The sequence below is a fragment of the Aedes aegypti genome, chromosome 2, assembly GCF_002204515.2.
Source record: "Aedes aegypti strain LVP_AGWG chromosome 2, AaegL5.0 Primary Assembly, whole genome shotgun sequence".
Classification (NCBI taxonomy): domain Eukaryota; kingdom Metazoa; phylum Arthropoda; class Insecta; order Diptera; family Culicidae; genus Aedes; species Aedes aegypti.
This window is the reverse complement of record NC_035108.1, coordinates 398,669,951-398,880,259: the sequence shown is the minus strand read 5'-3', so window position 1 is coordinate 398,880,259 and position 210,309 is coordinate 398,669,951. Positions and strand designations below refer to the sequence as shown.

The 210,309-nt window shown below is 38.8% G+C and overlaps 8 protein-coding genes across 13 annotated transcripts; 3 read left to right on the top strand and 5 right to left on the bottom strand.

Moving 5' to 3' along the window:
* Window positions 1-4,128: 4,128 nt before the first annotated feature.
* LOC5568617 (endothelial lipase) lies at window positions 4,129-43,294 on the bottom strand. Of its 6 annotated transcripts, none has more exons than XM_001652399.2 (8): window positions 42,988-43,294; window positions 42,274-42,347; window positions 5,630-5,696; window positions 5,307-5,556; window positions 5,093-5,250; window positions 4,810-5,027; window positions 4,347-4,512; window positions 4,129-4,281 (listed from the first exon to the last, which is right to left on the bottom strand). In XM_001652399.2, the coding sequence occupies exons 2-8, from the start codon at window positions 42,326-42,328 to the stop codon at window positions 4,203-4,205; spliced, it is 993 nt and encodes a 330-aa protein (XP_001652449.1). In that variant the 5' UTR covers window positions 42,329-42,347; window positions 42,988-43,294; the 3' UTR covers window positions 4,129-4,202. The 6 variants fall into 6 exon arrangements, with proteins under 6 accessions (XP_001652449.1, XP_011493040.1, XP_021702751.1 ...); XM_011494738.2 differs by lacking the exons at window positions 42,274-42,347; window positions 42,988-43,294 and adding exons at window positions 24,103-24,302; window positions 33,946-34,048; XM_021847059.1 differs by lacking the exons at window positions 42,274-42,347; window positions 42,988-43,294 and adding exons at window positions 24,103-24,302; window positions 33,969-34,047.
* An 11,403-nt stretch (window positions 43,295-54,697) lies between these two features.
* On the bottom strand, window positions 54,698-93,714 carry LOC5568618 (serine/threonine-protein phosphatase PP2A 65 kDa regulatory subunit). Its single transcript, XM_001652402.2, has 6 exons — window positions 93,555-93,714; window positions 93,233-93,346; window positions 73,890-74,537; window positions 73,066-73,831; window positions 55,425-55,694; window positions 54,698-55,358 (listed from the first exon to the last, which is right to left on the bottom strand). Exons 2-6 carry the CDS (start codon window positions 93,323-93,325, stop codon window positions 55,351-55,353), a joined length of 1,785 nt encoding a protein of 594 aa, XP_001652452.1. The 5' UTR covers window positions 93,326-93,346; window positions 93,555-93,714; the 3' UTR covers window positions 54,698-55,350.
* Window positions 93,715-101,154: 7,440 nt separating this feature from the next.
* LOC5568619 lies at window positions 101,155-102,359 on the top strand. Its single transcript, XM_001652403.2, has 2 exons — window positions 101,155-101,277; window positions 101,350-102,359. The coding sequence occupies exons 1-2, from the start codon at window positions 101,270-101,272 to the stop codon at window positions 102,233-102,235; spliced, it is 894 nt and encodes a 297-aa protein (XP_001652453.1). The 5' UTR covers window positions 101,155-101,269; the 3' UTR covers window positions 102,236-102,359.
* Window positions 102,360-111,726: 9,367 nt separating this feature from the next.
* Window positions 111,727-113,219, bottom strand: LOC5568620. Its single transcript, XM_001652404.2, has 2 exons — window positions 112,428-113,219; window positions 111,727-112,366 (listed from the first exon to the last, which is right to left on the bottom strand). The coding sequence occupies exons 1-2, from the start codon at window positions 112,822-112,824 to the stop codon at window positions 111,951-111,953; spliced, it is 813 nt and encodes a 270-aa protein (XP_001652454.1). The 5' UTR covers window positions 112,825-113,219; the 3' UTR covers window positions 111,727-111,950.
* A 4,785-nt stretch (window positions 113,220-118,004) lies between these two features.
* LOC5568621 lies at window positions 118,005-122,201 on the top strand. The gene is made up of 3 exons (XM_021847055.1): window positions 118,005-118,295; window positions 121,335-121,581; window positions 121,638-122,201. The coding sequence occupies exons 1-3, from the start codon at window positions 118,143-118,145 to the stop codon at window positions 122,057-122,059; spliced, it is 822 nt and encodes a 273-aa protein (XP_021702747.1). The 5' UTR covers window positions 118,005-118,142; the 3' UTR covers window positions 122,060-122,201.
* Window positions 122,202-131,280: 9,079 nt separating this feature from the next.
* Window positions 131,281-132,658, top strand: LOC5568622. The gene is made up of 2 exons (XM_001652406.2): window positions 131,281-131,877; window positions 131,941-132,658. Exons 1-2 carry the CDS (start codon window positions 131,358-131,360, stop codon window positions 132,564-132,566), a joined length of 1,146 nt encoding a protein of 381 aa, XP_001652456.1. The 5' UTR covers window positions 131,281-131,357; the 3' UTR covers window positions 132,567-132,658.
* A 10,232-nt stretch (window positions 132,659-142,890) lies between these two features.
* LOC5568623 lies at window positions 142,891-144,171 on the bottom strand. The gene is made up of 2 exons (XM_001652407.2): window positions 143,666-144,171; window positions 142,891-143,607 (listed from the first exon to the last, which is right to left on the bottom strand). Exons 1-2 carry the CDS (start codon window positions 144,090-144,092, stop codon window positions 142,970-142,972), a joined length of 1,065 nt encoding a protein of 354 aa, XP_001652457.1. The 5' UTR covers window positions 144,093-144,171; the 3' UTR covers window positions 142,891-142,969.
* An 11,832-nt stretch (window positions 144,172-156,003) lies between these two features.
* On the bottom strand, window positions 156,004-160,585 carry LOC5568624. The gene is made up of 3 exons (XM_001652408.2): window positions 160,141-160,585; window positions 156,326-156,715; window positions 156,004-156,211 (listed from the first exon to the last, which is right to left on the bottom strand). Exons 1-3 carry the CDS (start codon window positions 160,523-160,525, stop codon window positions 156,132-156,134), a joined length of 855 nt encoding a protein of 284 aa, XP_001652458.1. The 5' UTR covers window positions 160,526-160,585; the 3' UTR covers window positions 156,004-156,131.
* Between the last annotated feature and the right edge of the window lie 49,724 nt (window positions 160,586-210,309).

Below are 210,309 nucleotides of genomic sequence, written 5' to 3'. Positions count from 1 at the left end.
ATCAATAATACTAACTGTGATGAAATAATTTTCATCGCCTTAATTGACATTCGTGATTTTTCTACTCCATTTTTGTTAGCCTGGTTACTAAAAAATATTGGTGGTCGTACCATTATTAAAAGCAGTAAAGAATTATGGTTTTGGAAGCAATTGCGTCTTATGGATTTGATGCGCTGTTACTGTCGAGTGACCCATGATCCGTTTTTTGTATACAGTAATGTCCCGATTTGGTCAGCCCTATGCTGCATTTAGGGTTGACAAAATCGGAAAAGAGCTTAAATCGGGAAACAAATTTTCAACTGGTTTCAAGTTTTATTTAAATTTAAAGACTTAGTTTCATGATTTTGTGAATAAAATACATTTTTTACTTCCATTTTGTATGTACCGTAATCCAAGGTAACATTGATCAGTTTGTTGGATAATTATTATAAATTTCAAATTTCAAAATTTCGGTTATTAGATGATTGTATAGACGTATCCGATGTCATTATTAACTATATGCACCCAATATTGCCAGTATAGACGTGTAGTTTTTAATGAATAACTTGGTCGAAACAATTTTTAATGAAATGTGTTGTATGAACAGTTTAAAAACATAAAGTTAGCTTCAAAAGCATGTAAACAAATTTGGAATCGGTTGAGTATTCATGAAGTTATAGTCAAATAAAGATTATTTTTTTAGTAAAATGAGGAAAAATTTTGTAGTAAATTACTATTAACTAAAACTAGTTTTGATTTTGGACAAATATGGTGTTCAACAAAATTTTCATAAGTTAAATTTTGAAGGAAATAATGCTAAAAGTTTCAAAATTGGTTTAAAAAATAACAAAGTTATGTATACTTCTCTGAAGGTCATTTTTTATAACTTTAAAATTCAACTTCAAGCTGCTTGCGCCAACTCTAAATGTTAATATTTTTGGCTCAAATTTTGAACTTTCACTTTTTACGTGATTTGAATTCAAAAGAGCACACGATTTTTTGGTTTTGATATTTTTGAAAAAATAAGCCGCACCCTAATGGACATGCTTTATTTGGACCAGCGGTTCTCATCCTAACTGGTTATGCGGAATCATTGTCCCTGGATTCTCAAGAGTTCGTCCTTCGTGCAAAAATAAATATCAAGAATTACACACCGAATATATCTTAGATTTACACGTCACGTATTTTAGCTTAAATTATGTAAATGTATTTAAAGTATATTGTTCAATGATAAATCCTACAAACATAGTTAGCCAACATTGCTGACAAAATCTTATTGCAAGCGGAACTGCTCTGCTTACGTGATTATACTCTAAAATAAATGATGCACATGAAATTACAGAGCTGTTGATCCATTCCTGAACATTATTTTTGACAGATTCAGAGTTTGATTGTGGTAACCAAGCATACTTGTTTGCAATTTTACATTCAAGATGCAAGCAAGCATGCCATATTGATGAAAGTTGGATGCAAGATCAGGAAATGTTTCATTTTCACTCAAGATTGCAAGCATTCCTGAATGAAATGAGGCAGTTTACATGTTTCATCGTTGAATATTCAGATATAACACATTTTACATGAAACTCATAAAAGTTTACGTGTAATTTAGATTGAAGAATTGTTTGCTGTGTATAGGATTTCCGGATGTAAATCATCACGGTTACGAACAATCCAGTACCGATTGAACAGATAAAGCGTATGAAGTATTTCTTCAAAGATTAAACTAGCTTTGATAAAATTCTAACATTCTCAACATTTTTTCAAATAGAGTAATTGCAGCACTAGAATAATATCAACAATTAACCTCCATATCATACAAAAAACACTTTGCCACAGTCAAACTAAAACTTCAGCGTAATTTTTGAATTAAAATAGAAATACTTGGAAAAAAAAATACTTGCTTTTTGAATTTTGAAACATGCGCTACTGGAACGATGAAAACTTTGTCGTTTTGAGGAAAAGATGATTTCAAATAGTTGAAGAAACTTTGCGTTATAGGCAAACTCCAGAAATAATAAACTGTATCCACTTCATTTAGTTTCTTGATAGCCATTCCTCTACTCAAGACATAAGAAAGAAGAAAATCTGAAAATTGATCAAATGGCCACTACAGAAAAAAGTTTGCGAGACTTTACAAATTATACATATTTGAACTTCTGAACACGCAGCATGCGGGCCACACTACTTCAATATTCAAAATCCCTCAGCTAGCCGCACAAAACCTAGATGTGATCTTAAGTAGATGTTCAATTAATCATTCCTTCCCATTCCTCAGCATTCGCAAGGACGTGACCAGGACAGCTCTCCCCGACCAGACGGAAGAAACATGATTATAACAGAATGTGTTCCCCTGATATGATTTTTTTATATCACCACTTGTACCGTTAGTAGTAAAAATACCAGAAATTCTAACAAAATTCACACCAAATAAAACAAAAACATAACAAATCCAATTATAATTATAACAAAATTATTACAGAATGTGTTCCAAAGATGTTACATACTAACAGAAATATTGCAAATTCTGTTACTATTCATAAGTTCGGATGGTCCCAAATCATTGACTTTGGTAACGAACGAGAAGAAGGCAACCGTCATACAACGGTTTAAGGACTGTACCACCTACGAATTTGTGCGAATTGCTTAATGCTAATGCTAATCCTAAGACAAAGTCAATGACCACTGCAGATACGCCTGTATGATATTAAATGCGAGAGATGTATTATTGCGCCTGGTAGATATGCAACGTGTAGTCCACTTGATTGTTTTCCAATGCAAACATTGTGCAGCTTTGAAAATGGAGAAGTTGTAGGGTAAACGCTCCCTCAGTGGAGGTAGCTCCAAAAGTGAAGGTAGTGTGTTTTGGCATGTTTCGCACTAATAAATGACTATGTGATATGTGATTCCTCAATATACGATGCAAAAATTCTTTGAGCAATTGAATAATATCCTTGAAATTTTATCGTAAGGCTATTTAAAACAATTATTTTGCTCAAAACTATTGATTCTTTGCCCCTGTAATGGTGCATAAGTACCCATTATGGGGGGTCCCTTAAAAAATCAATTATTTGCGCCACTAAAGGAATCATGCAAGCGTTTTAGCTTTGTTTTATATAGCACACAAGTGATATCCTCGTCTTCCTAGCAGAAATCTGAAAATTTTTAGTGGATTCGAACGAGGTTCAGTGGAATTTAAAGATGCTTAACAAGATATAGGAGATATCAAATAATTGCTGTAGAATAGTTTGAATATTTTCAACAGCATTTCAGCGGAATCTAAAAATATGACTTGTAATTAACAGTTCCAGGAAACTTCCAACAAACTCCTAAGAAAGGTCAACGGTCTTGAGGTTATTCAGTTGATTATAAAATTTCTAAGCGAGATCTTCTAGAATTCTAGAAGTATTATGAGCACAATGGCGAACTTCCGGGTACACTAGTGAGATCCTGAGGATTGCAAGCCTAAGCCTTATGATTCTCAGCGGGTTTTCTGGGAATTTCCAGACGCATATTGACTCTAAACTTAATTTCTAGACGCATAAAACTCTGAGCAGAATATGAAAATTCGTAGCAATTTTCCTGAGTTTCTCAGCGGAATTCTGAAAAATATTCTCTGAGTTGTCTTGTTGGAATCTGGGCATTTCTGTTTGGAATGGAAATTTTAAGCGGAATCGAGATCAAAAGTAAAAAATCTCTGTTTTTTGTATTACAATGTTTTATTCTTCTTTATTCGTACATGCTGTAAAAGTTGCCCAAATTGATGCCATGTTTGTCACAAACATCAAGTGCTTATTATAAGAGCACTGTTTTCGACAAGTCTCCAATGGTGAGTTAAACGGCTAGTGGATATGCATATTGTGCATCCAGAAGGTAAGGAATGGTTATCCACTCCAGATCACCCATATCTTCGGATTGTGAATTTAAAGCCTTGCCCACAAGCCTCATAAAAACCAAAAAACGAATTTCACTACAAAAAAGGTAGGGAAATATACTTATCTAAAATCAACAAGAATTCGGCATCAATTTACGTCGAAGAAAGTAGGCAACAATTGTATGAGCGGAACGAAAACTGATGAAGGGTAAAAAATAATTACATTCACCCCATGATTTAAAAACCATTGTATTTTTCTTTCTTATAAAATCACTCACTTCATTCCAAAATATATATTAGAAACAATTTGTACTACTCTAAAACTGGTAATGCTATACAAAGCACGGATGTGCTATTCAAACTTCGCTCCGGCAACACCTTTGGAATACGGTGGACTACCGTTCGTTTGTAAGTAGTAATCACCTTTGGCACTAAAATTGAATGAAACATACAATTAAAATTTAATAAACTAATCCACATACACTGGGTAACTTACTCTGGACTACAGTCTATACCCATATGTACAATCTGACCGGACCGATCAACCTTGCCCTCCTTGAAGTCGCTCCATGACTTGCATCGGATCGAGTGGAAGCAAGGGTTCGGCCCTTCGGCCACACTTTCCGCCCAGAACCACCACGATCGCCGGTGGCTGCAGAGATCTGTGAAATATGAATTGGGATTATTATTTCGCCCTTCGGATTATGAGTTTACTATGAATAATCAGTTCAAACTCAAAACTATCAACTATGGCTACAAACATGCATAGCTACAGGCATGGGCTTCGGGGGAATCCAACTTGTATGGCACGACTGGAGTGGGATGGATTAGTTGGTTAAATGGGATAGGATCCAAACAGAGATAAAAAAAGGCGTAAAAGCAAACATAGTGTTAAAATCGTATGGCATTACTTGTAAAATATCAACCATTCACCAAATTTTAATTGCAATTAGCATTACCGTTGTCCGTCAGCGGCTTGTAGTTTCTCTTGGGGCAGCCGGGCTGCAAAGTTTTACCATTGTTGGGCCAAAAATCGGCCGTACCCGTGCTGACGGGAGCTCCGTACAACCAAGCATCAGTGTGAATTACGTCCACAAACTCTGCATCTTTTTCGCTCAAATGTGCCACCAACACGCCTGGATAAAACGGTGGGAAAGCTGGATCTAAAGCTGAAATTCTGAAAAAACAGATTAGCTAACACTTCAAAACGAAAATCAACCTTGAAACCGCTCAGTAATGTACCTCTTAAGCTTAATCTTCTTATCAGACAGTGATATCACAGTTCGACCTGCGAAGCCTGCTAGCTGCCCGCCAAGTGAATGTCCCACGAGATGCAGCTTATCGACGTCTAATCCCGAGTTGATCATCGCCAGTATGACGGACCCGAGCTTGTGACCTAGCTGTTTGACGTTATGAAATTTGAAGGTATTGGAAATTACATAAAACATTGACTTACTTTCTTGCAGTTTGGCACCGCCTCGAGTAGGTAGTTCCCATCGACGAGTTGTGTCCAGTCCAGAATGATCAGGTTGTGGTCGTTTCGCTTCTGGTACGCATCCACGATGACATGGACGCTCTCGACTTCCGGTGATTCGATATAGCCATGGAAATACATTACCGTTTTCTTGGTGTGATCGAATTTAGCGTGCCGAACAATATCTTCCGCCCGGTCGAGTTCGAATACCTCATGGTCTTCGAATTTGGATCTGCATCGAGAACGGGAAAACATATTTGTTTACTCAAATTTTGTTTACTTATTCGGGTATTTCACCGCCTTACCCATAGAAAAACATAAATTTGGCCGTATTCAGCTTCGCTTTGATTGGCTTCATGCCGACCCACAGTCCTGTGTATGAGAAGCAGAAAACGGTATTCAGTGAGACATCAATTAGTAGATAGCTGTATGTAGGTATATAGGTACATATAACAAAGCGTGCAATATTAATGGAAGTAAACAGAGACTGAATAAGACCAATCATTTGAATTAAATTGATAACAATCGACGCTAACGTTCTTGGAATCAGATTGGCACACCACTTGAACGAGTTGGAATGTTCTTACAAGATTGCTGACCGTTTGTACATGAAGGGGGTGGGTTGTTTGACGGCTTTGGCTAGATTTTATATAATTAAGCTGTAATTAAGATGTAGATCATTCTAGGTAACACCTCAAATTTTCAAGAACAAAAAACTAGAGAAACTTGATATAATTTCTTAGGTAATTCTCATGAGAATCCCAAAAGTAATTACATAGATTGATTTTGGAAGCATTTTGAATCGAGCATGAGCATAGATGACCGCACAATACGTAGTTGCTACTCCGTGATTGACCAGATCAATCGAAGTTGCACAGAGATTTAATGAATGGGGCTTGGGATTAGCTTATCAATGTTCACAAATCGAGAGCTCAATTTTTAAAAGTCAATAACGGCGCCGGCCACGTTTTTACGGTCATCGGGGAAGGGAAGGAATGTTAGTTAGACAACCGTTTTTACTAGAGACCGAGTATACTTCTGCTTTTCCACAGTTGTCATGGAAAGGATATTGGGTTAGTGGGATAAGGTAAAGATCTGGGAGTCACCAATGGTTGGTGATGCGATCCATGATATTATCACGCCTAATCAGATTCGCGATATAATTTGATAATCGCAGTGTACGCCGAACAAGTGATCAATAGATCAAACACTATTAACGATCCGCGGCACTTTTTCCTTTCACTACGCGAACGACGCGCGACATGTTTCATTCTGCCCTCATCGCTCGCCCCCGCAGGAGCAAGCGTCAAGGTCGAAGGATTTAATACAACTCCATATTTAATGGAAATCCCAAAACTACTGTGGAATTTCCTGTGGATTGCTGAAACTATTCCTAGACTAATACTGAAAAAAACATATACCGTGATGAATCAAAATTCAGACGGTACCAATATCCGGACACTGTGGTAATATTCATTAATTAAAGCTAGATTAGAGTGCTAATGTGTTTGGATTTTATTTGAATTCTTTACTTTTATCATTGTAGATCATTGTACTCTGAGACGAGACTCGCGGAGACGGTCTTCTTTTTCTGCGGTTGCTGAGTTTTTTCTTATTCCATTCAGTGTATATATCAATTTTGCGAAAGCCGTTCAAACTTTCACATAACCATCTCAGCAAAATGCTACGGTGTGATGTTTGCATCACACCGTAGCATAAACGGCATTTTGAGTGAAATTTCATGCCAGCAAACGTAGCAGATATTATATATAACTAGTCTTGTGTATAGATTCATCAGCATCTATGGAAAATCTGCTCCGCTGACTAAAGCTTTGAATAGTAGTTTATTTTGAAAACAATACTTTTCACTTTTTCATCCATAAAAACGATGGGCTGCATTTGACGATTCGTGACAGCGGGATCTGGGCTGCATATGACGTTGATATTTTTTCTCTTCGAGAGTCTCTCTCAGATTGTACTATCATTTTAAATCTAGTTACCACAGCCAAAAAATTGATAAAAATAATAACAAAATAGTAGTTTCTGTTGAATGTCATTTCGTCGCGGTTCATGCAAACTCAACTTCAAAAATCTATTGACGCGCAAGCCAGAACACGGATAACAATTTGTTCCAGAAAAATTGTGTGAGTCTTTTTATACAATGTTTTGAACATAATTGTTTATATAAAGTTTTTCTGGATGTTCGGTAACATAATTGATGAAGATTATGGTGCAAATTTGTATTTTACGGCGTATTGAGAGACTGTCCGGGATTACGAGTCAGTGATTTTAAATCCGGACATCATTAAAAAAAAGCCTGATTAATACTAGTGAAAGTGATTTTTATGGGAAAATAGGAGTAGAATTGTACAACATATATATGAAAAGTAGTGTGAGATAACAGAATACGAACAAATGTGAGATAAACCGTGTGAATCGTTAGTGATTGCCACTCAAGCCGCATGTACTTCAGTTCAAACTGCATGCGCTCCAATTTAGGTAACCAAAACATTAATATTACTAATGTGCAACACTATAAGGGAAACATTTTCATCGATTCTGTCAAGGAGCGATATTTCATTAAGTTTGACATGATTCTCAAAAGCGATATTCATATGTATATATCAAGTTTTAACAGAGATGTCCGGATTTCGATCCAACAGTGTCCGGATTTAAAAACACCTTTTGTATCCGGTGTCCGGATTTAAAGTCAACGTAAGCATCAATATTTTAATAATTTTCTTGTAAAAGTCATGGTTAATACTGGCTATTTCATCACTTTTATGAAGATTTAGTTTGTAAGAATGTGTTGAGCAATAATATTTCAACAAAACATAATTATATAAAAGTTTGAACATGTGTGTTGTCTTAAGCATCCGGGTATTCATTCATCACGGTACTGACAATAAAAGAATCTAATATCTTTTTTTAAATTGAATAATGCTCGCAAAAAATCATGGAAAGACCTATTTATGCATTTCTAAATAATAAAATTTAAGTCAATCTAAAAGGAATTTCAAGTCGAATCATTTTCAAAATTTACATAATCATTTCATTCAGAAGTTTTCCAAAAAATCCCTTAGAAGTGTTAAGTAGAATACCTATATAAGTAAATAAAAATTCAATATGTACTATATTCTTAATTCCACTAGAGTTTGTATCCTTTGGCAGATACACACTTCAACGTAATACGCGCATTTGTCAAAGAATACAAAGTCAAGTGGAATTAAACGATAAAGTACTAAATTCGAGAATCTGATATTAACTTCAGAGGAATCTGATAATATCTTCGGATCAATCTGGGGTAATATTCATATAAATTCTTTACGAATTTCAAAAGATCTGCTTGGAGTAACTCCTGCGTGAATTCTTGGTGGATACTGTCATACGAATAATCAAAATTTGTGATAGTTTTGTTATTAAAAAAAAACACATTTTTGGATGTTTTGTAAAAGTATTATTATCGGCCATATAGAAGAATCGACGAGTTTTGTATAAAAATGATACACATGTTGAAAAAAACTATTACCCGATATTTCATTAGCCAGAGCTTGTCAGAAGTCATAATTTGAACTTCTGGAATCAATTTTGATATTACTTCTGGGAAACTTCTTGGTTGTTATTCCTGAAATAATTCAAGAATAAATACCACAAAGAATATCATTAAAAAAAACATCCAACGGTGCCAATGGTGAAATTATTGGACGAATATTGAGAGATAACTTTGTTAAATTCAAGGAAAATTCTCAGAGTAGTTTATGAATAAAACTATGCTAGAATTCTGAAAACAATAATTGAAATAGTTTTTTTTTTGTGTTTTAACCAATTCCTTCAAGCATAGCTGGAAGAGATTTTTTGCAAAAAATTGACCCCTAGAAACCACAATTTGAACAAATTCCACTAAGTATGAAACAGGGCTCAACGAGCTTGAAGTTTGTAGTATAGCATATCATAGACTGACTGTACAGGTCAATGGTTGCTACTCTGTGATTGATCGGAACTGATAAGAATTGCACTTCGATCCAAATGAATAAGGAATGGGATTTTCTACAATTCTCTAAGTTCACATTTCAGCAGAACGCATATTATTGATCAATAACGGCGCCGGCCAAATCCTTACAGTCAGTTGGGATGGGGAAGGAATGTTAGTGTGTAATTATTGTTGCTTCTAGAGACCGAGAACACGTCCGAAGAACAAGATCTGCAAGTCATCTTTGGTTGGTGATGGTTAAGCAGGAAAACACTAGTTTTCTATTTTTCTCTCGTGATGAGAAGATATTGGAAGAAGAAGAAGCCAGTAAGAAGAAGTTAGTCAACATTCAAATTAAGCGTTGCCAGAAAAAAATTAATTTCTGGAAAATCCAGAGCATTCTACCGAGAAATTTTCCACCGAATTAATCTAAGCCACCCGTGACATCGGGTATCGTATTTTTATTTACATCGAATAAATATTGTATAAACAAAAATGATGACGTGTAGGTTCTATTTTTCTTTGATAATTTTGACTTGAGGTATCATTTTAGTGATGAAAATGATTTAGCTCAGCCAATGTACCTGAGGTATGAACGAATAAAACTAAACAAACAAGACATGAGAATTGCTAACTAGTAGAGAATGCTAGATATAGGGAAGGAAGGAAGGATGCCAAAAGCACCATTTATGGCCAAGAGGGTTGGAACAAACAAGTACCGTTCTGATTCAAATTCCGGACAGCTTCAAATTCCGGACACTCTACTTTATATGGGAAATGTTTCACATGAAATGTTTCAAAATTTCCCGTTCAAAAGTTCACAACTTTCAGACACGTTTTAGGCTGTGAACCGTTTCACCAGTTCGTTTAACTATTAGTTCAAATTTGACATTTCAATAGTTATTTTCCCCTCATATGGTTAAATTGAACATCGCAGTCGACCCATTTGAGCTTTGACAGTCGAGTAGTTATTTCAGAACAAAGTTGACAGATGGTTAGTTATTCTCAAATTCACGGGAGCAAAAAATAACTTTCGAACTGTCAAGTTTAACCACGCTCCAGAGCAGGGTTATTTCCAACCGGAGGGGAAATAACTATCGAGCTGTCAAATTTTAACTAAAAGTTAAACGAACTGGTGAAACGGTTCACAGCCTTAATATGAATTTACCATAGCAATCCATGAAATTTTATAATTCGCGATCAGCTTTGACGTTGCTATAACGGATGAGAAAGTTTAATTTATAATTTAACCGTTTTAGTTTTGCTTTTCGTGGGCTGTCCGGAATTCGAAACAAAGTGTCCGCAATATGAAACAAAAGTGAGGTTGCGTCCGGAATAAGAATCATGGAAAGATTACTAATTTCTATTTATTTCAGGTCATTCAAGCTGTGAAATCCGAATCTTCGACCGCCATCCGAAAGATTAGTGTTTTGAAAGCATGATAACGCAGAGGTATCATATATTATGTTTCAATTTATATGATTTTCGAACGGTTATACTATGCTCAGTCCTTAAGTGTCCGTAATATGAATCAAAACGGTAACACAGCGTAACAAAAATGACATTTTTGCGTGCCTCAAGGATCAAATTATGTGTCTCTAGTAGTTTTGAGGTTGCTGAATCTGATGCCATTCTCAGAAATGTTCCAGCACGTCACAATTCTAAGATACAGGTCGCCAAAGTTGTATAAAACACTGTTTTTATTGAAGTTTACAAAAAATTAAGGTATAATTTATCAAACTTGTTTGTAATCTAATCCACTATACATGCAAAATAGGACCTGAACTTTCAATTTGGACATAAATTTGTTGAAATTGCACGATTAAATTTAGTTAACACCGATTTATTCAACATGCTAGCAGTCTCCATACAAAATGCTTCGTTTCTCTTATATGGGAAAAATACACAGAAAATTTAAATTCTGTGGCAAATAAGACAAATAAATTGCCTTACAAGCCGGCAAACTTGCATGCAAGTTAACTAAGATAATTAATTTTTGCATTTTCAACAGCTAATATCTCAAAAACTAGACGTGCTATGATATTTTTGAAAACGTCAATAAATTCAGCAACCCAAAAACGTGTTCCGCAGTGTAATTTATTCTTCTCTAAATCCTACCGTTAGAGTTGGTCTCCTTAAGGCTCAAGAATCCATCATTCAATCATCAAAAATGAAAAACCAGTTTTTTCGTTCAATTTTAAGGAAATCCTTATGAAAATCTATCACTGTTTTATAAATAGCAAGTTCAATGCAATGATACATTTTCATAAACATTGCTTCAAATTTGAGCAAAAACACTGTTTTTGAAAATTTGTAAAACGATGATACATATTTTTCTCTTGAAGCGTAAGTTTTATACAGCAGCTATGGGTTAGACCGCCTGTCTTATTTCAACGGCTCTGAGGATCCATGGACTTATTTAGCGCATTTCACGACTCCTAACATTTCGATAAATATGAAGAAACTGAAATCAGCGGTTCATAACAAAATTGTAGTAACGAGTCATCCATAGCTTGTTTGCCACGTTAAAAATGTGTTATCATTAGCATGAAGCGAGCTCACCAGTTAGCAATCCATCCTAGATTTAACACGAATATCTTTTCGCACTCACTGAACGCGAACCAAAGGCTAGACAAGAGACTGCAGCAAACAAAAAACTTGAAAATATTTTTCCAAGGAGTTGCCTGTTTCATCCTGTAAAACCAGCTTTTATTTTTAGGTATAACTTTTCTGTTTCCTAACAATAAAACGTCTGGTTTATTAAAGTCCCTTCTCCATTAAATGGATAATCTGTACATGAAAAAGGGAAGAAACAGTGCCACATATAGCCGAAAAGGTAGTGTTTCAAATATCAATTTTCTCCAAATTCGTTAAGCTCAACTTAAGATTTGATGGGATTCGCTCAGTGTCTGCATATTTCAATATACAGTCAACAACGCCGACCATCAGTAGGATCCATCATCGTTGATTTCTTCTTTGTGTGAATGTTTTTTTTTGACAATACATGCACGAATCTGGTAGAACGTGCATTCAGTTTTCAATTACTTTTTCTACACTGATTTTCATCCATCTACTGACATTTGGTGGCAGCAAATTCAATTTCGCTAGTGAAAAAAATCATTTCCATCAAAATCCCCCACCAAAACATCCGCAAATAGCAAAAGTTGTATTTTTGTTATTAAAAGACAACCATGATTCATCAAGTGGAGACATCACATTGCCGTTTTCTTACACCAGTATATATTCATTTGTAATGTTTTATATTCAACTTTGAATTTCAGTGCCACTAGGTGAAATTGAATATCGGAATGACATCAACAGTGGGTGGAATTGAATGTGTGCGTGTGTTGCCCTCACTCACTCTCTTTCTCGTCGCATTCGCTCTCATAGTCAGATTGTCTTCGTGCTAGCGGAGTTTGTTTTCGTTCGTTTTAGCATTAATCGGGAATCCTTTGGCTGAATTTTTACGTCAATGGTTTCGCTGAAACCTTCACTGTAGCTTTTGGGGAGTCCTAATGAACAAACAAGGTACCGTAAAACGGAGTAATTTTGATAGTTATTTTTTTTTTTTTTTTTTGAAGAAAACTTCAATATTTATGCATTCTGTTTCAAAGAATTACAATTTATATTTTTAAAACAAGTATTGACATCCTAGCTACCGATTTATTCTGGATGAACATATTATTTTTCTCATATTCGAAAGTCGGTTTTCTGTTTTTGGGTAACTTTGATAATGGAGTATAAATCAAACAAAATTGAATGAATTACGGAACATTTATAGAGCGTTACATACTTCTCTGCGTTTAACGCTACATGGAAATTTCTGACTCAGTTTACAAAAATGGTCCCAGTTTGTAAAAATGATTTTCGCTAAGAGATTTGAGACCGAATTCATGTTCTACTATAACTAGGCTGTCAGAGATAAGTGATGAACTCATTAAGACTTCATCAAATAGTGATCGTGGAACAGATTGTTTGTAAGCGTTGCAAAAACGCTAATATCATATAAAATTTAATTGTTTGCATATAAATCCTTAAATTCACTTGATTCCAACGAAAATAGCATTGTCATGAAGTGTCATACTGATACTTTTCATTTTTGCATTCGTTGTGCTTAACTGATTAACAGAAACTTCGGTATTCCGTTTAATATTATGAGGTTCTCGCACTATCAAAGTTACCCCGTTTTACGGTGTTCAATATTGCCAGAAAGAGATATGTTGCTTTTTAAATTCCGTGTTCCTCTAGTTGCCAAAGCGAGAAATTTATTACAGCCTTTTGATTGTTGTTTTGTTTTTAGTTCTGAAAGTTTCAAGAATATTTATACATATTCGCAAAAGTTATCAAAGATGGAGCAGCACGGAAGACGTGACAGAATTCTGCACAATTATGTTAAAAACCCAACATGGTCGGGAGAAACGATTGCAAAAATGCATGAATTTTTAAAATTTTGTTTCGAAAATTTTACGTTGCAAAATGTTAGGTAGATGTACCGTTTGAGTTAAAATTTGTTTTTATAGATAAATTCACTCGCAAGTTGATAATTTGGTAAGCGGTTATGGAAGGAAAACATCAATGATTTTTATCACTGGAGCAACAAAATGGACAAGTTTGCAAAGAAAAGTGTCTTTAGAATAGAATTTTCCCATTCATTAAATCGAACAAAGGTCCCGTGATGTTCTGACTCAACTTAGCAACTGGCATTGCATTCCTGGTTCCATATAATATGGTAAGTCTATGGTGTTAGTACAATGATGTATACTTTAGTGAAATAAAAGTATCAGTTAACCAAATTATTCAATCATCCATCCGATCGATAAATTTTGGGCAATCATCAAACGTAAATAAAAATAAGTCGAAATAATAGAAACGTCGTCTGATACATGAAATATTCAATAAGGTAGACAATGGTATTATGCAAGAATACATGGGTGGGATCCCCAATTAACCATAAGCACTAATTATGAGCTCTAGATCAGCATCATTGATGCAAACAGGCATTATAATAGCACTAAAAATGCTTACACGCTTTTGACAGCTCTTCCAGTGCATAGGAATCCTATCACTGCAGCATTAATGTTTCTAAACCTGACGCATACAGGCATGAAATAAGCACTGTATTGGCTCTATATTCGCATATCGGGCATGTTTTAATCCTATTTAATGATTAGTATTTGCATATAGTGGTAAGAGGGATCAAAATATAGTCGACAATAGTCGTGTACGAAAAACACCCAAATAAATAAATCTGATGTAGAGAAGTACTCTCTGAGTCATTTCATTATATTTTTGCATGTTATTCGCACTTTCCATTTTCATTATTTCATTTACTTGCCACGTACGCGAAAGCTCTCTGGCTGCGTACATGAAAGCACAAAAAATCGCCCCAAAAACAAGCCTACAACTGACGTTCCTTACGTGCATTAGTGGTGCAAGAAAGCACGGTTATATCTTGGAATTATAATAGCACGCTATTTCGTCTTTTATGGCATTTTAAAAGCATTATATGCGTATATAAAGCTGCCATGCATCAAATGACTACCCTGTATGCGCATACAATACTGTTACCGTGCCGTATTATCGTGCTTAAACTTACTCGGGTTTAGCAAAAAGTTCAAAAACTCAACGGAAAAGCTAAGAAATAGTTCTCTTATATTTTCCCTTCAAATCGTTTTTTTCTCTTGAAGAAATCACTCATTATTTGCTATCTAATTCTAAGTGAAACAGTAGTAATATTCGCTGTAATTTTCAACCTTTTATACTCTTAGCAATCCCATCATTTAATCTTACCGGGTCTAATCAAAATGTATTTGCTGTTGACCTATACATGATGTGCAACGAAATGGAAGACTTTGGAAACTTTTCACACCCTTCAAAAATTATCCATTGCTATCTAGATCCAGAGCGTAGAGCAATTAAAAATCATGGACGAGAACAGCTTTCCCTGAAAGTTCACAAAGTTGATAGGAGCAACGATGGAAGGTGTGCAAAATTGTGTGAAGGATTCAGGCAAAAAATCCAGTTCCTTTAAATAGAGACTGCAACAAGGAAATGGACTTTCGTGCCTGTTGTGCCGGGGTACGATTTTTACGAGGTACAGTCAATTTGTTTGCTTCGCGGATGATATGGACATTGTCGGCCGAACATTTGAAAAGATGGCAGACCTGTACACCTGCCTGAAACGCAAGGCAGTAAAAGTTGGACTGCGGTAGTGAATGCGTCCAAGACAAAGTACATGGTAATAGGTGGAGCCGAGCGCGACAAGGTTCGCCTAAGAAGCAGTGTTACGATAGACGGGGATACTCTAGCCGTGAAATACGAAGGTGCATTATCAGTGGAAGTCGGGCCTACTATGGCCTCTACAAGAAGGTGCAGTCAAAAAAGATTCACATCCGCACCAAATATACCATATACAAAAGACCGGTAGTCCTCTACGGACATGAAACGTGAACGATGCTCGAGGAGGACCTGCAAGCACTTGGAGTCTTTGAACGTCGAGTGCTTAGGAAAACAGTGTGTTGCGGCAAAGGATGAACCACAAGCTCGCCCAACTCTACGGCGAACCCAGTATCCAGAAGGTGGCTAAAGCTGGAAGGATACGATGGGCAGGGCATGATGCAAGAATGCTGGACAGCAACCGTGTAAAAATGGTGTTCGCTTCGTATCCGGTTGGTACAAGAAGGCATGGAGCGCAGCGAGTAAGTTGAGCGGATCAAGTGCACAGCAATTTGGCGAGTGTGGGGCAGAACCGGGGATGAAGAGATTAGGCCACGAACCGAGTACTGTGGCGTGAAATTATTGGTACAGTGTTATCTGGCCGGCGTTCAGACAGGCTGGGTAATGCTAGAGAAAAGAGCCCCAAGCGTTTTAAGTATTAAAATATTTGCATTATTCACTGTCATAATGGAACTTATCTATTTGATAATACGTCGGTATCAAAATTCCATCGGAAAATTCAGAAATGGAATCTTAAACGTATCTTTAGAACGCCAAAAAATCGTCTAGTCCGGTCTGTCTGAACACCGACCATCTGTTTATATGTTAACTAAATAAATTAATTGAAAACCTGATCAAAACCGTTTTACTGCAAACAGTTGTGCTCATGGATAGAAAATGAGTTATAAGTGCGTAGTTTGGTGGCACCTTGTTCATTTCAGATAATTCGTTACGCATAAATACGTATCGTACGACCTTGCCGATAAATGTTGGATCCATTAGAAATGAAAAAACATCAGGTCTATTAACACTTGACATCAATCTCCGAACGGAGGCTGTGGAAGTTCCAGTGCCTCGGTAACACAGAAAATGATCAATTTATAAATTGCTTCCCCTTGCCGTGTTGCGCTGCACGAGCCCAGTTAACCAGCTGATAGGGAGATAAGAATACATGTATGATATTTTTTAGCTTTACTAGGCGCCCGGTATGATATCTAAACTGTGATACTTGATTTGGATGGTTTCGCACTCATGTCCCGATCAAATGATCAGGTCATTACAGTTTTCAATTGCAATGAAACAAACGTATAATTTTAATTATTTAAAATATTCGTTAGTATTTCAACCTGTACAATTCCGTTTTTAGCCAGCACGGTTACTCACAATGCACATCACGTGTCGTTATCTGCTGAACAGAACGACGACACAAATAAATATATTACATGGTCCAGTGCGATGCGCCCAACTATTCCAATCCATAACCCAGCACAATATGTTCTATTTTTAGATAAGATAATACATTGATTGCAGTGCTGGGGGTATGACTGTGAAAAACATTTATTAGGCACTGCCAGAATGCAATAAACGAGTTTATTGACTTATGTTTTGTGAACTGTTATCAGGCTAGATGATTTTGAACTTGAACATTAAAATATGTTTTGTGAAGCGTTTTAAGGAATGTGTCGAAAAGTATTCGCAAACATTCAAAACGGTATATCCCACAGTTTCTTTTTCAAACATTTTTTCAAGCAAATCTATGTTATCTTTTGAAGAAATAAAACACTATTGAAAAACATGCAGTCTTCATATAAAAATAATAAGATTTATTCGGCAAAGTGTCTTTATAGTGTTCTTTAGATTTGCTGATTTATAGTGAACAAAATATATATCACATGAAATTTCTCAAAACCGATAGAGCTGAGCATTGTACAGTCACCCACGATTTGTATAATTGTTAATGCTATGCTATGCTATGCTAAGAAAATATATATTATGGGAGAATATAAAAAAGGCAATTCTATCGGCAAATATGTTTACTTAATAGAGAAAGTGTACCAGTTATGGCTATAGTGGTTCCCTATTTCGCCATATGAGAAATGTTGTGGACCTTCACATTTTAAAAGTTTTTGAATGTTTTAGCTTCAAGATATAATTGATATCCTACTACCTAAACACACAAAATAATTAAAAGTTTGAAAATAATTGAGTTGTCATGTATGGCGAAATAGGGAACCACTATGGTCATAACTGGTACACCTACCCTAAGGGCGTACGGAAAAAATCTTATTATTTCTTCAAAAAACCTCAATTGTAGGAATAAGGTTTGTTTCATAAAATCACTTTTGGCAAATTTCATGTCTTCACTTCTTTTCGATCAACACATTGAATTTATTTGTACTTATCAAACAAATGTGACAACCATTTGTTTGTCTCTCTCAATTATTCAACTGCAAGGGTCCTCGATGTTCAAGCTAATTGTTGAATCAACACTCAAGCTCAAGTCTCTCGACTACTGAAGCAACTGATTAGCATTTTCATTTTCCGCTTGAACAGAATTTAATTAAGGAACCTATAAGGAACGTGCAAGCGATGATACTTACACCACTCACCAAAGTGGAGCTCCTTGAAGTGACAATATTCCCCCATTCCATAAAGAACACAGCTCTACCTTTCATTTTCAACGACACACTTGTCGACTCTCGAAACCGACATCACCCAATCATGCGACGATGACCGGTTAAGTTTAATATGTTCGAATACATACCTAACTGACAGGGTTTGTTTTTGCTGCATGCCGGGTAGCAAAAGAAGCGGTACTCATATTATGAAAAAGCAATCACAACCGTGATCAAACAGGAAACAAGCCTTTAATGGATTCTATTGCTATTTAAAGCATTCAAAACTCGACTAACTTAGGGAAGATGTACCGGTATTTGCTACAGTAGAGTAAAGTGGGGCAAAAGTTCGAGTAGGGTAAGAGTTTCTTTTTAAGATTTCTAGCTCAATTTAAAACAAATCTTAGAATAAGGTGAGGCAAAAGTTCGACCTTAGTGGTATAATCAAAGTTTCAAGGAAAACAATAGCAGTTCAAACAAAACAAATACCATACAGTGAACCTTCAACATATTGGCTATAATTTTGCTGAACAAACTTGTGTCAAAATATTTACCCATTTTTAGTTATAACAGTTTCAAAATCGATTGTCTTATTCGAACTTTTGCCCCACCGGTGGGGCAAGAGTTCGAATCTAGTGTGGGGCAAAAGTTCGCTGGCTAAAACCCAAAATGTCGATCCTTTTATGACAGGCAAACTTTACACCAGCCGTAAACTTAAGTTTGCCGAAAAATACACACTAAATTTTCATGAAAAAATTGCCCAAAACCGGGTTAACTGTAATAGCAGTTTTTCGCAAAACTAAGTGGAAATGTATAATTTTGGTGACAGTTTTCACACGATCAGACAAATATAACTTAATTTGAAGATAATATGTGGATTTTAGGCAATTTGCAAATTTTTCCGTGATTTTATACATGGGTCGAACTTTTGCCCCGCTGATTCGACTTTTGCCCCACTATGGGCCAAAAATTGTTTTCAAGCATTTATGCAAAATCTAATACACTTCAAAGCAACCTTATGATAGGCCTAGAAACGCCCTTACATAAAATATTGAAAAAGATTTTATCTTCAATTGATTCAATGCAACGAAAGTTTGACAAAAAATTACAATATTCACGTCGAAAAACAACAAATAGCCATATTTTTTCCAAATCTCAATCGATTTTTATGATATTTGGAGCAAAAGTATCTTACTTGAATAGCATTCGAACCACAATGACATTATACCACTAAGGTCGAACTTTTGCTCCACCTTACTCTACCAATATTTGCCACCCTAGATTATTTACCATTTTAGCAAATAAATATATAAAACTCTAAGAGTTCATTCGCCACCCCAGTTCAAAGAACTAAACAATGCTTTTAACCACTTCTTATATTAATTCCTGCCAAACTTAAATTGAAATCTTACGTTTAATATATTGATAGCATTCAAAAGTCTTTTGATTTATTTTCAACAAATATTTAACCTGAGGATGGCGAATTGGTACATCTACCCTATGTGTGGGATGGAGGGGGTCCATTGATGGCATATGTACTCATTGGAGGCAAAAACAACTGCAGAATTGAGCAGCCGGCATGATGTGCCCCGGCAAGAAAAACTAACAGTGAAAGAATAATTGCAAATCGAGCTCCATTTCCTGGCGCAAGCAGTTAGAGTTAATGCGGAAATCGACCTGTTGAAATGAAAAGTTTGACGGCCCTTGACATCTGATTCCATTTAGCGTTGGGATCATTAGATCTTGTTCGTGATTGATATAATCTGAAATGCTGCCTAGACTCTAATTGATAACGAAGGCGAAAAGGTCTCATTTAGTTCTTCAACTTTGTCAAAGACACCAACTTTGTATCCAATCGCTGGATTGAGATATAAGCAAATAATATGTTTGTTTATTAGCGCCACCTTGGGAGAGTTTTTCAAACTACTATGTCTCTGGGCGAATAGATCCCATTTAGTTGAACACTTTTGTCGAAGACACCAATTTTGAATCACATCACTGAACTAAGATATATAAAAAAAGGTATTACCACTAGCGCCATCCCGTAAGTGTTTTCCGAACTAATATGGTTTAAGGCGAATAGGTCTCATTTATTTGTTCAACATTATCCAAGACACCAACTTTGTACCTGATCACTTGACTGAGATATTAGCAAATAAAATCTTTGTCCACTTGCGCCATCTTGTGAGCATAGTATATTTCCGAACTAAAAAAGTTTTTTGCGAATAGGGTTCATTCAGTTGTTCAACTTTATCGAAGACATCAACTTTGTATCTAATCATTTGACTGAGATACAAGCAAATAAAATTTTTGCACACTAGCGCCAGCTTGGGAGTGTTATAAGGTTTTATGTGACTAAGAATAATTTAGTCGTTCAACTTTGTCGAAGACACCAATTTTGTGTCTCATAAGTGGACTTAGATATAGGCAAATAAAGGTTTTGCTCACTAGCGCCATATTTGGAGTGTTTTCCAAATTTATAAGGTTGTATGCGAAAAGGTATTTTTTTATTTATTTATCACCGTCTTGAATTTAAAAAAAATCCCCAGACTGTATCTTACTCTAAGTTCCTTATTCTATTTTTAAAAACAAACTTTATCATTTAGTTGTTCAACTTTGTCGAAGACACCAATTTTGTAACTGGACTGAGATACAAGCAAATAAAATCTCTGCTCACTAGCGCCATCTTGTGAATGTTCTCCGAACTATTATGGTTTTAGGCGGATAGATCTCATTGAGTTGATCAACTTTGTCAAAGATACCAATTTTGTATCTCTTCGCTGGACTGAGATATAAACGAAGCAAATATTTGTACGCCGGAAATATGTTACCAAGTGGAAGTCAACAGACCTGTGGTCAACTTTGCAGAAGATAGTTTTCTCCTAAACCTCTTTATTTTTAAGATATTTGCACTACAAGTACCTACTGTCCTATAAATTTAAAAATTTGAAACAAATCTTTGAAATCGAGGATGTTCGAAAGAGGAGAGAAGATCACTATTGTTTGGCAGGGGGATTCTCAAATTTGGCAGAAACACGCAAAAATTGACAGCAGCTTTCATGCTCGCAGCTTCAATGCTGAAAATTGTTTATTCCAACCCCCTGAAGAAAGCACTAGTTTTTGAAGCCAGCACCCTTTTGAGCGGCGCTAGTCAAGGAAATTTCCATTACGAAAAGATCCTGTTTCGAGGTAAAATTGCTCATGTACACATAGCCACATTGATATTTTGTTTCAAAAACAATTGGTTGTTCAGACAGACTGGACCAAGTGTTATTGAATAGTTTGAGAAAAACGTACCCCAAACATTCTAAATATTATAATATTTGCATTATTTGTTATGATAATACTAAAATTCGAAATTCGAATATGCTTGCTGAATTCTAACTAATTCAGCATTTATGGAAATAATGAACAATTAAGTTTCAAGAACACGGCCTACATGTAGGCAATTTCCAAAGGAATTTCGTAGAATCTAACAGAAATCAGAATACAGTGGAATTTCGATAGTTATTTGAATGCACTTCGTTTCAATTGGGCTCCCATTGGGTGGGCTATAGCCAATGTTTAACCAAAAAGTGGTCGCTTGGGCCGGCATTTGTGCCAAAATATTCATTGGACTACATTTGTTGACTCTTCTTAATGTATTCGAATCCTCTGAGCAGAATCTCAATAAAGAAACTTAAAAGTAGATGGAGTACCTTGTACCTTTTAATTCCGCCCCTAAATGCTTATCTTGACAGATAAGCGTATTTTGACTACCACTTGCAGTCTTCTTCAGTGTCAGTTACTCGTATCCACTATTGTAATAATAAATGTATTGGATACGAGTAACTGACATTGAAGAAGACTGCAAGAGATAGTCGAAATACGCGTATCTGTCAAGATAAGCATTTAGGGGCGGAATCGGAAGGTACAAGGTACTCCATTTACTTTTAAGTTTCTCTACATCTTTTTTTTGAACACTATGAAGCAGTCGATGGAAACTGGACGTCTGATGTCAAGCAAGAGACATTTGATTTGGATTTGCGGACCCTGATTCGAAACCCCTTGACTTATTTTTGTAAAGCTATTTGGAAAGCGAAGTTTATGCCAGAAAATCTCGAACTATTGACAATCAATGTTTTCATGAAAAATAGTGCAAATAAATTGCAGAGGATTAAATAACAATACCTCATATATAGAAATTGATCAATTTTTTACCAAGTTATTAAACACTGCCCTACACCAGTAGCAAATGTATCACTTCTAAGGTTTTTTATGTTAAGGTGTTCCTTATTTAGTTGGTCATGCTCTGCACGCAACATCCTCTTTCCAGGTTGCTTTAAAAAAGTGTAGAAGATTTTTTTGTAAACGGTTCCAAGGCTTACGTTTCAAAACAACCCGGGCATTATGCTCCTCCCATAGAAAAAAGGTCCACAGCGTTTTAGAAATGTAAAGGTCCACAGCGTTTTAGAAATGTTTCCAAGGAGAATTCCACCACCTGTTAAGCTTAAAAGGGACCATTAGCGTTCGTCTTCCAGTAAAAGTTTTTGTAATAAGTACAATAGTAAAGAATGGGCTTCATTCACCCTGAGGCTTGCTTATTAGAGGCAAAATTTTAAAACAAAACCTGTTTTTTTGATATTTTTGGAATTTCTACTGATTGTTTATACTTTTTAAAGAACAAATATGCGCAACATAATTTTTCCGCGAATGTTTAAGCTAGATGATCATAGTTACGTGTAAAAGAATCCTCAATCCCGTGAAAATTATAAGGGGCGTATTGCCCCGTTGAGGCGTATTACACCGAGTTACCCTAACATCTTTTTGACAATCGTATAAATCTCACACATCAAAAAGAGCCTGGACAGTATGCCCCAGCATCAGTATAATATGTTCCACAACAAACGGATAGTACGCTCCATGACAAATGGGCAGTATGTCCCATGACTGTTAGCTGCTTATGCACGCAAAAAAAACTGCTGACGAGCTTGCTCGGGAATAGATGGCATCAAGATTGGGTCATATTGTCCGACCCGTGGTGGGGCATATTGCCCAGTTATGGAAAGTTATTAAAAATGGATATTTCAGTGAATCTCAACTCTTTTTTGTCATTCTAACTAATGATACTCGTTCATTAGTTCCAGCATCGACGTCTAATCATTGGTTGCTTTGATGTTGTTGCTACTCAAACTCAAAAAATGCTTAAACAAACTGCGTGATAAATTACATCGAAACTCAACTGTTGATACTTTTTGCTGCGTGTTACAGCTGCCAAAATTTCATAATGAGACAGTCTCATGAACAGTTAGAATTCCCAGTCATTTTCCATTCTATATTGTATCTGGTTCGTTAAGTATTGAAGAGGAGCGTATTGTCCGGGTGGGGCATATAACACCCAGTTACCCTAAACATTTTTCAACGCCAGAAAAACTACACAACATACAATTTGATAATATTTAAGACAAACCACGTCTAATAAAACCACGAACCTTTTGTAATGCTTAAAACACACGCCTTTCACAAAGTTTAAATTACTTTTGGTTTTGGTTATATATAGCACTTTGAAGTCCTGATTATTTGTTTTTCCATTAGTTTCATTAATGATCGAATCACTAAGCTCAAAAATTTGTGCCGAAACAAATGATAATTTAGCAAAACCAGTAGAACTCTAAAATATTTTTTGAAACACAACAAATGTTTATCGAAGATTTAGCTTTTATCCATTCATTTTGTTTCATAGACGGAAAACCAAATATCGCCTTATTCAACCTTCATGTCTGTATATTCTAACCTGTTAAAGTTCACAATGCATATTACGGGAAACTTTCCACTCTGATCTCCTGTGAATCATGTAATGTGCACTTTGATTTTTCCCATACGATTTCAATTATCCGTTAGGCACGCAAGCGTAATTTCCTAAGCCATAAATTTGTTATCATACTTCTAATTACCACAATGCATCAGGCTTGATTGCAGTCACAAAACAATATCTTACGTGGATTCTTCATCTTTTTCATCCTTGTTGACAACAGCTGCTTCTTCCCTCACTCAATTTAATCATGAATCACAACACAACTGATCACTATCATTACCGCCTCCAGGTATAAGATATCTGAAACAACTTCTGAGCTCCGATTACTGCCACAACAGTAACCAGTTGAGGACGGTCAAGCAGCAACACACGACCGCAACGAGCTACCGAATAGACCAACGTTTGAACTAGAACTACACTGCACAAAACGGGCTGCTCACTGTTGCACTTGCATCGTTCTCTACTCCTGACACTGCACTGTGTGCATACCCTTCCCCCCACTGCCCTGAACTTGTTGTACTTAGACGCGATCTGATGCTCGACGAGCCGATTGGAATATTTTTGCATCGTTTCTCGTAGACCTGCTTAATGCCACCCCAAACACAGAACCTTTACCACTTTCGATGGACCGGAATGGATCCGAAGTGTTGCAATGCAGCTATCAAATCTCGTCGTCGTCGTCGGTCGGTGCCACCGGTGGTAATTAGTAATGTCTAATGCTCCGCTGACCGGTTCGCAGCTAATTCCAACTGGGCCAAAGTGCTAAAAATTCAACCAAACTGATGCTACTACGCGGTTGGGCGTAGCAAATGGGAGGGAGGGGGATAGGTGATCCATTGCCTTTTACCTGATCTATGCTACAAAGGTTAATAGAACTTTGATTTTTTATTTAAATTTTATTTGGATATTGTCTATCCGGGGAGAGGTTAATGGCAAATCACAAACAAAATAATAACAAATTCCATCAGAACTAATTTAGATATTTTAAGACTTTCACGGAAAGCTCAAAATTTTAAACGATAGCTAAATCTGCTATCATATCGATATATTGTTATTAATGTGTTGTTTGGAATAACAACGGAATTTTGAAATCACAACTCATTTTGTTGTCAATACGACATAGCAGGTGCCACCGCTCTCCCTATCATAATCAAGATTATAACCTACTTTACAATATTTTATATATGGTTCATCCAGGGCCATATTTACAAATGGGCCCTCACATTCAGAAAATTGGGTCAGAAGGGTCAGAACATTGGGGGAGCCTTTTTCAGAAATATTTCTCGGCTGTGCCACATGCTTGTCTGTTGTCTAGTAGGGGGGCTGGGGGCAAGAAGGACACCTTAAGATATATAGGTTCAAATCATGGTTGATTAGCACAATTTTTGAAGATTATTCCAGTGTAGGGGCAACCTCACCTCTTGTTCTAAATGATGTTATCGATAGATTTCAAAAATATAAGAATTACATGATGATTTGAGATTTTTGAAAATGTCCCTTCTTATGAGGTTTTTGAACGAGGCACGGGGCAAGAGTGCCACTCGTATGGGGCAAGAAAACCACCAGAGCAAAATGCTACAAATTTTGTATATTATTATTTTCCCACCTAGACGATACATTCTAGAGTAAGTAAAGATAAAAACTGAGGGATAAAAGTTGACTTATAGTTAAGAAGTAATTTTACGAAATTAATTTAGTTCTCATTTTTTTTTGACTGTAACAATAATAGTTAAACATTTCAGAAACCATTTTGAATGTCCAAGATGGTTTATTTTGAATTAATTTAGTAGGAAGCATCGATTTAATGCAATATTAAACAAGAAAAATAAAAGTTCATGTGATTTTATATGAGAATATTGCGGTGTCCCTCTTGCCCCATAAGACATACTGTTTTTATATATGTAAAACTTAATGTCAAAAGAACTTTTTAGAAAAAAAAACCTCACAGCTATATTAAACAATTGAAAATCATCAATACTGTGCGGAAAAACAAATATGTTTTGTTTTTATTGGGAGTCAAACCTTATTTTCAAGTCTTACATTCTTATAATATTTCGCATTTTTTGCGTTGATGAGTTAAATACATTTTTCTAATTTTTTGTACTAAACATTTTTAACTGTAATATTTACACAACCCTCAATTAGTACTCAATTTATTCTTATCGTGCGTTAAACATTAAAAAATTGATTTGAACTACGTGAAATTAGAGGTGGCACTCTTGCCCCGGGTGTCCTTCTTGCCCCATGTCCCCCTATTAAGTTACAGTCTGTGCAGGTAAATGGCTGTCTTTCGTCTCCTGCAGGGCCCTGATGAAAATCCTGAGTACGCCCATGACTACACGTCCACCAGTGCGATTGACCGAAGTCCCAACTCTATGCCCAACAGACGGCGAGCGCGGACCAAAAGAACGACCTTGTGGGGACTGAAATTGGTTGTGAGAATGCAAGTCGTGTTGCCACCAACCCCCAAGAATGCTGTTTACCTGCGCATAGTGAATATGCGTCAAATTGAAACGTTATCGGAAAAGCTGCCAGTAGCCGAGTCGTTTCTTGGTCGTAAAACAACGGAACCGGTATACGATCGCCGCAGCCATTTGACTGGATGGAAAAAACTGAAGGCGCAGGCAGCTCGGCTATTAGAAAATCAGTTGGCAGCGGCGATTGTATGTATAGCATGCTGCACGATTTGTTCTTCTAGTTGAAAGTGAAAAAATGTTAATCGTACACCAGTTGGGCACTTTGTCGGCTTCAGCAGAACGTAACAATGGAGGTTTCTTCCTTTAATCCACCCGTGACCATGAAAATCGAGTTCAAGTTTAACATTTTAATATAATGTTCTTGACATTGAGGTTGCTACTTTCAGAACAGTTTTTCATTAGCTTACATGAAACGCAGCCACGCGTTACTATTGTTGTAGGAAGTATCGGCCCATTAAACTAGACTTTTATTTCGTATGTGGGTGAATCAGAATTTCTTATCATTGTTATTTTTCCGCAGATCGGCCGATTGTGGTATGATGTCTTGAAATACAAATGGTGAGTTAGAACGTGAAGCAAGGATAAAATGCTTTGAGATCAGCAGTATTTATGCATTTGAATCAAATATAAATTTCGTAAAGTTTTTGAAGTACCGTAAAACGGGGTAACTTTGATAGGTTTTCGAAGAACACTTGAATATTTATGCATTCTGTTTCAAAGATTTTTAATTTTTGTTTTTAAAACAAGTACTGCCATCCTAGCTATCGATAGCAGTTGATAGATTGCCGAAAGTTTTATTTTGAATTGATGTATAATTTTTCATATTATTGAGAGTCGGTTTTCTGTTCTGGGGTAACTTTGATGATGGAGCATAAATCAAGCAAAATTGAATGAATTACGAACATTTATAGGGCATTGCATGCACTGAAAATAATCCTCACTTTCGATCCTAATTCTTTTCAACGTGGATCTGTCGTGTCGAATTAGAAGGTGTAAAACTTGTGATTCTGTTAAAGATTGACTTTGATTCAATAGCAAAGAATTTTACACATGATTTGATCTTGTTTTACAATGGCGATATCCATCACTAGTAGAACTAGTTTGCCTATCATGACAAGGATTCATATTCGCACGTGACATGTTAAGTAACATGCTATTTTTGGAGAAATCGGGTGCCCGTGATGGGTGCCTGGAATCGGAAAATCACGCAATCGCTAATAAATCCTACAGCAAAGTTTTCGATAATTTATAAATTAACGTGTTTTACGTTTGAATTTGGATTGCCGATAGCGACTGGCTTTACACCACCGTTTGATGTGTTTTACAATTAGAGAAAATTCACGTGTGAAACACGTTGATCGAGCTAGTAGAATGTTTTCAGTGTACCTCTAGGCGTTTATGGAAATTTCTGACTTAGATTACAAAAATGGTCCCAGTTTGTAAAAACGATTCTTGCTAAGAGATTTAAGACCATATTCAAGTTTTATTATAACTAGACTGTCAAATATAAGTGACGCGATATTCAAAACTACATCAAATAGTGATTGTAGAACAGGTTGTTCATAATCGTTTCGAAATTGCTAAAGTTGCATCAATTTCAATATTCGTATATTAAGTCTCAAATGGTCTCGATTCAAAAGAAAATAGCTCTGACAGGAAGTGTCATACTAATATTCTTTACTTTTGCATTCGTTTTGCTTGACTGATTAACAAATATTATCTTATTTCGTTTTGAATGTGGTGGGTCCCGCACTATCAAAGTTACTCGCATTGTCAAAGTTATCCCGTTTTACGGTACACTATCTACAACTGCATGTATGTAACAATTTGCATGTTTGACGATTTCGAGTTGATACGCTTTTCTTGTACTTCTTGGGCTACGTCCCCACTGAGACAGTGCCTGCTTTTCAGCTTAGTATTCCTTAGTATTATTTATAAAAAAAAAAAGCTTTCTTTAGCAGACTTGCCATTCTTGCATTCGTATATCGTGTGGCAGGAACGATGACACTCTATGCCTAGGGAAGTGAAGAAATATCCATTATGAAAAGAACCTGGACCGGCAAAGAATTGAACCCACTTCGCGAACTCATCCATGCTGGCTTTGCTTTGCAGCCACGAACGTTGCCACATGGATAAAGAAGGCCTCATGGGGATAAAGCGTCATCAAAACAAAACTTTCGGCTAAATTGATCAAATCAGTTAATTTTCTCAAGAAAACTACCAAGTTATTTTGTCACAATGTGAAATGTAATCGTATGAAGGTGCTGTATAACGTATTTACAAATTATTTCTATAATTTTATTTATGCTTTTTTTTTCGAAATTTCAGATTCTCTCCATACTGATAAAACACTCGCTTCAAGCGTCGTTGCTTTATTGCCTACTTTTGTCGAAAATTGAAAACCCTATAACTCTATTGGGTAATTTGCCCATGATTTCGGTATTCCCTATTATTAAAGTATGAGAATAGAATCCTCATTATTAATAAAAAAAATGTTTTCTCTGGATATTTTTGATGCTTGATGATGGGAGCTTATAGTATTCCCATACTGAATGAAATTAATGCTTTCAAAATTAAACGATTTCTCTCGTTGGATGAACAGTTTTCAATGAGGCATTAAGGATAGCTTATATTTTTAAGCGGTCCCTCTATCTACCGAAAAGAATTCCATAACTTTAATTTATAACATGCAGCAGGTTATCAGTTCATGATGGATGGAGTTACATGATAAACGATGAATTCTGCAGAAAATGTCTATATTTTTGAGAGAAAGCATGTACCGCAATAATAGGACAATGAAAAAAAAACAGGTATGTCTCTATCGTATTCAAAAATTAAAAATTTCAATAGTAATAATATATTCATTATATTGGTAGAAATATATCTTAGGGGGAGATCCCCCAGGTCCGGACAGCACCCAATACCGGACACCGTCGAAAAATTGAGAAATCATGGTCCAATCAAGATGGTGTAGTAGAAGAAACGGAAGCCTTCTTAATTTCTTGTTTAACGAAGAAAATTAATTTCTTGTTAAGCGAACAGTGGTCTCACATGTAAAACACTTTTCTATTTATAACATAACATAACATTATTCAATACGGTGGAAGAGGAGACGAGAGTTATGTTCAAAAATGTCAGTTTGATTTAAAAAAAAACATTTTTACTTCTCTATACTGTAGATAAAGGAGTTTCATAACTTCGCATAGCAAAATATGACAGTAATTTATAATTTGGACTGTGAAATACGATTTTAATTAACACACAACACCATAATAGGACGGATATGCTACCAAATATTTTTTGTCTAAAGCTAAGTATGCTGTTTCGCTAAAGAAAAGTAAAGAAATTCCATGACTGAATAGATCAAGAAACTTCTTACAGAGAGACCCATTTGAACTGACACTTCTCAACTGCGTCATTTGTTGGAAGAAATTTTCTACGCATCGAGTTAGACGATTACTTTTCTTGTCAACAGCACAAACCAGTCTTAAAACTCAGTTTGCTGTTGGAAATTAATTTTTTTGCCTATCTTGCGGTATTTACCACGTTTCGAAGGAATCGCTTGAGAAAGCGTTGTTATCTGATCGTACACGGAGCCACTAATCAACCCAACTTTGACTTATTTTGACTCAATATGGCTCTTCTGCGGGATAACCCATGCTTGGGTTAACTGACTTATAGCTATCATTAGGTGTTTTTCGTTTGAAAACAGCGAAAAAAACAACTCAGGGCAAAAAAATCTACCCAGCGTTAGCTTTCGAAGTCTTCGTAGTGGCTTAAAACAACTTAATGTTAAGTAAACTCTCAAGAATCCCATTTTGGCTTATTCCATTGAACTTCGATGCTGGGAGAGAGGCAAAACAATCCGACCATGGGTAAAAACTAAAAGCAGTTTACCCAAATTTGAGTATAAAAACTTATTTATTTGGGTAGTCTGATTTCTCCGTGTAGTATGCAGTCGGAAAGAAATGTCAGTTCAAACGGGAGTCGCTTTAGAAAATTTCTGCTGGATGCGTATAGCAAATCTGTCCTCCCCCTTGAGCAGATCAAAATGTTAGCCCTTGTGATACTGGACAACTTAGCCGGAGACGCTATCTTTCTAAACGGTCAGGCTACTGAGCTATCCGCCAAACAAAAATTCTCCGCTAAACAAAAATAGCGACGCCTTGTGGCGTAATTCCTTATCAAAATAAACACCGCATGTTAGTCCTTTAGCTGCTCAACAACTCTTCCGAGGATACCAACCTTTCAAAACATCAGGTTCTACAGATATCACATATTACTTATTTTGCATTCCTATCCTTCATGGTTCATATAGTGCAAGTTAGAAAAAGTGTCCCTACCGGCCAAATTCTCAACTAAAAGGATGATGTTCAACTCCTAAAGGTAGATCGTACTGAGTTCTGAAACTCCGCCGAAGACAGTACTGAGCTATCTGAAATTCCATATGCCCTGGGTCTCCTATAACGCGGAATCCTATAACGCCGCCCAACCATGTGTCTAATAGGAGACCTGACTGTATTACTTAAATAAAGCACTCCTCATAACTTAACTTCAGTCGATGTAAATTAAGCTATAGCATTGCTTTTGAATATATATTTCGTTCATGTTTGTTTCATTGTTTTGATCGAGATGTTACAATTATGTTCTTTCTGTCAATCGAAAAACATATTAAGCATATTTCTCTTTGACATCACAGTTTCTTTTCGAAGATGGATGCAGAAACTTAGAGCAAAACAAAACCTGTAGCGAACAATTAAGTAAATTGGTAGTTATTGCAAGCGGAGGAGAGAAATGATTGATAATATACATGAAAATAGTGCGCAAAGTTCGTCAGATAATATTTTTTAAATGGGGACTAGCATTTCTTCTCAACGACGATATTTGACATTTTCAATGGATTAAGCAGCATTTATATTTGTTGTTTTGAACACGTACTCAATACATATTTAAAACATCATTCAAACACAAAACTGCTTCTATCTTTCCGAAGAAATGTCAGATTACAGCACCGATCTGAAAAGTTAATAACTGTAGAACTTTCATTGCAAGCAATTTACATATAGCTGCTGAATTACAATTTTCAGTACGGAAAGTCAGGAATGTGTTCGACCCAACTTAAAAGTTTGATGTTTTTAGAATACTACATTCTATTGAATCAACACATATCAACCAATTGAATTTTTGAGGTATCTAATCCAATAGCCATTACAAAGACTTTTTTATCTAGCCTGTAGGCATCTGATTGAATCCACCATGTTTCTCGCTTGTTCCTTCGAAGAAAAATTTTACACAATCAGATAAATTGCGCTGAATACAAGAAAGTTGCAATTGCGCATCTTTTAAATGGCGCTTCAATAAACAACGGGTACAACACTCAGTAACACCAGAAATCTAACACGTCACATAAATAAAAATATATACCATACATGCACAAATATTACTTTATATTTTGAAACTCGTAACCTGATGAAACAAAAATCTCAGCTGAATTTCATGCAGCAGGATATTTGATTTAAAACTTTCATCGTCTGCGCTTTTTCGGTTATAAAGGTGTATGAAATTTAGTATTGTACAATCGAACCAAAATAGCGGTGATGTATGAAAGGTGTATTTTAACCACATTTATTACAAAATGTGTTACTTGAGAACATCCTACTGTGTATTATAGAAACTTGCTTGTAAACTATCGGTATATCTACAATAACGGAGACTTTTAGCGAATTGCAGGTGAGTTGGTTTATAGTTTTTTTTAGCGATTCTTAATAATTTCCTTTAAAGGTACCTAGCTTAGACCCCCTACACATTTAAATGATTTCACCGACCTCAGCAAAACGAATCGCCCCTAACTAAGATGTCGGTACTTTTGAACATCGAATCTCGGTACTTATATTTTCTTAAGTATACGTTAAACTAACATTTCTTCCCTTCCTCAGCGGTTGTAAAGACGTGGTCAGGTGTACAATGTGGTGCTTGTTTTATTTATTTCTATAATGTAGAAAAAAGAAGCGACACTACATATAGATTTCCCAAAACCGATAGAGCTGAGCATTGTACATGCAAAAAAAAAAATTGTTTGGTCGTAATACTATGCTATTTATAGATCTGATATTATCATCTAAATACATATGCTAGTTTGCTAAACGGTGAAATTTTCCACAATGCTCACAATATTTTCAATGATAAAAAACGATCCCTGCAATCGATGTTTATGAAACCAAATGATAATTATAAAAAAAAAACATATTTTGGGTGATGTAGTGTTTGTGTTTGAATATCGAATTACATGCTTTCAAAGTGTAACGTACAACCTCCTCTATGACTCGATTACAGTCTCCATAGCTTTCAAAAATAGAATAAATGCCTACATGTTTTCCATCGAGCATAAAAACAGCATACATCAAGGTCACAACAACTTTTCGATCTGGATTCTACAAAGTCCCCTCGAAAGCCTATAACTCACTTGAGCTAAACACGTTCGTCGTCGAATCAGCAGAGCAGAAAAATGCATCGCTGCAAAATGCACCGCATTTCGCAATCAACTCGTCAACCCGCGCAAACATTACTGGCATACTTTATGATGTGGACTTAACAGTCGTTTATGTCCAAGTATATAAAAATGTGAATATGTAGTTGTAGTATTGATCAATAAATTTATCCATTCAAACGCTAAGTAACAACTAGATACGAAATTGGATATCAAAAGGGCTTAATCCCTTTTCAAAAAATAGGCGAGACTTCCTCCGGCAACTTAAGACTTTCAAACGGATTCACGCGCCCATTCGCATGCCCTTTTTATCCGATCAATCAAAGAGCTATAGCTAGAACGTTCCTAACGAACAAGTTCTAATAGGTCTGCATGCCGAAGCCCTTGGTACAGCAGCACTAACCACCAGATTGAGGTGTAGATAGATCAAAACATGGTTTGTGACCATCAATTTTATAGTCGTCTGGTAGCGGGTACCTAACTATTAGCTTGCGGTGCAGCGGTTGAGGTACATTGAGGCGTGTGTCGATGAAGCCGAGAAACCTTCACAATTACCAGTAATGTGGCCTGTGCAGATTGATTCATAGCTTCGATCAGATCCGTCATTATGAGGTTGTAGCGTCAAGGACATAAATGATTTAGGTATTTAGGTGGCGTTTTCTACAACATTTCAAAGGACTTAATTGTGGCTCGTTATCAGTTTTGATATAGTTAAGCCTACCTACACACTTGAATGACACCTGCTATCTACCATAGTGGTTGACAAATGAATTGCAGAAGAACATGACGAAACGACGCCAAAATAGCTCCTAATCGGCCATCGGTCAACACATATCGCGAATAAATACAAACATAGGCTATTTCTCACGGTTGTCTTATGTCTCCGAAATTACACCACTTTACAAACTTATTGCACACAGTGCAAACAGAGAGCAAATGCGTTCAAATTCGACCGAGAGAGCTTCAGCAAATTCGTCTAATTCTAACACTTTGCCTAGTTCAGTGAAGCAAAGGCCCATTTAGTGATTTCGCATGCGACTAAACGAGTTCCGAACACGCCACCTTATCCAAATTGGCACACGCACGTTGTCACTCAGATGCTGAACACTAATCGACGCGAACTGGAAGACCCGATCGGTACAACGTGATCCGGATAACTAAACTGAATGGTCGACGCGCTCAATTCATCTCTCAGCTCGTGTTCAAGGTATGTTCACCGTCGAGCCACCCACACTAACCAAACGCGACCATCACACAGTGGCGCGTCTCCATTAAATGTTCGGAGAAAACCTCAAAAGTATTCACAGTTGATTGAATTTTGTTTTGACCTTTGGCGATACACAAAGTTACCTTAAAAGAAAATAACGAACTTTTCAAATTTCATATATTCGGTGTTTTCTGCCCAATGATATTTTTGCTAATTTGGGTAATATAAATGTAATATAAATGAATTACAAAAAATATACGAAAGCTGAACGCCAAGTACCGTAAAACGGAGTATCCTTGATAATGCGAGTAACTTAGATAGTGCAGTTCCCACAACACGCTAAATGAAATAACACAATAGGTATCAGTTAATCAGTTAAACAAAACGAATGCAAATGCAAGGAATATTTGTATGACACTTCATGACAGAGTTATTTTCGTTGGAATCGAGAATATTTGAGGCTTTATATTCGGAATTAAAAATTGATTAGACTCTAGTATTTTTGAAACGCTTTAATGAAGGTTTAAAGTTCCCCAAGCCTACCCAAGTAACATTTTCAGCTGAATAATAGTTTATTCAGCTTAAATATACTCAATTCAGCTGACTAAGTTGTAACTCAGCAACTAATGTTAACAACCAGAGTATATCTCAAAAGTTTAGTGCAAGTTTTTCATTGAAATCACAGGCAGTTTTGAGATCTAAAATGTTCGAGCTTTTGTCCAACCATGCACCACTGTGCGTCGTCATCGCGTAGTCATTTGAGCAAAACCATTTCAACAAGCTTCATCCGCAGTTATTCAGTGGTGATGGTGCAGGTTTTCAGTGGGCAGTAAGTTCGCGAAATGCCGTCGTAGTAGATATTCAAACGCAGCTAGTATGGGGTTCTACGCTGAAGACGATGAACACCTGCCGATGATGTATGCAAACAGAAATGTTTTCAAAATTGAGCTGTTACTGTATGCTGGTTAATTTACATTTCGCATACCGTTAAAGTGTTCATGGAGGTGTTGGTTGACTATCTCATGCACAGTAGGTTTTAGACAAACGCATGTGGCTTTATGAATCGAGTGCCAAAAAAGCCTATGCTCTTCTGATATACATGGGAGCAGCAGATCAGGGATTGGAACATATGCGGAAAATGAATCGTTTGTTTACATGAGAATCAAGTAACGTAGATTGAAAACTGATATCTTGAGTCCAGTAGAATCAGAAAGTGTAATGAAAATCCTCGATTCGTTTTTCAGCTCTATAACATAGATAATAGCACATTTCATAGTTGCTACTTCGTGATTGAACAGATCAATCTGAATTATACACTGATCCCATGAAGAAGGGCTTGAAATTTGCTAACCATTTTTGGTGTACATAATCAAAAAACCAGATTTTTTTAAATAAAATCGATAACCTTACGATCATCGGGGAACGGAAGGAATGCTAGCCAAGCAACCTTTAAAATGCCAGCAGTTCGTTTCTGCTAAGAACCGAGAAAACTTCTGCATCACCATAGTTGTCATAGAAAGAACTTTTTTTTTGTGAGATAATCTAAAGATCTGTGAGACAACATAGGTTAGATACACGACACGTTGTTGAACATTCACTAGTGACCCAGAGGAGCGTGCACATTCGAAACCCAGGGGTGGGTAAAACATTAGCAAAAACTTTAATGTCCATGAAAGTCAAGAAATTTTTTCAACCTTATGGAATCCAGTACTGAAAGTAGCTTTTTTTTTAAAGCGGTCATTACATGACTGAGAAAGCTTCTAGATCAGGGTTTCTCAACCGGTGGTCCGTGGACCCCTAGGGGACTGTGACGAGCTCTCAGGGGGTCCGCGAAGCCATTGAGTATGAGTGTCCTTTCTTTTGATTAATGGATAAATGTGAAGAATCTGTTCCTTATATTTTATTAACCAGTTGTAAATTTTGCGTTTTAAAAATATGTATAAGCCGCAACCTTTTTTGATTATTTTGACTGTGATAATACTGGGAGATTTTCTTCAATGTCATTCTATCGGTTTCATATTGTAAGCTAGAGATAATTACTTAACGTTCTAATTCAAATCAATGTGATCTTGAAAACAGTTTTATTCTTGGCAGATTTTGCCAGCTTTCTGGCAAAATCCTACAACAATTTCTCAGAACTTTGGAGGTTATTGGAAAGATTGAACCAAGCAAGATTTTTCACCGCATTTACAAAAACCATTCGCGGAAGCCTTATGAATCTACCATTAAGTTTTGAAGTAAAATTTTCGATCGATATTTGTCGCAGTAATCTTCGGTAGATTTCTGCAAAGATTCCTAACGGATATCTGACAAAGCTTTCGAAGATTTCCTGGCGAAATTTTTGACAATTTTTCCCCACAGCAGAGAATCGGTTTCATAGAAGGCCATAAGCAAGTTTCTTAAAATTTTCAATGCAGGGCATCCAGAGCTGATGATTTCTGATTATATCTTCAATTGACTCCTGGGAATACTTTTGTCGATAAGCATGTGGGATTTGGAATGTTGAGGAATGTATTTTATTCTTTGCACTTTAGTTTCACGTCGGCATGATATTTTGAAAGCTATTGAGCTCATATTTGGGCGAAAATGCGTTTTTTTTTTGTTCAAACAAAGAATAAAATAATATGTTAATCGGTCCACAGTCCTGGAAGTCTCTCTTCTGAGCCGTCTACATCCTGTATTCATAGTACAGAAAATACCTTAGAAAGAAGTAAAAGGTATCAAAATCATATGATAGAATAAAGAATACCGCTTGAGATAGGCGTAACAGTTTTGAAAAAAAAAACACTTTAATTGCAAAGTTTTGGTCGAAAAAAAAATCACACATCTCAAAGTGAATCGTTGTTGTCTCAAGTTGTTCTTTACTATGAAACCGGACATAACTGCGATTTACAGCAGAGTTTCAGTGAAGGATGAAGGTTCCAGAAAGGGTTATCCTACTTGCGCTGCATTATTTTTTGTTGGATTGTGTTAACATTGTTAATGGAGGTTCCTTGTCATACTCTTGAAAAAATGCTAGTAGCTGGAAATCTACATTCCTGGCTCAATTATTAGTGGGCTCCTCCTTAGGAACAAAGCAGAATTATTGCATTTAGTTGATTTCCAAAACATTCATCTTTGGGGGTCCGCGAGACGTTTGCAAAGCTTCAAAGGGGGCCGCAACACCGAAAAGGTTGAGAACCACTGTTCTAGATCATAAACTCAAAATTGGTCAAAATTCACTTAGAGAGATTTATTAAAAAAAAGAACAACCTAATGTAGAAGAAAAATAGAGCACTTATGTTGTTCCATAAATCATTTATTTATTTCTTATATCCTAAAATGAATGAATAGTCAAAATGCTGTGAATCTGTCTTGTTTAATTTCTTTGAACTCTTCGAAGAATTGCGAAATAATCTCTATGTAGCTTACCAGAATAATTTCATAATTCTTAGACTACCGTGTTAAAAGTACATAGTCATTGAGAAAATGGACTGATAAATTTACATAAACACCTATATTCAAAAAAAAAAAAATACAAAAAAATGGAACATTTTAAAATTTTAATGAAATTTCTAAAATTTGCTTTTTACTTCAATACCTTTCCGCGAAAATTATAAAGATGACCAGAATACGGTTTTTTTTTATTCCACTTATCTATTGTAGAACAGATACGTTTTTTTTTCGCAGAACAAATCGTGACTTGTTGTAAACTTTCTTATAAGAAGCTCAGGATTCTTGGTAAATAGTTCTGCGTGCAGAAACTCCTATAAATATTTTGCTGAAATTTCTTCAACTATTCTGAAAGATGTTTTTAGAAATTTTTCATTAAACCCATATTATGAATCATGCCACGATATATCTGAAAAAATGGCCCTATAATATCCCAGGAATTCTTCCAGAAATTCCTAAGACAATTCAGCCAAAAACTCCTACAGAGTGTACTTTGGGAGTTCTGTAGGAATCACTCGAAAAATCGCCAACATATTCTTCTTAGAACACATTGGAAGCTCAACAACACCGTGCTGTGTTTAATAAGCGAGCTTTGTTCAAGATGCGTGTACTCAACCACGATGCGTCAGGTCTTGGGTTCATCCATGAGTTGTTTCTACGATTTCCAGGGATCTGCTGAAAGTTCTACATGGATATTCCACTAATTAGTCAAGAAATATTTCCAGGAGTGCTCACTTCAATTTATCAAAGGACATTTACAGAGTTGGCAGTTGAAATTCTGTAGGAATAATGTCACTTCTTGTTGAATTATGGATAGGGCAATCCTTTGCCTGTCCTACTCAGATATTCGCGTACGTAGGACACCCGCTTCCCGCGCTACTGGATCAGATAATCGACAACACTTGATTAGGGATTTCAAAATTAATTCTCGTTTGATGCCGAACCACGATCGAAACAAGGAATACGAATGTTTTCTGTATCGTTCTACGCTACGCGTTACTAGGTTAGGTCTACCGAACATAAACCAAGCATTGCTCTTTTCCCGTTTTTTTTCAACCAAAATAATACACTGTACATTGGTCCAGACATCCTCAATGTTTTGATTTTCAATATATACAAAGAATTTTTTGATCGTTTATTTATATTTATAAACAGGTTGCCAATATCAACATGCCAGAGTATTGGACATCGAAACATGTATTTAATTTATAACAATGATCATAATTATGCTAAAAATGCAGATATTTTTCATTTGATTTTATGCAATTTTATATTGGTAAGTTAACCCGTATAGGCCTGAGTGAAAGCAAAAATTCTAAAACCCTCACCGCTTAATGAATTCTTAATGAATTCAAACGATTTTTTGTCAGTATACTGGCACATATATCTAGCTTCTAGAAGGGGACAGAGGAACGCGGAAATATTCCTGTGGTCAGAGTTATTCCGGTGGACCCAGTGGTCGGGTGAGAAGGATACTGTGCGTTTGTGCCCCTGGAGGTAGGCAAATTTCAAGTCACACATAATATCCGGAATCTGTCATAATGTGGCCACTACATGACGGAATTTTAAGAATATTGCATCAGTGTAAACCTTTTGAGAAACGATTTATTTGGATAACTATGAGTTTTGCATTTGATTAATCCTACAAAAAGCCATTTTCGAGTCCCGGGACGCTTCAAACTTACAGTAAAGTGGCCAATTTGTATCTGAACATCTGTGTCAAGCTTATAGGAACGCATTTTAGTGCGCAATTATGTTTGATTTCTACTTTTCAAGAATTGAAACGGATTAGTATCCAACAAATCTATAGCCGGTTCCTCCTGGCATTACGTCCGAATGGCCACATCCGGTACATTTTAAACGGTGCAAAACTCTTCATTTATAATGAACTGACAAAAAATCATTTGAATCCGTTAAAAATTCTCTGAGCGGTGAGGGTTTCAGTATTTTTGCTTTCACTCAGGCCTATACGGGTTAAACAATTTGTTAAAATTTATAATTTTTATACAGTGCAATACACAAAATGTTAACAATATTCTGACTGCAGTTCTTAAAAGTACTATTAAACCCCGTTTTGGGTTTTGACTTTTCTTTCTATCTTCAACTCGATACTAGCTTTTTTTTTATTTGCCAGCTTACATTTATTACGTAACGATTAAATTGACAGTTTAATGTTCCTTATTCATTTGGTCGTCGAAAGACATTTGGTCAAATGACGTACACCAAAAATGCAATAAAACTACTGTATTTCGATAAATAACCCTTTCGGGACGGACCATATTTGAGTGATTATTTCAAAATTTACCTTATAAACTCATCATCTCGTAGAATATCCCTCATTAAGATTCCAACTACACCCCTGTTCATTCTCAAAACATCAAAAAACATTGTCCTAACATTCAGTTCATAAAGCTACCTTCTGAACTAAACACGTCTTTTAACACTAACCAAATTACCCCAAACAATCGACATGTATCTAGTTGACCCATCTCTTACAAGTTCTCCATTTCATTCGCCCTATTTCTGCAATACCGTTTTGATTCATATTACGGACACTTAAGACCTCAGTAAAGTATAACTCATTAGAAAACATATAAAATAAATCATTATGTGCGATTCCTCCGTGCTATAGAGCCTTCAAAATAATTAACTTTCGAATGGTGGGAGAAGATTTGGAATCCACTACATGAGTTATTTTAAATAAATAGAAATGTGTGGACTTTCCATGATTTTTATTCCGGACGCTTCCTCACTTTTGCCTCATATTCCGGACACTTTGATTCAAATTACGGACAGCTCATGAAAATCATAAATAGATAAGTCCAATCATTAACTGAAATCGGCAAACCACTGAAGAGGCGTGTAAGGCAGTTGAGCATTTTCATAGATTTCTATGGATAATGTTGACTAAAACGTGCCTCGAAAATGAGAACTTTTGAACGGCAAAAATTGAAACATTTCATGTGAAATGTTTCCCATACAAAGTTGAGTGTCCGGAATAAAAAGCTGTCCGCAATATGAATCAAAACGGTAAAAGCTCAAAGAAAATTACTTTTTTATTATATCACGCTTTGGAATACCACGCCAAAATTTTTTGGATCCGTGATAAAATCAATAAATTACTGTATATCACGCTTTGGAATACCATGCCTAAATTTTTTGGATCCGTGATAAAATCAATAAATTACTGTATATCCGTAACTTCAATATCGAGTTATGAAGAGCTGACTGTGTTAGTTTTCCTAAGAAGTTTTTCTTGGCTGATATTCTATAATGGATGGTCCCATGAACATCGAGTTGTGGAGAATTTACTGTACTCTTAAGAAAAATGTTTTTTTTAGCAATTTTTCCCTTCAGTCAAGTTGTATTGGAACCAAAAAACGATCCAATATTCAAAGGAATATGTTGTTTTGTTCTATGAAATATGTTGTTGAAACATCAACTTAACATACTAAGAAAGCTTGAAAACTGCAGAACTTTTCAGTATACTCATTGGATTCTATTGTCACTTACAATTCATTGGTCTTGGACTCCTCATTTATCATGTATTGCCCATCATCAAAAGGCAGTGCTTCTGATAGGTGAGGAATACGATAAATTCCCACTAGCTACATTCGATTTGCGCTTTCCTTCTATAGAAAGGCATTACGGAGACGATACAAAGCAATAGAACGCACGGTGACTTGCTTTATCATGTCTACCGTTGCTCTGTACTGTATCTACTAACAATGTACAATAGTGAATGGGCTTCGTGTACTGATTGAACATTGTATTAGTTTAATTTTTCAACAGTTACAGTTTTTTTAGAATTAATTGAGTACTTCACTAAGGTCCAACATTTGCCTATTATCAACTAACGGTGGTTTTACTGTAAGATCGTGTAGAGAGCAACGATGCATCGATTTGTTTTTCAAATTGAGTCTATACCAATACAATTAGAATACCAGATAATGATGTTTCCATTCTTAATTGGTTCGTCATTTTCTACAGGACTGGCTTATGAAGCTCAATGAGCTCTAATCAAAATGATTACGATGCATGTATCTCAGAACCTGCTATACATAAAACAAACACAATGTTTTCATCCCACCAATAAAGCAATCATCGGACACAATTAAATCTACTTTCATCACCACAAGCTTAGGGGGATTAGGGGCATAATGAACATACGGGGCGAAATGGACACCCTCTCAATATCTGATAATACACATATTTCATCAAAAGTTCATTCACTGCATGAAATCTGTAATGCATTTGAAATGCTTGACGGTAAAAAAAATTATTTTTTGCTTCAATTGTTCTTTAAAATTTGACTTAAAATTTTTCTCAGTTTCAAATTGGCATATAAGCAAGACCGTGGAAGAATCTAATTTTTGAGCAAAGTAACGCACCCAGAAAGGTTCTTTTTAGCTATTATGATTGAGGGAGAGTCCTTTTGCATATCGGAATGATTGACAGTCATTGAATATGTTGGAATAACTAAATTTCATACAGGTGTTCATTTCGCCCCGATACCTTTTTACCAGCCTTGTTTTCGACCGAATTTTCTATCTCGCTTTTCTGGCATATGATTTGATTTTTATCACTATGAATGAATGTGGCACGTCGTACTAACATCAAACTTGAAAACTAGCCGGGGGTAAATTAAAAACATTGCCATTTAAGGGTCTTAAAACGAACATTTGCTTAACGTGTCCATTATGCCCCTAATTCCCCTACATAACAAACAAGGCTCAACATATTTCACGAACCTAAGGCCAAAACTAGCGTCGATGTAACGACGACTATTTTCTTGGTGACTCCCATCGGGTCCGATGTTATTTAGCTTTTTTTTTGCGAAGAGGCGCCCCGGTCAACCAGTCAGTTATTTTCGATAGCGATCGATATAGATTCGTTTTGAACCAGGGGGCCGATATGATGGCCATATTTTGTTGCCTCTTATCGAACGCAAGCAGCGCTCACCAATACTATTACGCTATAAGCAATGCAGCTGGTGCGAATGTGGGAAAACGAACCTAGGCACACAAAATCTATGCATATTGTTCGTTATTATTGCCATAGCGTAGCTCGCGGTTTAAAATAAAAGTAAGTTGCATTTCTATCATCGTGAAAAGCACAATGAAGTGTTGTTTTCCTTCTTGTGGTGTCGATTTTCATAATCTGAAGAACAATTATAACGATGATAACATTTCGCATCATAAGTTTCCAACCAATATCGATGCGCGGGATCGATGGCTAAATGCCATTGCTAACGCGGATAAAAATTGTTAAGAAAACCGAAGACTTTCAATGCACATTCTCACATACCAGCTATGCGCAGTTTTTGTCTTGTTTGGCGCATTTTGTCCCATTTTCTCTTATACGGATGGTAAACATTCAACAAATATATGAGTGTGCGTGAAAATTGCAACTGGAGTATAAATTTATGCTCCCGATAAGAAGGCACAACAAGACCTGTCAAATACCATATTAAAAAACTATGATGCCATCCCTCTGTTTTGAACCGTTAGCGATCGCCATCGTTGGTCAAAGATCTATAAAGAATTATGAAGAGTGGTTGGTCGGGGCGAAACAGAAAAGCTCAGATCACTAAAACGAAGGAGACGCGTCCAAAGTTCGGTATCGTTCACTCTTAATTTAACCGATCACTGTATCACTACCGTACAGTTCGCGTTTTTAGCGGACCAACGAATTAGCAGACGAAACCCGAAAATTCCTCTCGTCACCATTCGTTGGTTACTCTGCCGGCGCGGCTGAATCTCAACTGAATCGGGTTAGGTCCGAATCTCGCATTTCTCGATTTGATACATCACACACTGAATCCGCATGAGCCGTTGAGCCGAAACTGTTATCACCCGAAAGGTCTGTATGTGTAGTTAGCGAAAAAAACAACAGTGATAGAGCGAAATCGTCCTCCGTTGCGGTTCGATCCAGTTCACCGTACAGGTGAATTTGAACTTGCGGCGATATATTATCGATTTACGTTATACACCGTGATATGATTGACCTAGTATACGTTATCTTAGGAAACTGATGCTAAAAATAAATCTGATCTATTTTATTCAAAAACTAATCAATGCTTTTTCAAAACTTCCTAAATGATTGTGAGCTGAACAAACTACTTGGAAAGCTCGTCGAAAGCAGTCAATTTCAATCCATTTCTAGCAATATAGTTTCGTTTCGAAGCGAAATACCCCTCCCGGCATTGCAAACTATCTAGCTACATATCTGCATATTAAATAGGGTCAGAGTGGCGATCCATGACGTCTTCATATTGTTAGTAGGGTAAGTGTTCCCTTAGTTGTGGGTGTTCCTATAGTTGCGGTAGTGCCGTTTACACTGATTTTATTACATAAACCACAGAACCGATATTGCCAATCGACGTATTGGCTTGTTGATACACGGAATAGTTGAAAAGAACGTTCAAATTGCTTTAAAATTGATGAAATAGCACTAAAATTGCTTAAAGTTTTCTTGCTTGTACCAATAGTTGCGGTAAAGTGTTCCTATAGTGGAGGGTCCCATAAGAAAACAACGGATACCGCAACTATAGGAACACAAATTAAAAATATACCGCAACTAAAGGAACAGCTTACCAATAATGGAGGTATTGTTTTTCACTGACATGCCGTGGATTACTGCGATGAAATCATTTTTCTCATTTACTCAATGGTCGTTACTTCATGCTACCTAAGACAAGACAAGTCAGGTCAAAATACAAAAACGAAACCAATTGCCTGTCAAAAAAGACCACTTCTCATTGGTCGTTTTGGCAAAGGCCTACTTTCACATCGTTGAGTTGGATTGCAACAGGGCACTTTGTTGCTAGTCTGGCCGTGCTGCTAGTTCATAAATTAGAGTTTTGATAAAATGTTTCGAATTTTTTTTATGAAATCATTTTGTTTCAAATTCATTTATATTCGATGTTAAGTTTACCGCATGTGCTCCTGCAATGCTAAAATGAATTAAAATACTTACTTCAAAGCAATGTAATGGAAATTGTATAAATTTTCTCAAAAAGCATCGCCGTTTTGTGAATATAAACCTGATTTTTGAATAAGCTAGCATCCTCTATTGCACTGAATGAATGAAACGTGTAAGAAACAACCAAATCGTGAGCCTTGATATTTGAATTTGTTCACAAGATTTGCTTTAAAAGCATTCTGGTTGCACTGGCTTTTGTATCGTCAATTTTATCGACTGAAAAACAACGGGGCAGTCTTAGTTGAGCTGTCACGTCCTGTCCTAGCATGCTACAACATTAATATATGCATTAATTGCGCATCTTGAATTTGGGCGTTTAAATGAAGTTCAATCGTGCTCAGTACCTCAACTATTGGTACATCTACCCTAGGTAGGTATTCGTTGTCCACTAGTCTGAGCTTCTTTCCACTTGTTTGTTAGGTCGAAGGCAACATGCTCGCTGTCGTCGCCGGTTGGGAAAACTCGACTATTGCAAATACCTGTAGGGCGTCAATCTATCTTCATCTATTGTTACCTTAAGGATTGCATGGCGTGGCTAAGCATAGAATATCTAATTCATAAAATCGTGTGAATCGGCGTGAAACATTTAACAGCAAAAATGGTTGACGATTCTACACGAAGGTGTAACGAAAGGAAGTTAACATGGAGGTGATGAACCTGCATAGATAAGCAAGCAGAAGTATTTGCTGAAAATCCCATTATCAAGGCGATGTTTTTGTTCGTATACTTATATTCTTAATCCGAAAAAGGAAGCGCAACATTATCTGCTGTAGGTAAATGATACACACAACACACGTACCGTTCACAAAACCGGAATCAATAATTTGGCATTAGGGGTAGGTAGGGCATAGTGAGCACTGAGCATTCGGCTGGGACACGGTTATATGAAAATTTTAGATTCTCGCTCCAGTTCACTTTTTGGATTGCATTTAGGTCCCATAACAACTGTGCAAAATTTCAGCTCGATCGGTGAAACTATATTTTAGCGCCAGTCCTTCAAAGTTTGTATGGGATTTACTATGGGAAAATTTCCTTTGGCAAAGAAAAATCGCCAGAGGTCGCCCATTGTCCTCTATAAAAATTCTGAACACAGATCTCGATAGGTTTTTTTTTACGATGAACAACATTGTCGAGAACCGCGAAGCAATCCAATGCTTGTGAAAAAAGTTATTAAGCATAGATTAATCAGAAATTTTGCCCAATTTTGTTATTTCTTTACGTGTTAATTAACGTGGCCTTGCCAATACGTTTTCGTTGAATAACTTTTTTCACAAGTGTCGGATGGTTTCGCGGTCTTCGGCAATATTCTTCATCGTTAAAATTTCCCATAGTAAATCCCATACAAACTTTGAAGGGCTGGCGATAAAATACAGTATCACCGATCGAGCTGAAATTTTGCACAGTTGTTATGGGAGCTAAATGCAATCCAAAAAGTGAACTGGAGCAAGAATCTAAATTTTGTCCCATAACACTGAGCATATGAAGCATTTGGTCACGAATAGCAGTTAACTTAGCAATATCAATGTATTTTTCATTATACACTTTTTGAACAAAATTCAATTATGGCGTCTGTGAAGATACTAGTGTTTTTCTTTTTTCTTTTGCAACATGAAGTGAAGTGTTCAATTTCAGTTAGTGGCAGCCTTTTGGCTCTCGGAGTATTTTTTTAAATAAAATTGTTGCGTGAAGCACCCGTCCTTCATCATCACATCATTTGAAACCTGGATTTTTACACGCAGTACCAAGGGACCAAATGAAGTACTAGAAGTGGTTCCCATTTAAAACCCGACTACTATGTCTCTATCGTCTCTACATATAGATTATGAATCGAAATGAGATCCTTTTTTTGGTTGTCAAATATTTCAAAATGTCCTTAGGAAATGTTAACAACAAACTAAGCGAGTTTCTGAAGCGAAATATTTTTTAAGCCTTTATTAATATTAATGATTAACCACAAATTCATCACTCTCGGAAATATTCATAATTTTGATTAAACTCGTGAAATATTCCTAATTTTGTAACACGGTATAAACATTTTAATTTTTACCAACTTTATTGGTTGTTTTATATATTCTATTTAAGAAAACCGAATTTCACTGGTGAAACTGTTCTGTACAGAATGTATTGCAAAAATTTCAACAACAGAATATTTCTAAGCTTTCAATTAAAAATTCAGTCGACTCTCCACATCTCGATGTTCTACATCTCGATGTCTCTCCCTATGTCGATGATTCTTCTTAATATAGTACACCGTGATTAAATTAATGTCCTTTGTCTCGATCTCTCCCTATCTCGATGGTCCCGTCGATATCGAGATGTGGAAAGCGGACTGTATTATCCCAAATGTTGAATGTTTTCGTAAAGAATATCAAAGATTTATGAAAGTTCAATAATGATCCAGATTTTGACACCATGTGTATAAGACTTATAAAAACAGCGTTTCATTATCTGCCATAACGTCTAAAACATCATAAGAGCCCATTCACAAATTTCATACCGCTGGAGGGAGTGGAGGTATTCTCATGATGTTATGGCTTATACAAAAGCTGAAAAATATTAAGCATAAACATTGATGACCGTACAATTTGTAGTTGCTACTCCGTGATTGACAGGAATAATCAAAATTGCACTGGGAACCAACATAGGTAATTTGAGAGTAGCATACCATCTTCAATGTACAATTTCAAGGACTCCAAACTTAGTAATGTCAATAACGGCGCCGACCACGTCCTTACGGTCATCGGGTAAGGGAAGGAATGTTAGTTTGACGTGCATTGCTACTAGAGACCGAGATCACCGCTGCATTTCCATGTTTTTCACAAGAAGGAGTTTTGTAAGTGGGAGGGATCAAAAGCTACATGCTCAAGATTCACTTTGGTAAGTGATGCGATTCATGTAGCCTCGAATTAAATAAGTTATCTCTCGGTGCGTCGACAATTTTAGTGTCGAACTGTTCAAAGGTTATTTTTTTGTAATTGCGATAAATAAACAAAAGAATATGTACGAGTAGCTTTTTTTTAACTGAAATTCCGACACCTACAGTGACGAACCATCCATAGTTTGTTTAACAATTAAATAAATAAAACATTGCCATGATACAAATTTGATTTTGCCCCAGCATGAAACGAACTCATCAGTGGATAACCATCCTCAACTGAAGTCACAGTTTCGCCATCAACACGCTGGAAACCAGGAAAAAAATCACATATAACTCCATCGACGCAAAAAAACCAATCCACTTGCTTGGGCTTCCACTCTATACAAAAGCTGAAAAATATTATTACAAAGACTGTTACATGAGGGAGAGAGGGTGTTCAAAATGGCTAATTTTAGCGTTTTGAAATATGTGAATATGCCCAAGGGGTCATGCACAAATTACGTCACGCTCCAAGGGGGGGGAGGGGGTCAAGCTAAGTGTGACAAGCCTTACAAATTTTTCGAAGGACTCATACAAAAAAACGTGACAAAGGGGGGGAGGGGGTAAAAAAAGTCGAAATTTAGCGTGACATAATTTGTGTACCATCCCCAAGGTGAAGATTTATTAAAATCACATCTAAATTTTTGTCAACAGCACATATCTCAAGAACAAAAAAATGGTCTTAAATGAAAAATTTGATCAATTGGTTGCAAAAAGTGTTACTAATGGATTAAATTAGGGTTTATTTATAAATTTCATAACGCCAAAAAAGGTCATTTTTGACACCCACCCATCCCGTGACGCTTTTTGCATGAGCTGTAACCTTGTAAGCATTTTGAACAGGCCCATTTCAGCGCGATTGGTTGTTTTGTTCTTTAAACTTATACTCTTGAAAATTCTTTATATATCTAGATACATAGGAGATATATCTATATACATAGGAGAAGGTATCGACCGTGATTGTTTTATATTATAATAGGGTCCTAAAGCCCTGTCCTAATTTTAGTGCCAAACGCTTAAGTTTAGGCCAAAAACACATATTTACTCAATTTTCTAATGTTTTCCGTTGGTTTAAGCCCGAAAAACATTTTTTTTAAGATTTTGTCACATCCTTTGGCTTAAACTCATATTTAAACATGATATAGCCATTATTTGAGCGGGAAAAATTGCTAAAGTAGTTGCAGTAACATGTTTTTTCATGTTATTAAATAAAAACAAGATTTCATTAAAAATTTTAGGACCCAATTGGGGATTTTTTTTTATTTCCGTACGGGTTTGGGCCGAAAGGTCTCAGATTTTCATGAAACTTTTTCCACAGGCAGGGCTCATCAATATATGAATAAAAAAAATTGAGAAAAATTCAGGGTCGCCTATTTTCCCGGAAAACTCAGTTGGAATTTTTTTGTTTTCCCCTGGCACTACTTACTTTGAAAAATCATAACTCAAGAACGAAGCATCGTAGAAACAAAGTTTTTTTTATGAAAATGAAAGCAAATTTTCTCAGGAATAAAATAAAAATATTAACTGGGAGCAGTTTTCCACAAAATTTTCCACCGTTGAGAAAATTCGTAAAGAAAAGCCGGAAAAACTATGTTCCAATTAGTGGAAAACTTTCAAAAATATATTTTTGAGGAAGTAATTTCATAAGCTTTAATAGCAAAAATTTTTGAAATGTACTTTTTTTTCGTTTTTAAGTTATGGCCAATTTTGTGGAAAATGACCATATAAGCCTTTTCTTAGAAAACCCATAGGTATTTCAATCGAAACATCGGAAAAACAAAGATTTTTTATCAAAGCAATTGCAAATTTTCTAAAACATCTGAAAAAAAAGATATGGAATTGGTTTTAATGAAGTATAAGTCAGAATGGATGGTATTTTTCATGAAAAATTACACCGCTAAGAAAAACTGAAAAAAAAACTGTTTCTGCCTCAATTTTTCATTACACTGAAAAGGGATTCTTTCTTTTCTATGGAACAAATAAGATTTTTTTTTTAATTTTATTTATTCAATTATTCAGTATATAACTTATATTTTCATCTTAATACTATCTATTGTCTTTGGTTGATAACACCAGCAGATTTTCATTTCTTTGTATTGTTAAGAACAAAGCGTGCTGTATTTTCTTGGTTTTCATGTGCATCTGAGAATTCCCTAGCAAAAATGCTTCGTTCGTCTTTTGGTATAAATGAATGATTTTATTTTGTTCCAGGAATTGAAACAAGGTTAGAAAATCTTTCCTGAAGAAAATTTTCAGCCTCTGAATAGTCATTTTCAGTTGCATAGATAAATTCCCAAACTTTTTTAAATTGTTCTTTCACCTTTTGCGACACAGCCCAGTCGAAAAATTGTTTGGCGTTATCAATTTCTGCTGGTGTTCTAATACTAGCATCTCTAGCCATTCGCCTAATGTTGCCACCGATACCATCACAAGGACCTTTTCCATGTGAGGTTGGGAAAAATAATAATAATCTTATTTGTTCCATAGAAAAGAAAGAATCCCTTTTCAGTGTAATGATAAATTGAGGCAGAAACAGTTTTTTTCAGTTTTTCTTAGCGGTGTAATTTTTCATGAAAAATATCATCCATTCCGATTTATACTTCATTAAAACCAATCCCATATCTTTTTTTCAGATATTTTAGAAAATTTGCAATTGCTTTGATAAAAAATCTTTGTTTTTCCGATGCTTCGATTGAAATATGGGTTTTCAAAGAAAAGGCTTATATGGTCATTTTCCACAAAATTGGCCAAAACTCAAAAACGAAAAAAAAAGTACATTTCAAAAATTTTGCGATTAAAGCTTATGAAATTGCCTTCTCAAAAATATATTTTTGAAAGTTTTCCACTAATTGGAACATAGTTTTTCCGGCTTTTCTTTACGAATTTTCTCAACGGTGGAAAATTTTGTGAAAAACTGTTTCCAGTTAATTTTTTTTTTATTCCTGAGAAAATTTGCTTTCATTTTCATAAAAACTTTGTTTCTACGATGCTTCGTTCTTGAGTTATGATTTTTCAAAGTAAGGGGTCGTCCATTAATTAGGTAAGGGTTTATGGGGGGAGGGGTGGTTTGAGATTTCTTACGCGCCATGCAAATTATTTTCAATTTTCATACAAAAAATCTTACCATAGGGAGAGGGGGGGGGGGTCTAAAAACCGCCAAAATTGTCTTACGTAATTAATGGATCGCCCCTAAGTAGTGTCAGAGGAAAACAAAAAAAAAAATCCAACTGAGTTTTCCGGGAATTTTTCTCAATTTTTTTTATTCATATATTGATGAGCCCTGCCTGTGGAAAAAGTTTCATGAAAATCTGAGACCCTTCGGCCCACTTTGTACGGAAATAAAAAAAATCCCCTATTGTTTATGGCTATAGCGATCATGCGACTCAAAGCTAAAGGTAGTCTAAAGAAGATTTTTACAAATGATTGAAATGAATAAGTGGATAAGCGTCGCAAGGGAGTGACAAAATTGATCCCTTTACGTGCTCTAACTCTTAGACAAGATTGACGCATCCTCCAATGATCGAGAGCTGTCCTGGCCACGTCCTTGCGAAAGCTGGGGAATGGGAAAGGATGATTGATTGAACACCTACTTAATAAAGATACAGAGAACTCTACGACCTCTCATAGGTGTTACGGGATGTTGTGGATTGTTGATTGAAAGGGTAGTGCCATACGATACGTTCGGTAGATGTTCTGACCGATAAATGGTAAGTATTTACGCATTGTGATTATGCGCTGCTGTTCAGAGCAAACTTACCAACTTTCTTTTTCGAAAATCCGCTGCAATCTGTCGCTCCTCTAATAATGAACAATAGCGTGAGCCGTAACTTAGCCCTGCCTATAAAAAATGCACGCACTGCAGTTCTTAATCCACCCCGAATCCAGCATTCACGAACCAAATTTTTGAATAAACATGCACGGGAGATAAAAAAAAAACAAATCACGCAAAACGAATTCAATTGATGGTGCCATTATAGAGCACTCTCGAGCAAAACGCAAGCAAATCGAATAAAAGTAAAAAACATCCTAGATATAATCTCCGATAAAAACACATCTATCACTTCTAAAAACTTGTTTCCACAGAACATTTGCACGTGGCGTAGCATCCCGTATCGTATATTGGGTGAATAGTCAGAAAATGTTTCTGTTAGAAATTTCATTGCTACTACATAATGAGTTATCAATGAGGGGAATTGGTTCGATAACAAAACTTGTTATCAATATGTTTCAAATGATAACACAATGTGATATTTATATGATATCTTTAGTATAAACTTTTGATCACGTTTGTTATGTTGCCTGTTTATTCAACCAAAATGAAATCAAACTATGTTATCAAATGCTTGTTATCGGATAAAACCAGAGGGATGGCATCATAGTTTTTTAATATGGTATTTGACAGGTCTTGTTGTGCCTTCTTATCGGGAGCATAAATTTATACTCCAGTTGCAATTTTCACGCACACTCATATATTTGTTGAATGTTTACCATCCGTATAAGAGAAAATGGGACAAAATGCGCCAAACAAGACAAAAACTGCGCATAGCTGGTATGTGAGAATGTGCATTGAAAGTCTTCGGTTTTCTTAACAATTTTTATCCGCGTTAGCAATGGCATTTAGCCATCGATCCCGCGCATCGATATTGGTTGGAAACTTATGATGCGAAATGTTATCATCGTTATAATTGTTCTTCAGATTATGAAAATCGACACCACAAGAAGGAAAACAACACTTCATTGTGCTTTTCACGATGATAGAAATGCAACTTACTTTTATTTTAAACCGCGAGCTACGCTATGGCAATAATAACGAACAATATGCATAGATTTTGTGTGCCTAGGTTCGTTTTCCCACATTCGCACCAGCTGCATTGCTTATAGCGTAATAGTATTGGTGAGCGCTGCTTGCGTTCGATAAGAGGCAACAAAATATGGCCATCATATCGGCCCCCTGGATAAAACAACTTGTTATCTTTTTGTTACCTAACTTTGCTCGGGTATGCAGTTATGGGCAGTATAGCCATAAACAAGAATAATATAAAACAATCACGGTCGCTTGCCACTTCAGAATGGTGACCAATGAGGGAAGTTTATGTTGCGTTTAGAACTGACCCACAGTAGACCGAATATACCCCTGCATCTATGCCAGTTCATGCGGGAAGGTATAAGTAAGGGGCCACATAATAAATAATAGCGAATCCCACACGTTAGTTAGAACTACTGACAGCTGGTGAAAATGATCCAGACTCACGCATCTGAGGAGCAAATCGTTACGACACGCACATATACATTCATCAAAGATGCAACTGAGAGCAATGTCGGGTACGTGGGACGGAGTTGATAAAACGATTGGTTCGACGAGGAATGTAGGCAGATTCTGGAGGAGAATAATGCACCGCAAGCGTTCATGCTGCAGCAAGTGACCCGGCAGAACATGTACGTTAAAGGCGGAAACGGCAATAGCAGACCTGCATTTTTCGGGAGAAAATAAAACGCCGCCTCGAATAGACGGAGTGTGAGGCGATGAAACACCTGTTTTTTTTGCGAGGGGGAAATCTGCAAACAGACTCCTGAGAAGATAACTCAGGGAGTGTGGGGATGCTGCACCAACCAGCCCATGCACTGTAATTGAGCAGTTCAATTGTCAGTCTTAAGAAACGTGGAAGTTCTGTCAGAAGCTCAACACATCCGCAATGACTTCGTGCCGCGAGCCGAGATGGGCAGGGATAAGAATGGGAGCATTTTGACGGATGAACGAGGTGATCGAACGGTGGAAGCAGCACTTCTACGAACACCTGAATGGCGCTGAGAGTAGGGATACCATCTGACCAGTTGAAAAAATCAGGACATTTCATGTATTTTCGGAAAAATATGCAAAACTCGTCGGATTTGTTAAACAATTTTTGCCGAAAAAAGCTGAAAATCAAGACATGTCCTACTAAATCAGGACGGATGGTAACCCTAGCTGAGAGCACAGGCAATGAAGGTCGAGACAACGGAAGAAATGCCTTCGTCAGTACTGCGGACGATGGAAATCAACAGCCACCACATCAAGGGATGTCAAGGATGCATTTGCCAGCTCAAGAGCAATAAAGCTAAGGGTGGTATCGGAACTGAACTCATAAAGATGGGCCCGGATAGGTTGGCCATTTGTCTGCACCGGCTGATAGGCACAATCTGGGTGACAGATCAGCTACCGGAGGAGTGGAAGGCAGGGGTAATACGCCCCATCTACAAGAAAGGCGACAAGTTGGATTATGAGAACTTCCAAGCTATCACCATCCAAAATGCAAAGTATTATCCTAATTCATCTTCCATGGTTTGTCACCTGTAGTAAATGAGTGGGAAGTTTTCAAACCGGCTTCTACAGTACAGCAAATCATAGAAAAATGTCGTGAATACTAGGTTCTAACGCATCACCTTTTCATCAATTTCAAGGCAGCATACGATAATATCGAACGCGTAGACAGCGCTATGGAAAATCATGGACAAAAACAGCATTCCTGGGAAGCTCACGAGACTGATAAGAGCAACGATGGAAGGTGTGCAAAACTGTGTGAAGGTTTCAGGCGAACATTCCAGTTTGTTTGAATCCTGCCAGGGAACTACGACAAGGTGATAGAGTTTCATGCATGTTGTTCAATATTGCGCTAGAATGTATGTATTATACGGAGAGCCGGGCTTAACAGCCGAGGTACGATTTTCAAGAGATCAAGTAAATTTGTTTGCTTCGCGGATGATATGGACATTGTCGGTCGAAAATTTGGAAAGGTGGCAGACCTGTACAAAAACGCGAGGCAGTAAAAAATGGACTGGTGGTGAATGCGTCCTAGACAAAGTACATGCTCGCCTAGGAAGCAGTGTTACGATGTACGGGAATACGTTCGAGGTAGTCGAAGGGTTCGACTACCTTGGATTCTCGCTGACGGCTGATAATAACGTTGTCGTGGAATACGAAGGCGCATCATTAGTGGGAAGTCGAGACAATTACTAATACGATAAGATCCTTGACCGGCGGGATACGCACCGTCGACCCTCAACATAGTCCTGCTGAATAGCTAGTGTTTACCACTACGACTATCTGGATCGTTTTTCTTTAAAGCTCTGTGCTAATATATGTATCACGTGTGCATTTTTTACACATATTTTGCTTTTTCCAAAAGTACTTATATTTTAGGAACGTTGTTTCAGAGATTAATGGGCAAGATTCACTCCTTCGAACATGATACAAATAAGGCTTTTTTCACGATGCTCACAAATAAAACGCATTTCGATTCCTCTAATGGACTTTTATTGTTTGTTAAATTATCTTCTTATATGTTACGTGTGTTTACCATTAAATTGTAAACTTAAACTAAGTTAATGTAATTGGATATACTTTCCGTTCTTGTGTATGTCATATTATCTTGTTTCTCTTTGAAATTTGCGTGATTTTCACGTATTTTTTTGCCATAGATTTTGTCTCGAAAATGGAGAAATAGAAAATGATCCATTAATAACCACGTAACTTAGTGATGATTCCAAAAAATGCGTCCACTTTAATAGCAACTGTCCCGGTGTTTTCCATTATGGTCTTTCTCTTGGCGAAATGTTTCCTTTTCACAATTATTTGATGAGTATAAAACTACGCCAATGTCAAGCATTTTGGTTCAAAACAGTTTCAGAGTACCCATTAGCTAAAGTGGTGTTTCCAATGACGTTTTTTTTTCTCTAAATACAATTTCCAGCTTATTCTTTGAGTAATGAAGCAAACGTTTTCACATCTTCGTCACGGAGCCTTAGAAGAAAATAAATAGAATTTGCGGGTGCTGCTTGTGTCTAGTTGGATAAGAAGTCTGTTGAATGTATATCGCTGAATTATTTACGGATTTATTTCTCCTAACTTACACATTAACAATGCATACAAAATTCATCCTGGATACACAATTTAGGCGGCTGAAAAGAGATAGAATTGATTACGATCATTTAAAGAAATCGATCTTGACCGTTAAACACACTCACCAGCAATTCCAACCATTGCCTCTGAGGCGAAATACTTGACATCGACGTCCGTATCGGTGTTCAGCTTCTCCAGGATCGGTTTGACGTGCTCGTCGATAGCGGTCTGGTCCAGGAATGGCGACAGCTTCTGCAGCGTCTTGGCGACATTGAAGCGCACGTTGGCGACCGGATCCGTCGACAGGACCTTGATGGTGGGCAGGAACAGACGCATGATGATGTCAGCTCCGACGACATCGGCCAGGGCGTTGATGCAGAACAGGCAGGTCATCCCTGGCGAAAGAATTTAGCATTTTAGATCAAACTGATTAAGATCAAATTTTAAGAACAAATATGCAAAACAAATGAACTCGTTCATGCCTTAGTCTGTGATTCTTTTAATGCTTCTGCTATCTAGGTCCCTTGGGTCGTATTGATAACATTCAAATGGCGGTAACTTCGCGATATATGAACTAAATGAGAATTTTTCAACTATTATTGAACAGAAATTTAGTTTACTTTTTATATATATTTATTTTATATAAGAAAAATGAAAAAACGTTGAGGAGCGGTAAAAGTTTTGTTATGAAAAAAAATTCCAAAAATAGGAATTTATTGAGACTGGGGCTCTTATATCCCTTTCGGGACGAAGCCGCATAGTTATGCTGGAAATAATTTTTGGAATTGACATTTTTAGAACCAGATTCAAATATACTTTCTATAGCCAAAGATTTAACATCTCGAGAAGAATACACAGGGTGTCTACTCGTTTAGCAAAATGAAATTCCCTGATATTTCCAGGTTTTTTTCCAGGTTTTATAAAAATAATTCCAGGTTCAAGAAATACTGTAATTTTATATGTCTAAAACAAATTAATGATCGGAACTTTCAAGTGCATCAGTATGTGTCTTCTTGAAAGTATTTTTTGTACAGATTATGTACCATTCATTTCCATCGGTCGTTTGGATAACTTGGACAGCTTAATGGGCGCTAAATTAAACTTTATTTGGATATGTTGCAATATATCTACAATCTAAATTAACACAAATAATTCGTAAAACTTTTGGATCCCGGATCCATTTTTTTATGATAGAAAAACGGATTATCAAGCCCCTGGGTAATCGCGTTCGACCGTATAACATTTGACTGTGGTAATATGATTAAATTATAAATGTTTGCATTTCATTCGAAAAAGTTCTAAATTAGTCATGATTGTTACGAAATTTCGAATTGATTGTTGTTCAAGTTCCAGTTTACTTTTCGAAATTTTTTCTGAAGTTAAATATTTTCGAATAATTTAAAAAATGAATGAGTTTCTTGAAAATATGAAATTTAGAAACCTCTTTCCAGGAAAAAAAAGATTAAAAAGTTATTAAAAAGAGACCGAAAAGAGACAAAACAGTAATCAAAAACCGAAACCTAACAGGAACCAGGACAAAATAGTTTAATCAGACCAGACGTTTCTCTGAAAATATGTTTAAAACTTTTTTTTTTCAAATATATTTTTTTTGCGACATTACAACATACCAGCACAACTGGTATATGCCAGTAAAGGACAAACATTCATTGATGTATTACGACGACATTACGAAAAGGATGGATTCATATCTATATTTAAGATATTCACTCTCCAAAAATTTTCCTAAGGAATTCCTCCAAAAATTTTGTTTTTTATATCTCAAAATAGAACCAAGATTTTTCCCAAACATTATCACAAAAAATACCACAAGGCTTTCATCAGAAATTCCTTCAGATATTTTTGTGAAAAAAACCCTTAGTCCTCGAGGATTTTATCCGGTGATTCTACAATTAGTTTTTTTTCTAGAACATCCTCCAAGACTCCCGTTTAAAACATGTTGTAATATTCAACTAGAAACTTCTCCAGATGCCTCCAAGGATTTTTCAGGATTTTCTACAAAATTGTTCTTTAGAATTTTTATAAGATTTTGACTACAAATTTCTCTGAGGATACCTTCAGGATTGCGCCTAGGATTTCTTCTCGGAAATTCTTCTATTAATTCTAAGATATTTCTCAAGGAAGTTTTCAAAACCTTTTTCTCAAGCATTCTTCCAGGAGTTTTCACCAAGGAAATTTGACTGTAATTTCCCAGAAAGCTGAGAATTTAAAAAAAAAATCCTCGATGTAAATTTATGGGTATCTTCTGTTACAGTTACTTATGTAATTTCTTAGGCCAGCCTTGATTGAAGAGGATTTTCAGGAAGACTTACTCTTGAAGAACTTTTAGAAGATTTCCAAGATTATTGCTACGATAATAAAAAAAAGAAAAATCATAATATCTCGCAGGATATTGCGCAGGATCTCCTAAAACACTGGACGAAATTACTAGAAAATTGTGTAGGAATAATCATTCCTACAGTCGAAGGATTTCATAGAAAAAATTGCTGTGGTGTTAAATTGTGTGTAACCTTAGAAGATCTTTTCAATATTCCATGGGGATTTTTTGAGAAATTCATTGAAAAATGTTTGGAAAAACTCCAGTGATCCTTGGATGAAATGCTGGAGAAATTCCTAGAAAAAAAAACTCTAAAGAAACTTAATAATAAAACACAGGTCGAATTGAGGAAATTATTTGAAATGTTCTCAATATATTGACTCGAATAACCCCTCGAGGAGCTTTTGGATCTATTCTTTGGAATAACCGTAGACGAAATGGTGTTGAAATTCTTGTCAAGTTTTCTTGGGAGAAATTCTGTGGGAAACTTTGGATATCTCTTTGATTAACGACTGTAGAATTCGGTTGGATAGTTAGTGAAAAAATATCTGGAGGAAGTCCTAAGATAGTCTTTCTTCAAAGTACTGCCTGAGAAAAATTTCTAGAGGTATTAACGTTGAAAATTTCAAGGATTTCCTGAAGTAATTATGGAGGAACTCCTGTAAGCATCCTATGAAAAAATGCTGAAGCAATTTCTTGAAGAATTCATAATAAAATCTTTGGAGAAACCACAAGGATATTTCCTGAGGCTGTTCTCGAGAAATACGAGAAGTAATTTTGCATCTCAGTTATCTGCAAGCAAGATAAGGAAAGAAAAGAGACTTTAGATACTATTTTGGTTAAAATAGAGACTTCAGACACCTTTTATCAAAAATAGAGACTTTTTAGAGACTTGCAAAAAAAATGTATATAAAAAGAAACCTGCTACCAGCCCTAGATATGTTAATCCTTTACCGAATAAATTCAGATACATTAAAAATATCAATCATGTTTTGATAAGTTGATGAAATTTCATACTCGAAAGAATTCTCACTGAACAGCTCATATAGTTTTTGGAGAGCGGCGCAGCCGAATTTTTTTCGAATGAAGATAGTTTTCTGGCAATTAATGATAGCTCTGGGTTATAACGCAAAAATCCTTTGTCGTGAACATATTCTATCATGAATTACTGCTTCAAAATAATTTCCCTGATTGTGATCGAAATTCCCTGAGAATTCCAGGTTTTTTCCAGGTTGAATAAAATTCCCTGATAATTCCAGGTTTTCCAGGTTTTTCCAGGTAGTAGACACCCTGATACAATTCATTCTAGAGCATTACCACTTAGCAAGCGATACTCAGCAACAATACTAGCAACAGTGAAATTGCCAGCTTATCATATGGAAGCCATATTCCACTTCACAAGACGAACCATATCTCTTTGAGAGACTTCATGTCAATAGCCCTAACATTACTTGCCCGAATACCAGTAGTTCTAATGTTACAAGCCCGAGAGCAATAATACCCCAAATATCTCTCCCTCCTCCTTAGTCAGGCTAAGGCCTGCTGTACATAGGAGACGGCTCCATTCATGGCTGCCCGTCGCTGGCCCCGCATTCTTTGAATGGTTCGCAGATCGTCCTCAAATATATCGACCAATCTTGCTCGCTGCGCACCGCGTCGTCTTGTGCCGGCCTGATTGTTTTCCTGAACCTTTTTCAACGTGGTGTTATCCGACATTGTGGTGACATGCCTGGCCCACTGCGATCTCCCATTTTTTGCGAGTTGGACGATGGTTGCTTCTCCCAGCAGCTGGTACAATTCATGGTTCATACGCATTCTCCATGTTCCGTCCTCCATCTGCACTCCGCAACACCTTCCGTTCCTCTGCACGTAGGATCCGTGTTTCATGCTTAAGCCTGATTCGCTGCTGACAAGTAATTTCTCAGCCTATCTTGATGCATGGAAAATTTCTGCAAGGAATCGATCAAGAATGCGCTTTTTTCTGATCGCAGTACGCAGTTGAAAAGAAATGTCAGTTCAAATGGGAGTCGCTGTAGAAAATTTCTGCAAGGAATCGGCGAGAAATTTCTTTAACGATTCCTTTTCAGTAGCAAATCAGGCTTTATAGTGGAGTACCGGTCTAAAGCGTCTAGTACCTAGATGGCTTTGTGCGGTGGCAAACTTTGTTCGATCGAAGATTTCTGCGGAATTCAAAGTGACTACTTTGATTTATAACAACGTCCCTAGATTTCTCTGCTGGTGTCGTTGGTCACCAATGAGCCCAAATACATTATTATTTATCTTTTTTTCGCTCTTGGCGAGTTCGCCACACTTTAAAAATAAAAGACTAGCCGAATGGGCTAGCCTAGATGGACTACATTTATATATTTTACATTTAATAAGTTGCTTATTACTGTTACAAAACACAAGCTCATAAAACCACTTTCAAAGGTTGGTGTAAAGGAAGTGCGGCTACGAGGGGTGTCGGGTGCGTTTTAACAGACGCAGACGTGGATCTTACCACCCAAGTTTTGGGTGCTTGGGGGTCCCAAAGAGATCAATTCGTCCGGTTTCCACAACCGCAGATGTTGGGTTTACCGCCTGAGTTTAGGGGTGCTCAGGGTGCCCAGTTACGGTATTTTTGTTGCCTCCTCAATGGTAGGTCAAAATTATCAAATACGCAGACGTGGGTCTTACCATCCAAGTTTGAGTGCTTGAGGTGCCCAAAAGCGCTTGAGTTATCCAAGGGCAAGCATAGGAAAATTCACTCACTCACCCGAACGTTACCGATAAAAAAAATAGCAAAGTATCTGCTGCCACCGAAAGTTCAGTGACAGCCGAACACTACTAGGGTGAGCGCAATCCCGAAGAATCGCAAACGATAGTGATAAGGTACCGCGGGGCAAGTGGGTAAATGGGGTAAGTGAAAACAATTGATATATTTTACTGAATATGTGAATTAAGGTTTTAAACTCATGCGTAAACTTTTGAGGCCATTGAGAACATTACGATAGGTAAGAGATTTCTGAGATTTTTCAGCCATTATTGCATAATAGAGCGAAAAATTGTTAACCTGTCAACTGTTACTCCGTAACAAGTTGGCGGCATACAATCTTATTTTAATATTTTCAGTGGAAAAAAGTTGCGGAAAATAATTTCCTGTACCACTTCTTAGTTGGCTTCTGTGACAGTTTCAAACTGCAATAAAAAAAGTTTCAGAATTAATTTGACGTAGGCCTAAAAATAACTAAATTTAAACACCGTCAATTTTCTTATCAGGTGGGGCAAGTGAAAAGTTTATCATTAGAGATTGAATTTGTGTTTTCTCTTTAAGTAGCCATAAGTAAACATGGTTCGCAATTATCATAGAAAAACATAACGTGCTGATAATTCAAGAAACACTATACTCAAGCGTTAAAAGCTATTAGAAATCATAGAACTTCTCTAAAAGATGTTGCCAAACATTACAATATTAATATGTCTACTTCGGGCAGCCAATTGAAAGGAAGACGTTGACTGAAATGTTGCAATATTAAAGAACACACGGAAATCTCGTGGAATGTCTATGTAAAGCTAGTTCAAAACATAAAAATGGGGTATAGGTCTATCCACATAAAAAAGATTCTAAATACGTTATTGAAGGATTCCGTTTGATTTCTCCCGAAGAGTTATCAGACGTTATATCCGACTTTCTCAAAAATTTGGGGTGGGTAATGTCTATTACATTACCGCGGGGTTGACGTAGAACTACGATGATTAATAATTTGATTTGTCATGTGTATGAATTTGTAAGTGTACTAGTTTTGTGTTGTTATTGATCGGATGAAGTTTTCAGAAGCTAACTCTTTTTGGACTCATTTTGGTAGTCCTGAAAAGAACCATTTGTCGTTCTGTGGTTTCGAGAACCCATACACTGTGTTCCAGGAATAATGCCAGATGATTGAATTTGTTTGTTTGGTCGTTGCTTCCTTGTGTTGCTTGGTTGGGTGATCGGTTTCTGGCTCCAGCTGTAGTTCGCCAAACTCCTCCAGTAGATTAGATGTTTGATGGCTCGGGTGCTTCGATTGTGATAATCGATTGAATCGGTCCAGTGCTTTGGTCTGTAGCAATATCCATTGCATCAGCATTTTGGCTCTGTACATTGATACTCATCAATATGCAGGTTGGGCCACTATGATCCAGTATTTCACGTCTCAAAGCGTCACTAATCGATGATTGCCTAAGCGCTGCAGCTCATTCCTCAAGTCAACCCTTGGAATTGCTGCCTTTGGCGTGATGGAACTGGGAAGAATTGGTAGAGTTTGTCAAAAATAGTCCTTGCAGTGAAGTAACTCGCGACAAACCAACATATACCAATTGCTGATCCAGACTTTTGTCATAGTCATCCAGACTTTTGTTGCTTTCAATTCTCCGCTTCGATCGCATCTCAGCAGGCAACAGATCGTCTTGCTCTGACCGGGCGTGCTTCTCAGGCACAGACATCGATAGCGAGGGACCTCCCCGTTTGTCTTGCTTCGCTCAAATCAAACTGTTGAGCGAGCGAGAGAAGATGCCGTCCGAAGCCAAAGTCATCACCGCTGCCGCCACCAAGAAGAAGAAGAAGAATAAGAAGAAGAAGAAGAGGAAGCAGTCCACAGGAGAATTTGCGGTCGAACTGTGAACACGGTCGGGCAAGTCATTCTCGCTTTGTGGTTCACCGCTTGTTTGCGTTCACCCAGCCATCGTCATCGCCGCCATCATCAGATTTTGACTTACCTGTTACTGTTGTGCGCCATCCACGTCACGAAACTTTCGGTTCGTCGTTTAAGCAAATAACTTGCTCAAATTTATACATTTGAGTTGAGGATTCCCCGTTTGACCATGGCAATCAACTGATAACATCCCGCAGTGTTATTTATCTGTAAGAGCATCAAAGCTAACAAAGCCATCGGCCCTTTTCAAGGCCATCAAATTAGTGGAAAAGAGTTAAAAGAGAAATATATCCGACTTTATTCATAACTTCTAATATTCCTAAATCAATTTCACGGCTTCATACAAAATTTCATTTGTCATAAATAATTTATGACTCAACAATTTGTGACTGTATTCGCGGGCGCTGCTGCAGTGCCGTCGGGGTGAGTGCTCAACATTTCACAACAATTGTAAAATAGAGTGGCATTTCCAACAGCGTCTTTGATGTTCCATATTTTGTGGGAACACTTTGATTAGCAAAATTATCACATGTAACAAAATTGCGACATATTAAGAATGCTTTTGAAAAGACATTCTCATTGAACAATTATAATAATTTTGGCACCCATGGATCAGAAATTTACCGTCATAATAAAGAAAACTATTGATTATCATTATCTCTTATTAAATATTTAGTTAATGTCAACCCTTCCAGCAATTCATGTTCGACCAATTTCTCACGCATTAGCATTCTCCGCAATTTTCAAGTAATTCTAAGCCCAACACATTATTGGCACATACCCATTTCCCAGATTGGTTGATCAGCGAAGAGCACAAAAGGGAGGAGCATCATCTGCTATTCTGAGGTTACAAAACATGCTTCCTTCGTCGGATTCAGTTTCATTCTAATTCCGCTTTCGAGCTAAGAGCTCCTCTGAACTTGCTCAGCGAGAAGAACCTCGCTGCTAGAAATCTGCTGAGCTGTTATTCTTCAAGCTGCCAATCCAGCATCTGGTCTGTGAAATCGCTCAAGATTTCTAGGTTGACCGATCCGCGCTTCTAGATTTCGCCTCGTGGTTAACTCGTGGTCACAGCATCCAAGCTCAATCGGCCCTTTTCAGGGCCAACATACGTTCATAAAAGGGTTTATTGGATGATATTTACTGATTTATCTATAATGATCTAAATATCGCGGTATACTACAATTTGGTTCACATAATTTACCCCACATAATTACATGAATTTGAGAATTTACCACTGCATCGCCGTCGGACCGTAATAACATCATGCTACTCAGCATTGTATGGTATTTCTAACAGCATCGTTGATTTATCATATAATGGGGGAACACTTCCTAAATTCTCGAGTATTTAATTGGAAAATGTATTAAAATTGCGACAGATTTTAAATACTGTTCAATAAACTGTTTCCTGACCAATTGTAATAAGCAACTATTGATCTGAAATTTTTCTACATGTTAGTCTATTGCGTTAATCTGAGAAATAGGCTATATGAAATTGATGTCTTGGCAAGGGATGTACAAAATGAGCATTATGTATTAATTTTCCAATTTCCGTACTCGAGAATTTTGGAAGCGGGGGCCGTGATGCTCGGGATGGATTGTCCTCCATGACTGGTCCTGGCTGGAAATATTCGTGGGGAGAAACTCGACCCTTTGCTGCAGGAATTTCATTAACAACTCTTTGGTAAAGCAGAAATTTCTGATAAAAGTGAACTTTTTCAAAACAACTCTTATTGATTGGAATATTTATCAACAACTCTTTGTTAAGTAAAATCATCCTTAATAACTCTTTGCTCCATCGCCAAACCAAACCATTTCATTGAATTCATCAAGTACAAGAATATGAATGGTAAGGAGAGGCAGATGGTGTATATTTTGCTGGCGTTACTTTCCAACAGGTCGCCGGTTGGCGCTGACTACTAATCCGTCCACTGAATGATTTTCAGTTGTTGCTTTCGCTTCGTTGCTCTCTGGTTCCGTTCGCTACTCGCACACAGCTGTGGCTTTCACGCGCTCTTCTTTGCTGCTCCACTGCTTGATCCGTTCGTTATGCCGTTCGATTTGTGAATGAGCTGGGAGCAGAACAACCAGTGGTTTTATTTGCTCGAGCTCCGTTCACCGATGGCGAGTGGTGGGGTTCTCGCTTGGTTGTTTTGTCACTCCGTTCGCTACTCGCACGCGATTGGTTATTGCTTTCGCGCTATTTTCGTTGATGGTGTGATTCTTCGCTGAGAAATAAAAACTGAAACTCTTTTGATTTTTCATGCAAAATGACCAACTTTGATAAACTATATCTCAGTTATTTATGGACAGATTTGAATGAAATTTTAACAGAATATCAGACATTACTTAAATTTTAACATATGTTTTTGAGTGATTTTTCCAATCACACGTTGAAAAGCAGTAACGGTTTGACTAAAGTGATTTTTTTGACGATTTTTTATGATTGACATAACTAAACATATTGAAGGAATAGCTTCATGGTATCTTCAGAAAAGTTGTAGATTTTGACGAGATGAATAAGTTTGCTGAAGACAGTTTTTGTGTAAGGCTATCAGATTTTAAGATAAAAAGTTTTGAATTTTTCGTCGAAAATTACAGTTTAGTCAAACCGTTATTACTTATAAACTTGTGATTGGAAAAATTTTCAAAAATATATGTTAAAATTCGAGTTACATCTGATGTTCTGTGAATGTTTCATTCGAAAATATTTCCATAAATAACTGAGATCTAACTTACCAAAGTTGGTCATTTTGTATGGAATATCGAAAAAGTTGCAAATGCATGCGAATAAGTTGGGGCCTTCCTTAGCCGAGTGGTTAGAGTCCGCGGCTACAAAGCAAAGCCATGCTGAAAGTGTCTGGGTTCGATTCCCGGTCGGTCCAGGATCTTTTCGTAATGGAAATTTTCTTGACTTCCCTGGGCATAGAGTATAATCGTACCTGCCACACGATATACGAATGCAAAAATGGAAACTTTGGCAACGAAAGCTCTCAGTTAATAACTGTGGAAGTGTCATAAGAACACTAAGCTGAGAAGCAGGCTCTGTCCCAGTGAGGACGTTAATGCCAAGAAGAAGAAGAATAAGAAGATGTGAATAAGTTCTCTGTTTATTCGACAAACAAGCTTAATATTTCATGGGTACACAACAGCAACAGAGTAGCGTACACAGGGATTTAGTTGAAATCTGGAAACGTAGCTCAATCTTGAAATCTTGAGCGATTTCACAAACCAGATTCTGGATTAACAGCTCAGCAGGCTCCTAGCAGCGAGGTACTTCTCGTTAAGCAAGTTCGGAGGAGCTCTTACCAGCTCGAAAGCGGAAATGGAATGAAACTGAATCCAACGAAGGCAGCATGTTTTATAACATTGGAATAGCAGATGATGCTCCTCCCTTTTGTGCTCTTCGCTTTCTGATCGACCAATCTGGGAGATGGGTATGTGCCAATAATGTGTTTTGCTTGGAATTACTTGAAAATTGCGGAGAATACTAATGCGTGAGAAATTGGTCGAACATGAATTGTTGGAATGATTGGCATTCCCTAAATATTCAATACGAGCTATTGATAATTAATAGTTTTCTTTATTATGACGGTAAATTCCTGATCCATGGGTGCCAAAATTATTACAATTGTTCAATGAGAATGTCTTTTCAAAAGCATTCTAAATATGTCGCAATTTTGTCACATGGGATAATTTTCCTAATCAAAGTGTTCCCATAAAATATGGAACATAAGAGGCGCTGTTATTTGCAATCGTTGTAAAATGTTGAGCACTCACCCGACGGCACCGCAGCAGCGTCCGCGAGTACAATCCCAAATGGTTGAGTCATAAATTATTCACGACAAATGTAATTTTGTATGATGCCGTGAAATTGATTTAGGAATACTAGAAGTTATAAATAAAGTCGGAAATATTTCTCTTTTAACTCTTTTCCACAAATTTGATGGCTCTGAAAAGAACCGATGGCTTTGTTAGCTTCGATGTTGTTACGGATAAATAACACTGCTCGGACCAGCAAAACTCAGGGGGCTTCTGGTATTTGCTCCTAACGGGATTGCTTCTTGACCACCAATGATGATTTCATCACGAGTCGAAATTTTGAAGCGCGGGTCAACAGCTCCTCGGCCGATGAAATTTGCGGCGGCGATGACGATGGCTGGGTGAACGCAAACAAGCGGTGAACCACAAAGCGAGAAAGACTCGCCCGACCGTGTTCACAGTTCGACCGCAATTTCTCCTGTGGACTGCTTCTCTTCTTCTTCTAGGCGGTGGCAGCGGTGATGGCTTTAGCTTCGGACGGTATCTTCTCTCGCTCGCTCGACAGTTTGATTTGAGCGAAGCAAGACAAACGGGGGCGTCCTTCACTATCGATGTCTGTGCCTGAGAAGCACGCCCGGTCAGAACAAGCCGATCTGTCGCCTGCTGAGATGCGAGCCAATCGGAGAGTGAAAAGCAAATGACGTCAAATTTTCTCTAGTCACCCCTATTTATAGATTTGCTTGAAATCAACGTTCTCTTTTAAAACAGTTATTAAACTATTTGGACAGGTATGTGGGATTCAGTAAGTAAACGACATGAAGCTTTGATGTCTTGGCTTTCGATTGAGATGCTAATTAAGAAATTTCGTTAAGCCAGCGAAAAGTTATAAACGTTTAAAATATTTCATGCCAACGTAACGCTCTTAGTTTTGCAATTCCAATTTCACTCCTGTATAGAGAAGAGAGACGTACTTCTACGTCAAAACAAATAACGAGCGGTGGAAATTCTACAGAGCAGAAATGCAATTGCTGTCCTATAATGTAAGAACTAACATTGGAAATGTTTTTTTTTTTTTTTTTTGTATGGTGTTCAGTTGGAGCTGCCTGACAGCTTAACTTGTCAAGGCTGAACCCTCGGTCTGGCTTTTGCCAAGTTTCCCCTCTACCAGGACCAATACTCAGACGGACTAGGCAATGGCGCCCACATGAACACTGTTTTTTATTAGTATTGTGACGTGGTAGTTTTTGAAAAGTGCCCATATTCCCTTGCTTCTGAGAAAAGGAAGCATTGTGAAAATCAGCAGCTCCATCAGAATTTGTTTGAAATAGTTGTGTAGTAGTGTCATTACTAATACTGTCTAGTCGAAATGGTTTTGAATAATTTGTCATTCAAGTGCTATTCTGATTACTCCTGTCTTTTACGTAAGATTAGAGTCCTAAATGTCAATTGTCGTCAAGTTTTAACAAAATTAGGCTGTTTAGTAGTAGTTCTAGTTAATTTTATTTTTTGTTGTTAAAAGTGTATATTGGTCATTACGTTCATATATCCTTAAAGAAAAAAGTCGCTAATGATCGATCTCAGCGTCTTACTTTCCATAGTCATGTTTATAGTGAATATTGAAGAGTAAAGTTACCTTAGGCTTCTATTACAGTCTCCTACATGATTCACTTTTCGGTGGCAAATGCAATGCTTCACAACGCCTACTTTCTACTTGTAAATTTTGCGAAAATGAAGCTGGAATTAGATTATTTATACCGCTGTTACAAAAGAGGTATTTCTTATTATGGCAATGTAAAAACCATATTAAAATAAGATTGTCGCCACTTATTTCTACTCAGTGAATCTACTAGTCATTTTCCTAAGAGTTCCTATGTATTCCCTACATCGTATATGATAAAGATGTATCTAACTAGCTAATAGTAAGAGTGGCTACGGATCATTCTGGTTAGCAAAAGGCAAACTGAACGTCACCAATAGTATTAATGTCCACTTCGAATAGATTAATTATTTGAAATGGGCATCAATTCTATCAATGACGCAGAATGTCCGTTGGATCACATCCGAGATATTATTGCGTCTATGCCATATGAATTATGACGCGGCTTTAAGCAAAAAGTGCCAAAATGTGATACCACCACTACAGGTTACGCCTTTGGTTTCCATCATATGGGCTAATGGATTATGCCCTCCCATCGCGGCAAGGTCGCATAACCAAGGGGAGGGAAGAACTAACATTGGAAATGTTGCATTTATAATGTTGTCGAATCATTTCAACTAACATAACTGAAGAGAAGAAAATTCAAGCGAAAAGAATAACATTTTCTTTGTTTACATGCTACTTATGTTATTGTTCATTGGGAAGTCTTAACAAATGTTAAAACTAATAGTAATCGTGAATATAACTGTTTGTTTTTGAATTTATTGTTCAAAACGGTAAACTTTTCACTTGCCCCACTTTTGGGGCAAGTGAAAAGTAAAGAGACATTTTTCAAAAACATTTTCTGTATTTTTTTTTCAATTTTTCATGAAAATCAATTCCAGCATGCTGCTTATATTTGGTGGGAGTCAAGCTAAAAAATATACACGACCTCATTTGTTTCAATTTAAAGTCTCTAGAATTTGAAGAATCTCAACTATGCGAATTCCATTACCCACTTGCCCCACGGTACCTTAACCCGAAAAAAAGACTAACAGAGCGCTCTCAACTGGGAGACACGTAAGAAAGCGTTCACCATTCGATCACCGAATGCATTCAACTTAAAGTACGGATTTCGCGTTCACTGAATCATTCCGCTGGATGTATTGTCGCACCGCCACCAAACCGGATCGCGCCAGGGAGATTCGCGCCGCGCCTCAACTCGCCGCATTTTGAAACTAGTCTTTTAGTGTGGCGCTGCATTCATACGATTTTTATGAACACAGCGCACTATTCACATATTAGCTGCGACGCTCGTGGCCCGAGAAAACAATAATTTTCAAGTGTTGGTCTTGATTTCTACCGGATGCATAATATTTCCAGTTACTGAGCGCTCATCAGCAGTCAAATACGAATGCCACTCCAGCGGAATTGGAATGTAAATAATCATTCGTTACTGCAATCGGTTGCCTTCGGCACACGGATTCAGTTAGTAGTGAATCATTCTGTTGTCGTTTTTGTCTAACTTGTCGCTCGGCGAATAAGTAGAAAGCGCATTGGAAATTGAAATACTCAGCTTGGTGGAAGAAATGATAAGGAAAACCTCGCTATTGATTGCGTGTGAAAGTGAGCAAGGGGAACGCAACAATCGAGTGAGTGTTTTCATGTCCTAGGGTCTAGTGTTCCGTCGGTTAGATGAAGATTAAATCCCGAATAACATTTCTGTTTTTAAATTTCATCGAATAGTTTATCATCTTTAAGGAAGCAGAAAAGTGCAGCCTCGCTGGACCGATAGTACTGTACGAATGCTTCCCATTTCAAACTGCTTCCTTAGGAGTTCCAGAGGGGAACAGGTGTGCAGGAAGTGTTCAACTGAGTTATGCACTTGGAAAGTTTCGCAGATTCTTCGATAATTGGGTCCGCCATCGAAATGGAGACTTTCGTATGTCCCGTTTGAAGTCGGGAGAGGATCACTTGTTCCCTTCTGTCTAAACGGTCTTCCCACTTTTTGACGTTCCCTTTAATTTTTCTAATGAAGAGACTCTCTTTGCTTTGCCGTTGCTGCCTCCATGTATTGTTAACTTTTTCCCGTAGCCACGATTTGAGATTGTCACCTGGGACATTGTGAGTCAGACGCGCGTTGTCTCTGCCGGTATTAGCTCACCTATCCGCTTTCTCGTAGCCCGCGATTTCGCTGTGGCCGGATACCCACATTAATGTGATGTTTTCTTCGTCGTCAAGCACCTCCTGTATATCCTGGATCCAAGGGTGCTCAATGGTGTCCAATGATATTGCTGCTCTGGTGCTAGCCGAATCGGTGGCGAAGAGAACCGGCCCGATAAGGTTCGACGGTTGCAGAATTGCTTGAAATATGACGGCTGCTTTTGCCGAGAAGACCGAGCATTGGTTGGGAGGGCTCTTGCTTTTCCGAAAGCCGATACCTATCCCCACTTTCCCGAGAGTTGTTGATCCTTGGCTGGGAATCGAACCCATGACCTTCCGCTTAAGAAGCAAAAGCGTAACCTCAAGGCTACGGACCCCCTAAGGAAAAGGCCTTGGATTGCTTTATTTTTAATTCAGATAGTTAACTATCTTTAATTTCCTGGCGGGCCAGCTCCTGGCTCCGTTCCGGTGTCGCTCGGATACCGGAGGGAGCTCTATGCCGGCCACGGATTTTAAGGTGACGATGAATCGAAGCCAAACTTCAAATTTTCAAGAGCACAAATCTGGAGTACCAAACACCCGTTTGAACTAAAAACTTAATCGATTGGTCACCACCAGCCAGTGATTAGATTTTCAGTTTAAACGGATGATTGGTTCTCCAAATTTGTGCTCTTGAAAATTTGAGGTTTGGCTTCGATTCATCTCCACCTTAAGATCTGTTTGGCCTGTATTTCAATACAGGCTTCCGATCCGTCGTTCTTGGTTCTTTCCAAGAAACAAATTGACGTACCAATACTGTTAGCCAATTTGTAACGAAAAGGCAAGACTCTGGCTTCGGCACAGGCCGAGACGGCTGGCATGGAAGGCAGAAGTCCTGAGATTATCCGGATCACGTTGTTGTAGATTCCTCCTAGGTTGTCGATCAGTTCGTCGAAGCGTTGACCCGTTATTTCGATCCCGCAAAACAATTGGCTGCTAACGATTGCGTCGGCAACTCGGATTCCGGACGTTCAATCGCTTCTTTTTTGTTCCGGATAGCAGCCTTAGCAGGTTAATTCGGGACATGCATGCCGACCGGACATTATTAAAGTAGGCTTTGAAAGAAGTTACGCAAAGGATCTTAACGGTTTTCTTGTTTGGCATGGCAGTACCGTTGACCGTGATCGGCTTTTTTGGTGGTTGGTGAAGCGAATTGCAGATGTGGAGTCTTGCACATTTGGTTGCTGAGATTTCAAGGCCCATTTTGTTTAACCATGTGGCGACTGCATTGACGGCCGCCTGCCATTTTCGCCTGACCATCTTCGGGTGAACCCATGTGGGTAGCAGCAAGATGTCGCCGGCGTGTACACCTTTCGGCAAGGATCGGAAGACACCATTCATTACAACCAGAAAGAGCGTAACGGTGATAACCGATCCCTGCGGAACATCAGTTTCTTCGGGGATTTCTTTAGACCGGAAACGACGGTTGTTTAGAAAGTTTTTCACGAAGCTGGCAAGATTCCCTGTTACACCCCAGTCCATTAGGCAGCGTTCATTTATTACGTAACGCTAAAATTGAAACTTTTTGACCCCCTCCCTTCCGTAATGCTTTTTGTAAGGAAATTCGAACCTACTCCATCCCCCCTTTAAGCTAAGTATGCTGTTTCGCTCAAGAAAAGTAAAGAAATTTCTTGACTGAATGGGTCAAGAAATTTCCTACAGAGAGTCCCAATTGAATTGACATTTCTTCTCAACTGCGTACTGCGATCAGAGAAATGTGATTTTCTGGACCATTTCTGGGAAGAAATTTTCCACGCATCGAGATAGGCGATTCCTTTTCTTGTCAGTAGCAAACCAGCCTTTAAGCGTTACTTAATTTGTGGACGCCACCTTAGACACTTTAATATTCCCGGAGTACAGGCTCGGTTGTAGGCCTTCGCCAAGTCTAAGGAAGCCATTTCAACGTGTTCATTGCTTTCTAATCCCCCTTTGAAGATGTCCTAAGAGCCGCGAAATAGGTTCGTTTGCATTTCTCGAGATACTCCACCAGCCTGCGATTTGCCATCCGCTCCATCATTTTTGCAGCTTGTTAAGGCTATTGGGCGAAATTCACTGGGATCGTAGTTCGTACCAGAAGCCTTCGGGATGGGCACTACCAGGCTGCATTTCCAGTTGTCGGGAAGGGTCCTAGCTAACCATTCGCTGTTGATTAGGTATAGTGCCTTTCCTTTTCCTAACGATGGTAATTTCTTTCAATATTCGACAGCCAATCTGGTCCGGGCCGGCAGATTTTCCTTTTGCCTTGCTTTCGTGTCCTCTCTTGAGCCACTCGCTATTATTATGCACTTCGTCTTCGACACATCGATGTTCAGTTCGATTTGCCTAGTTTCAATCCTTAGTCGAAGGTACGTATCTGCCATCGTCTTAAAGTTCCGTGCTAGAATATCAATATCGTCCGCGAACCCAAGTAGCTGGACGGCCTCTCTGAAGATCTATCGCAATTTCTGACTTAGGTAACGGACAGGAAGGAGGCAACCCTCATACAATTGTCTAGGACTGAACCACCTACGAGTTTGTGCGCAATGCTTAATGATAATGCTAATGCTAACTGGAATAAATTCTCTTTCCAGAACAATAAAAAATTGAACATCCTTTCGGGATGAACATGCCCTCAAGCAGTGCTGTAAAACGGTGAACAGAGTCTGCTCATGCAAACAGAAAAATGCTATCGCATCGGTGCGATTGCGTTCTTGCTTTCTTTGCCCAAGAGCGCCCCAGACGGCATCGCATCATTTTATTTTGATATACATTCACGCATGCGATTCCCTGTATTATTTCTACAATAACACCATGTATCTGTCAATTTTCTCCATACCGTCGTACATTAGTTTGAAATCTATCTATTATTATCATAACCCACCCAATGATTTACAAAAATAGCTATGAACGGAAAAAGAAAGACTGTGATCAGACTCTGCTCATCCAGCAATCACGCTGTTTTTACATTTGTTTTGTTCTGGTTCTCCAACGCAAGAATCTATGAGCAAATCGGTCGCTGTTGGTTCGAGAGCGTGGATCCTGCTAAATATTGGTTCATTTTGCGTAAACGGCATGATTATTTCCACCACTGCCCTCAAGGCGCAAACATCGTAACTTTGTTGGCACCTATGGAAGCTTAAAACTATCCCGAATACAGAGATTTTCCAAAATTTTACTTACTATGCAGATAGTTGCTGTTCTTGTACATGACCAAGATCTGGTTGATGATGTTGGTTTCGGCCCATTGTGTTCCGAAGGTCTGTACAATCTTCTTCATATTCAACGTAGCAGCTTCACGAATGGCGTACACGTGGTCATTCAACCAGTTGAAGCAGAGATCCCGCAATTTCTGGTTGAAGTATTCCTGACCGAGCTGTCCGGCTAGCAGAGGCATATACTCGATAATAGCCAGTCTGACGCGCCATTTCGAGTCCTCGGCCAACTCGACGATGGCCGGCAGCAGAGATTGAGACAGCTGTTGAATTCCAATGACGTCGTTGATGCAATCCAGTGTGGAAATGATATTCAGACGCACCTCTGGCCATTCGTCCTTCAGCTGGATCAGGAAAAGTTGCAACAAATGATCGATGGTGTTGGTGCGACCCAGGATAGGGCTGAGTCCCATAATGACCGAAGCGAGTGCCGATTTGACGTGTTGGTTCGGATCGGCGACCAGTTCTTTGACGTAGGGTAAAATCGAAGTCATGATGATCTGTTCCTGGCTGCTCTTTTCCAGGTTGGCACAGAATTCGGTTACTTTGGTGGCAGCCGAGGCGCGAACTTCTGCTTCAGTGTCCTTCAGCAGGTATTGGAATGCCGGAACAAGATCGGTTTTGGTGATTTCCGGCCCAACAGCCTTCTGCAGGCCAGTAAACTTCTCTGCCACCATGTAACGCACTCGCCACGAGGAATCATTGACGCATTGACGCAAAGTCGGCATGACGCTCTGGAATGTAACGTTAGATAAGTAAACCGTTGTTGAATTTGTCGATGTTTTAACTTACGTGTTCCACATCGTCCTGGGGCAACAGCTGGGCAATACTAACGCAGGCCTCCACCGCCAGCAATCGGACCGAATCCTGATCGTCCTGGGCCATCTGCACAAACATCGGGATCAAGTCCGATTTCAGATACTCCAGCTCGACGACCTTGGCGAATTCACCCAGCTTTCCGGCAGCAGCTCGCCGAACCATGGGAGTTTCGTCCTGACACAGCTGCCGGAAGTTGTTCCTCAGTTCGGCCTTGACTGCGGCCGATACCCTTGGATAGCAAACCGAGAACAGTCCGCAGGCAGATGTGCGGGATGTGAACCAATCGCCCGAAACCAAACGCTGCAGCGTTGGAACAACGTGGATTTCCAAATCCTGTGCACTGTGCTGAGCGGCCACAATTCGCAGCGATTCCACAGCCTTATCGCGGACCACAGTTTCCTCGACGGTGGCCAACGATTCCAGTGGAGGAATCAGGTACATGGCGTACTCGGGACCTCCGACCAGGGCGGTGAAATTGCCCAACTGTTCCGCCAGCGCCAGCAGCACTTCGTCCTCATCGTAGATGGTTTCGGTCAGGAACGGGATCAACTCAGTGCGGGTTCGCTCCTCACCCAAGGCAAGGGCAATCGTCGACAGCTTCTTGATAGAGTTTAGGCGCAGCTGAGGAAAAACAAACGATATTAATGCACTTTGTCTCCATACAAATCGAATCGACTGTAATTTGTATCAACATCTATCAAATATTTTTATGATAAAAAAATTGAACTAATCAAATGCTAATCGGAGAAACTGATGGGTGTTCGAATCGACAGATGCCTCTTCCTACGCGTCAAATTCGGTTCAGGGTCAACCAAGCTCAAAGCTGCCTGTCTTGCTGGATTGTCGTCGATTTCATTCCCCTCAATTCCACAATGGCCGGGCACCTAGTAAAATGTAACTTCGTTTTTAGGGGTCAATTGCTTCAGAGAAAGATTGCATTCCTACACTAACTTTGATTTACATGTGATTGCCTTTAGAGCATTCAAAGCTCGAGAAAATACAGATCTTTGCAAACCTATAGTTTCTTTTGAGACAAACACTTGCACAGTCAATGATGGCTTGTATTTCAGCTTGGAACACAGTGGGACTGCGGCCCATAGCGATTACTTTGCTGATACCAGGACAGAAAACCCAGCTCTGGTACTGTCGCCCATCTTTGAACCGTCTGTATAAAATACATACAATAGAACCTGGACGTAAGCTTGGCTCACCAGAATCCCAAGTACAGCGGCTTGGTTTAACCACTTTCAAGGGAACATCATAGTTGGTCTTCGTTGTCATCCAATCTTCTATTGTTTTCATATCTGAATTCAAATTGAATTCCATGATGATCTTCATGTACCAATCAAATCACCATCTAGTATTATATTATAACGAATAAACAAGCTTCTCCTGAGCGGTTACCTCATTTGTCTTGGGCCGCCATATCAGTGAAGCATAAGTAATTTTTGGTCGAACTATTGCTGAACAAATTCAGTTTATCATATTAGGTCGCAATCCCCAAATTTTTCCTAGGGTTTTATTGCAGACCCATAGGGCATTAGTACCCATACTTATGACCTTGTTCAGATTAGAATTACAGTTCAATTTCTTATTGTAATTGTAATTGCTCGATCCACACCCTGGCAGACATCCGTCCGCCTATCTAGACACGGGCTAGGTGAGGACCTACCAAGCCTCCCCCGTTAACATGTCCTATACCGTTTAGCACACCGGGATCTTCCACAAGCAGGCGCCGGTATTTAAAGCGGTCCCACAAGTTTCAGATACATTAAATAGATATAGTCCCTCTGGCACTAAACCGAATAGCGCCCTCCACATCATCACCAGCACTGCCCATCCCGCGCGCCAACAAAATGCCGGAAGTAGCGTGCCGTGTAGCACATCAGATGTTTTACACAGCACACCACCTCCGACACCATGCTCAACGTACAGCAAAGACAGCGCTGATAAAAAGCGGAATGCGTCATTCGATTCAGTACCAGAGGGACTATAAATGTAACGAAGAGGAAATGAAAAAGATAGTAGAGATGGTTTTTCTGTTGGATTGCTGAAACGAGAAGAAATAAATAAAGTTATTACGTTAAAACGTGGTTTTTATAGTTAAATAAATGTATCGATAGTTTCTCATCTGTTTCTTTTCCGTATCGTAGTTGCGTCGATTATATCCAACTCGAGTTTTATCGTCTCCGCTCGGGCAATGAGGACCGCGATGAAATGAAAATATAAAAATATGAGCATTAGTGTTTATCTATTATTTAATGTGGTTCTCATTTGCTTTCCAATACCTAAGTAACATGTGAACTCTGCCTCTATCAGAAAATTCTAATAAATTATAATTTATCCTCCTACACTTCCCTAACACAAAGTATCTCTATTAAATAAAACATTTACTAGTGCAAAAGCGCAAATAATAACCAAACAAATACCCCAAAATTCTTTCTCATTGTACGACAAACATTTCAAAACTATTACGAAATGCTAAAATTCAACAATAACTACCCTCAACAAAACTTTCATTCAATCACCCTTAAAATACCTACACAGTCATCAGTAGACCCTGCACTATAATAACCTCCTAATATAACGCAGAGCTAAAAATGCTCTCTTGCGTTACACAATCTAAACAAGAAGCTATTTTCAAATACTTCCCATAATTTGTGCGCGGCAAAACAGATTCCACTTTCTACATAATGTAACCCAGCATGAACAGCTGCCCAACTCTCCAGATCTGCGCCCTCCAAGTTCCAAGGTGCTGCTGCCTTACGTTGAAAACTTCTTTCCTCAAAGTCTGTCTATCAATTCCGAACTCTATTGCATTCTACCATACCAATCAGACCCTATTCTTGACTAGACACAAAGTCATAACCCCAATGTGATGGATTTACCCAGTAAATCCACAACCTTGTCATAGCCCCTTTTACGTTAAGCAATCCTCGAGAGTCATCCATATTGATGCTTGGCAAAAAAAAAATATAGGTGTCAGTATTCAATCCACAAATTCCAAATTACACCACATTACGTTGGTCCGTTTGGCGTCGCCGGTGGATACCTGTTCTGGCATTCGTTTCTTTCAAATTTTACTTCTGTCCTCCCACTTTATCAATACGAATGTTGACGAATCACGATAATCTGAAGATCGTGACCAGAACGGAGGTAGGATTTATCACTAGGGACCAACCACCACCTAGAATTACAGTTCAATTTCTTATCCAAAGTAACCCCAAAGTGTTTAACTTCTTACGAAAATTGAATTTGAACTCCATTCAAAGAAAGCTGTGTAAGCTTTACCTTTTTCCTTCTGGTAATAGTTTTTGAAGGGTTTACGTTTAAACCCTCTTTTCGATACCATTTGAGAGTCATGTTTAACGCAGTTTGCAACCGATCGGAAATCGTGGTATCAAACTTTCCACGAATCAAGATGGTCACATCAGCGGCATATCCAATTACCTCAATACCTTGATCTTTGAGATTTCTAAGGAGTTCGTCTACTACAAGAGACCACAGTAAGCACGATAACACTCCTCCTTCAGGACATCCCTTAGTAGATCTTATAAATATTTGCGCACCTCCTAGATCAGCAAAAATTATCCGATCCTTGAGCATAGTCATAACTAGTGATCATTTATAAGAGAGATACGCGGAAGCTGACATTTCTGTCAAAGTGTGAGCCAATCGAGCAGCGAGAGCTGTCAAAGCGTGAGCCAAACGAACATGCGTTATGTTTCTTTTAAACTTTTGTTGAGGAGTAATGTAATCCGCTTGATTTTTTTTTCGGTGAAAGTTGTTTTGCATAGAGCAAAAAACATGTTTTTTTTCATTTTTGAATGTTTGTCAATGCGATATTTAGTTGTTGATTTTTTCTGTTGTTCATCAGTTTTAAAATGTAGCTCAAAGATCTATAACGAAACAAAATACAATGTTTAGCGATGAAAAAGTCATGTCCGTTTTACAATATTTTTCTCGACGCCGAGCAAACTCAGCACTGCTGGTCTGTTGCCAAATCATTCCATTTTACTTCCGCTTATCTCTCATATAAAGGATCACTAGTCATAATTCATTCGAAAATACTTTTATCCAAGTCCCTTGCTTCCATGGCTGAACTCGTAGCACTATAGAATGCATTATCGAAAGCTTCTTCAATATCGAAAAAAGCAACCACGGCTATTACTTTGGTTTTAAGAGATTTCTCGATTTTATTTACCATCGACTGCAGCGCCGTACCTAATGGTAGATTTACCTTATTGATACGCAAATTGGTATTTACAAAGAGGCATTTCTATTAAACTTGTGTACTTGATAAAGTCATCAATTATGTTTTCCATTGTCTTCAAAAAAAAAACAGAGGAAAGGCTTATAGGTCTAAAGGCTTTGGGAGTTGTTTTACTCGAACCTTTTGGCACGCTTTAGTATTATATGACAGCGGAACACTTGCTTAGAATATTTCGGTTAAGAGCGGACAAAGCGTCTCTTTTCCTTGTTGCAGTAAGCCTGGGAAAATGTCATCTTTTCCGGCAGATTTGAAAGGCTGAAAAGAACTCAATGCCCATTCGACCCTTGAAGGCGTGAAGATTTCACAAGTTTTCTGATAGGTATTTATCGACCATACATGTTCTGCCTCATCTGAGACCTGTTCTTCATCAGAATATGGGATCGATTCAGGGAAATGAGTTCTCATAATTACTTCCAGTATTTCAGAAGAGTCAACAGTAAAACTGCCGTCTTTTTTTTAAGGCTATCTAGACCATTTGAAAGGACTTTGGGCAGCTTTGCAGCTGCAGGAGCGTTGTTGATGCTTTCACATACCCGTCTCCAATCCTTACGTTTGGCGTGCCTTAGTTCTCTGTTGTATTCTGTTTGGGCTTTTTTGTATTCAACCCAATCTAAAGTTATCTTTGCTCTATTGAACAACCGCCTGGATTTCTTCCTCAATCCTGTCAGCTTATCATTTCCCCCAGGCACATCCCTGTTAGATGACCTTTGTCGAATAGGAAAGCTAGCATAAGATGAGACCATTTGGTCAATGACCTATTAGAAGCATTCTCAGTTAACCTTCCAGTCGTCACGCGGTTTGCCACCGTCAGAATCACCCCGCTGCAGTTGTGAACGAAAAGCGAGCTATTTTCACTAGTGTTGTACAAAATACAACAGCGCGACGACTGAAGTGTAAAGAAACAGTCGTTAACTGTTCAACGTTATCAGAGGCGTCTGGTCAGCCTGTTCAACCTGTTCATTGAACAGGTAGACCATTTGAATCAAAATCGTACAACTAATATAAAAAAGTAAATCAAATTCAACAAATTTTAAAATAGCATGAGTGTGCGTTCATACGTACTACATAGAAAGTAGCATAATAATTGTCCCAAGGCAACAAGAACGATCGCGTAGTGTGCTGAGTTCACGCACCATGTAAAAAGCTCGCTTGACATCCACAGCACAAGCGTGGTATTTCACCAAAGACAGCAGCGCAAAAGTTGAAGAGAAACTACTGTGCCTGTTCAACTGCTGCTGTTGAACCAAATCCCATATAACTAAGGTCCCACATACATTCACAGCTTAGTAATCTGTACACGCTCAAAAGCATACATGTGTGGAAACAACCCGTTCAACGAAAGAAGTTGAACAGGTTTTACTTTTTCTCCTTCCGAAATATTGGTGCACGCTAAGCAGTTTCCTAATAGAATGCATTTTGTTCGGAATAGATCGGATATCCAATGTCCATCCAGACATATTTACATCAACTTAGAAGGATATCCACATTATAAAATGAGAGGTTTTAATAATTAAAATCAAATTTATAACAATTCGAATGCATACCAAGCATACGTAAATTCGATTAATCCAATGTTAAACTAATTATTTCTGGTCTTTGGTGAAGTTAGCGCAGTCAATATGGAAATAGAGTGTTCTTAGAGTGCAAATTGCATGCTTTACGGTGCTAACTTTCATGCAATACGAAATCGGTTTCTCTCGACAGGTTCAACCAGCCGATTTGAACAAGCTGAAGAAGATGATAAAAGCTCAGGAAGAATGTATTATCAATGGAATTAGCGCATTTATTTTTGCTCCGTAGACTGCTCCAATGTCCATATTTTAATAATAGATGATTCCATATCTGTTTTCTCTATAGTTTATTGTGGGATTCATGTTGTTTTTAAAGAAGGATTAACCTTTCTAACGGGATTTTCGGCTCGCCACCGAAGCGGACAGCGCACAAATCATTCGCGATGTGTTCTTACGCTGCATTCATACAATTCAAGTACCGCCGTGTGGGGTGACATTGGTGCTAGGGGGTGACTTTGACCGCCCTTTTTGATGCATCTCTTGAATTGCACGGGAGGCAAAAAACTAATCCATGACCATCTAGTGGCTATTTATAACGTATTCGACCTCCTGAAATAGTTTTTGACATTACTCGCAGCTGTAAGTGACACAAATCTCTGCCAAAAATAAACGAATTTGTAACAACATTAGGTAGAATCGAATAAATAAATAAATAAATAAATAACGTATTCTTGAAGCTTGCCACATTGTTTTTTATTATTCTGGTTATAATTTGCTGTAAAAATCTTGGCCCAAAGTCACCCTTATGGACCAAAGACGACGGTATTGCTCATTTTAAATCCACATCCAGTGGCGGCGATAACGCGCAGATATGCGCGCAACGTCAACATTCAAGTTATCTAAATCTGAATCACTGCGACGATATACCACCATTTTCTGTTGATCGCATTCCGTGGATTTTTTTTGCAGAGCACAATACACACATATTCACATATTAGTTGTAATGCCTAAGGTTGGTCCCTTTTAAAATTATTTAAATAAATAGTGTTTTTTCTATATTTCTGCCGGATAGACGAGATTAATATGCAGATGAAAACATTTGCAAATCAAGTAAAACGTACCAATAAATCGTAAAAAAATACACACTGCAGTTATTTTACTAAATGCAAGAATATATGCAAATACGCGCACATTGATACATTTTGCTATTTCTGATATGTTTTGTAGCTGAAACGTGCAAAATCTAGTTAATCACCAGTTTACCGTTTACATAGGCGTTATTTACCCAACTATAAAATATATTTTTCTTGTTGTTGCACAAGTGGCTTATTTGAGCACGCGACGCCTCTGAACGTTATACGAATTCTTATTCGTGAAATAAAAACGATATAGATCCCAATTCAGGGTGTCGACCGAATTTTGAAAATAAAATTCCCTGACTTTCCCTGACCTTCCAGACCATGTTGATTTGTTTGTTTGGTAGAGTTTATGTTTTAAGTCGTATGAATATACTGAGCAATAGTTTTAACGATAATTTTTTTAAAGTTGATATGATAAAACTGAGCACATGGATATGCACTTTTCAAATTTGATAATTTGTATTAATAAAGCGGTAAAAGCTGAGTAGAAGCTAAGTAAATTCTGAGTCATCTATTGATCGTATTGAAATCTTCAAGCTCAAAAGTTAATTTTAAAATTATAGAAAACGATGTATTCGGATATTGAACTAACTCAGATAAAATTTCACAAGTTTCAGGCATAAAGGACAATTTTGGACACCTTCCGCAAGCTGATTATACCATTTTTCATACATAAGACATCACTCTATTAAGATCATTACTATGTTTTTTTATTGAAAGGACTTTCTTCCTGAAATGTGGCTGCTTCTTTTTTAGGTAAAATTACAGCCATTGTCAAAGAACTTTCTTTGAAAAATTCGTCAAGGAATTCAACAAAAAATCTAAGAAATTCCAATTCAAATTCTTAAATGTATTTTTTCCAAGTATTCCTCCAATACTTCTTTCTCCAGGAACTCCTCTAATATTTATCCCAGAACCTCCTCAAATGTTTTATCCAATTAATTTAATATCACAAAGAATTATGGTTTAGGAACTCTTACGTTATTCCTCCATAAACTAGTCCAAAGATTTTCAACTAGTTTAACAATTTTATAATTACACCTCCAGTAGGCGAATTCCGGCGCGTATTTTCTTTGAAGAGAAAAAAAAATTTCTTGCTGGTGAATAATGGAAGACAGTTTTCTCTCTTTGAAGAAATTGTTCACCGCAATTCACCTACAGAAATCTCTAAAAAATATTGAAGAATTTATTTTAGTCATGATTGTAAACCTAGATATTAATTTAGAATCCATAGGGATAATACAGAAATACTTCAAAAAATGTTTAGGGATCACATAGACACCTTTTATTGTGTTATTATGTATGTGATTTTTTGAATTCAAGCAATCGTTTTCCCCAGAAATTTATCTAAATATTTTTAACGGAATGAATTCTGGAATTGAATAACGCGATAATAATAAGTTTTCAGATGTTCGTTTTAATGTGTCGTGCCTCCAACAATCCTCGATTGAACTGCACTAAGAATGAGTATTCAATGAGTATCTTCCAAGTACTCTTTTCGGGGGTTTATGCTAACGTAAGAACTTCATGTACGCTCACAGAACGCGACACGAGAACGGACATAACACATATTGTTCTTACAAACAATTAAAAAAGGATTTAAATTTACCTTTTTATTCGACCGGTTTCGAGCTCGATCTAGCCCATCTACGGGAAGATGTCCTACTAACCTTCCAAGTAATCACACAAACTATCAAAGAATTATCGAGCAGATTCCTTCAAACTAAATTCCTGAAACTTCTACTTCCATGGTTTTTATGGATTCACAAATCATAGATATGATCTTCATAATTTTTGGAGAATTTCCTGTATATTCTCAGAACAAAAAACAAACTGGACATATCTGTAAGTAATCTCCTGAATAAAATCCTGAAGTAACGCTTGGAATTCACGATATTTTCATGAAATCCTGGAAAATTGAAAAGGAAAAATCATAATTGAAATAGATAGCAAAATAGACAAAAATCAATATAACAGCACTTTGCGGCATTATCTTTATTGATTCCAGAAACGACATGATAAAAAATCAGGAATTAGGTCTTGCAGATTTGTGCTCTTGAAATTTTGAGATACGGTTTTCATCTTCACCTAAATACGAGAATCTTCATTGGTTGTTCTCTATATTTCGTATTATCGGTTAACTTGGATATTTTGGGCAAACTTTTGAAGATTCACATGATTTGATGAAGTGAATTCCATTTTTTCCTCAATATTTTGAAGAGAAGACAACGATTTGATCTAGCAAACTTTAGAACTAAATATTAATAAAGTAAGCTACGCCAACTTTGAAGAAATTGTTCAGAGAGCACAGTTGATGCTTTTCATTGCATAAAATTTTGGATTCTAAGAATAAGTATAAGTCTTCTCAATCAACTTGTTTGATGTTGTAGTATTAAATATTTTTCCCTGACCTTTAGTGAAATTCCCTGACTTTCCAGGTCAAAAATCGAATTCCCTGACATTCCCTGACTTTCCAGGTTTTTCCAGGTAGTCGACACCCTGCAATTGGTTTTCTGTTTTCTGATCCAGCTTTGAAATCGAACCCGATTTGTTCATGTTCTGACAATGATTCTTCATCAGAAACATGCTACTTCACAATCTTCTCCGATAGCAGGTCGCTACAGATCGTAAGATCAAGAAACACTTGTCGGATAGAGTTTACAAAAGTAGAACAATCCCCTCTATTACATATGTCTATGTTGTTAGACGACATGTATTTTAAAAGATTCTCTCCTGTTTTATTAGTATCGGTGTTGCTCCAAATTGTATGATGGGCATTTGCATCGCACCCCATTATAAATTGGGCATTTATTTTCTTACAGTAGTTGACAAAATGAACGACAGAAAATGGAGGCACACCTTCAACATCTCCAGGAAAGTAAGCAGAAGCAATGCATACCTCTGTTTTTCCCCGGATAGAATAACCACCTCTACTTTGATCGCAACAATGTCTCTACGGATGAATTCTGTAATTGGGACGAATTTTGTGTCTCTTTCTACAAGAATAGCTGTTCGTGGTTTGTACTGAGTTTCGTCGTACAAAACTCTACAACTGCTCGAAGGGCAACCAAGTACCCTACCATTATTTACCCTGGGCTCTTGAGTTAGTCCTACATTGATATTTCCCTCGGTGAACCTTCTGCTGAACACTGCCGATGCGCCCCTTGCATGATGAAGGTGCACTTGGATAATTTATATTCGATTCATATTACATTAACATGCTCCCACTCGTATCAAGCCTCTGATTTGAGGCTAAATATGAGTAGCTGATTATTTCGGAGAAGTACAAGGTCAACTGCGCCATCCACAGGCACCGTTCACGGTTAGGTGTCTTTTGATTCATTCCTAGGCACGATATGCTTTTAGCCACATGACACCATGAATTAGGGGCCACCTATATGAAGGATTTATACCACCAGAACAGACAATCCGTAGTGTTATTTCTAGCCTTGTTGCAATCGGCTACCGACACTACACGGCTATCTAGGCTATTCGAGTATAGAAGCTGATATTGAGGATCAATTTCCATTGAGGCCGAATAGCCAATAGCATTTTCTTAACCAGGAACGTGTTTTGAAGCTCAAATATTCTTGTTAATGAGTGTTCAATGAGACAATTATAATTATTTGACAGCACAGATTTTTTGAAAGTTTTAGTTTCTTAAGTTAGTTATGATTCAAATTTCGCCGCACTTGAAGAAATGCTACGCCGCACCAGGAAGCCGCGGCGCACAGTTTGGGAATAACTGGTTTATTCTATTGCTTACTTACTTAAAGTTTTGTTGAGATCTTAGACAGTTTACAATTTGTGTTACATTTAGTTTTTGACTGAGATGGGTTGACCTAACAGCAGTGACGTAGAAACTAAGCAAAATATACTGACATTTAAGTTCTTTAATGGTAGTCAATCTTTAGGAAGGAAAATTTAGGAAGAAAAAACCTACGTAATTGCAATAGGTAAGTGACAGTTAGAGGAAAAAAGGGATGAATCTAATGAAAAAAAAAACTATATCACAGCTCTACTCTACCAGTTCTCCTAGCAAGGGGTTTTTCGAAGTTCTACATCCAATGAGGAATTTGGGGAGAAGAACCAATCGTTGATTAGTGCAATACCAGCTTGCTCATGCAGATCATCAGTGGGGTGCAAGTAGTCCAACTTCATCATCATTTTGAGAACTCGATTCTGTTTTCGTTGAATCTATGTGCGATGAGATTGGGCACAAATGTGCCATGCTTGGAGAGCGTAGGTTAAAGTTGGTCGAAACACAGTTTTGTACAGAATTAGCTTCAGGTATCAGAAGGCCGGCTCCAAAAATTTTGCTTGCATTGGCTTCAATTTTCCACTGCCACAGGTACGCTTTCAGTGAGTGTTGAGCTTGTTGTAGTTTTTCCACTACTACTGATGCGTCTCGATGAGATGCCACAAAGTCTCTGTCTTCGGCAAACAGATAATACTGGACATCCGCTATCATAACCATATTCGCTGTGAATATGTTATATAGAATCGGACTAAGTACTGCTCCTTGAGTGACGCCGTAGGGTATTTGTTTCCTTTCAGAAACCCAACGAGATGGGAAGTGATATAATTTCAGGCATGCCGAGAACAGCCTAGCCAATAGGACAATGCCTTTCCGAGGAAGATTTTTCAGCATAACATTCCTTATCTGATCTTGACCTAGGGCTCTCTTGTTTTTTTTTGCGAATTTGCCTTTGGATCAGCTTGGTCTAGGAATTCCAGAGTTCGATTTACGTCTTCTGTGGTTAGTGGATCACTTTCCATAGAGTTCGAATGGATTTTAGAGAAACAATCAGCAAGCACTTTAGCCTTCAATGCTGGAGATGCAACAATTGTTGTATTATCACGTAGTGGCGGGCTGTAGTTATTCCGCAATGCTTTATTTATTTTCCACAGTTGGTTGCTTCCATGTTCCATCGTTTGCAGTTTTTCTGAATTTGCGAAATCGAGCCTGGTTACATTCCTCAACGGTTCTAGAGTTGTGCGAATGCACAATTTGCTTGAAGATGGAATCTCTTGTCCGCATCCACTGGCGACGCCGGCGGTTTCGTAGTGCGATAAGCAATTGAGTGCTCTCAGGAACAGTCGGTGTGTCATAAGCGCAGATGTTGACTAGGGGAACTGCAACGTTCTCAGCTTCCAACAGTGTTTGTGTAAGCTGATCTATCGCTCGGTCGATGTCAGCTACGCTATTTAGAGCAACATAGCAGGGGTCTAGCAGGTACAACTTCGAATTAACTACGCGTTGAAACTTTTAGCAGAGTGAAAATGAAAGACACCTTTACTGGTTGGTGGTTGACAAAGGAATGAATAAATTTATTTTCAGGATCTCTTACATTCAATATCAGAAGGTTGCTATGATCGATTGTACTTCAACATCCCGCCTCAATTGATCAATCCCAGCATCGTTCGCAGTTTACAGAATCTCGGGGCAGGAAGGCCTTTCGTCATCAGATCCGCTAGTTGGTCCTCGGTTGGCTGATACTGTAATTTAATCTTCTTCTCTTGGATCAGGTCTCGCAGGAAAAAGTACTGGATATCGATATGCTTCATCCTTCTATGCTTTCTCGGTTCTTTACAGATGGCAATGCATGGCTGGTTGTCCTCATAGATAGTCACCGGTAAGGCAACTTCCACATCAAGCATCTTTAAGAGGTTCACCACCCACATCGTTTCGCAGCTTGCTTGGCAAAGAGCCATGAACTCCGCCTCAGTCGTCGACAACGTCACCGATGTCTGCTTTCTGGTTGCCCACGAGATCGTTGCTCCATGCAGCTTCACTACGTACCCCGAGACGGAGCGCCGGTCGTCCAGATTATTACCCCAGTCCGCATCGGCATATACGGAAAGTGTTTCCGACTCCATCGACCTCCGGAAAACCAAGTTGTAGTCGACAGTAGCTCGCAGGTACTTCAAAATCCGCTTCAGATGAGCCCAGTGTTCTTCAGTGGCACAACATTGGAAACTCGCAAAATAGCTTACCGCCGCGCAGATATCAAGCCTCGATGTGATCATCAGGTATATCAAGCACCCAATCAACTCCTTGTAAGGCTTCGTCGTGAACCGCGTCGGATCTTCACACTTGAGCAGCTTCAGATGAGGGTCCATGGGAATAGCAGACGGCCTACAATCCTCCATCCCAAAACGCTGCAGAATCTTCATCACGTACTGCTTCTGGTCGATCGTCATAACGCCGTCGGCTCTGTTTCGGTTGATATTCAGTCCAAGAAAGCACCGCACCTCGGCCAGGTCTTTCATCTCGAACTCTCTTGACAGCTTTTGCTTCAAATGTTTGATCGCCAGAATCGAATTCCCAGCAATCAGGATGTCGTCTACGTATATAACGATGTAAACGACTGCCTCTCCCTTCGACCAATGGTAAAGACACTGATCATGCTGACTTCGTTGGAATCCGATGCTCGTAATGAACGTGTGGAACGTGTGCCTGCTACAGTCCATAAATCGCCTTGTTGAGCTTGCAGACCAGATCGTTTCCCGCCTCAAAGCCTGATGGTTGCCGCATATAAATTTCCTCAGTCAGTTCGCCGTTCAGGAACGCGGTCTCCACGTCCATTTGATGCACGTGCAGGTCTCGCTGGTTCGCCAGTGCCAACAGAATCCTCAACGTCGTCATCTTCGCCACAGGGGAATACGTTTCCGAATAGTCGAAGCCCTTCGTCTGCGTGAAGCCCTTCGCAACAAGTCGGGCTTCGTATCGGTCGATCTTGCCTTCACCGTCTTGCTTAATAGTGAATACCCATTTATTGCCTACAGGTCGACGCCCAGCAGGCAGCTCCGTCAAGCTCCACGTACGGTTCTTCTCCAGGGATGCTAGTTCAGCTTCGATTGCCTCCTTCCACAGCGGCCAGTCGTCACGCTTCTTCAACTCCGCTATGTCGCTTGGAATGTTGTCCACGTACTCCTCGGCACTCAAAGCGAACGCCGAAATATTGTAGTCTTCGTGCCAGATAGGAGGTGCACGAATTCTACCGCTTCTACGTACCTTATTTTCATCAGGATTACCGCCAGCAGCTTCATCAAGCAACGTTTCATTCAGTTCTTCATTGTCGGTAGCTTCGTGCTCATCGTTGATCTCAGGCAAATCTTGATTTCCTTCCTCACCGACGATTGGATCTTGGTTCACAATCAGCTCTTCATCTTCGCCATTCTTGCTGTCGTCCGATTGACTGTTGCTAGTCTTGCCTTCGTTGAACACGATGTCTCGAGCCACAAATACCTTCTTTCCGTTCCAAACACGGTATCCATTCGGTGCGTAGCCCACGAAGGTCGCCTTTTCGGACTTCATATCCAACTTCTTCCGCTTCTGCTTCGGGACATGGACGAAACATTCTGCACCAAAAATTCGAAGGTTACTCACGTTTGGCTTTCTTCCATTCCAGACTTCATAGGGAGTGCGATGACCATCCACAGCAACAGTCGGACTGCGGTTGATTAGGTACGCCGCTGCATATACTGCTTCGCCCCACAGGCGCTTCGTAACATTGCTTCCAGCCAGCATTGCCCGTACCTTCTCGACGATGGTTCGATTCATCCGTTCGCTCAGCCCATTCTGTTCCGGTGTGTACGGAACCGTCATCTCCAACTGGATACCTCGTTGCCGACAGAACATCTTCATTTGCTTGCTACTGTATTCGCCACCGTTGTCGCAGCGAAGACGAGACATCCTAGTTTGGAAATGTTCCGTTGCCATAGCCCCGTACGTCTTCAGACACTCCAGCGCTTCATCCTTCGACTTCATCAGGTAGACGACCGTTAAGTGGGTGAAGTCGTCCGTGAAGGTGATGAAATATTGCATGCCGTCCCACGACACAGGCGAGATGGGACCACAGACGTCGCTATGCACCAGCTCCAACGGACGGGTTGTCCGCTTTCCCTCACGGCTGACGAACGATTCTCGAGTTTGTTTGCCAGCAAGACATGGTTCGCAAACCATCGACTCCGAACATCCAGGCTTTTCGGTTGATAAGCTTAATCAGGTTTCCGTTGCCAAGGTGACCATAGCGTTGATGCCACAAGTCCAGCTCCTTGGTTACCTTTCCTGTTACCATAGCACTGTTTGGCGTTGCTAGGTACTGGAAGTCCATCGCATATAGCACACCAACTTGCTTGCCGGTTGCTACGACATCTTGATCGGCATCTTCAACGACTACCTTGCCTTTGTGGAAAATCACTTTCTTTCCCGAACTTTCCAGTCGACGCAGGGACATCAGATTCAGCGTCAGCTCTGGATCGAAAAGAACGTTTTCCATACGCACATGGATGTGCTTACCATCGACAGTCGAGTACACGTTGATTTCTCCACGTTGCCTAGCGACCAGGTTGACACCTTTCTTCGCTGTCGCAATCCAGACGGGCTCTTCCAGCACCTCCAGATTTTGGAACAGTTCTCGTTGATTCGCCATGTGCTCTGAAGCCCCGCTATCCAGGTACCAGCTCCGCGATTTCTCATCCGAAGCTGACCCGGACCCGGCAACAAACGACACAGTTTTTGCAGCAGCACTGACCTTCGTAGATTTCTTCTTCTCGTGGTTCCGACCCTGCTCTTGACGCAGTTCAGTTTCAGGACAATCGGCTCGCTTGTGGCCGAATTTGCCACAGCCGAAGCACTTAAGACGGCACTTTCCTCCGGACTTACCAGCAAACGCAACGATGTCCGATTCTTGATTGGCCGACGAGTTTCTTCCCTTTCGCTTCGATTCAACGTCCAAATACTTCCCTTTCACGAATTCCAGAATTAGCTTCTCTGAAACCGCCTCCATTGCCGTGTTCACCGACTCGTACGAAACCGGCATAGTGAGCATCAGGCGGCACACAATGTCTTCCTCGTCCATTTTCGCACCGGTTGACTTCAGCTCCCGGATCGAAGCGAAGAAAGTGGGATTCCAGACTCGAACGCTCATCGTGCTTCATCTCCAACAGTTTGCGCTTCAACATGAAACGATTCGTCAAGCTCTTCCGCTCGAAAACCTCATGCAGCCCGTTCCAGATTTCCATCGGACTCTTCTTGTCCTTGATATACTCCAGGTGACTATCCGCGACCGCACCAATCATGACCGAACGACACTTGTTGTCCTGCTTCTTCCGGTTCGCCTTCTTTTCCTCCTTCCCCTTCTTGACAGCCGCCGTATCCGTTTCCGGGATTTCCCAGAAGTCTTCCTCCTCCGCTGCCTTCTCGACACAGTGCGCGATTTCCAACTGCTCCAGGAATGCCAACATTCGGAACCTCCAATTGTTGAAACCCGTACCGTCGAAAGGCTTGATCTTGAGGAACTCGTCGTCTCCCATCGTACCGGATTTTAACTGGCTTCGAGAATCTTCTTGGTTTGGGTTGTTCTGGGCCCAAAAACTTTTAGCAGAGTGAAAATGAAAGACTTCTTTACTGGATGGTGGTTGACAAAGGAATGAATAAATTTATTTTCAGGATCTCTTACATTCAATATCAGAAGGTTGCTATGATCGATTGTACTTCAACAGAAACTTTGACCAGTCAGCACGTTTGTAGCACCATATTGATTTCACGGATTCGGTTGGCTCGGTGTTGAGGTGAATATCGAATGTGACTGGCAGATGGTCCGACGACAACTCGTTGTGAGCTATTGGTTTGGTCATGTAAACCATATTATTGGACACGACAAGATCTAGAGTTGATGGTCTGCCTCGACCGGTAGGGTGAAAAGTAAATGTCTGGATAGTGTATATGCAAGTTACACTGCGCTACCTCGCTTTGAAGAATGTTTCCTGCTTTGTTAGCCTTTATGCAATTCCATTTCCGGTGTCTCTTCAAATCACCAACCACAAACAACGGCTCGTTACTCCTCATCATGTTCCTCAAGTCGATGCGGTATTGGTTCCAATCGACCGATGCGGGAGCAAGAACCGCAAAATAGGCCGCAATAAAGCGAACGTTGATACCGTTTTCCGTAGGTATGGATATGCCGGTACATTCCATAGATTTTGTGGATATATTCAGCGCGACAAACTTGATATCTCGCCGGACGGCGATTAGGACACCTCGTTTTCACTGGGGAGTCCATCGAATCGAATACAGTTGTACCTCGGATGGACAAACGACGACGTAGGGCGTAGCCAGGTCTCGGTGACAATACCAACATCGATGTGGAACCGATCGAGGAAATCTAAGAACTCCACTTTCTTGTTTGCTACAGACCTGCTGTTCCAGTTGACCGCTCGTAAGGTTTGTAAATTAGACATTATACACATACTTGACCATCAGCTCCGAAAGAGCCATAAATTTTTATAATTTTTTAGTCATCTTAATAATTCATTGAATCTGGTATTATATTTTAAAACCAGGAAATATCTGGGATTTTATTTTCTGTAAATGAGTAGACACTCTCTTTAAGAATGAAAAGCTGGAGAAATTTCTAGAGGAACTTAATTAATAATGATCGAATTTATTTAGAAAACGGTACAAGAAAAATCGGTAGAAGACTGCGGAAGGGACTGATGCAAATTTTGAAGTTTATGCTCCCCTATGCTTGAACGATGTCAGTTATGATAAAAATCATTCTCCCAAAATTTGAAGTGATTTGAAAGAAATTTGGTTGTGCACACGCCATTTAAAGTTTATATGGAAATTACTATGGAAAAGGCAAACCTTTTGTGTTCAGTCCTGGATCTATTCTTTCCGCCAGAACAACCACTGTTGCTTGCCTAGAAGTTGGTTAAGCATGCAAAATGCAAACCCACTTTATGATTATGAATAGCAATTTATCCTGACGTCCATCAAAGTTGTAACTGAAAGGATTTCACATGAGTAGAATTTGTTCACTTTTCCATAAAATATTATTACGACGAGATAGGGGGCTGAACACAAAACGTTGGCTTTTTCCATAGTAATCTCCATATAAACTTCAAATGGCGTGTGCACAGTCAAATTCCTTCCGAATCACTTAAAACTTTGGGAGGATACTATTTACCATAATAAAAATGGTTTAAGCATAGGGGAGCCAAAATTTCAAAATTTGCATTACTCTACTGCAGAATCGATACGGAAATTCCTGGTTAAATATTTCCAATCAGAATTCATGCAAAGGGAAAATAGTGACTCGAGAAAATTTTGGTTAAAATAGAGGCTTTAGAGACATGCATCTCTTAAACCGTATAGGCCTGAGTGAAAGCAAAAATACTGAAACCCTCCCCGCTCAGAGAATTCTTAACGGATTTAAATGATCTTTTGTCAGTTCACTGGCCCACATATCTAGTTTCTAGAAGTGGACAGAGGAACTCAGAAATATTGCTTTGGCCGGAGTTATTCCGGTGGGTGACTGGATCAAGTCGAGTAAAAATGGGCTATTTTTTGGGACACGCCAAGTTACCTTTATTTATTTGCAATGATGATTATTCTAATTTGCATAAATCATTAATATCTGATATTCAAAATTATAAATGAAGAGTTTTGCTCCGATTAAAATATACTGGATGTGGCCATTCGGACGTAATGCCCGGAATAACCGACTATAGATTTGTTGGATACTTTACCGTTTCAATTTTCGAAAAGTAGAAATCAAACAATGTTGCACTAAAATGCGTTCCCATAAGCTTGGCACAGATGTTCAGTTACAAATTGGCCACTTTATCGTAAGGATTTATCAAATGCAAAACACATAGTTATCCAAATCAATCGTTTCTCAAAAGGTTTACACTGATGCAATTTTCTTAAAATTCCGTCATGTAGTGGCCACATTATAACCGATTCCGGAAATTATCTGTGGCTTGAAATTTGCCTACCTCCAGGGGTACAAATGCACAGTACCCTTCTCACCCGACCTGACCCAGTGATCCACCGGAATAGCTCCGACCACAGGAATATTTCCGCGTTCTTCTGTCCACTTCCAGAAACTAGATATATATGCCAGCATACTGACAAAAAATCATTTGAATCCATGAAGAATTCGCTGCGCGGTGAGGGTTTTTTTAAAAGTCTACAGTAAGGAATACTTTAATACGACACGTATTGATGTCAAATATGAGCTCAATAGCACAAAACAAGTGAATCAAAAGTGCTAATCTGATAGGATCCGACTCCCTATCAGCCCTGCGCTGTGTAAAATGCGATTTCAAGCAAACACAATGGATTGCGTGATTAAAGCCAATTTAACTAATCAAAAGCTAATCGGAGAAAACGACGGATGTTCGATTCGACCGATGCCTCGTCCTGCGCAGCAAATTCAGAAAATATAAATAAATCATCAGCATCACTCGCTAAACGCACTTCGGGCACACAGCCTCTCGGAAGTACCTTGACCTGTGCCACCGTGACCTCTCCTTATGTCACGCCGTCTGGCAGCTTCCGTCCCCAATTCTACCAAGTCCCAATCCCTAACTAGTGCTCACCTGGATATCCTCGTTCTTGAGTTCATCGATTAGCACCGCGATCGGGTAAAGTGAATCATCCGCCGCTTTATCACCGCTAGTGCTGGCAGCCATGTTTTGTATGTGCTGTTCTTTCTGCAAAATACACACGAGAAAACGTCGATGAGAAAAAAAAAGGTTCTCGCCTTCTTCCCACAAGACACCACCAAAAGCGGGTTCCCCGTTTTCTTCTTCTTCCACTTGATTACACTCCACAAGGAGCCCGAAATCACACCAGAAAATCCACTTTTCTCCCGGAAAACAGCTCCCCACCGATCCAAAAACACCGCCAACCAAATCTCACCTATTGGGGTTTGGTTTTCGAACTGGTTCCGGAACGCTAGCACTATTTTTTCCGACGGAATTTCACACGGTGATAAAACTTTTTTCTTTTCTACGCTCTCCCCTGAAATCGCGCAACCGAACGAAAGAAGAGATGAATGAAAATGTCACTTTTCTAGTCCGACTGAAGGAGACGGCCGCGGAACGGTCGGACTTGATTTTGATTCTGCGGAACACACGCACACAGCCGCAGAAGTTTCCAAACTTTTACGGGTCGGAAGGTTGGTAACGGCGTGGTCGCTGTCAGAATGGGAAGGGTTACCCAAACGGTTGTTCAGTGAGCGGTAATTTTTTTGACGCAAAGTAACTAGTACACGACACTGAAGGCCCAAACGCAATGATAGCGGAACGGCAACGGAATGCGGAACCGGTTCGCCAGTATGAATCACACCATCTCGACTGAGCTGACAACGAATGAAATTGAACCAACACTGAATCGACAAGCTCGTTGTAGTTCACGCTGGCGAACCGGTTCCGCATTCCGTTGCCGTTCCGCTATCATTGCGTTTGGGCCTTGAAGACGGCCTTAGGGATCGTTCAAATATTACGTAACGCAACAGGGGGAGGGAGGGGGTCTTACACGGTGTTAAGGTCCATACAAAAATATAAAATTTTCCATTCAAGAGCTGTAACGTGGGGGAGGGAGGGGGACTAAAATTGTCATATTTTGCGTTGTGTAATATTTGAATGAACCCTTAAGGCCCAAACGCAATGATAGCGGAACGGCAACGGAATGCGGAACCGGTTCGCCAGCATGAATCACACCATCTCGTCTGAGCTGTCAATGAATGAAAGTGAACCAACACTGAGTCGACTAGCATGCTATAATTCATTCCGGCGAACCGGTACCGCTTTCCGTTGCCGTTCCGCTATCATTGCGTTTGGGTCTTTACAGTTGAGGTCGAAATACGCGTACCTGTCAAAGGATACAAACTCTAGTGAATTTAAATGGTATAGTACTAAATTCGGTTTTTTCATCTACTTATTATAGGTTTAAGAAGACACTTGATTAGGATTTGGGCCCATTCACATATATCATAACGCTGAAGAGGGTGGGTGGATGTCTTGAAGATGTTACAGTTCATACAAAATTTGAAAACGTGTTACGAGGGGGTGGGTGGGTGTCAAAAATGTTCATTTTTGGCGTTATAAAATTTGTGAACAAACCCTTTGATTATTTCTCGCGTAACTTTTCAAAACGGCCTATCTAACAATTCACACATTTCGAGTAAATCGAGCTTGAAGGTTGTGAAAATATATTTTGAAACTGTATCAAAATGAAACAATTTTTCCCTACTGTGTTGCTTGTAGAGGGAAGCAGTGTAATAGAGTTCAACGTATGAAATGAAATTTTGTCAATTTATTTGGAAATTACACTGAAATCTATAAAAACATCAGATAGGACGTTTTGATCAAAAATATGTACATAGGATAAATCATATAGGTCGTTCTGTTTCAACAATTGTTACATTGGACATTCATTTCGGTCATTTTGTTTCAGTTATAGTAACATCGGACATTTTGATTTGAGCACACAACAAGCATGTTTTATTTCATTTTGTATCCACGTGCTTTGAACTGCTTCAACATTCAAGTTGAACTGCTCATTTTGTTGCGGTGTGATAATCGCAGGCACCAGCTGTGCTTTGTTTTGATTCATTTGAAGAAGGGACGAATGACCTTCGGGTTAAAGTCTCTCACGAACAACAACAATTTGATTCATTCAATGCTACGCCGTCACTTTTCCCCCTCCGTCTATGTGTCCTATGTAACAACAGAAGGAGGGGAAACCTTGAGCTGTATTTGGGACTTTGTGCTTTCTCGCTGTTTCTCTCTCAATATTCCCCCCGTTTCAATGCTGGTTTCCCCCACACTTGTTCGTGTGTGAGTTACCCACTGCACGACGGGTGGTGACGACTGTGTTGCATTCGGCACCAGCCGTCGGCGCAAACAAGAAATAGCGGTGGGAAATGTGACGATGACGGCGCCGTCGATTGTGTCGTAGGAAACCAATGCCAAACAAATACATACAGCTTCTCCACTCTTCGGTGAATGATTGCTCTGCAAATATATGTGCGCAAGTCACGCATGCACGTTGCTCGTGTTGCTGCCGTGAAGCATATGTATATGCTTCATCGACCATGGATCTGAATCGGATTGATACAATAAGATCATGATGCTGAATATCATTTACCTACATGCACTCAATACGCTGATAACATGAAAAAAACTGGCAGCTGAGCGAATGCTGATCAAATCCAGCGTAAGCCTAAAACGCAGACAGACGTTCAAGTTAGACTCAGCCACTTGTGTAAAAACATGGCCGCCACAAATCGCCAAGTGGCAATAAGCTAACAGATGGCGTTAGTGGCGTATGCGTCCCGCCACCATCCTGATCACATTTCGTTGACAGCATGACACACAACCGCTCCCACAGTCCACGTGCTCAACGCTAAAAACTATGCACCTTTTTTTCGCGCTGGGTGGGTGATGTTCCCTTTTGATTCTAATTTCTCATGTAAAAGTTAATTAAATCCATTGTAATTTTTACCACAAGTTGGCATTTAATTTACTCACAGATTCATGCTAGTATAACACCCTTGAATGATCGTAACTCATGTAAAATAAATTGGCGTGAAAATATCACAATTGTGTGAATCATTTTTAAAGTGATTGTTTTGATAGTTTTGTTCAGTGGGTGGTGGACTGGGTGGTAAGCGAGAAGATGAAGCCACGTGCTTTTACGAACTGTCACTGTACTGCAGCAATTTGCTCCCTAGGTGACACCACGGTAGAATTTACACAGGAATTTTGAATAAATTTGTTCCTGCTTAAACGTCTGTCTGTGCCTAAAACAAGATTTGGCAAAAAGACCAAAATACAGTTTTGTGTACCTTGTTCTCTTTTTGTTATTTGAGCGTATTCAATATTGCGAGGCAGAGCGACTCTGAAAATATCGACATTTTGTTGCGGTGTGCTAATCGGAGACACCAGCTGTGCTTTGTTTTGATTCTCCCACGACGTCACTTCTTCCCCTCCGTCTATGTGTCCTATGTAACAACATAAGGAGGGGAAACGTTGAGCTGTATGTAGGACATTTTGCTCTCTCACTGATTCTCCCTCAATTTTCCCCCCGTTTTTATGACGGTTTCGCCCACATGATCATGTGTGAGTTTCCCACTGCATGACGTGGTGGTGGTGACGGCTGTGTTGCAATCAGCACCAGCCGTCGGTTGAAACAAGAAATTGCGGTGGGAATGATGACGATGACGACGCCGTCCATCTTGTTGTAGGAACTCGAGAAAGGAGCCCACGCCTAACAAATACATACAGCTTCTCCTCTCTTCGGTGATTGATCGCTCTGCAAATATGTGTGAGCAAGTCGCGCATGTACGCATATTTATATGCTTGATCGACCATGCATCTGAATCAGATTGATACAATGACATCATGATGCTCAATCTTGTGCTCAATATCATTCCCCTATATGTACGCAATGCGCTAATAATAAGGAAAGAGAAGTTGCAGTTGATCCATTCCAGCGAAACGGTAAAACATGGTTTGGCAAAAAGACCAATATACAGTTTTGTGTAACTCATTCTCTTTTTGTCACTTGAGCGTTTTCAATTTTGCGAGGCAGTGCGACTCTGAAAATATCGACTGAAATGATTGAGAAGCAGTTATTATGGCATTCTATACATCTAAGTAGTGTCTCAGACACGCTTCTACAAATCATTGTACCTTTTAAACTCCATTCCAAAGCTTTATTCAGGAATGTCCAATGTAACATTAGAATCGTGTTTATTCATAAATGTTACATAGGACATGTGGTTGGTTCTCTGGTCAAAGGTCCAATGTAACAATAGGGTCCTAAAGCCCTGTCCCAATTTTAGTGCCACACGCTTAAGTTTAGGCCAAAAACACATGTTTACTCAATTTTCTAATGTTTTCCGTTGGTTTAAGCCCAAAAAACATTTTTTTAGATTTTGTCACATCCTTTGGCGTAAACTCATATTTTGGGTGTATTTTGTTTTCCGTGTCCCTTACGAAATGTCAGATAGGAACAACCCCAGTGGTCGAACTAAAACCCCTGTGGTGTTTTTGTCGACTAAGCGAACGTCAAACATGATCAAAAGTGTCAAGGTTCATTTATGGACCAAATTTTTAAATTAAAGTTTAAACATGATATAGCCATTATTTGAGCGGGAAAAATTGCTAAAGTAGTTACAGTAACATGCTTTTTCGTGTTATTAAATGAAAACAAGATTTCATTAAAAATTTTAGGACCCAATTGATTAAAAGCGATGCAGTTTTGAACATTGGTCATTTTGTTAAGCTTTTAATAGATTAATTTGTTGTTAATATATCAGAACGACTGTTCTAGTGTGCTGCTAAGTAGTGCAACGCAAATGATTTGCAATCATAATCTCGATTTGTTTACATTTGTTAGTAAGGACGTTTTGAAAAGTTACGCGAGATTTGCTCCATTAGATAAAGCAATAATGCAATATTGTGCATCCCGATAAAATTCAGAAAGAGAACTTCGCTCATTTTCCTCTTCTTTATCAACGAACTCAAGGTAACACACGATAGACTCATCGTGGCATCCATGAACAATCTATGTTCAAACTATCGTTGAAAAGAAAATATTTCTATTTTATATCATATCGGTCATTCGGTGATCTATCGGATCATATGCTTGCTAGCAACAGGCATGTTGATACACATTTTAAGTTCATCTCTGTCTGGTAGAACCGATATCACACCCCGAAAACTGCAAAATTGATAATCATTTATGGATAGCAAACAGTTGCACCTTAAGCCTAGTATCCACATCCTAAGTAGAGCGGTCAAGTACAATTTGTTGCTAATTACCAAAGTAATTTTGACAGCTGATCCAGAATGAGCGAAGTGTCACTTTTACTTGCGGAATAATTGAGCGGCACATTTTTCCGTACGGAATAGTGACAACTCCATTTGATTTGTACAGCAGGCGTTACCAATGTTACGAAATCAGCTCTACTTGTCAACTGGATACAGCTCAAGTAATTTGAACAGCTGAAGTATTTCTTGACCATTACTTGTCCTATCCTTTTGCACAGTACTTACGAAGTGGATACCAACCATTAAGCACCGCCAACACATTTCGGAAGGATTTTGGCGCGCTCGAACTGACAAATCCTCCGTTGTAGTGAAACTTCTTCCGTCGACGTGATGTTGGACTGTTTTCAAAAACAGTCGAGATAAAAGCCGAGCCGGCAGAGCAATGACAGTTAGTTCGTTCAGAACTTCGCTTCGGAAGTCCAACCGGCGAACTCCAGATTGGTGCTGCGAAGTCAATACAGGAACATTTTTGAATAACAAGGATACGATTACGGAAAATTGACGTGTCTGTTATGTTTATATGGGCTAATTGGTCTTAAAAACTCTCAGCAGAAATAAAAAAAATAAAGGGTGAACACTGACATGTAAGTGTTCTTACATGAGCTAGCTGGTTTATCAAAATGTGGAAATATGACAGTATTGTTATTTGAGATTTCTAATATGTACTCATTAAGAATAAATTACCTTTCGTGAGATCCATTTTTAATCATAATATCCCTAGAAAATTTACAGACTCACATAAAATAGTAACAAATAATTCAGTAATCAACATTTTCACATTTTTTGCGAAACCATTTGACAGCCGCTCCAGGCAGACATGAGCTCGATTTGATTCAGTTTGTGCACAATACTATTCATTTTTTTTATCAGCCGTAACCAAGGTATATTGAAGGTACAGGTATAGCAATCTAAGCAGTCACTGGATGCGGGGAGTGGTAAACCGAGAGGGGGTAAAAAGTAACAGCTGGCGGATCAGCGAGCTGGTCGATATGTTTTTGTATTTTGCCCTCCATAAGTTCCTTTCGTATCCCTAGATATGTTTATAATATTCAAGATCGTTTGGTGTGCCATCGTGAAGAGTGAAGGCAAGCAGGATAAAGTTGTCTTTAAAATGAAATCACATTTTTTTATTCTAGACGCCATCATTTTCTTGCAGATAGAGATTGCGGGAATACGATTGCCAACACCAAAACCGTAAAGGCCCAAACGCAATGATAGCGGAACGGCAACGGAATGCGGAACCGGTTCGCCAGCATGAATCACACCATCTCGACTGAGCTGTCAATGAATGAAAGTGAACCAACACTGAGTCGACTAGCATACTATAGTTCATACTGGCGAACCGGTTCCGCTTTCCGTTGCCGTTCCGCTGTCATTGCGTTTGGGCCTTAAGGTATAGTTTCATCGATTCCCGAACAGTAGATAGAGAAACCAATTGTGGTTATCGTCCTGTGCCCCACGATGATCAGTCAGCATAGAACAAGCAAGCAATATGGAACTTAATACGCATTCCGAAAAAGCAGCAAGAGCCACAATTCAATTCATTCAAAGCATTGTTGTAGCTCATTTTTTTATTTGCCTGGATAAAAATTCTAAAACATGATAAAACATTTCAAGACTAACGGTATTGAAACAAATTAATTTGCACTTTCGCAATCACTTCTCGGAGAAACATCCCAACATTCTAATTCGGTCATCGCTGTCCGTTGCAACTTCTTCTATGAGTTGGCATTAGTTTGACGAAACCAATTGAGGGTGTGCTGAAAGATTCCAAATACGGATGATTAATATCAGAAATTAATGCAGAAATAAGTCAGATGATCGTTCACCTTGTTGTCAATGAATCCTGTAGTATACTCTTGATTTTACTCTGCTACCTATAAAAGAACTATATTATCCAAAATAGCTTCTAACTAATTCCTGATTTCTGTACAATATTTTACTTCCTTTTGCAAGTATTCATGAAGTGTGCACTAAACAAAACAAACTGAGAAGAGAAAAGAGCAGGCTAGATTTCATGGCATGCTGGATTATTTTACGAAAACAAAGTGGCCAGCTGTCGTATGGTTTTCCAATATGGCGGGTTCAGCAATTTGACCTTCCTTTTAGATACCTTGGCCGTAACAACATGAGGACACCCACCCTCCCCGTTCAGCATTATGAAATTTGCGAATAAAGGCCCAAACGCAATGATAGCGGAACGGCAACGGAATGCGGAACCGGTTCGCCAGCATAAATTACACCATCTCGGTTGAGCTGTCAACGAATGGAAGTGAACCAACACTGAGTCGACTAGCATGTTATAAATCATGCTGGCGAACCGGTTCCGCATTCCGTTGCCGTTCCGCTATCATTGCGTTTGGGCCTTAAGGCCCAAACGCAATGATAGCGGAACGGCAACGGAAAGCGGAACCGGTTCGCCAGCATGAATCACACCATCTCGACTGACCCATCAACGAATGAAAGTGAACCAACACTATGTCGACAAGCATGTTGTAGTTCATGCTGGCGAACCGGTTCCGCATTCCGTTGCCGTTCCGCTATCATTGCGTTTGGGCCTTTAAGCCCTTTCGTGATGAAAGTGCTTGGAATTTTATTTTGTGCGCTCCAAACGGTAATTCGAAAACACCGGTTTGAGGATCCCTCCCTGACTTTATTTCTCGGTCGATGATCATCGATGATGATGATAACAAACGTCAAAACCCCCAAACAAAAACGGCGTGCAAATGTTTTCCTAAAATAACAATATTCCTTTTATTCCATAAACGATCGGCATTTATTAGTATTTATACGATGGATGGGTAAGTAAAACAGCTGATAATGCTTTCCACAGTAAAGTTAACAGAAAGGGTACTTTTATTTCAATGAAACAGAATCAGTTTCGATTCCTTGACCTACCTTTCGACGGACGATTCGTTTGTGATCGAGTGCAGCGATGATTTTGGCGGAATTTGCGAGGACATCGTGCGGCTAGCTAGTGCTTCGCATTTCGTTGATCCTTTGGACGTAATCCCGGGAAACGATAGTCCGCCTAGCAATACCTATTTCTCATCGGTAAGATGTTTCGACAAGGAGATGCCTTCGCTGTTCTCCGATATGGAATACCTGACGGAGGTTTCACCGGAAACGGACATGGCTATCGTACCTGCAAGGAGTGTTCCCGTTGCTGTCAACCCGAGTGAATTTTCCTGGACCCGTAAAGAAGCTTCGACTGAACAAAAGACTGATGTCGCCTCGAGACTTGCTGAAGAAGCCTCTTTTTCAACACAGGCAAATCTAGCGGAATCTTCCATCACTAGCAATCGATACATTAGTTCAACCAACTATAGAACAATATTGCAGAATTACATTCAGAAAGGCAAACGTAAAATGGAGGCAAGCTCATATTCAAAAATGAAGGCAAGCGTCGTCAGCGTCAAATCGGGCACTAACTCCACCTCCCTCATCGAAACCGTGACCTGTGCTTCCTTCGATAGCAATCCTTCAAACTCCACTGCCATGCTCGGAACGAATGCCCTTCAGCGGCAACCCGACGTCCGATTACAACCTGACACTGCTTCCCTGCCTAACTATCGCTGCCATGATTGCAACTCTTGCTTCCTGTCGGTGGAACGGCTCAAGAAACACACTTGCATCATTACGGAACAGTATCAATGCCAGCTTTGTCGGCGGGAATTCCGGAAGCGGAAGACTCTGGAACAGCATATCAAATCCCACGACAAGGTGTTCTCTACCGACGACGATCTGCGAAAGTGGTGAATTTGGCTCTCGGGTTTGCAGTGTCTCTGAATTTTATGTTTTAATGGTACCATGTGAGGCTGATAAATGTAGTTGGTTATTATTCGTTGTATGAAAAAAAACTACCTTTTTAAGTTGCCTTGAAGATATCCCTGTTTCTCTTTGTTTTTAATTCCTATATTAGCTGACATTTCAAACATTACATTCATTTCCTTAATTTGGTAAAACTGAATTAACCTTTTATTAACATTTTGTTAAAAACATATTCATTTTATCTACCGTAGCAGTTCATAGTTTTTACAGGTGAGCTTGTTTCGCCTGGTTATTAGAGAAAAAACGCTTTAAATTAAAAACATTGGATAATATATCTCGCATAACTTATGATCTCGCTCTAAAAGCCATTGGTAACCATGTGTGTATCTCATTGTTTCTGAGCATTTGAATAGATTTACACGTTGTTAAACAACTCTATGGTGAAGAAAGCATCATTATCTACCTACCAGTGATGTTTATTCCTTCACTTGCTCAGAAACAACGAGCTACACACATGATTACCAATGGCTTTTAGGGCGTTATCTCAGAGTATGCGAGATATGTAACTCAAGAGTACTTTACCAGGGAGGGAGCTTCAGAATTATTTTCAAAATTTTATTTTGAATCCTCTGCAGAGCTTTCTTTCTGGTATTACAACAGGTAGTCCTTATTGATACAGCATACAACATGGCTGACCTGAAGACTTGTTTGAAGATTAAAAGTCTGTTCTTGACAAAGTTTTGATTTTCTTTTAATAAGTAGATGAAAACATTTTATATATTTGCTACAATTGGCTTGAATACCCTTAATATGATTTTTGAAAGATAAATTTTTATCTGGCATGATCGCGAGATACTTAAGGTGAAGATGAATCGAAGCCAAACCTCAAATTTTCAAGAGCACAAATCTGGAGAACCGAACACTCGTTTGAGCTGAAAACTTAATCGATTGGTCACCACCAGCGAGTGACCAATCGATTGAGTTTTCAGCTTAAACGGATATTTGGTTCTCCAGATTCGTGCTCTTGAATATTTGAGGTTTGGCTTCGATTCATCTTCACCTTAATGTCATCTGACCAATTTATTGGAACCCCTCTCATCGTGACAACATGCCTATTTAAAGGTTTCAAATAAAAAGCTTTTGTTTTATGTGGGAATATAATAAGATGAGTTTTGGAAGCATGAGGAAAAATCTTCTATTTGTGCAAGTACGAAAAAAAGGTAAATTCTATTTAGTACTATACCATATAACTAGGGTTTGTATCATTTGACAGATAAGCGAATTTCAACCTCAACTGTAATGCCGTGTTCAGTGTCGTGTACTAGACTCGACTTTGAAAAATATCCAAACTTTTTTGCCTTGAAGAAAACCAGCTCTTTCAGCAAGACCGAGCTGAGGGTCGTGGGTTCGAATCCCACCGGTCGAGGATCTTTTCGGGTTGAAAATTTTCTCGACTTCCCAGGGCATAGAGTATCTTCGTACCTGCCACACGATATACACATGCAAAAATGGTCAATTGGCATAGAAAGCTCTCAGTTAATAACTGTGGAAGTGCACATAAGAACACTAAGCTGAGAAGCAGGCTTTGTCCCAGTTGGGACGTAACGCCAGAAAGAAGAAGAAGAACAGGAAGTCTTTCAGACCTGGAGTTCTGATAATTAATCTGAAGTGTACGATTTGACAGATAACTTTGAATTATTTTAACAATGTATGTTGGAAAATTAAAGTTTTTTAAATTCACGATCAAGCGTTTATGCCAAAAACGGATGCTTTTTGTATGTATAGAAGAGCAAGACCAGTAGAATAGCCGAACGAGTCAAATTTGTTACACGTAAAAGTGGTCGAATGTCCATGGCGGAATCCGAACTGTTCATTGGCAAAAATTGAATTTTCATTGATGTGGATCATCATTCTTCTAAAAATTTACTGATCAAGGAAAGCAAATTGATTGGACAATAACTAGAAGCTTCTGCAGGATTTTGTCTGGTTTTAAAATTGGTACAACCTTAGCATTTTTCCATTTGTCAGGAAAATATGCTAATTGAAAACATTTGTTATATATATCAACTAAGAATGATAAGCTACTTTCTGGAAGTTTCTTGATGAGGATGTAGAAAATACCATCATCGCCAGGAGCTTTCATATTTTTGATTTTTTTTAAATAATAGTTCTTACTTCTTCCAAATCAGTCTCCCAGGAATTTTCGAAAACATTCTCTGCCCATAATCGCATAACAGTCCCATGTCGATCTTTGACCGATTTGCGTTTTTTGCATAAATCAACTCAACATCGTCCGAAGCTCTATAAAAACTGCTAAAAAAGTAGCCTTTGTTCCTAACTTGTACAAAAACAAACCCCACTTGTGTTGTCCCATCTTGAAAATATTCGCATAACAGTCACATCAAAGTCCGTATAGCGGTCGGGCTCAGAATGGGTACCACTTCTAGTACTACATTCGGTTTCTCGGTAATACTAGTTATACACTGATGTGTAGCGAAGTAAAGGGACATCAATTATACAGTGAAACCTTCATGATTCGATGCTCTATGTTTTAATATCGACTCATGGAACCATACTAGAAACAAAATTTGAGGGTAACTATGATGATTCGCTCAAACAGCTTTCCAAAGCATTTCTGTTCCATGAGTCGATGATGCCTTCAGATATCGACTCATGTAGGTTTGACTGTATTTAAAACATACTTGCTTACGGCATTGTAAATGTCATGTATTAACGTTGTTTCGAAAATATTTTTAAATTAGTGGATGTCACACATAATTATGTATTTTCAATTATGATGCATAATTGATATTCATTTTAGATAAGGCTTATACAAATATTAATTTTCTTTTATGTCCGTAACCATCTGGGTGGTACGAGGAGGATAACAATAAATTAGGACAAAAAAAAATAGTTCATTCTACAATTTTTATTCAAATTTTGTATACCTACTTGAAACGATTCTTTGCTGGTGCTCAGGAATATTGAACTAAAACTTATTTTTGCGTTTTTCGATAACTGGTAAAACTGCCTCAAGGAGTACTTGCTTGGAAGTGTGGAAAATAAAAACTTGTCAACGCGAAAGCAAGATTTCCATATAAAAACCATCAGCGATTATCGTCTTCTTCATCTGCTTATTTGGAAAATACAGAAAGACTTTAGCTCGGCATGATACCACGAGCTAGTATGTATTTTAGATTTACGGTCAAGGCTTACGAAGTTGCCTGAAACATTTGTTTCTTTCATTCTGGATCTCCTATATAACAGATTGAGAAGTTTCGTCCTGAATCAGTTGCCAAGGGCTGAAAATCTCCCTAATAAAGATAACTAACTAACTGAATCAGTTGTTCTGGAACATCTCGAATCATTTACATCGGATTCCATTTCCGCATCATCCAAAAGATGATCTTCTGGATCTCTCATGACTGGGACTCATGACTGTAAGCGCATTCCACATCATGACGTGTGTTTTGAGAAATCATTCAATCCGATGTTTTTTATATGGTGCTTCATCCATGGTCATACAGTAAACTATCCATAACTCGCTATTCCGTATCTCGATATCGAGTTATAGAATGTGTAGTAAATGTGGGTTTTCATGGATACCTTGATGGTCCCTTGAACGAAAGTTACCCTGATTGTGTGTTTTTAACACGATATTTCCCTAATTCGATAGTCGCCTTAATATCGAGTTACAGAGAGTTGACTGTACTGTAATAACTTTTTTTTATGGTCAAAGAACATAAATAGCAAATGAAACAACCAGTGCGTTAATGACATTGAGTGTTTTAGTAGCTGTCGAACGAGTCGATGAGTATAATGGGACTGGTATGCAATTATATTGATATATTATATTGTATATAATCGCATAACAGTCTCGCTACGTTTTTTGTGCATTTTTATGCAAATTTTCAACTTGAATTCAAAAGAAATTTATTAGGTATGTTCGTGTACTCAACAAATAGTGATATGTAGTAATATAACACATTTTAGGCCGAATAGAGACTCAAAATGGAGCGAAATTGTTTCCATATTTCAATCGTCTTTTTCTCAGTTTGTCGTTTTCCAACATGGGACTGTTGTGCAAAGAGGGGCAGTTCTCTTGTTTGAGAATGTTTTCGAAGTCCTGGGTAACTTGATTTTCTATTGGAGTAGCAAGTCCTAAATTAATAAAGTGTGCGCTTTCAAACTGCATAGCAAGTTTTAGAGCTTTTTCGCAATTAGTTAGTAACAATTTGTTTTCGTCACTCAATGACGGTATTGGCTTCTGATGTTTTTCCAGTAGTTTAGATAATTTCCAAAAGGGCTTAGAGCCAGGGTCTAATTTAGAAACCTCATTTTCAAAATTTTTGTTTCTTAATTGTGCAAAATGTTTCCTAATTTCTTTCTGCAAATCCTGCCATATAATTTTCATATCAGGATCGCGAGTGCATTGAAATTGTCTTCTCCTCACGTCTTTAAGACGGATCAAAAGTTTAAGATCATCGTCTATAATCACGGATTCAATTTTAATTCATATTTTGGAATTGCAATGCTCCTGGCTTTAACAATAGAATTTGTCAAAGTTTCAAGAGCATTGTCAATATCAAGTTTCGTTTGTAGAGAAATGTTAACATCAAGATCAGAGTTATATATGTTTCATATACATTCCAGTCGGTTCGAAAATATTTGAAAGTTGAGCTGATAGGATTGAGAATCGCTTCATGGGACATTTGAAATGTAACAGGGACATGATCAGAATCAAAATCAGCATGACTAACTAATTGGCTACAAAGATGACTAGAGTCGGTTAAGACCAAATCAATCTCAGTGTTACAACCTCAATTGTAAGACCGTGTTCAGTATCGTGTACTAGACTTGACGAAGAAACAACTCGGAAAGTAATTCTAGAAAAAAAAACTATGTCAAAAGTGAATATGAGAACGAATTTCATAAAAATTGTTCATACTGGTGCAGTTGATAAAAAGAGATAAATAAATATAATTCCTAACAAAACACAATTCAGGCAAGATTTCTTAGGGTTTTTGTAATAAAAGCCAGGAAGCAGTTGAATTATATTTGTTTCAAGCAAAATCAAACACAGTTTGTAAAGAGACAAGGAGACGGCATATTTCTAAATACAGTTAAACATAGCTCGATAGTGACTCGTGAAACTATACTTGAAACAAAAACAAAAACCATGGTTAGTATGATGCTCCCTTCAACAGCTTTCCAAAGAATATCTGTTCCATAGGGGGGCAACGTGGCGTAGTTGATTACACGTTAGCTTTATAAGCGGAACGTCCAACATCACGGCCGTCTGAAAGCAGACTGATATCTTCACCCTCCTCTGAGCAAACGCTCAACCAAAGACACATTAAAGACCACCATGCCCCTTGCAGTTTCCCAAAATTTTATGGCTCATAAGGTAATCTAGAATGCCGTGCAAAGTGTACTGCGATCTATCAAACTTGGGTACCTTTTGCACTACCGAGGGACCAAATGCAGTATTAGAAGTGGTACCAAATCTGAGCCCGAGTGGGACGGACCTGGCTCAAATGCACCCGAATTAACATGGCATTCGACAAAAACGGCTATGAACAAATGGACCTCTCTTGGACTGAGAAAAGCATCCCTGCGTGCTCTTCGATCTACCTGCGACAAGTAGAGAGCGCAAAGAGACAGCGTAGCATCAGATTCAAAAATAGAATAGAATGAATTCAGGCGTTGTGCTAGAGTACAACAGTCGAATTGATCCTCGCTCTAGTGATGCCCAATGGCGAAATGAGCCACAAATTAGAATATAAGTAAATTGAGAATAAAAAAATAGTACAACATTTTTGAATACAACTTAAAAAAAAATCTGTTCCATAACTCAATGTTTCCATGAGTCGATGATCCCTTAAATATTAACTGTAAGTTTGACTGTAGTTAAGACTCTTCAGTATTTACTTATGGAAATTTCATGCTGAATAGCGCCGTTTGGTGGGATAATTTCGAATCAAATGGATTATTACATGTTAAACATACTTTAGCCTTAAACAGAATAAACAACTTCGTTGGAGACGTCATTTTCATGATTATGCAATGACGATCCTAGATATTTGGATTGAAAATATAGCACACACAGTAGCACCATCTAGTGGAAGAATTCCGAACCAAGCGTGGCCCTTCACAAGTTTTCACTTGATTTACTGACCGAAAACTTCATCTTTCGATGTATTCGGGATCCTCAGATATCAGCAATCATAAATATGATTGCTCACTAGCGCCATCTGTTGGATGAATTCTAAAATTTGAGGTCCTTCGCTGTATGGGAGATGGTCCTTCCTTCCGAGTATTTGGTGGCTTGGAGTAGTAGTTCCTTTGGGTGGCTGAAGTGGACAAATCGGCGGTTGAGTTGGGCCGTCGGCAGACCTTCAGTGGGATTTCTCCTTTAAGGTGAACATGAATCGAAGCCAAACCTAAAATTTTCAAGTGCACAAATCTTCAGAACCACACATATGTTTAAGCTGAAAACTTAATCGATTGGTCACTAGCTGGTGGTGACCAATCGATCAAGTTTTCAGCTCAAACGGGTGTTCGGTTCTCCAGATTTGTGCTCTTGAAAATTTGAGGTTTGGCTTCGATATATCTTCACCTTAAGCTAAGCATGCTGTTTCGCTCAAAAAAAGTAAAGAAATTTCTTGACTGAATGGGTCAAGAAATTTCCTACAGAGAGCCCCCTTTGAAGTGACATTTCTTCTCAACTGCGTACTGCGATCAGAAAAATGAGATTTTCTTGACCATTTCTTGGAAGAAATTTCCACGCATCGAGATAGGCGATTCCTTTTCTTGTCAGTAGCAAACCAGCCTTTAGGGGTTTGTCCGTTCAACACACTCAATTTACTTTCACAATTTATTTACAATAGCCCATTACATATTCAACGTAAACACTTTATTGAACAAACTACATTTATTCTACTAACAACTAAGGTACAATATTTCGGGATTCAATTTCATGGGTTTCTCGGTTTCGCCTGAGCCTTTTGCCGACGTATTTCACACTGATGATAGGTGGGTGACGAAGTAATTCGTTCAAAGGTCGGTTATGCTACACCGGGGGGTTCTTCAAAGGGATTCCCGATCGTTGTGATACTCGAACATTCGCATTCAAGCTTTCATCTAATGAACAACTTCCCAGTAAACACAAACTCGTATACGATAGCGCATAAGAGTACAAAAGTGGAGGTGATATACGTACATGCGCCATTAGGCTGCATGCAAAATGTACGTATATCGCCTCCACATTTGTACTCTTTTATCCTATCATATACGATTGTGTGTTTACTGGGTTTGCCGAAGATGTAATATTTCTTAGTAACGAGGATATCTCAGGATCATTGTTTAGGAATCAGAATCCAAAAATATATGCGTTCGAAAATTGCATGATCACTAGCACCGTTTTGTGGAAGAATTTCGAATCAAACGGCACATCATATGATTAGTCCTTGATCTACTAAACAGCTTTGCCAAAGACACCATCTGTTTGGGAGCTGGTCCTTTTCCTTCCAAGTGAGTGGACTGTATTAGGGCTTGCGAGTTAACCGGTGAGAATTCCTGGGCGGATAAGTTCTTCGGTGGATTGGGTACTTGTCTTCCAATACTCTCGGTTAATCACTTGGGACACTTCAAATTACGCACATAAACACACTATTTATTCCACAAAAGTTCGTTATACAATAATCAGTACATGTATTAGACAAAACACATTTATTCTAGGACACACACTACATTTATCTATTCCGCGTCAATTATTTAAAATGATTATTATTAGCTACGAGTCGTAGCCTACGACCGAGCTGGGTGCCGACGGTGGGAAAACTATATCTCTTTCAAACTACGTTACACAAAACTATGGAGACACGAAGTAATTACGTTGTTACGTTATCGTTACATGCTTCGTTCGGGAGCAATCTCTCGCTCTTATGACGAGTCGTGTAATTCGGCTAAGCGAACAACTTATGTTGCAACGAGGGGGCCGTCAATGCGTTGGGTGATTATTCCGAGTTGCAAACACCATCTTTCTATAATATCGCTATCCTGAGATTGCCGCGATCAATATACAACTGGTGCCAACTGGTGGTAGAATTCCGAAACAAGCAGCCTATCACATGTTAGCCCTTGACCTACTGAACAACTTAGCCGAAGACACCATCTTGTTAAAAACATAGATCCTGAGATATTCGTGTTCGAGATGTTGCATAGCGAAATGTCCACTTCGTCGGTTCCCCCGGGGCACAATCCGATGGCTACTGGAAGGTGAGGATGTTTTCAAAGTTTCATTTGTCCACAGACCAATTGGTACCGTTGAACTAAAGAAATTTGCCGAAGACATCAATATTCTATCTTGTTTAGCTATAGATTGACAATCAAAATTGCTCCGCGTGTACTCAGTATACGATGCGACTGCTGGTGTAACTTTTTTTTGAGCGACTGACGGAAGGTTAACGGTAATCAAAACACTGATCAATGTGACCTCGGATTACGGTATAATGAAATGGGGAGAAGCCGAAGCAGAGCCGAGGACGTCCGTGTAGCTCCGGTGATTCTTTCAGTGACAGAAAGCTTCCCAAGATCTATCCTGAGGTTCGTAGACTAACTAGAATACAAAGAGAGAGCTAGACAGCATTAAAAAAGGGGTGATTCATAGAGCCTAATTCTCTTTGGTATAGGCCTTTTCACATGACGTTTCAAATCAGCTGATCAGCTCTTTGACTGTTCTTCTATGAAAATGACAGGCCCGTGTTAGCACCGGTCCTCCACCGATGTAAACAATTGCATAGACGGACCTGTCACATGAAAAGACCTATAGGTTCAGATTTCCAGGGTAGGTAATAGTTAGAAGCGTTTTGTTTTGTAGTTTTGTATATTTTCGTTTTGTTTGCAAAAAAAAAAACGTTTGTAGATAGGTTCTTCTCTTCTTCTTCTTTCTGGCGTTTCGTCCCAATTGGGACAGAGCCTGCTTCTCAGCTTAGTGTTCTTATGAGCACTTCCACAGTTATTAACTGAGAGCTTATTGTGCCAATGACCATTTTTGCATGCGTATATCGTGTGGCAGGTACGAAGATACTCTATGCCCTGGGAATCGAGAAAATTTCCTTTACGAAAAGATCCTCGACCAGCGGGATTCGAACCCACGACCCTCAGCATGGTCATGCTGAATAGCTGCGCGTTTACCGCTACGGCTATCTGGGCCCCTCACAGATAGGTATTTCCGTTGATAATTTTTGTTTTTGCAAAAATGTATTTTATTCATACAACTTTACCGAAGACAACCTATTTGAAAGTCATCGATTGAGAAAGTTCCAATTTACAGCACAACTAGTATAGCGGACTCACGAACATTTTTCTGACCATTCGATGAAACAATATGTTTCAATGCGTTACTGTTCAAATGTCCACGATTTTAAGCATTATTGACGTCTTTGTGAGACGTTTTGACATAGTTAAAACGAAACTTTTCACTCTTCTACGAGGTTAATTAATTATATTTCAAAATTTTGAAAAATAAAGCGCTTTTGCTAATGCATGTGATATTCGGAATCAAACCACACTCTACCTTCTTAGTGACCTTCCCCTTATACTTGCAGGCATGCCTAGCCAAATCGAAACTGATTGCTTTTCTTGTTGTAGGTAGTTGATTTGATTATTCACTTGTCCAGTTATATTTCATGCACTTCCCTCATTCGGAAATCCTTATGTCCAATTTCCCAATGATGCTCGTCTGATCGTAGTCCAGAATATCGTTTCCGGTATGCGTTAGTTCCAGTATCTTGAGCTTGTCGATGATAGACTTCACCTGGAAAGCGATTCCATCCGAATAGTCTTCGGCTGATGTGATCGAACTGACGTAGGATTTTAGGGTCGGATTGGCTTCGAAGTATTTCTTCACTCGTTCCAAAAGATTGTCCGGCCCAGCAGCGTTGTCCACTTGCAGGAAAAGGTAGTTTGATACAAGTCCCTCGGAACAGCGGTTCGCGAGGCCGGCGATGACGCGTTCGAGGAGCTCGATTTCTGCATTTGGATTGGACTCGTGAACAGTGGAAGGTACAACCGGCTCTGGACAGGCACAACGTCCCATAGGTTTGATAATGTAGTCTGAGGAAATAAGGTTTTGAGAAATTTGTACGATTAATAAATATTATTACTTATAACTCACCGTTAACAACGATCTTCCTCGGTTTATGCCGCTGAGTTGTCTTTCCGTTATCAGTAATCGCTATGTATTCCAAAACATCACCTTTCTTGACTATTACGTTATCATCTTGGAGGAAGTATTTGCCATGCGTAGCTTGGGTAGTGTTTTTGCATAGACTGCAAACAAGCCGTTCGTTACTTCTGCCACTCGGATTGATGTACAATTCCACTCCGAACATCTTCATCTCCGGTTTGTGTGCCGTCCATAGTCTCAATCCTTGCGGGTCCAGCACTTCGAAATCGACCTTACATATGCTATGACCCTTGTTGTTCTTACTACGGAACCAATCCAGAAAACCTGCATGAGCTACCGCTATGTACAATGCGAGAACAACCCAAAATACACCTCTTCGCGCCATCTTCACTCAACAGATTTAGCTTCAGTACTCGATGCCTTACCAAAACAGATTTACAATCACGCACGATCAGCATCCGAAACTGAACTGAGACATCGTTAACGAAGCTAATTTACTTTTGTTATTTTATTCGACTCTCGTGCTTCCATTAGCATCGTCAAAGCGAACAGACAGAGCATCGAAATCATATTGATATTGATTGGGACCTGCTAGGTCGTATAACTGGATGCGGTAGTTTTTTTTTCAGCAACCTTGACTGAGAACTACGACATCGTCAGTCGTCGGGGGAGATCTCCTTCCCAGAATGGACGAATGCATATGGTATTCTCGTAAGGTAAGAATTCAACAATAACAATTTCGAGACAGTAAATAATATGGCCAAGATTCGCTGCGGGCGGTCCAAACGAGTTACTGGGCTTTAAAAGTGTGATAGGGAGTTTTCACGAATTGCTACTTGGGCTACGTAGTTGTTTTTGATGATTGGGGTAGATGGGAGATCCCCATGATTTGCGTTTATTGACTTGCTAATGGGATTACTCATAGACGCACGACAGGGCAATAATTAAAAACGTGCGAAAACATGAGCACAATGAAAAGCGGCTTTCAATACGCGCCGCCGTATAAGGTTTATACTTACAGGAAGATTGAATTTAAATTTCTGAAGTTTCATTACGTAGTCATTCCTAAAAGTGGGGCGCTAATTGATGTCGCGTACGTGAAAACCGCGTAAATGGAGTATCTACTCGTAGCTTATGGAATTTCAGAAAGTTGTGGCAACAATCACCGTGTATCCACAACATATAACGCACATCATACAAGCCTGAGAGTTCACATTCCTAGAAATAAACGTACTCTAAATCGATAAATAACACTGCGAAACACGTTTTTGTCTCAAGCACCATAATACAGCTATTTACTAAATTTGGGATTGCTGTTTCCATTGTCATTTTCAAAAAATATTATAGCACGTCTATTTTTTGACTGTTTCAGCCAACTTGCATGCAAGTTTGACAGCTTGTATGGTGATTTATTCGCTTAATTTTCCACAGAACTCAAACAATACTTATTAACAAAGTCCATAATAAGGTGTGGCCCTTTTAGAATTGGAACAAACATCTTCGGTTCTTACAACGACTCTAGTGGCCCAATTTAGAAGCTGAACCGTTCATGTGTGGTCAAAAACAATAATAATATCTCATGATTTTTTTCGCAGCTTGATTCGACGCACTTTTGAGGAATTCAACATGGAAATAATTGCGCACAAAAATTAAAAAAACCGTCTTGATCAGGAATAGAAATTGCAAAAGTTTTAAGTTTTTGAATAATACTGTGTGGCTCGTACTGAATAAGTACGAAGTAACTATTTTGGCAGATCGCAAGCCACAAATGAAGCGTCGGGCAGTTACTGTGCACCGTCAGCTGTGGATTAAAATCAGGACCATAGATTCAAATCCAAACATTTTAGACCGCGATTTCGCCAAAACCGAACTTTTTGCCGTGCAGTACCATACAATGGATTCGTCTTCGGATATTGAAGCCTCCGATCATACCCTGTCGGCAGACAACCAAATAGGTAACAAAATTAGAGAAATGTGGCCAAATTCCATACCATGAAGTTGTTTGATCAAGTGTGGACGGAATTTAAGGATTTTTCCATGTTCGGTGATACCCTCCTAACTGACCCCAACTCAGCCCAATTAAGAGATTTTGGGCTATTATGAAGCGGAAGCTAAGAGTAAATCAAAGTATCGCCAAAACATCGACAAACTGTAAACTAAAAGAGATGAACTTGTCAAAAATATGGATAAAATAGTGTGTGCAAAATAATTAACCGTATTGCGGGAAAAGTCCAACAATTTCTTATAAAATAGGATGAACATTTTTTTCATTATTTTTCCTTCGAAGCTTACAGGCAATGCAACATTTGAATTGAAACAGATTTCATTGTTGTTGAATTATGTCCAAACTATACCAATTTGTGTATGTTTCAATTCTAAATGGGCCACACCTTACTTCCGATGCTCAAAAGTTATTTTTTGGTGGTTTAGGAAAGTATTGTCTGCCGCAAGATAAATTGCTGCAAAATTGCTCAGCCGTATTGTTCATATATTCCAGAAATTAAAATAAAGCGTTGGTGCACAGTAACTAATTTAGATTAATAAGTTTTACCTTCTTTCAAAGCTGTTCTATTGAGTTTGTGGTTTAGCGAATCACAGCTTTTAAACCATGCTGATTCGGTGGCTTTTTTCATACTGTTTTTTTTTTACTAGATTCCGACTTTTTTTTTATCTAAAGTCTATAATTGCAACGTCTTCTACTATCTCCATGAATCACTACAAGTAGTCGAATAAACTGATTTTTGAGTGCATCAAGGCCGGTCTTTGGAATTCGAACCAATACGGTACCACGGCAATCCAATGTATTGACTGATCTGCTGGATGTGTACACCGCGTGGCTGTAAAGTTTCCAAAAACGCGTATTTATCCCAAGTTCCACGCCCCGAATGCGAATTTAATCTCAAATAAGAATGTAGTAAAACCGCGGTTGTTCCTTTCCCCTAGGAAAGACCGCGTGTACTTTTGGGAAATTGCGCTAATAAATAAACATCGATCTTGACGTTCCTATGATTTGCTACGCTGCAAACTGAAAAGAACTCATGTTTGAAAGAAGGTTAAATTTTTAATATGTCAAATTAAGTGAACTAAGGGTCTAATAAAAACAATCAAATTTTTGTGTAGTGATTTTGAACAATAAGAAGTGTACAAGAAGAAAAGTACAAAATGAGTGCGCAGAACTAGGAACGCTGACATCCTTGAGAAGATTTAAAAATTTTCAATAAAAAACATTAATTACTTACTTCCCTTTAACATAAGATCGATAAGTGTGTTGTTACTGTGCGTACAAAAATTCTTTCTGCTATCGGAAGTTTTTAAAACTACCTAAAGTATCAAAACAGCACTTCTCATATCTACAAAACAGTACTTTAAAGTGCTACTTGTATCTATTGATCTAGTTTCGATACTTGTTTGGACCCGTGCCTTCTATTTTTCGTTGGACCCGTTAGCGAAAGCTAGCAATGGTAATCCTTCTTAGACACTGTTTTCAAAAAAAAAAAACTCTTAGAAGATCACTTCTTCGTAGGCGAGTCGTCGAGGCTCGTACCAGGCAGATAAACGGTAATGTTTTTCGTTCTTGGAATCCCCTTTTGCAGAATCTCCAACAATGCTCATTTTTCAGTTAAGGATCGCATGTTTAAGAATCATACCTATCAGGTCAATTATAATCATGCTCATTCGGAACCTAATTTTCTTCCTTCATCAACAGAAAGTCATCAGAAAATGTACCTACTTTCAGTAACATTTACTAATACAATTGTTATTGGATTACGTTTCTCTAACGAATCCAGATATTTATTTTTAATATTTCTAATTGAAATGCTCGTTTTTTTGAATGGTAAAGAGATCGATCTGTTTGATTTTTTAGCAGCTAATAACATACATATAGCAGTTATTACTGAAACGTATTTCAAACCACACTCAATAGGGATCCAAACTTTTTTGTTTATCATAATGATCAACTGGATGGATGGATCACCATTCATAGGCGTATGAAACATCAACTTTTTTCGTCACTTGAAACCAAAGTTTTTGAAACTTTGAGTGTTTCTGTTGAAACACAGCTTGGTGAATATACTTTCATAGCTGGCTATTTGCCTTTTTAATGCAATGGGTAGTAAGTTAATCAGCTTCAAACTGATTTGCAAAAATTTACTAGCAATTAGTCAAATTTTTTTTGTCATTGTTGACTTTAATGCTAAACATCGCATTGCAATATCAAAATGTGAAGCCCGTAATCACAAATGATGATCTTAAACTTCTGATTCGTCTGGAGGAGAAGCTAGTTTCAGTCCAATTGAAAATCAAGTTACTTAGGATTTCGAAAGCATTCTAAATCAAGAGAACGTTTTCAAAAATTCATGGGATTCTGATTTGGAAGAAGTGCAAATTATTTTTAAACAATTCAAAAATATGAATACCCCTGGCGGTGATGGAATTTTTTACATCCTCATCAAGAAACTTCAAGAGAGTAACTTATCATTCATGGTTAAAGCATTTAACAAATGTTCTCAGTTGGAAAAAGTCCGGTTTAAAAATTGTTACAACCTTAGCATTTTTCTACTTGTCAAAAAATAGAAAAATGCTAAGGTTGTAACAATTTTTAAACCAGACAAAAATCATGCAAAAACCTCCAGCCATCGTTCAATCAGCTTGCTTTCCTCCTTTTTTAAACGTAAACTTTTAGAAAAGGTCATTTTGAACGAAAATTTCAATTGGAATATTTCTCCTAATGCTTCTAAAGCTCCACTTATAACATTCACAAATAAACCAAAAGCTCCTCATTTGAAACCTTCTAGTAGACACGATGAGAGGGGTTCTAATAAATTGGTCAGATGAAGTTAAGTATCCAGGGCTCATGCTAGATAAAAATTTAACTTTCAAAAATCAGGGGCATTCATGCCAAATGTAACAAATATGTAAAATGTCTTTATTCACTTTCTAATAGAAAATCAAAAATGTGTCATAAGAACAAGCTTTTGATCATCAAACAAATTTTCAGACCAGCCCCATGTTGCATGCTGTAGTAAATAGGACTAGCTATTGTAATACCAGGAAGAAAGCTCTGCAGAGGATTCAAAATAAAATTTTGAAAATGATTCTGAAGCTCCCTCCCTGGTATAGTACTAATGAGTTACATAGAGTATCCAATGTTGAAACATTGGAACAAACGTGGAATAATATTAATAATAATTTTGGACAAAAATCTTCGCTATCTTCTATTGCCACGAAAAAATGTGTTACCTAGATATAGGTTAAGTAAGGTTATGTTAATTTAATGTAAAAACTATGAACTGCTACGGCAAATAAAATGTAATATGTTGTTAACAAAATGTGCTTAATTTAGTTTTACCAAATTAGGATGATAGTGTTTTCTAACACAGAACACATAGATATAAAAAATGAATTTTAATGTTTGGAATGATACTAATGAAGGAATTAAAAAAAATAATGTGTGAAATTATACTAGTAATAAAAAAAGAGCAAAGAACAAAACAAGCATTTACACATTAACAGTTATTGAAATTATATAGGTTTAATGTAAACACTATATCATCAGGCTCATTTTATTCTGTTCAGCTATCTGTTTTTCCCACATGCTTACGTGCTCTATCATAATTTTTTATAAATTCTATTTTCATTTCTCTCTATGTTTGGAATTCGAACCATTCCACCACATCAATCAGTTCAAATCAGTTCAAAACCATGTTCGTTGCGCGATTCGCCTTTTTCGCGTTCATAGCCGGTTGTTTGGTTGGATTCCTAGTCGCCGAAGATGTGGCACCGGTTCCCGAGTGGCTCGTTTTCTCCCGACAGACCAAGTTGAACATTCAAATTCTGGAACCCCGTGGGATACAGGTCTGGAAAATATTTGAGCTTTGGCGTTGAGCTGTATGTGAATCCCACCGAAGCTGATGATAGACCTTTGGCGTGTGGCCTTTGCCGTAATGTGAGTCATGCTGTTGATGGCAAGTTCTGGATTCAGGATAATCAGCTTCCGGTAAAACTGGGCGACACGATTAAGTATCGCACTGTCAAGATTAAGACTAATGAAGTCAAGTGGTCACCGTGGAAATATGTGTTCGTTGATGGTAAGTGGGAACTGAAAGAAATAGTAGAATTTAATAAAACATAAATTCTCTTTCAGAAAAATTATTTTTTGATTCGCAAAAGTATTGCGCATCGCACTGTGCACTCTCCGAAGAAATGGCAAAAGTGCGATACCTGGAACGGTACTTGGAGAATATGCTTGCAAACTGTGAATCAAGGCAAGTTTCGGAACTTTTATTCGTTCCTTTGGAGCAAGCTTCAGCATTGGTAGATAATGCCGAGCGATACATCAAAACCCGTTTATATTCGGTCGAAGTACTGAGACCCCTGGTTGAGGATGTCGGAAATTGCTTTACGGCCTCCGATGGAGTGGGCTTTAAAATGCGCACTGTTTTAGAAAAGCTCAAAGTTTTGGAAGCGGGTCGTGAACTGCTCGGTGTGGTGGACTTTGATGAGTATTTTACTGAACCGAGTCCCAGTCGTAAGGATGATACACACTATACGGCTGGGGGTGACTAGAGCATGTCATCAAACACGGGAAAACAAGTGAAAGCAAGTCGCGAAAAGGACACGTGTGTGTTTTTCTCATGGGAAAAGTCAAATATTAAGTTCGCTGGATCGCATGTTTAAGAATCATACCTATCAGGTCAATTATAATCATGCTCATTCGGAACCTAATTTTCTTCCTTCATCAACAGAAAGTCATCAGAAAATGTACCTACTTTCAGTAACATTTACTAATACAATTGTTATTGGATTACGTTTCTCTAACGAATCCAGATATTTATTTTTAATATTTCTAATTGAAATGCTCGTTTTTTTGAATGGTAAAGAGATCGATCTGTTTGATTTTTTAGCAGCTAATAACATACATATAGCAGTTATTACTGAAACGTATTTCAAACCACACTCAATAGGGATCCAAACTTTTTTGTTTATCATAATGATCAACTGGATGGATGGATCACCATTCATAGGCGTATGAAACATCAACTTTTTTCGTCACTTGAAACCAAAGTTTTTGAAACTTTGAGTGTTTCTGTTGAAACACAGCTTGGTGAATATACTTTCATAGCTGGCTATTTGCCTTTTTAATGCAATGGGTAGTAAGTTAATCAGCTTCAAACTGATTTGCAAAAATTTACTAGCAATTAGTCAATTTTTTTTGTCATTGTTGACTTTAATGCTAAACATCGCATTGCAATATCAAAATGTGAAGCCCGTAATCACAAATGATGATCTTAAACTTCTGATTCGTCTGGAGGAGAAGCTAGTTTCAGTCCAATTGAAAATCAAGTTACTTAGGATTTCGAAAGCATTCTAAATCAAGAGAACGTTTTCAAAAATTCATGGGATTCTGATTTGGAAGAAGTGCAAATTATTTTTAAACAATTCAAAAATATGAATACCCCTGGCGGTGATGGAATTTTTTACATCCTCATCAAGAAACTTCAAGAGAGTAACTTATCATTCATGGTTAAAGCATTTAACAAATGTTCTCAGTTGGAAAAAGTCCGGTTTAAAAATTGTTACAACCTTAGCATTTTTCTACTTGTCAAAAAATAGAAAAATGCTAAGGTTGTAACAATTTTTAAACCAGACAAAAATCATGCAAAAACCTCCAGCCATCGTTCAATCAGCTTGCTTTCCTCCTTTTTTAAACGTAAACTTTTAGAAAAGGTCATTTTGAACGAAAATTTCAATTGGAATATTTCTCCTAATGCTTCTAAAGCTCCACTTATAACATTCACAAATAAACCAAAAGCTCCTCATTTGAAACCTTCTAGTAGACACGATGAGAGGGGTTCTAATAAATTGGTCAGATGAAGTTAAGTATCCAGGGCTCATGCTAGATAAAAATTTAACTTTCAAAAATCAGGGGCATTCATGCCAAATGTAACAAATATGTAAAATGTCTTTATTCACTTTCTAATAGAAAATCAAAAATGTGTCATAAGAACAAGCTTTTGATCATCAAACAAATTTTCAGACCAGCCCCATGTTGCATGCTGTAGTAAATAGGACTAGCTATTGTAATACCAGGAAGAAAGCTCTGCAGAGGATTCAAAATAAAATTTTGAAAATGATTCTGAAGCTCCCTCCCTGGTATAGTACTAATGAGTTACATAGAGTATCCAATGTTGAAACATTGGAACAAACGTGGAATAATATTAATAATAATTTTGGACAAAAATCTTCGCTATCTTCTATTGCCACGAAAAAATGTGTTACCTAGATATAGGTTAAGTAAGGTTATGTTAATTTAATGTAAAAACTATGAACTGCTACGGCAAATAAAATGTAATATGTTGTTAACAAAATGTGCTTAATTTAGTTTTACCAAATTAGGATGATAGTGTTTTCTAACACAGAACACATAGATATAAAAAATGAATTTTAATGTTTGGAATGATACTAATGAAGGAATTAAAAAAAATAATGTGTGAAATTATACTAGTAATAAAAAAAGAGCAAAGAACAAAACAAGCATTTACACATTAACAGTTATTGAAATTATATAGGTTTAATATAAACACTATATCATCAGGCTCATTTTATTCTGTTCAGCTATCTGTTTTTCCCACATGCTTACGTGCTCTATCATAATTTTTTATAAATTCTATTTTCATTTCTCTCTATGTTTGGAATTCGAACCATTCCACCACATCAATCAGTTCAAATCAGTTCAAAACCATGTTCGTTGCGCGATTCGCCTTTTTCGCGTTCATAGCCGGTTGTTTGGTTGGATTCCTAGTCGCCGAAGATGTGGCACCGGTTCCCGAGTGGCTCGTTTTCTCCCGACAGACCAAGTTGAACATTCAAATTCTGGAACCCCGTGGGATACAGGTCTGGACCCAGTACAAATCGAAATATTTGAGCTTTGGCGTTGAGCTGTATGTGAATCCCACCGAAGCTGATGATAGACCTTTGGCGTGTGGCCTTTGCCGTAATGTGAGTCATGCTGTTGATGGCAAGTTCTGGATTCAGGATAATCAGCTTCCGGTAAAACTGGGCGACACGATTAAGTATCGCACTGTCAAGATTAAGACTAATGAAGTCAAGTGGTCACCGTGGAAATATGTGTTCGTTGATGGTAAGTGGGAACTGAAAGAAATAGTAGAATTTAATAAAACATAAATTCTCTTTCAGAAAAATTATTTTTTGATTCGCAAAAGTATTGCGCATCGCACTGTGCACTCTCCGAAGAAATGGCAAAAGTGCGATACCTGGAACGGTACTTGGAGAATATGCTTGCAAACTGTGAATCAAGGCAAGTTTCGGAACTTTTATTCGTTCCTTTGGAGCAAGCTTCAGCATTGGTAGATAATGCCGAGCGATACATCAAAACCCGTTTATATTCGGTCGAAGTACTGAGACCCCTGGTTGAGGATGTCGGAAATTGCTTTACGGCCTCCGATGGAGTGGGCTTTAAAATGCGCACTGTTTTAGAAAAGCTCAAAGTTTTGGAAGCGGGTCGTGAACTGCTCGGTGTGGTGGACTTTGATGAGTATTTTACTGAACCGAGTCCCAGTCGTAAGGATGATACACACTATACGGCTGGGGGTGACTAGAGCATGTCATCAAACACGGGAAAACAAGTGAAAGCAAGTCGCGAAAAGGACACGTGTGTGTTTTTCTCATGGGAAAAGTCAAATATTAAGTTCGCTGGATGAAATTTAAATTAAGTACAAACTCTTTCCGACTATAACGTGACTTGATTTTACCGCAATTCATTTTTACTCTGTTTTGAAGAACTTCCCATCGGCAGGATGATTCCTCTACCCTCATGTGATGAATTAGGACTGTGTTGGATTGTCGGGTTGCCAAAATAAATACTAAATTCCCCTTATTCAGGTGCAGTCATAGACATGTTGGGCATCTCAGAATCTTACTATTCGATGTCTAATACCGTAGCTACAGACACACAGACTTAACACTATCGATGCAAAAGAATAATTTAAAATTATCTATAATGTAAATATCACAGCCGAAGGTCTGCGTTTCAGCTTCAAAGTTGGTGCTGATAATTTGCGGACACTCTGTACAACCACCAAGTCTAAAGAAGGCCTTCGTTTCCTTATACAACGTTGAACGTGGCAAAACACAAACTTATAAATAACCATCTTTCCAGCATGATTAGCCTGTTGTTAAGCTGCAAGTTGAGTTGCGAAACAAAGATTGTTCATTATTTATTACACACAAATTTGTATCTGCTCTACTGATTTCCGAAAGTTTTCTCTGTTGAATGGGTACACATCCTCTGTTGGCCTGGTTCGGCCCAACCGCTTTGCGCCTTCTACCGACAAACTGTCACAGGTAAAATCCTACCTGTGTGAGGATTTCCTAAAACCCTTCAATCCATCCCAGGACTCAGCTGGGGTTGTTGATCTTTTCCCGTGGCCCCACCTCCACTCCAACCCAACCAAGTCAACCAACTTTCCGCTTTTGCATAGTCAGATTTAGTTGATGGAATTTCAAATGAGTTTGTATCCGAGATTTTTCGTCACATGCCGAACGGGACCGATGGGCATCACAAACAAAACAAAAAATCAGAGGGGGTTGTGTACAAGACACGACCGCATGACGCCAAGTGATTTTCTGCATTTGAATTTTAGTCGATTGTCATAGTTGCAGCCTTCCTTTACTTCAAACTCTAACATAATATCGTAGCAGTCGCAACATTATAGATTTTCAATTGACACCCAGTATATTGCCGTAAGACATAGTTAACGTCAAAAGAAGAATGAGCGAAGAAGCAGAAATTGGTCTGGTTTTATAGAGTGCTTCCCAACCCACGTGTTTGGTTGCGTAAAAAAGGGGTCGACATTTTCACAATTTTCGACAGTCTATCTTCAAAAATCAAAAGTTTTCTTAATTTGAGTAAAATGTTGTATAAATTTCCGACCGATTGGTGGGAAAATATTGAAAATCTACCGATAAATGGCTGAGTTAATAGAATTCAAAATCTTACATAATTTCGTGACGGTCGCAATATTTTAGATTTTCAATTGACACCCAGTATATTGCCGTAAGACGTAGTTAACGTCAAAAAATGGCAGGTTTTTCATTGCGCTTCTCAGTAAACTGATTTACGAACTCGAAGTAATGAAGTGCCACGCTGGAATGAAGTGGTTCACTAATTACGTAAATATGGCATTTTTATGGAATTTAAATTCTTTCTTTTCCATGTTTTGTGACTTGTTGAAAGGAAAATCAAACACTTTGAAATTATATGGAATAAATTTCAAATTCCCCGAAACGGATGCCAAAATTACGCCTTGAATGGACGATCCCCACAAGTACAAATAGGCAAACGTGCAGCTCTACTTTTTCAATTTCATGCACGTGATGCTAGTAAAAAACGAATTGCCTATTATGCCACTATTGATGTTACGTAATGTGGGGTTGTATTTGGGTGTTTATAGTGAAGCAGCGTGAGATTTTGATACATGAACGAATAGAAAAACCTGTCTCTCTGAGTGCTATAGTGAATTTAATAAACCCTTTTTTGTTATTAGCAGTATTATTTTGAACATTAGCTCTATTTCTTATTTCGAAATATTCTCTATAAGGCAACAATATCATTCTCATTTGGTAAAACAAAAAATAAGCTGATTTATCGCAGCCTTTAAGATTGTTTTACTGGAAAATTAAAATCAACTGATGTGAGACAAAAAAACTTTTTTTTTTTAAATATACATATCAAGTATTTATTTATTTCATTCATTTGATTTATGTAACGTAAGGATAAGTCCTTACTAATCGCTAATCACTAATCGTGGATATATAGATTTTTTTTTAAATCATGCATGAAACGTCAAAAAATGACTTACTTACTTTTTTGCACGGTTTTTGAAATTTTGAACTTGAAAACTTTTATTGAACGGTCACTCCGATGGCAGGCAAAAGCAAAAACGAAAACAAAAACACTTCCACTCAGAACTGCCAGATGATTTGATAGAAAATCTGTATCCACCAGGTTAGAAAATCTGTGTCCCATACAAAAAAATATGTGTCCTTACAAAAATTATTGAAAGAAAATCTGTATTCCATACAAATTGAATCTGTGTCAGAATAAAAATATCTGTGTAATACAGGTACATTTGTATATATGGCAGCCCTGCTTCCACTTCCGCGACGCAAAACAAAACCGAACTCAATTCAAGCATGTGCTAGAATAAGGGCGTAAGTCGCAAGATCGATTTCTCTTCATCGATCCTCTGGTCGGCGTTAAGTCAGAGGGGACCAAGTACAAAACTGGGGAAAATTGGATTATTCATTCATTATATGCGGAATTACCTTACCTCAGTTTCACTTCGACCAGATTTGATGAATGCTGTGAACTGCAAGAGATATGTAACAAATTTACTTTGGATGATCAATAAAAATCGATAAAAGTGTGCAGTCAGAGTGGACCAAGTGCTTATTACCATAATAGCGAAAATGATCAGCGCGCTGAGGAATGCGAGGAAATAAAAACATTTTAAGAAATTTGTCAGATTTTTCGACATCGAATGATTTTTCGACTTATCCATCAATAGACATTTATAAATTTTACTGAATTCGATTAATTTGATTTTGATTTTTGACCATTTACCATGCGGTTTCTCACGTAATCAAATTGAGAAACAAAAATATAACCTTTTGTCTATATAGTTCAGCTTAAGAGCAGGAGCTACAGTGCTGTTCTGAATAATAGCAGCGCATGTCGATTTTCATACAAAATGCTCAACTTTGACATGCTGTAGTTTTGTTCCCTTTCAAGCAATCGAGCTGAAATTTTCTCCACAGAGCTACAAATATGATCAATTTTGTAACTACAAAATTTCAGTTTTTTCTGAGTCCCTGCCGAAAAGTGAGACACTAGGTGAAATTTTTCGAAAAAATAGCAGTTTTTCATTTGAAAATTTTTCTTCTACAAATATTTTAAACATTTTCGGTTTAGGTGTAGGTTTGATAAGTAGGAGGAGATTGTTTCAATGGTAAGTGATGTACAATTTAAAACTATAATGTCAAGCCGAAATTCAAATTTTTAAAACTGCTATTTTTTCGAACAATTTCACCTAGTATCTCACTTTCCGGCAGGGGCTTAGAAAATTTTGAAATTTTGTGTTTACAAAATTGGGCATATTTGTAGTTCTGTGGAAAAAAATTCAACTCGATTGCTTGAAAGGGAACAAAACTACAGCATTTCAAAGTTGATCATTTTGTATGAAAATCGACATGCGCTGCTATTATTCAGAACAGCACTGTACTTACCATGACTGCAAATTGAAGCGACTATATGCTGGAACATTTTTCCAATCACCAATCGACGGATTACTTCTGATGCTGCCACTGGCTGGAAACCAAACCGTTAACATTCATTCAACATTCCAGCCATTGTGGGAAGGTTCTAAAGGATGTAGGCAGCAATACTTGGTCAAAATAGATATATTTCAAGTTATATTTTTTTGCCATTCTGTAGGTCTAGTATTCTCGGATCTACCAAAAATCCACCGTCCTTCAAAGGTTAAACAAATTTCATCGGATTTACATTGCGATCTACACAGATTACAGTATTACATGTTAAGTTTAAAGAAGAGTTTGTCTTTAAAATTCGAAGCTCTATGATTTGGCCGAATTTGGCGAAGCTGGACGCCTTTTAGTATGTCTTTGTGGATTCCACGAAGCTCGGTGCTGTGTATGATAATAGTTTAGTTTGTAATTTGACTTTTAAACCTAATTCTTTGCCCATAGCCAATGCGTTGTGGACGCAACATATGATTTAACTTTGTAGACTGCAGTATCCGTTTTTGGAAAAAAAAATAAATAGCATCAAAGAGGGTTCTCCTATCAACTCAAATCAGCATTCAACAGTCTTCTGCAACAGGCTCCCTACGTCAAATATCGTTTTGACTCGAAATCCGGACACTTAAGCACTTGACTAACTACAAACATCATTTTTATAATTAAGTATCTAGGGCTCATGCTTGATAAGAATTTAACTTTCAAAAATCACATTGAGGGCATTCAAGCCAAATGTAATAAATATGTAAAATGTCTTTATCCCCTTATTAATAGAAAATCAAAACTTTGTCTTAAGAACAAGCTTTTGATATTCAAACAAATTTTCAGGCCAGCCATGTTGTATGCTGTACCAATATGGACTAGCTGTTGTAATACCAGGAAAAAGCTCTGCAGAGAATTCAAAATAAAATTTTGAAAATGATTCTGAGGCTTCCTCCCTGGTATAGTACCAATGAGCTACATAGAATATCCAATGTTGAAACATTGGAACAAATGTCAAATAAAATAATAAATAATTTCAGGCAAAAATCGTTACAATCTTCTATTGCCACGATTAATGCGTTAAATGTTTAGTTTAAGTTAGGTTAAGCATATTTAAAGCGTTTTTTTTTCTCTTATAAGCAGGTGAAATCAACTCACCTGTAAAAAATCTGAACTGCTACGGCAAATGAAATGTTATATGTTGTTTACAAAATGTTAATAAAATCTTAAATTTGTTTTACCAAATTAGGATGGTAGTGTTCTCTAATAACACAGAACACCTAGATATAAGAAATGAATGTAATGTTTGGAATGATACTAATAATAAAATAAAAAAAAAAATAATTTTTATAATTGGTGGTATCTATTGTAATAAGTGACTGTGGTCTATTATGAAATTAAACGTTTATTTATTTGTGTGGTGTAGAAGAAATAGCGATTATTTATGCAAAAGTTGGTCAAATTTGCAAAAACAAGAGATGTGTCTTGCTTCGAAATGCAGACACGGTTATAACAGGTCCGTCCCACTCGGGCTCAGATTGGGTACCACTTCTAGTACTGCATTTGGTTCCTCGGTAGTGCAAAAGGTACCCAAGTTTGACAGATCGCAGTACACTTTGAACGGCATTCTAGATTACCTTATGAGCCATAAAATTTTTGGGCAACTGCAAGGGACATCGGGGTCTTTAATTTGTCTTTGGTTATAAGGTTGCTTCAAATTCAATTTAATAGATATTCACCTACTACGATACGTTTACATGTATAACATATAATTTAAGTCAAAGAATAATTTGGTGCATAAGTATCATAGTAAAATTCATATTTATATGGTTAAAAATGTAAATATAATATAATAGTGTCCGGCAATTTTTCGAAGCGTCCGGCAATTCGAAGCAAAACGGTAGTTGTTCGAATTTTAACGCAGTAACTATCCCCTTTCGTACATTTATCATCGTTTGTTCTTGATCTTCTGATTACCTAAAATATAAAAAAGTAGATTTAAGGCGCCTTAAATAACTAAAAATTGAAACTTATTGTAAAGCTCTAATACGGAAAAGTTCATAACTAATATTGTGAAAATTTTTGATAATCCAATCAATAAACTTAGATCATGGCCTGCTAATACTTTGCTATAAGCACGCAGGCAAAACATGTCAAAATCGATTCACCCCTTTTCGTTTTATAGCCAGCGTAAAAAGCTGGATATGAAATGTATATACCAGCTTTTTACGCTAGCATGCCATAAATTTTTAATCACCCCCTTCTGATATTTCTTGCAAACACTATAATAGCTTGATCAAAGCAAGCTTTGTGGTGGTAAAAATAGTTATGTTGACATAGAGAAATCAAGTCTAGTGTTTTTGGAAATTGAAAATCGATCTTTTTTAAAATTTCCCTTTTTATTCTAATCGGTTTCGTATTTTAGATTGACAGGCAGGAAGCTTATGGCTTTGATAGTAATCTATTTTGAAGAAGTTATACACGTGGCCTTCAACTGAGCTAAGTAGAATCTGGTTTCACCAAGGATCTAACTCTAACAATTTAAAATAATGAGCATCTACAGCGAGAACTCTTTAACTGGTTCGTAAAAAGAGTTGGAAAATTGGTTTTTAGTAGATAGTTCCGCTGACCAGTCCCGAGACCGTTGGGTTGTGTATTATGATGGCTTTATTAATAAGTCGGTTCGTGGGGCGAAACATATCTATACTAGAGATGGCCGGGTTTCACATTTTTCAAACCCGAACCCTACCCGTACCCGACTTATTTAATATTCTTCTAACCCGGACAAACATTGAAAAGCAAACCCGGACCCGACCCGAAAACTGAAAAAAAAATTGTATGAAAACCTGAGTTCAAAAATATGACAAATTCATCGTTGCTGATGCATCTAAAGCTTCCCTTCAGGTTGTTACTCTGTTCAAAATTATCACCCAACCCGACTTTTTTCAAGCTCAAACCCGGCCCGTACCCGATAATTTTGTAGCCTACAAACCCAACCCGAACCCAAACCTGAAAAAATTAAAATTTTCAAACTCAACCCCGACCCCGACGGATTTAAATCAAGCATTAATCAAACCAATCGGATCGTAATTCTAACCAAAACCAATAAAATTCGAATCAAATGTACCACTTTCGAGGTTGAGTATCATTCTGGTTAGCTTTTCCAGTATGTATTCGAATATGTAATGGCCTGAATATTTGGTAGGCCTGAATATTTGGTAGGGATATAGCTAACAATTGATTAAACGATAGAATTTTGAAATTCGATTCATGTTTGTTGTATCAATCTTCTGGTTCCCAAAATAAATGAATTAAACGAATAAATCAGATTAATAACTCTGAGGAACAACTGTTCTAGCTAATTGACCGATGCATGAGTTCACTAATTTGACGTTTGAGCGGTGCCGAATTCACTAGTTTCCATGGTCACATAAATAACACGGCACCGCTAAAACGTCAAATAGTGAACCCGTGCATAGGGCCACACTTGCTGTAAAACAAACGTAGCGAAAATTTTTGACATTTCAATCACCAATCTTAAATTTCAGTCTACTAAGATTTAACTATAAAATCTGTCGGCAGGAAATGTCAAAATCGAATCACCCCTCATCGTTTTATACCAAGCCTAAAAGGCTGCATACAAATCAAATTACGAAAAATACATCATAACATTGGAGTGAAAATTTGTGACAGTTCAATCAACAAACGCAAAAGTTTGCCTGACTATAAAATCTATAAACAAGAAATGTCAAATCGGAATCACCCCTTGTTGTTTTATAGCTAGCGTAAAAAGCTGGATAGTCCCGTACGCACTTATGTTGAAAACACAATTGAAAAAAAAAAAATGAAATAAATTACAATATTATCGACCCGAACTTGATGAAGCTTCCATCGACGCTTAGCCGAGATACTCTCATTTGTTTCATCAAACATCGAAATAAGTGTTCTAAGAACCAAAGTATTAAAAAACAATCAACTAACTATTGATTTTAAATATTTCTTAAATCCATTAATAGGAATTTAGGAAGTACTTCAGGAATTCTTCCACAAGATCTTTCAGGAATACCCTCCATGAGGTTCTTTGGGACATCCACCAGGAGTATCTCCAGGAGTTGTTTTAGAAATTGCTCTAGGAATTCTGCAGGAATTCCTCCAGGAGCTCTTTCAGGAATTCTTCCAGGAGTTGCTTCAAAAATTTCACCAGGAGTTTCTTCAGGATTTCCTCCAGGAGTTCCTTCAGGAATTCCTCCAGGACTATCTTAAGGAATTTCTCTAACAGTTCCTTCAGAAATTCCTCCAGAAGATCTTTCAAGATTCCCTCCAGGGTTTCCTTCAAGAATTCCTCCAAGAGTTACTCCAAAAATTCTACCAAGTATTCTTTCAAGAATTCCTTCAGAAGTATCTCCAGTATTCATCGAGCAAAAGTTTGGGATCATCTGAGCCGCACGTAAATAATTTTTGTCAATATTTCTGCCATTTTTCAACCTATTTTAATTCTTCGCAGCTCTTTCAAATGCAAACAATGGTGCGTACATGATTGGTTATAATATTTCACAGAATTTTCGTGTTTTAAGTAAGTTCAGGTGCACCCAAACTATTGCACGATACATTATAGTGAGGGGTGTACCCAAACTTTCCGCCAACATTTCGTAAGTGCTTTTCAAAGAATATAAGATTACGATTCTAATGACAAATTGATTTAAAATTATCCATGTTTCTTCAGCGTGTTTTTGAAAAATAAAGAGTTTCAATTGGACGTGCAATAATCAATACATGGACAAACCACTTTTGTATGTTTTTTTAGGAAGTGAACCCAAAATTTTGCACGGTAGTGTATGTATTACTAAACAGTAGAAATTGCATGAATTTCAGCTAGAGTTATATACAAGTATCGTCAGTTTTACATAGAACAAAACTTTTGCAATTAAACGGAACATATTTAAAAGTTAATATTTTTTTTTACAACATACAGCTTCATTTACGAAACTAAAATACCTTAACATCCTATTTTGCGTTTTCGTAGAAATTATTGACAAACTAGTAGTTGCTTCAAATTTAAGTTGAAAATTTTGCTCTTTTCATTATAAGGAGTTTTTCAAAAACTTTCAAACTCAGAATGTCTAACGATGTCCTTAGTTCTAAAGCGCTTCACGCTGCCAATTTCGAAAGATTCGGTTGACCAAAAACCACCATGACAAAGAGCACAAACTACCGAAAATAAATAGGTAAATTTCACTACTCCAATGCTGCTGATTATTTTTTCGGGGAATCCTTGATTTTCATGCTTTCCAAAAACCAACAAATTGAAGACAACAACTTCATATACCTACGCAAATCAATTTCGAGCTGCTTCACATACAATTCCGTTCTTCCGTACTGAAGCTGCAAACAAATGACGTAGCAGTGTATTTACTACACAAACAGCATTTTGACCTATTGATCTTTTGCAAAACCCCATTCTCTGATAACGTGAGTCCGAACCGAACCAAAACCGAAGCTTTAAAAAAGACAAACCCGACTTACTCTGCATCTATCCTCAAACATTTATTGTTAGGAGTTGGCTGTGTGCAGTACCTATCGCCATAGTTTAGTTTCAAAATGATCATTAAACTGATCGCAGTTGTGAGTTGTGCTCTGATCTTGGTATCTGGACACCGCCATCACGATGGGTGCCATCATGGTCAATGGCAAGGACACGGACCCGATCATGGCCATGGACACGGCCGCGGCCACGAACACGGACACGGACATGGACACGGACCTCATCATCATGGTCACAAACATGGACACCATCATGGGCGGCATCACTGGCATCGACATGTACCGTTTGTGAATTTTGAAGTCCATGAACCGAAGGGCTTGACAGTGTCCATGGTTCAGCACAACCCAAACACAACGCTCTTTGGCATTGAATTGTTCGTTAATCATAAGCCTGGGCTGTCGAACGACTCGCATCAATGCGATGTTTGCCTCAACACTACAGCGGTTACGTACGGAAAGTTCATAGTTGAAGATGATGAAGCTATTGTAAAGAAAGGAGATGTATTCTACTATTTTGTCTTGCTGGGAGACAATACTAATGTTTCTCGTTCGCATCTGCAGAAATTGTGGGTGACCGGTAAGTACTGGTGATGCTATCTACCATAGTAACTCTTTTAATCACCCTATGATTCACCTTTAGACTCAATCGTTAATAAATGTAACTGCGAAACAACGTCAGAGGACCCGGATATTGATATTCGCTTTGGAAACCCGGATCGCCGACCACCCTTCGGTGTCAAGCCTTCGTTACCAGCAGAAGTGTTTCCGGTTGTTGTTCCGTCGGAGATTGATGATTCCCATTCCAACGAGTTCAACTCTGGCGAAAACTTCCCATTTGAATGTGATCTAGATCCCAGCACCAATCTGTGTCGCACAGCAAAGGGCAAGAATCTTCAACTGCCAAACCAGGATCTTGAGCGTGAAGTGGATGTGTTGCAGGCGGTTATAGAACATATGAGAAGGTCATGTGGACCCCGGGGAACCACTAAAATGCTGCGTTTGGAGAGCTTGGATTCCCTGACCAACAATACAGAGCAGTTGATAAATGTTGTGAAGTCTTCGCTCTCGTTCAATCCGGAGATGGAAACTCTTACCAGCAGGATCAGCCGTGTCATGTTAGATGGTCGATCGTCCCGTGTTGTTCTGTTTGAAATGGTTAGTTATGTTGACAAGCAAAAAGTTTTGTATCACGCGCGGATGAATTATCTGAAGAACATCAGTGACAATGACTTGCGTCAGTTTGGAAGGCCTGACTTGAGAGGTTGACGGAAGCTGTTAATTAAGAAGATTTAAGAAGAACATTGTAAACTGTAATGTAAAAGTAACTTGATGGTAATAAAGCTCTTCATAAACTGCAATTAGACTACTCATGTGGAGAATTGATCACATGTTGGGATAGCAATTCAAGTTCTTAGTCGTTTTGACATCCGGACATTGTTGATTACTTACGTATCTTATGGTCGCTACAACCGCTGTAGTACAGCGCAACTTCATGTCATTGCTTATACTGAGCGTATTCTATAGCGTATACTGAGAGGCTCTTTTTGAGTACTATTTGCCCAAACTTTCAAATACTGTATAGTATATGAAATGCTTGACGGTAAAAATATTTAGCTTCATTTGATCTCTGAAATTCGACTTTAACTCTTTATCAGCTTCAAACTGATTTAAAAGCAGTAAAGGAAGAATCTGATTTTTAAGCAAAGTAACGAACCTAAAGGAGTTTTTTTTTTCTTGATATTGTGATTGAGGAGGAACTCTTCAATATATTTGAACGATTGACACTAGACCTGTGCGTCGAAATATTTCTGATCGGCGGCGGCATCACGTCGTTGACAATTTTCAGTAGAGGCAGCATACGTAAGCGTGAAAAAGATTGAACATAAAAAAATAAAAAATAAAAGTTGTAAAACCTTGTGCGTATACATATACAATAACAAAAAAGTTTGCATATCTTCCTTACAATCCTTATGATTGAAATAGAGAGCAGTAAAATTTTCAGCCATTTCGGGTTAGGATTAGAAGGAAGTAAGTTTATATGAAAAAATAGTCCAAATTTCAACACTAGTAAAACTATCACAACCAGGTTGATGATACTAAAGTATATTGCCTAGCCATATTATTCAAGCTTTTATAACCAGTATAAGTTGCATTAACATTAATTGAATTTTGTGAAAAATTTTCTTTGAGGTTTTTGTAGAAGTTTACTTGACTTTTTGTTACTGAAAGCATATGTTTAAGCATTATTTTTTTATATTCTTTTTAATTGCCTTATCTTTGACCCATCTCTGTTGAACCGTTCATAGTATCCTAACATTATAAATCGCAGCATCACGGAATTTCGTAGACTTTTCTTTCTTTAGAAAATAAATCCTATCCTATGTGAAGCTTTGTTAAAGTTCAACATTATAAAGAAAGCAAGTCGAAAACATATATTATTTTCAGCAACAGATTATATCAGTATTTATTTAAATTTATTATATCTTATACGATATCTCATATTGTTTTCGTTCTTCTATTATTTTAAATTATTATTAATCTTATAAATTTAACATAATCATATATAGTACGACATGTAGAAATAGTATGATAATATAAAAACTAAGTCTTTATTTTGATGCAGGTTTGTTCCAATATCAATCTAAAAAAAATACATCTTATTGAGTTTGATCTAAATGAAAGCAAAAAAAAGATTTCAATTTGTTTTCACTGATCAGTGCTGTATAATTTCAAATCTTTAGAAAAATGAAAAATTTATAGAATTCTTCCATGCATCAGTAAATATGGCCAACTGATAGTAATCCAGAAAAGAATACCAGGAAAAACATTTTCTAAAGACTTTTTCACAATACTCAATTGTCAAAGTCACGTGATATTCATGACATTGGACAGCAGTTTACAATTTGATTTCTTGGGAACATTTAGCTGCTTTCAGTTTTGATATTTAACCGTTAAAACGACATCATATTGGGACTCTCACGAATGTTTAGATTTCTGCGATAATTCTGACATCCCTCCAAGCATGATTTTGCTGCATTTCCCCTCGCTTAGTCTCAACGATTATCCCAGTACGATTTATTGCGCCCAAATCATACAATTGCGCACAGCAAGAGCTGTTTAACTAGGTAGGCTAACTGGTCAACTGTCAAAAAGCTAAAACAACCTATCTCACGATAGACCTTGCTTGTATACATTTGCACTGCGAAACAATACATGCGCATACATTGTATGCGAGATTGGACTGTGATAATAATAAATTTAGGGTGAGTCTAAAAGGCGCAATAGCATCAAAATTAGTTTTAAATGTGATCAAAAGCTTTACTCGGGTATCATTCCACGTCGATAAAATGTTGTATACATTTTAACAAAACTATATGATGAATAATTCCGTAGTTTATCAAACAATGATCCACAGCTGCGGGACGAGTATACATAAGCGATTACAATAATTGTTATTATTATTATCTTTATTGACAAGATTTGCAGCCCGAGGCTACAATAATTGTCCTTCATTTGTTCCTGTCATAATAACGGAAGTTATCCACCATACAGTAATCATTGTTATCGTTCCCAAGTTTTCCAAAGTTTACAAAAAAAAAAACAGATTTATACCTGCAGCAAACCCTAATGAAAATACTTGAAAAAGTTGGTGGTTAAACCACTGTAAACTTTTTCTAAAGAATTTTTCATGTTTAAAACTCATCAAGAATATTTGATGATGCGTTGTGTGGTAACGAAGTATTTCTATTCTTAAAATTGTCATAAAACTTTACCACTGTTTACTGTTGGAAATTATTTTGGCAATAATTACTTCTTAATCTGAAGCCAGAGATGAATAAACAAATTCCATTACTGCCCATCTTCTCCGTTACGAGGAAAGGAAAGATTATTGATGGTTTGACATCGTTAGCAATTCGCTCATTTTGGAAGTATTGTTGACGAAAATCAGAGGAATACTGAATTATTTAAAAGATCCATGAAGTTTTGTTTGGTGGTATATCTGCAAAATTTGCCTGAGGAATTTTTGCATAGATTCTCCAGACATTATTGTAGAATTTATTGGAATTTTTGTTTGAAAAACTCATTTGATAATCTCTGTATATAATCAAAAAATAGTTCCTTCGAGGAAACTTGAAAATCATGGATAAAGCTTTAGAAATCCTCCAAAAATAGTATGGAGGAATCTTCTCAGGAATTCTTAGAGGAGTAACTAAAAAATTCTTTAAGGCGTTTTTGGAAGAATTTTTGGAACAAAATGTCGGGGAAAAATTGCCAAAACCTCTGTAGGAAATCTTGTACGAATGTTTCAAAAGAAAATCCTGAATAAACCCATGAAGTAACTTATGAAATACTTTGAAAATTCTATCAGAAAACTTAAAAAAAAGTTATTATAAGAACTTCTGGAGAAATGAGCGGAGAAATACCTGCAGAAACTCCAGTAACTCTAAAATAATATTTAGCGAGATTCTTTAAGAAATTACTTGGAGGAGCACATTTAGAGAAATATCTAGAGGAAATCTCTCAGGCATGTTTGACAGAATTGTGTATTAATTTTTAAAGCAATTTTACATATGTTAAGGTAGGTTACATGTTTCTCATGTATTTGAAAAGTAAATTTTTGATGAAATTTATGCAGGGCTCATAGAAACAATTTTGAAAAACTGATAGAATGATTTTTTTCAAGAATTCACAGTACCATTCTTCATAAAAATCCTCAACATACTTCTCGAAAGAATTCCTGAAGAAATTATCAGAAGAATTACATGAACTATGTGTTCCTAAGACTTTTTGCAAATGGTTTAAATGGTACGGTTGTCCCCGTTTCATCCTTTAATTAGTTGAAAATATTTTGGCTATCAGTTTATTCATGCGTGAATAACCGATCGTCATGATTTTTTTCAATTATCTTCAACCCCAAAGTCTTCACAGTGGGCCTGGCCATTTTAATATTTGTATCATATCGCTGATATTCTGCAAATATTAATGCTGACAAGAAAATGCCTGAATAATTTTAGGTATTTCCAGGGTGCTTTTCAATATTGGCTGTGTAAGTGCTTAGATTATATTAGATTAGATGGTTTAAATGGAAAAGGGTATATTAAAAACACAATGGAAAAGGGTATATAAGAAACTCATGAAAGAACCTAATTTTGAGTTTTTGAAGGTTCCTAGATTTCCTCCAGTAAGTGAACATAAAATTCTCAAAAATATTCAAGTAATACCTGTATGAATTCTTTTTTTAAGGATACCGACACGTTAATGCTGTGGATGGTTATGTTATTTTTTTTCGGACTAAAGCGAGAATCGAACCCACACTCTTAGGTTTGATGCGGCCAAATGCTTGGCAACACTAAACGCACGGCCATGAAGCCTGCAATCTGTAATTATGCATAAGTTCCTAGAGAAATTTTCGTAAAATCCCTGGAAGTGATTCTTTCATGTTTTAGAATGAGTTCCAGCAGAATTTGTATGTATAAATTCCTGCAACTATTTATTTTATTTCTTACAATCCGAACCCTACCCTATTCCGAGACAATAATTGAAAAACAAATCCGGACCTGACCCGAACCCGTAAAAAATCGCTGTTCAAACTCGAACCCGATCCGATGGCACCTGCTGTTGACTGTTATCGATGAACTGACATTGAGTCAGTTCTTTCAAAAGAGTGGAGCTATGATGTAAGATGACAGTAGATCGACGCACTCTCCGGTCAATGGCACATCCGAGAAACATTTTTACGATACACACATAATAATATTTGCTCATAATTTCAATTACAACAAGTTTTTCTTATTCTAGTGTGCGTGTGATGTACCATTAGTGGTGCACCTAAGGGAAAACTGCTAAATAATGGTGATAAAATCATGAAATATGTGATTCTAACGTATCAGTCGATAGATTTCACTTCCTTTTATCATTCAAATGTTTAAAAATTACAAGTCATTTAATTTTCCCTACAAAAAGGCTTGCTCCAACAATAGGACCATCGTTCCTTCAGTGGAGGTATATCTTCAGAATGGTTCCTTTAATGGCGTAAACCTTGGGGGTTCGAAATAGATATCAACGAACAGCCAGGCTGCTGTCAAGCCTAAATTTTCATCAAAATGATCCGAGTATGCTTAGGAGTGTGTGGTCTTTACTTCGTCACGCTAAAAACTGTTATACATTTTATATGCCACAAAAACTATCAACTGTTAAAGGTGATGAAGGAACGATCTACTTAGTCTTATTGATGCGTATGTTTTTTAGATTTTTTGTGAAATATATTTTAAAGTGATAAACGGTCAGAAACTTTTCGAATCAGCTGATTTATTGGACTTATTGCCTGCATCATACTGTAGAAGCTTTGTGTGAAGTATTTTAAGCGTGCACCTTGAAAATGGTTTCCTGCGAGACAAGCAAACAAAGAACGGTTAGCACTGGTGGAAAGAATTGTGTTCAAATTGAATGACCAAAATGTTCGAGACCGCACCCCTCAGGCGTAAACCGGTGATTTCTCATGGGACCCTCCGCTATGGGTATTGATGCAAAGGAGACATTTTTTTAAACAAAATAATTGTTTTAAATTGTTTTATGATTAAATTAAATGAATATTATTCGATTACTTGTATCATTTTTGCATTGTGCTTACCTGGGGGATGCGAACAGGAAATCAACAAGCAGCCAGGCTTCTGTTAAACTAAAATTTTCATAAAAATGATCTGAGTATGCCTAGAAGTGTTTGGTCATAATTTCGTCACGCTAAAAACTGTTATACAATTTATGTAACACATAGACCGCCAACTGTTAAAGAAAATTTCGGCTTGGTCCAAATTATGCATGTGCTTAACAATTTTTCTAAAATATGTTTCTAGTTAGTGTTAGTGTACTTACTAAAAAAAATATCATATCGTCCATGCGATTCCGGTAAAAAAGTGCAGTGGATAATTGAATTGTAGTTATTTATAGAAATACAGTAGTTTTATTGCATATTTGGTGTACAATTGTACGAATCATAAAAGCTTTCACAAAATTACACTTGAAAAATGAATCTATGTTGCAAATAAGTGAGAATATCCACCGTAGTGGAACATTTTAAGTTTGATACGACGAATAATAGCGCTTACGACGAAGTAGAACGAAGCCCTAGTCATTTTTTTGTGCTAAACATTAGAGATGGTCGGGTTTCACATTTTTCAAACCCGAACCCGACCCGTACCCGACTTATTTTATTTTTTAAAACCCGGACCCGACCCGAACCCGAGACTGTCATTGAAAAGCAAACCCGGACCCGACCCGAACCCGAAAAATTTTCGCTGTCCAAACCCGAACCCGACCCGAAACTCGAAAAAGTTTTCTAAGAAAAACCCGAATAGAACCCGAGATGAAAGGATGATAAATTCATCGTTTCTGATGCATAGGGAAGCTTTTAGGTTGTTACTCTGTTCACCATTCTCACCAAACCCGACCCACACCCGACAAAACCCGACTTTTTACAAGCCCGAACCCGACCCGTACCCGATAATTTTGTAGCCCTCAAGCCCGACCCAAACCCGAACCCGAAAAATTTTAAATTTTCAAACCCGAACCCGACAAAGCTGAACCTTCTGGTCGAACTTTTGCCTCCTGATCCTGATCGTATTGCCTCGACCAGGCTCGTGAAGTTCCTGAGCGAGTCGCTCTCTTGCTCCTCCAGCGAGAACCAAAACTTTTGCACGATGACTTGAATGACTGTTTCTTTAATTTTAAATAGTTTTCAGATTTTCCGCCAAATCTCGTGAGTGCTCTTCAAAGAATATAAAATTACAATTCTAATGACACATTTCTCGCTTAATCTAATATAACGCCCTAAAAGCCATCCAATGAAATGCTCAGAAATAACAAGATACACTCATAGGTTGTAAGTTTGCTTTTTGCATCTAATAGGAAGAAGGGAGCATGGACTTACCTGGTCTCATCCCAGGGGCGCCTAGCCTGATGAGAGTATTTGCTGGGGGGGATTTAGGATGGCCCACACCACCGTCGGCCGCTGGGTCGATCTTCTAGGCACTTCGCACTCGGTTCACACGCTACGCACAACTATCCGGGGCACCTGCAGTTTCGGACAGGTTTTTCGCCCTTCACTTCCGCGGAACGCGGTTTTTATCACACGCGGCTTGGGTCTCCACGTTCGACCCTCTAGGTTGAGCCTCCCGCGTGGAATCGAATATCTTTTACCGGCACTAATCACCACCTACGCCCCTTCGAGGTTCTAACTTCCTCAGCACTGACGGACACGGGCTATTCACTCCCTTAATAGGGTACCGCGTTGAGGGTCTGACACCCGCACTTTAATTTTCGTCCACTAATTTCTCACTGGATCGGAGATCTTCACTGGAGCACTTGTTTCTTCCACGACAGCTCAAGGCAAAAGAGACCGTGCCTTTCTGTTTGACTCCGGAAGGAGCCTCGTCCACTGGTATAATTTTCGGGACTCCTCTCTCTCGTCCCATTCGCAACCAGTATTATCCGCATTATTGCCGATGGAGCGCGCATTTTATGGGGATTAGTGCAGTGACGGTGTGTCGATTGGGCATTTTTAAGGGAAAATTTTAACAATTCTAATTCTAACTCCTAATCAAACGCAACGCACATAATTTTTATTTTTTTAATTTACTCTATGGGACATGCACATGTTACAAGTTACCAATGGCTTTTAGGGCAAGATCATAAACTATGCGAGATTAATTCAAAATTTACACTTATTCGACCGAACAGTCATCCTGATATTTACACGAAACACGTCGAATCTGTTGATCAAGTACTGAAGGAAGTCAACGCCCACGATATTATTTTATGCCTTGGTGATTACAATCTACCTAATTTGACCTGGCGTTTTGATGAGGATCTTTCAGGGTTTTTACCAACCAACGTATCAACCGAACAGGAGATTGCCTTAGTTGAACCTATGTTGTCGACTGGTTTGTATCAAATCAATGACGTTCTGAACGTGAACGATAGGTTACTTGACTTGGTTTTCGTAAGTGATCCATGCATAATTGATCTCTTCGAGTCACCATCATCGCTTCTTAAAATTGACGCTCACCATAAGCCAATCATTTTATCGTTGGACGCCCGTTCTCGTCACGCAAGACTGCAATCATCTCCTGAGCTCAGTGCTGACTATGACTTCTCCCGTTGTGACTACCACGCTATTAACAACTTGATTGCTTCTCAGGATTGGAATCAACTTCTTGACCAAGACTCTGTTGATAACTCAGTGGCTACTTTCTACCACGTTATTAATCGAATCATCAGCGAAACTGTTCAAGTCAAAGCTAAGCGGTCTACGAAATCGTTCAGGCAACCTTGGTGGACACCGCAGCTTCGTAACCTCCGCAACCGTTTACGAAAAGCCAGAAAAAGATTCTATCGTAACAGAAATCCCACAACGATCAGTAATCTTAAGACAGCGGAGGATGATTATTTGCGCCTACAACATAATCGTTTCCGGGAATACGTCAACAGCCTCCAATCGAATTTTAAGCAAGATCCATCATCCTTTTGGACGTACATAAATAAGCGAAAAAGTTCAGCCACAATCCCTGCCGAAGTTTCTTATCGCACGCGTAGTGCCGGCTCACCCGAAGAAAAGGCAAATCTCTTTGCACAGTTCTTTCGTTCAGTATACGTTGAAAATCCACCTTCAATATCTCAGGACTACGTAAACAGCCTTCCATCGTACAACATACAGCTCCATCGAGTCACGTTTGACGGTGATAGTATACGTGCAGCACTCAGCAAAGTAGATGCTTCAAAAGGTCCCGGACCCGACCTTATTCCGCCAAGCTTCATCAAACAATGCGCTCAATCGCTTGCGACGCCGATTGCATCGATTTCTAACCGTTCGTTGATCGAGGGAGTCTTCCCCGAAGCGTGGAAGCTCGCGTCTATCACTCCTATACATACATCGGGGAGTGTACATGACGTGGAAAACTACCGACCAATATCTATTCTCTGCTGCTTGGCGAAGGTCTTCGAAACTTTGCTACACGATGCTTTGTATCCAGTTGTGCAGCCCGCTATATCTGAGTCTCAGCACGGATTCGTCAAAAAGCGATCAACGACGTCGAATCTGATGACGTTCACTCATGCTGTGTTCGACAAACTCGAGAAACGTAGCCAAGTTGATGCCATATATGTGGATTTCTCAAAAGCTTTCGACAAGGTACCTCACAATTTAGCCATCGCAAAACTGAACCGCCTTGGACTGCCTTGTTGGACCATCCAGTGGCTGAAATCTTATTTATCCTCCCGTAAAGCTTTTGTGAAAGTACAAGGCGCGAGATCTAATATATTTGGTATATCCTCCGGAGTTCCACAAGGAAGTCACCTAGGTTCACTTATTTTCGTGCTCTTCATAAACGATTTGTGTGATCAGCTGGAATGTGGCAAACTACTGTATGCAGATGATTTGAAGCTATTTCGTACGATCAAAGCATTGCTGGACTGTTGCGCACTACAAGCTGATGTCGATAGAGTTTCCAATTGGTGTGATCTTAACGGTATGCAGATGAATGCTAACAAATGCAAAGTCATATCGTTCAGCCGTCGTCAGTCCACCACAGTTTTTGACTTTTCTTTGAATAGCTCATCGCTGGAGAGAGTATCGTCCATCAAGGATCTTGGAGTAATCCTTGATTCCAAACTCCGATTCCATGAACATATCGCCACGATGACAGCCAAAGCCAATGCAATGCTTGGTTTTCTACGCCGCAATACGCAGCTTTTCGACGATGCTTATGCACTTAAGTCACTTTATTGCGCCTTAGTGCTTGGATACGGAGTGCAGATTTGGGCTCCGTATCATGCTGTTCATGTCGAAAATATCGAAAGAGTCCAAAAGCGTTTCATAAGGTACGCTCTTCGAGGTCTGCCATGGAATGATCCAGCTCACCTGCCTCCATATGAGCATCGCTGCGCGTTGATAGGTGTGCAGTCTTTGGCTAAACGTCGAACTCTGCTGCAGAGATTATTTGTCTTCGACGTTATCACCGGCAACATTGATTGCAGCAGTCTGCTGGCAAATGTGCAGTTTCACGCGCCAGCTCGTCAGCTCCGGAATCGACAATTGCTTTGGATACCTTCCCATCGCTCGCTTTATGGGTATAATAATCCGCTCGATTCATGTTGTAGATTGTTTAATGACGTTTGTGATGTTTTTGATTTTAATATTAGTAAATTTGTGTTTAAGAATAGAATTAAGTAAACCTAAGCTCAGTCTATGCGGCATAATGTCGAAGATGTTGTAAATAAATAAATTTTGGTCTATCCAATGCTGAGGAAATTAGCCATGTTTTCCGGTGTGTTTTTTTTTTGTTTGAAAAACGTCTCAACTTTAACTAAAAACGCTGTACACAAAATTTCAAAAATGTTTTTGGAATTATAGTTTTGCCTTTTGAATGCGCTCTATAGAATTTCAATTGGACGTGTTATTACAGAGGTATGAACAGAACACTTTTGTATGTTTTTTACGTGGTGAACCCAAACTTTTGCACGGAAGTGTATCTGCTTTACGATCATTATAAACCCATTCCTTGTAATCTGTTTTCCATAATAAATTGTAACAGTGTAGCATAATAATGAAATCGTTTTATTTATTAGATTTTTATCTCATAAACCTAGCTGCTTCTTTACTTCCCTGACCGAATTTAATACCTACGATTCTGTGGCCGTAAGCGCAGCGAGTCAAAGTCACTGATATGGTTAATGTTGTTCATCCGTGCATGGTACAGGACCTTTTGCTTGTCCACGTAGCTAAACATATCGAAGTACACCGTATTCGGGGATCGCCTGTCCGGGATGATACTCTTTATATGGCTGACCAAGTCTTTCATTTCCGAGTTAACCGAAAGCGATGACTGAACAACATTTTTCAGTTGTTCCATGTTGTTAGTTGGTAAATTTGAACCCTCCAGACGAAGCATATTTGTGGTGCCGCGTGAGCCACAAGTCGACTTCCTCATTTGCTCCACGATTGCTTCCAGGATTTCCACCTCACGCTCCAGATCGTGACTGGACTGCAGTTTATCGCTTTTCGCTTTACGGCACTGGTTGGTGATGGGGTCTAGATCGCACTCGAATGGAAAGAGTTCTCCAGAGTTCAATTCATTCAAGTTTTCATTGATATCAAAGGGAGCTTCTGTTGTTACAGGCGAGTTTTCTGGATTCACTCCGAAAGTTGGACGACGATCGGAAACTTCGGGAGAAGCTGTAGGTTGCCCAAAGCGAAGGTCAATGTTTGGAGGAACTGGTGCCGTTTCACAGTTGCATCGGTTGATGATTGAAGCTGAAATCGAAAAACTCTTAATTGACTGCGACAATCTTATTTTTCCAATAGTTCTTACCAGTAACCCACATTTTCTGTAGGTGCAGACGAGTAACATTTACACTATTCCCCAGCAACACATAGTAATACAGTACATCTCCCTTCTTAATTACAGCTTCCTCTTCTTCAACGATAAACTTTCCATAGCTGATAGACGTAGTATTCTGACAAACGTCGCAGTGTGTTTCGTTGGACAGCTTGGGGTTACGGTTAACGTATAGCTCGATTCCGAAGAATGTAGTGTTGGGCGATCGCTGAACCATGGACACTGTCAGACCTTTTGGCTCTTGGACTTCAAAGTGAACAAATGGATCATGGCGATGCCAGTGATGAGAATTTCTGTGGCGATGACCACCTCCACCGCCATTGTGTCTGTCGTGATGATGGCGACGGCCCGATACCACAATCAGAACACAACTCACAAACAAAAGTAATTTAAAATTCATTTTTGACTTGCTGAATACCGTTTACAACAAACTCTTCGATAGGTTGATATTGAATGATCCTCAGTGGTAGAATTTGCATTTTATAAAGAACTTCTTGAGTCTGTTATCAAAAATGGGGTTTTGTTTTTCGAATGATTAAGAAGTACAATTCGCAGCCATAATATAGACGAGCGTGTTGAACACACGCTACGTATACCCTTGATGACTGTAATCGTGATTTGCCAGGATTGAACCAGTTTAACAATTATGCCATGATCAATGTTGTGATTCATCGGGATGTTTATGCTATCAGTTCTCTGAATGGGATTCTATGCGTTTCGGTCGTGCATGTGCACTTCACATATGCGTTGCCACGTAATCAATAATAAGAGTTATTGATTCTGGGAAAATGATGAAATTCACCTCAAGACTGACTGATTGATGCAATAACTTGAATTTGTGTTGTAGGTAATAGACTTTGATATAAGATATAGTATCAAGTTGAACAAGTTGTACAGAGCTACTTTGAGTTTTGGCTGGACATAGTTATTTAAGAAAAAATAGTCTACATAAATGTTAAAGATGTACAACTCTGAAAATTCATTCAAAGTTAAAACTCAATCAAGTTTTTTTTTATAATATTTAACTTAACAGACATGAATTAGTAGCTATTATGTTTAGAAGTGTTTTACTAGGAAATCTTTGATACATTTTGTTCAGACAATTTATCGTTCTAATGCAACGGTTCGAAAAATTTTCGAGATGAGCCTGATATTTTAGCACATATATAGGGAATCTTTGTTACTTTGTAGCTTGAACAATTTCCAAAACAAGGAAACTGTAACTCTACCGATTAGAGAATGTCATACATATGGAGACCATGATTTCTTTGATTTCTCCCGATGACAACTTACTCCCTCACCTGAACAACAACTCCAACTAGATTCAAATAAATCTAATGATTTTCGAACCATGACATGATAATATATTTAAATATTCAGCAATAAAATTTCTGGTTTCACCGACAGGAACAAGGAATATTCGTGATAGAATTTTATGATATGGTTCCGGAGATGACCAAGTAAGATTTTTTATAGGAAGAGAACCTCTGAAGATGCACTTAGTTCGATAGGTATGCTTAGAGAAAACCTCGAAATTACACATGTAGGCGTTCCTGGAAGATTCCAAGTATGTATTTTGAAGGAACATCTTGGAAAATTTGGAAGACTACGGTAGCCCCACAGATATGGATCAGAGTAGGATTTAACGGAGAATATCTCATCAAAAAGAGTTGAAGTCACGTAAAATACATTTTACCTACTTGAACCATAAATCTATACAACACCGCAATCAATTGTAATTTCCTTAAGCACATTTTTTCCGTTCGTATGAAATAAAATGTCAACCATATGCCTGGAAGCGTTGATTCATTTCTGTGGGGGCATTGAAAACCTACCACAGCTATGAATCATAGATACATAGATAACGGTTCATTCAAATATTACGTAACGTATATATTTTGATCCACAATATTCGTTGATTTCATTCATTAACGGAACATTCTCTGATTCACATCTGTGATGTGGAAAAAAATTAAAATTTCTATGAAAATCGACACTTTTAGTTAAATAATCATAAGTTTTGAGGTGTATTCCCGAAAACAACTATATTGTACAGTACCCGCAAGGGAATTGTGTTTTGTACAGCGTGACCATGATTTTCAACCATATGTTATTATGAAAAATGACCCTTAGTTGATCCATAACCGTGGGGTGACTGTATTTGGAGAAATTACTGAAAACATTAATCCATTATCGCCCGAATTATTTAACTTTCATAGTAATCACTTGGTTCTTTCTGGAGTATCGCAATACGATACTAGAATGCGAAAACCGTCATTCAAATAAAAATCTACGGTCACATTTTTTTACAGTAAACAGTGTGTCATATGTAAGCAAAATATTGAGAAAAAAAAAAACTTGATTATTTCCGCTTATGTTTGAAGGTAGTAGAGCGGAATGAAAAGTGAGAATATGTTGTGACAAACATAATGTTACGGTAATAAGATGATAACATAATTATAAATAACATCACGAGGTTTGTTTGCAAATTATGCAAAAAATTATGTTGAAATGTGACGTACGCACGAAACAAACATAGACGTATATACACAACACATATTCGTTTGCACATACATACACACATTAACATATAAAAATTATTGAGGGTTCAGCAGGATTCCGAAGGTTTCCCACAGAACGCCAATAGAACCCAATTGGTTTTCCTAAGGATTCTCAAAGAATCCTCCGCTGAATTCCCACAGAATTCCCATTGAAATTTCCCAAGGATGAATACATAGAAACTACAAATGATTTCCATGTTGTTTGGTTTGTCTTACAACTTTCGTAGTAATTATGCACAATTCCTCATAGAATCTCGAAAAGTTTCGCACAAAGTTCCCAGCGAATTCTCACATGACTCTTATGGGAGTGTTTCCATGGAATTATTTAAGGAGTTCTAATTGTTTGCAAATAACTCCTACGGGATTATTTTCAAATTCACACCGGATCCTCTCAGAATATCCAAAAGACTTCCACACGACATTCACAAGAATCTCAGAATTCCAGTAGGATTCCCAAATTATTTTCAAACAATTTACTTACTATTCCCACAGTATTTCCATAAAATTAGCACAGTATTCCAAAATTATTTTCACAGGATTCTGACCGTATTGCTGTCGGAGTTCAATGATTTATCCTTTTCCATTTGTTAGCCTAGATTATTCGCATACCCCTCACTCATCGAACCAAGAGACAATTATTATAACAACAAAGTATGCCGCGCATTATAAACGTGTTTTTACCGCTGCTCATATAAGTTAATTCCTAATCGTAGTTTTTCCTCGCGAGTTAAGTGATTCGATTTCAAATTCGATTTCCTTTGTCCGCTGGTGCTTGGCTGTGTCCACCGCGTATTCGCTACTCTGCTCGTTGTCGAGTTCTTCCGGGAAGACCTGTCGTTCCGGAGTCGAATACTCCAACAATTGCCACTGAAGGCCCAAGATTCTCATAGGAGGCCTAGGATTCACTTTTAACCTTTCCCACTGGAATACCAGAATCCTCACTGGAATTTTTACATCAATAGGGTAACTGGGGGTAAAACGCGCCCTCTAAGGAAGAAAGCGTTTTTAGCTATGAAGAACATTATTATAAGCCATTTTTCATTCATTGTCTCATAGACAAACATGTTTTCTATCAAATAGTAGAAACAGCTATCCATTTTCTTTTTTCTGGAGTTAAAAAATCAATTTTTACAAAATGCTTGCTTATCTCCATTTTTATTTTTTGCGGGGTAAAACGCGCCACCTGATCTCGGCGTTAGTCGTTCGCGCGCACGCATGCGCAATCATGCTTGCAAATACGTTGCATATATTAGGGCGTTTGATCAGATGTTATTGTTCGATTATAGTATACATGCTGATTCGAAAAATGTGCATTTGTAAGGTTCGAATTGGCACGTAACTACAGCTTGGCATTACGTTTGCTGGAATTTGAATTCAAACAGCTGTTTTGGTGTTATGAAATAGGTGTGGCCGTTTTGCCCCACGAGTTGATTAAAGTTTAAGTCCTTCAATACGCTTTTTAAGGTTGAATTCAACACTTTTTTCGCATGCAATACAAACTATGGGAGTGCACAAGTCGATTCTCGGTGATAGTTTCAAAAGTTTTGTTGTTTATCGGCCTGAAAAATGGCCTAGAAAATAACACTAAATTACAACGAAAATAGCGAAAAACGTTTTTTCAAGTTTTTCACGATTTATGCCAGGAAAACACTTAAAATTATATCTGCAGAAGCATTTCAATACATTTTCCATTATCTCGGGTGAAAAACAGCGTCCCAAAGCACGTCGTTCGTTCAAAACAAGGGTGGCGCGTTTTACCCCAACGGCGCATTTTACACCCAGTTCCCCTACTGGAAAATCGGATTACTCACTGAAATCCCAGGATAACACACTGGAATTATTGAAATCGCGAATAAATAAATAAATAAATAGAATACGAGGATCCACACTGAAATCTTAAGATACATATTGACATAATGATCCACACTGTAATAAAATTATCAACAATTGTGTTTCATTCCCAAATTAGACGCCTAGGATCCAAAACGAAGTAACAAATCCCAGGATCCACACTGCAAACCTAAGATCCAGCCTGCAACACCAGGATCCACATTGCAATCCAAGGATTCACATTGAATTCCCAACATGCCCACTGGAATCCCAGAACTCACACTGGAATCCCATGATCCACACTGGAATCCTAGTATCCTCAATGGAACCCCAGTATCCACATTGGAAACCCAAAATCCATATTGGCTTCCTTGTATCCATATCGAAATTCTAGGATCCACACTGGAATTCTTGGTTCCACACTGATAACCTAGGATCCACACTGATAACCTAGGATCCACACTGAAATATCAGAATTCACACTGGCATCGTAGCATCCATACTGGAATCGCAGCATCTATACTGGGATCTCAAAATCCACAAAATCAGGTACTTAACTCCCAGGATCTGAAATACCAGGATTAAGAAAAAACTACTTATTGAAATTTTAACACTTCACTTGCACAAGAAAAAAGAAAACATCAAAAATCACTAGTTAAACGAGCAAATATCTTTAAGCTCTAATATTTTGCTTATCTTGACAGATAGGCCTCTATCGTCTGCGATTTACAGACTTCTTCAGTGTCGAGTGCTCGATTTACCAGGTTTCACACTTGATCACGAGGGTTCACATTGGTATCCCATAATACATACTGGAATCCTAGGATCCACTCCACTCCACTGGAAATTTCACGATCAACGCTACAATATTAGGATCCATACTGAAGTACCAGGATCCAAACCGTAACAACATGATCCCCACTGGAACCCAAGGATCCTCGCTGGAATTCAAGCATCCGCACTGGAATCCAAATATTCACGCTGGAATTCCAGATTCCATACTGGGTTCCTTGCATTCATATTGAAATCCTTATGATCCACACTGGAATATCAGTATCCCACTGAAATCTAAGGATCTACACTGTAATCCCACGATCCACACTGTAATACCAGTATTTACTACGTAGTAAATCCACATTAGAATCGCAAGTTCTACATTGAAATTCTACAATGCACATTACAATCCCAGGCTCTACACTGAAATCTTTTGATGAACGAAATCAGAATGAGTTTCAATAAGAACTACATGATTTATTTGTAAAAAAAAAGTGATTTTAAGAATTTCTGATGATATTGCAAGAAAAAATCTAGTTTAAACAAAAACAAAAATATGATGAGGATTCGACTTTCAGAAGATATTGAGGTATTGAGCTATACTCAATTGTATCTTATAAGTGTTGCCAGTCATTAAATGATACCTATACAATTCTTTGGGAAAAATAAATAAAAACACTTGATGTTCATTCTTGTTTTACTGACAGTACCACTTTGTTTTTGGTCGTGAATTTGAGATGTTTTGTTTATTTTAGTTCTGTGCAAGCAATGCTGTTAACTACGTAACGAATTGTATATCAGAAAACTGTAAAGTTTATACTCCTAATTCACCTCTCCTGAATATTCCATGTCCATGTCTGGAAATTTGATAGTATCGTTATGTATTTATTGCTTTTTGTATCCCCCTGAATAATTAGCTCTTTGACGATGACTAAGAGATACTCACAGTGCTCCCCAGACCGTTATTATCAAATTTTTCGTAGGCTAAAAAGCTTTAAGGAATTACGAAGAAATTTTGATCACGTAACTTTTTTCGTAGCACTATATGGATAATTTGGTGAACCTATGTACTCACGTTTCCATGCATTCCACATACAATACATGTTAACATGGCAATGTGCAAGTATACCTTCAAGAATATTTTCAGATTTTAAGTTTTCAGTACTGATCCGTCATACCTCTTTTTTTTTAATTTCCGGTTGTGATTTTTTTATTAAGTTCTACTTAGTCTTGCAGTAAAATCAAATTTTGCTATGATTTTAAATTCAGTGTAGTGTATTATATAAAAATAGATAATGACATAAAGAGCAGCGGTACAAAATGGAAGAAACTATTGAAAAGTATAAATCACCTAATTTAATTTGTTTTTCATAGAACTCAACATCTAATTAAGGACTCATAGTACAGTTACAAACAACTCAAAGAAGATTTTTAACTTAAACATTTGTTAACACACTGAGTAGTACCCTTATTTATCATAAGCATCTTTCAAATTTTGCTAACTTCTCTTCATTCCATTTTTGTTCACACATGCCAGTCATACAAATAAATATCATTATGAAAGATGCAGCAGAGAAGGACGGACACAATCGTAAGCTTAAGTTTTTAAAATAGTTTTGCTTCAAAATTGAAGGTGAAAAAAATGTTAAAAGTGAGTACTCAAGTTCACCTTCTCATTATTATACTATAAAAAATATTTGACGATTCATGATAATATAATATTGGCTTTTTTTTGTATATCATTTGAGGCTATGAAAAATGAGTTCGTTTTAGATTTCAACTGCAAAATGTAATAGCAGTTTGTCGTTTACAGCATTTGAACATGATTAACAATATTAGAATGCCTAATATTTTTAGTAGTAGTGCTTCAGGTGGTTACGCTTCCAAAAGGGACGTAACTCTATGTTTGGTCGATCTTGAGATTCCAAACTCCACCCAATGGGTACAAATTGTTAGAAAAACCATTTTTGACCAAGTTTAATAGTATATTTCTGTGATAATCCGACTGACTTTCTTTGAATTAGTGGACTTCAAAACGGGCCATATTATTTTTATTTTCGATTTCGCCTAGACATGTTGCTTAACTATCTGGTGAGCTCAGATTTGATGGAGATGAGGATGGAGCACCGTGCGTATTGTCACATCTAAGAAAGCGTCTTGAATCATGGATAGCCATTTACCAAATTTGTCAATTTGGAATCTTTTTGAAACCAATTCCTTTTTAATTCCCGCTGTAATGTTCTCAAATCATTATTGCTTTCAAAAAATCTGTGAGTTTTTCATCACATAATATGATTGCTTCGTCGGCTTGAACTGGAAAAAGGCAGTAAAGCTTATGCTTGTTTTGTTACACTTTGTGCTGTATAAGAGATTTCGCATATGAGTAGAATGTCATAATTTTCAAAGTACGGGACCACTAGTCTGTAAAACTAAACGTAATCTGAATTATCCAACTTTTTTAACTAATCATCTTTTCATTTTGTATCGAAGCAAACTGTGCTGAAATGAAAATTTCTTAAGCTAAAGCGTGATCATTCTTGTATTTCGGTCTGGTAGAACCCGACTCATCCTCCATCCTGATGATGATAATAATGTTGAATGTTGATGATTGTACCCGCTATAAACACATCTCTCAGAATGTTGTGGTGAAATTGAAGAGGAGAACCACATTTATGAAGATGAAATTTTCTGTCGAAAACAAGCTAAGCAACAAATGTACGTTGCTTAGAACCCATGTGTGAATTGGATTGGCAATTAAACAATAATGAATATTCAAACATATTCTCCCCGATTCAACTATTCTAGAGAAGATGGTTTCCTTGCTTGAAACAAAAGTACTTTTGAAGTTGAATGAACGAATGGGTAGTGTAGTGAATGAGCCGTATAATTGATTTAAAATGGTTTAACGTGCATTCGAACATTTAAAGCTGAAGAGAATTTTGTGAGAGTGTGGTCATCATTCAAATAGCGTGACAGGACTTGATGAATGATGATGATGAATGGCTATAGGCCTATTCACATGACGTTCAAAAACAGCTGATTGGGAAGCTCTTTGACAGTTCTTCTATGAAAATGACAGCCTCGTGTATGCACCGGTCCTCCACCGATGTAAACAGATGCATAGATGGACCTGTCACATGAAAAGGCCTATAGTTGTATGAACGGTCTGTATACGAAAGCTCCGAACAGGTAGAAGAAAGAAAGAGAATGATCAAATAGGGCGAGAAAAAAAAAGCGACCGATTCGTGTGTGAGTTTTCGGTCATGGAGAAGGAGAAAAAGATTTCCAGTCTTGAAAGTAGTTTTGTGACGAGCAGTTTGGTTGGCGCGCGATATTAATTAGAAAAAATTGTGAACGGTGTTTATAAATCGGCTTGAACACTACATGGCGCAATCGGTAGGTAATTGGTGAAAGATTTTCGTAATTCCCATTCGTGGGTGGAAAAACAGATTCGTAATTCCCATTCGTGGGTGGAAACAAGATTCGTAATTCCCATTTCTGGGTGGAAAAGAGATTTGTAATTCCCATTCGTGGGTGGAAAGAGATTGAATTAGATTAAATTTGGATTGGGCTGGATCTGGATTGGATTTGGATTGGATTTTGATTTGGATTGGGATTTGAGTTTAGAATTGGATTGGATTTGGATTGGATTTGGATTTAGATCGGATTTGGATTTGGATTGGATTTGAATTGGATTTGGATTGAATTTGAATTGGATCTGGATTGGATTTGGATTGGATTTGGATTGAATTTGGATTGGATTTTGATTGGATTTGGATTGGATTTGGATTTGGATTGGATTTGGATTGGATTTGGATTGGATTTGGATTGGATTTTGATTGGATTTGGATTGGATTTGGATTGGATTTGGATTGGATTTGGATTGGATTTGGATTGGATTTGGATTGGATTTGGATTGGATTTGGATTGGATTTGGATTGGATTTGGATTGGATTTGGATTGGATTTGGATTGGATTTGGATTGGATTTGGATTGGATTTGGATTGGATTTGGATTGGATTTGGATTGGATTTGGATTGGATTTGGATTGGATTTGGATTGGATTTGGATTGGATTTGGATTGGATTTGGATTGGATTTGGATTGGATTTGGATTGGATTTGGATTGGATTTGGATTGGATTTGGATTGGATTTGGATTGGATTTGGATTGGATTTGGATTGGATTTGGATTGGATTTGATTTGGATTGGATTTGGATTGGATTTGGATTGGATTTGGATTGGATTTGGATTGGATTTGGATTGGATTTGGATTGGATTTGGATTGGATTTGGATTGGATTTGGATTGGATTTGGATTGGATTTGGATTGGATTTGGATTGGATTTGGATTGGATTTGGATTGGATTTGGATTGGATTTGGATTGGATTTGGATTGGATTTGGATTGGATTTGGATTGGATTTGGATTGGATTTGGATTGGATTTGGATTGGATTTGGATTGGATTTGGATTGGATTTGGATTGGATTTGGATTGGATTTGGATTGGATTTGGATTGGATTTGGATTGGATTTGGATTGGATTTGGATTGGATTTGGATTGGATTTGGATTGGATTTGGATTGGATTTGGATTGGATTTGGATTGGATTTGGATTGGATTTGGATTGGATTTGGATTGGATTTGGATTGGATTTGGATTGGATTTGGATTGGATTTGGATTGGATTTGGATTGGATTTGGATTGGATTTGGATTGGATTTGGATTGGATTTGGATTGGATTTGGATTGGATTTGGATTGGATTTGGATTGGATTTGGATTGGATTTGGATTGGATTTGGATTGGATTTGGATTGGATTTGGATTGGATTTGGATTGGATTTGGATTGGATTTTGATTGGATTTTGATTGGATTTGGATTGAGTTTGGATTGGATTTGGATTGGATTTGGATTGGATTTGGATTGGATTTGGATTGGATTTCGATTGGATTTCGTTTGGATTTAGAATGTATATGGATTTGTTTTGGATTAGATTAAATTTTAGTTGAATTTGGATTCATTTTTGATATATTTGATTAAGATTAGGACTGGATCGGATTTGAATTGAATTCGGATTGAACTATGCTAGAAAGATTGGTTTTATTGAAAGTCGAACTAATCGTTCAAATTTCGATTTATTAAAAATAAGGAAGTTTAGTATTTGAACGATATCATCGATGCCAAAAGAGTAGACAAGGGGAAGGATGTAGTGAATGAGCCGTATAATTGATTTAAAATGGTTTAACGTGCATTCGAACATTTAAAGCTGAAGAGAATTTTGTGAGAGTGTGGTCATCATTCAAATAGCGTGACAGGACTTGATGAATGATGATGATGAATGGCTATAGTTGTATGAACGGTCTGTATACGAAAGCTCCGAACAGGTAGAAGAAAGAAAGAGAATGATCAAATAGGGCGAGAAAAAAAAAGCGACCGATTCGTGTGTGAGTTTTCGGTCATGGAGAAGGAGAAAAAGATCTCCAGTCTTGAAAGTAGTTTTGTGACGAGCAGTTTGGTTGGCGCGCGATATTAATTAGAAAAAATTGTGAACGGTGTTTATAAATCGGCTTGAACACTACAGGTAGTACCTTCATTTGGAAAACAATCAATATTTAATCGACTTTAAAGTTTTCTCTTTCAAAAACGTAAAGCTCTTTGTGAACGAACAGTACCATTTTTGAAGCCCATGGGTAAAGCAGTCAGTATGCGTTGAAGCGGGTTGGAGCCATAAAATGTCCTGGAATATGTATACCAGAACACAATTTTATCGAGCAGCATCGCAAGCCGAACCGGGTTCATTCATCGTCAGGCCTGGTTTTGTGTTGTTAAACGTGGTACGTCGTATAGTCAACTGGAGTTCAGTAGCATCAGCCGCAGCCACCGTGAGGGCGTGACAAGCGAAAAGTTTATCAGAAAAGTGCTCCCAATTTATTTTGATGACGCGATTCAATCATCCCTGACATGTCGTGCGGTTGAAAGGATAATGGAAATTTGAACGACAACCCCGAGTGTCGGTCGTTGTCCTCTCCCGGTGACACCCTTCCGGGTGGAGAAGGCTTGTTTGGTTGCAATTCACGGACTAACTTCGAATTTCAATGGTGGTATTGTGTCTCGGTTTTGGAATTGTTTCGAGATGTTTGTGACCAAGTTGAAGGATATAGGGGTGTTGCTTTCAGTCATACTTTTCCCATGAACGTTTCAAGGGGTCACATAATTGACAGCCTTCCCCCTAAAACATGTAACGGGATAGAAAATCTATTTTTATTCTTAGAAGTCTTCGAAATCGAAGTATTGTATGTTTCATTTTCAATAGGGCCTTAAAGCCCCATCCTTACGCCTGTGGTAAACCAATCAAAAGTGATAAGTTACTCGCATTTACGGCCTATATGAATCCTGGTGTGGCGTTCATCTTACTAGCTCTGTGTCTTCAATGATAAGAGGATTTCCTACCATTGCTGCACTGGTACCCACAGAACGTTGGGCTTCTTTGTCATAAATGGTATATGCCTTCCCAGCCACAAAGTCAATATCCAAGATATTTATCTTTTGGTGCTGATGTTTGTGTTTGGAAACCAGAGTCATGCTTCTTAAGAAATTTGGTTGTTGTTACCCGCCTCAGACGACTTCCGTGGCCGTGACCAGAAGTCAGGGGTACCCCGGTGACAAGGCCCATCTGGCCGAGTCATCCTAGATTCGAGATTGTTTTATAACACACGAAACAAATACAAAAATATACAAAATATACACAATAATCTCAAAGTTTTGAATTCGAATATTCAAATCATAGAGAAACAGATGCTATTCTATGGAAATATCATGATATCTTCACTAAGACTGAGCCTGCTTCTCTGTCCAAAAGGCACTTCTACTGTCATTAACTGAAAGCCTTCTTTGTCATAGTTTCTGGTTGGTTAGGCATGTCAGTAGTTCATTAACTTCCTTTTCCTAGTGCGCATCGTACTCTTATGCTGTGCATACACAAATTCTTTCTGCTCTCGGAAGTTTTTTAAACTAGAAGCAATAAAACAGTACTCCTCAGTGCTACAAAAGTACAAGTACTTTTCAGTGCAACTTTTTTTTTCAAATATTACAATCTTCACCTGGCCACGTTCTTACAAGGATGAGCTCCATTAGACAATTGTGTTCCTTCTTCTTCTTAGGATTTTTTATTTAAAACATTATAACAATAATTATTAATTTGAAAAAGATTTTGGTAATCAAAACTTTATTCAAGTGTAGATTTAGACTGTTTCGGTAATTGATTGCACTTCACTATCAGTGTCTGGTCAGTTTGTGTGGTTTCACCAAATTCGATTGTTCTGCTGGGCATGAACACGTTGCTGGTATAAAGTAATCTGCAAAAGATAAAAGGAATATCGTTCAAAAATATCCACCATGAGACAAATTCAATCAGGCACCACGTTAACTTTCATCTGCCCATAAATCATCGGCCAGACCGCAACACTTACCCCTCAGATGCACCTTCCGCGGATCGGTGCGAATTTTTTCGCCACCGGTTTTCTTTCCGGTCACCACGAAATTGATATGATCCCCCAGGGCAAACCGCAACGCGGACGATTCGTACGCAAAGCACCCGTTCCGTTCGCTCATCGAATCGACATTCAAATCGAGTTTTTGCGTCTGCTGTTGCTGGGAGGCCGTTCCGGGCCGGAAATTGGCATTCTTGAGCGCCTGAAGGCCAACCGCTGCGGTCGATGAAGCTCGTGGGAGATAAGCGCCAAATCCGGACGATTCATGAAACTTGAACAGGGGCCGGTAATCGGTGATTTTGCTCGACGCCTTGTCACAATATCCAGCGGGTGGATCACTGCAAACACACGGCGCCGGGATTACGTAATCTGTCAACGAGCGGAGCGGAATGGAATCAGAATGGATATACGGGATGCTGCACGCTATGTTCAAATGGGGTTTTTTATGCAATCTGTATGTACTTCAGGTTTCTTTTTGGAAAATTCGTTTTATGAACTTTATTTTAGGTGGCCCATAGAAGCTCGGGGTCACTCTTTAAAAAACATACAACAGTGATTTGTTTGCATCTAGAAATCCCTTGTCTAAGTGGAATATTCTTTGGCTCATTCGAAAGGCAATGAACTGATCTCACCACGTTGTAAATTTGATCAATTTTTTTTGAATTTTGCTATTTTATTTTTTTAAATTGAAATTGTGACATTTTCCAAAAAATACACTGAAATTACAACCGTAATCTCATCATCATTGAAACCGTGCAAAAGACTGTTTCTGCCCTCTGTTTTGAGTATTTTTATTTAAAATTTTCAAAGCAAGTAGTGGTATCCTTTTTTATTGCATGGAAACCCACAACAAAACTACTGCTTGCCATCATTGCAATTGGAACTAGATTTGAGGATGTAAAAAGAGATCGTGTATTAGATTTATGCATTAAAGTACCGATTTTTTTTGGAAAAAAAAACATACAAAAGAATTTTAGTTTGAAACAAACACGATTATAAATCTATAAGAATTTGTATAAAATTAAATATACTAATAGATATCGGTTGAATCTCATGTTTGGAGATAGAATTATTAAAGCAGTTTTGATGCAAATTTTAAGCCATATAGGTTTTTAAAACCATCCATGACGAAGAGAACGAAGTTGCCGAAAATACACCACTTCACTACACGTTAAGTACATAAAGCGTTCCATACCGCTTGGCGTTTATCGTTATATGGAAATTTTTGACATATATTACAAAAATGGCCCCAATTTTAAGAAAAGCGTTCGCCAGGAGATTTGGGACCAAATTCAATTTCAAATTACTGCTTCGGATGAGTGACGAATGATGGTGAGACACCACGAAGTGGTTGTATTATTGTTTGTAAACGTTTCAAAATTATTAAGAGCCCAGCAATTTTTAATGCAGTAATGTCCTGATTTTGTCAGCCCCATGGGTTGACAAAATCGGAAAAGAGCTAAAATCGGGAAAAAAATTCGGCCGGTTTCAAGTTTTGTTTTAACTTAAGGACTTGGTTTTATGATTTCGTTAATATAAACATTTTTTTTACTTCCATTTTCCATGTACCGTAATCCAAAGTAACATCGATATGTTTCTTGGATAATTATTAAGAATTTCAAATTTCTAAAGTTCGGTCCTTAGATTTTTTTCAAGAAAATCACAAGTACTTCAAAAATGTATCCAACAATTTTGTCATCATTTTATCGAAGCTTCAACCAAAATTCCCGTTTACAATATATTCAAGATTTCGATACGTAGTATCTTCAGGGATTTTCTAGAATTTGCTCCAAAATAGTGGGTCAGGACTTTTTTAAGATTTCAACAAGAGAGTTTCTTTAAGAATTTCTCCAGAGATTGGTCCTAAGATTCCTTCAGGAATTATTCTCGTAGTTCTAAGATATAATTCAAAATGGTGCATTCAAAGAATTTCCCAGTCATTTTCCTAAAAATATCTCCAGAAAAAGATCAAATATTTTTTTTAGAAATTATTGATGGAGTTTAAAAAAATATGGAAGATATTTCAGAATAAAGTCCCAAAGTAACACATGCTGAAACCTGATTCAGTTTCAAAGTAACCCTTGATGAGCTCGCAAAAAGTTCTCTGAAAGAAATCGTAACATTGAAATGAATGATTTCGTACATAAGTTATTTATAAGAATGCTTTGTTGAACGGAATTACTACACACTTTAGATACCATTCTGCTTAAAATAGAGACTTTCGAGAACTTCCATTAAAATAGATATTTGCGTTAAAATAGAGACTAAGCCTTTAGAAAAAGATCTGCTACCAGTCCTAAATGTGTACAAACCATGTCCCGAAGACGGTAACTTTTTTTTTTCAATTATGCCGTTTTGACTCATATTTGGAAGACTTAAGGTCAACAGTGACTTCAAATGCATCTGATAGGCATATATTAGCTGATATTTTTGTGAATATTTTAATTTCTTCGCTTAGTTCAACTGTTAGCTGTTTGGTTTACCGGTAAACATATTTATTTAAACTTGTTTAGCATTGTTTATACGTAAAAGTATAGAACTACATTTTGATTTAAATACATGAGATACATAATATTAAATAAAATTCTTACCACGATTTGGGGCCCGGTGCGGACCGCACCCATGGCACCCCTTTACCTACGCTACTGCTCACCACGGTTGGTCTGTGAGTCCGATGTACCCCAGTGCAGTATTCTAAGTGCCAAATTAGAAGACTACTTTTGCGTATTCTATTCGTCAGAGTCGTGCCTTGATTGCCCTTTACGGTGAAAGGACAGAAATAAAGCAAAAGCGGGCATTGGGGAATTAGTTCGACGCTTTATTGAAAAAGTGGAACAATTCATACACCGTGAATCCCTTAGCAGGTCAACTTCTGCTGTATATGTGTGGTGATATAGGTCCTGTGAGGTGACAAGAAATCCTGTTTACGACCGGCGACTAGTGCAAGTCACTACAAATGTTTCTATGTTTGCGTTCCCAATTTTGTAATTGATAAAAAATAGTAGGCTTCACTGCAGTAGGCAAGGATTGACAGTATCTCTAACTCATTGCTCTCCATAAAAATCATGATCATCATCACATCATGAGAGGTTGTTTATCATCTTTTGCTACAGCTCTTATTAGATCTAGGAGATAACAGTGCACGATAGAACCCATCTAAAAAGCTTCAAACCTAGAGGACGCTATTGATATTGGATGTTTGGAGATTGTAAAATAAAACACCTACCTCCAATGGTAAATAAGCGAGAGAAATGGGTTTTTACAACTTGCGAAACACTGCCGATTGTGTTGTGCTTTTATCATGCTTCGAAATCAAATGAGAACGAATTCTGCAATGCCTGGCAGTGGGATAATGTATTTATGTTGGTTCAAACGTTCAATTATCATTAATCCTACTAATACTTTATCTACTGTAATCGCACTAAAGAATTTTCATTTGCATTCGTAATCTTCGTTATCATCATCATCATCATCATCATCATCATCATCATCATCATCATCATCATCATCATCATCATCATCATCATCATCATCAACGTTCATTGTATTAGGTTTCAAAACAGCAAGATAGTTGAAATATTCTTTGTTCCTCATATATAAGCTTCTATGGGCAACCAAAAATAATTTTAATAAAAAAGTTTTGAAAAAAAAAACTCCATGATAGAATATTTTACGGCTTGTTTCTTATGATACTGATGAAATAAAATCTAACGTAAATGAAAGTTGCATAATAACCCCCTTTGGACATAGCGTGGTGCTGATAAGCTGATTAATTTTCGGGACTGGAGGCTCACCTGTGAACTCGGCTTTGTTGGCAGGTGAAACGGAGATTTCGGATTTTCCGGTAAAGCTGGCTAAGGTTGTATATTTTAGCACATCCCGCGGTTCCACGGACAGCAGGGTGCTTTTAATTTTGAAACATCCATTCTCGACGTGGGTCGTATTGACGCACAGATCACAGTGGAGGTCTTTCTTGCGGAGATCTTGATTTTTGTAGATTTTGATGCCGAACATATCTTGCTTGGGGTCCCGTTTGGGATAATATATTTCCACACCCTGTGATTCGAGCACTTTGAAGAACGGGCGATCTTCTGTCGGGTCTTTGAACACATCTTGGCAAATTCCTGCCAGTGAACAGGTTACACACAAAGAAATCAAAACGAATGACTTCAGCAGCATCTTTGCTGATTAGCTTTGAACGTGTCGAATGGAAAGAACGAACTGAGCATCGCCAATTGAAATCCGTGCCATGCATTGCTATGTGTTGACCGTTCATGAGAATAAATCTAACGGTTATGGGTAAACAAACAATATTATCAAACGATGACCTCATCCAAATTGTAAACAAGGAAGAGATGAGTTGTGTAGGCTTGAATATATTTAAAATGAATAGCACAAGATCGAAGCTCAGTGGTATATGCAAATGAAATTGGAAATTGGTTGAAATACATTTTTAAGATTGTTCCCAGTTATATTATATTTACCTTAGAGCATAAGTTTCAATTGGACTTGTTTGAGTTTTATAAACCATGATAGCTCATGTTTGGCGTGTTTTGGACAATTTTTAAGTAGATTTCTCAATTATACCTGCTGGTAAAATTTAACAACCAATTGCCGAATGTTGTAAAATCACATTGCTTCTTAGAACTACATTCAAGATTCCTAGAAGGAATAATGCTCAATATTTTTTTCAGGTGTTTAATTTCCAGTTAGTTTAGGATCTCTTCGTAATGGAAATTTTCATTTTTTCTGGCATATCTCTATGCATAGTGTATCATCGTTTCCACTAAACGATACACGAACGTAACTTTGGCTCTCAGTTAATAACTCATTTCCAACTCCGAATGATTCTTACTAAAATAGAACAAATTTATGATTCGTAACAAATTATGATACAATTGAGATTTTACTTTATTGATCGCTATTTGCTTTTCATAGTTGTTGATGCTACTCTGTTGATGATTCATATTTTGTTAATCCATTGTTCACTGAATGTGATGCGAAAAGCTTTTGAAAATAGATGATTACCTGTTGATGAATGGATCGTTTCTAGTGAAACTTACGAACGCACATAGCGATGAATTTCGCTTCCAATTCTATAGCTGTGACCACTTTTCAATATGCCATTCACATAGTTGCCATTGTGAGTCACATTGAAAGTTGAGTGGCAGAGTCGACAATGTGCATTGATCTGCTAAAACTGGATATAATAAGCTAGTTGGTACTACCACAACCGGCCCAGACTCGAAATCTATTGTAACAAACTGCAAAATTATTTCTAATTACAATGCAGAGCGTAATTGAAATGTCCATCATATAATAAAGGATATCTGTTTAAGTACATAGCTTCGATTCGTCATTGCAAATGAGAGCAGTTAATTATTTAGGATACAGTTATTATTATTATATGTATTATGGAAATGCAGTCTTCATATTCTGGAGCATAAACCATGTAATCAGTTTATGTTTTATGAAATACACCTTATGATATACTTTTTTAAAACTAAAATTCAATAACTAACCATAGAATTCCAAGTTAACTATGGTTTAAGGATTAAATGCCAAAGCTTCACGTCTGTGACCCCACCAGATCCCATATTGCTATATAACACATGCTCTTCAATGTGAACGAGGAATCATTTCGACGAAATATTTTATTCATGCTCACTCATCAACATATGCATTCGATTGCCTGATGATGTAGGCAAAATTCCTTCGCTCGGGCGCATTTTCATGGCTTCTCGCTTCGTGCTAAGCCAACAGTTATCCTGCAGCAGTGGTTCGCTATCTGATTCTGTAATGATATGAAGGAAATGTCGCTCCTTCACAAATTTAAATAGAAAGCAGAACAGACCATGATTGCTACTTGGCATCTTCAATGTATAAATACTGATGCTCTTAAATTTATAACAAATAATAACTATGCTGGCTGCATCCAATTATGCAGCCTACAGACGCATAATTGGTCGGTGCTAAATTCGACCGTTTGTGATGCTGCTTGACGATCGATTCAATTTGACAGTTTGTGAAACCTATTTGACGGTTGGCGAATCGGTCGGCTAAAATCAAACGAGTTTGATTTTGCTCAAACCACCAGTGGGTGGAGCCAAATGTTTGACGAACTGTTCGTACCGTCTGTAGGGATGTTGCACGAACATCGACGTCATCATGTCGAATTGAAGCTTCGACGTCCTACGGACTGCCGATGCAGATGGGTGGCAAGTCAAAATGCGTGAATTTATACAGCGTTGTTGACATGGTGATCTAGCAAATGTGCGCTCTTGAATTGTTTCTATATATGCCACTGGCGTTCACTCACAACCTTTAACCAAATACACCAGATTCTGTCAAAAGTTCAATATGGAATTTCTTCAGGGAATCAGGAATTTCATCAGGAATTCATCCAGCTAATGGGATTAGTTTTAAATTTCTTCCAAGGATTCTATCAGGGGAGTTTCCATCAGACATTATTGTAAGGATTACACCAGGATTTCCATCAGAGATTCCACCAAGAACTCCATCAAAATTTTCTCCAGGAATTCCATCAGGGGTATTAAAGATTTAATCATAAGTTTCACGAAGGATCACATCAGAAGTTCCATCAGGGTTTCCATTAGGAGTTTCTCTAGGGATTCCATCGGAACTTCCTCTAGGGATTTTATCGGAAGTTTCTCTAGGGATTCCATCGCAAATTTCTCTAGGGATTCCATCATGAGTTCTCCTGGGTATATCACCAGATGTTCTTCTAGGGATTTCATCAGGTGTTGTTCTTCAGGGGATTACATCAGGAATTATTTCAGGGATTTCATCAAGAATTCCTTCAAGGATTTAATTAGAAGTTCCATTAGACCACCTGGAATTCATCCAGAGATTCTATTTAAAGATCCTGTAGGAATTCCGTCTGGATATCCTATAGGGATTCTACCAAGAGCACTTTTAGGAGTTCTTCACGGGATGCCATCAGGAGTCTCTTCGGAGATTGCACCTGGAATTTCTCTAGAGATTATATCAGATATTCCTCAAAGCATTTCATCAGCATTTCTTCTTGGGATTTTATAAGGATTTCCGCCAGGCATATGATCAGGAATCCCTCCAAGGATTTCATCAGGAGTTCCCATAAGGATCCCATCAGGAGATTTTTCCATTAGAACACACTTAAACGGATTTGCCGAGAACCCAACAGCTGATATCTCGGTAATGATTTGACGATTCTCGGTAAACGTTTACCGAATCTCGGTAACGTTCGCCGAGATCTTGGCAAAAAATTGGATTGCCGAAATCTCGGTAAAATAAGTTCCGAGATTCGGCATTGAAAATTACCGAATTCTCAGCTGTTGGGTTCTCGGCGAAACTTTTTACTGAGGTCGGTGAAATAATTTAAGTGTGAAGCTCCTCTAGGGATTACATCAGAAGTTCATCTAGGGATTATTGCAGAAGTGCCTCTAGGGATTCTATTAGGAGTCCTTCTAGGAATTTTATCAGGAGTTGCTCCATCAGGAATTCATTCGAGAATATTATGAGTTTATGTAGGAATTCCTTTAGGAGTTCCTTTAGAGATTCTGCCTAGAATTCCTACAGGAATTCTATCAAGAGTTTCTCTGGAGATTCCATAATAAATTTCGCAAAGGATTACATCAGATGTGTTTTCATTAGGATTTTGGCAGGGATTCCATCAAAAGTTCTTCCATGGATTCCTTTTGAAATACTTCTTAGATTCCATTATTAAATCTTCCTGGGACTTCATCATGAACACCTTCTGGGATTCCATCAGAAGTTCTGCTTGAAATTCTATCAGGAATTCTTCTAAAGGTTCTTTCAGTCTGTTTTTTACCGTTTTTCTCCCGGATTTTATGGATGAATTCTACCAGAATTTGTTTCAAGGGTTTTTCTAAAGGATTCTTCAAGAGATTCATCCCGGAATTAATCATGGCTGCCTCCCAAAATTCTCCAAAGAATTAATATCTCCAAGAATCCTGAAGGTTTATCAAGAATTCATCTTAAGATTATACCAGAAATTTATTTCAAGGATTTTATCACCGGAATTACTCTAGAGATTCCTTCCGGAATTTTACAAGGAATTTTTCACGGAAAATCCTCAGAGATTATTGGGGATTTCCAGAAATTCATCTAGCAATTTAAACAAAAAAAAAACACACAAGTAATATTTCACAAGTAATTTGGGAATCCACCAGTATATCCTCCAGTGGTTCTATGAGGAGATGAGGATCCAAAAAAAGAATTCCTTCAGTGATACCACCAGGAATTCCTTCGAAATTTTTGCTAGGATTTCCTCTAAGGATTCCAACCTAAAATCCTCTAGGGATTTCTCTAAGGATTCATCCAGAGGTGCATCCATGGATTATATCTGGAATTCGCCGAGGTATTTTTTCATGATTTCCATCAGAAAAATCTTCAAGGATTTCAGCTGAAACTCTCATAGGGATTCCACTACAAATTCTTTCAGAAACTTCACCAATATTTTTCTGGTGATTTTACCGGGGATTCAAAAATTCTCTAGAAGTTCCTTCAAAACATTCTGGAAAAAACCTTCAAGGTTTCCACCAAGATGATCTCTAAAGATCCCATAACGAATTTCTTATGGGATTTGACCACAATTTCCTATAAAATTTCCACCAGTAGTTCCTTCAGAGACTTCACCAGTATTTTCTCTAATTATTTCATCAGGAAGTTTTCGAAAGTTGATTTTTTTAAGGAATTTCGCAAGGAGTTCTTCCAGGGTTAACACTGGGAATATCTCTAGAGTTTCGCTAGAATTTCCACCTGAAAAATCTACCACAGCTTTGCCAGAAGTTCTGTCGGAAAATACTTCAATGGTATGACTAGGACTTCCCTTCTTAGAATTTTTCAGGGTTATCAGAAATTCCTCCAGGGTATTAATCGAAAAATTCCACATTTTCTGAAAAAAAAAAGTTCAATATTTCTTCAAGGATTTAATAAGAAGTTCCATTACACCACCTGGAATTCCTCCAGGGATTCTATTTAAAGTTTATCTGGGAATTCCATCTGGATATCCTATAGGAAATCTATTAAGAGTACCTTTAGGACTTCCATCAGAGTCCTTCGGGGGATTCCATCAGGAGTTCCTTCGGAGATTGCACCTGGAATTTCTCTAGAGATTATATCAGGGATTCCTCAAAGCATTCCATAAGGATTTATTCTTTGAATTTTATAAGAAGTTCCGCCAGGCATATTATCAGGAATCCCTCCAGGGATTTCATCAGGAGCTTCATCAGAAGACAAATATTTCCACGACAGAATGGACCAGGAATTTCACGAAGGATTGAACTTGAAATTCTTCCTTTCTATACTCTGGGAAGGCATACACAAAATTTACAAGATTATTCCTCCAGAGATTCCACAAATATTCACTCAGAGGATTAAATAAAGCATTTCTCTGACTGTCTTCAGATTTAATCTCCAGAAGGATTTTTTTAAATTCATTAAACAATTCATTGTGAAATCATTTGAGGATTCACTGCAGAACATATACATACATCTCTGGAAAACCTTTTCAAGCGATCCCTGAAGGAGTTCCTAAAGGATTCTCTAAGGTAATTCCTGATAGATTCCATGGAAAAAAAATTCTTCGAGAAATACTGGATGGAATTGATAAAATCATTTTTTTAGGAATCCTAGGGGCCTTCCTTAGCCGAGTGGTTAGAGTCCGCGGCTACAAAGCAAAGCCATGCTGAAGGTGTCTGGGTTCGAATCCCGGTCGGTCCAGGATCTATTCGTAATGGAAATTTCCTTGACTTCCCTAGACATAGAGTGCCTTCGTACCTGCCACACGATACATAAATGTGAACATGGCAACTTTGGCAAAGAAATCTCTCAGTTAATAACTGTGGAAGTGCTCATCAGAACACTAAGCTGAGTAGCCGCTCTGTCCCAGTGGGGATGTTAATGCCAAGAAAAAGACGGAATCCTCGGAGAAATTTCTGGTAGATTATTGAAGTAATTCCTTCAAATATCCCAGGTTGAATGCCTCGTAGGGTCCCTTAAAGTATACAAGGAAGAATCTTTGAAGTGAACATTGGAAGAACTCATAAAATAACTTATTGAAGATTCCTTGATCAAACCTTGGAGAAATTCTGGGTAGAATCACTGTAAAATTTCCTGGAGTAAATCTCTGCATGTATTTCTGTAGGATTTTTTTTAGCGAAAATCGTGTTGGAATCCCTGAAGTAATTCCTGGAAGAATGTTTGGATTAATCGCTGCAGGTGGAATTCCTAGGAAAATCACTGGAAAATCCTCATAGAATCTGTTTAGAAATTCCTGGAGTTTCGCTGGAGGAGTTTCTTAATAAATCTATGGAGGATTTTTTGGTGAAATGCATGAAGGAAGCAAAGGATAAATCACTGAATAAATACCTTTAGAAGTTTTTGGGTAAATCACTGGAGGACTCTGGAGAAAAATTACAAGAAATAACCGCTGAAAAAAAACCGTTTGAAATTTCTAAAGCAACTCCTGGTTAAATTTAAGAGTTATAGGAGGAAGCACTGAAAAAAGTCATAGTGAAATCCTTGGGGGAATTTCTGGATATGAATTTCTTGAGAAGTATCAGAAAGACTACGTGATGTTATTCCTGGAAAATGCATGATAGAATCCTTGTAACCAACTTCTAGAGATGTTCCTGAAGGAACCTTTGAAGAAATTGTTATTGCGATGTCTGGAGGAATTCTTGGAAGCAGCCTTGGAGTTAGCTCTGAAAAAATACCGAAGAAATCACTTGAGGATTTTTTTGATTGATCTATGAAGGAATCGGTAGGGGAACCTTTGAAGGATTCTCTGAAAGAATGCAACCAGAGGGTATGCCTGAAGAATATTCCCGGATGAATTTTTGCTTGAATCTGTGAATAATTTTTTAGAGGAACCATTGATAAAATTCCTGGAAAAATCCCAGGAAGAATTTCTGTTGGAATTTCTAGTAAACCCATGGATTCCTGGAAAAACCTCAAAGTAGAATAACTAGAGGAAACATAGCCACTCTCATATCGATTACTGCCTTGAGGCGAATGAACTGGCTAATTAAGTTTAAAGCCTCATAAATAATTACAAAAAAATCGATTACTGTTCATAATAATCCCCGACAAAGACCCCTCATAATTTTAGAGTTTTGCCGGTATTCTTCGTGTGAATTCCTCATTAATATCCATTTTGAACGTTCTACTCTTCCTTATTACAATTAATGCCCAAAAATCGTAGAAATATTTCTCCCCAGCAGTTACACAACTAAAAAAAGGTTTTTAAAATCCACTACACTTGCCGAGATCATTCAAAACATGCGAAGAAACATAATGGCGGTGACGATGTTGGTCAAACCGTCTGAGCGTCTGTGGGCTGCATAAAGAATTTGATTTGTTTCGATAAATCTGGGGGCTATTTTACTGGCCTCGCTCTTCTAGAAAGTGTTTACAATGGAGGTTTAATTAAAAAAATAAAAAAAACTTCAAATTTCCAACATACATTGTTAGAATACTACAAAGTTTGCCGTCAAATCGTACACTTCAAGCGTATCAGATTGCTAAACAGTTTGCAATTTTTTCTTCATACTTTCACAAATGAAAGATATCTCTTAATGCTTCCAAAACACAATTTTCAACATTCTCAGATAAACCAAAAGCTCTTCATTTGAAACTTTCAAGTAGACATGTTTCCACGATGAGAGGGGTTTCGACGGGATTCGAATCCGTAATCCTCAGCATGAATTTGCTAGCTGTTTCGATTATTTGGACAAAGAAGTGTTGACAGCTTTCATCTAAGATAGACGATAACGCTTGTGAACCGTCCACAGCCAATCGCCAGCCACTGCCACAGATGTGATACCCATACCAACACTACTAATATGCAAGAGCTCAATTATGGAATAACTTTCCCATTCGTCAACCGATTCCAACCAGATCGAATTTCAGACTCGCAAAGCATCAGGGTGAGTTTCAAGCTCGTAAAGCTCGATGATGACGTGGAATGAGGGTTGGCGGAGGTGGTGTTTCAACAACCGCGCCTGCCAGTTTGTTATTCTGCTGATGGAGTTCTTGAAAATTCAATAGGCGCATATTCACCCATCAGCAGCCTGCCTGCTCTTTAGTCCTCTGCGAACAACTATTCATCATCTCATTCAGAATTTATTTGTATGTTCGTTTCCATTTCGACATCAGCGATATGATTGCTACCCGGCTCGTTTGCACCATTTTCCAATGCATCGGCGGATCGGCAGGGAGCTGCGCTTCAGGATTCAGGAAATGCTGCCATGCACTTGTCAGGGATCATAAAGACGACAGTTTTGGAGCGGTGCTATGATGATAGAGTGGGTGGGTTTTGGGTGTGTAGGCTTGAATGGCTTTTGTCAATGATTTGTTTGTTAGGATAAAATTATCAATCATTAGCAGTCAGTCAGGTAGAATGGGTGCATTGAGCATTGACTTCTCTGATTAGAAGAGAATTCATTAATGGTTCCAATGGCTTGTCTGTATATATCAACAACGGAAAATAATATATGTTTAATCACCATGCCGCAATTTTCAATCTTATTGCGATCGTTTGTCGATTTCTTTCTGCAGAGCCTGCCATATAATTTTCATAGCAGGATCGTGAGTGCGTTGAAATTGCCTTCTCCTCACGTTTTTAAGACGGATCAAGAGTTCAAGATCATCGTCTATTATCACGGATTCAAATTTTACTTCACATTTTGGAATTGCAATGCTCCTGGCTTCAACAATGGAATTTGTTAAAGTTTCAAGAGCATTGTCAATGTCAAGTTTTATTTGTAAAGAAATGTTAACATCAATATTAGAGTCAATATACGTTTCATATATATTCCAGTCGGCTCGAAAATAATTGAAAGTGGAGCTGATAGGATTAAGAATCGCTTCATGGTATTGAATTGAGAAATATCCTGAAGAGCACTCATCAAATAAAATTCTGCCGTTGGAATTACTTTGAGAATTATTCCATGACCGATGTTTAGCATAGCATAGACTGACTGTACATGTCAATGGTTGCTACTCCGTGATTGATCGGAACTGGTAAGAATTGCACTGGGATCCAAATGAATAAGGGATGGGAGTTTCCGCTTATTCTCGAAGTGCAATTTTATTTTTTTTTTCCTTATTTTTATTTGTTAGGCACTCCGTGCACTTGGCCACTACTATGCCGAGTATCATATATACAGAATCTATTTATAGTTCTTATTGCTATTTCTCTCATACCGAGCAGGTAGAGGAGAGTGCTGTCGTTGGTCCAATCCATATTCATATCGAAGTCCATTGGTGTGCGGTGGTTCATTTTGCCATGTTTATGTGTCGTGTGAGGCAACAGCCTACAAAGAGGGTCAGGTTGTCTCAGTCACCATCCGAAACTGACGAAGGATGGATGTGTTCTTCCCCAATACACGGTCCTTCGTGCGGCGTCTTCTGGTGGCTGGACGGAGTTTTTTGTGTGGGGGGATTGGGAATCGAACCCATGACCTTCCGCTTGCGAAGCGAAAGCGTAACCTCGAGGCTACGGGACCCCCCTAAGTGCAATTTTAGCAGATCTAATATTATTGATCAATAACGGCGCCGGCCAAGTCCTTACAGTCAGTTGGGATGGGGAAGGAATGTTAGGGTGTAATGATTGTTGCTTCTAGAGACCGAGAATACCTCTGCATCTCCACAATCACCACGGGAAGGGTGTTTATTAGTGGGGGAGGAAAAGATCTGGGAGTCACCTTTGGTCGGTGATGCGATCCATGGACAAGGGGGAAATATACGACTTACATTTAAAACTAGTTTTGTATTTTTGTCTCGAGAAGTTTTTAGTAGTAGATTCAAAAAAAAAAAAACGTCAACATCTATAATATCGAACAATTCAAAAGAAGTTTTTATTAATAGCGAAAACTGAGAATTACATTATATATTTTAAATCATATGAAACAGCAATAATGCCGACACTTGTAGTGACGAACCATACATAGTTTGTTTGAAAATTACATATGAGTATTACTGTGCGTTTTTGTCTCGAGATGGTAGAATTTTTAAAAAATACGTCAACATTCACAATGTCGAACATTTCAAAAGATATTTTTAATAATGTAAAAAAGAGAAAAATATATGTATATTGAAATTGTGTAAAACAAGCATAATGCCGACACTTATAGTGACGAACCAAACAAAGTTTGTTTTAATATTACACAAAAGTTACACTTTCAAGAAAAAATGTGTTATCATAAGCATGAAACGAACTCACCAGTTGGTAATCCATCCTCGACTGAACACAAATATCTCTTCGCAACACAGTGCGAACAGAAAAACTTCTTGGCGTCCCGAAAACAAACCGTTTTCACGAAGCAGTATCCAGCAAGACGCGCGAAAACAGGGAAAAAAGAAGTTCTCCGACGACGAAAACACGCGCGAAACCGAGAACAAAACCTATCCGTCGACGCAACAACGATCCATCCTGCTTGGGCTTCACGGAGCACTACCCAGCAAGACGATTGAAAACAGGGGAAACAATTTTCTCCGACGACGAAAACACGCGCGAAACCGAGAACAAAACCTATCCGACGACGCAACAACGATCCATCCTGCTTGGGCTTCACGAAGCACTACCCAGCAAGACGCTTGAAAACAGGGAAAAAAATTCTCCATCGACGAAAACACGCGCGAAACCGAGAACAAAACCTATCCGACGACGCAACAACGATCCATCCTGCTTGGGCTTCACGAAGCACTACCCAGCAAGACGCTTGAAAACAGGGGAAAAAAATTTCTCAGACGACGATGAAAACACGTGCGAAACCGAGAACAAAACCTATCCGACGACGCAACAACGATCCATCCTGCTTGGGCTTCACGGCACTACCCAGCAAGACGATTGAAAACAGGGAAAAAAAAAATTCTCCATCGACGAAAACACGCGCGAAACCAAGAACAAAACCTATCCGACGACGCAAACAACGATCCATCCTGCTTGGGCTTCACGAAGCACTACCCAGCAAGACGCTTGAAAACAGGGGAAAAATTTTTCTCAGACAACGATGAAAACACGTGCGAAACCGAGAACAAAACCTATCCGACGACGCAACAACGATCCATCCTGCTTGGGCTTCACGAAGCACTACCCAGCAAGACGCTTGAAAACAGGGGAAAAAATTTTCTCCATCGACGAAAACACGCGCGAAACCGAGAACAAAACCTATCCGACGACGCAACAATGATCCATCCTGCTTGGGCTTCACGAAGCACTACCCAGCAAGACGCTTGAAAACAGGGGAAAAAATTTTCTCAGACGACGATGAAAACACGTGCGAAACCGAGAACAAAACCTATCCGACGACGCAACAACGATCCATCCTGCTTGGGCTTCACGAAGCACTACCCAGCAAGACGCTTGAAAACAGGGAAAAAAAATTCTCCATCGACGAAAACACGCGCGAAACCGAGAACAAAACCTATCCGACGACGCAACAACGATCCATCCTGCTTGGGCTTCACGAAGCACTACCCAGCAAGACGCTTGAAAACAGGGGAAAAAATTTTCTCCATCGACGAAAACACGCGCGAAACCGAGAACAAAACCTATCCGACGACGCAACAACGATCCATCCTGCTTGGGCTTCACGAAGCACTACCCAGCAAGACGCTTGAAAACAGGGAAAAAAAATTCTCCATCGACGAAAACACGCGCGAAACCGAGAACAAAACCTATCCGACGACGCAACAATGATCCATCCTGCTTGGGCTTCACGAAGCACTACCCAGCAAGACGCTTGAAAACAGGGAAAAAAAAATTCTCCATCGACGAAACCACGCGCGAAACCGAGAACAAAACCTATCCGACGACGCAACAACGATCCATCCTGCTTGGGCTTCACGAAGCACTACCCAGCAAGACGCTTGAAAACAGGGGAAAAAATTTTCTCCATCGACGAAAACACGCGCGAAACCGAGAACAAAACCTATCCGACGACGCAACAACGATCCATCCTGCTTGGGCTTCACGAAGCACTACCCAGCAAGACGCTTGAAAACAGGGAAAAAAAATTCTCCATCGACGAAAACACGCGCGAAACCGAGAACAAAACCTATCCGACGACGCAACAACGATCCATCCTGCTTGGGCTTCACGAAGCACTACCCAGCAAGACGCTTGAAAACAGGGAAAAAAAATTCTCCATCGACGAAAACACGCGCGAAACCGAGAACAAAACCTATCCGACGACGCAACAACGATCCATCCTGCTTGGGCTTCACGAAGCACTACCCAGCAAGACGCTTGAAAACAGGGAAAAAAAAATTCTCCATCGACGAAACCACGCGCGAAACCGAGAACAAAACCTATCCGACGACGCAACAACGATCCATCCTGCTTGGGCTTCACGAAGCACTACCCAGCAAGACGCTTGAAAACAGGGGAAAAAATTTTCTCCATCGACGAAAACACGCGCGAAACCGAGAACAAAACCTATCCGACGACGCAACAACGATCCATCCTGCTTGGGCTTCACGAAGCACTACCCAGCAAGACGCTTGAAAACAGGGAAAAAAAATTCTCCATCGACGAAAACACGCGCGAAACCGAGAACAAAACCTATCCGACGACGCAACAACGATCCATCCTGCTTGGGCTTCACGAAGCACTACCCAGCAAGACGCTTGAAAACAGGGAAAAAAAAATTCTCCATCGACGAAACCACGCGCGAAACCGAGAACAAAACCTATCCGACGACGCAACAACGATCCATCCTGCTTGGGCTTCACGAAGCACTACCCAGCAAGACGCTTGAAAACAGGGAAAAAAAATTCTCCATCGACGAAACCACGCGCGAAACCGAGAACAAAACCTATCCGACGACGCAACAACGATCCATCCTGCTTGGGCTTCACGAAGCACTACCCAGCAAGACGCTTGAAAACAGGGAAAAAAAATTCTCCATCGACGAAAACACGCGCGAAACCGAGAACAAAACCTATCCGACGACGCAACAACGATCCATCCTGCTTGGGCTTCACGAAGCACTACCCAGCAAGACGCTTGAAAACAGGGAAAAAAAATTCTCCATCGACGAAAACACGCGCGAAACCGAGAACAAAACCTATCCGACGACGCAACAACGATCCATCCTGCTTGGGCTTCACGAAGCACTACCCAGCAAGACGCTTGAAAACAGGGGAAAAAATTTTCTCCATCGACGAAAACACGCGCGAAACCGAGAACAAAACCTATCCGACGACGCAACAACGATCCATCCTGCTTGGGCTTCACGAAGCACTACCCAGCAAGACGCTTGAAAACAGGGAAAAAAAATTCTCCATCGACGAAAACACGCGCGAAACCGAGAACAAAACCTATCCGACGACGCAACAACGATCCATCCTGCTTGGGCTTCACGAAGCACTACCCAGCAAGACGCTTGAAAACAGGGAAAAAAAATTCTCCATCGACGAAAACACGCGCGAAACCGAGAACAAAACCTATCCGACGACGCAACAACGATCCATCCTGCTTGGGCTTCACGAAGCACTACCCAGCAAGACGCTTGAAAACAGGGAAAAAAAATTCCCCATCGACGAAAACACGCGCGAAACCGAGAACAAAACCTATCCGACGACGCAACAACGATCCATCCTGCTTGGGCTTCACGAAGCACTACCCAGCAAGACGCTTGAAAACAGGGGAAAAAATTTTCTCCATCGACGAAAACACGCGCGAAACCGAGAACAAAACCTATCCGACGACGCAACAACGATCCATCCTGCTTGGGCTTCACGAAGCACTACCCAGCAAGACGCTTGAAAACAGGGAAAAAAAATTCTCCATCGACGAAAACACGCGCGAAACCGAGAACAAAACCTATCCGACGACGCAACAACGATCCATCCTGCTTGGGCTTCACGAAGCACTACCCAGCAAGACGCTTGAAAACAGGGAAAAAAAAATTCTCCATCGACGAAAACACGCGCGAAACCGAGAACAAAACCTATCCGACGACGCAACAACGATCCATCCTGCTTGGGCTTCACGAAGCACTACCCAGCAAGACGCTTGAAAACAGGGAAAAAAAAATTCTCCATCGACGAAACCACGCGCGAAACCGAGAACAAAACCTATCCGACGACGCAACAACGATCCATCCTGCTTGGGCTTCACGAAGCACTACCCAGCAAGACGCTTGAAAACAGGGGAAAAAATTTTCTCCATCGACGAAAACACGCGCGAAACCGAGAACAAAACCTATCCGACGACGCAACAACGATCCATCCTGCTTGGGCTTCACGAAGCACTACCCAGCAAGACGCTTGAAAACAGGGAAAAAAAATTCTCCATCGACGAAAACACGCGCGAAACCGAGAACAAAACCTATCCGACGACGCAACAACGATCCATCCTGCTTGGGCTTCACGAAGCACTACCCAGCAAGACGCTTGAAAACAGGGAAAAAAAAATTCTCCATCGACGAAACCACGCGCGAAACCGAGAACAAAACCTATCCGACGACGCAACAACGATCCATCCTGCTTGGGCTTCACGAAGCACTACCCAGCAAGACGCTTGAAAACAGGGAAAAAAAAATTCTCCATCGACGAAACCACGCGCGAAACCGAGAACAAAACCTATCCGACGACGCAACAACGATCCATCCTGCTTGGGCTTCACGAAGCACTACCCAGCAAGACGCTTGAAAACAGGGAAAAAAAATTCTCCATCGACGAAAACACGCGCGAAACCGAGAACAAAACCTATCCGACGACGCAACAACGATCCATCCTGCTTGGGCTTCACGAAGCACTACCCAGCAAGACGCTTGAAAACAGGGAAAAAAAATTCTCCATCGACGAAAACACGCGCGAAACCGAGAACAAAACCTATCCGACGACGCAACAACGATCCATCCTGCTTGGGCTTCACGAAGCACTACCCAGCAAGACGCTTGAAAACAGGGAAAAAAAAAATTCTCCATCGACGAAACCACGCGCGGTACCGAGAACAAAACCTATCCGACGACGCAACAACGATCCATCCTGCTTGGGCTTCACGAAGCACTACCCAGCAAGACGCTTGAAAACAGGGGAAAAAATTTTCTCCATCGACGAAAACACGCGCGAAACCGAGAACAAAACCTATCCGACGACGCAACAACGATCCATCCTGCTTGGGCTTCACGAAGCACTACCCAGCAAGACGCTTGAAAACAGGGGAAAAAATTTTCTCCATCGACGAAAACACGTGCGAAACCGAGAACAAAACCTATCCGACGACGCAACAACGATCCATCCTGCTTGGGCTTCACGAAGCACTCCGTAATGCCGACACCTACAGTGACAAACCATACAAAGTCTGTTTTAATATTACATAAAAGTTACGCTTTCAAGAAAATATGTGTTATCATAAGCATGAAACGAACTCACCAGTTGGTAATCCATTCTCGACTAAACACAAAACTGACACTGACAGCAAAACTTCTTGGCGTCCCGTAAATAAACCGTCTTGCTTGGGCCTTCCCAAATACCTACCCAGCAAGACGCTCCAAAACAGAGAAAAAAAAAAATATCTCTGGCGACGAAAACACGCGCGAAACCGTCAGCCAAATCTATCGGACGACGCAAAACCGAACTGTCCTGCTTGGGCTTCACGAAGCACTCTTGAGAATTATTCCATGACCGATGTTTGGCATTAAAGTCACCAATGACAAAAAATTCAAATCTATGACAAAAGGTCGAAAGACAAAAGGTCGAAAGAGTCGAAAGACAAAAGGTCGAAGAACAAAAAAGAAGGGACAAAAGGTCGATAATCTTTTTTTCAAAGAAGGAAAAATTTCCAACAAAAGGTCGAAAGACAAAAGGTCGAAAGACAAAAGGTCGAAGAACAAAAAAGAAGGGACAAAAGGTCGAAAATCTTTTTTTCAAAGAAGGAAAAATTACCTGAGTTACCTCAGGGATGTCAAAAATCTTTATTTGCGGATGACACAGGCCTCTCCGCCAAAGGACGAAGCCTGCGTGTCATCTGTAGTCGATTGCAAAAAGGTTTGGATATTTTTTCTTTATATTTGCAAAAATGAAAGATTTCTCCTAATGCTTCCAAAACTCAATAAATAATAATCAGACATAAACCAACAGCTCTGTATTTGAAACCTTCAAGTAGACATGTTGTCACGATGAGAGGGGTTCCAATAAATTGGTCAGATGAAGTTCAGTATCTAGGGCTCATGCTAGATAAGAATTTAAGTTTCAAAAATCACATTGAGGGCATTCCAGCTAAATGTAAAAAAATATGTTAAATGTTTCTATTCCCTTATTAATAGAAAATCAAAACTTTGTCTTAAGAACAAGCTTTTGATATTCAAACAAATTTTCAGACCAGCCATGTTGTATGCTGTACCAATATGGACTATTGTTGTAATACCAGGAAAAAAGCTCTGCAGAGAATTCAAAATAAAATTTTGAAATTGATTCTGAGGCTTCCTCCCTGTTATAGTATCAATGAGTTACATAGAATATCCAATGTTGAAACATTGGAACAAATGTCAAATAAAATAATTAATAATTTCAGGCAAAAATCGTTACAATCTTCTATTGTCACGATTAATGCGTTATATGTTTAGGTTAAGTTACATTAAGTAAATTGAAAACGATTTTTTTTCTCTTATAAGCAGGTGAAATCAACTCACCTGTAAAAAATCTCAACTGCTACGGCAAACTAAATGTAATATGTTGTTAACAAAATGTTAAAAAAAACTTAAATTTGTTTTACCAAATTAGGATGATAGTGTTGTCAAATAACACAGAACACCTAGATATAAGAAATGAATGTAATGTTTAGAATAATACTAATAAAGAAATTAAAAAAAAATCGTAGATGTGAAGAGGAAAAACATGTAGGGCTATCAGGGTATAGAATTGAGAAATATTCTGAAGTGCTCTCATCAAATAAAATTCTGCCGTTGGAATTACTTTGATAATAATTCCATGACCGATGTTTGGCATTGAAGTCACCAATGACAAAAAAAATAACTTATTGCGAGTCAATTTTCGCAAGTCAGTTTGGAGCAAATTAACTTGTTGTCCAGAACATTGAAAAGGCAAATAGGCAGCTATGAAAGGCGCCGTACACAAATTACGTAACCCTTTAGGGGGAGGGGGAGTAGGCTCAAGCGTTACGGCTAATACATTTTTTTTATTTTTTTCTTACAAAAAGCGTTACGGAGACTGGGATGGGGAGGGGTTCGAAAATTTACAAATTTAGCGTTACGTAATAAATGGATGCTGCCAAAGTTTATTTACCAAGCTGTGTTTCAACAGAAACACCTAAAGTTTCAAGAACTAAAGTTTCAAATGACGAAACCAGTTGATGTTGATGACGCCTATGAATGATGATTGCAGCTCCCCCAAATGCCCCATCCAGTCGATCATTAAGATAAACAAAAAAGTTACGACCTTTTTAAGTTTGGATTTATGTTTCAAATTGGTTTCAATAATAACTGCTATATGCACGCTTATAGCTGTTAGAAAATTAAACCGCTCGTCCTCTTTACCATTCAAAGAACGAGCATTCCAATTTAAAATACTTAAATTATTATTTATTGGATCCGTTAGAAAAACGTAATCCAAAAACAATTTGATTAGTAAATTTTACACCAACTTGGACTGCTACAGTCATAGTGGTGGCTTTGAATATTGCATCAATCATTAGATTCAATTGTTCAGTTAGAAAATTAAAATCAGAGTCAGACATATCATTTGAAGTGGGTACATTATCTGATGATTTTCCGTTAACATTTTCGGTAGACGAAGAGGCGAAATAGAAGTTTCCTGTGGCGGCAGGGTTTTTTTTTCATTTGATTTGAAACAATTAGATTGGGTACTCATAGTATGTAAAGGGGAGGAGGTCAAATTACCTGCTACGCTATCGGCAAATGATTATCCTTGGGTACATTCGAAATTAAAAGACTCGAACGGCTACCCGACGGGTTAAAATAAGTTTGTGAATAAGCGTGATTATAATCTTCCTGATGGGTATGATTCTTGATCAAGCGATCGTAAACTGAAAAATGAGCATTGTTCGATACTCTACCAGAGAAATTCCGGAAACGACCGTTCTCGTAACGTATATTACTGTTCATCTGCATGGCACGAGCCTCGACGACTTGCCTACGCGAAGGGCAAGCCCAAAAATATGACTTATGATTGCCCCCGCAATTCGCGCATATGAACTTATCGGTATCTTCCTTAACTGGACAGACGTCTTTAGCGTGAAAAGAACCTCCGCAAATCATGCATTTAGCATCCATGCGACAATTTTTTGTACCATGACCCTACTTTTGGCACCGACGGCACTGAGTAGGGTTTTGGTAATTTCCTCCAGGTTTCTGGAAATGTTCCCGTGTCACACGGACATCGAACATAAGTCTAGTTTTTTCTAAAGCTTTAATATTATTTAGATCGTTTTTGTTAAAATGTACTGAATAACATACTTGAGAAAGCCCTTTCCGAACAATGTCAGATTGGGTTCTCTTTTTCATAATGATTACTTGGACTGGGGAAAATCCAAGTAAATCATTTATTACATTTTTGATCTCTTCAGGTGACTTATAGTCACTTGAGAGACCTTTCAAGACGACTTTGAACAAACGTTCAGTTTTGTCGTCATAAGTAAAAAAAATGTGCTTCTTCTCTTCAAGATATTTGAGAAGAAGAACGCGATCTTAAAGAGTTTCCGGCAAAACGTGACAGTCTCCTTTCTTTGCGATTTGGAAGGAAACTTTGATTCCCCTAATGAAGTTGAAGATCTGCTGCCTAAATTCTCCAAATTCGGATCAGTTGACTACGATTGGCGACACTCTCTCTTTCCTCACTTGAATAAAAAAATAAAAATCCTAGGCTAGAGGCTTCGATTTGATGTTCGGAAAATTTGTCTAAAGCATCGAACTGTTAAGTTACTTTAAGCAACTACACAGCAAATTTGGAAAGAATATTATTGCTTTGTTATTGCTTCGATAGAGCATTGTACTCCCTTTTCCCCCTACATCTCGCAAATTGGAAACATGTATCACCACGGTTAGGAAAACATCTTCCCAACTTCCAAAGAATCCTTACGAAGCGACAGACAAACAGATGTCTACGTCATCTCGTCGTCTCTGCGAATCTTCAGCAGATATCAACGGCAACGTTTGAACCTGCTGCTAGCGGCACTGACGTCGTCACGGTTCGAAGCATGCCAAATTAGATTCCGGTGCGATCAAACGAGTATGGAGGTAGATTATTTTCGGAAACAAAGCAAATGTTATGTTTTTGCAGAAGCACACATTAAACGACACCGGGAATTGTGAGAAAACACACGATGCCAACGGAAAACCCGAACGAACGAACGATCTCATGCATCTTTCAAAGCGAACGTTGACTTTCAATTACATTTTTCTTCGCTTCAAAGAGGCTGAAGAGTGGTTTCTTTCGATTGGGAGGATTGAATCAAAATTGTTATAGGTGACAGTTTACATACAGAAACTGTGGTGGTAAACAGAATTATGCGAATGAAATGTAAATGGAACAAGATGAAGTAAAATATTTAATATTTTTATAGCTCGATGGAAGTGTTAGTGCTAAATTAAGAGCAGCAAACAGATGTTTTTGATTTTACATTCAAGCAGTTTTCATCGAGGATACCCTTAAACTACTAAAGCTTAACTTTATATCTGACAAATCGAGAACATATGACAACGTTAGGGCAAATCTAAGATAAAGATTGGACAACTGGGAATAAAATTGAATCCAGTTTGTGATCCAGTCGCTGATTGGTTGAATTTGATGTCTGCGAGTGTGTGGCTGCGTGTGAAAAGTTACCATCGGATGCGTTTGTTTTGGTTTTGCCCGTGTTGCCGGATTACTATGTTGGGTCGTAATTTTTTTGCGGTTGTGCATAAAAGTTCGTAGCCGACCGATGTAAACCTAACAAAAAAGTGAAACGAAATCAGATCGAAATTAAGTGCAAAGCCTTTAACTGTATACGGAGCAGGAAATCTCATCCGGATCACCATTTTTATAGGTTCCCGAAGGACCCGAAAGTGCATAACGAGTGGATTAAGATTTGCGTGAAAAATGAGAAGGACATACCGTTTTTTAAGCTGACAGCCGGATGCAGATTGTGCAGTGTTAGATTGGTCGTATTGGGCTTCAATTAGTTCGTTTTGTACTTGCCTCGAGTGTTTTTTAAAGGACTTAAAGGGAATCTTAATCCAAATCCGAAAATGGCCACTTTGGCAATAAAAGCTCTCAGTTAATAACTGTGGAAGTGCTCATTGAACACTAAGCTGAGAAGCAGGCTCTGTCCCAGTGAGGACGTAATACCAAGAAGAAGAGATACACTATAATTCACAAAATCACCACAATTAAAAAAAAATAATAATAAGGAAATATTTTTTTGTGAAATAGTGTACCGTCTTCCATACAAATGGCAACACTGTTTAACGTAACACGCAAGGGTGGAAAATTCACAACTGGGCTCATGGGATGAAAAGAACAACAACTTAAAGAAGCCAGGTGTCCGATCTTATCTTAGGGGCAAATGTAGTGAAGCATCTAAGGGAAAACAGCTAAAATATGATGATAGAATCATAAAGTACGTTCAACTTCCCTTTACTCGATATTGAGCTGGAGAACCATAGTAAAATTCGGTTTTCATGGCTAACTCGATGGTCCCTTGGATCGCAAGTTGCACTGGTTTCGTGTTCTGTAACTCGATAGTCCGTCCGTTGTCAAGTTATGGAGAGTTGACTGTATGTGATTTCGTATCATTTATTTTGCTTTAAAATATATTCTAAAAACCATTCTATAATTCAAAGTATGAAAAACAGCTATACGAATAAATTTCATGGATCGTTTTCACATCGTGCATCATATTGAAATATCACCAAATATATTATATTAACAATATGAGTCACTCTCATTTATTTCTGGCGACCACCTTTTCAGTGGTTGTAGCGCCACACAAGGCAAACGTGGCAACTAATACACTCTAAACATTCGTCTCATCAAAGTGACACTTCATATTATATCCAGCGTAACATATGAAAAGTACCAAGCTAAAATCTAAATGAACTTTTTCGAAGTTTAAAAAAAAGTTGTACACATACGATAGAAGACCAGTCTATTTTATCAACAAAATTATTTGCTGGAACATTGCACAGACTTTGAAAAAGGGACAAATGAACAGTCAAATTAAGTGCTACCTAATTTATACACCGTGCTTCATAAGAGTTTGTAAATGAAGGCGTAAGTATTAGGATCGAATACTTTGCATTGATTTCACAGCGGAAGGTCATCATTCAGTTTTCAACCACCAGTGCGCGCGGACGTATTTCGAGAGCGAGTACTTTCCGAGCGATTCTTCAGTGAGCAGTGAGCAGTGACTTTCCAACCGATCGCGGTTGTAGATACAGTTAACCACTTTTCGGTGGTACAGTGACAGTGACAGTAACAGTGATACGGTAAAGACTTGATACCGTTAGTGATAGTGAAAAAAGTGATACAGTGCAAAGAGAGCCTTTGCGCGAAAAAGTGCGAGCGAGCATGGCGGCGAGTTCGGGGTGGGACCCTGGGCTTCCCCCCACGGCTTTTAATGGCGGTCCTACTGTTCCGGAATGGATGGGCGGCGTTGGCATCGGCCAGCTGCAAATCCTTTCCCTGTTTGCAACGGACGGTGAGAAGAAGCTTTGCCCATTCATTGTGGGCAAATCGATGCAGGACCTCGTCGGCGAAATTGAAAGCACCACAACGGAAGCGAATGGATCAAAATATGTGCTGCGGGTACGTGACGCTGGGCAGGTGAAGAAACTGCTCAGCATGAAGAAACTTTTCGACGGAACAGCGGTGACGGTGGAACTCCACCCCATCTTCAACAAGCGGCGCTGTGTGATTTCGTGTCGCGAAATCCAAAACAAGACGGAACAAGAGCTGATGGAATGGCTGGCCAAGGACGGCGTGATCGGTGTAAAGCGGATCACCCGAATGCAGGATGGCAAACCGGTTAACACCCCAACTGTCATTCTAACGCTGAACGGAACAGCAGTGCCCGACCACATCAAAGTCGGACCACTGCGTATCAAGACACGCATGTACATCCCTGACCCGATGATATGCTACAAGTGCTTCAACTATGGCCACTCCAAATTCCGGTGCAAAGGCGCTGCAAAGTGCCGAAATTGCTCCAAGACCCACGACCTTGAAGGGGAGTGCAACGCTGCCCCTTTCTGCCAGCACTGCCAAGGTGCCCACGGACCTGCGAACCGATCATGCCCGGTGTACGCGATGGAGAAGGAAATCGTTAGGCTGCGATTCACCAAAGGCATTTCCCAAGAAGAAGCCAAGAAGCAGATCCAATCCGGCGGCGGTTCCTATGCTGCCGTCAGTTCATCAGTTCAACAGAGGCTGATCAACGCCCGTACATCCACGGGACAATCGGAGCAACTGAAGGCCAAAGACGACCTGATCAAGCAAATGACCGAGACCATCACGAAGCTAACCAGCAGGATCGAAGAACTGGAAAAGAAGAGCACGAGTAAGAAGGAGAAGAAGCGATCCCGCAAGATCCAGATCTTGAAGGATGAAGGTAGCGGCTCCGAAATGGAAACAGATTCCAGTGCCAAGCAGAGTGCCCCCGGACAACCCAGCGTAGGCGTTTCGAACCAGGTAAGTGCTGTCCTTCCAAAGCCAAGCGTTCAGAAACACAAACGCCACCCAACCACTGAAATTCATGCCCCTATTGTTAAAAAACCAAGTGCTGACCAATCGCAACAATCTTCTGACCTTGCGTATCCCCCATTGAACTACAAATCTCCCCCAAACCACCCTGGCATTCTCGATCAACTGCAAACTCTGATGGATTCCACTCGTCTCAACTCCCCTCACTCACAATCTCATAATGGCCAACACATCAAACCCCATAAATAGTCAATCGTCCTCTAACCAACCAACTCAATCCTGCCTAGCATTACAATGGAATCTCTTCGGACTTAAAGGTAAACTCTCAGAATTACAATTATTAATATCTAAATTCAACCCTATTGCCTTAGCGTTACAAGAAACAATGGTTCCCAATTCAACTTCAAAAAATTTCATCAAAGGTTATGATCTGTATATTTGCGAAAACCCTGATAACCCCTTCAAAACCGGTACAAGTTTAGCCATAAAAGCTGATATTCCTCACCGTAGAATTTCTCTCCCTTCATATGATTCTTTATTCGCAGTAGCCATAGAAATTGATTTTCCCTTGAAAATCACACTGGTTTCCATTTATATCTCTCCCTCACATAACCTCCCCATTAAAGCTAGTCTTGCCAAAATACTTGACCAAATATCTTCCCCTGTTCTTCTGATGGGTGATTTTAATGGTCATTCAACTCTTTGGGGCTGCCATCGTAATGATTCTAGAGGTTCGATTTTATGCCAACTCTTTGACGAATATGGCATGACTCTGTTGAACGATGGTAGTCACACTAGAATCAGTCTCTCAACTGGTCAATCATCAGCTTTAGACCTTTCAGTATCCTCCCATAGCCTCAATTCCCAGCTGTCATGGATGGTCCACAATGACTGTTGTGGTAGTGATCATCTTCCTATTGTTATCCAACTGAATAGAGCTCCTCCTGTGTCTTCCTGCCGTCCTCGTTGGAAATATGAGCTGGCTGACTGGCCTAGCTATCAAAACGAGGTCTTCTCGGTATTTTCCATCAGAGCCCCTTCCTCAGCTGAGGAATTCGTCCAACAATTGTTTGCCATCGCTACACACCACATTCCCAGAACCAATGGTTCTCCAGGTAAAAAATCGGTTCCATGGTGGAACGCCGAGGTTCGTTCTGCAGTCAAACTCCGTCGCAAAAAATTACGTGCTCTTCAGAAGATTGCAAAGGAAGATCGTAAAGACTCTACCACTTTTTCTGAATTCAAAGCTGCCAGGAATGCAGCCAGATCGGTCATTAAACAGGCCAAACAGGACAGCTGGGACGAATTCATCTCCTCAATTAACCCTGACAGTACTTCAAAAGAACTGTGGGACAAAGTCCATCGATTAAACGGTAGTAAAAGTAGACAGCCTATTAAACTAAAAATCAGTAATCAAATCACTGATAATCCTTCAATTATAACCGAGCATCTCGCTGACCACTTTTCCCAATCATCTTCCTCCTCCAATTACTCTGATATCTTCATTTCCCACAAAAACACCATAGAAGCATCTCCTCCCAATTTCAATACTGATGAAAATCTAGAGTATAACTGTGATTTTTCATATGAAGAGTTAGATTGGGCTTTACACAGAGTCCACGGGTCATCAGCTGGCCCGGATGATGTAGGTTATCCACTTCTCAAGAACCTTCCCCTAATAGGTAAATCCATCCTTCTTACAATATTCAACGACATTTGGAACCGCGGTGAAATCCCTAACTCTTGGAAGGAAGGTTTAGTTGTTCCCATTCCCAAACCCGATAAAGATAGAAATATTGCCGACAGCTTCCGCCCTATTACTTTATTAAACTGTATTGGGAAGATTCTTGAGAAAATGGTTAACAGACGACTCATCACTCTTCTGGAATCTCGTGGTTTACTAGATAATCGACAGTTTGCTTTGCGCCCAGACAAAAGCACTGATGACTATCTTACCGAACTTGAGGATATCATTAACTCTCACCTGGAAAGGGGAATGCATGGTGACGTTGTATCCCTTGACCTGTCGAAAGCATACGATCGTGCGTGGCGTTTTCCCATTCTCAAATCTTTTGAAGAATGGGGAATCAAAGGTCGCATGGGTCATTACGTCCAAAGCTTCCTTCAGGATAGGAGATTTAGGGTCATCTTAGGCAACAACCGATCTGAGTTGAGAAGTCAAGAAAATGGTATTCCTCAAGGTTCGGTAATTGCCCCAACACTCTTCCTCATCTGCATCCAATCGCTATTCAAGGACATTCCGCCCAATATCTTCATACTAGTCTATGCTGACGACATCACCATACTCACCTTCCACAGCATAAAATCTCTGTCCAGAAAACGAATTCAATCAGCAGTTCTGAGTGTTTCAAAATGGGCTGACGAACACGGTTTCACTATATCCCCTGAAAAATCCCAACTTCTACACATCAGTCGCAATAGAAAAAAGATGTCAAAACTCCCCGACATCACTCTCAATAATACAATTATAAAATCCCAAATATCCCTCAAAATCCTTGGTATTCACCTCGACCGAACCCTCAGCTTCAGGCAACACCTTAATAGCGTCCGCAAATCCATCAACCAAAGACTTAATCTCATAAAAGTAATCGGCTCCCGTATACCTTGCGCCCACCGAACATCTATCCTACAAATCGTCAACAGTTGGATTCTACCTAAGATGTTCTATGGTATTGGCCTCTTCAGCAGAGGTGGTGATTTGGTAAGCAACAAATTAAGCCCACTGTATAATAAAGCTGTCCGTCTAGCTTCAGGAGCTTTTGCTACCAGTCCCATCTTATCCATTATGGCTGAATGCGGACAACTCCCTTTTGACTATTCCTTAACAACTAACGTTGTTTCCAAAGCTATCAGATGGCTGAGTCTGGGGGGTCGAAATGACGTCCCTCTGGTCACACGAGCCTCTGACTTATTCCAATCCTTCACAAACCAATTGCTTCCAGAAATAGCCGTATTACCTAGATCCAAAACCAAATCATGGAATCAACCCACCCCCAAAATAGATCTCTCTCTTCTAGATCAGGTCAAAGCTGGTGATCCACCTTCTAAAATTCAATCACACTTCAACAAACTCCTCTCTGAAAAATACCCTAACAATATATACAGATGGTTCTGTCTATAAGGATTATGTTGGTTATGGTATTGCTAGCTTCTCTACACTCCCAAACATCAGTTCTGCCCTCCCCCCATCTTGTTCCATATTTAGTGCCGAAGCATATGCCCTTCTAAAAGCCACTCACCTCTGTTCCACCCTATCAGATCGTCCCATAGTAATCTTCAGCGATTCTGCTAGTTGTCTTCGAGAAATGAATTCTTACTCCTTGAAACATCCCTGGCTTCAGGAGGCCGAAAGACTTGCTTTGGTCAACAGAGCCACCTTCTGTTGGGTGCCAGGTCACTCTGGCATCCACGGTAATGAGGAGGCTGACCGGTTAGCAGGTGTAGGTCGCAACATGAACCCAGAGGATGTTTCCATCCCATCCATCGACGCTCAGAGATGGACAAAGGAGAAGATCCATGACTCCTGGAGCACTAAATGGTACAACAGCAGGGATATCGCACTCAGAAGATTAAAATCATCCACTTTCCCCTGGCCCGATAACATCAACCCCAAACATCGTCGCATTTTAACCCGTTTACGAATTGGTCACACCCGTTTAACTCATAGTTACCGTATTGACAAAATAGATCCCCCTACTTGCACATCTTGCGGCACCCCTTTAACTGTCCCCCATATTTTGATTGACTGTCAAAGTTACAACACTGAACGCTTGGCTTGTAATTTGGACGGCACCCTGGAAGAGACGTTATCGCCACCAAACGAGGAAGCTTTAATTGCATTTTCAACCACCACCGGATTACTGGACCACCTTTAAAAACCTGCGATAAGGGACGAATGACCTTCGGGTTAAAGTCCCTCTCAAACAACAACAACAACAGCGGAAGGTCGCTAAATCAATCACCTGTATCAAAAAGGTCGACAGCATTATGTGTCGATTTCAGACAACTTGTCATTACAATTAAACCTCTATGAGTCGATGTTCCATTACTCGATATCGATTCATGGAACCATACTAAAAATCAAATTTTATGGTTACTATGGGCTTGTTCATATATTTCATAACGCTAAAATTGGCCATTTTGGATACCCTCCCACCCCCATGTAACGCTTTTTGTATTATTATTTTTCTATTTTTGTACGAACCGTAACATCGCAAGGACACCCATCAACCCCTCCAGCGTTTTGAAATTTGTGAATGGGCCCTAACCAAAGTTTGGTTTAGTCACCTTTTTCGTCAACAGATGGTGCTGTTGGCAATGCTAAACGGGTCGCCAAATTTGTGTATGGGATAAGTGGAAGTGAACCATATTGTTAATATAATATATTTGATATCACACAGTCATTTACTTGTGTCAAACGTGTCAGCACACACTACAGTCAAAACAGCTACCTTCGCTAAGGGAGCGTTAACCCTAGTAGCTTTGCTGAACAGAGAATGTTTTTCATGATTAGATCTCAAGAAACTGTCCTTATCCTACTTATCTCAAAGTAGAATTTATGCTTAAAGGTTTAAGCAAGAAGTACCTCAGGAATCTGAACAACCACAAACACCTTTGAAAGTAGTTGGAATGGTGGCATGCAAAAAAAAAACTATCTTTCGAGAAGTTGGAGAATGATGCTTTTTGGTTTCAGTTTTGATCTTCAAACAAAAGGAAGGAAACCGCTTCGGATTTAGCTAACAGTCACATCAAAGAAAGGGACTGTTGGGTGCTCGACATGAATGACAATGATAAATAGTCACTCTTTGTGGTCAGCTTTCTGTGTGGTCCTTTTGTGGCTGATGAAATGCTATTGATGTGGTAGATTTCAACCAGGTGATTTCCAACACGATTTGTGAGCGATGATAGTTGGAATTCTCCGAAGGTGCTAGAAAGTATAATGTGAAAGTAAATTCCTTTGCCAAGTAAATTCATTTTAAAAAAATTGTAGACGGTAGTCCATAGTTTACTAGCTATACGGCATACTATAATGATGAACGAATGGAAGCGTATGGAAACGGTTTATTTCTGTCCGTCTCGGGTTCTAGCAAATGCTATGAACTGTGAGAGATACATCAAAAAACATTAAGGAAAGGGACGGGCCTGGGATTGAACCCACGACCTTCTGCTTATGAGGCAGAAGCGGTAGCCATTAGACCACCAACCACCACCAAGTAAGTTGTAAGGAAAGTAGAAAATCGTAAAAATAAGAATTACATGATTTTTCGAGCATTTTGAAAAAAAGTTTTCGAATTTGTTCCTACGATTAGACGATTTTTAGTAGCGGTATATTCCTTAAATCGACAATTTTTTAAGTCCTTTGAATATCAAATTATGGAGAGTCGACTGTGTATGTTTTGAATTTTAAAGTGATTTCAAAATTGTTTCGGCTGATTTCCAACAGAATTATTGCAAATTCTTTAAGGCCATGTCGTTAAGAACATTTTACCATTTGATTATAATTTTTGCTGTGAATTTTTAAGCAATCATTGGAGAATTTCAGAGAGATTTTCTGAAAGATTTGTCAAAGGAATCTTATCTAATCTGATCTAATCTAAGCACTTGCACAGCCAATATTGAAAAGCATCCTGGAAATATCTAAATTTATTCAGGTATTTTCTTGTCAGCATTAATATTTGCAGAATATCAGCGATATGATACAAATATTAAAATGGACAGGCCCACTGTGCAGACTTTGGGGTTGAAGACAATTAAAGAAATCGTGACGATTAGGTTATTCACGTATGAATAAACTGATAGACACAAAATCTTCAATTCATTGAAAGAAGAAACAACCGTACCAATCGTTTCCATTCAGGGTTAAAGGTACAATCGTTGGAGGTGGCGATGCTAAGAAAGTTATTGCACACTCCGTTGTTGTTCCTGGGATGGGACAGGGACATTTCTTTCCTATGTCCTGGCTCTAGAGCCTTGGTTTTAGCGCCATTGCTCGCTCTCTGAAACGAGATGAAAACTTATTTTGCCCCTCTCCCGCTATACAAGGACCGCATACTGTTATCCATAGTATATAAGGTTAATACAAAAATAAACTAATAATAACAACAATATGAATACATTTAGATTGAAAATTATAATATTGAGTAACAAAAACGATCTCACCGGATTTTAGTAGTTTATCAACGTTTGAGGTTCTTGAACTCCTGGATTGTGGATCCCGCTGTTACTGCCAATGATTGCATGTTGTGCTTGAAGCAATCGACGGGAGCTTTTCGGTGGTTAATAAAGACAGCAAAAGATTTGTCAAAGGAATCTGAACAGAAACGTTAGGAAGAACCTTTAGGGGAAAAATGGAAAAACTGTTGATGAACTCTTTGAAAATTTTTTAGAATGGATTCTTTGCTTGGTGATCATGAAAACAATTTTGGTGATACTCCTAGATTTTTTCGGTACTATTTCTTGAAGTAATCATCAGTAATTCCAGAAACGACAACTGGATACAATTTTGAACTAACAATTGTACCTTAGTATATGCACAAAGTACGTAGAGGCTTGAAAGAATTTATAGAGCAATTTGAAGGAGATTTTTCGAGAATTTTTTCTGGTGAAATCAGAAAGCCTAAATAAACTTCAGAAAAAATCTTTTGAATAATAATTTCTATTTCAGAAAATAATTTTCCGTGGAAATCCCATGAGAAACTCAGTGAAACCTAGTAAAGGTGTTCTTGGCGAATTCACTGTAGAAGTACCGACATAATTCATGAAGATATGTGGGAATTCTACGAGGAATCTCTTAAAAGCACATTGTTTAATTCCTTAAAAGTTCGTGGAAGAATCACAAGGGATATACTTCGTCAGTTCTCTGGAAAAAATCTAGAGGGATTTTTTACTGGATTAGACAAAGAATAAATATTTTTCGTAATGAAATTGAAATGTACAAATATCACAATACAAATGTATTCAACTACGAAGTTTGTGAAAATCGTGACTACTGCAACCGATATCATTTAAAAAAAAAGTTTGCTAGGCTCCCCCTAGACGCCCTCCAGAAAAAGATTCTAGTTACGCCAATGCCGAAGGTCTAACGATTTTGTTTTCAGTTTTACGTAAATATGGTCTTCAGAAAATTTGTAGAGGAAGTAATGATACACACTCTCGCTGAACATTGCAAGTTTGTTATTCTTGTGGTTATAAGCAAATTTAAGTGAAAAACTATGAGATCTTTAGGTGCTAATAACTCATGGAGTAAGTTCGATATTTTTTAGCAGCATTCGAAAGGTCATACATTGGATAACTTTTGTTGCAATAGCTGAGAAACGCCATTTTTGTAAATTAAGAAAATTCACTTCAAAAATACAGTAAAAAATTCGAAATTATGTGAAACTTAAAGTAATCAGAACTCATAATACATTTTATTCAAGTAGTAGCAATTTAGTTTTACTTTTATTCTCTCCATAATTCACAAACCTGTACATTTCTTCTTTCTCAATCTTTCTCAATGATGTAAGATTATTCCACTACAGTTCTGTACTCCGGGATAATATTGTATGTAATTGGTCAAACTAAGCGGGTTAGCTTACTTGAGTATGCACGATTATGATGCTAGATTTGATCATTATGAGATTTTTTTATTGTTTTTTTTTTTTCGATGAACGCAATGCTACTCAAAGTGGAAAGAAGCTAAGAAAGCAATGAAATAATATGCTCGGTAGAATCACAAACAAGCGATGAGAGAAATGAATAGATATTAAAAACTAACAGAGGGTCATGTGTAAACAATACAATAAAAACGACAAACTTTTGCCTAACGTCATGGTCTTGAACCAATGTCATATAGAACAGGTATTAGTCACGAAAAAGATGTAAACAAAACGAACAGTTGATGGTGACGACAAGCCTGCCAAAAAATTTGTTTGCAACTTGCCAAACATGACGTTATCTTCGGCAACTTCGTGAACTTTCGGCTCGAAGAAGTTGGCATTGCAAAACTACCACTTGAAAACTGAATGTAGCACAAATACTAATCTGATGCTTCGACCACACCTATTAATACCTCACATCGGTCTTGAACGGCTAGTGACCAACACTACGGCATCTATCCAATCGCAAGTCCTTTTACATCGCTGTGGTATTCATCGATTGTTCTGGTCTGGGTTTACTCGTTGTCGTTCTTGTGCGTTTTAATTTTTACGGCTGACTTGTAAAGCCTGACGCCAATCCTTTTTTTTACGGACGACCAAAGTGCGCAGTTTAGCTTAGAGCCCTTCTCTGGCACCCGGACGATGATAAGCCGCTCCTTACATAGAGTACAGACGCTATAGGTTTGCGGAATCAAACACCCCCCTGTCAGCATACGACCAAAGTTCACATCGGAGTTGGTTACCCAATCTTTCCTAAGGTTGCTCGTACCCCGACCAGTACCACGAGCAGTTAGGTATAAGAGTTGCTAGACAGAAGGCTAAGGACCACACAAGGAGGTATATATTATTCCTGCAAGTACGCGAGATACCAATGGTACGCCATGCCCAGCATTTACCGTACCAAGGAAAAGGAAGTATTGGATAGGTGTACCAGTTGTGGACATAATAGTTCCCAATTTCGCCATACGCGATAATATATTTATTTTCAAATTTTTAATTATTATGTTTGTTTAAGTAGTTCGATATCAAACATATCTTCTTCTTCTTCTTTCTGGCGTTACGTCCCAACTGGGACAAAGCCTGCTCATCAGATAAGTGTTCTTATGAGCACTTCGACAGTTATTAACTGAGAGCTTTCTTTGCCGATTGACCATTTTTGCATGTGTATATCGTATGGCAGGTACGATGATACTCTATGCCCTGGGAGTCGAGAAAATTTCCTTTACGAACAGATCCTCGACCAGTGGGATTCAAACTTACGACCCTCAGCATCAAACATATCTTCATGTTAAAACACTCAAAAGTGTTCAAAATGTAAAAGTTTTCGAGAATTCACATATGGCCAAATAGGGAACCACTATAGCCATAACTGGTATACTTTCCCTTGTACTGATGTTTTTCAGTTAAGTCCAACAAAATCCAAATTCCTTCATCAATAAAAAGTTAGAAAATTGAGGTGAATTTGTGCCAAGTTTACGGTATACATGAACAGATTAATTAATGACAATGAACAATTTGTTCAGTCAGTTACCACAATGAGCCACGTGAAATATATCTGACCCACGCCAGCCAACATATAAACCAAAGCCATGTAGAGCTACAAACAGCGTCTCATCAATCCACTCGTTATCAGTAGAAAACAATCCGTGCTAAATAGATTCTTGATCCTTTCCATCCAGTGCACTCCGCCTAACCCCGAAGGCTTTGTTCGACCTTTTTTTCCCTAGCACATATCCTCTCTACTTGTGTTGCGAAAGGCGTGGGTTGAAACTTCGTCGAACAGCGAAGCTTGTACTCGCGCACCTATTCACTCCCCCGTACAATCGTGGCTGTCTTTCCTCCATTCCAATCTGAACAATTTAGTAAGGCAATGAGCGGATTTACTCTGCTTACTCATACAATTTTCGCATCCACTCAGAGGCGTTGGTAGCAGGGTGCTAATAAGGAATATTGTTTGGGTAAATCCCTAGGGCACTGTTTCATCGAACCTGGATTCACCTATGCTTCCAACAACTGGTTGTGTGTTTGCCTTTGTCGGACGGCCTCATCCTTGCCCAACGTCTTTCCGGCATTGACATCCTTCTGGAAAGGCATTGGAGTGGGTGGTTGCTGAATGCAAACAAAATAACCACCGATGTGGAAAATTGTTTAAGCGATAAGAAAATTTTCACTTAGCACTCGGTTTTCCTGATGGGGTTCTCTGTCCTGATTGGAGCTCAGTTCTCAGTTCGCATTCGTCGGTGGAGAATTCCGGCAAATGAATTCATGGGATTAGATTATAACCCCATCGTCGTCCTCCGGTAGACCGGGCAACAAAGTTTGATTGAGTAAAGTTTCCAGCTCCAGCGACCGAGTGAAAGTTTGAAGGGTTTTCCGGTTGATGAAGTTACCCCTGTGTTTGATTAATAACTGTTTGGTTAGTTCGGACCGGAAAATAAGATTAGATTAGACATTCAAATGCGAAGCGATAATACTGGCTATGCTCTTGAATTAAATTCCTCAATGCTAGAAGTATCGTATAAACGAATAAGAAAATGCCTTTCCCGGGAAGAAAAATGTTTGGAATGTGTAATATAAACACAATGTTGGATTTGCGTCTGCCTCTCGTAGGACAGGAAAAACTCCGTTTGAAATGAACATTTTCTACATAACCATAAGGAGGCTTGCATATTTATTTTCTTTGCATCGATGCTTTTTGTCTGATCAAACGATGATATTGATCAATTCATATTTTGCTATACATCCACTGGGATAACTCATATGGTTTTTTAACCTTTGTATTGGTTCTATTGTTAATACTGGTGCCACAAACGAATTTTACTTTACACTTACTAAGAAGTGCTAGTGGTACATAATCCTTTGTTACATTGAAAATTTATTGTTGTTGTTGTGCCCCCATCAAACAATTGTTCACGTCAGCTAGGCTGTAAATGTTCAATTAATTTGTTTGAACTTTATTTTAAAGTTTTAATTGCAAAACTACAAACCGATGAAATTTAGTTTTTATTCTATTGAAAAAAGTTCACCACACGTCATTCGAGAGTGAACATGGACACTTGAGCGATGAAAGCTGCCAGTTAACGAAAATGACTGTAATTTTATCTAAATAGGCAAAAACGTACCTTACCTTGATACCTTGATGGCCACAGCGTAGCGTCACGCCATTGCCGGGAGTATTGTAGAGCTCCATCTTCGTCGGTCTTAGGTGATACTGATCCAGTTGCCCCGAAAGTTTAGGGTTGCCATGTCCTCTTCCACTGCGTACAGCCAACGTATTCGTGGTCTTCCACGAAGTCGCCGACTTCTAACTGATTCCCTGCTGAACATTATTTACGCAATTATTTCTTCCGACATTCGCACTAAGTGAAGTATTTTACACGCTTGATAATATTCGTGTCTTTGTATACTTGATACAACTCGTGATTTATGCGTCTAAGCCACACCGTTTTCGAGTTTCCCACCGAGTATTGTCCGCAGCACTTTACGCTCGAAAACACCGAAAGCTTTCCGGTCTGCCTCTTTCAACGTCGTACCTGTATACGGGTATAGAGAGCCAACGGAAGAATCAATGTTTTGTACAGGGCGAATTTTGCTTCCGTTTGCAAGCTGCGGGACCCTAAGCTGGTTACGTAGTCCGTAAAAAGCCCTATTCATACAATACGTTTTTTTTCACTTCACGGGAAACGTAGTTGTCACATGTCACAAGTGTTCCAAGGTAAACAAATTCTTCTACAACTTCAAACACATCTCCATCAAACACTAACTCAGCACCTACACCACCAAGCATGACCTTATCTCTACCTACAACCCCCTACTTCGTTTTGGTAGAATTAATGGCCAGGCCTATCCTCGCTGTCTTCTTCTTCAGAGGCATGAAAGCTTATTCCACTGACCTGCGATCTATTCCAATTTGGTCTATATCGTCCGCAAAGCCAAGGATTATGGGTGACCTTGTGATAATAGTGCCATTTCTCTGCACGCCAGACATCCTAATAGCAACCTCCTCGAGTGCAATGTTGAACAGTGAATTCGAAAGTTCGTCTCTCTGCTTCAACCCGTCTAACGTCACGAACGAGGTTGACACCTCGTCTGCGATCTGAACACTTGATTTGGAACCATCCAGCGTAGCACGTATCAGCCTAGCTAGTTTCGCCGGAACACCTTGTTCATATATTATCTGTCACAGCTCATTTCTTTTCACAGAATCGTACGCCGCCTTGAAATCAATAAACAGATGGTGAGTCTAGGATCATTCGCAAGCTAAACATCTGGTCCGTTGCCGAACGGCCCTCACGAAAACCAGCTTGGTATTCGTCGACGAAGGACTCCTCGAGCGGTCTCAGTCTGTTAAAGTGGTGCACGACCGAATTTTTCACGCCCTAATTCAGCAGGGTAAACACTCCAGTCTGTGCCTTTTCTTGTAGATTGGGCGTATGAGGCCAGGGGAGGGTGGGAAATTCTTCGTCCTCCCATACCTTCAGAAGTACTCGGTGGATCGACTGGTAAAGCTGCTCACTTCCGTGCTTGAAAAGCTCGACCGGGATCTCGTCCTTTATCGGTCAGCAAATTCCCTTCTCGATCATTGCACATGGCGGGCATGGTATGGTATTGTGCCGCGCACTATGAACCGTTGCATAGAATCTCCGCATATCATTCCGGTTCATGCTTTCTTAAGCTTCAGCAACCACACTTTCTTCGTGCTGCCTTTATTTTTCCTGCGGTGGATTCGCTTTTCTTTGGCTCTCGCTGCTCTGTACCGCTCTCTGTTTTGTCGGGTACCGGCCACAAGCATACGGCTTCTGGCGACGTTCTTCATGTCTGTCACTCTCTGGTACTCCTCATCGAACCAGTCATTTCGTCTTCGTCGTTGACCAGTGCCAATCACTTCCCGCGCTATTGTTGTCACAGCTTCGTGGATAGGATCCCACATAGAGTCGACATATCCAGCAACGTTGATTCTTCCGAACTGCGCGTCTAGCTGCTTGCAGTACTGTGCAGCTTCCCTATCAGTCGACAAACGTTGTATATTAAAACGCAACGTTCTGTTTGTTCTGAAACTCGTGACGCTAGATAACCGCACCCGAATTTTAGCTACAACGAGATAATGATCCGAGTCGATATTAGGGCCTCGGAAGGTCCTGACATCCATGACATCTGAGAAATGTCGCCCATCAACCGGCACGTGGTCTATTTGGGAGCAGGCATCGCCACTCGGGTGTGCCAGGATATTCTTTCGTGCGAAGTAGGTACTGCTGATTGCCATCCTTCTAGCAGCAGCGAAGGTTACTAGCCGCAGGCCATTATCATTGTTAACGAAATGGAGGCTTTCCGTTCCAATGACGGGTCGGAAGAAATCTTCTTTCCCTATCTGCGCATTTGCGTCGCCGATGACTACCTTGACATCTTATTTTGGGCAGTCTCCGTAGGCCTTATCCAGGCTCTCATAATAGAACTCATCCTTCAGGTGAAGCGGCGTGTAAGTCAAAGAATCATTAGAATCATCATTGATGTAATAGTAGTAGTGTCGCCTTTCCATGTATATTTTCAAAACAAACAAACAAAATATATAACATTTGTGTTAAGCATATTTTTATGTAAACACAAGGGAAATTTAGTAGATTGACGAGTATTGGAAATCAAAATCAACTCTTCAATCGTACATATCAAATGAAAACATTACAATTTAATGAAGGGCAACGAAATTTCTCAGTTTTTAATTGGATTTATCTCATATTTTTGTTATGCATCGGTACGGTTTATGTTTGCAAGGGATGACGGTGTTGCCAGGTGATTGGTGACATATTTTTCTAGCAATTTTTATATGCTTGTTTTCGGAACATTTGCTGCATATCATAAAAACTTATCATTTTGCAAATAGTTTTCCATCACAAGATCACTGATTTAATAAAATTTTAGTGATTTTTGTGATCAATTCACATTAAATGCTATGATTTTACAGATAGCAACTCTGACATCACTGCGCTCAACGATCGCGATGATTGTGCACACACGATAGACGCGTTCCGACGCATCCCGACGCATCGCACTGTGGAGCTTTTCAATTATTTTGGGTGGTCCAAATTGATAAACTATTGGTATGATTTTATGCTTCGTAGAGATGGTTTTTGTAATTTGAGAGAATCGAAAAACAAACAACGTATGAATTTCAAGTTTCTATGCTTTGCCCAACCTATCCGCACTGAAAATTAATACAACAGAAAAAAAGTTGGATATTTTAGACTATAAACACAGGCATGTCTCAGTGTGCGGTGGCGGCGTCGATTCGCAGCAAGTGAAAACCACCGCCATAATAGTTTTGAGTGTTGCGGTTGATAAAACTTTATAAATATTTGATTCCCGTTTGAAATGTGTTCCTTTAAGGGAAGTAAATGAAAGATTTGTTTAGTGGAAGTGTAGTGAACGCAATATGAAATCCAAAACACAAATGTTTGCTGCAGAATTACAATGGAAAAGGTAAGCACCTTCTATTTACAAGTGTAGTTGTGTGAGGCAATGAAATGCGGCATAAAATCGGAGATTTTTTTGAGAATATAAATCTCATGTATTTTGTCGCTAAATTGATAATGCTGTACCTGAAAGTGTTGATTAAATATTGAAATACCACCTGAAGCATTTTTCTTCGCATAAATTATCCATTAAATCAGGTGATAAGCAGTTATATTTCATCGATGTTGCAAATACCAATACTATCATAACAATATGTTAATGATTTTGGAAGAAGCCATTTTGTGATGACGCACCAAAAGGCCTTCATGTCATCGGGTTTATCGTTCGTCGGCGCATATATGCTGATCAGGCTGTAGTTGAAGAACTTCATTCTCAACACATAGATTCGGTTGCTTACCGGTTTCCACCGATTTTTTTTTTTTTTTTTTAAATTTCTTTATTAGTATTATTCCAAACATTACATTCATTTCTTATATCTAGGTGTTCTGTGTTATTTGACAACACTATCATCCTAATTTGGTAAAACAAATTTAAGATTTAATTAACATTTTGTTAACAACATATTACATTTCATTTGCCGTAGCAGTTCAGTTTTTTTTTACAGGTGAGTTGATTTCACCTGCTTATAAGAGAAAAAAAAAACGTTTTTAATATACTTAACCTAACTTAACCTAAACATATAACGCATTAATCGTGGCAATAGAAGATTGTAACGATTTTTGCCTGAAATTATTAATGATTGTATTTGACATTTGTTCCAATGTTTCAACATTGGATATTCTATGTAACTCATTGGTACTATACCAGGGAGGAAGCCTCAGAATCATTTTCAAAATTTTATTTTGAATTCTCCGCAGAGCTTTCTTCCTAGTATTACAACAGCTAGTCCATATTGGTACAGCATACAACATGGCTGGCCTGAAAATTTGTTTGAATATCAACAGCTTGTTCTTAAGACAAAGTTTTGATTTTCTATTAATAAGGGGATAGAGACATTTTACATATTTATTACATTTGGCTTGAATGCCCTCAATATGATTTTTGAAAGTTAAATTCTTATCTAGCATGAGCCCTAGATACTTAACTTCATCTGACCAATTTATTGGAACCCCTCTCATCGTGACAACATGTCTACTTGAAGGTTTCAAATAAAGAGCTTTTGGTTTATGTGGGAATATTATTAGTTGAGTTTTGGAAGCATTAGGAGAAATCTTCCATTTTTGCAAGTATGAAGAAAAAATATCCAAACTTTTTTGCAATCGACTACAGATGACACGCAGGCTTCGTCCTTTGGCGGAGAGGCCTGTGTCATCCGCAAACAAAGATTTTTGACATCCCTGAGGTAGCTCAGGTAAGTCAGATGTAAAAATATTGTATAATATTGGTCCCAAAATGCTGCCTTGAGGAACACCAGCTCTTACAGGAAGTCTTTCAGATCTGGAGTTCTGATAATTAACCTGAAGTGTACGATTTGACAGATAACTTTGAATTATTCTAACAATGTATGTTGGAAAATTAAAGTTTTTTAATTTTACAATCAAACCTTCATGCCAAACACTGTCGAATGCTTTTTCTATGTCTTGTTTCCACCGAATAATTCGCTTCATCTGCTTCCCAATCACTATGAAGCCAACTCTGCGTTCTGCTCTGTCACCACCGCTGTAGTAGATGTGGTACTTGAATGAAGTGTTGGCGATGGGGTCCACTCCTCAGAATTCACGTTCTCCGGGTCTCGGCCATCGTATTTCATGGATATCTGTCACGTTCACGCCGACATTCCGCAGTTCACGAGCCAGGAGCCCGACATTCAAAGTTCTCACGTTTCAAGATCCAACTTTCCAATCATTGTCCAACGAATAAATTGCCGGGTCCGTAGCCGTAAAATCAATCCGTTTGCTCTACTTTCTTGGTTGGTGAAGAGTCTTCGATAGGCCACAAAACCAGGGTTGCGTTACCTACATCGTGCTAGAGGGGCTGTCTCCTCGGTGCTGACACGATACAGCATTGCCCGTTTGCTCTTTATATGATGACCACGGTCATAGTCATCACAACCATCCACCTTTATCAGGGCTTTGGACCTGTAGCTCTGGATCTCAATAGTTTCAAGTTCTTTCGGATATGCTACTATGGTGAGCCGTCATGCCCTAGCGGTGTTAACAGGGATATGATCAGAATCAAAATCAGCGAAAAAAATTTATTGCGAGTCAATTTCCGCAAGTCAGTTTGACGCAAATTAACTTTTTGTCCAGTGGCAAATACACAGATTTGAAAGTATATTTACCAAGCTGTGTTTCAACAGAAACATCCAAGGTTTCGAATACTTTGGTTTCAAATCGCAAAAAAAGTTGATGACCACAGGCTTTTTTTAGTCAATCTTTACGATAAACAAAAAAGTTCTCTTTTAAGTTTGTTTCATTGAAACCTGGATTTTGTTTCCGTTTTAACTGGTTTATGTATGTTGTTAGCTGTTTGAAAATTGAACAGCTCGTTTTCTCCATCATTTAAAGAACGTGCGTTCCAATTCAAAATATTTACAAAATTATTTGGATTCGTTAAAGAAACGTAATCCAATAACATTTTTATAAGTGAATTTTACGTTGACTCGGACTTCTTCAGTCATAGTAGTGGTTTTGAACATTGAATCAATCAATTAATTCAATTGTTCAGTTAAAACATCAAAATCGGAAGGAGACATGTTACTAGAAGTAGGTGCATATTCTGATGATTTTGTGTTGGAATTTGCCGTTGATGAAGAGACGGAATAGAAGTTACCTGAACTGAAATTACGACAAAATTTTCATAGAAATAAACTTGGGTATTTCCATTTACATACAAAGGAAGAAAATTAGCTCGCGAATACTTACTTGATACTTGATGGGCTACAATTCGCTACGATGAATCTGCGCCGAATGGATGAGTCTTCTCCACTGGGCTCGGTCCTGGGCCAATCGCTTCCAGTCGCCCTGAACGTTAAGTGCCCTTAAGTCCTCCTCAACCGCAAAAAGCCATCGTGTGCGCGGCCTACCACGAAGTCGGCGGCCTCGTCCGGGTTCTCTGTTGAATATTATCTTTGCTTGTCGTTCTTCCGGCATACGGGCAACGTGACCAGCCCAACGCAGCCTGCCGTGTTTTATGCGCTTGACAATATCCACCTCTTTATACACTTGGTACAACTCGTGATTCATGCGACGCCGCCAGATGCCGTTTTCTAGTTTACCGCCGAGTATTGTTCGCAGCACTTTACGTTCAAACACCCCGAAAGCTCTCCGGTCGACTTCCTTCAATGTCCATGATTCATGGCCATAAAGGACAACCGGAAGGATCAGTGTCTTGTATAACGCGAGTTTTGTTTTCGTTTGCAGGCTACGGGACTTCAGCTGGTTACGGAGCCCGTAGAAAGCCCGACTCGCAGCTGCAATACGTCTTTTCACCTCGCGGGTAACATCATTATCGCATGTCACTAGTGTTCCAAGATACACAAATTCTTCCACCACTTCAAACTTATCACCACCTAGCACCATTTCGCTACCACTAACACGTCCGGACCCACGTTGACCACCAGCTATCATGTACTTCGTTTTTGTGGTGTTGATCGTGAGCCCGATTCTCGCTGTCTCCCTCTTGAAAGGCACGAACACCTCTTCCACTGCCCGACGGTCAATCCCGATGATGTCGATATCGTCCGCGAAGCCAAGGAGCATATGAGAACGTGTGATAATGGTACCGCTTCTCTGCACACCGGCTCTCCTGATAGCACCTTCGAGCGCTATGTTAAACAGCAAGTTAGAAAGAGCGTCACCCTGTTTCAATCCATCTAAGGTTACGAACGATGATGAAATCTCGTCCACCACCCGCACACTTGATTTTGCTCCATCAAGCGTTGCACGAATCAGTCTAATCAGCTTCGCCGGAAAGCCATGTTCGGACATAATTTGCCACAACTCGTTTCTCTTCACTGAATCGTACGCTGCTTTGAAATCTACAAACAGATGATGAGTCTGCAAGTTGTACTCCCGGAATTTATCTAGGATTTGACGCAGGGTAAACATTTGATCCGTCGTTGATCGGCCCTCTCGAAAACCAGCTTGGTATTCGCCGACAAAGGACTCCTCATACGGTCTCAATCTGTTGAACAGAACTCCAGACATGATTTTGTACGCCGAATTAAGGAGTGTTATCCCTCGGTAATTGGCGCACTCCAGTCGATGCCCTTTCTTGTACAAAGGGAAAATGAGACCTTCCAACCAACTAGTAGGCATTTGTTCTTCCTCCCATATCCTCGATATGATACGGTGAAGGAGTTCGTGCAGCTGCTCGCTTCCGTGTTTGAGAAGTTCGGCCGGGAGCTCGTCCTTCCCAGCAGCCTTGTTGTTCTTCAGCCCATTGATAGCTTTTTTTACCTCATCTAGCGTTGGAGGTTCCACAGCCTGTCCATCGTCATCGATTTGAATTCTGCTACCAGATCCACTTCCATTATTTCCATTCAACAATGACTCAAAGTACTCTTTCCACCTGGCGGCCACCATTGTCTTATCCGTCAGCAAGTTTCCTTCGCGGTCGTTGCACATGGCGGGAGACGGCGCTGTTTTTCTCCGCACACCATTTACGGACTCGTAGAACCGTCGCATGTTGTTCTCTTCCATAGCTTCTTGCGCCTGAGCAATTACTGCCTCTTCATGCTCCTTTTTCTTTCTGCGATGGATCCGTTTTTCGGCTGCCCTTGCTTCCTTGTACCGCTCTCTGCTCTGACGGGTACCAGACACCAGCATCCGGCTTCTAGCCATGTTCTTCTCGTTCGTCATTCTCTGGCACTCCTCGTCGAACCAACCGTTCCTTGGTCTTCGTTGAGCAGTACCTACCACTTCTCGCGCTACTGTGCTCACTGCTCCGTGGACTGACTCCCACAGATCGCTGAGGTTGACGCTTTCGTCGATTTCGCTAATCCGCTCGTCGAGCTTTTGATGGTAGTCCGCTGCTACACCATCTGCTGACAGGCGTTGGATATTGAAACGCAACGATTGTCGATTTCTAGAACTCGAGACGGTTGATAATCGCGCTCGAATTTTGCTTACAACGAGATAGTGGTCTGAGTCGATATTAGGACCCCTGAAAGTTCTAACATCGATGACGTCGGAAAAATGTCGGCCGTCTACCAGAACATGGTCGATTTGGTTGCAAAGTTCGCCATTTGGGTGTTGCCAGGTTGCTCGCGAATGGTCATGAGTATAATTACCCTGATGGGTATGATTATTAAGCAAGCGATCGTTAACTTAAAATCAGAATTGTTGGAGATCATGCCTGGGGAATTCCGGCTATCATAAACTTTTCCGTTCGTCTTTCTGATACGAGCCTCAAGGATTAGTTTGTACGTTAGTTAGACTTATGGTTGCCCCTTCAACTTGCGTATACAAACTTTTAATTGTATCTTCCTTCACAGGACAGACATCTTTAGCGTGAGAAAAACCTGCACAAATTATGCGTTTAGCATCCATTTGGCAATGTTGGGTACCATGATCACACTTTTGGCTCCAAAGGCATTGAGTAAGTCTGGAAATTTCCTCCAGGTTTCTAGAAATGCTCCCATTTCACACGGACATCGAACATTAGATTGATTTGTCTTAAGCTTTAATATTATTATGATCACTTTTGTTAAAGTGAACTAAATGATATTCTTGATTTTTTATTTCCGACGAATACCATATTGGGTTCTCTTTTTAATAATTACAACATGGATTAAGAAAGATTTAAGTAAATCATTTATTTGATTTTTGATCTCTTCAAGTGACTAACAGTAGCTTGAGAAACTTTGAACAAATGTTCAGTTTTGTCATCATAATCAAAAACAAATATGCTTCTTCTCTCTAATATGTTTGAGAAGAAGTTCGCGATCTTTAATAGTTTCCGGCGAAACGCGATAGAAGAAAGGATCGATTTGGAAGGAAAGCTTGATTCGCCTAATGGAGTTCAAGATCTCCTGCCTAAATCTTCCAAATTCGGAACAAATGACCACCGTTGGCGGCACTCTTTGTTTCCTCACTTGAATCAAAGAGCCTGGGCAAGAGGCTTGATTCGATTTGGTGTTCGTAAAACTTTATAAACCATTTCAGCCTTGGAAGAAAGTGCGCATTCCGGAGATACGTATTTTTCCATTCTTGCCACGTTTAGTTACAAATTTTAAGTCCCACTGTTGTGAAAGGAAGTTGTGAATTCAGATATTTACCCTACCGTTTGTTCGTAGTTGCAACCATGTTTAGTGAATACGAAAGAAGACGTGACCTTCGAGAGGTTTCTTCCCAAGACGGTGTCCAAGAAGGATTACTACCGCTAGCTTTCACTAACGGGTCCAACTAAAAATTGAAGGCTCGGGTCTCAACAAGGATCGTAAAGAGATCAACAGTAGAAAAATAGTACTGCATCCACTTTAAAACACCATATGGAAGGAGTTGGTTATGTTCTAATGGATATCTGGGGTCATTTTTAGGATTTATCAGCGATGTGACTTCATAAAGTTTACCCAAAAACGCAAAAATCATATTACCATTGGACTACATCCACAGTTAACGCTATATGTTAGCATTTAAAAATGATCACCCATCTCCTCTAGCTAATTTAATGTGCACTTCTGAATGCCTTACGTTTGATGTAAGCTCTTTCTCAGTCCGAGATGGTTTTGATGATAAAGTGCAAAGAAAAAGTGTTACATCCAGAATGTAGCACTAACAGCCCCATAGAAACAGACATCCTTCTATGTCTTTTTTTACCCGTAGGTACGTGTGCTTTTGAGTGCAGCTTTTTTTTCGCTATCACAAGCAATCTTAATGATGTCGCCATTACAGCAGGACTTTTTAAGAAGACATCTCCTGCCATCACCGCGATGGCATCCCAATGGTTGTGGCTTGATGTCTAAACCAAAAGGGAGCTGTAAACAAACAGGAGAGTTAGCACTCTGCTGGAAAATAGCACGTGAAGTGTTACCATTCGGAGCCCCATTCATCATTCTGGGATGCCAGCCGTGGAAGTACCCAGGCCCGAATTTGAGGGGAGCCCTAAGACCCCCGATCAAAGGGGCTTTCCGAGGATTTGGAAACTAAAATAAGAAATACTATTCAATGTTTTGAAAATGAACATTTTTACCTTAGAAACAAAAGTCTAAAAGAATTCGCTGCCAGGTAAGACTACAGATCATTTTATATGTAAATCATTGAAAAAACATTTCGTATACTTGTTACATTTGGCTTGAATACCTACAATGTGAAAGTTGAATTTTAAGGAACTCTTTAGACTTGGAGTTCAGATTTGTTGGAACGAATGAAATTCGTATCAAGTAAATTGTTATTGCAAAAAAAAGCCCAAATCCGCTTCTGCTCGAAGTAGCTGAGGATAGTGAGTGGGGTCTCCTAGTTGAGGTGTGTGGGAATGTGTGTTTGGAGAGCATTCCTTTCGGTGTCATAATTTTTATGACTGGATAAATGGGCATGGCACTATGGCATTCACCCACCCACTCTTGCCGCCCGGAATCATGATGACGCACGATGATAGAAGATCTGAGCTGTGCTTTTGGAAAAGCTCATATCTGTGTGGTCTTCCTGTATCTTCCCTTTTCCGGGAGAGCGGCTCGATTGCCTCTCAACCGCTTACATACAGTCAGTGAACAGCAGCAGATAGTAAACGGGAATCTCAGCGCAGACAAGCTTTATGGCTTTCTAGCGGATCTCTAGTATGATGGCGGATGGTTCCAGTAGAAATTTTCCACGGTCCTTGATGGTGGAAGCTGGAAACGACTTCCGGTTGGTTAGAAGCAAACGCTGAGAGTAGAAGACGAATGAGATATTTATCATGACGATTGGTAGAGTGGTGCTCCGTTGTTGCTATTGTGAGGCTGGAACGATCTATCTATGATACCCGAATGTACCATGAATCACCGAAAAGAGCAAAATGAATGGGGCTATGCAATATTCGTAATGTTTCGAGACAATTTTTGAGTGAGTTGCATCCTTTGAAATTGAATCATTAAAATTTATCAGTATTTTGAAATTTCATAAAATCATCGTTTGAAACCATTTTGGTGTCTTGAAATGCTTTGCCGTATAAGTATACGGCAAAGCATTTCAAGACACCAAAATGGTTTCCAACGATGATTTTTCGAAATTTCAAAAAAAATTTTGTGGGTAATAACTTGAGCTTGAGCTTGATTGGCCGCCCGAGGTTGTTACTCCAGTAATGCCAGATCAGCTGCACTTACAGAAAGAACGGACTAACAGACACCCTCAGTGTATAAGTGCTGGAGATCTTCTATGTTTAGGCAACAAATGGCTCTAAGCTGGGAAGCAAGTTCTGTTCCAGTGGGAACATGACTCCAAGAAATGGACTTCATGTTACATTTACAATTTAACAGGATGCTATTCATAAACCTATCGGTCCCACTCGGTCTATCGATGGTATTGGGCCAACAATACTTTATAAATAATTACTAGACGATTATAGATATAGTACCTCACGTACCTGCAGGAATAAAAGAGACCCTTTTGTGTGGTTCTTAGCCTCTTGCCGAGCAACTCCTATCCCTACCTCCTCGCGGTACAAACGGGGTACGAGTTATCTTAGGGGAGATCGGGTAACCAACCCCGGCGGGAACTCTGGTCGTATGTTGACAGGGAAGGGGAGTTTGATTTTGCTTTTGCTTCTGGAAAACCAGGAGCGTCGTACTCCATGTTAGGAACGGCTCGCAACAGCGTCTGCTCCCCATGTCAGGGGCGGATGATCATCGTCCGATTGCCTGAGAACGACTCTAAGCTAAACTGCGCACTATGGTCCTCTGAATATTTAGGGGGTTGGGATCAGGCCCTACAAGCCAGCCGTGAAAAAAATATGCAATGAATAATCAACGAGAGAATACGAACCGGGATAATCGGAAAACACCACAGCGACGTATAGGGACTAGCGATTGGAAGCTCGGTACGTGGAACTGTAAATCTCTCACTTCATCGGGAGCACACGCATACTCGCTGACGTGCTGAAGGACCGCGGATTCGGAATCGTAGCGATGCAGGAAGTGTGTTGGAAGGGATTAATGGTGCGAACGTTTAGAGGTAACCATAACAAGTACCAGAGCTGCGGCAACATACACGAGCTGGGAACAGCTTTTATAGTGATGGGTGAAATGCAAAGGCGCGTGATCGGATGGTGGCCGATCAATGAGAGAATGAGCAAGTTAAGGCTCAAAGGCCGGTTCTTCAACTTCAGCATAATAAACGTGCACAGCCCTCACTCCGGAAGCACTGATGATGATAAAGACGCTTTTTACGCGCAGCTCGAACGCGAGTACGACAGCTGCCCAAGCCACGATGTAAAAATCGTCATAGGAGATCTGAACGTTCAGTTGGCCAGGAGGAGGAATTCAGACCGACTACTGGAAAGTTCAGTGCCCACTGGGTGACGAACGAAAACGGATTTCGCCGCCTCCAAGAATATGACCATTCGCATCTACTTACAGCACAGCCTTCCATACCGATACACTTGGAGATCCCCACAGCAGACAGAATCACAAATCGACCACGTTCTGATTGATGGACGGCACTTCTTCGACATTATCGACGTCAGAACCTATCGTGGTGCTAACATCGACTCTAACCACTATCTGGTGATGGTGAAACTGCGTCCAAAACTCTCCGTCGTGAACAACGTACGGTACCGACGGCCGCCCGGTATGACCTAGAGCGGCTTGAGCAACCGGATGTCGTAGCTGCGTACGCGCAGCACCTCGAGGCTACATTACCGGAAGAGGGTGAGCTGGATGAAGCCCCTTTTGAGGACTGTTGGAGAAGAGTAAAAGCAGCCATCAACAATGCAGCTGAGAGCAACGTCGGGTACGTGGGACGGAGAAGACGGAACAATTGGTTCTACGAGGAATGTAGGCAGATACTGGATGAGAAGAATGTAGCGCGGGCGGTCATGTTGTAGCAAGGCACTCGACAGAACGTGGAACGTTATAGACGGAAACGAAAACAGCAGACCCACGTTTTTCGGAAGAAAAACCGCTGGAGGAGACGGAGTACGAGAAGATGGAAGCTCAATGCATCCCGCAACGGTTTCGTGCCGCGAGCCTAGATATGTAGGGATAAGGACAGGCTTCTTCCTTGCTCTTGACTTATCCTCTTTCTCCCCCATTTAATGATCAACTACAAAAGAGAAGCGATTTTACCCACACACAAACTGAGCGTACTTGATCTGCGGGATGAAGAGTTTACACGATTGTCTTTGCTTATTTTCATTCCCACTGTGGTAAAGAGTTCGTTTTGACAACCTCAGTGCTTAAAAGAGAAAGAGATTATTTCTTCTCTTTCTCAGTTAGGGGGAGAGCATTTTTTCCCATTTCTCAGTTCGGGGAAGAGCACTTCCAGACAGCTCTTCGTTGTCTCTTTGTAGCTCTTTGCCCAAAAGGGCAAAAAGGAAAGCAAAATCATGCTCTTGCGTTGACGGAGAAACCAAGCTCAGTTCATCCCAAAAGCAATGATGATGTGTTTGCAGAGCCTCACAGTAAGCTAGAGCTATCAAATGGAAGATGTGCGTTTGGATAGAGCCAACGTTTCTCTCCACTCTCTCAGCCACGGATTATTCAACCAACATCGATGCTGACTCATAATTGTTGTGAGCGTACGAGGTCTCTCCATCTATCAGATCAAGATGAGCAAAATAAAGCCTGGATAAGGATGGGAGTATTTCGACGGACGAGCGTGAGGTGATTGAAAGGTGGAAACAGCACTTCGACGAACACCTGATTGGCGCTGAAAGCGCTGGCAATGAAGGACGGGACAATGGAGGAAATGCCTCCGTCGGTACTGCAAGCAATGGAAACCAACCAATTCCCTTTTGAGGGAGGTTAAGGATGCCATTCACCAGTTCAAGAACAGTAAAGCTGCTGGTAAGGATGGTGTCGGAGCTGAACTCATAAAGATGGGCCCGGAGAGGCTGGCCATTCGTCTGCTTCGGCTGATAGACACAATCTGGGAAACAGAACAGCTACCGGAGGAGTGGAAGGAAGGGGTAATAAGCCCCATCTATAAGCAAGGCGAGAAGCTAGATTGTGAGAACTTTCGAGTGATTAGCATTCTAAATGCGGCCTACAAAGTACTATCCCAGATCATCTTCCGTCGTCTGTCACCTGTAGTAAACGAGTTCGTGGGAAGTTATTAGCCCGGCTTCGTTTACGGCCAATCGACAACGGACCAGATCTTTACTGTACGGAAAATCTTCCAAAAATGACGTGAATTGCAGGTCCCAACGCATCACCTTTTCATCGATTTGAAGGCGGCATACGGTAGTATCGACCGCGTAGAGCTATGAAAAATCATGGACGAGAACAGCTTTCCCGGGAAGCTCACGATCGACGATGGAAGGTGTGCACAATTGTGTGAAGGTTTCAGGCGAACACTCCAGTTCGTTTGGATCCCACCGGGGACTACGACAAGGAGATGGACTCTCGTGCCTATTGTTCAATAATACGTTAGAAGGTGTTATGCGACGAGCCGGGCCTAACATTCGGGGTACGACTTTTACGAGATCTAGTCAATTTGTTGGCTTCGCGGATGATATGGACATTGTCGGCCGAACATTTGAAAAGGAGGCAGACCTGTACACTTGCCTGAAACGCGAGGTAGCAAAAGTTGGACTGGTGGTGTACGCGGCCAAGACAAAGTACATGCTAGCTGGTGGGGCCAAGAGCGACATGGCTCGCCTAGGTAGCAGTGTTGTGATAGACGGGGATACGTTCGAGGTGATCGATGAGTTCGTGTACCTTGAATCCTTGCTGACGGCTGACAATAACGTTAGCCGCGAAATACGGTGGCACATCATCAGTGGAAGTCGTGCCTACTAGCGTTGGGCGAATTTGTTCAGAACATCGATGTTACTGAATCGATTCACATTTGAACTGCCAAATCGATTCACCGATTTAATCAAATCGTTTGCATCGATGTTTTTGAATCGATTCGAATCGAATGCACATTGAAATTTATAAAGCATGCTATTAGACCATATGCATTTGCATTCGATTTCAACGTCTTTCAATCGAATATGTTCTGAAAATCAATCGAATAGATTAACTACTTCAAGGCTAGTTCAAATTGTGTTTTTTTTTACCAACTCATTAAGAAATATTTATCGGTTTCAACAAAATTAATCGAATCAAAAATCGAATGAAGAAAATCGATTCACCCGATTTTAGGTGCTTCAAACATCGATTCAAAAAATCGATAAATCGGAATGAAAACATCGATTTTCGGAACATCGATTCAAATTCGCCCAACGCTAGTGCCTACCACAAAAAGCTGCGGTCAAAAAATATTTACACCCGCACCAAATGTACCATGTACAAAACGCTCATAAAGCTGGTTCTCCTCTACGGCATGAAACGTCGACGATGCTCGAGGATGACTTGCAAGCACTTGGAGCCTTCGAACGTCGGATGCTTAGGACGATCTTTGGAGGTGTGCAGGAAAACGGTATGTAACGGCGAAGGATGAACCACGAGCTCGCCCAACTCTACGGCGAACCGAGTATCCAGAAGATGGCCAAAGCTGGAAGGATACGATAGGCAGGGCTTGTTGCAAGAATGCCTGATAGCAACCTTGCGAAGATGCTGTTCGTTTCGGATCCGGTTGGTACAAGAAGATGTGGAGCGCAGCGAGCTAGGTGGGCGGATCAAGTGCGTATCGATTTGACGAGCTTGGGGCAGAACCGTAGATGGAGAGATGCAGCCACGAACCGAGTATTGTGGCGGGATATTGTTGATTCAGTGTTATATGTTTAGATGTTAACTAAATAAATGAAAGAATGAATGAATAAATGGTAGCTTTCGGATAGAGTGCCCGGGATTTTGGAATGCGGAAATGTGACTTCAAACGGCAATAAAATCAATGCTTTAAGGAAACTTCTTATGGCGAAGTGAACCTTAAGTGTCGTGAACAGGATTCGCTTGTTTACATATGGTCTATTGGCTTATTGTGACTTCCAGCATAAGAAAAGTCCATAACCAAGTATATATCATTGTTGACAGTGTTGATGACTTCCGGTGAATAACAGAGGTTACGATAAGAGCACCGAGAAATAGTTTGATAGAAAAAAAAACTAAAATAGAAAATTGTG

Bases quoted from the DNA above. Each gene is read 5' to 3' on its own strand.
- LOC5568617 (XM_001652399.2), bottom strand. From the start codon at position 42,328: ATGGGAGTCACCAAGAAAATAGTCGTCGTTACATCGACGCTAGTTTTG. The intron at 5,557-5,629 runs GTAAGGCGGTGA...TTCTCGATGCAG, and splicing joins AAATTTATGTTTTTCTATGG to ATCCAAATTCGAAGACCATG. The intron at 5,028-5,092 runs GTACATTACTGA...CTGTTTTTTCAG, and splicing joins AAGAAGATTAAGCTTAAGAG to AATTTCAGCTTTAGATCCAG.
- LOC5568618 (XM_001652402.2), bottom strand. From the start codon at position 93,325: ATGGCTGCCAGCACTAGCGGTGATAAAGCGGCGGATGATTCACTTTAC. The intron at 74,538-93,232 runs GTGAGCACTAGT...GTTTTTCCTCAG, and splicing joins TCAAGAACGAGGATATCCAG to CTGCGCCTAAACTCTATCAA. The intron at 73,832-73,889 runs GTAAGTTAAAAC...GTTACATTCCAG, and splicing joins CCCAGGACGATGTGGAACAC to AGCGTCATGCCGACTTTGCG.
- LOC5568620 (XM_001652404.2), bottom strand. From the start codon at position 112,824: ATGGCGCGAAGAGGTGTATTTTGGGTTGTTCTCGCATTGTACATAGCG. The intron at 112,367-112,427 runs GTGAGTTATAAG...TTATTTCCTCAG, and splicing joins GAGGAAGATCGTTGTTAACG to ACTACATTATCAAACCTATG.
- LOC5568621 (XM_021847055.1), top strand. From the start codon at position 118,143: ATGTTCGTTGCGCGATTCGCCTTTTTCGCGTTCATAGCCGGTTGTTTG. The intron at 118,296-121,334 runs GTCTGGAAAATA...CGTGGGATACAG, and splicing joins TGGAACCCCGTGGGATACAG to GTCTGGACCCAGTACAAATC. The intron at 121,582-121,637 runs GTAAGTGGGAAC...ATTCTCTTTCAG, and splicing joins GAAATATGTGTTCGTTGATG to AAAAATTATTTTTTGATTCG.
- LOC5568622 (XM_001652406.2), top strand. From the start codon at position 131,358: ATGATCATTAAACTGATCGCAGTTGTGAGTTGTGCTCTGATCTTGGTA. The intron at 131,878-131,940 runs GTAAGTACTGGT...ATTCACCTTTAG, and splicing joins GCAGAAATTGTGGGTGACCG to ACTCAATCGTTAATAAATGT.
- LOC5568623 (XM_001652407.2), bottom strand. From the start codon at position 144,092: ATGAATTTTAAATTACTTTTGTTTGTGAGTTGTGTTCTGATTGTGGTA. The intron at 143,608-143,665 runs GTAAGAACTATT...TTTCGATTTCAG, and splicing joins ACAGAAAATGTGGGTTACTG to CTTCAATCATCAACCGATGC.
- LOC5568624 (XM_001652408.2), bottom strand. From the start codon at position 160,525: ATGCTGCTGAAGTCATTCGTTTTGATTTCTTTGTGTGTAACCTGTTCA. The intron at 156,716-160,140 runs GTGAGCCTCCAG...GCTCGTTGACAG, and splicing joins CAACAAAGCCGAGTTCACAG to ATTACGTAATCCCGGCGCCG. The intron at 156,212-156,325 runs GTAAGTGTTGCG...TATCTTTTGCAG, and splicing joins GCGGAAGGTGCATCTGAGGG to ATTACTTTATACCAGCAACG.